General features: G+C 28.0%; 25 protein-coding genes across 51 annotated transcripts; 10 read left to right on the top strand and 15 right to left on the bottom strand.

Annotated features, from left to right (window-relative positions):
- Positions 1-392: 392 nt before the first annotated feature.
- Positions 393-23,011, bottom strand: LOC129608522 (DNA ligase 1). The gene is made up of 8 exons (XM_055520075.1): positions 22,525-23,011; positions 2,711-2,861; positions 1,771-1,905; positions 1,512-1,702; positions 1,216-1,362; positions 1,046-1,151; positions 751-987; positions 393-664 (listed from the first exon to the last, which is right to left on the bottom strand). Exons 1-8 carry the CDS (start codon positions 22,956-22,958, stop codon positions 464-466), a joined length of 1,602 nt encoding a protein of 533 aa, XP_055376050.1. The 5' UTR covers positions 22,959-23,011; the 3' UTR covers positions 393-463.
- An 18,249-nt stretch (positions 23,012-41,260) lies between these two features.
- On the bottom strand, positions 41,261-42,754 carry LOC129608348 (mucin-5AC-like). Its single transcript, XM_055519823.1, has 2 exons — positions 42,577-42,754; positions 41,261-42,464 (listed from the first exon to the last, which is right to left on the bottom strand). Exons 1-2 carry the CDS (start codon positions 42,580-42,582, stop codon positions 41,538-41,540), a joined length of 933 nt encoding a protein of 310 aa, XP_055375798.1. The 5' UTR covers positions 42,583-42,754; the 3' UTR covers positions 41,261-41,537.
- Positions 42,755-57,226: 14,472 nt separating this feature from the next.
- LOC129608249 (adult cuticle protein 1-like) lies at positions 57,227-58,451 on the top strand. The gene is made up of 2 exons (XM_055519628.1): positions 57,227-57,383; positions 57,684-58,451. The coding sequence occupies exons 1-2, from the start codon at positions 57,378-57,380 to the stop codon at positions 58,014-58,016; spliced, it is 339 nt and encodes a 112-aa protein (XP_055375603.1). The 5' UTR covers positions 57,227-57,377; the 3' UTR covers positions 58,017-58,451.
- On the bottom strand, positions 57,988-65,943 carry LOC129608248 (sodium- and chloride-dependent GABA transporter 1-like). Its single transcript, XM_055519627.1, has 9 exons — positions 65,523-65,943; positions 62,358-62,489; positions 62,124-62,278; positions 61,984-62,060; positions 61,181-61,295; positions 60,484-61,107; positions 60,287-60,415; positions 59,907-60,113; positions 57,988-59,848 (listed from the first exon to the last, which is right to left on the bottom strand). The coding sequence occupies exons 1-9, from the start codon at positions 65,758-65,760 to the stop codon at positions 59,468-59,470; spliced, it is 2,058 nt and encodes a 685-aa protein (XP_055375602.1). The 5' UTR covers positions 65,761-65,943; the 3' UTR covers positions 57,988-59,467.
- A 4,303-nt stretch (positions 65,944-70,246) lies between these two features.
- LOC129608483 (adult cuticle protein 1-like) lies at positions 70,247-71,354 on the bottom strand. The gene is made up of 2 exons (XM_055519991.1): positions 71,193-71,354; positions 70,247-71,126 (listed from the first exon to the last, which is right to left on the bottom strand). The coding sequence occupies exons 1-2, from the start codon at positions 71,196-71,198 to the stop codon at positions 70,677-70,679; spliced, it is 456 nt and encodes a 151-aa protein (XP_055375966.1). The 5' UTR covers positions 71,199-71,354; the 3' UTR covers positions 70,247-70,676.
- A 22,852-nt stretch (positions 71,355-94,206) lies between these two features.
- LOC129608490 (adult cuticle protein 1-like) lies at positions 94,207-94,981 on the top strand. The gene is made up of 2 exons (XM_055520000.1): positions 94,207-94,361; positions 94,540-94,981. Exons 1-2 carry the CDS (start codon positions 94,356-94,358, stop codon positions 94,894-94,896), a joined length of 363 nt encoding a protein of 120 aa, XP_055375975.1. The 5' UTR covers positions 94,207-94,355; the 3' UTR covers positions 94,897-94,981.
- Positions 94,982-95,707: 726 nt separating this feature from the next.
- On the top strand, positions 95,708-97,803 carry LOC129608484 (histidine-rich glycoprotein-like). 2 transcript variants are annotated; one of them, XM_055519993.1, is made up of 2 exons: positions 95,708-95,759; positions 97,313-97,803. In XM_055519993.1, the coding sequence occupies exon 2, from the start codon at positions 97,315-97,317 to the stop codon at positions 97,723-97,725; it is 411 nt and encodes a 136-aa protein (XP_055375968.1). In that variant the 5' UTR covers positions 95,708-95,759; positions 97,313-97,314; the 3' UTR covers positions 97,726-97,803. The 2 variants fall into 2 exon arrangements, with proteins under 2 accessions (XP_055375968.1, XP_055375967.1); XM_055519992.1 differs by lacking the exon at positions 95,708-95,759 and adding an exon at positions 97,089-97,221 and having other exon boundaries at positions 97,297-97,803.
- Positions 97,804-99,543: 1,740 nt separating this feature from the next.
- Positions 99,544-100,219, bottom strand: LOC129608487 (midnolin homolog). The gene is made up of 2 exons (XM_055519997.1): positions 100,151-100,219; positions 99,544-100,078 (listed from the first exon to the last, which is right to left on the bottom strand). The coding sequence occupies exons 1-2, from the start codon at positions 100,154-100,156 to the stop codon at positions 99,686-99,688; spliced, it is 399 nt and encodes a 132-aa protein (XP_055375972.1). The 5' UTR covers positions 100,157-100,219; the 3' UTR covers positions 99,544-99,685.
- A 744-nt stretch (positions 100,220-100,963) lies between these two features.
- On the top strand, positions 100,964-101,650 carry LOC129608486 (uncharacterized histidine-rich protein DDB_G0274557-like). Its single transcript, XM_055519996.1, has 2 exons — positions 100,964-101,026; positions 101,085-101,650. Exons 1-2 carry the CDS (start codon positions 101,021-101,023, stop codon positions 101,502-101,504), a joined length of 426 nt encoding a protein of 141 aa, XP_055375971.1. The 5' UTR covers positions 100,964-101,020; the 3' UTR covers positions 101,505-101,650.
- Positions 101,651-104,734: 3,084 nt separating this feature from the next.
- On the top strand, positions 104,735-105,421 carry LOC129608485 (uncharacterized histidine-rich protein DDB_G0274557-like). The gene is made up of 2 exons (XM_055519995.1): positions 104,735-104,816; positions 104,875-105,421. The coding sequence occupies exons 1-2, from the start codon at positions 104,811-104,813 to the stop codon at positions 105,292-105,294; spliced, it is 426 nt and encodes a 141-aa protein (XP_055375970.1). The 5' UTR covers positions 104,735-104,810; the 3' UTR covers positions 105,295-105,421.
- A 7,230-nt stretch (positions 105,422-112,651) lies between these two features.
- LOC129608488 (adult cuticle protein 1-like) lies at positions 112,652-113,542 on the top strand. Its single transcript, XM_055519998.1, has 2 exons — positions 112,652-112,774; positions 112,864-113,542. The coding sequence occupies exons 1-2, from the start codon at positions 112,769-112,771 to the stop codon at positions 113,236-113,238; spliced, it is 381 nt and encodes a 126-aa protein (XP_055375973.1). The 5' UTR covers positions 112,652-112,768; the 3' UTR covers positions 113,239-113,542.
- A 6,446-nt stretch (positions 113,543-119,988) lies between these two features.
- Positions 119,989-120,951, top strand: LOC129608489 (adult cuticle protein 1-like). The gene is made up of 2 exons (XM_055519999.1): positions 119,989-120,122; positions 120,215-120,951. The coding sequence occupies exons 1-2, from the start codon at positions 120,117-120,119 to the stop codon at positions 120,587-120,589; spliced, it is 381 nt and encodes a 126-aa protein (XP_055375974.1). The 5' UTR covers positions 119,989-120,116; the 3' UTR covers positions 120,590-120,951.
- Positions 120,952-124,537: 3,586 nt separating this feature from the next.
- On the bottom strand, positions 124,538-130,988 carry LOC129608481 (sodium-dependent neutral amino acid transporter SLC6A17-like). Its single transcript, XM_055519989.1, has 9 exons — positions 130,557-130,988; positions 128,902-129,033; positions 128,635-128,789; positions 126,222-126,310; positions 125,949-126,057; positions 125,386-125,874; positions 125,200-125,328; positions 124,922-125,128; positions 124,538-124,860 (listed from the first exon to the last, which is right to left on the bottom strand). The coding sequence occupies exons 1-9, from the start codon at positions 130,747-130,749 to the stop codon at positions 124,570-124,572; spliced, it is 1,794 nt and encodes a 597-aa protein (XP_055375964.1). The 5' UTR covers positions 130,750-130,988; the 3' UTR covers positions 124,538-124,569.
- Positions 130,989-132,944: 1,956 nt separating this feature from the next.
- LOC129608439 (sodium-dependent proline transporter-like) lies at positions 132,945-143,703 on the bottom strand. The gene is made up of 9 exons (XM_055519932.1): positions 143,236-143,703; positions 141,270-141,401; positions 141,051-141,202; positions 140,895-140,953; positions 140,691-140,811; positions 133,880-134,365; positions 133,688-133,816; positions 133,296-133,502; positions 132,945-133,226 (listed from the first exon to the last, which is right to left on the bottom strand). The coding sequence occupies exons 1-9, from the start codon at positions 143,423-143,425 to the stop codon at positions 132,945-132,947; spliced, it is 1,758 nt and encodes a 585-aa protein (XP_055375907.1). The 5' UTR covers positions 143,426-143,703.
- LOC129608482 (sodium-dependent acetylcholine transporter-like) lies at positions 134,578-136,011 on the bottom strand. The gene is made up of 4 exons (XM_055519990.1): positions 135,614-136,011; positions 135,355-135,486; positions 135,136-135,290; positions 134,578-134,978 (listed from the first exon to the last, which is right to left on the bottom strand). Exons 1-4 carry the CDS (start codon positions 135,780-135,782, stop codon positions 134,871-134,873), a joined length of 564 nt encoding a protein of 187 aa, XP_055375965.1. The 5' UTR covers positions 135,783-136,011; the 3' UTR covers positions 134,578-134,870.
- Positions 137,477-138,084, bottom strand: LOC129608491 (uncharacterized). Its single transcript, XM_055520001.1, has 2 exons — positions 137,884-138,084; positions 137,477-137,806 (listed from the first exon to the last, which is right to left on the bottom strand). Exons 1-2 carry the CDS (start codon positions 137,959-137,961, stop codon positions 137,522-137,524), a joined length of 363 nt encoding a protein of 120 aa, XP_055375976.1. The 5' UTR covers positions 137,962-138,084; the 3' UTR covers positions 137,477-137,521.
- Positions 143,704-144,808: 1,105 nt separating the features above from the next.
- On the bottom strand, positions 144,809-148,744 carry LOC129608480 (sodium-dependent nutrient amino acid transporter 1-like). 2 transcript variants are annotated; one of them, XM_055519987.1, is made up of 9 exons: positions 148,461-148,744; positions 147,751-147,882; positions 147,259-147,413; positions 147,068-147,162; positions 146,896-147,013; positions 146,336-146,824; positions 146,143-146,271; positions 145,206-145,412; positions 144,809-145,150 (listed from the first exon to the last, which is right to left on the bottom strand). In XM_055519987.1, exons 1-9 carry the CDS (start codon positions 148,648-148,650, stop codon positions 144,857-144,859), a joined length of 1,809 nt encoding a protein of 602 aa, XP_055375962.1. In that variant the 5' UTR covers positions 148,651-148,744; the 3' UTR covers positions 144,809-144,856. The 2 variants fall into 2 exon arrangements, with proteins under 2 accessions (XP_055375962.1, XP_055375963.1); XM_055519988.1 differs by lacking the exons at positions 146,143-146,271; positions 146,336-146,824 and having other exon boundaries at positions 148,461-148,743.
- A 1,097-nt stretch (positions 148,745-149,841) lies between these two features.
- On the bottom strand, positions 149,842-152,351 carry LOC129608479 (sodium-dependent proline transporter-like). The gene is made up of 9 exons (XM_055519985.1): positions 152,148-152,351; positions 151,945-152,076; positions 151,721-151,875; positions 151,570-151,661; positions 151,342-151,465; positions 150,772-151,260; positions 150,576-150,704; positions 150,296-150,502; positions 149,842-150,242 (listed from the first exon to the last, which is right to left on the bottom strand). The coding sequence occupies exons 1-9, from the start codon at positions 152,332-152,334 to the stop codon at positions 149,943-149,945; spliced, it is 1,815 nt and encodes a 604-aa protein (XP_055375960.1). The 5' UTR covers positions 152,335-152,351; the 3' UTR covers positions 149,842-149,942.
- Positions 152,352-158,221: 5,870 nt separating this feature from the next.
- On the top strand, positions 158,222-163,598 carry LOC129608477 (sodium- and chloride-dependent glycine transporter 2-like). Of its 4 annotated transcripts, none has more exons than XM_055519979.1 (9): positions 158,222-158,341; positions 158,764-158,996; positions 160,557-160,843; positions 160,968-161,035; positions 161,335-161,461; positions 161,528-162,013; positions 162,082-162,210; positions 162,340-162,549; positions 162,613-163,598. In XM_055519979.1, exons 2-9 carry the CDS (start codon positions 158,828-158,830, stop codon positions 162,922-162,924), a joined length of 1,788 nt encoding a protein of 595 aa, XP_055375954.1. In that variant the 5' UTR covers positions 158,222-158,341; positions 158,764-158,827; the 3' UTR covers positions 162,925-163,598. The 4 variants fall into 4 exon arrangements, with proteins under 4 accessions (XP_055375954.1, XP_055375957.1, XP_055375956.1 ...); XM_055519982.1 differs by having other exon boundaries at positions 158,224-158,294; XM_055519981.1 differs by having other exon boundaries at positions 158,279-158,337.
- A 482-nt stretch (positions 163,599-164,080) lies between these two features.
- On the top strand, positions 164,081-166,925 carry LOC129608243 (sodium-dependent proline transporter-like). 2 transcript variants are annotated; one of them, XM_055519621.1, is made up of 8 exons: positions 164,081-164,606; positions 164,822-164,953; positions 165,012-165,160; positions 165,248-165,342; positions 165,427-165,544; positions 165,617-166,222; positions 166,291-166,497; positions 166,560-166,925. In XM_055519621.1, the coding sequence occupies exons 1-8, from the start codon at positions 164,423-164,425 to the stop codon at positions 166,899-166,901; spliced, it is 1,833 nt and encodes a 610-aa protein (XP_055375596.1). In that variant the 5' UTR covers positions 164,081-164,422; the 3' UTR covers positions 166,902-166,925. The 2 variants fall into 2 exon arrangements, with proteins under 2 accessions (XP_055375596.1, XP_055375597.1); XM_055519622.1 differs by having other exon boundaries at positions 164,113-164,210.
- A 151-nt stretch (positions 166,926-167,076) lies between these two features.
- LOC129608245 (sodium- and chloride-dependent glycine transporter 1-like) lies at positions 167,077-171,839 on the bottom strand. The gene is made up of 10 exons (XM_055519623.1): positions 171,601-171,839; positions 169,292-169,423; positions 169,069-169,232; positions 168,918-168,988; positions 168,606-168,729; positions 168,207-168,540; positions 167,961-168,112; positions 167,755-167,883; positions 167,483-167,683; positions 167,077-167,404 (listed from the first exon to the last, which is right to left on the bottom strand). The coding sequence occupies exons 1-10, from the start codon at positions 171,818-171,820 to the stop codon at positions 167,129-167,131; spliced, it is 1,803 nt and encodes a 600-aa protein (XP_055375598.1). The 5' UTR covers positions 171,821-171,839; the 3' UTR covers positions 167,077-167,128.
- Positions 171,840-173,893: 2,054 nt separating this feature from the next.
- On the bottom strand, positions 173,894-179,673 carry LOC129608269 (sodium- and chloride-dependent glycine transporter 1-like). Its single transcript, XM_055519662.1, has 11 exons — positions 179,309-179,673; positions 177,526-178,010; positions 176,804-176,935; positions 176,560-176,723; positions 176,417-176,484; positions 176,219-176,342; positions 175,792-176,125; positions 175,430-175,710; positions 174,920-175,120; positions 174,570-174,856; positions 173,894-174,502 (listed from the first exon to the last, which is right to left on the bottom strand). The coding sequence occupies exons 2-11, from the start codon at positions 177,770-177,772 to the stop codon at positions 174,448-174,450; spliced, it is 1,893 nt and encodes a 630-aa protein (XP_055375637.1). The 5' UTR covers positions 177,773-178,010; positions 179,309-179,673; the 3' UTR covers positions 173,894-174,447.
- Positions 179,674-180,311: 638 nt separating this feature from the next.
- LOC129608405 (uncharacterized) lies at positions 180,312-184,455 on the bottom strand. Of its 2 annotated transcripts, XM_055519892.1 has the most exons (10): positions 184,231-184,455; positions 183,449-184,174; positions 183,133-183,394; positions 182,611-183,074; positions 182,382-182,549; positions 182,123-182,325; positions 181,821-182,067; positions 181,469-181,762; positions 180,462-180,474; positions 180,312-180,404 (listed from the first exon to the last, which is right to left on the bottom strand). In XM_055519892.1, exons 1-8 carry the CDS (start codon positions 184,354-184,356, stop codon positions 181,469-181,471), a joined length of 2,490 nt encoding a protein of 829 aa, XP_055375867.1. In that variant the 5' UTR covers positions 184,357-184,455; the 3' UTR covers positions 180,312-180,404; positions 180,462-180,474. The 2 variants fall into 2 exon arrangements, with proteins under 2 accessions (XP_055375867.1, XP_055375866.1); XM_055519891.1 differs by lacking the exons at positions 180,312-180,404; positions 180,462-180,474 and having other exon boundaries at positions 181,219-181,762.
- A 1,395-nt stretch (positions 184,456-185,850) lies between these two features.
- LOC129608517 (probable RNA 3'-terminal phosphate cyclase-like protein) lies at positions 185,851-187,581 on the top strand. The gene is made up of 5 exons (XM_055520068.1): positions 185,851-186,056; positions 186,114-186,611; positions 186,683-186,855; positions 187,127-187,283; positions 187,340-187,581. The coding sequence occupies exons 1-5, from the start codon at positions 185,921-185,923 to the stop codon at positions 187,546-187,548; spliced, it is 1,173 nt and encodes a 390-aa protein (XP_055376043.1). The 5' UTR covers positions 185,851-185,920; the 3' UTR covers positions 187,549-187,581.
- Positions 187,582-187,583: 2 nt separating this feature from the next.
- LOC129608514 (CD109 antigen) lies at positions 187,584-245,130 on the bottom strand. 20 transcript variants are annotated; one of them, XM_055520048.1, is made up of 13 exons: positions 244,977-245,130; positions 219,663-219,843; positions 219,364-219,597; positions 218,319-219,274; positions 217,869-218,254; positions 217,581-217,724; positions 214,974-215,307; positions 190,290-190,468; positions 189,947-190,078; positions 189,397-189,815; positions 188,404-189,333; positions 187,878-188,334; positions 187,584-187,818 (listed from the first exon to the last, which is right to left on the bottom strand). In XM_055520048.1, exons 1-13 carry the CDS (start codon positions 245,018-245,020, stop codon positions 187,718-187,720), a joined length of 4,497 nt encoding a protein of 1,498 aa, XP_055376023.1. In that variant the 5' UTR covers positions 245,021-245,130; the 3' UTR covers positions 187,584-187,717. The 20 variants fall into 20 exon arrangements, with proteins under 20 accessions (XP_055376023.1, XP_055376042.1, XP_055376024.1 ...); XM_055520067.1 differs by lacking the exons at positions 214,974-215,307; positions 244,977-245,130 and adding exons at positions 217,115-217,259; positions 239,139-239,511; XM_055520049.1 differs by lacking the exons at positions 214,974-215,307; positions 244,977-245,130 and adding exons at positions 216,448-216,673; positions 239,139-239,511.
- Between the last annotated feature and the right edge of the window lie 1,013 nt (positions 245,131-246,143).

Genomic DNA, 246,143 nt, shown 5'->3' with positions numbered 1-246,143 from the left:
ATTTATATAAATGTATAAATATAGACTGACATTATTGTGAAATTTCGAAGATAAAATTTGAATATTGAGTTTGAGAGCCTAAAATTACATAAATATATTTTGGTTTTCATTAAGTTTTTGAAGTTTCAATTTAATTGTATAACAGGATGAAATCAGTATATGCATGAATGTCATACAGCTGTATCAGAACGGGTTATTGGAGGGTTATTCGAGTTATTGGAGAAAAATTAAATGTTTATTTTGAAAATTCTCAAAAATATATTTTTTTTACTTTTAAATTTAATTTTTACACAATTCATTTTATTAATTTACATAATTTCATTGAAATTTTATATTAAGTTTGATATTATGAAATTTAAAGTCTAAAAATATTTACAATGTGTTTCTTTTTTTTTAAATAGAATTATTGTACGGGTCATCATCGTCGTGTATCACTTAATTTTTTTCTAATCAGTTTTAGAAATTATTCTTCTTCATCTTCTTCGTTTTCACCTTGAACAGGTTGTTGTTCATTAAAATCATTTTCGTCATTATCTTCTTTTTCAAGATCACTTATTTCATCATCTTCAACGTTAATTTGTTCTTCTTCTTCCTCACCTTCTGATATCGGTTCAGTTTCACCAGTTATAATTTCTTTAGCTAATTTATATAGCTTTTTAATAGTCTAAAAATAGAAAATATTTTTAATTATAGGGTAAAAATAATAAATTTTATATTTGATCATTTTAATTCATATAGAAATCTATGTACATCAGTTGCTCTAAGTTTAGCTATTTTCGGATCTTCAAAATATAATGATTTATATTGATCGGATGCCATTATAAGTTCTTTTCTAATATCTTCCTCAATATTATTTTGTAATTCATTGATTTTATCTTGACGATTTTGATCAGTATCAAATTCAATTTTCTCCATAAGGCTTATATCAGAATCGGATAGATCAGTTTCAAATTTATTCTTATTTTCTTTAACTTCCTTGAGTTTTGTCTAAAAGTAAGGAAGTTGTTACTTCTTTAAAGAAAAAGTTTTTTTTTTTAATTCTTACACCAGCTTCAAATAATGCTTTTCTAGCTGCTTTACTATCACCAGCGCTAGCAGTTTTTGTTGCCAAATCTTCACGAACTTTTTTTTCAAGATCACGAAACATTTTCCTTTAATAATAAAGATCAAAAATAAAATTTTTGTTTTTAATTAAAAATTTTAAATGAAAATTACCTTGCTTTCACAACATTTTGTATGTCATCTGGGTCACTTAAAAATGGCGTTGGTATTTTTATTGATTTTGATTTCATTCTAATATTTTCTTTTTCCAAAAATTCCCTAAGTGTTTCCTCACCGTTTCGCCAGTTTTGGTCAGTAATTCTATTTAATGTAATTAAAAAATTTTAAGAAAAGCGCTTAGACACATCTGATATTAAAATTATGGTTGTTTTGAGTGTGAACGTAATGTGAATTTTGGCTGGTGCTTGTGGTAACAATATGTGTCCAAGTAATATTTTTTTATACTTTACCTTAATAGATCTAATCCTTTTTTTTTATCTTCTTTGGCATAATTTGTCACTAAAGCTTTTTCATTTTGTTCTTCTAGTGTACGTTTTTCTTGATTTTCAATTTCTAATTGTTCATAACGCATTTTTTCTTTTTCCCATTTTGCAAATTGTATTGCTAAACGTTCAGCATTTCTTTCTCTATTTGTTTTAAGCTAAATGAAATGAAAGAAAAATTCAGACAAATCTTAGAAATTCTTATATGTAAGATGCAAAACTCTACCTTAGCACGTCTTCCTGTTATGACTTCATTGGCAGCTTTATTGACAATAAATATTGGATGATCTGATTGATCGTCAGGTACAACATCGGATTTACCAGCTAATATCAAATTTCGTTCACGTTCACTCTCTTTCACCTGCATTATAGGAATAAAAAGATTTGTTAGACATACATACAACCAAATACATAATAGGTGTATATTTAAAAATAAATTTCAATTTAGACACACGCTCATGTGACACATTTAAGGCACGTGTTTTCAAACTGAAATTTTTCAAATAAAAACTTTTTAAATTTAATTTTTTAAGTGAGTTTCTTTTGCGAGAAATCAAGGGTTGAAAATATTTTATCAAATTTATTTTAGTAGAAAAGTTAAAGTTTGGGAAATCTAATTGTAATTTATTCATTTAAAAAATTTAATAAATGTATTTTAAAAAAGTTTTAAGACTTTAGAGACGGTGGTGCGTGTTTTAAGGTGGAAATTTTGAAGTTTTCAAATATTTTATCAACTCAGACTAATGCAATAACTTTAATAATAAAAATTCTCAACTTTTTATAATAAAAATCAATAGAAAATTGGAAATTTTTACATGAAACGTCGGTGTTTAGCTTTTATTTTAAAATTTTTTTGTGATTAATTAATTTTTTAAAAATATTTTTTCAATAATTTTATTCTTAAGTTTAATAAATTATAAAAAAATTTATTAAAACAGTTAGAATAAAATAATTTTATTCTAACTGTTTTAAAAAATTATAATCCTAGGTAAGACTTTAATGCTTCACTTTTGAAATTTTCAATAAATTAGAATTTTGAAATGTAAGAAGATTTGCCGAAGTTTATTTAATAGCGGTATTAATAATTCCGATATTGTCAAAAATATTTTGAAAATCTTTTCATATTATGATTTCACAAAATCTTCGAAATATTTTTGAATACCTACCTCTCTTTGTGTAATCCTTTTTTTTAATTGTATTTCATAATCCTTTTGCATACGGGCTCTTACTTCATTCATAAATTTTCTATCTGTTAAACGTATTACATTTGATCCCATCAACTTTTCAATTCTAGCTGTAATCCTTGGCAAGGCAAAGCTATAATTAAAAAAAAAACAAAGAAACAAAAATTTTTAAACTATTTTTAATTAATTTTATTTTTCATAATACTTTTATAATTTTTATATGTGTATGAGTTTGGAATTATAATAAGTGTTTTTTTTTTGAACTTTTAAAAAATTTTTCACCTGTTGTTGATCTTGTGTTTTTTTGAAATATGCTTTATTTGTGATTATAATTGGTGTTAAACATATTTGCTAATATTTAGTGACTGTTGTTTTCTAGAATTCTTTAGAAAGTTCTTTATTAAAGAATTTGTTATTATTGTTCGTCTCAACTTGATTTTGTATATACAAACAGGTTGCATGAGTTCTTAAAATTTTTTCTATATTGTTTTGTAAACATGGTTGCTGTTATATATGAAAAACAACACGTGTGCCTATAAAATGGCAGCTATTGTAATAAACTAATAGTTTCCGCACGTATAACGCACATACACACAATTCACATTGAAATATTTATTAATTTCTTACCTATCCTTTTCAATATTTTTTTTTCCAATAAAATTAATAAATTTTACCGAATATACACGGTAATTCGAATATAAGTATAAAAAGAAAAAGAAAAGAATTAAAATCAATCGGCAATGATTTCTTAACTGTTAAGATTTTTGTGTATGCACATAAATTCGCATTAAAACACACTGGTTATGAGCTGGTGGTTTTTTTTCAACTGATAAACGCGAATAACATAACATTAGTTTTTTTTTTTATTTTTTGTTTATGTCCTTTATTTTCTCATTTTTTCGTTTGTATACTCAATATAAAATTTTGTGTGACAAATAATATTCCGAATAAATTACAAAAACAACAAAAAATATAAAATGAAATTTTCGTGCACTTCTCTTCATTTTGGTGTTTTCACTTATAGAATTCAAATTTTCCAATTTGTATATGTGTGGGTTTTACATTTTAAGTATGAAATATTAAGTCTAGTACATATAAAGAAATTTATATGTTTATTATTTTTAAAATATGAAATGAAAAAAAAAATTAAAATTTAAGTCATAGTACAGAGTGTACAGAAAATTTGACAAATTTTTAAGAATGCACGAATGTGTTTTATTGTATACAAAGTAACTATATCTCATTCAATACCGAATTGTAGTCGCGTGTATGAGATTAAGAACCAGATTTTTTTTTTGTTACAGAGCTTGACTTGTGATCTACAACCATGATAACAACATTTCTTTACTTAAACTTAAAAAATAAAATATTTGTTATTCAAAAGATGAATTCGATTGAAAATGTCATAAGAATGTAAGAAATCAGGCTACAAAAAGTCAGGAATGGCTGCGGTGGCTCCAAGGGTTCTCCTATCCCACTCGATTCCCTTAAAATGTACAATCTACAAGTAAGAACTCATTTTTTATTAATGTATTTTTGAATAGAGTGTATCAGTATTAAAATTTCACGCATATTCTACATATTTAGTTTTACATATAACAATTGTAGGTTTCGCATGGCAGCTACTGAACTAAGTTTTAAAATAAACTAAAAAAATAGCACACGTTTAAATTAAAATCTTTACCACACGTTTTCCTTTCAATAATATTATATTAAATTGACCACCACAATTTAAAATAATCCTTAAATTTAAACACACTCTGTCAACTATAGAATGAGAAACACTCTGTCTGAAGAAAAACCTCAAAAAAAAAAGTCATTAAGAAAAAAAAAAACATGAAAGGATTGAAACAAAAGACTTTTTTGTAATCACTTTTTTTTTTTTTTTTGACTTTTTTTTCTGAATGGGCTGCTTATTTTTATTCGAAAAATATGTTGCCAAACCATTCTCTTTGGAACTTAATGAGTGCATAGCTATATCTTCTGATTTTGTTGTAAATCTAACCAATTTGATGGCATACAACAACGTGTTATTAAATAACCAAATAGTAAAGCCTACATGTAAATCTATACGCAGCTAACGGGTTGTACCAAGCAAACAGATGTCAAGCAAATACAAATTTTCAAGAACAACGTATTTTGTAATATGGTGGGTACTCCATTATATGTGAGCAATAGTAATATTCATAAGGATTTGCGTGTTCCCAAAGTAAGTGATGAAATAAGAAGCTGTGCCATGAAACATAGCATATAAATATTGAGGTCTCTAGACATATAGAGGAGAAGTTGAGGACAGAAAGACTGAAAAGAACGTAATAGAATTGAGTTGGATCCTTTGAAATATTTTTGTTTTGGCTAAACAATTCTATATTTTGATACGAAAATGAATATTCGACGAAACGACCCGCTACTATTTTAGGTATGTATGAACAGTAAAAGTCATTCATATGTGATTCAAATAAATAAAAATATTGTCTTTGTGTCCTTATTTTGTTTTTTTTTTGTTTCTTTTTTACTTTTATTTAATTTTGAAACAAATAACATTTGTGATTTATAGAACTTGTTAGCTTTGAATCCTTTTTCATGTTATGCCTTATTAAAAGTATAGATGGAACCCTCCGTATGTAACAGAATTTGTTGCTTTTTGGTTTCCATTTTTTGTTTTTGTTTTTTTAATGGAATGAGTTGAGAAATTTTTGAGGTTTTTTTGTTTTTTTATTATTATTTTAAAGGTAATCCGAGGTGATCACGATAAAAATCTATAAAAAAAAGGGAAAAATTGAATAAAATTTAAAGGAAAAAAGAAAAAAACTTTTCATATTTTCAGTTCCAATTTATTATTTTATTTCGCTTCTGTCTGTTTCCTTTTGTCATGTTGTGTGGTTTCCGAAAATTTCTTTTTTTCCTTTAATATTTTTTGAATTTCCTTTATGGTTAAATTCAATTTCTCTTTAAATTTTTTTTATTCTTTATTTTTATATGATTGGTGTCACATTGGTGTTACACAAAGGTTTTAACTTCAACATCAAAAGTTATTTAACAAGAAATTCAAAAATTTTCTGTTTTTTCTTGTTTTTATTATGAAAGGGTTGCCTATCCTCTGATAAATATGTAGAAAATAATATTGTCTATTATTTTGTTTTTATTACGAAGTTTAAATTTGGAGAAAAATTTGAAATTAAAATGAATATGTACTTTAAGGTATAGGATGCCTTTAAATAAAATAAAGACAAAATAATTATTGACCTGAAAACCATAACCTGACAGAAATGGCAGACATTTTCTCGACTATGACGTTTAAACTTCTCTTTTTTCTCAATTAAATCAATTGCTGGGCAATTACAAAAATTATAATGAATTTGGATGATTTTTTGACATAAAAATTATTGTGTAAAAGTTGGCAACTTCTTGTACGATTCTTTTAAATTTTAAAATATTAATTTAAATATTATTTTGTCATATGTACATTTTTTTTAGAAAATATAAATATGTAAAACATATTATTCTTCTTGACATGTTAATTTATCTGTTTCTAGTATTTTATTTTAAATATTTTTTTTTCTTTTATTTAAAAATAAAACGTGATACGAAAACGCAAAATTACTTAAATCCTTAAACGGTATAAACAAGTTGCGTGTTTAAATTACATTTACAGTAAAAAACAAGTCAAATATTTCGATGACTCTTTTAATTTCTCAACAACAATCTAACTCTTTCTCATTTATGCTACTATGTGAACATATACGAGTACGCAACAAAATTTCTGTTTCAATACCAAAATATCATTTAAAAGTCACACATATCATCACTTTCTACCTCAATATTTTTTATTTTATACGACAAGTTAATTGTTATGTCAAATAAAATCGGGTGGTAGAGAACAAGGATAGCAATAAGAATCCTTTTTATATAAATTTTTAACAATTAAAATTATTGTCTAATTTTTGTTGTTATTAGTGAAAGTAAAGTGAAAATAATAAAAAATTAAAACAAAAATATTGTAGGGAAAATCAATGAATTTTTTTTAATTTCGTGACATTATTTTACGCTAATTTATTTTACTATAAAGGCCTTACATATTCTTATATGAGAAAGATAATAAAACTGTGTTACATTAATATTGTATATATATGTATATATTTATCTTTTGTTGTGCATATATGAGAAATAATAAGAAAACTATAAACTTTCATTTTCCATAGAAATTATTTTCAATTAAGTTATGGCGTTTTTTCAAAATTATTTTCATTCATTAAAGCAATGAGATTAACTTTTCTTCATTAAAATACGAAAGGACAAAGAGAAAAGGCAAATTAAATATATAATAAAAAGAGAAAAATATATATATGTATAGTAAGAGAGAAAGATATTACATAATTAAGTCATGTGAAAACTGATTTTGTCCCCCTCCTCCTCCTCAAAGGATTTGAAACGCTTAAGGATTTAAATTGTAGTCGAAAAGTTTTCATTTTGCGTATAACAGATTTTCCAAAACAAATTAACAATTTTCAATATTTTTTTTAGTTTGTTCTTTTTTTTCAAACTTAGTGAAAGTTAGGGAACGATACGATACTAAAGTTATTTGTATAATTGCATTTTGTTTTTGTCTCTTAAGATTATTAATTTTGAGTTGAATGTATGCGAGTGTAAATAAATCTCATATACGTACTAAAAAATTGTAATTGCATGCCCTTAGGTTCTTTGAACTTTATGTAACTTGCATTTTTTTCTATTAGAATGTTTTTTTTCCATAATTCTTTGTCACATTTATGTGAGGATTCCTTGTATATATCGTATATGAAAGAAGACCACGCAAGAAAATACGTTCACAAATTTAAAAATAATTTCAAATAAAGCGCATAAAATGAAAAAAAAATGGGAAAAATAGAAATTTGTTTTTCCACTTAAATGACACTCAAATGAGATTTTCAATTAAATTTACAGTAATTTAGATTGAAAAGACGAACCTACCGAGGCAAAGTTAACATTTATCTTTATTACAATTATAATTTTTTATTAAATTGTGTTCGAAAATATTTGTGTGTGTTGAGCGCACGAGGAAAAAGTTAAATTCAAGGGTAAGAATTGGAAATTTTTGAAATAATACAATTGGCCAGAAGAATTGATAGGATTTTCAAATGGATCTGTCAAATACATACATAATAGCTATACTTAAGTCTTTAATAAATTCAACATGGAGCAAACAAGGAACATTGTGAGACAACTATGAATTTGAAGAGGGAGCAATAAATTTTTTTGAGCTGAGGAAATTCCACATGAACTGCTTTAACAGTAGCTTTGCCTTTTTTGGCACCTAAAACTAGGCTTCGTTGTCTGACAAATAGAGTCGCCGCTAAAAATGCTTTTTAAAGATATAACTACATATGAGATATAAGTACATAGTTTCAGAATTTTTAAAGTCGAATAATCTTCTTTTAATTCATATTTCAAACTAGTTTAATAAATAAGTCGGATTGTGTCTCTTTTTTCAGATTGATTATCTGCCTCATCTACTGATTAACTCGGCTTAATGTTGCAGGTAAAGCAACGTTATGTATTTTCTTGAGTATTACGACCGGAATACATCTTTTATAACATCTTGTATAGTTACCACGCTTTCATGAAAATGTAGATTGGCTCATATTACTACCTGAATTTTTTTTATTCCATAATAAATCAACTGATTTTAATATCTGTCAAAATCTCTAGGATAAATTTATTATGATAAATGTTTATGAATTAAAATGGAAACGAGATTGTGTTGTGAAATTTTTTTTCAACATTTTGTAAATTGATTTGAGATCAAATTTTCAAATATCGTATATTAGTTTATTTATTATACTAATCTTAAATAAAGTTACTACGATTTCAATTTATCACACATAAAATTTGCAAGAACCACCACATTATAAGTATACGAAATCATAAAGCGAGAACAATCAAACGTTCAATGTAGAGAAAATCCTTTTTATATTGGGTGTGTCACTTTTAATATTCAGAAGAATGTAGGAGGTAAATTTCTTTTGTCGGCACATTTTTTTCATAAATTTACTAACAGCAAGCTGAGATTGATTGCAAATTGCACGCACGGTAAAATTATTAAAAAGAATAATTGCAAATTTAAAGTTACAAAGGTGGTGAAACTCATGGGATCAAGGTATTGTGAGTAACAACTATGATGAGAATGGAATTTGAACTGGGTGGGAGTATGAGAATTCAATGATAATTAATTTCAAAAGAAACAATAGTACAACTTCAAAAATTCATAATTTTATTAAATTTTTTTGTAAAATAAGAAATTGTACTTTTTACATTCGAATACGGAAATAATATTAGAAGATGAGATGAAAATTTACAACACACAAATTTAACTTTCATTCAAATTGGAATAGTATGAGTGAAGTAATGTAGGAATTTTGGATTCGTACGATTTTAGTTTTTCGCACTGGTTTCTGTAAATATTTCAGAGGTCATTTCAATGTTATTTGGCATGATGAAAATCAAATGATCCTTTTGAATCTATGGACTGACTTTATATAACCTCAGTTTTACTTGCGTATCACCTTTAAGATATTCACACGTATATGAAAAAATTCAGAACGAATATCACCACTTGGAAAACAGAAAGAGCAGCACACATAATAATCTACCAACATACCAATAGTTTTTGGCATCTCTCGTGTGTGAATTGCCGCCCCTCCACTTTGTTTAAATAGCTTCTTTTAACCAATAATTTTTCCGGTATAAAATTTTTATTCAAAGACCTGTTAAATTGTGTGTGTAAAGTAGAAATTGTTTAAGATTAAAAAAAAAATATCGTATTGCATATTAGTATTAAACATTGTAGGGAGGTGAAACAATATTAAATTCAAATTTTACAGGCAAATTTCTTTATGTTTTTAAACTTACAATTAAATTAAACTTTATTATTTTATGTTAAATTTCAGACTTTCAGGAGAGTAATTTAGAAAAAGAAATTTAATGGAGGTTTCCTTTCATATATAAAGCGGCTGACTATATGTAAACCCATTGACTATTATCATTCATTTTTATTAGAGCTTAGATTTTATTATTTAGAACATCTTTTCAAATTATACACATATGTAAATAATCCTTTATATTGCATTATGCCGTAGATAATGATCACAAAATATATAATAGAGAAAGTGGGTGAGTTTAAAATGTTGCCGCAGTATTTACCTTTCATAATCAAATCTATCTAGGTAACATTTAGTTATCGTTTATTTAAATAAAAAAGTAAGAAGAAAATTTTCTTAATGACACTACAACCTGCAATATAAAAATTAAATGAAGACGAAGTGGCAACGGATTTATGTGCATGTTGTGAAATGTGCACGAAAGAGAAAAGCAGTGAAAAGTTCATATACATAGGAATGAAAAATTGTTTTGAATGCTTGCAATTTAATAATACATTGGGTCCATTACGATAACTCTTGGTCTTCGTACAGCAATTATGCCTTATGATGCTATGACTGAAAAATGTCCAAAACAAGAGTTCAAGCTGATAAGAAAGCCTTAATTTTGACGTTCGTAATTTTTCAATCTCCGAGCCAAAAAATATTTAAAAATTGAAAACAATTTGAATAAAAATTGAAAATATTTTTGAATATAGAACAATTTTTCTCTTAAATTCGTATTCATCAGTCATCATTTATAATCAATTGTGCGGTTAAATAAATTTTCTTTAAAAACTTATGAATTTTCTGACGCAAATTTAATGTGCAAAATATAACAAGACCTCATAGCGATTTTCATATGATGCTTCACATATTATGATTTTTTATAGGTTGGCTTGTTTGTGCGCATTTCAAAAATTGCTATAATGAAATATAATATTTTTTAAATTAAATTTTTTAATCATGTCGTAAAAAACCCATTCTAAATGTTTTTGTATAATTTTTTATTCAAAATCCTTTACGAAAAGTTCAATGAATTTTGATAATGGCGTCCATATACAGAAATTTAATATTTTCCAAATTTTTTTTTTAAATAAACAAAACACATTTTAATTTTTATATTATAAAAAGAAACCTTATTTGATCTTTGTGTTTTTAAATAATTTTCTGAATTTTATAACAAAAATTATTTAAGTGTAAAATTAAACTAAATTTTTTAAATTGAATATTAAAGAATTATGTAAGAAGAATATTAAAGCGGGACAAGGTCGAAGAAGTAATTTAAGTATTACTACTGGTTTGGATTGATTGACATTACAAAACAAGAATTAAGGGTTTTGAGTCTCTTACACACGAAAAAGCTAGCCATACTTCTTTTTTTTTGTGACTTAACTTGACCATGAATTAAATCAGATCAAATCAATGATTTCAAAGTATGGGACGCATTTTCATTTAACAAAGTAATATAGATTTAAATTTAAAGAAAAGTAGGAATTTTTTGCCTCCCTTTCTATAAATCAAAGGGGAAATTTTTCTTTCCAAGAAACAAAACTTACAAAAACCGTAATACTGAACCAAAATTTCTATCGTAATGGTTGCAGCCTTTACTAAAGACACATACATAATTGGCTTGAACAGCTATGACTTATATGCCACATACGCCCAATTCAACTTTAAAGGATTCTAAATAAATTAGGAAAACTCTTTCAAATTTCATTTATTTTCATAACAAATCCGTATACGTAATTATTATTTATAATTAATAAATGAATTACAAAAAAAAAATAATATAAAACCAAATTAAAAATCCTTTTTGTCTCCTTTTTGTCCATATCCCTTGTAATTAATTTTCTACCCACTATGTATTGTACTTAACACAATTAATAGATCTGTCCGCTAAATTTTAATTTAGAATGAACAGAAAAAAAAATCATTTTCTTTAAATTAAATTCTCTGATTTTCTTAACGAATATTTTACGAATTCCTTTAAAACTATCAAAGAACATTTTTTACACCCACTATATTTATGCAAGAAATATGGAATAATCTTCGAAGTTAAGTATTTTATAAGTGAGATTATTTTATATACACATACGTTGCATTTATGTGTGTACACTATGTGGAAGGTTCGCCAAAACATATTATTATTGCTATCTCAAATATAGAAAAAAAATTTGATGTGGTCAGCACATAACCCACCGCAATGTATAATGTCTAGTTAAGTGAAAGTGTTACAGGATATTATAACAATGTCTGTTAAACACTTCTTTACAATTTTTAGGACATTAGTAAGCTTGTAGTTAACATACCTAGAAAAATGTAAATTTGTCTCTTAGTAGAGTTTCGCTTTGTGCCATCCGAATTCCTTGAAAAGCTCGCCAGTTAGTTCCGGTAACAGCCTCAGCTCAAATATAAAATTTCGAGAAATACCATCAATCCGTTCCAAAGATATTCGGTCTCCGAGCCTTGATCGTTCCAAAAAATTTAACTATATGTTCATTGTTTTAACAAATGTAAATACTAAATTTCAAGGAAATTGGCTGATTATTTCTCTTTATATGGGCAAAAATCTAAAATTGGCCCGGAAAAAAATTGAGTTCCCAAAGTCTGATATATCCCAAAAGTTGATCAATCCGTGACATAGTCAAAACCAACTCACATATAAAATTTCATGAAAATCGGTTCAGCCGAACTTGAGATACACGCTCGTACACACAGACGAATAGACCGTCAGACCGACAGGTTGATAAAAATAGTTTTTTTATCAGAAGTGCGTTCTCGCCGTTCGAGATCCAAAATTTGTTGCCATTACATGACCTCCCTTATTGTATGCCATGAGGTCAGTAAGAAACAATCTCACATTCGTAAGTATTACGTTCCTTTTTGTGAACTTCTTCTATAATATGAGACTATTAAGTTTGTATATTTTATTACGTGGTGTACATGAGTGTTCTTAGAATGTAGAAGTGAAAATTGGCTAAGAAATTAATAATTTTACCTTATGCCCTCCTTCATCGGTTATATTTATTTTATAAATATACAACTTATACGTTATACACGTTTGAAGTGTCTTGTTTTTATTTGTTTATTTTTTTTTTGTATTCAGTATGTAAGGTAATGTTCTTTCTAGGGCTTTCGCTTTTAATTTTCATAGGAAAATACAAGAAAGAAAAACATACAAAACTAAATTTATAATAAAAATTTCTAAAAATAAATTTTATGCTTCAGTCTAAACAAGTGTCTTCAGTCATACAAAAAATATACGGTAACGGTGGATATCGGGAAGGAATATTATAAAAGAGGATCATAAAAATTTTTTCTCTTACTTATCGTTGTTTTTTTTGAAAAGCCTAACAAATTACTAAAACAGAAAGTAAAATTCCTTTCAAAATTAAGAAAAGAAAGAAAGGGAAAACTCAAAAACAAATAAAAGCAAAAACAAAAGCAAAAAGAAAAGAATGAAAACAAAAACGATACTTTTTACGATTGTCTCGTGTTAGCTTTACTTTGAACACGTATAAACAAACAAATTCAAAGGGAAAGCGAATATTTAATAAAAAAAAAATGTAGGAAAAATTCTGGCCCAATTTCTTGTCAATTTTTGTTTGTCTTTTTTATACACTTCAGATATCTGCAATAGAATCCGGAAAAGATTCCTTTCTTTTTTTGTTTTTCTCTCTCATTCTCTTAATGAACATGTAGTGTGACGCATTCATTAGGTACTTTTGTTTACATGACGTAGAATAGATATTAAGTGGTTTACTAGTTTGCGTATTCAAAACAAAAAGAAGAAGGTCAAAAAGAAGTTGTAAAGTGTTGAAGAAGTAGAAAAAAAATGTGATGTGGTCAGCACATACAACATCGATTGCAATGTACATACATATATTGTCTAGTTTGGTGAAAGTGTTACAGAAGATCATGAAAATGCGTTTAAATAGTTCTTTACTATTTTAAGGACGAAAGTAAGCTTTATGTAAATTTAGCTCTTGTAACATATTCACATTATGGTTATTTCAGGGTTTTCTCAGTGTTTGAGAGCAGAAGAAGGAGGTCATGGTAAATATACTTATGTATATATTCGTAGATTCGTAGATTCTAAGGGAACCGAGTGGGACAGGAGTAACCCCCCAAGCCACCGCAGCCATTTTTGACTTATTGTAGCCCCCCCCACTCTCCCGTCTATAATATCCCCGTCCCAATCACAAAGCCGGAGATATCCCTAAGGGAGTTGGACAACAGTTCCCGAACACTTAGGGACCCAGGTCCAAGACAATTGCGGCGCCGAACAGCCAGTGCCAGACAGTCGCAGAGAATGTGCACGGCGGTCTCATCGCCACCTCCACAAAATCTGCACAGGGGGGAGCCCGACTTCCCCAGCCTATGCAGGTGGTACTTCACTGGGCAGTGCCCCGTGAAGAAATTCGCAATAGTGCGAACCCGGCTCCTGCTCATCCCCAGCAACTCTGCGGTGAATCCGCTGGAGCACGCCGAAAGAAACACTCTCGCATGAGGGCACCCTTTCGTGTCCCGCCAGTGACGGCCGCATTCCGCCGCGAGCAGGTAGGCAAGCCTGGCCCCCACGGCGGAAGAAGGCAGACCGCAGAAAGGCAGCGGCTGCACAAAGTCAGCCCCAGATCCCCTCCGCGTTAGCTCATCGGCAATTTCGTTGCCCGCATGGCCGCTATTGCCCGGCACACAAATGAGCGTGGCTCTGTTCTCCGATGCCAATTCCATAAGTGCATCAAGGCAGCCCCAGACCAGCTTGGATGTAACATGAGCTGAACGAAGCGCCAGCAGTGCAGCCCTGCTGTCCGAGAACACATAGATGGTGCGGTTTCTATACACCCTTTCTAGATGGTTCTCAGACAGAAGTCTATTGCATGTATTTCGGCCTGGAACACTGTGCAATACGGGTCAAGGGTTGCATATACACGCGTGTCCGGGCGGACACCGTATACGCCCGAACCCACACCCGACTCCGTTTTGGACCACCCCGACCACCCGGACCACCCCCATCCCACGTCCATCGATCGGGAAGCAGAACCCTGTACCTGTGGTCGAAGTTGTACCGCGGCAGACAGGTATCCAAGACATAGTTATTCTTAGAATCGGATCGCTCTGTATGAAGTCTCTGTGAGTACTGTGGGCCAACTTTAGCCCTGCCCCGTCCTCGCCAGAGAGAAATCGGTAAGTCACTAGCCGAGCTTCCTTTAATATATGGAGGTGCAGTGGCGGCAATCCGATCATCACCTCCAATGCAGTGCAATGCAGTGGTGGGAGCCGTCCGCATTTCCCCGGTCACTCCCAGGCAGGCCAGCCTCTGTAGCTTTTCCAGCTTGACCCGCACACCCGCCTGCTGAGCCTTACGGCACCATACAATCGACGCATAGGTGACGGTGGGACTTACTCAAACAAAATAAATCAACAAAAAATTATGTATATATACTCTTATATATTCTGAATTCAGGCAAAATTTACACTATTATATTAACGTTTGTATTAATTATAATTTTTGTATTACTCCTTAATGTATGCAATAAGACAAAATGTTATTATACTTTACGTTATTTTAAGAAAATAACGTAAATAAATATCGTTTTCATTTGCTAGACGGAAATCCACTTCTTGTAAAGTTCTATTTTTATACCTGTACAAACATATGTTCGAAGGGTATACTAAATTTGCCTCACAGTTTGTAACGCTAGGAAATAATGGCCTGTGATATAGACTCAAGTATATGTTTTAACCAGAGTCGATTAAATCATGTCTGTTCGTCTGTCCGCTTCTCCGTCCATCCCAGCTCAAAAACTATTGAGATAAGCTCACCAAATTTTCACCAATGCTTTGTATTAGTCAATGTCGGAACCCTATTAAACTTGGGTATGATCGAGGTAATCCATACAACTTCAAAATTTATTTGGATATAACCAAATATAACATATAAGTTAAAAACTGTTAAAACTATTGAAATTTTGCGAAAACAAATATGATAAAAGGAAGATGTATTCTAAAAAAATTGTTGAGACATCATGAGCACTTGTAATAGCTTCCATAAGCAAAAACCAAAAGTTATTAATACAACTCCAAAAGTTATTTGGGCCATATCTCAGAAATTACTCAGCGCATAGTTCTCAAAATTGACAAACAAATGTACTATTAGAGCAGTAATGTTTGATAAAAGTCGTTGAAATTTCTCGACTGGTTTTGGTAGTTGTCACACAACTTCATAAGCTGTTTGCTCATAGCTCAGAAACTATCAAGGGTACAAAGCTGAAATATTGAACAAAGAAATTTGGTTATGTGGCAATAGTTTTCCGTAAAACTCTTCTAGATTGTATGGGTTTATATGGTAACTATCATATATGTATAAAATGGCACTGGGCATATAAAATTCAAGTTATTGAAATGAAACTGTATGTTAATTATCTCTGACATTTAAAATCATTTATTTGTACGGGTATCACAGAGTTGATACGGTCAACTAAAACTATTCTCATTGTATTTAATGATTTGATGTCATTTCTTTCACCTTACAACTTAAAGCACTGCGTATACCGCCATTAAAAAGAAATTTATAATTGCTACCTATCAGGTACATATAAATAAAACATTATATAGATAAATAAATATATATATATGTATATGTACATGCATATAAATTAAAAATTCTATTTAAGAATGTATATAAGGATAATATTTATGAGAAGTAATACACGTGACTCCTTAAATAATTCTGATATATTATTCATATATCTGTTTAGAATAATAAATAATGACTGAAGTCAATAATCTACTTATAAATTAAATACATATACTCGTATACTATAAGTACATTATATATGAAATATATATACATACTCATATTACATATGTTTATATTATGAAAAATATAAGTGAATGTGCACGTAACACAAATAAAATCTCTGTACGAAGAAAATAAGGTATTGAAGATGACTTTGAGGATACAAAAAAAATTTCTAGGGATTCTTTAAATGATGAGTAAAAAAACATTTTTGAGGTATCTGTTTTTTTTTGCTTTTCTTGAATTTTCATCATCGCACCATTTTATTTTAATTGTAATTATGGTTGTGGTACTGATTTTTTTCAATATAATCCACCACTAAGAAGAAACCAATTAGATGAAATATTTCTTTGGAATTTCTATAAAAGTAATTTTAAAAGAAATTATTTTTTCTGGAAGGTCTTTAATATGCTGGGTTTTCATTCAATAAATTAGCTATAAAATAGAAAATTAAGATTTTTATTTGCTACATATATAAAAATTGATTATATCGGGAAAATATTAAGGTAATTGGGTAATTGGGATTGGAAAATTTTTAGATAAACCAAAAAGGATATAAGGATATAAATTTTAGTTTTATTAAAAATTTTCCAATTTTTTTTTTAGAATTAAGAATATTTTTCTCTTTTTTTTTTTGGGAAGGCGTAAAAAGTTAAACGCCTTCATATTTTATCAGAAATAAATTTAACCTAGAAAATTAAAAAAAAAAAAACCAAATTTTATGAAAATTTGATTTTCTCCGCAATTTGACAATTTCTTGGTACTTTATATTAATTAGTTACACACATACGCGCATTGTAACAATTTACAAATTAATAAATGTCACTTGGTGAATTAAAATTTTTAAATCTGATTTGCATAAATGAACAATTTTATGAATAAAGATGGAATTTCGTCTAGAAAATTTTCTAATGTTTTGACGTTCGAATTAGTATGTCAAGTATGTGACACGTGCAAATTTAAAAGTTAATTTTAAAAAACGAGTTACAATAAAAAATCGTACTTATCGCTTTTAATTTTATAATATTGTAATCAGAGTAATCTCCGAGTGACTCGCTTCCTGATTATATTAGAAATCAATTCGAATGTGTGGCTCGTACTTAATAGCCCAGTTTCTCGTTAGAAGTACTACTCTATTTTTTTATTAAATTCTCTGTGTAAATTTCGGGATATTGTAAGGTTCATATGCCTGCAGTTCCGTTGCTATTGTGCCGTAAATACTCCGCCATCTACATTTTCTTAGAACACATATTTAATGTAACTGTTCATATATTAAACATACATCGATTTTCCGATGTTGTTTCACCGAAACCCTTACAATATTTTTTTATTCCCACGAAAATGAACGCTTTAATTAGTTAATTAACAATTAAACCATAGAATTCCAGTAGCGTAGAGTTGTTACACTTACAAGTTTTCCGACGTTTTTGTTCGGTTTCAGATAAAGCCCGCAAATCCCGGCCTCTGTGCACGACAGAGACATTTCTTGTACATTCGAGTATAAACTCTTTAATTTTAAATTTTTTATGGTGAACTTATTTTAGTCTCGGTTAACTTTATATTTTTACACAATTGTTAAGTTATAAAAACTATAATAACAAGAAATATAAGTCAAAGTAACTGAAAATTATTCAAATATTGTAAAATATTGAAATAATTGAATGTTTCTTTTTGAATAATTACCATGACGTGATTGGGAATCGAATATCGAATGTACAATCAACGAAATCATCAAAAGAACTGAAACGCAATATACCAATTTCAGCTGGTGTTGGCATTACAAAATCATTTGCTAATTTTTTTGATTTCTTCTTACGTTTCGATTTTTCCACCATATTATTTTTTTAGAATTTTATTTTAATAACAAATAAATGAATTTCAAATGTCACTTTAATATTTTCTCAGCAAATAAAATCGAGTTAAAATCACTTTTAACATTGAAAATGCTATGAAATTAATTAGTGAATTAAAAAAATTTATGTGATATTCGTATTTCCACAATATTGTTCTATATATATATAAAATCACAAAGGATAATTATTAAAATATCCTTTTCTCTTTTTTCATTATTACTCACTCACTTTTTTTTTACAAAGCAGCTCTATATTTGAATGGCGTGCTCACAAATAAAAAAAACATTGGTCTGAATTGGTGAGAAATCAAATTAAATTTTAATTTGACTTTGTTAATGACTTGCTGCTTTTTGAATTTGTTAACGATTTTAGTGAAATTATCGTAATAAAAAAACAAAAAAGTTTTGTCATAATTACTACACCATGACATTTTTAATTCGCGAATGATTTGTTAAGTATTTTCGAACGTGGGTGATAATTACAACAGAATACAAAAGGATTAAACTTTTAATTTCATTGGAATTTAAAGAAATCACAAAAAAAAAAATTTACGAAAAATTTTAGAAAATTTTCAAATTCACTTTTAGCTTTTAGATTTGTTTTAGTTGACTTCGGTGGAAATCATTCTGGTGACTAAATTGGGAAAAAATAAAATTAATATTTTTCTCTGACAATATCAAATTTCTATTTTGTAAGTTTTAATAAGAAATAAATTGGAAAATTTTTAATCAAAAATTTATTTTTACCTTCAACCCTCAATTCCTCCTCTATTTATTTCTTTGTAACCACTAATAATATTCTTGGGTGACTTATGTGCATTCAAACTATCACATGAGTAACGTGACATGCCGTGAAAATATATGGGGTTGCACTTAATATTTTGTTATTTTTATTAGTTTTCCATTTAAAGATTTTTATTTTAAATCAAATAAATTGCTGAAATTTCAAATGCTTTTGTATATTAAAAACATGAATACATAAAATATTAAGGTCGCTGGCTCAATAAACTAACTCCCTTATAACCTCATATGTGTGTTTTATTTGACAATATATCTAGTTAAAAAATAATTTCATTTTTATTTTATTGAAATTTTCATATTCTTTATAGAATTCATGAATTTTTATAACACGCGTGTATACGTTACATCTTAACAGTTAAATGTTAAAGTAAATGATTTTGTTTAAAACTTAAAAATATACATGATGTGGCGAGCACATGGTCGACCGCATATAGTATGTATTTTCCAAATGATACTAACATGTGTTTATCCAAATAAATCAACTTATCTACATATTATTATCTTATTTATTTAAAATTGAAATAGGATATTAGGCAATTTTAAGACTTTTGGGCATTAAGGACATGAAGTTGCTCCTTTACACTTTTGTGTTAAGGTGAAGAAGATAGTGTGACCTTACTTTGCAAATCTGCCTGAAAGCCCTTCCCCTTGCGTTCAGGGTAGGTAGAAGGCCTTTCGCGTCCTGGGTAAAAAGTGGTTGGTTGTCTTGTCCGAAGGGGAATGGTAACTTCTTCGATTGGGCTGGAGCTCAATGAATACTTGAGAGGGACGGACCAAGGTCGATTATTGGAACAATTGCTCGAGCTTATTTCACTGCAAAAAAAATTATGTCACCCTTAGGACCGAGAAGGGGATAAGAACTACAAAAGATCCTATAGACCGAGAAGAACCTATGCTAATATGCGATCGAAATACTATTCTTATTATTTGTGTAGTTGGTAGTAATAAATAAAATTATTCGCTTAAAGTAACTTTTAAAATGAAATTAAAGAAGTTCTATTAATTTATATTCGTGTCCAAAATGTATGTTTTGTAATATTTAAGGTAATAAAAATAGTAAGAACTAATAAAATTCTACTTAAAAACCACACAGAATAAAAAAAATCCGAAATTTATTTAACGATATCAATAAACGAATGAACTTTTGTGAGGATAACACATAAAAAGTATAATGCGGTGGGGTTTCTTAGTTGAAATTAGAAAATAAATAGGAAACATTTCCGTTTCGAGGGTGGTACTTTTTAAATAGAACAAAATTTGCATTTCGAAGTTTTGTCGAACATTAAGTTTTCTATGATGGAGGAAAGAAATAATTTTGAAAATATTTCGGCTCAGTTAAGTAATTCTGAACCGATTTGCAAGATTACACGTTATGTTCTTATGCAGTTCCGCTGTTAAATTAATATGAATAAGTTTGTTGGAACTTCCATAAATAACAATTAGAAATTTCAAAAAGCAGCCGGCTGTGTACTGAACGTGTTACATTTTTCTGTATAGTTAAGCAAATGTAAACCTTTAGGTTTTTATGTTCTTATCTAGGTATACTCTAACTTGCACCAAGGTGTTTCTTTTTATTTACATATGTTATTCTTATTCACTGTTTAATAAATATGAAATATCAAATATTCACTGTATACATATAAGGTTCTTTAAATCTTATCCACCGTAAATTTTCTCTTCTGCTTTTTTACTTCTTAATATAATTTAAAATAACCGTGTAGTATTTTTTATATCCTTTTTGACTTTATGTGTACATACATATGTATAGTATAGCATTACGCCCGAAGGGATACTATGTATATTTCATAATATTTTCATTCATAATAATAAGTTAAATATTATACAATCGACGGACACACAAATCTAAATGATCTTATGTACATAGTACGAGTAGCAGTATACGAGTGTATATGCAAAACGTGTGTATTTTATGAGAACGTATACTATTGTGAATAGAAAATAAAAATGTTACTTTAAAATGCAAAAATTGATTTCTATAGGGAGGACGATGAGGTTGTATTTCATTGATGACATTGATATTATTGATGTATTAAAGTAAATACTTGGTAAAGTACAATTACATAATATATTCTGCACATATAAATATACATATGTAGGTATACATGTTTGCCAATAAAATATTCTTTAAAGTTTGACACAAAAATTTAAAAGACAACGCTTATGGGGATCCTATGCTAAAGTATGTAACAACGGAAATTTTATAAAGCAGTGAAAATAAAATTTTCTTTAAGAAAACAGATGACTGGACAGTTTTAAAGAAGATCTAGCAAAAATTAGCAACTACTTTAAACAGAATAAACTAAGTTTAAACGTAAATAAAACAAAGACAATTAATAGAGTGTTGTAAAATCATCTAAAATTAATAATTAATATATTGAAATTGCGAAGGAGATCAAAAATTTGGATGTCATAATCGACGACAAACTAAATTTCATGGACCACATATACATATTTTATGTTAAGAAAGATTTCTAAGAAATTGAATTTTTTGTAGAGAGAAAAATCAATCATCGATTGTTTCTGTTAATATATTCTATACCATGGTAAAACCTCATTTCGAATACTGTTCTACTGTAATAGATTTTTCCTCCAATGAAATGCATAGCCGCTTAATAAGTAAAAAAATTCATATATGTATGTACGTACAACACATAATGCAATATGTAATACATAATTTTTCATACGAGTATTAAATTTCTGTGAAATAACGTTACGGTAAAATTAATAACTGTTATTCATGTACGTATATTTGTTATTTTAAGTATAACACCGTCGGTATAAAAATTTTCAATTTTTTAGCAAAGACCAGAACCTTTTAAATTTTCCAAAAGAAAATTTTACTGTGGTGAATAAATATAAAAGAACTTTAAATATTCAAAAATAAAAGGTGAAAATATAAAATTTTTCTTTTGTTTTTTAACATGCAAGTTCAATACTTTAATAATATTTATTATTCCTTATGTGGTTGATATTTTTTCAAATGATTTTTATAAAAAAATCGGAAATTTGAGTGCGTTAGACGTGGAATTTTAAAAAATTTTGTGTGTTCTATTTGTAATAAAAACAAGAACAGTTTAACTGTATAGTCTTAAGATTGTCGCAGGTGATTTTTAAAATTTTTTTAAGAAATTGAAGTAGTTTTAAAGGTTGGTATAAAGAAATGACTACAAAACAATAAAAAAGATGTATAATTATTACCGAGTGCATATTAATCGATTATGATTTTAACCTGAGTAAAATTTACGGAAAAATAATTATCTCTTCTACTGTCTAAGTTGATATTCTGACTTGTGCTTCTTCCAGCTAAATCAGCTATGTGTTTATTTCGGAAATTGTGTATAATTGTGACATAAAAGTATGCAAGTTAAAGGAAAACCTTAATTTAAAACTAAATATAACTAACTTGCATCCAATAATATCAACATATTCCTTTGGTATATCAATTTGAATATCATGAAATTTTCTTCTTTTTTTTGGCTTTTTGCAACCAATGGAAAAGCCAAGTTTTTTAGCATTTGAAATTTCACTTTTAGATTTTGAACTCTTAATTGGTGAACCAGATCTTTTTGAATCAGTTAATTTATTTTTAAATCCCAAATCATCCTTAGAATCTTTTTTATCATCAGCAACAAAACTATCACGCCTGGTGATTGGAACCGGTTTAAACATTTTAAGAATATCATTTTTATCTGCATATCCTTCATACGGTGTATATTTTTTACGTATATCATTTCCAGCTAATGTTTCAATAGTTGTCCAAACATTCATAAAGTTAACGGTGGCTTTTGTGAATTTTGAGCCATTGCTGAAATTTCCATCTTCTTCACCGGAACTCATTTTTTTATTAATTTAACAATTTTGTATTTTAGTTTAACTTTTAACAAATTAAAATTTTTTTTTGTAATTACTTCTTTTATTCACTGAGAAAAATTTTTCTAAGCCAATATTAATAATTTTTCACTTTTAACAATCCGTCAGATTGATATCCGTAAATATTTAATACTTCGATAACTATACAACTGAACTGTTTTAAGTCTTTTTTTGATGTAAAATTCGAAAAATATTTTTACTTTCAAAGAAATTGTATAGTGAAACTATTTTTGTCCTAGAAGTATGCACATATTTGTGTAAATACATGTGTTCATATCAATGATACGTGCTCTTCTTGGTCCCCCTCAACAACCCGTCAAGGTATTTTTCTATTCTAAAATTACATATTATCGCCCTATAAAAATCCATTACAATAAATGAGCTAAAAGATCGCGTTTCACTTGTTATTTCTAACCGGTATTTTTTTTAAATAAAAAGGTGTTCTAAAAAATCATAAAAATAAAATAAAGAAATGAATTTCATGTATGTATGCAGGTACTATGTAGGGGTAAATTCTAAAAACAGAAAGTAATATTTTATTGGATTTTTCCAAAGTTCGAAAACAATATTTTATTATTTTTGCTAAATTTAATTTATTATCATTATATAACCCTATTTAAGATTTAGTGTAAAAAAATGGACTTTCTCAAAAGTAAAAAAATTTGGGTATTTGAAATTTTTCAAATATTAAGAACTGGTCGATATTCAAACTGGGTGAGTGTTAATATTTTCCTTCTTTAATCTGAGTCGCATTCCCAGGGATTACCTCATGAATAGACTCAGAATCATAATAGAACAATTCAATGAGTAAAATAGTCCCCTTTCCTGCACCTTCGTCGATTTCGAGAGGGCACTCGGCAAAATAAAACATGAAGCTATTTAGAATGCGGTGCCCTATACAAGGGTATTGTAATAAACATACTGCAAAAAGAAGCTGCGTGAGTCGATCTCAGGTTTAACAACAACGAAACTAAATGACTGTTGTTCAGAAGTAAAGCTCTATGTTCTTCCGGAAATGAACAAAAGAGAAAAAAAAGGAAGAAAAATGATGTCAACTTCACACTTTGTGTCGATAAATGTAGGTAATAGTCTTTTCGTTTTCCTAGAATCATTTGAACCCCACTGTGTTTTTGCAGATGTACAAAATACAGAGCAAAAACGTGTGCGCGACTCTCCTGTTTTGAAGTGGCGGAAGCATAGCGGCTTTCTCATTTGATAGAATTTGGTCCTCCTTTTTGCAAGAGTACCCCGCTCTATGAGTTAAAATATTGCTATATTCCAAATAAACTGTTCAAATATATTATTTGTACGATTTGCGAGATAAAGGGTTAATATATTCTTAAAGTATATCAAACTATTTATGTATATTTATGTATATTTATTGTAAATGCGTATATTGAACAATCATAAATTGCATTATTATTTCTTGTTCTGTTTTTCACTTCTTTTACAATATAAAGAAAATCACTCAGAAATCTATTAACAACACTTTTTTTTTTGTAGTCACGAAAGGTGTTCATTTCACTTTTCAAAAAGAATTCTAAAAGTTTTGAAATTATTTTTGTTGTAATACACTTGAAAACTTTTTATATTTTTCTTTATAAAAGAAAGCCGGTCGTATTTCGTTTGAAAAATATATATTTCAAAAATACCACACATACACATACATATCTAATATAAAATGAGATTTTAATGTTCAACAATCAAGGTGCGAATTACAAAAACAATAAAGACAGGTAAATATAACTAATAAAATAAAAATGGAAAATCGAAGATTTGAAGAGCAAAAATATTTATTTGTCACGAAATGTGATATATTAAGGTCGTTTTCTAATCGTTTTTTAGTCCTAAAATAACACACTACGAATGAAACTTTTATTTTATTATAGAAATGAGGATAAAATAATATTTTCTTTAGTATTAATTTATAAAAGTGAGTATTGTTACAAAATATCGAAATATAAAATGTGGGCTTTGGTGGACACGCAATCTTTCGAAAATTTCTCCAAACTTCAAAGGATATTACAAGTAGATTTTTTAACACATCTTCTTTTCACCGCAATATTTTCTAGCATTTATTTGTAAAAACCAACAGGAAAATCAGGAGAATTGTTTGAGTTGTTTTAAGTCGCCATATTTGAGCATAACGTACATATATGACGTATGTCATTGTAGAAATACAGAAATTTGTAGATTGTAAATAAAAAAATTCTTGAAGTTGTAGAAACGGTAAGTCTACATAAACAGTATTTCATGCTGAGTTTATTAAACTAATATGATTTTAAATTTTACCGTTTGTCAAAATACAATTTTGCATTATGTGTAATTTCTTTTGGAAAATTGAATTCATACCCATATCGCTTATGTAGCAATCAAATTTCATCGAATAATGGTAACGATCTCAAGGATACACCTGATACTTCCATACATATGTATGTATGTATACAAAATATTAAAAGTTACAAATTGAAATATTGCATAAATTATACGAAGAATGATTGGATATTGATTGCATTTTCATTTTTATGACTGTATGTACGTTTATGTTTGTTCGGGAAATTAGTGTGTTGAGTTATAATTAAATTCTTTTTAAATTGTTATATTAGTGTGTTTATACTTTAATTTTAGAAAAATTTTGCTTTGATTTAGAAATTTAATACTATATATGACTTGTGTGTAAGCATATAAGTATACATATTTGTATACATTCAAATTCCATTCTTTCAAAACTAAAGTAGATACATATACCATATTAAATTATGTATGTATGTACTTACGCGATAAAAACGGGCGCATCTTCCCACCAGTTTTCAGCAGGTCGTTCCAAAAGTAGATTTATTTTTTTATAACTATTGTAATTAAGACGATTCTAAAAATGGAAAATATTTTGTTTGGAAGTACATATGTTCACATGTAAGTTTTATGTAAGTCGGAGTTCTTCATATACTCGTATGCACGTCTAAATGTTATTTTAACAATTTACCTTTCTATATTTAGCAGCCTTCATTTTTGTATTTACAATCATTTTTAGTTTGAAGATTTGTCAAAATTCTTGTTAAAAATTCTGATTATTAATAAAATAAATAAGAACATGTATTGGGGATTCATAAATATTTCTTTTACAACAAAAGTTTATAAATTTATTGAATAATATTTCAAAAATAATGTCAACTTCAAAATAAAAATAAAGAAAAAGCAAACTGTGTACGTTAATAAAATACTATGGGATTGGAAAATAAATGTATTTACAGTTCATAAACGACAGTTCTGCACTGCAGGATGTGGAACAGTATAGCAAGCACTTAATTTGGTTAAATTGCTCGTGAGGCTACGGAAGTAAACATAATAATTTCTCCACAAATAATTCTAAATATGTACTTAAAAATAAATTTTCAAAGGAAGAAACATTTGGTAAAAGACGTCCACCTGTAATGTACCAGTGCTCATCAATAAAGCAAGCTTGAAATATTATAATTGGAGCTGAATATCTTGCAAACACGCTTACCTCGACACAGGAAACGGAGATACTTGGATTTTATTAAAATACTCGTTCATGAGAAAAGTGCTTATTAGAAAGTGAATCACAGCTTTTATTAGAACTGGTTGAAAAAAAGCAGGTGAAATTCAAAGCGATGCTTAAAATGTTAACACCTTTTTTTTTTTAATTTACTTAAATTAATTAAAAGTTTTAAAATTAAAATAATAGATGAATGTGAAATCTTAAGGTGAAACAAGCCATTCAACAATAATTTCAGTATAACGGAATAAAAATATTTCAAAGAATTTTGCATTCAATTGTAACAACTTAATCTCATCTACAGTACGCAGGACTAGTTATCATCTTAACACATTCAAACCAGTCTCATTAATATTAATTATAATTAATCAGCAAGACTTATAGAGAAAGAAAACTAAAGACACCAAATACATTACAAAAATTTCATATTTTTTCATAGTTCAATCATTTTAATTTAAATTTATTTTAAATATGGCTGTACAATATTAAATTTTTTTTATTAAATAACCAATATTTCATAAGTAATTTTTATACTTAATAAACGAATTGCGTTTAACTATTACAATGCGGTTTAACTTTGAGAAAGAATGCAGGCACAGCATAATAAAATACAATTACAGTCAACAATATTTCGTATGTGCAAAATTCCGATTGATTACCACAGTATTTCGAAAGAACTTCATTATTACCCTTTAACAACACCCCCTTTCTCTTTAAAAAAAATAATTTTTTTAAATAATTATTTTTTTATTAGCAATTTCTAAGGGCAATACTTTTTCTTTTTAATTTGAAAAATTAAGTAAAATATTTTTTAACAATTTTTATAACATGAATTTATTGTAAAACAAAATTTGTATATGGGCTGGAGCGCACCCACTTTATTTATTATTTTTCAAAAACCTGAAACCATGAATGTACTAATATCAAAACCAAGAAAAAAATTATAAAGGAGTGTATAATAAATTTAAGAATTACATAAATTTAAATTATTTCTCGGAAGTAACAAAATATCAAAAAATGCTTTAAGAATCAAATATGCATAATTTCATCAAGTTTACATATCTAAGTTTTTTTTTTGCATTCCTGAAAATGAAAAATAAATAATTTTTTAAAAAATTTCTTGCTCTGTAAGTGCTAATATATAGGTTCTGTATAACATGAGTTATTAAAATAAACAAGATAAATTGCACTTAAAATCAATATAAATAGGGAAATTAACTTGGAAATAATAAATTTTATTGGAATTGGAATATCCCAATCAGTTAATGATAACCTCAGCATGGTGCAATTTAATTTTTATTTTGTTTTTTTTTTTGTTATTTTTTGGTTTACCATTTTATCAGGTTATTAAACATGCACTTTTGCATGATTAAATTACTTGTTATTATTACCTTTTCTTATAAACTATTATAGGAGTAATTGGTATATACTAGGTGTATAACAATATTTATAATACTTAGGTGGTGGTTTATACCTTTAAGCATGTTAAATATCGCTTCTTGTATACAGAATTAATAATCGCAATTATTGCATATATGCATTTTAAATGAATTTTTTAAAAAAAAATATTTTTTACTTTATTATTGTAATAATATTAGGTCTCAATTTAAAAATAAATTTAAAAAATCATAAAAGGAAAATTAAAAGTGTATGTTTAAGTATATGTGCAAAAGCTTTGATTAATTTAAAAATTTCAAGAATTTTTCTTTTGTTTAATTTTGAAAACCTGTTATTATTTTTTATTTACGTTTGTAAGTACGGTTTATTAAAAACAATGGGCGAGGGGAAATAATAATAAGCAAAAAAGTAAGTTATTAGTAGTCTTCTTCCTATAAGTTCTCGCAAAAAGTTGTGATAATGTGTCTCCATTACTGTCAACTAAAAGATTCTCATAATTTAGTTTATCCCGTTTTCATAAAGTTTCTTTTAAAATTCCTTTAGTATAAATTGAAAATATCCTATGATAGTTTGATTATAATATAATTTCCATTTGGTTTTTCATTATCAAACTCAATTGTATTAAAAGTATAACTTGTCTGCAAACAAAAGAGAACGAAAAAATAGTATATACAATGCAAAAAACTTGTTTTCTATATGAAAAATCATTTACTACCTTACAGTCAGTGGTGAGCTGCTCACTTAATGAGAAACTAGTACGAAATATTTATTATTTTAAACAAAAATCAATGCTTTAAAAAATGCTAGGTGAATTCCACTTTAGCAAATTCCAAAACATAATTTAACACACGATTTTAATCTTATCAAATTTATTATATCTTACAATAGCCATTCGATGAGCTGTGTTGCACCTTTACATTGTGCAGGAAGCTTGACTAACAATGTTAGCGACTTTTTACTGGAGATGATGTCGCAAAGGAAAGGTTCTCGAGATAGCCATCTCTGACGTCTGTCGTCCATTCTATAATTTTAATGGTGGATACGAAGTTGTGTTTACTGATCGACACGTGTGGGCACAGGGTGGTCAAGTTTTTGAGACTAGTTCTGGTATAATGACAGGTCCGAAATGAACTTGGGGCTGTGATCGGACGTGTATGAAGTTCAACTAGGCGTTTTGCTTAAGGGGGAATCTAATCTTAGCTGGGAGGTTATTGAGGAGTGCTGGAAATGTCTCGTATTATCATTGGGTATTGTCCGGTGAAATATCACTTCACAATAAATAGCACGAAATAACCAAAGGAAAAACGGAATATCTGTTTAGTAATCTACAATCTACAATAGCCATCTTCCAACCTCTCCACATATAACTTTGTAATGTCGCGAAAGCTATAATATTTAAATCTATGCGTAAACATTATAGTTTTCACGACATTACAAAAGTTGATACAGTCTCGTCCTTTTTCCATTGAAAACTATTAATCAATAAATACTGTTCATAAGCGACTTACAATAGCACCTGCTATTCTATATACAATTGTCGTCACTGTTATTCTTTTTATGTTATAAATGCCACCCGCTTTAATGTTATTTGTGCATACAAAAGTTAAACTATAACTATGTACATTTTTCTAATAGACGGCATTTATTTTTAGTACGTACCATGCAATAGGAACAACTGTGTTGTACTGCACAAATTTTATCACTTCATGTTTTCACGAATTTAATCTTTTTATATTTCGTACTTTTTGTTTATATAATTTTTGTGTTGATGCATTTTTACTGTTTTTTAAAGTCGGTACTATTAGAATGAGTTTCAATGTTGGTTTCATTTTTTCAATGTTGTTAAACATTAATTTAATAAAATAACAAAAAAAAAAACACACAGAAAATGAAAATAAACAGGCGGCAATCTGGTGCATGCTTTAATTTATAAGCATGTTATGTGTGTTACAAGTTGCAAAATAAAAAAAGAAAAAGACCAGGTATGCATAAAAGAAAAAAACATATTGGGTTCCTTGCACAAGATCAATGCCAACCAGAAATGTGGACCACGATTTTAATGCATAATGCGAGTTTTGCTAAGATTTTATAAGCAGGTTGGGTGCCTATAATATTTATGTAGGTAGGTTTTTGTTTCTCTGTATCAGTAGAGCTTTTTTTATGTAACATTTTATAGTAATGTAGGTATGTGGTAACAAAGTAGCAAAAAATAAAAAAAATATGTTTTACTGGTTTTTGGTTGTGGTTATTGTAGATCAGTTCTTTTCCTTTACGAAACTAGAAAGAGAGTTCCTTATTTGGTTGGCTTTTTGAATTGAAAATCGTGAAAATATTTGAACTGAATTAAAATAAATGGTTTGGCATGCGTTGAAATTTTAATTTTTTTATTTTATTATGATTTTTGTTTTTATAAATAAAAATGAAAATTCATAACCCATGGCATTTAGAATTAATTTTTTTTTAAGTTTTTAAGTGAACCTTTTATAGTAATATCTAATTAGCGTGGATTGAAAATTAATTTATAAAAATGTATTTCGAAACCTACATATCTATGTACATTCCCTAAAAGTAAAATACATACATTCATACGTATATTTAATTATAGTTTTTAATACCACCCGAACATCAAAAATTTTAGAATATTGAAATTTTTCAAATACACACATACATAGTTTTCATCTGATTTTTGATTATTTCTGTAATCTTCATACAGAACTTTTCCTGTTAGTCTTTCAGAAGATTTTCGGCTCTTCGACATATCGTAGATTGCGATTCGCGAGTGCACTCTTTCCTTTTTTTCTCAGTTAACTGTGTGTCTGATTCAGTTCGGTATGTTTGAGGAATTTTTTTTTTCGTCTTAAGACTGATGCACTCTCAATCAACCGAAATAAAACTTTGCATATTTACAGACGCTCTGAACCAGAAACATTTGTAAAATAATTGAATTATGGTATTTTAATCCATCTTAATTTCAAAATTGTGTAAAATTTATGAAAACTGCATTCAATACATATATAGAAGTCAAATGTGTATAAGTAATGCAAAAATGTATTTGCCATTACATAATATGCCAAAATAAGTTTTGTTATGCAAATATTTTAATATTTTTTAATAAAATATTATTCATATAAATAGGTACAATAATCAATCTATGAATAATTTGAATAAACACTTGAAATAAAATATTAAAATTGGATTAAAACACCATCCATGTACTACGATGTTACAATATTTTGTTATAATTGCATCATACACGGTTTTTGTTGGCAAATTTAATTAAAAATTTGTCTATGTAACTCAGCCCTGGGTCTGCCACATAGGCAAAGTAAGCATTTGTAATTGGCGCCAGAATAAAGGACATCAATTATCTAAATATTTTTTTTCTTCTTATTTAGAGAGAAACTAACTAGATAATATGTACCTAGGTAAGGTTAGGGTTAGGTTGATGCGGCTATCCGAGGATACACTTAGACCACTTAGGCCCGTTGCGATGCCACTGGATCTCCGTGTCTCCATCCCTACGTGAAGCAGCCAGGGTCCTTTATAAATCGGTGTAAGTCCCTGGCGACCCAAGGAACCTGAGCCTTTTCCATGACAAAGCTGGGCATGAGTATAGAAAATGTTCCACTGTCTCCTCATCCTCCTCGTCACAGAGGCCGTTACCGGGGCGTCCCTTTCTTCGCTATGGCGCGGAACCAAAATTAGGTTGATTCCGAACGATTGCGCCATTTCGTTAAGAAAAAATCTGCAATCCCGGAACGCTCCTGTCGCAGCCTGACTGTCCGTAAAAATGCTTATATATCCGCATGCTATCACATTGCGCGCCAGCCATTCTATAACCCAAGTTCTCTGGGGTAGACCTCTCCCCCAACTCTTTCGTTCAGTTTAGATCCATCCGAAGAAGATGAAAAACCACTTCAAGGGCCTGTGTAGGAGTTAAGCGCAACAACCCTCTAATACACACCAATGCTATCCTCTGGACCTTACTTGGCAGTCTCATATTGTTGAACCTGCCCAGCATAGGCCACCACACCAGAACACCGTACATCAGCACAGGTCTTACCACTGCGGTGTAGAGTCAGTGAACCATACATGGCTCGATGCACCCTCTTACATGAGTAAAGCGTAGTATATTCGCTCCTTGAAGTTGGGCCGCCACTTTAATTTAGAGTTCAAGATCAGTCCTATGGGTGGATAGCAGTAGCTCTAGAGATTCGTCAGCCGAGTTGGTTTATTGGTTCCCACGAGCCAGCAGGTAACTTGCCACGACTGCGTCACTTGCCAGGACCCTTCTTAATTTTTACCTTTGTATATACAAATATTGGGGCCTATAAAACCGCACTGTGACCTCCGAGTGGTGGGCCCCGGTAATGGCGGAGGATAAAGGGGTGATTGAAACGATCAAAGTTACGTTCGTGTCGTGGTCATGTCTCGCGGCGAGCTCTTACTTTGTGAGTTTCAGCCCTATATATTTACGTCAGCTGACGACAGGCGTCCCAAGTCAAGGTGAAACAGCATATGCCGATGACTGCGTGGCCAAGGGGGAGCTTAGTCGTTAGTATGCGGCCTCTGGATATCAGGCGCCCTCCAGTTTAAACGAGCCTTCCCATGGTATGTCGGGCTCTGCCATGGGTGACTTTACTTTCCCGCGCTATTCGTGGGACCAAAAAATGGAGAACATAAACAATAACAACAAAAACAACAACAACAAGAACAACAACTGTGACAAACACAACAAATGCAACAACGACAACAACAACAACAATAACAAGAGTGACAATTACAACAACAACAACAATACTAAGGACAACATTAATACAAACCCAGTTAGTGCTCAAGGGTTTTCGGAACCAGAGCTTCTCTCGACTGACGCAGAGGAGAAACTCCTTCTCACGCCAGTAGAGGAAAAGGCGGCGCCTCCGATGGAGACGGATAATCAGGATCCTCTTGGACCTATTATCCAACAAACTGAGGAGAACCTGAAAAGGTTGGACATCAGGGGAAAAAAACAATATTTCTCTGGTGCATCCAAGCGGCGTATAGCGGCTTATATCAGGGATGGCATGTCCCCAGAGGAAGTTCGCAGATATGAGAAGGAAAGGCTAGAAAAGCTGAAGGCCTGCGGATCGGGTGTTGTGGCCGATCATCCCCAGAAGAGGGAAAGGTCGGAAAGCAACACCCCTGATGCAGGGCTCTCAAAAAAGAGGTCGATGAAGGGCAATGTTGAGGAAAAGGTCCTTGTGAACATTCCTGAGCTAAACCCGAAAATGGCTTCTTATCGGGATGCAGTAGCACAGGTCGAGGTGGCCATCACTCATAGACTGCAACAATCAACACACCAGGGAGTGCATAACCAGTGTCTGCAGGAAGATAAAGCCTTGGGGCGGTTGCAACGTCGTGGTACTGGATGGCGACGACATGCTCAAACAACATGTCTGCCTCACCTGCGTACCAAAGGACGAGACAACCGTCAGTCTCTCCAGGGACAAATTTCTAAGTAGGGCAAAATCCCAGCCTCAAGATAAGTTCCTAGAGGGTGCTGTGGATGGATAAGGAAAAGGACGGGGGCTGCTCCATCACCTTTTCCGTGGATGATTCCGGATTGGAAGATCTACGGAAAGCGGAGTTCCGACTTTTCCTGAATTTCTTTCGTGTTACCGCGACAACGACGAGCACTTCAGGCCAATCAAAAGAGCCAAAACTCATTGGAAAGTCTGAAGTCACTCCGAAAACGGCGGAAACGGAAGGACCATCGACTAGGGCGCCGGATACAAGCGTCCCGGGTGAACCAAAAGGGCCCAAGTCTATTGGGAAGCCCGGTACTGCTTCGGTATTTGCTGTTGGAGGTGCTAGCGTGGCACTTGGGACGGCAAAAGAGACTGTGGCAGCGCAGGAGCCCACTAAGATGAGTAAAAAGCGGCAATGGAAAACAAGGCTCATGTAAAGCCTTTGTCTAAAGGGCCAAAGCCCATTGACAAGAGCCGGAGGAAATGATATGGCTGTGAAGTGCATCCAAATAAATCTACAGCATGCTAGGGCATCTACTGATGTTCTAGCTCATAGATTTATGAAGGATCACCTCGATATTGCCCTCATCCAAGAGCCTTACATAGTGAAGGATCAGGTTAAGGGCCTAACAGGTGAGCTATTGTATAATAATACAATTGGGGGCAGGCTTGCATTTTGTTTAGTAAAAGGCTAACGTTCTTTCCCATTCCAGATTACTGTTCTAAGGATCTGGTAGCTGCGTTGGTGAAGGTGAAGTCCTTCGGGGGCTGGACTGAGTTCATTATGTGCTCATCCTACCTCCCGGGGGACTGTGCCCACCCGGACGAACAACTGAGGGATCTAGTGGACTTTTATGGAAGGAGGAACTTCCAACTTATAATAGGAAGTGATGCCAATGCCCACCACACCGTCGGGGGAAGCAGTAATATAAACAAAAGAGGTGAGTGCCTACTTGAATTTATATATAGCAATAAATTAATGGTTATGAATGAGGGCAATAGACCGACATTCATAAATGCAATTAGGGAAGAGGTCCTTTACATAACCCTTTGCACTGAATTTATCGGCAGTAGGGTTGGTGGATGGCATGTCTCAAATGAGACATCCATGTCCGATCATAGGCATATTAGGTTTGATATCATGGTCTCCGGGGACCTGGCAGAAGAAATATATCGGGTACCCCAATCCACAGATTAGAGTCAATTCGAAACGCTCCTTATGGATGGGATTGGATCCGTTCCTGCTTCTGTCAGAACGGCGACTATTACTAATGCCCAACATGGGAGCTGCCGCGCTAACCCGAGGCGGAGCAATAGGAAGTGTCCGTGGTGGAATGAAGAGCTTTCAAGGCTTAGACTAAAGACCAGAAAACTATTCAATAAGGCCAAGGCGTCGGTTTCGTGGGAAGAGTTTAAAGACTCACTCACAAAGTACAATAAAGAAATTAGGAAAGCGAAGAGAATCTCGTGGAGGGCGTTCTGCAAGGGCATTGATGAACTCTCCAGCAGTGCGCGTCTTCACAGGGTGCTTTCCAAAAAGTATGCTAGCGGGTTGGGCCTAATGGAACGGCCTGATGGCTCCATGAATGAGAACGGAAAGCAGACGTTGGAGCTTATGGCGTCAACGCACTTTCCTGACTCGGAGATTCTTCGGAATCACTCAAATGCGGTCATTTGAGTGATTCCGAATTTGGGTGGTCAACCACGCAAGGTCTTTCCGTCCAATCAGCCTTACTTCTTTCCTATTGAGAACAATGGAAAAAGTGATTGATAGTGAAATGAAAAAAGTGATTTATGAATCTCAGTACGCCTATCAGTCGGGAAGGTCTACCGTACTCGCTCTGCAGTGTCTGGTGGGGGTCCTTGAAAACTCACTGGAGGTGCGGGAGGTGGCAGTTGGTTGTTTCCTTGATATAGAGGAAGATATCTACGATATGATAGATATCGCTGCTCTCAGGGGCTTCGGGGCGCGTGTCTGGGGATACGCCGACGATGTCGTGTGGGGAAAATTTGAGAGCACTATTTCTGATCTTCTACAGAAAAATTTACGTGTTGTGGAAAGGAAAAAGGGCGTTGGGTTAAATATAAATCCAAGCAAGAGCACTTTGGTCGCCTTCACCATACGTAGAAGCAGGGACAGATTAACGAGCCCAAATCTGTTTGGTATTAAACGTATTAGTTACTCTAGGGAGGTGAAGTATCTGTGAGTAACCCTGGATGATCGTCTCTCTTGGAATACCCAAATAGATAGAGTTATCGGGAGAGCTACGGCGGCCTTGTGGACTTGTAGGAGCTTCATTGGGGGGACCTGGGGAATTAGCCCTAGAATAGCACTGTGGCTATATACGGCCCTTGCTAGGCCCATCGTCACCTATGCGTCGATTGTATGGTGCCGTAAGGCTCAGCAGGCGGGTGTGTGGGCCAAGCTTGAAAAGCTACAGAGGCTTTCCTACCTGGGAGTGACCGGGGCAATGCGGACGGCTCCCACCGCTGCATTGGAGTTGATGATCGGATTGCCGCCACTGCACCTCCATATCTTGAAGGAAGCTCGGCTAGTGACTTATCGACTTCTCTCTGGCGAGGACGGGGCAGGGCTAAAGTTGGCCCACAGGACTCACAAAGACTTCATTGAGACCGATCCGATCCTAAGAATAACCATGTCGGATACCTGTCTGCCGCGGTACAACTTCGACCACAGGTACAGGGTTCTGTTTCCCGATCGATGGACGTGGGATCGGGGTGGCTAGGTACTTAGGCCGGGTTCGAGCGTGTGGTATGCGGACGGGTCCAAAACGGAGTCGGGTGTGAGTTCAGGCGTATACTGTGTCCGCCCGGACACGCGTGTATATGCAACCCTTGACCCGTATTGCACAGTGTTCCAGGCCGAAATACATGCAATAGAGATCTGTCTGAGAATCAATTTGGAAAGGGGGTATAGAAACCGCACCATCTATGTGTTCTCAGACAGCAGGGCTGCACTGCTGGCGCATCGTTCAGCTCAGGTTACATCCAAGCTGGTCTGGAGCTGCCTTGCTGCACTTATGGAATTGGCATCAGAGAACAGAGTGACGCTCATTTGGGTGCCGGGCCATAGTGGCCATGCGGGCAACGATGTTGCCGATGGGCTGGCGCGGAGGGGATCTGGGGCTGACTTTGTGCAGCCGCTGCCTTTCTGCGGTCTGCCTTCTTCCGCCGTGGAGGCCAGGCTTGCCTACTTGCTCGCGGCGGAATGCGGCCGTCACTGGCGGGACACGAAAGGGTGCCCTCATGCGAGAGTGTTTCTTTCGGCGTGCTCCAGCGGATTCACCGCAGAGTTGCTGGGGATGAGCAGGAGCCGGGTTCGCACTATTGCGAATTTCTTCACGGGGCACTGCACATTTTTCATTGCTTTGAAAGAAGGTGGGGTGCACTTTTTGACGCCGAACAAGTCAGAACCGGGTCTGATGTAACTAGAGCTAATTTAAATAAGCTTGTTAAGCATATTAAATTTTATTGAAAAATAATTGTATGTAGTGCTTTTTTTTGCATATGACACTTATTCTAATCCTATTTTTGACCAAACAATAACATTATTCGAATGCAATGTGGTGTAGCTAACATTATTATTAATTTAATTTTCAAAACTTTGCTAGAAAGAGATTTTATATATCCTACCGTAACATTCCATTAACGTACAACATTGCATATTGTAAGAGTTTTTTCTTTTAAGAGTTTAACTTTAATAGCAATGTTATTTATATAAAATGGTACCTATTTTAATTCAATTTAATTCCATTAATTATACATAAATTTATTTATATTTTCTGGTTGAAACAAAGAACAAAGTTGTTTAATCGTCGTATTTATAAGAGTTATGTACTATCTGGAAATTTAAATTATGTTTCAAAATGGGTTATATAACAGTAGTATTGTAGTTTAACTCTTTATTTTTTTTTCCATTTTGCTATTTTTTTTTTGTTGCTATTTTGTAAACCTTAAACCAAAAAGTTTTTGTATCTCCTATACTAATAAACTCTTTTTAACTGTACAACATTTCCCTTTCTTTTGTTAGGCAATCTGGCAGCCGGATTTGGCTCTTTCGTGCAATATTTGTTTGTATAATAATTGGTGCTTGGCAAATGCATTATAAGCAATTCGTCTAATAATTAATTAATAAAATAATTATTCTTTGCATTAAAAAGAAAAAAAAACAATTGTTAAAATTAATTAATTACACTTATCAATAACATTTTAAGTAGCAATAATTTAAGTAAAAAAAAAACTTTAAAACACTTTGTTAACTCATGTGTGTAATCTAGGCATATTTCTTACAAAATTGTTCAAATTTTAAATTATGTTATTCACTTGTAAATTGTGGTAATGCAAATTTTTCAATTAAAATTGCAAAACTAAAAAAAATAATACTCAATTTTATTAATACCAAATTCATTAACAAACCATTAATATTATTCCAAGTAAATTTACGGTCTGAATGATTTAATTAGAATTGTATAAAGGAAATGATATGAAAGAATTTAACCCATTCACATAAATTAAAATCTTCAATTTATGATTTTGGAATTTATTCATTAAGTTTTACCCACAATTAAATTTTAAATTTAAAAGTTCTTAACATGTAATGAATGGGTAAATTTAAAACGGAAAATAGATAAATAAAATTGAATATTTGGTAATTTTTACGGTTTTTGAATTAATTTTTAGTAAAAAAATAAAAATTACCTGTTAAAATTTCTAACTCGAATAGCAACTTCAAAGCAACTTAACAAAATTATTCTGTTTCCCAATTTTGAAAGTGATCATTAAGGCATTCGATGGTTACGTCTTTTTTAACCATTTTATCTGTAAAACTTTTCCCTGCCTATAAAAATTAAATATTTCGAACGTTTTTTTTTTTCAAAAACTTTTTAATTCTTTTTTAAAACTGTAACGTATTTGCCAAAAATGCGCTAGGCATATAATCTTTAAAATATTCAATATGCCAAATTTGGCAATTGAAATGCTAATATTCTAACACTGATATTCTAAAATTTCAATCTCATACTTGATGCGCATGTGTTAGTGAACTTGTGGAAAACTATAGAAGATGTATGAAGTTCTATACGTATACGAGTACATATTGGATTCAGAATTTCAAAAATTTTTTTTGAAAATTTTTCTGAAACTGCTATCACAATTTCAAAATTATTTTAATACTTTGTCAAAAATTCTTGAGTTACAGCGCTTGTGTTTGACACAAATTATATTAATAACAAATGAGAAAAAATAGAGTTGACCGTATTAAGTCTGTGATACCCGTACGAATTTGTTATCCTATGTACGAGTAAATATGCCATAGCTGACTATGGGACAGACAACCACTTTAAAATGCCGTATTACCATATTAATTTATGCGAAATTTCAGTACTGTTATTTCAATTTTTCCTAAGATATGGCCAAACTATGGCTTAACTACTAAGATGCTCTTAACAAGCGAAAGATTGTGGAACGGTGTAAAGAAAATCGACAAGTTTTACATTGATTCTTTCGTACAGATATTACAGAATTCTATCTTTTTTCATTTAAAGTGATTGTGGTGCGGTTGCCGTATTGACAAGTTAGAAAATTTATTTTGGAAGTTTCCGATATGAATTATGCAAGAAATCTAATTTATAACACTAACTTACTTTGTACCTTTGTTTAATATTAACACATGTAATTTTTTTTTGTTTCAAGTAATTAACATATAAAATGTTCTGTCCAGAGTTAATTACGTTTTGTAATTATTATTATTTTCATTTGATGAAATAAAAATAATAACGAAATTAATTATTTAATAACAACATAAATTATTCAATACCAAATACAATCAAACAACACACTATGGAGCATGTCAAAAACATTTAAATAATTATTGGTATCAAACTACCGATTTTCATCATAAAAATTATCTGAGTAGTATTAATTATATAACATTATTGTAACTGTATACTTTAAATAATTAAGAGAATTTTATGTGTTACACGTAAATTATTAATATTTTTTAAAGTAAATGTGAATGTGAGTTTGAAAAATACTTTTTTGGTTTTCGGGGCTTTTATAATTTTCATTTTGAATTTATAAATAATTATTTAAACTTAATTTATTATGATTATTACCTATTATAATTATATAATGTTTTGTTTTTGACTTGATTTATGAACGTGAATTATAAAATGCACACAGTTATTATGAGAATTTTTCATTATGGCATATTATACTTATTTTCTTGTAGTTTTTTTAATTTTTATTGAAATTTAATAATTTTGATTATTAAAATCTTTAAAATTATAAATAGAGTAATCCTAGTATTACATGTGTACATAGAAACATTTTAGTCGTATGGAAAATGAAAAAAATTTTCAAAAAGAATTTAGAATTTCCAACTTTTTACATTTCATAACAAACTGGATTATTAAATTGTGTAGTTCTGAAGCTTTTTCTATGTGTTATGTATGGAATGTTGTAATCATGTTTGAATAGACGGTTCTATAATACTCGATTTTTTAATTATAAAGTGTTAATCGCCTTAAAAATATGAATAAATTTTTACATATAAGCAGATTACCTTGAATTCTATAATACTTTAGAATTGTTATAAGATATTCAATTTCTTATAATATTATTTTAATAGTAGAAACCAATAAAAATTAACATCTTGCATAATAAGGAATATTCTAGAAAATTTAGGTTTAAAACGCTTAACTCAAATTCTGTGATACACAACAAAATATTTTTGTACATAAGACCGTTTAGGGTAAACATGCCACTAACTAATTGTCTCTGCAAGTAATGTGCCATGCTCAACATTTGAAAATTAAATGCTTATCGGTCGAAACTCAGTTTGTATTATTATTAATAAGCGTTACAAATTACTCTTTAGTGTGCTCGATGTACTCAAAAATACCAGTTATTAAGAAAAATGTTATTATGCTATCAAACATTTTGAATCTCCGTCGAACATGTTGCATCACTTTTCGTTTTATCGATTTATTCGATATTTCATGAAAGCTTTGATTGTTAACAAATTTGCTTTTCCACAAACCTATTAGGAAAAGTATGTATGTGCAATACGTTCCGTTTGGTAAAAATAATGCTTGTTTTAATATAATATGAACAAGTTAAATTATTTGGACTTCACTATTTTTATTTACCAAGCATGCTAGTATTAAGAACATTTTATGCATACTTCAGAATTTTTTAATTTTGTAGGTGAGTTAGAATTATGTTGGAATTCGTGAGTTCGATATAAACTAATTACTAATTGTCACATAAATCAAGCAGGAATATTTAAAAAATTTCCTTAAAAAATAACTACATTATCTCAGAAAAAAACCTGGAAAAACTAGATTGAAATTCACGAATTGTTCAATTAAATAATTTTAAAATCACAAATTACTTTTAATGCATTTTTAATTTTACAAAGTCTTTTGGACGAGTATATTAGTCATAGTAATTAAAAAAATTAACGCATAAATTAATATTGATTTTATAACTTTTGCGAACATTTTGTATGTTTTAATATTGAATTAAATGTTGATTACATACATAATAATTAATTTAATGAAATAGTGAGAAATTTTATAGTTATGACCAGATTTTTCAACTTTAAAAACAATATTGACTCGGTCAATGTTTTCTGCTCTTGAAATCTTGAATTCAATTGGTTTACTTAATGCTTTATGGTTTTGACTCAAAATATTTCAAAAATATTGCAAATTTTTTAAAGACGGTAAGTCTAGTCAGAGGAGAGTATAAGTAAGTTTCCGTTTTTCGATTCGTTTTGTAATTCGGTAAATTTTTGTGAATTTTTTTTAATTACAAAAACGAAATTTATTTCAATAATTAATAATAAAGTTTATTTGTTTATAATAAAATTAGATAACAAAATGATAATAAAAAATTAAATAAAACTGAAAATTTTGTAGAAAGAAAATTGTTGTTTTTCATCTTAAAATGTATACGTTTAGGAAGTAAAGGCTCACAGACAGTTTAGAAAATATAAAAAATATTTCTGAGTATCTAAGAATCGTCGATCAAAAATATTTGGTTTTCGTTTTTACATATTTAATTTAATTTTTTTGTTTTTTGTTGAACACATAATCGTTTTTAAATAGTTCCTGGTGCCGGCTCTAAATTAATTGAAGATGCTGAATTAATATGGCCTGGTAGAGGAGCAAGATGTTCAGAACCTCTTGTTTTAGCTAAGTACGTACCTTCAGCAGGTACTAAAACTGTTGCAGGTTCAGCGATAATAGCTGGTGATGGTGCTGCCGCTAAAACTGCCCCACTGCTTACTACTGGACTTGTAACTACTGCTCCGGCTACCACTGGGCTAGTTACAACTGATCCTGATGCAGTTACAATAGAACTTGTTGTATGAACCGCAGCACCTGCTATAGTTGGTGGTCCTGCAATAACCGTTGGAGTTGAAACAAGTGTCGATGCTGCGGGAGCAGAAACAATAGTTGAAACAGGTGCAGTTACCACAGCTGGTGAGCCACTCAATGAAATTGCATGTGTTGATGTTGAATCATCATCATTGCCATCATGACCATCAGTATGATCATCATTATGATCTTCACCATTATCATATGGATCTGGTGTTTCGGCTTCCGTTTCAGGATCTTCTGTTACTGATACTATATCTGATACAATAACTGATGTATTTGGTTTTGATGGTGGAATTTCAGCAATTGCAACTGCTGCTGGTATATTAGAAGATGATGTTAATCCTTCAACATTAACAACAACGTGAGTATCAGATTTTGGAATTGTTGCTGGACTTTCAACAACGGCAACTGCAGCCGGTATTTTGGATGGTGGAATTTCTGCTGTTGCTACTACAGCTGTATGGGCAACTGTATGAGCTGGAGCTAACGCAATTGAATTTGGTACAACTGGTGCTTGAATTGCAATTGATTGACCTGGAGGTGGTGCATTTATAATTGTTATACCAGCTGGATTTGTGCTAATTGGTATAACAGAACTTTGCACACAGCTCAGCAGTGATACAATTAAATGTAGTAGAATGACCTATTGAACACAATAATTGAATAAGAAATATTAGAAGATAATTAAAAATTTAATAAATTTTATAGTAATTATTATTATAATTTTAATTGACACTGAACACAAATTGTTTTACCTTCATAATTGACTATTTATTGTTGTTATTATATATATGTGTATATTTTAACTAGACAATTTATTTGTAAAGGAAATTTAAGTTTATTTTCTTATTAAAAAAAAACAAAAGCAAAAAAAGTCAAAATGAGTAGCACAGTAACTAGTTTCAAGATCAATTTATTTCTGTTCTAATTTTCAATGATTCCTGGACTTTTTATACTTGACTGAAAAATCAACTCGAAATCTCAAACAGCATATTTCTTCTATCTTTATCTTTTAAAATAATATAATAATTATTACGCAGGCGTTTTTAATAATGATGAAAATCAATCTTGAATATTTTTTAATTAATTAGAGATTAAAAAAATGTTAAAGTTAACAATTGATTAAGAAAAAAAAATTAAATGTACAATGTTATACAATTATTTTCGCAAATATACAGAAAGTATTTAACATACATATTATATAACAAAAAATAATTAATCTAGAATGAGTTATTACTATTCTAGTATGGAATCATAATTATTATAGAACATACTAGACGACGCGCCATCACCATATCAGCATTTTAATTAATTAGCATATTAAAAACAGTTTAAGAATGCCTCCATAGACATAGTCATGAACTAGCTGTTATTAATTTTTATAATTTCTTTATCTTACACCCTATATTTTCATCTCTCTTTAACATTAACAACTTAATATCGAACTGGCTTTTAAAGCTCAACGAAAACAATTTACCTAACAATTATATTTTTGTAATGAATAATGCAAACCCATAAATATTGTAAATATTGTTTAGGTAAAGAAATTGTGGCATAATAACAGGTTTTCTTTCTATGCTCTATATAATCTGCATATATACATACATACATGCATACAATTTAAGTAAATTTACATTAATCAAATCTATTGCATAAAATTTTAATATTAAAGAATATTTAAAAAGTTAATTTTTATTTTTTTAATTTTTCAATCAATATTCAGGTATAATATTTTATAATTAAGAGTTTAAATGTACCAATCATTTCAAAATATATATTTATATATGAATAGTAATGTATTAATATATCCTGGTCTCCCTGAGGTCAAATATTTTATCTGTACTATTGAAACTTAATTAGCAAACGTTCATGTATTGTACAGCTGTATTGGAAGTAAGGGGTCGCCGATATTTTTTGATTGAATCGCGATTAAAGAGAAAAATCATTATTACAACAATTAAAATAAATACAGAATACGTGTGTATGTATGGAGAATGCATAATAATGTGCAAAAAGTTACAATGAAACTAAAATTTTAAAGTTACAATTTTGTAAATTTATTGAGATTACAAAATTTTATTTTATAAATTAAATTATTTTAATCACGTTTTATTATAAGCGTTGTTTTCCAGTGCATATTTCAAATTTTATTTATAAATTTATTATTTATGATTAAGATATGCTTTAACAATTTGATATTTTTAATATTTCATCAAATATTTATTGTGTAAGTCTAGTATGTATGTTATATCTAACAAAAATGTAATGGATTTATATATGTACGTTAGGTCACATTACATTAATATTTTAATTACTATTGTTAAAAAAATATTGTACTCGTATGTATTAGTAAAATTCTATGTGTATCAAATCTAAATTCTATGTGTATCTCTTGTACTTAGAAATGGGTTAGCGTTTTTTCCAAAGTGGATAATTAACTTTAAACGTTTTTATGGAACCCGTCAATTCCTTTCTCCCCACTCCTTTAAAGATATATCTCTTAAATATTTAAAAATATTATTTAGTTCAAATTTTATTTTGACTAATTGTGTCAAAACCGCAAATGAACAATTTCAAATTTGGCAAATACTAAAAAATAACAAGTTTCTTCTTCTTATGTATATGCGTAGTGTGTTTTTCTGTAGTGTGTATTTCTGCTTGAAAAATACTTTGGAAACTCCGTGGAGAGGGTATCTCGATCTTTTGGCCCAATAACAGCTTCCTTGTCTCCAGATCTTCCACCTAACCGTAGGTTGGTTCCTCTTGCCGCACTCTCGACGACCAAATGTAGCGGCGACATGTCAAGAATGACCTCCATTGCTTCTGTTGGGCAGCTTGTCATAGCACCCGTAATGCACACGCATGCCATGCTTTGCATTTTCATCATGTTCCTCTTTGTACTATCGAGCGTGGTCATTTTTCCCCATGCCACCGCCTCGTATGTTAGAAGCGGCACTACCATTATGAAACCAAAAGAAAATCAAACCCTTTCCCTGCACCTATCCCTCTACTGCATCCTATCGCTCCTGATTCCCCCTATGCCAGATTAAGGTGTTACGCGACCCGTGCCGATAATCAGCTTGGCTAACGGAGCGTCCGGATACCTGGCGCCCTCCGGATTATTTAGCCTTGTCTAGGTACGGCGGATCTCTGCCTAGGTCGACATCCTTCCTCCGTAACTCGTGGGATCAGAATGGAGAGCGCAAATCAAAAAAACGTGGATGAGTTCGGCACTCATTAAAAGCCGGAAGGAAATTTGGCCAAGTCAGTTTCTGCGAACCGTGCTGAAACATCGCTGAGGGCAAGTTCAGTACAAAAACCGCCGGCGAGCACCAAGAATGCTAAAAGCACTGGTGCACAACCTAAACTGCATAGGGAGTCCCAACCGGGACCGAGCTACCGCACACAAAGCTATGACTCAGTCAGGTCTAGTGTCGGTAGTAGCTCGATGGCTACAGTAGCACAAACTGGAAAGAGAAAATGAGGCCCTCGAAAAGGGCCTATAGGGAACGGCGTTCTGCATTTAGGAAGCTGGAAAGGATCGGTCGGTATGTGGATCGGTCCACATACAACTGGGCCAAGAGTATTGTGGACAAGCGATTAAGCGAGAGGGTTGTGGCAACAAAACGACAGCGCTCCACAGAGGAACCACCTCGGGAAGCTAAGAAGCCAAGGCCACCGAACAGACCCTTGAGCGCATCCATTACGCGGCCTTTTAGTGATATCCTGAAGGACCATCTTGTTGTCGCTATGGTTGACCAGGCGCAAGAAGATAGCAAGATCTCTGCTAAGAATTGGAGGAAAGTTGAAAGCCGACTAATGGGGGGCTTTCCTCAAATCATGAAGGATAATCCAGGCCCATATCCCTCGTGTAGAGACCAAAGTTGGCACCAGGGATTTGTCAAACTTGTGGCTTGTGCTAACGGCAGGGGTCTCGACCTGTATAAAAAGGCGATAGCAGGAGTAGGGGAAGTTTGGCCCGGGGCTAGGCTTGCGGTCGTTGCGAACTTACCGACAGCCAACTGTGGGGTGGAAAAGTTGAAAGAGAGAAAGGGCGACTATCGGCAGGCCCTCATAATAATAAATAGGGAATCTTTGGCACCTCTGGAGAGTCAGAGATTTGTCCTTAACTGTGGGTTCTCCTCCATAACCCTTAAAGGGTATAAAACAGACACGAACAGACACAGCTGCGCTTCTTCACCGCTTACAAAGGGGTGGAGAAGATATAGTCCTGGTCCAGGAGCCCTGGATAGCAGGGAGAAAGATCTGCGGACTGAGGACGCTAGGATACAAGATATTTTTCAGTCTTTTCAAGTATGTCATACATACTTACTAAAAGTAACTCAAATGCTTTAACCTCTTTACAGTAATGAAGACTTGACTGTAGTCAGTCTGGAAGCTGGTGGCAGTATCTCTTGGTGGGCATCAGTATACCTGCCCTTCGATTTCCAGGGGGAGCTACCGCCCGAGAATTTGAAGGACATGATGGAGAAGGCTCAGTCTCTCCGAAATAGGGTGGCGTGTCCACTAACTCGGTTAAGAGGCAAAAGAAAGCCGCAATGGTGGTCCGAGAAGTTGAATGCTCTTCGGAAAAAATGCAGAACTCAATTCAACAGAGCAAAGTTCAGCAGGGCATCATCTGATTGGAACGCATATAAGGATGACCTCAGAAAACACAAGCGCCAGTTGAGTAGGGCGCAGCGATTCTCCTGGAGGGAGTTTTGCGGAAGGATTGGCGGGGTTGCGGAGGCATCTAGATTAAGGGGGGGTCCTGCCAGGTGACCCAGTCGTGCCGAGTTATCTGCTGGCAGCTGACGGCTCCTGGACCAGCTCCGCTTCGGAGTCCGTGGAGCTGCTTCTGGATGCGCACTTTCCGGAATCCTTGGGGGAGTCTGCTTTGAATGTCTACGAAAGCGAAACTTGTTCCTCGGAAGTGGTCACCCAGGGAGGAATCCTTTGGGCTATCCGCAGCTTTCAGCCTTCCAAGTCGGCGGGCCCAGACGATATAGTGCCTGCGGAATTACAAAATGCGGCGTAGATCATCCTGCCCTGGCTGAAAATTATCTACGAATGCTTTATAGACCTAGCTCACATTCCAAAATCGTGGAATGTTGCCAGGGTCGTCTTCATTCCCTAAAACTGGAAGGAGCTCTCACAGCTGCCCAAAGGATTTTAGACCAATTAGTCTAACATCGTTTCTACTAAAAATATTAGAAAAATTGATAGACGCATACATAAGGAGCAACCTTAACCCGAGGTTGGTGTCTCCGGCACAACATGCGTATCGGAAGGGTAGGCTCTTCTCTGGAACCTGATAATCAATCGGTTACTAGTACTGCTGGAGCGGGAGGGCTATAAGGTGGTCACCTACGCAGATGACGTGACAGTGGCCGTGTCTGGGAAACACCTCCACGCACTAAATGGGCTGATACAGAGGGCTCTTGGCCTAGTTTCGAACTGGGCGACCAACTGTGGGCTATCTGTTAACCCTCAAAAGACGGAGCTCGTCATTTTCAGTAGGAGATATAAGATTCCGGGCGTGACTCCTCCGAAACTTGATGGAATCGGCCTATCCTTCAGCAGTAAGGCTAGATTCCTGGGGCTTGTTCAAGATTCAAAGCTGAACTGGAGACTTAACATTATGGAGAGAGTAAAGAAAGCAACTATTGTGCTTTACTCGTGCAAAAGGACCATCGGGAAGGGGTAGGGCCTGAAACCAAACATGGTTTATTTGCTGTATACCGCGGTGGTACTGATGTACGGAGTTCTGGTGTGGTTGCCGGCGCTCCGTACTTCCTTAAACCTGAGGTTAATCAGCAGGGTTCAAAGGATGGCAATAGTGTGTGTTGGTGGAGCTCTGCGCTCCAACCCTACACAGGCTCTTGCGATTCTCTTGCATCTGCTACCATTAGATATACTGGGCAGGCAAATGGCTGCGGAGTCTGCAGTGCGCCTTGGGGCCGCATCACAGTGGTCGTGTTGCCCCACGGGTCACTTCGATTCTTGCGAACTGGGGCACGGGGTGGGGTCAATTTATTTGATTCCTCCCGTGCTCTCATTCGTGAGGAATTTTGGGCCATCGGTCCTGCCGAGGCAAAGCTGGCAGGTAAAATTTAAACTATTCCAAAATTTAATGTATTTTATTTTTTCACAAGTCTAATGATTTATTATAATTAACCAGTCACCCACATCGTTTTTATTCATTTCATTTGTTGTCAGTTTTGTTCATAAAGGATTTTACGCCAGTGTGCAAGTTTGTAATTTGCGAGCTTATAGTTTTTATGTTATCCATATACAAACATATGTACATATAAACATGTATAGTATTTCACCTTTTGAGATTGCTCCATTTATAAAGTAGTTCAATTTTTATATTTATAATCATAAGCTTTGATTGTTCCATAAGTTGTTATTCTAAATCATTATGAATGATTTAGAATAAAGTTGTATAAATTAGGTTATTCTATACGTGCATATTTGTAATGTACAAATGTGTGATATGTAGATAAAATATACATTTGATAGTCTAGTATGTGGAGTCTATTGTATCGAATGACATTGAAGACTTCCTTGTTTGTAAATGATATAAAAATTGTCATCTTATATTGATTTATTAATTAGAATTTGAACTTAATTGTACTTACGTTTTATAGTGTGGGGTTTAGAAATGACCGCTTCATATTCCATATATGTGCATTAATATGTAAGAATGAATAAAATACTGGTATATTTAAATAAGTATGTATTTTAAATTAAAAGACATGGAGAAAATTTAAATTAAATGTTGCAATTCAAATTAATTTTTTCATCACAATTAAATAAGTTCATTCTAATATGTAATTTTTTTTTTGTTCTGGAAAAATGGGTATATAAAGTCGAGGGTCAGCTGAAAAGAAATCATTAAGCAATCTTTTGAGGTAGCTAACAAAACATTTTATAAAAATCAATTTTAATCCTTTTTAATAAAAAAAAAAACAGTCAATATGAAAGTAAGAATCAATAATTAATTATAAAAAAACGATTATTAATTTACAAAAATTAACAATTAATTTCTTTGCAGTTCGCATTAGCTATTGCTTCAGTTTTCTTATTAGCAGTTTCTGTTCAAGCTTCAGTTATTCCAGCTGTACTTGGTCCACATTTAGTTGTTTCTCATCCAGCTGTTGTTGCAGTTGCACCACCAGCTAAAACTGTTGCTATTCATGCTCCAGCTGTACCATTGATTGCACATCATCCAGCTATTATTGCCGGTCATCCTATTGTTGTCGGTTAAAATTTAAATTTAATTAAAAAAAATAAGAAAAAAAAGTGAACAACGTTTTTTATAAATAAGAAATCAAAGTAGAAATGTTTTTTAAGTCAATTCTGTATAATTTTACTAAATAAGGACATGTAAAAATGTGAAAAAATAAGCAAAAAAAAATTCTTTAATTAAATCAGCAATCAAAAAATCAAAATTTACTTTGTTATTACTTATCCTACCATCAATATGTTATTTTTTCATTTTAACCCTTGCCGTGCTGAATAAAAAGAAAGTTGGAATTTAAGGTTGGTTAGTTTGAAAGAAAAGTTTTTGTTAGATTTCCAATATATGCACATATATATGTAGCTAAGCTTTCTAAAACCAAAAACAAAATGTTATATCCGAGTAAATTCATAGTACTGTTCTGTGAACAAAAATTCCATAAAAAAATCAAGAATTTACTTGTTTAATTTTCGCCTTTCCACGGAAATTTGTCTTGAGAACATATTAAGGGTTTAAATTCTGAATTTAAAATAGCCATTCCTAACAAAAAGTTAGGTGCTTTAAACCCAAAACGTTTTCAAAAAAAGAAGAAAAAACGGAATTTACGGGCAATCCGAAAACATTTTTCTAAAATCTTATTTCTAATATCTGAAATTCCTGGAATTGGGTGACTATTTACTTTTAGTTCTTGAAATGTCAATTCTTCAGTTCCAAAATTTCGAACATTACCTAAACAAAATGGAAATATTTTTCTGTATCTAAGGGATGCGTGCTTCTGTTTTTATATAACTTCAAGATATACTAGAAAGTCCTTTCAGTTATTGTTACTTTATTTAAAAAAATTGAATTTTTGAGTACATATTTCCATAGTTCTTACTCAAAATATTTGTGCCTCTAAATCTTTTAGTATAATATAGTATTTTAATATAATCTTAATGTTAACCGAGACTGTAATACATCGGCCAAGTGATTCAAATGTGGGTTTATTGTATAAAGGAAAAGTCTTAGTTGTTGTCAATTGCTGGAAACTTTTGTTTGCCATTTTATTAAAGGAATATGTTAAAAAATGTGAAACTCGAAATTTTTGGATTATATACATAATTCATTTTTTTTGTAAGAGAAAGCCATTTTACGTAGCTATTTGAAAAGTTACGGACGATTTACAGTAAGTTGGATTAATATACATAAATCGTTAAAAAATAAAGAGCTATTTTGACTTCCAGGCCGTCATTGAGCAGGTGGCCTATCTAAAACAGGTAGCCTATCTAAATCACCAGGTTCTTTTGAGGAATCTCTCTAATACTCCTATGACAATCTTCGATATTTCATTCGCTCCTTCATGCCTGCTCTGTCCCACATGACTAATCAGGGTCAGACACGCAAAATAGTGAGTATCTCTTTTATCCATCTTTCAGCAGCTGTGACACGTCTTATTGAAAGGCAAATCTAGTCTAGCTGTATGCTCCCCAACGGTCAATGTGCCGTGTAGATTATCGTCAGGCTAGCAATATCATTTACACTCAATTTCTTAAGCTTTTAACATTTTTCGTGCCGCTTCGTATGTAGACAGAGTCTTGCACCTGTGGTTGGCGCGCAATAGATAATTTGTAAATATATCCATTTCGGTACTGTTTGTGGAAACAGAAACCCACCCCGCCCTGGAAGTGTCCAAAGATCTAAAGGAGTGTGATACGGTTTAGACATCCCAAGTGTCAAGGAGAAATTCTACTTTGTCATCGACGGTGAATAATTACGCACTCAGATCCTTGAATACCAGAAAACCAGAAAATTTGAAACTATCTTAAATCTTTAGAACTTTGTTATTTCCACATTTTGATGGTATATAGTGATACTGTCAACATAACATAATTTTTAAATATACATAAATAAATATTTCGTTATGTATTTTACATCATATGCAAGCTAAAAAAATAAACGATAAAAGTATCAAAATTTAAAAATTTTTTAAGAGCAAAGTTATGTTCACGATATGTTTTTAAAATATATGGGAGTGGCGTTTTAAATTTTGTTTGTATGATATCGTCGTGTATAACTACATATTTAAATTTCAAGTGCACATTAAATTGCATAGAATTATAAAAAAAAACCTGCTAAATTGCATAATAAAATTTAACAAAATATTAAGGAATATAAATGTATGTATGTATGTTAAAATGTATGTAAACAGATAATCAACTTATAATTAATGGTATAAGATAACGCAAAATTATAATAGCATTGATTTATTAAATCAACTTTATGATTTGTTATATTGAAAGAAAATTTTTTTTTAAAGTAAGTACAGAGCACCCCCAACAGTATACTTCTTCAATTTAAAAAAAATATGAAACTAATATTTTATTAAACTTCGTAAATATAAGGAAATTTTATAAATTGAGCACATGTTACATATGTGTAATATGACGATATTTGCATCAATGGCTGGTATATGTTTAATTCCCCTTGCCAAGCAAAGTTTTCTGACAAGAGGAATAAAATTTTTCTTAAAATTTGGCTTATTTTACTAAAATAATAAATGTTTTCAAAAATAACTGAGTTCCCAAATTATTTTAAAATTTTTTACGAAAAATGGGTAGATAAGCAATCCCACTATAGAGAAAAAAGGGTAGATAAACTTTTTTGCAGGTTTATTGTCGTTTTCCAGTATATGCCAAATATATTTGCAATTAAAAAATTTGTACTGTAACTATTCTATTTTCTATACGTTTAACTGGTTAAATAAGGTTGTCATTTTTTGATTTAAATTTAAGTGCTTAAACGCATTTAATAAATTTTTGACGACTCCAAAGACTACTTTGTATAGCAAAATTTTGTTTGATTCAAATATACGAAATTCTGAACAATTGATTACTTGTTTCAGTAATAAAATTTAACTTTCAACAATATAGAATATTGTTGGCCTTCAAAAATAAACTTTATATTTTAAGTGACTCCTACTACATAAACATATTCTGGAACAATCTGTAATATTGCTACATTATTTTATTTATTTGAAGTCAGTTCTATACAAGGTAAATATCCACAATAATTCAAATATTAGAATTCAAAACTGGATTATGCGATTATTTTGCATAATTTTTTTTTTTAATTAAACATGTAAAATTAATTAATTCTATTTATTATATTAAAATAATAGTTTTAATTTTAATAACAAATATTTAAAAATTATAATACAAGTTTCTTTATTTTATTGAAATGCTAAAATTTTTATTCCTTTTATGATTAGCCATATGATTAAAGCATTCCTTTAGATATTTTTTATAAATTTTATAATTATTCAAATAATTTATTACATTTTTAAATATAAAATTAAAAAAAAATTATTTGTAGCGGTTGCTTTGTATTAAATTCAATATTTTTAAAACGGATATCCATGCAATAGGTTCCAGTTATGTCATCATTCATTTATGTATAGAAGAATATGCAAATTTAGTATTTAATTATAACCTTAAAAATTTACAAAACACTCTTAAAGTATTGTTATAATTCATGTGTATAACACTTTTGAATAATTAATCCTCAATTAGACCGAGATTATAAGTAAAAATAATTAATAATTTTACAAAACAAAACAAATTTTTTATTTTTAATTTCTCGAATATTTTCTTTTATTGTAGAAATTATAAAAGTATATCTAGACTTGTAAAATGCAGGGATGCGACTGCCATCTAATGCAGATGAGTTAAAATATTTATATACAAATTATTTTTTGTTATAATTTCATTTGAGAAATTTTTAACTGATTGAGAGAATAATGAAAATGTGAGTATATTGAAAAAATTATAAGGTTACGTAAAAAAAATAAAACCTGTTTTTTGAAGATCATACAGTTCCAAATAGTTATCTGAAGTGTTATAAATATATGAGTAATGTATTTATGTTTGCATGTGTAATATACATTGTATGTATAAATAGTCCCACATAATATTCTGAATAAATATGTAAATGTCAACTTCTATTATAAGTTTGGATTATTATATAAATAGGCCTTGGCAATTAATAATTTCAATATGAAAAGTAAAATGAATAATTACACAAACGATAGCTAATAATAATTTGTTTGTGTACGCGTTCTTACACAAATAAAAATAATCAAGGATGCTTTGCTTTGTTATACAAATATATTTTTTTTTGTATGAAAACTGGAATTAAATACTGTCTAGGAAATCTATCATATAGTTTTCTAATCTAGATTATGTACATTTTCTGGATAGAACATGTAAAAAAAAATAATGAACGGTTTTACAGCATTTTTCATGTACGAAATTCACTAACAGGAGTGGTAAAATTATTATGACTTCAAAATATTTGAGAGCTGGTAATTAAAATGTCTTCTTAATGTTATAAATAAGAGAATAAATAAGAGAAATTAATTAGAATAGATTTAGTAGTAATAGCAGGTTGCAAAATGGAGCTATGATGCAGATTGCTTAGATGTTTTCTAAGTCTGCAGTGGACTGTCAAGAACCCCGCGAAGAATTCTTACATGATTTCGCGATAGCCTTATGATTGCCTTATAGCGCTTCCGGTTTCCCAAAAGCATCTTCGCTTGCCAAAACCTCTGATGCGCGTTCCGTAGCCTTAGTCATCTTTCCTCTACTTTGATCGTTTACCACTTGGTCTAGTCGGGGGGGTGTCGCGGGGGCTTTTTAATCGTCATTCGAGCCAAGCCAACCGATAGGTTTTCTTTGTACTTTTCCAAGTTCGTTTCTCGAGGAGTTCTTGAGAAGGAAGTCTTCTCAGCAATCACCAAGATTAAACCGAATAATTCTATAGTTCGACATGGAAATCTCTCCAGTCTCGCACGAGATTTCTGACACTCGGGCCACCGAATGTGATATCTAGCGCCTCTTCTCTAACCTTACTTATAAAAGTCGGAGAATTCTGAACACTCCAAGATGTACAAGCTTCCTCAAGAGCTATGACGCGCATTTGCATCATATCTAATGATGAAAGGTAATCTCTCCCAGTTGAAGTAATTTATCAGTCTCTTTACTTCCAATGGTGGCGTCTGGTTCACATTTCTTGCGAAGTAAGCTGACACTGGAAGTATCCCCAAAATTCTGCAAACCGCGTTAGCGCGGGTCCTGACGGGTGGCAAGTGCCTCGTCATGAATTCTGAAAAAACAATATAATTAATACTTTTTCTTATTATAATGCACGTTCTAGGTCCTCTTGCGGATCCTGCGCACAGTTACATGCTACCGGTGTTTCTCTAATGGAGAAAAACCTGATTTGTCCTCTGTGTAATCAGGGTTCTTGGATGAGTGCCACCCTAGTTGTTGCTTGGTGAACATTTTATGGGCCCTTCCGAGTCTGTGCATGGTGGTCTTCCCGAAGCGGTACCTCAATTTGTACCCCTCTCCTTCTATGACACCTGCTGAGGTTATCTCAATGACAATTTTCAACAGCTGCTCCCACCTTCTTGTTTCTGCCTCAGCAACTTCCAAGCTCAGGAGTGTATTTTTCTGTTTTGAGCTTGGAAAATTGTCAATGTTTTTTCCCACTTCAGACCGGTGCTCCCAGGCAAATACAGCGTAATTATCTTTGGCTTAGAGATATCGTCTCTCCTCTTTACTGTCAACGTCGGCCCTTTCACACCTTTTGTAAAGATGCGTGGGGGATGAGCCACTCAGCCGTCTACACATCGGAACAGTCAATAAGAAGCATACCCGGCTTAAAACCTTCAAACTGAATGACGACATCCCATTCACTGGTCATCTCGTCGAAAATCGCGTCTGAAAGGTGGGTGAGATCCACCTGGCTCAGCATTACTTTAGGGTAGTCCCTGGGTAAAATAATAGCCTGTACCGTTTAAATCACACCGGCGTAGCTGCTTTCCTATTCAGCTGAGATGGGGAAGGTAGCTCCCGCCTCCCCCTACATAGCTGTTCTTCTTCTTTTCGTCTCCCTTTCTTCCGCAGTCAGGGACTCTCCTCCTCTATTCTTCGCCTGGTCTGGTGGTCAAGATTCCATGTTATTGCAAACTGGTATGATAAAATTGATCCACATCAAAAATATTAGGAGATATTTTAATTTTTACGATAAATTTCTAAGACTCTTCAAGTGCAAGATTTTAGCAACGTATCACCGAAATTTTTTATTATGAAATTACTTAAAATTTCTTGTAAATTTTCTTTTAATTTTGTTTATGAGGCGAAAACCGGATTTCAAATCATTAAAACGCTAATTTGATCTAATTGACCACTTTGTTTTGGGGATACAGACCATTGAGCCATGGACATTTTGTACATGTATTGCGAAAACAATTAAATACATATCTGTGTACTCTATTTTCTTTGTGGTATTTGAAAGCATTCTACACAGTTATTCGAACAATAAATATTTCAAGGGCAAAACTAAATGCGTCACATGTTAAAGGAAGTAACTATAAAAGATACTTGATTTATCGATCCAATTGAGTGCACTCTATATAAAGTAATTTTTTTTCCTTTTATCTCTTTATCGTAACTGATTAAGTAGAAATACAGTTTAATTTTAGAAGAAAAGACTAACTTAACCGTTCACTTCTTTTCCTTTCTTTAGTTGAATTTATTGAGTATAAAGAAAAAGAAAAAAAGTTACAGAAGAATCAAAAGTTCATTGAATGTCTTCCCATAACTGATACTATTTCAAGGTAATTGACATAAACATAGATGTAGATGGAGATGAAAAGTACGAAGAACTAAAAGGTGATAAAATCAAAGTGTAGTGTGTTATGAATTTTATATTTAGTATTGAATTCATTTGGTTTAACACAAATCATATGCCCAAAATGTTCATTTTATAATTTCTTATAATTAATAAAATTTCTTGAGATATTTAGACGCTTTATTTTATTCATTTTTATACAATTTTCGAATTAATTTGACCATGTCTGTGCTCTGTTAAAAATTTTAATTTCACTTTTAATGATATAATGAATTCAAATAAGATTTATTTTTATCTCAAATTAAAAATCACGCAGCAAATTGTTAATCTCTATATAAATTTATCTAAGGGTGTATGTAAGTATAAGTGATTGTATGTGAATTTTGCAATCTGAATAGAATATGTTAGTAAACTTTTTTTCTATTATTATAAGAGATAAAAATGAAATCCATGTAAAATTTTATACTAGAGAACAAGTATTTTTTCGAAAGCGACTAGTATTTTTTTTTCTCCATTTTTATTTTAGAATAAATTTCCATTGCTAATCATCAACAATAATTTCGCTTTCATGCGAGTACAGGGTGTGTCAAAAATAACTTTTCTCTCGCTCAAAAATATCTCATAAAATTTTGATGTTAACGTTTTTTACTTTCGGAATAGCTCATCGAAGTTTTATTTGGCTTCGTCATATACAATGATATAGGTGAAATTTTTGCAAATGTTTTCGAATTTCCAACAGTTTTTGTTCAGTGATTTTCCTGAAATATGGCTCTATTAGGTAAGTCTCAAACACCTTACAAAAAGTTCTTAATGGGGCTTTTCAAAAAGCTCATACAATAAAATTATGTAGGCTAACAACTTTTGCTGAAAAAAGCTTTGCATTTCGCTATATGCTCTCAGATCTATGAAATTGAAACAAAATTTCAGGAAAATTTTTCAATAAAAAATTTTAATTTTGTTTTATACAAAATCACCTTGTACACACATAACTGCTCACCATGTTTTGATATTAAGTCCTTTTATGTTTTTTATTTTAATTAATTTCGCTTTAACTGGATTGGGTTGGGATCGATTACAAAGATATTTATATTAAGTAGGTTGAGATGAAATAAGAATATAGCTAATTATATACATGTTGACCTGTTTCATGTTTGAGGTTTATTTTTCCACATGTCTATATATGCATAATATGTGTTTGTAAATGTACAGATGTATGTATATGTATGCCACAATAAATAATTATCTGAAGTTTTGAATCGCAATTTATTTAATTTATTTGGATTGATTTTTATTTTTCTAGAAGATTTTTTCTACATAAAAAAAGCTGTTCTGTATTGAAGTAGAAAAAAGAAAAAAGTAAAAATATGTAAGAGAGTTAAGGTGTAATTGAAAGTAAAGATAAACCAAATATGATCGTCAAGAATTGCCGGCAAATAGTGTGAGAACACCACTTTTCTGTTTTCTTCTTATTGTTATTGTACTTTTCAGCTTCTATAATTGCAATTTACTCAATCTGGAATTGGCCTATATAAACTGATTGAAATATTGAGAAAATTATCAGATACATTTTGTACATCGTTACAAAGTCATTAAAGCAATTTTTGTTTAGTAAAATATTTTAAAATAAAATTTATAAACATGAAGGTTAGTTTAAGGAAGTTTTCCTAATTAAACATAAAATATTTGTGTGAAAATTACAAAATTTTTAAAAATGATTCTTAATAATTAAACAATTATAAATCGGGAGAAAAATGAATCAAAAGTGAAAAAATTATAAAGTTAAATGTGACATCTAAAAAAAAGCAATAACATGTCACATAACAATTTCATAATTAAAATGACATGAGTCATAATTATTGTTGGGATTACATCACAATTTTTTCTTTGATTTATGTTTTAAAAATTTTTTTCGAAAATTTATTTAATTTTTATTTTGTTTTTTAGTTCGTAATTGCCGTAGTCATGTTAGCCCTCGTTTATGGTGCTCAATCATCAGTTGTACCATTATCATATACAGCTGTACATGGTCCAACGCTGTTAGCTGCTGCACCAGCTGCTCCAGTTATTGTTGCTAGTCATCCAGTAGCTACAGTATTAGCTGCTGCACCAGCACCAGCTGCCGTTGCTGTACATCCAGTAGCTGTTGCTGCACCAGTTATTGCAGCTGAAGGAACATATGTAGCACAAACACGTGGTGCTGTTCATGTAGCACCATTAGCTGGTCATGCAAATTCAGCTTCATCAGTTAATTTGGAACCAGCACCAGGAACAATATAAATTCATTAAAAAACTCATCATTTTGAAATTTAAATACGAAATTAATGAAGATAATATAGAACTGCTTTTTAGACCAAATATGAAAAAACAAAACACAAAATTTACTATGTTGCACTAAAATCTGATCAGCATTAAAAATTCAATTTTTGGAAAGAAAATTAAAAAAAAAGAAATTGAAATATTTTTTTGCTTATAACAACAAAAAAAATGAAGACGCTTTCATTATCACATACTTACCATACTTGTAAATTTTTATATTTTCTTTATATCAAGCACATATACGTAACAGCATACAAAAAAAACCAATAAGAAAAGATTCATTTTTTATGTCCTTTTTTTAGTTTTTCCCCTGTTTTTATTGCAAAAAAGAAAAATGAAAAAAAAAAAATATGTATAAAAAAAACAAAAATAAAATTTAGCTAAGGAAATTAAAAACCAATAATTTTTTAATGTTTTTTCCACTAAGCTCCTTGAATTATGCAATATTGTTGGATTCAAACTATCCAAACTTTAAGGATAGAACTGTACACTAAAAACCACCCTATACCTAATATAAAGTAAGAAAATCTGAAATTTAACGTAAAAGCTATGAAACTTTCTTCAACATTATTTAGCTTCATTGAAAATTGCATACTTTTAGGTATTTTGGATAGCAAATACTAGAACATACATAAACATTTAATAATTTTCATTTAAGTTACTTAATTAATTTCTTGTCTTATATAACTACTTATACTATAGTCAAATACACATACATATATAGTGTTTACTGCTTAGAATAGCAAGGCTTTCAACTATTTGCTCAGCCTATATTTATGTAAAAATACGATGAAAGTTTTAATTATTATATGTTGACATAAATGTTTGCTGGTTAACTAAAAAATTTATTTATGTAATTTACGTTGCTTTATACTTTATGCTTGATATAATTAATATTTCTTGCGTGTTTTTCGCAATTTTCGTGAAAAAACAATAAAATACGCTATGAGTGTTTTAAATTTCGTTCTATGATTCATTCAAATTTAATCAAATAGCTAAAATATTTTTCAAATATTAATTTTAACAAAAAATATTTTGAATAGAGCTTTTGTGCCTTCAATTTTGATTAACTTTTATTTTTATTTAACTTTTCAAACATTCGAAAACACTTTTGATATTTTGCTTTTTAAATCAAAAAAAAATTAATATATTTTTGATTTATTATTTTAAATTTATTCCGAAAAACTTTTGAGATTTCTGATAAATTACTTTTTAAATTCATTTATTTCCATTGCTCGCTTCATAAAATCACATGAAATAATTCCTGTACTTTCCATCCATGCGTTAATTTGCTTAAAATTGATATTTTTTTTGTTGCTTGTCATTTAAAGTTTTATGCCTTTTAATCTTAATTTACTTATTTCATATACTTTTTATTTAAATTTTAAATTCAATTTAATTTCTTTCCCAACTTAAATATCAAATTCAATACAAATATCCACATCAGCTGATATTCTTCTTAATTGACTTAGATCACCGTTGCCGATTTGTGTCATTTTAATTTGCGGTTCTAAGTCAACAATATCGCTTGGTTCAGGTGTTTCTGGTGCACCATATTCTTCAATATATTTTTGACATATTTCAGGTTCAGCTGGAAACCAATCAGTTGGATATAATAATTCTTTTATTTTTTCTTTTGCTGTTCTATCGTCATTAAATGGAAATAACTTTATCACAATATAGCCAGGAATAAATATGAAAAATGGTATAAGTTTAAATGTTATTAATGATGCTGGATTCAAAACTTGTTTATTATCGAATACATCAATACAGGCAACAATAATATAATAGCTCTAAAATCAATTATTAAATTTATTAAATATATTATATAAAATAAAAATTTTGCATTACCAATACTAAAATAATTCCAAGTGGTGTTATAAATCTTATTGAAAAAAATTTCCAAGTTTTAAAATTTAATCCAAGCATAAAGAATACATCCCGCTGAAATCTCATTCGACCATATATCCAAACGATAGCCATTAATTCAAGTAAACAAATTGACATTTGTATAATACCTTCAATACTGTAGCGTAATGCAAACATCAAGAATCCACGCTGAAAGAAATTAATTTTAAAAATTGCATATGTCAAGGCGTTATTAATAATGTTACGTAATTTAATTTTAATCCAAACAATATGCAATTGACTTAGCCATATAAAGGAAATAAAATTGCATACTTTTTGGAGTTGACAATTTTTTTTTGATTATTCATAAAGATTATACTTACATTTGTGGCAAATACTAAAGCAGAAAAATATAAAGCTAATAACAATGTGATAACAATTTCTTTTCTTTTTACCCTAATACTTTCATGTTCGTCAAATAATGCAGTTATTACAGCAAAAATTTGAATGATCTAAAATACGAATAAATTAAAGAATTACTTAAAAAAAAATGGCTTATTAAATTTAATTTTAATCTTACACATGATGAAAATTCTGCCAAAAACAACATGGCATAAAATAATAATGACCACAATTGTGATACTTCAAGTTTACCAAAAAAATATGGAAATGCTGTATAAACATAATCGAGTTGATTAACACCACCCAATTTATAAAAAAAATCGTAATATTCGGCTAAATAACGTCGAACTAAAAATGTAGACATCCCTGTAATAATTATAATGAGCATATGGCCAAAACAAACTTTATACGTTAATTTTTTTAATTTTTCATTAAAATTATTAAAACTAGCCATTGTAACAATACTACCCCAACCGGGACCCAATGCAAATGTTGCTGGTGCTGCAGCATATACCCATGTTATAAATAAATTAACAATTGTTATTGGTGTATTTGATTGTGTTGTTGAACTTGATAATGATGATGATGTCATTGACTTTGATGATGCTGATGATGATGATGATGTTATTATTGTATTTGTTGAATATGGCAGTAACGACGAGGACATTTTTGATAATGATTCTTTTGGTAATATAATTCTTTCGAATGTTCTAATAGTACCAGGAAGACAAAGTATTCTTAAAAATATTATTAACATTATGATGAATGTTATTATTGTTGCATATCTAAGATACTTGGAAATCTAAAGATATATTAAAAAATTAATGCAATTTTATAAAATCAAATTAAGTTATGTTTTACATAATGAAACCTACAATATTAACACCCTTCATAACTAAGATTCCAATTAGAATCCAAACAAACGTTGTGCTTAAAAATATCCTCCAAGATATTTGCCATCCTTCTGTGTCCTCTTGTGCGATTGCTTTGCTAAAATTTTATAAGTTTCATATTAATCAAAATAATTTTTGAGCTTCACGTAAAAGTACTATGATTGAAGAACATTTTTCTATGAACATATCAAGGATAACTTAGTTGAGGGCAGGTCGCCTATGAATTCATTTGAAACGGATATTTATAAATATATCAACCATCGCGGCGGATATATTTAAAATCACTTCGTCTGTAGAACAAAGTAACTAAAACACTACCAGAAGGAATCAAGTGTCCTTCTGACCATGTTTCGCAGGAGCATGGCTAAGTGTAAAAACAAAACCAAAGCGGAGATGAAAATAGACAACGATTGCATGTTCACACAGAACAATTGCGAAACAGAAAAGACAGTTATTTAGTACAATGGAGCAGATGATGTCGAATAAAATCGTCAGCGATGCAATAAAATACCGCGATAAGTTATTTTATCACCGTCGTTAAATTTGCAGCGTAATTTTCGCAGTCATATTTATACAAGTGAATTCTAAATGAATTTTAACATTTTTCACCGCGGAACATTTACCTTGTCTGCTTTAGCTTCAATACACAAAGCGAACACGTTTTCTTGAGAATGTAATATTAAAACAATATGTTGTTAATAATTAGAAAGACATGACATGAAAATCGTTTAAAGACGAATTATTGATTAGCAAATCAAACAACTACTGAAAAAAATGCAACTTACTAAAAAAATTCAGTTGACGCTAGTGTTTTTCCTGTGAAATAATAGTTAAGTGCAACTGGATGCAATTTCGGTGGATCCTAAAAATATAATTTTTGTTTTTAAATTAAATTTTAATTTCAATTTAAAAAAAAATGTATTACATCTTTGCAGTCAATAGTATTCCAGCCATTATTACATGTTGTCCATGGGAGAACAGTATTGAAAGAGCTAAGAAAAAATATTAATGGCACAGCTGCATTTACACTATAATAGCTGGAAGTTATCACATTTAATATTAAAATTACATAACCGAGACCTTTAAATTAAGAAAACAAAAATAAATATTTTAAAATAATTAATATTGTTTATATACCAATTATTAAAAAAATTTATACCTTTAGCAATTGGTGCTGCTCGGTAAGCAGAAATAAAACCACTACTTGAAAATTGCCCCAAAAATCCTTGGATAAAAAATATCGGTAGAGTAAAAATGAATAAATCTACGAAATATGAAACCAAGAATACAACTGAAATATAAAAGGGAAAAAAATAATATTACCATTCACATATACATATACATACATATACGAGTATAGAACATATTTATAAATAAATATAATTTTAAATTAAAATATTTTTAGAATTTTCCTGCTTTGAATTTACAAGATCATTTAAATTAGCACTTAAGACACATTAAGAGAAGGCTTTAATGTTACAAGTAGTAATTTTCCATAATGCTCCTTGTGTCATCCTTATATAAATCATTATCCTTGTTACAATTTTCAAAAAGATGCATTATTAGGATATTTTTTATTTTATTTTATTTTTAAAATATTTATTAAAATTTCTAAAAATAGTAAAATGACCGTGTTAATTCACTTATAAAAAACAATTTCAATTTTACGTCATTATAAGAGAAAACTTTTCTAAAGTGCACCTAAAACTCAATTGTTAGACGAATCCTACTTATCAATTTTCTCTTGCTGATTCTTGTTTAATCATGTTATGAGAAATTTCTCTGACAAGTGTTAACTCTTTAGTTTGAATTAAAAATTGAGTGAATAGCTGTTATTTATCCAGCCTTTGAACATTGCACAGACATTTCAACTCGCATTTACACTACACACAATTATTGCTCGTCATTAAAATTCGCATAAATTAATAAATGAGAGAAAAAAAAATTAATTTTTTTTGCAATATTTCAGACGATTTTAATTCAATAATAACAATAATAATAGAAAAAAAGAAGAACAAGAAGAAAAATAAATCATCAATAATAAAAGTAATTATGTAATATTTATTATGCTTTTATGTGCATATGTATAGATATATATGTATGTAGTGTATTCTCAGTAGCCTAGCAAATAACTGTTCATGTGAATGTACTCGGTCATCGCACTTCATAAAATACTCGTTCACCTGCCTGCCGAGAATATTGCTACTCTCATTTTTTATTATTATTGTTTTTGTTATTGCTTCTCTATTTCTTTTTTGTTGTTTTCCCACCTGTCTGAACGTCTGTTTATGTTCATTTTTCTTCTTCATTTTCTTCTTTCTTCCTCTTATTTCTATTTTATTTTTTTTATTATTGTTATTATTATTGTTTGATGTTGGTATTGAGTAGTAGTAATGGTGTATTATTTACAATTTTTGAATAAAAACAATAAAGAGTCATGCTTTTGACTTGCGGCGTCGTCGTGCTAAATTTTGCAAAAAAAAAAGAAAAACAAAAATTAAAAACAGAAAAGCAAATCACAGACAAAAAAGTTTTTGAAGATAGGTGAGCACTTTTTTTTTATTTTATTGCATGTACATAATGTACATAAGTGTGTTACAGAATCGTGCAAAACATAACAGAAAGAGGCACGAAAAAAAAATCTGTAAATTAAGAAGCTTTTGTTTTTGTCATGCAAAAAAAAGCTTCTGTTTTGTTCGCACTTAGTCTGGCTGCTTGCTCTGTCTATAATAATTGTGTACAGATTTTTTTTCGTGTTTAATTGTTTGTGATTATGTTCTACCTAGGGTACATATATGCTTGTGCATATGTTTGTATGTTAATAACAAGCGATTACTTATATTATTTATAAATATGTAAATATTTTGTAGTTTCGAATAGTTTTACACGATCAGTTTAAAATATTGTTCAAATTTTTCTAATTCTTAATTTAATTGTACAATGAAGATTTTATGTAATGTTTTCATGCGATGTACAATAATTAATTGCTGTATAATTTAATTTTATGTTAAGTAAAATAATTATTGTGGGTTGTGGTTAATTGATCAATAAGGTGAAGAAAAAAAATTTGAATATTTGTATTAGATTAATAGACACAATGAAAAATATTTGTAAAGAATTTTAAATTTAACTAAGTAACAAAAATAATTTAATTTAATTATTTGAATATTTTTTTTTTTGATCGATTGTTGAGCAAGATCGATTTATCAATCGATTTTTAAGCTTTTTTTCTGAGTGCTCACATTTCTTCCGAGTGGGGTTGTATACTAAACCATGTCAGTTTTCTATCAGTTTTTAAGATTACCAATAGTGTATTGCAGGAAACGTTGTCATTGTTAGTCAATCATCATGACAATATTATTGAGCAAAAAGAAAGAAATTTATTATATTTTTTGAATTTGTAAGATTTTGAAAATTTTAAATTCTAAAATTTTAATCAATTTTAAGACCAATATTAACTGTATTTAAATTAAGCCGACATTTCAAGTTCAATCTATATAATTTTAATTTCAATTTATTTATTATGAAACAATTAGGTATATATGTGTTAAAAACAAATTCTGTAAAAAAAATTTCCTGTAATTTTCAATACGAATAAATTTACGGTTTTGTTAATTTAATAATGCCATTAATAATATTGTTTAACAACTTTGCTGTAGTGATTTGTTTAACAATTTTTTCCAACACAATTTGCATTTTACAAAATTGAATTGATAATTAAGTGTTTAATACACTAAATATATTTATTTTTGATCAAATTTAATTTTTTTGTTCTAAAACAAATTAAAAAGAATTTCATAGAATATTTAAACTAAAGCATTTGAAATAAAAACCATTTCTCATTTCACAAGTTTTTAAATTCAAAAATTTTATTCTCATAATTCTAATTTTAAGTTTAATGATTTTAGAAATTTCTCTGAATAAAGTTTTCTCAAATCAGATAAATACTGCCATTCGCAGAACAAGTGATTGTGTAAACTACCGCCATCAAAAATTATAAAAACTTTTACTTCATTATTATAACACAGTAATTATAACAACAATAATAACAAGAATAACAAGAATCACAAAAAATGCAAAAAACAAAAACATAAAATAAAAAAAGAAAATGAGGAAATTTTCTTTTTTCTTGAAAAAAAAAAATTTCTCATTTTCAATACCTACTTTTCGTTTTCGTGTCAAGGTCAATTGCAATATTTTCACAGTTATTTGATTTTTTTTTAATATTTTAATAATTAAAATTTTCTCCCTAATTTGTTTTCTTATAATTAAAATTAAATATTTTCACAATTATAATTAAAAAATTCTTAAAAACTAAAATTACCTAGAAATGCCCAATGATGGAACATAAATTTTGGAAATACTAAAAAATGTTTCATAGTAAATGCATGACAAAAACAAGTTGCATAAAAATCCCAATTGGAGGTCCATGGTTTTCCACGATTTTCATCGCGTTTTGTTATTTTATTTGCACTATCACAGGTCGCTGTAACATGATTATTAATGACGGTTGTTAAATGTGAAAATGTTTTTGAAACATTTTCTCTAATATTTGTTAACATTTTTTTTTTGGTTTTTTAAATTTACTTTGTTGATTAGATCTATTTTATTAAAGATTTGAAATATCTTATTAATTTTATAATAAAACTTTATAATGTTTATATTATAATTTAAGAAAGAAAGGAAGAAAAATAAGAACAAAAAAAAACAATTTTGTGCTATCGTTTTTTTCCTTTTAAAAGGATTTTTTTGTTTTTCTGTATATTATTGGAATAGTTTTCTTTTAGATGTTAACATTTTTATAAATTTTTAACTACTGACTGGATACATAAAATAAAATTTTAGAATATGTGGAAAAAAAGGAAAAAATTGTGTACTATATCCGACTTTTATGTCCTTTGAATCAATGCAAAAATAAAAGCTTTAATCTAAAAATATTTAATGTCTCTTTGATTTTGTTGTGACCATATGCACTCAATCCCACGGAATAAGTTTTAGTATTTGTTTTACCAAATCAATTTTTAATTAATACAATTATTTTTAATTAATCAATTAATACAATTAATTTTGTCGAAAATTTTATATAACGTTTTTTTTATAAAATGGTATACCCTTTTATTTATTGATTTAAATCCAGCAATTTTCATAGCTTCTTTTAGCTGCATATTCATCGGGGCTGTCAACTTTAATTCATTGGCTATTATGACATCTATATAGATACTTATAATTGTTAACAATTTACATGCCTGTAATCTGCTGGTTTCTTTTTGAAAATTATATAATTGGTTTTCGTAGTATATTAATAGTCAACATGTGCAACTCCATCCATAATAATTTACTCTTCGCAAATTCTTAATTATGTCTTTGTCCGCAGCTTTAGATTTAAGAGGTTGCTGATATAGCAAGAGACAAGGGTTGGTCCCGAAAAACTTCCTTGCATTACGCCAAAATTAATATTATTCCTCTCACTTTTAACACGATTACATTCAGTCCGCATACTGCGCTCTATTTGGACAAACATTATTGTACGGTCTATAGTGTTAAATGGCTTGTTAACATCGAAAAGCACTGCTATCACTGTTAGAAATAATATATAATTTACCACAATAACTGAAAAAAAATTTAAATTAAAAATGAGAAAAATTGAAAATTTGAGTTAAATTTGTTCACTTCATTTGCATTACAAAAATACCCAGCAAAATAAAAAAAAAATTAAAAGCTTAACAAATAATTTTTTTAATCTGCAAAAGAATAAAAACAGTCTAATGGTCACTCTATTTTCATCCCCTTTTCGATAATTCATTGTATTTGAAAATGAAAGTCTAAAAGAAAGCTTTTCATATATATATGTATATATTACGTACACATATAAGCATTCTAATGTAATAACAAAAAAATAAGGTATGAAAAGAGATTTTTTCTTTTCATGTGTTTGATTGCGTATCGCAAACATAAACATGACACAAATATAAAAGAATACAACAAAATGAAAAAAAAACAAAAAAGTCATTCTTTTAAGAATTCATTCTTATGAATGAATTTCTATTTTCGTTTCGTTTTTCTTCTTCTTCCTCCTATTTCATATTCTTTTTTATATTCAAATTACATATTTTTAATATATGCTTGCATCTCTGTACATCTAAATATTTGTGTATGTATTATGTATGAATTTAAAAAAATACCAAGGTATAACAGTTAATATATGTATACATGTGTGTGCAAGTATATTATATAATTTAAGTATAATTGAAATTGTCAATGAAAATTGAATTGGATATAGGGGAAACAAAATTTTACATTTGAATAAGAGGAAAGTATATTGTGTACGTTGATTATACAATCATATTAAAATGTAAATAAGGATATTTTATGAATATAAAACTTATATGTATAACAGAATATACAGCATTTATCCTTGTATAAATGTGTGTATATGTACTTAAAAATGAATTTCTTTTAATAAATATTAAATTTTTAATCATAAGGTAAGTATGAATGGTTGTTGTGAATTTTATTATACGTTTGTATAATACATTTATATAGAACAGTGAATTATGTGTGTTTATAAATGTTATAATATTTTTATAAGCATAAATATAACGGTATATGTAAATATAAATAATGTTATGTATATTAGTACAAATATATATGTATGTAGGTAAATATATATAATAGTGAAACTTAAAAGATGAAAAGACTCTTTTTATTTTGCAATAGAAAATTGAAATTAAAATTTAAAAAATTCATTAAAAATGTTATAAAATAATTAGGTTTGGAGAGCAACTATATACTATTTTTGTTCCTTAAGAAAATATTTAAAAAAAAATATGTAAAAATATTTTTAATTTGAAAAAAAATAAGGTCATTTCTTTATATAATGGAGCATGGGTAACATACATATTGGGAATATTTATAAAAAATATATTTGAGACATCGTAGACTCAACATATAATTAATATAAATTAAGAAGGTTCTAATATTATTATCTTATACTGGTAAATTTAATGCAAGAAACATTATTCTTAAATAATTCTTACAAATGATTTTAATTTTATAATAGTCATAATGTCATAAGTAATAGTCAATGTATGATTTGCCATTTTATGTCAAAACTTCACATCAAGTTCAAATGTATTTACATGCGTATGTTAAACTATAAATTGTTTTCCTGCTCAAATCAATGTATAATGTCAATGTTTTCGTTATATACATAAATTTTCAAATAATATATCATATTGCACATTCACAGCTCACAATATTTCGCTTTAAAAATTAAATTTGACAGAAAATTTGATGAAAACCAAAACGTATTTATTTCTTTTTTACATCAAATAGTGTTTAAGATGTCAAACAGTATTCGCATATCACTAATTTTCTCATATTTGTAAACATAGCCTTATTTACTTAAATTATCGTTTATTTGCTCTAGCATAAAGTGCAAGTACAAATCAAATTAAAATGTTAAAAAATTTATCCTGAAAGTATGTTATTTTTTATTCAATAAAAAAATTTAATTATGTAATTTTCTAAATAGCTTTAAAATGATTTCAAATAAGAATCTATATTCTAAATTGGTCAGAAATTAATACAACCATCAATTATTAGTTAACCTAATTTTATTAACCAATATATCTTTATACGTTCTTATAGTTGCCAATGATTGCGAAAATTTTTCTTAAAATACAAATTTCTTTTTTTATATTTTATTTTTTTATTTCATACAGCTGTACTACATTGTGCATCTTGGGATTACCCGCCCTAATTTTCCCAAAACAAAAAATTCTTTTTTTTATGACTATTGAAAAAACTATACCACAAACAAGTTAGTATGGGTATAGTATGTATAATATAGGTACTCACATTTTTTCGAAAGAACAGAAATGCCGAAAACACGGACGAAAAATGAGAAGAATTATAAATTTTTTTTTCTTGGAAATTTAAATGAAGAGTACGAGCAAATAAATATAATTTTGGAGATAAAATAAATTTAATTTTTGGTTTCACTTAATTTATAATAATTTAGTTTATTAAATTTCATCTAATCCTTATGAACCAAAATGAAAATTACTCTCAGTGCTTTAAAAATTTATTAAGAAGAGAGAAGGAACGAAAAAAAGACAAGGAAAGCTAATCAACCTTAAAGTTTTTTGAATTCTTGTTTTTTTTTTTTGTTTTTTTCAATTATGAAAATTTGCGGTCTTTCTTATACATTTAGAATATATTGAGATTAAAATATGATAATTAGATAGAAAGGAAACCGCTTCCTAAAAATAAATCAATAAATTTTTCTTATGGGTTGATAATATTTTTTTTTAAATTTGACCTTGAAATTTAAAGGGAATTAAAAAAGTATTAAAATATTTTTAAAATTTTGAAAAAATTTAAAATAGAGATAGGTTTTGTAATTGGAGAACTGTTGTTGTTGTTTCTATTGTTATACAAGAGTTTGAGGGAAATTCAGTAGTCATTTAAGAATATTGAATATTTTATTTTTAGCTATTGGGGAAAAGTTAATTCCAAAGTTTTTTTCTAGAATTATTATAAAAGATGTTTAAGTTTGAAAGGATTTAGAAACTTAACCGTAGTCAATAAATTTTGCATAACAAAATGCATGTATATAAAAGTACAATATTGCTTTAATTATTTTTCAAATATAAGAGGTAATGTAGGTACTTTCATACGTAAATTGAAACCTAATGTTCTATTAATTCCTTTTTAATCCCATAAACAGTAGAATTTTAAGAACAATGTGTGTTAATTTAAAATATACAATAATTTTTATTGTTTGGTATTTTCCTTTATAATTTCTAATCAAATTTTCCCAAATATTTAAAATTCAAATTACTTGTTCTTTATTAACCCAGTTTCAAATTTCTTGCGTCAGAACTGTTTTTTAAGTAACTCGTGCCACATTCATTCTATAATGTTTATTTATTGGCTAATACATCCATAGCTTTGAAATCGTTTAGTGTATTTTAGGATTTCTCACTTTTATCGCAGTTGTACAAAAAGTTTTGAATTTAAAAATAAAAATAAAATTAAAAAAAATTTTCTAATAAATAAAAAGCTTTTTTATTTATTTTTTATGAACACAATTTGATTTTCTTAAAAAGATTTAAAAAAGTATACAGAATAAATAAAGAAGAAAAAGTGCTGCAGAGAAATTGGAAAAGTGCTATATAGAGTTAAGGAAGGGGAGGGTTCGAGGAACCGAAGTTCATTTTAATTGTTTTCTAATTTTTTTTTTTACATTTTTTTTCATTAATCTATAAATATAATAAAATATAAATTTTTTTATACATATATACACATTTATAAAAATATTCAAAAAAAAAAAAATATCGACTTAGATCACACGCATTCATTAATCAGAGTAGCATTATTGAATTTGTCCAAATAAAATATTGATGAAAATTTAGTTTTGTTTTTGTTCTAGGAATAGAAAATTTGAAATTAAAATTTAAATTTCAATATTTTCTTAATGAGTTCCTGGAGCTGGAGCAACATTTACTGATGAAACTGAAGCGATATGACCAGATAATGGAGCACTATGTACTGCACCACGTGTTTTAGCAACATATTGACCATCATGTCCATGATGAGCTGCAATAGCAACAGCATGTGCTGGTGCTGCTGCATGTAAAGCAATAGCTGGTGCAGCTGCATGATGTACAGCGACAGCTGCTGGTGCATGGTGTACAGCAACAGCAGCTGGTGCATGATGTGCTACAGCAATACCATGATGACCTAAGATTGGTCCTTGTGCCAAAGCAATACCAGCTGGATGTACAGCAACAGCACTATGTGCTAATACGGGTCCATGATGGGCTAAAACTGGTCCATGTGCCCATGAGTGTGCTGCTAATGGCCATGGTACAATTGATGATTGAACTCCGGCAATAGCTAACATGACTACGACAATTGCGAACTGAAATAAAAAATAATAAAAAAAATATGTAATTTATAAAACGAAAATTTAAGAAAAATTTCTTACCTTCATGTTGAATAAATTTATTGGATTTTGTTCTTGATTGGGGAAAAAAGAAATTAAGAAATAAATAGATCACCTAGTTTTAGTGTGATTATTTAGAATGCAAAAACTTTTATGCTCCAATTAAAGAATTCTTTCGATTATTTATACTCGAAAGTTAACAGGCCACAAAACCATGTTAATGTCACGTAAATATAGAACAGTTATAATTACCGTATCCATTTTATATTAATAACCAATACATTTGCAATTATTATTAAAATCAACTTTAATATAAACTAACCCAAATGCATACTGCATATATATATTGCAACCATTTAGAAATTGCATAATTTTTATTAAATTAATAGTATTGTCGTGTGCTTTAAATTTTTAATTTGTGATTAGTTCTATTCAGAGAGATATAAATTAAGAAAAAGTAATATTTTTTTTGAATATAGCAAATAAAATACATATACAAACATACAAGTTGTAGTAAGAAAACAAAAAAAAAATCTGCATCCGGAAAATGCATTCTATATAGAGCAAACAGTAAATATAGTGCAATTGTGAATATTTAGGTGGGAAATTAAACAGAAATAAAAATTATGGCAAGGCTTTCGTAATCAAATAACGAAGTAAATAATAAATTTTATATCTATATGTGCACATTTAATGCACAATTTACATTCATACATACCTAACGCCGTATATTAAATGAAACATGGTTATATAGGTTGAATTTTTGCTTTAAACGTCAAACCAACGTAATGCAGTTTTCCTTACAAACAAAAACAAAATTGAATTTAAAATTATGTTTATTTTTATATATGTATGTACACTCGTATATACATATATAAGAATATATTGCATATATTATTATATATGCATATACAATAGCATATATACATACATAAAACCTGGTTATATTATTCGTTTGAAGGCGGGTTTGACAACAAGAAGCATAGGCAAAAAAATGTGAAATGGAAACAAGCTCAAGACAGCTTTATGATCTTTCATTTTACTTTTAAACATAAAAGCATTAATTATGGCATTATACGAGCATATGTGTATATGTATTTATTACTAATTACAGTTTATTCAATAACAATAGAGTTAAATGTTATTATTTAAATGAAATAGGATATTACACATTAAATTCTATTTTTAGATATTTTTATTGTATCCTAAACAAAATAGCATGATGTGAAACGAAATATGGTAAAAATGGAAATTTCGGGGACTTACAGAACTGCTATAGGTTCTGAAAAATTTTTAATAAATATAGTAGCGTATTGTACATGGCAGATTTTAGAATAACTTTATTTGACCAGGGATAGGTTCTTTTAAAGTATTCTTCGTTAGGAAAATGAGCATTGAGCATACAGCCTATGATATACATATATATATATAATATAGTAATATAAGCTGTAGCGATACAAATTGTGATTCGAGAGTCAGCTTTTTTGTATGATCTCTTTTTAATATGTTATGTTCGATGTAATAATAAAGTAGCGATATGAGAAATAATAATCTGACATGTAGGTAAGCTGAAGAAGTAACGGTAAAGATATTACTAATATTTTGACATTTAGTTCAAATTTTTTTTTCAATACAGGTGTTAAAAAAAATTGAAAGAAAAGTATGGGTGTACTCGAACTGGCTCGAGACTTATCAAGAGGAGGTGTTTGACGCAACTTAAAACGCACCTGAGTGGTCATAACTTTGTAACACTAGTCCAACTGGGGTCAGTTGGATAATATTGCGGCACTTTAGGTTAAATCCAGAGGTCTCGTTCATTTTGAAGTTTTTCTTTGCTAACACTCTCGTCTGTAAGGCGAGGGTCCCAAAAGGTTTACATCCAAACACACCCATATTTCATGGCACTGTTTCTTACATGGCGCAGTAGTTTCATCACTTAGGAAAACACCCTAAGAATGTCACTATTGCGCACATACCAAAGAGCACCTACCATATTACGAATAACCTTGCTCTGAAAAGTCTGTATTTGCTTGATATATGTTTGCTTGGTAAAAACCGAATAGCTGTATACCACATGTCCATATAGGCTTTATCAATTTTTTTTAATTATATATCAATGTTGCCAATCTAGACCTACAACTTTGGAGCCAATTGTTTTCTCTATATTTGCTTTCTAATCCTATTTTTTTCTTCTTGATATGTTCTTTCCATCTGAGCTTGGAATCTAAAGTCATTCCTCTGTATTTTGCTGACTTTTGGATTGATATACTACTTAACAAATTTTTGCTTGTGAAATTGAAATGCCGAGATTTATTTTCATTTGGCTTTATTATCCATTTATTCGATTCTTCAACATTACACCCTATTGCCAATATCATTATTTAATTGTTTCATATTTTAATTGTAATCATATTTAATCATAACTATTAAAATAGAACAACATTGCTGCGCCAATTACTCACTCATAGAAGAATTTTTTTAAACGAAAGCAAACTGATTGGCAGATAGAATTTGAATAAAATGAGTAATAAACGATTTCCAATAATAAAAATTATTGTTTAATAAAATATATTACAATTTTATTTTTTTTTTGTTAATCTTGTAGACTTCAATAATCTTGTTAGACTTCAATATAATTTTGTAAGATCTAGTACATATGCACATTTCTTATTTATGTATTAAAAGTCAATTTAATAAAGCCCTTCAACCACAACTGTAATACATATATTGTTTATTTGTTATAGAAAATATAAAATTAATTTGTTTTTGGGCAATGTAAAAAAAAACAGAGAAAATATTTAACTTTCAAGCTCTTTGATCTTATAAGGTTCATTTTACTTTATTTAATTACAAGATAATCGATAATTTATTAATCAATCAAAAATTTATTCAATTCGATTAATATTTTCAAAATCGTATACATAAAATACATGTGTATTGCCAGATAATGTTATTTTAAAAACAAAAAATAAGGTCAATATCAAGATTACTGTTATAAATAATAATATTTATGTTTATATATATATATATGTATGTATATTAGAATACAATAATGAAATTCCTAACAATTATTACATCAGTTGTCTTATACCTAACCTTTAAAATATCATGTGCATACAAATAATATTATACATAGATATACAGACATTATAAAATCAAATGAAATAAATTCTTTCTAAAAATAAATTATAAATATTTTTTATTGTATGTGCATAATAAAAGTGAAACCCAAAGTGGTTTAATAATTTTTTTTTAAAAAAAAATTTACATGATATTTCAAAATTTACAATGTAAAACCTATCAAAAATTTTGACATTATTTCTCACTTTATATACATTTAATTTTGCTTAACATTTAATTAAATAAAATATTTTTGAAAATGAAAAAAATATTTTTGCTTTTTATTTAAGTATTATGCTAAATGAATGAATTGTTTGTAAAACGTATAACAAAGCTAAGAATAGTGACTTTCGAGGTGATTACAAGAATAATTGGAACAAATGTTAAATAGATATGCTGTCACTTTAAATTTGTGTTGATTATTTTGATATATTTTTTTTGGTACAGTTTTTAGGAGGTAACTAAAACGCCTAATTCAAAATCAGTCTTTATATTTAAATTTATTTTTTTTTATTTATTCTAGGTCGGTAATGTTAAAATTGAGTACTGTTCTATGCAAAATATTCACTTCCACATGGTGTGCTTCCAACGTATTGAGTGCTTAGAGAAGTTTTTTGATAATACATACATACATACATAAATCGTTTTCGCAAATCTAATGATTAAATTTTGTTTCCTTCAATTTTGTCGCTGCATAAATTAAATAATCAATTTAAATAGCATGGTTTAACACAAACAAGTTGTAAACAAGAAAATTTTTCCTGGTTTTTACATCTTGAAATAAAATAAGGTACTTTTCTTAACTTACAGTCCTTTTGACAATACTGACATTTGAATATAAAATTTTTATGACATATTGTTCTCAAAAACATTATTTTGTCATAACATAAAAAAGTAAAACTAAATTTCATTGAAATAAATTTACACAAAAACTACGTAAGTAATACGTTTGTGTGTGTATACAAAAAACTTAAAAAAAAATAAAAAATTACAAGGCATAAGTCAAGAGACCAAAATGTAACAAAATTATATTGTATACCTACCTGTTTCTTTTTTCCCTTCATTCTCTTTTTAATTTTTTTTACCACTTTGCAAATTTAACATTGTGGACCTTATTTGTTTGCATAATATACAAACATAGACATTATTTCCTATTAAATATTATTGTCAAATTTAAAGATCGATATATTTCGTACCAAAAATATAAATTTATTGTAATATTATAAATATTTGTATGTTTGTGTGTATATAGTACATTGTAGTGTTATTGTAAGTTCTTTTTATTTTCGAAATTATTTTCTCTTTTACTTTTTCTAATCTCACTTGTAAATTTTCAAATGGATTTTGTTGTAATATAAAAAAGGCTTAAAGTAATCAATTTATAAATTTTTATCTTCCTTCATGGATTTTATTTTAAAACAAAAAACAAAGTTCTTAAAAAAGAGATTTGTGGTAGAGGGCGTGTGCCATTATACTCTGCATTGTTTTAATAGTTGGTAGTAAATCTTTTATTTTTTTTTCTTTACTTACTTTTCGGTTTTTATTTTGCATGTTTTTATTTAACACTTTGGCTGTGCTTGGCAAGAAACACGCTCTGATTTTTCATTACATTTTTAACAAATCAAAAAAAAAATTTTAAGTTTTTTTTGTTTTGTCTCATTTTTTTTTTTGTTTGGCGCGGATTTATTTGTTACAAAATACCACTCAATGTTGTAAATTAGTTGAAATTAAATATAAAATAAAAATAATCAAAATAATAAAATTATCGAATTTTTTCGTATATTTTGTAACTTTGGTAACAAATTAACAAGTTATTTGAAGTTGAACACGAAATTTCTAAAAATAAAATCGATTTTAAGAAAAAAAAATTTGATCTTTTCGATACCTAAAATTTCGATACAAATTTTAAGAAGTGTCATTCCAATGTAATAGATTACAAAATTTATGTTGTCTTTAATTTGATATAGAATATAAAAAAAACTAATTTAGCTTATTTAGCTGAAACGCTTTACAAATATTTCAAAAATGATAAAAAATTTAGTTTAGAAATTATATTTAAGCTAAGCAAGGTTATTTCTCCATTATATATTCTATGATTTTGAAAATTCGGTGATATGGTAAGTTTGATTTATGCAATAAAGAATTTTAATTTCCATTGAACAACTCTTGTTTATAATTTTGGTCTTCTTCAGGATTAAAACTTCCTATCTCAAATTATTCAGTTAATAACTGAATATTCCAAGTAATGAGCTACTAAATTACTAAAATGTGATATATGTATGTAAGGATATTTATACAAATTATTGCTTTAAAAAATACATTTTTATACGTATTTGGAAATAAGGTAAGGTTTGAGTTTATGGAAAATAAAATATACATACATCAGTTTGACAACTGCTTTTTAGGAATGATGAAATGTTAAGGGAAGAGATATTCTTTAATATTTAAACGGATATAATTACTCCTCAGATTAGCAAAATCACTACTTGTATTATGCAAACCGAAAATCTAAAAAGCTAGTCTCAATATTTTATTTACAAAGTTGGAATTATTTTATTGGCTTTCATTGTTTCCGATGAGAATTCATGATTTCATGATTTAAAAAACTTGAAATTTTAATAAACAATTTTTTTTTTTCTGTAAGAGTACATTATAAAGATATTTTAAAACTTTTAATTGAAAGTATTGTAAATTTTAAATTTTAAATTTTGAGATTTCGTACTTCCCTTCAAAAAGCCAGATATATTATAATAACATTGCACTTACATTGTCTCGTTTACTAAATAATAATGTACATACATATATTTGTCCACAAATGTAATAGAATTAAAATAATATAGAGAAAATTTTTAAGGTAGCACTTTGAATTTCTAAGTCTATTTAGTCTTTGCCCACTAGAAAATTATGTAATATAATTATACCAATGTACTTATATAGCAGATATAGTGCATATAACAGATACAAAAATTCAACCAAAATCATGTGGGTACATATTGTGGTAATGTGGTATATCTTGTTTCTTTAGAAATTCGGAAAAGCTCTTAAAAAAATACCAAAATAATGATAGTCAAGATATAAAAAAAATCATTATTCTATTTTATTAAATTTGAAATATTTATATTAGATTTTGCTGTTGAAAAAAAAATTAAATGTCTCTAAAAATAGCCACATAATGTTGTATGTATGCTTTTAATATGAGCTCTAACCACTTATTTTAGTATGTTATTATTATTCGTGAATATCGCGATCCAATTGTTAACACCGTCAAATGTAGAATATTTAGTTATTCTTTGTGCTTTTATATTATAAGGCTAGGAGTTTTTTTTCTTTTTGTTTCTTTTTATAAAAATCAGTACTAAAATGCGCACATTGTGTATATAACATGCATGTATGTACACATATATGTTACTATAGTATTTATTCACCTGGCGGGCAGGTTTTTTTTCGTACATATATGGTGGTACTATTTAGTTGCAAATAATAGTAATAATAATAATAATAATTTTAAAATGTTAAATTTTTCTATTTTTTAATTTTTGTTGTTGTTGCGATTAATATTTTGATAATATACTTTGTTATTGTTCTGTTGGTGGTTCAATTTTAATAAAATTATTTATGTATGTAAATCTATATGGTTTGTACAACTTGGAATGCAACAAAAAAAAAAATAAAACGTCCTCCAGCGAATTGAGAATTTAATTTTAGGTTATGTTAAAAATATGCACCTATATTCTATATATATTGTTTTTATATGTGTATTTATGAAATATTCATATATACATAAATATGTTTTTAAGTATCTAATAATCGCATAATGTTAATAATATTAAATGTATAGTAGATATTTTGTATAAATGCTTGAAATATGTAATTAAAAATTAATTTATTATCATATTATTCATGCTAAATAGAAAAGATAGATAATTTAAATGTTTTATATTCATGAATAATTATTATTACACTCTGTATAGTTACATTTTCCTAAAATAGGGATAAAGAAATTATCGTTAAACCATTGAGGATTATTAAAATTTAAAATAATTAAAATCAGATAAGAGTCATGGCATACGCAAATAATGTTAAAAATTTCTATAAATATACAAAATAGCCTACATGTTATACACAAAATTGACAACACTCTAGGTAACATGCATATTATTGAAAAGAGGTTAATACTTAAGTATTTTTGTGAATGGTTGGATAGAATTTAGTTATATTCGGCTTAATATGATTAAATTGCATCATTTAAAACAGTGATTAACTTTAATATTTCTTCTCATTTATGTAAGTTCACCAAAAAAGAAAAATATTGTTTTTACACCGTATTTTATATGATACATTAGGTTTGTAGGCTCAATACGTATTTTAATATTGTATACTACGAGTATATTGGAGGCTGTCATATATACTAAGTATTGAGAGTGGTGTGAAAATGATAGATTGAATCAATTAGGAAATATTTAAAAATTTCAGTTGATATCTAGAATAGCGCGTAATTAATTAAAAAACACGCAAATTATTATATACGTAAAATGTAAATGACATACATAAATAAATTATAAAATAATAGTTAACGATAAAAGTCAAACTTTTGAATTATTTTATAAAACATTTTAATTCAGATTAAAATTTTAATTGGTTGTTTAAAGAAAATGCCTAAAATAATAATCATAAACTTCCATTTATAATCAATAATATTATTAGAGAGGAGCAGTATAGTTTTAAAATCTTAAGGGTCTTTCGATAAATTCTCTCAAAATTTTTTTTTGCGTACATATGTATATGGTAAATAGGTTTTCATTTTTATATTTCAGTTTTGTTATGTGTGAAATATAGGAAAACTATTATTTTAAAATAGTTGTAATGTACGTAAATTTTAATTTAATCATAGTATAATTTAATTATATGGTATAACAATTTTATGTCAACTTCACTAATGATTTATTGTCAAGTGATAATTTTTTCAATAAAAATTTTGCCATAATAACAAAAATGTCAGTTTACATACAATCGCACGTTTAATAATTGACGTATTATGTAGTTTACCAATGCCTAATGAATGAATGGAGAAAAAATTAAAATTTCGGTTACATTAAATAAAAAATTAAGAAAACAAATTTTGTTTTGAATTATTTGCTTTTTCGTAGTAAGTTATAAATATAGTTCGTTATAATCTAAACAGATCTCAAAAAAGTGGAAAAAGGATGCATTGTCCTCTAAATTTCCTTTTCGAATGCCTATTACGAGTATCTGTTATAAAAAGACAATATGTAGGTTTCACTCTTTGTATAAATAATAAAATTATTTTTATTGCATACCGACAAATATCAAAAATTATCAAATAAACATGATGTTAATAATTCAATATTAAATCAAATATTAAAATAAATCAAATCAATCTATAAGGTATTAAACGACGCGCTTTTCAATTATGATATAAATCTCGTTTAACATGAAATAAATGTATGTAAATCTAATGTCAATAATTAAAACGCATATATCCTAATTATGTCACTGTCAGAATTACATGATCATTTTAATTTTGCTTACAGATATGCGCTATTTGATAAAATGCAAATAATTATAATCAGTGAAAAGTATATTTATTACATTTTATTAATTTTTCTTTTTTCATGAGAATTTCATTAAATTTCGTACAACACATATGTATTTAAGTTAAAAGTTTGCTATATTGAAAATATAAACTTTTTTAATTTGAATATAATGTCATTATTACTTTTAAAATCAAATTAAGGAAAAAAACGCAAATCAATTTTTTTTTCTAACAAATTTTTCTTCTGGCCATTGATTTTGTATTGTTGCTATAAATTTTTGTTCTCATAAATTTTTACTAGCATGATTTATTTTAGTTTTTTTATATAGAAAAAAAAGTTGATTTGGTACAACTAAGGCACTTAGAAAACAAAAGTAGCACGTAATGTTATTTTTTTCTAACATTTTCAACATTTTTTTCTTATTGCTTTTCGTTTTGATTGAAAAACAAAAATCAAAGGCATGTTACACATTATATTTTATGTATGGACACCCCTAGAGAATAATATAACAGGAAATTAAAATATAATTTGCGTATTTTTGCATCTTAAAAACAATTTAGATTTTTCTTTTTGGGTTTGGCTAACAATTTTAATTGCAAGGCATTTAAATTAAAGAGAAAAAACAAGAAAAAAACCTACGTTAATTGTTATGAGGTTTAATCTGTTCTCGTACTATTGTTTTAAATGTAGTTCCTGTTGATCTAAACCAAATAACTTACACAGTATAATTAAGAGTTCAAATTAAATGACATGCAAAATTATTAAAATAATTAATTAATTTTTTTTTCTGTTTCTGAATTAATAGCTATTAGTTTGGTATATCTTTCAATCTTTTTTTGTGTTATGCTAATATCTTAAAGTAAAATGTATAAGCTTTTTCAATTAATCATAACCATATGTATCTGCACATGTAAATACCATATTACATAATATAAAATAAAATCATGGCATACAGAATTTGCTATTCCATTCAGACGTTTACACTTAACTGATTTGAAAAAAAAAAGGAAATCACTTCAATTGGATTGAGGTGGTCTAATGTAATTATTACAAGCCCTTTGTACAAAGTGGGATTTTCTTCCGGCATAACCACAGTTTGCGCTCCATTGCAAACGTTGTGACAACTGCGGACGACTTTTTTCTCTTAAAGATTAAATATATACATATATTCCATTTGATTATAAGGCACCTCCATTCGCTTTTCGACAGGAAATTTGTGTATTTTTGTTTTAGATATTTAACGGTCATAAGTGTTTCTTAAGCCAACCCCCATCAAAGATGGCGTCAGTATTCTTATTTGGTCGTTACTCATTATAGTAATTTTCTTTCTAGTTTAATTAGAGCCACTCACAAATTATTGGCGGTTTCTTTCCTGAGATCTTGCGTGACACATTATTGTGAAAAACTTCGATTGTAGGTGCAACTAAATGTGTTAGTAGTTCTATATTCCGATAGCATGCTGGTACCTTATTGGCTAAAAATAAATCACTCAATTTTTAAATAGAACGACTTAAACTTTATTTATTTTGTTTTCCTTTTCGTTTATCTTAAATTGAAAAATTGTGAGAATATGCAAACATATGTATGCACATATAATGATATTGCCGTAAGGCTTAATTTAATTCATAACAGTTCAAATTGTACGCACTTTAACGACAAAAAGAAGAAAACAAAACAAAATATCAAAGTTTACGATCAAGGTTATGAGTACACACCTTTCCACATGTGTGTGCTTATTGCGATTACAATATTTTGTAAGTATACCATTCATGTTGTTAATATCTGCTAACACACAATTTACTCACTTTGAGAGATCATGAAAAAAAGCTCGAGTTTATAACGTAGATAATTGTCATCGGATTGTGTAGCTGAAAAAGGAGGCGGAATGTTGTTTTTATCTCTCTTGTGCTTTGGTTTTGAACTTGTGTTTCTGATTTTTTGCTATTTGGACTTGTAAATTTACAATAATTACAAATATGCGTATGCATTTTTTTGGCTTTAAATGAATTTCGTACGCGGACGTAATAAAAAAATTTAAAAAAAAATTGGAAAAAAAGTTTTGTGTTGTTTTTCTTATTTTCAATTCAATTTTTTGTCGTTGAACTTTATTTTTTTCTTTTTTTTTTTTTTTTTGGATATTTTTGAACAAATTTTTAAATTGTTGCGGTTGGGCGTCTATTAGGTAGTAAATGAACTGTTTTGATTAATTTTGTTTTTTCGTTTATTTTTTTTAAGCGTTAATGGTTTTATTTAATTTTCAATAAGAAGTTTGGTAACATTTTTATTCAATTGATTGAAATGATCAAAGTGACTTTTCGAATATAAGTTCAAAGTCATGCATGTTTGAATGACGGTTATGATTGCGGTTAAAAACTACAACTTAAGAATGTAGATTAAAATAATGAAAAATATTATTTTCATGTTGGAAAGGAGTCAGGAGAAAAAAAACTTGTTATTTACATTTAAATTATTGAAAGGAAGTGTGAAACTTTTCAGACACGTGCAAAAGCGCGAATTTTATTTATACAGTAGAGTTTATGAGAGATTAGGGAAGTCATGCAAAGAGATTATAAGAAAATGAATTTAAGGAATTTTAATTTTTAAAATGTTGTTCTAAAAACAGATCAAAACAAAACAAGTTGCATTATTACACTATGATTTTATACGTATACAAAAACTGTTGCTGCAGCTTGGTAAAGAATTCATCTAGCAATGATAAATTTTATGTGTGGGAACGAAAAGTAAAAGTTTGTCCAATCAATCGGAAAGGGAGTTCAATTTTAAATTAGTTAAATTTCTGACGTATATTGCATGTCACTCACGTTTCGCTTCATGATAATCTTCTGAGAATGAGGTCTTCGAACCTTTCTTTTTCCTTGCGGTTTGGATTCCAACATTTATTGTAATAGATTGCATTGGTACTAGGCTTATTTATATATTTATATTTTCTTTTTTTCATTTCTTATTTTCTGGGGAACCCCTCCTTATTGTAATGAGGGTACTGAGTCGGATCGATAAAGTCGATCTTGCGGGTTCAACCAAGTCGATTAGATCGAGAGGAAGATCTAAAACTAAGAGGATTCCATGGTAGGGTCGCTTTTGGGAAATGAGAGGACGGATTCCGAGCCTTCTAGATATGGTGATTCTTGCCCTCTTTGTCCCAAGTGCTACTTGCATCTCAGCGGTGGCGATTGAGTTGCAGCCCAAGAGCAACGAGTAACTAGTACGACCTAATGTTGTGGTGATGTGAGAGTCAGTGCCAATGCCTAAAAGGTTTGGAGTTAAGCCAACCAATAACGAGCTCCTTTCGGCACACAGGCAAAGTTGTTTGTACAAGTGCTTTGCCCTGGAAAGTCGGCCCTGCCAGGACAGATCGTCATTTCGGGCATATCATAATAATAGCAACGACAGCGAAAAGAATAACAACAACAACAAAAGAAGAATCAGTCGGAACTTCGTCTGTGACTTCCAGTTAGGAAACAGTTAAATTTTTGTCTGCTAGCCAATCCAGCCAAGGGAAGTCGTCACAGTAGCAACCAAAACCGAATATCCAGCCATGGTTCCAAGAGCAAAAAAATCCAAAAGACAAATCTGATGTCAAAAATATTCTGAGCAAGATCGATCGGAATGAGGCCAAGGGGATGCTGAGGATAAAATCAAATACCAGAAAGTACGAACGACCGCACACCAGGCTCAGAAAAGGAGTGGTACCAGTTTGGGGTCAGGGTATACCAAAATAAGAATCTTGCACAACGGGAACCTTAAAGGAGATGCCGTCAAAAAAAGAAACTAGCTGCTTGAACAAATAGGAGTAGTTGACAAAACCGATGTCAAAAATGAGCATAATGCAGGTTAATCTAAAGCATTGAAGATGCGCCTCGGATAACCTGATGGTCTTCCTAGATGAGGAAGACGTCAATATCACTTTGACTCAAGATCCCTTAGTGTACAATAATAGGTTCAAGGGATGCAGAAATATAGCATCTTACAAGCTAGTAGAACGAGAGGAAGGTAAGCCTAAGCTTTTATTTTTGTTAAAAGACACATGCTTATATGATTTTAACTAAAACAGTAGGTTATAAATAGCAAATAGGGGCAAAACTCCCACTTTTACTTTCCCTAGCACAAACAACTTTGTTAAGTTGCGAAGAAGTTCAAGATATGACATAAAGGTTGCACGGTTCCCCGAAGGGTACACCTAAGCCACCAAGGACCGTTGTGATGCCGCTCGATCCTACACCTCACCCTCATTAGAACCAACCCGAGTTTCTCAGAAACCGACCAAAATACCTAGCATTTACATTCGTTAGGGGGGTCCGAAACCGCACTGTCACCTCCTAGTGGTGGGCCCCGGTAATGGCGGAGGATAGAGGGGTGATTGAACTATCAAAGTTACGTTCGTGTTGTGGTTACGAGTATGTCTCGCGGCGAACCTCTTGCTTTGTAAGTTTCAGCACTATATCTATACGTCAGCTGACGACAGGCGTCCCAAGTCAAGGTAGTCGTTAGTATGCGGATTCTGGATACCAAAACCCCTTCAGTTTAAACGAGCCTTCCTATGGTATGCCGGGCTCTGCCATGGGTGACTATACTTTCCCGCGCTACTCGTGGGAGCAAAATGGAGAATGTAAACAATAACAACAACAGCAACAACAACAGCAACAACAAGAACAACAACTGTGACAAATACAACAACTGCAACAACAACAATAACAACAGTGACAATTACAACAACAACAACAACAACAACAACAACAACAACAACAACAATACTAAGGACAACATTATTACAAACACAGTTAGTGCTCAAGGGTCTGCGGAACCAGAGCTTCTCTCGATTGACGTAGAGGAGGAACTCCTTCTCAAGCCAGTAGAGGAAAAGGCGGCGGCTCCGATGGAAACGGATAATCAGGATCCTCTTGGACCTATTATCCAACAAACTGAGGAGGACCTGAAAAGGACATCAGAGTCCCAGAGGGGATATGTCGATGAAGGGCAATGTTGAGGGAAAGGTCCCTGGGAACATTCCTCAACAATACCCGAAAATGGCTTCTTATCAGGATGCAGTAGCACTGGTCAAGGTGGCCATCACTCACAAACTGCATCCAGAGGAAAGGCTATCCAAAGTTCAGATGTGGAAAATCAAAGTAGCCATCATGGATGAAATGGTTAAAGTTGTGGATTATCATCCACAATTCACTACAGCGTTTCAAAGTGATGGATGGATATCCGTAACGTGCAATAATCAAAACAACAGGGAGTCTATAACCAGTGGCTGCAGGAAGATAAAGCCTTGGGACGGTTGCAACGTCGTGGTACCTACGTGTCAAACGACGAAACAACCGTCAGTCTCTCCAAGGACAAATTCTTAAATAGGATAAGGAAGCAAAATCCCAGCCTCAAGATGAGTTCCTGGAGGGTGCTGAGGATGGATAAGGAAAAGGATGGGGGCTACTCCATCACCTTTTCCGTGGATGATTCCGGATTGGAAGATCTACGGAAAGCGGAGTTCCGACTTTTCCTGAACTTCTTCTGTGTTACCGTTCGGGTTAAAGGAAGAAAATCCTGAGCTGAGCTGAGGTCGCTCCGAAAACGGCGGAAACGGAAGGACCATCGACCAGCGCCTCGGATAAAAGCGTCCCGGGTGAACCAAAAGGGCCGTCTAGGGAAGCAGTAATGTAAACAAAAGAGGTGAGTGACTACTTGAATTTATATATAGCAATAAATTAACGATTATGAATGAGGGCAATAGGACGACATTCATAAATGCAATTAGGTAAGAGGTCCCTGACATCACCCTTTCCACTGAGTTTATCGGCAGTAGCTTTAGTGGATGGCATGTCTCAAATGAGACATCCATGTCCAAACATAGGCAGATTAGGTTTGATATTATAGTGTCCGGGGGCCTGGCAGAAGAAATATGTCGGGTATCCCAATCCATAGATTGGAGTCAATTCGAAACACTCTTCATGGATGGGATTGGATCAATTCCTGCTTCTGTCAGAACGGTGATGGATATTGAACTGGCCATGGAGGATCTGACGGCGGCTATTACTAGTGCTTACGATGGGAGCTGCCGCGCTAAGGCGAGACGGAGCAATAGGAAGTGCCCGTGGTGGAATGAAGAGCTTTCAAGGCTTAGACAAAAGACCAGAAAGCTATTCAATAAGGCCAAGGCGTCGGTTTCGTGGGATGAGTATAAAAACTCACTCACGAAATACAATAAAGAAATTAGGAAAGTGAAGAGAATTTCGTGCAGGGCGTTCGGGCATTGATGAACTCTTCAGCAGTGCGCGTTTTCAAAGGGTGCTTTCCAAAACGTATGTAGATGGTGCGGTTTCTATACCCCCTTTCTAAATTTATTCTCAGACAGATCTCTATTGCATGTATTTCGGCCTGGAACACTGTGCAATACGGGTCAAGGGTTACATATACACGCGTGTCCGGGCGGACACCGTATACACCCGAACCCACACCCGACTCCGTTTTAGACCCGTCCGCATACCACACGCTCGAACCCGATTCAAATACCGGGCCACCCCGATCCCACGTCCGTCAATCGGGAAACAGGACCCTGCACTTGCGGTCGAAGTTGTACCGCGGCAGACAGGCATCCGACATGGTTATATCAAGGAAGCAACCAACTGCCACCTCCCGCACTTCCAGTGAGTTTTCAAGGACCCCACCCCAGACTCCGCAAAGCGGTTACAGTAGACTTTCCCGACTGATAGGCGTACTGAGATTCATACAAGGGATTGGTTCCCAGTGCATCGTCCCGTATAAATCTATCAATCATTTTTTCCATTGCTGTCAATAAAAAAGAGGTAAGGCTAATTGGACGGAAAGACCTTGGGTGGTTGCTTGGTCGTTTACCCGCCTTCGGAATATACGTCACTTTAGTCAATTGGCACGAAAAATTTCCAACAGTGCTCTGGCGATATGTTGGAAACCCCTCTGCAAAAATGCTGGATATACCCCGTCATCACCTGGATATTTGAAGGGCCTGAAAGAGAAAACAGCCAATCTAATCCTGCCGATCGTGAAGACCAGACGAGATCGTTGCCAGTAATCTCTCCTGGGCCAGGATGCCTTCGGTTCAATGACCGCATTTGAGTGATTCTGAAGAATCTCCGAGTCAGGAAAGTGCGTTGACGCCATAAGCTCCAACGTCTGCTTTCCGTTCTTAGTCATGGAGCCATCAGGCCGTTCCATTAAGCCCAACCCGCTAGCGTACGTTTTGGAAAGCACTCTTTGAAGACGCGCACTGCTGGAGAGTTCATCAATGCCCTTGTAGAATGCCCTCCACGAAATTCTCTTCGCTTTCCTAATTTCTATATTGTATTTCGTGAGTGAGTTTTTATACTCATCCCACGAACCCGACGCCTTGGCCTTATTGAATAGCTTTCTGGTCTTTTGTCTAAGCCTTGAAAGCTCTTCATTCCACCACGGGCACTTCCTATTGCTCCGTCTCGCCTTAGCGCGGCAGCTCCCATCGTAAGCACTAGTAATACTCGCCGTCAGATCCTCCCTGGCCAGTTCAATATCCATCACCGTTCTGACAGAAGCAGGAATGGATCCAATCCCATCCATGAGGAGTGTTTCGAATTGACTCCAATCTATGGATTTGGGTACCCGATACATTTCTTCTGCCAGGCCCCCGGACACCATGATATCAAACCTAATCTGCCTATGATCGGACATGGATGTTTCATTTGAGACATGCCATCCACTAAAGCTACTGCCGATAAACTCAGTGGAAAGGGTGATGTCAAATACCTCTTCCCTAATTGCATTTATGAATGTCGTCCTATTGCCCTCACTCATAACCATTAATTTATTGCTATATATAAATTCAAGTAGTCACTCACCTCTTTTGTTTATAATACTGCTTTTCTAGACGGCCCTTTTGGTTCACCCAGGACACTTGTATCCGAGGTGCTGGTCGATGGTCCTTCCGTTTCCGCCGTTTTCGGAGCGACCTCAGCTCAGCTCAGGATTTTCTTCCTTTAACCCGAACGGTAACACAGAAGAAGTTCAGGAAAAGTCGGAACTCCGCTTTCCGTAGATCTTCCAATCCGGAATCATTCACGGAAAAGGTGATGGAACAGCCCCCGTCCTTTTCCTTATCCATCCTCAGCACCCTCCAGGAACTCATCTTGAGGCTGGGATTTTGCTTCCCTATCCTACTTAAGAATTTGTCCTTGGAGAGACTGACGGTTGTCTCGTCCTTTGACACGTAGGTGACGCAGACATGCTGTCTGGGCATGTCGTCGCCATGCAGTACCACGACCCCAGACAACTCTGCCTCGAGTTTGCCAACGCCGGACACGAACACAGCAGTTAAGTCACCGTTTTATCCTCCTCCTCGTCAGGGCAGCTCCTGGCATGATCGCCAATCAGACAGGGTCGTAGGCCGTTCTGGACGTGAAGCTCTCCAACTCCAGCGCCCTTATCTTGCATCTGCTGCCATTGGATATACTAGTATATCCAATGGCAGCAGATGCAAGAGTATCTCAAGAGGCTGAGTAAAGGTGGAGCGCAGAGCCCCACCAGCACATATTATTGCCTCCCTTTAAACCCTGCTGATTAATCTCGGGTTGAAGTAAGTACGGAGCGGCGGCCACCACACAAGAACACCATACATCTGGAACGGTCTCACCACCGCGGTTTATAGCCAGTGAACCATGCGTGGTTTCAGGCCCTATTTCCACGATATTAGACTTCCAGCTAATCACGTATAAACGATATAGACTTCAATTAGTCTAACATCGTTTATACTATATTTTTAGTATAAACGATGTTAGACTAATTGATCTAAAATCCCTGGGCAGCTAAGAGAGCCCCTCCCAGTTTTAGAAATGAAGACGAGCCTGGGAACATTCCACGATTTTGGAATTGAGCTAGGTCTATACAGCATTCGCAGATAATTTTCAGCCAGAGCAGAATTACTTCCGCCGCATTTTGTAGTTCCGCAGGCACTATATCGTCTGGGCTCGCCGGCTTAAAAGGCTGAAAGCTGTGGATAGCCCAAAGAATTCCTCTTTCGGTAACCACTTCCCCGGAACAAGATTCGCCGAGGTGGATATTAGGAATAGACTTCCCCAAAGATTCCGGGAAGTGCGCAGCCACAAGTAGCCACAAGGACTTCGAAGTGGAACTGGTCTAGGAGCCGCCAATTGCCAGCCGATAACTTGGCACGACTGGGTCACTTGCCAAGATATGACATTTAAAACAAACATTTCCGATGTGATATTAGTGTCCGATAAGAGCTATTTTTCGAATATTGCTTGGATATTTTTCGTGGTGTGCTTTGTAAATAAAACTACTTTATCATACAGGAACTCAAGAATAACAATTTGGGTAAATTTAGGGCTTTCGTGCGGGACAAGCTCACGGCTATGCCTTATATGCAAACATTATTAATGATTTCGAGGGATTGAAGGTGCAAGTCAGCGGGTTCGAGAGTCACGGATGTGGCCTTCAGGGCCTTTTGCGCCCTAAAATACTCTTTTAGAATTAAAAAATACAAGACTAAGGTAAAAATTATAAAATATAATAATTAAATGTAAAATGTTAAACATATGCATAAAAAAAGGTTAAATAAGATATGATTGCTATTATTATAAGACTTGAATAATAATAAAAAAAATAAAAATTTATGTAAAAACAAATAATGCAATTCACTATTTATTAAAAAAACAAAAAAAAAATAAATAAAAGAGCAAGCATATGTATGGCACATTCCAAAAATTCCGGCACACCCGAGTGTCATTATTATATTGCCATTTATGTAAATTTTTATGGTATATTTAAAAAAAAAACTTGTAATTTTCAATATGGGGGCTGTTTATTTATTGTTTCCTTTTTTTTGTATAATTATATTTTTGCAATTTTTATGTGCATTTTTCTAGGTAACTTTGCATATATAGGATCTAAGATGTTATTTATGAATTTTAAAGGTCAGTGTCTAGGTTTATCGAAGAATTCTTTCTAAAAAATAACAATATGAATTATATTACTGATAAATTGTTCCTACTTGCCTTTTTTGATCGGAAAAATGTTTTTTTTTTTTTAAATTCCATAAGATATTCAATTAAAATTTTGTATTTCATTTTTCTAACTTCCTGTGTTTTTCATTGTTGTTCAAATTTCGATATAGGTAAGCTTAAATTTTGTAATGTAAACTATTGTTTTGTAAAGTAAGCTTAAGTTAAAAATATGCAGAAAAATTCTTAATGAATTGCTGTTCTGTACTACGCTGGCTTTACTTATTTTGTAATAAATCGCTAGGTTTCAGCACTGTCACCTACATACTGGGAACATTTCTTAACATGGGAGTTATGAAAAAAATATTGTTATACCCTGCACTTCGTGAAGGGTATATTAACTTTGGTATGGGGTTTGTAACTACTTGAAGGAGTCATCATATGTCCATACCGCAGATGACTCTTCTTGCTCAGCGTAAAATTCTACGTTGATTTAGACATGTCCGTCCGTCCGTCCGATCGCACTATAGCTCAAAAACGAATAATGCAATCGACACCAAACTGTGTTGTTTCATAAGTTGTTTCTTTTGTGCCAAGGACAAACCCTATTGTAATTGAACTAATTCGGACAACGTGTTTGGGTAGCTGCCATACAACTCAAAGAGTTTATTTTAAATATTTCAAAAACTAATAAAGGTATCAATATAAAATTTTGTATACATGTGTCCAATTATGTTCTACATATGCTCTGAAAATTTTAATGGGATAGCTGCACCGGTTCGGGTGGCTGCCATACAACTCCAAAGCAATTTTTTTATATTCGGGAAAATAATAAAGTCAGATTCATGAAACTGGGCAGTTGTGTGTCCAATCATAGATCAGACATATCCGTGAAGCTTTTGTAGAATGGTTTCACAGGTTTGAGTAATTGCTATGCAACAACGAAAGGTGCAGGGTATAATTATACAACGTTCTTACTTGTTTTTATTTTATTTATGTTAGGTACCTTAACACAAAAATTGTTTATTTGGGCAAAAAAGTTAATGGTCTATAGTCTTTATTAATATAATACCTTTTAGTACGTGATCTAAGACTTGACACAAAATAACCTTTCATCTCTCTATTTAATTAATTAAAAACATTTTAAATTTTCTTTTATATTGTGATATCGTATATGACATGAATGTGAAATTTAAAATTATAAGTTATAGTTTTGAAATATTTTATAATAAATTGTGTTTGTTAATATTTGACTTAATATAATTATTTTATATATTTTAATAATAGTAATTAAACACAAGTTATTAACACTAATTTATTTATACTGGTGGAAAAAAAACTAATTATTTATTCTAAAATATAGTGTTTATTGCGTGAATACATTTACATTTTAAATGTGTATATGCCACCTATATATATATTACAATATGTCGGCATACATAACATTCAATATTATAATCTATACATATTAATCGTCATGTTGCAATTTAATTTACTTAATGTTTTTGAAAATTTCTACAAGATTTAATTTGGGTTTTGGTTTTGAAAAGAACATATGTTGCGTATCAATCAAGAATTTCCTGATTGTTTGAAATACACACATATCCTTTAGTTTAATTGTATATAAAGCAATATTAATTAGTGTTAATTATATATAATTAGTATTTAAAAATGACGAAAAGATTCTAAATAATTTTAAATTTCTATAAATAGTAATATGAAAGAGAATATCCTGTTTTAAATTCAAAAATAATGTTATTAATAACTATTGTGATTATAATTAATTCTTTAGCTATAATTAACCAGATTTATATAAGAACATAATTTAGTCCTATTCTGAAACTTGAACCTTTTTTTTATATTTCTTTAAATACATGAAATTCACATATGAGGAAATGCGAATTACAACTGACATATTCTGGTCTTAAGAATTACATTGCTATACTATATCTTAGGGGTATTTTTATCACACACAATATATAAAATGAAATCGGTAATTAACAATAATAATTAAAAGGCAAAAGTTTAATTGTACTTAAATGCAAATTAACAATTATCAACAATTTCCATTTTTAATTAAAGAAGGTAAGAACTCAGCTTAATGTTTTAGCTAAATAGTTATACTATGGTATGGTAACACTCTTTTCATATTTTTCTATGATTTGGATTTGTGCAAATACTTGCATATTAAAAATTATAATTCTACCGTTGATCCAACAATTGAATAATTTAATTTAGAATTTATCATCGACTGAAAGTTCAGCAGAATTTGTATAGTCAAAGCTGATACTGTTAAATTAGTCGGACAATACGAAACAATTGAGTTTATTTTTTTTTTTCTGTTCCTTTTAAAGGAGGAACTAAAATGTATATGATTATTAATTTTTTTCACGCTATGTAATGACATTTTGATAAAATATACACACTAATAATATTTTCATTAATTTATTTCAAAGGCGGAATGTTGTACTTTGAATCTAATAATTAATTTATTCATTTGGTATGTATAAGTGCAGGTCTGTATAATTACTTCTGTTACTTTTTAGCAAGAAATGCAAACAAAATGAAAAAAAAAACAATAATTATGAAAAATTAGAATTGTAATATTCGATTGAAAACCATTAATGTAACACAATTTTTATTTGTTTGATTCAGTTACACCCCTACAAAATATTTTCTATATTATTTTTATGCTTTTTTAACCATAAAATATGAAAACAATATGTCCCTCAACAAAGAAATAATTTTAATTTGTCACTCACCATGTTTTCATTTTATATACACCTTTACGGACACAAACATACAGTGTGAAATAGAGCAAAAATAGCATTAAATTCAGTATTTTTCCAATATGGGTTTTATAGGAGAACAAGGATATTTCAACAAAGTGTATAAAGTTTTATAAGAAAAGTTTTATAAGAAAAGGACTTCACCCTGAGATGGGAAATGTTATAATATTGTATTAATGCAGAATTCAGCTTATAAATTTCAATTGCTGAATTTTGTAACGATACAGTATTGATACAATTCCGATATCAGGGTCAATAATGAATTCCGTTTGTTCTGTAATTGAATTGAAACCGTCTCGTAAACCTCTGAATTTCGCCTTTTCACATATTATACAGTATTAGGGATTGCGACAGATGTGTGTAGTTGCACTCTCTTTAGCATTCATTTAGCATTTTTTCTTTAGGTTCCTTTATGATTAAAGTGTAAAAAACATTGCTTATATTTTCTTAAAATTAAATTAATTGAATTATTTCTCCACTGTATATTACAAAAATTATTATTATTTTTTCATTTTCATTTTATATTTTTCAATTTTTATTTTTAAAATTAATTACATCTTGTTTCTTATTAAATTGTAATTCAAACTAGATAACCTTGCATTTCCGTTAAAATTTATTAAAAAAAAAAAAAGCGATAAAACCATAACAAGAAAAAAATGTGCAAAAGTGCAATTTAATTCGTTCATTAAATTGCATTATTACACACACAATATCCCATATATAATGCATTAAATGTATAATATCTGCTCTATATATATATGTATGTACATAATACGTTCTTATTATAAGGTAAATTGAAATTATTTTAACACCTGGCCATTTTCTTAATAGCACTCTGTTATTATTAAAATTGAAATTTTCTAGAATCTGCAGAAAAAAATTCTCCTTAATTTTGTTTTTCTTCTTTTTTACTCATTTTTCTTTTTTGCTATAAGAAAGCAAGTTAAATTTAACTGAATTAAAATTCTTTAAGTTATAACAGTTACACGTAAATGCAAGTATAACAGAGTGCAGTGGTGTAGTAAGAAGAAAATTTAAAAGCTTTCATAAGTAAGTCTTTATTTTTTTAGCGATATACTTTTGTGTATATATATGTACATATAACGGTTAAAGAAAGAGTAAAATTAAATTTAAAGTAAAAGAAAACAAAAAAAAATATATATATATATATGTTTGTAATAGAACAGTTAATTAAAATTGCAAAGTAGGGTTAATTAATGGAATAGCTGTGTGCTAAGAAGTGTGCTAAACATAGGGTAGATGGTTGCGAAAGCTCATAATATAGAAAAAAGTGTATTGTGAATGCAATTTTAAGCTTGTGAAATTTTCATATTTGCAGCTTATACAAATTATTAATATATTCTATACTTTATATATATAGTTATGTAGTACAATAGAAAAATATAATTGCATAGTAAATAGTAAATTTTCATAATTGATCACATATATTTTTTTCTTGCTCTCTATATACTTACTAGCTAATTGTTAATTCAAATAACTTTCACACTAATTATAATATTTGTTATATATTAATATTATTTGATTAACTGTTATTTAATTTATATACCTACAATAATAATAATAATAATAATAATATGTTAATAATTATTATACGCCAAAATAAATTGCATTCTAGTATAAATAACACTGCAATTCTTTAACTTGACATCACAGTTTACTTAGACTTCTGAAGTAAAGTCAGATCTGAAGAAAACTTCTAATTTTTCAAATAATCTAAAAATAAAAAAACAAAAAATGAAAGTGAGTAAGAAGAAACATTATAAAAATAAACAAAAAAGGATAACTTTTAACTATAATAAGGATAACAATTTAATTAAATTTGCGTTATAAAAATTGAAAAATATTCAAAATTTAAAATCTATAACAAAAAAGTATTTAAAAACATAAAATTTCATTTGAATTTTTTTTGTGTTCATAGTTCTTCTGTGCAATTGTTGTATTAGCTTTGGCTGTTGGTACTCAAGCATCAGTTATTCCATGGGGTGCATGGGATGATGGTCAATGGCATGGTGATATTTGGGGAGATCATGGACATTGGGATGGTGCATGGGCTCATCCAGCTGTACTTACACCAGGAATTGCTTTAGCACAAGGTGGTCATGGTGCTGCTGTAGTACATGCACCAGCTATTGCTGTACATGCACCAGCAGTTGCTGTACATGGTGCTAGTAGTTATGTAGCTAAAACTCGTGGTGCTGTACATACTGCTCCTTTAGCCGGTCATATTGCATCAGTATCATCTGTTAATGTTGCTCCAGCTCCAGGAACTCATTAAATTTACAATTGAGTTTAATATTTTCAGTTTGATATAGCTAATACATTTAATACCACACAAAGTAAAAATTAACAAAAAAAAAAAATACTTTTAAAATTAAAAACCTTTTTTTTTTTGGAGTACATACACGAACCAATCATTATTACATACATATGTACATATATTTCGACATAAATCTTTGTAAATATGAATTGTAAATAATTATTTTTTTTGTTTAAAAAAATTGTATAATAAAATTTAAATAAATTGCATATTTATTAAGTTTACAAAAAAAAAAAGTTATTTAGTATTTTATTTTTACATTAAGTTTTAAAATTTTATGAGAATTCAAGAGAGCAGTCTTTAGTTTTCAGTTTTACTGAAAGAATGAAATTTACATAATATGCTTATATACCTTAACTAAAGTAAAAACCAGCAGGACGATATTGAAAATCCTGAAATAATATTCTTACATCCCTAAAAATTTAAACAAATTTAAAACAATGGTATCTCGAGCAATCATAGGTAAACATAATTCAGTTTACAATTTTTGGAATTTACTGATATAACAAATTCCTGCATTGTTCGTATAGCAGAAGTAAAAAAAAAATATTTAATTAAAATCTAATTTTCTAATTAAAAAATTCAAATTAAAATGTAAAAATTACAAAATTTTGAAAAAAAAAAAAAAATAATTATTGTAACGAAACTAAATTTTAAAAATAAAAAAAAATTGTAATTCACAACTTCAAGTCAAGGTGATCACGCTCCATATTTACCTTTTATACCAAAAATTAATTCAGTTGGAAATTTTATACAATGTTATAGCAAGTGTTTGGCTATACCAAAACAATTTAATAATATTTTCGCTATATAATTAAATTGTGGGTAATTTGTTTATTTATCTCTTGTTATTAAATATTAAAAGTAATTTTAGACTATTATGAAAAGCTTGTTAACGATTAATTGCAGTTCTATTGAAAATTATTTTGTGTATGTAAGTACAGAATTGCTTTATTCCTAAAAAAAATAAGATTTATATTTAAAACTCTTTAACATATGTAAGAATTTTTGAAGTTACCTATAATTATTAGTAATATTATTCCTAGATCAACCCACACCTAGCTACTAAAAAACCGTTATGGGATCGATGCCTATTTCTGCAAGTAGTACTACACTCCTTGATTAATAATAGGTATTTATGCATGCTCTCGTCAATTTCCCTTATGTTTGTTATGTCTTTTATAACACTTGAAGTTCCTTCCGTTGTGTGTAATCTCTGTTATGTATATATAATTTGAAATTCCTTTCATATATTTCTTTACCCAAATATTTCTTGAACTTTTGTTTCACAGAATTTCACATCCTGCACAATCCAATTTCACATCACAAACTTTCTTAGCACATCCTGCATTCAAAATAATAAATATGAACATTTTGGTACGAAAATGTTTGTGTCACACAAGAAAGTAGTTGTAAACTGTAAGAAATAAAAAATCCTGAATAAATTTTGGATAAAAAAATTGTATACGATAATTTTGACTTTTTTTTGACAATCAAAAAAAACTTTGGGCAGGGTGCATTTTATCTTAAATGGTGTTAAATGGCGTTTATCTTATGGGGTACTTATATTTTTCTTGATTATTTAAACAAATTCATTTTATCTTTTATATTTTTAAATTAACATTTTTTGAACTATTGTAGGACACGATATGAAAAACAACAACACGTTTGTTCCAATTGTTTGAAAAATGACTTTTGGAATTTTTTTTTTTTATTTTTTTCGGTTGACTTTAATAACCTTGGTGCTACTGAAAAAAATTAAAAAAAAAAAAATTTTATTTTTGGTACAAATAAACCAATATGGTAAATTTTTTTTCAATTTTTGTTGTTGCTCTTCTTATAATTATTGTTGTTATTATGGCTAGATAAGCTTTCAGGTGAGTTTAAAAATAGCATTGTTATCGTGTTTGTGTATGTAACTTATGCTTGTTACCAAAATGTGTGATTGGAATTTTTTTTTTTAAGAATTTCCTAAGGTAAAATAGGCATTTTTGCAATAAAATTGAGCTGAAAACTTTAATAGCTTTTAACGATGTGATTAAAAAATCAAGTGAATGACATTTAAAAAAAAAACCAACAAAATAATGCTACAGTTACACCACCCTTTCATAATTAAATAAAGATCACAAAATTAACTTAATTTTTGGCTAGTTTAATTCTTGAATTTGAGTTTTATTGATTTTGGTATAAATAAGCGTAAAATATTTGATATTAGTATAGTCACTCAAAGGTCTTCGAATTAATAACACTAAAAAAACAAAAATTTTAAAATTCAACATGAAGGTATTTCAGTTTACATTTACAAAACAGTCAATTTTATTGCCGAATATTAATTTTATATTTACATTTTTTGAATAGTTCACACTTATTGTAGTCATGTTAGCTATGGCTTTTGCTGTTGATGCTTCAGCTATTGGTTGGTCGGCTCATCATCATCCAGAATTGAGTGTATGGGGTAATGGATTGTGGGGTGGACATCATAATGATTGGCATGGTGATGATTGGCATTCTGGTCATGCACATCATGGTGATTGGCATCATGGTGGTTGGGATGATGGACATTGGTCACATGGACATGCTCATACACACGGTATTAGTTTAGCACAAGGTGGTGGTTGGGATCATCATCATCATGGACCAGTTCATGCACATCATGATCATCATCATCATGGACATGATGGACATTATGTTGCCAAAACTCGTGGAGCTGTACACACAGCCCCATTACCAGGACATATTGCATCAGTAAAATCAATCAATGTTGCTGCACCACCTGCTGGTCATTAATTATAATTGAAAAAATATTTTTATGAATCGATCCAAAAAAAAATTTTTCTTTTAATAAAAATTAATTTATTGACAAAAATTTACTTCTGTTTGTTTGTATTAATATGTTTAGTTATCTTCCATATTTTAAAAGTTTAAAAGCTAATGTTATTCCTGCTCCCACTTCGAAATTTCTCAAGAGAAAATAAAGAAATTTTTACAATTTACCTGTGACTTTTGATTTGAGTTCGAAGGTTTGACGATCCTATCTTTGACGTTGTAGAGAATCCGCCTGTTCCGGAAGCTTTACAAGGATTGCAGTGTATATAAAAGACAACGCATACCAATTCATGAGGCGTAGAAAGAAGAAATGTGCTTATTATTCCATAATTGCGCGACCTAAAAGCTTAAATTTGATTCCAAATATAATTTTGCTCTTAAAAAAAAGGAAGCAATATGCTTCTTATTCATTCATATGAAAATTTCATCGTATAATCATTTTTCTTTACGGAGAATTGAGAAAATTCGTCTTAAAATGAATATTTTTTTAGTGGTTTGTTGTTGATGAAAATTTTTGAAAGAGTTAATGAACTGCACGTATTCACAAATTAAACTTGAAATTAAAATTATTAAATAAGAAAAACCTGAAAGAAAACTAATTAAAAGTAAAAAAAATCCAAAAAGATAAAATTTTTTAAATTTTATCTTGATTACATAAGTGAATCTACTCAAGTGTATCAGAAGTCATTGTTTTGTTTTGAAAAAATCAATATTAAGGTCACTTTGACAGGAAAATGGGTAATTAACCTTGAAAAATTTACATGCAGTCTTTATCAAAGGGTTTTTATAAGTAAAATGAAAATTTATGGTTTAGTAAAAACAGTTAAGTGTCCACAAAATGAATCAACTCAAAAATTCGCTTCAGTGCACTTGAATTGCGTTTAATTCAGAATATTTTTAATGTATTAAATTATTTTTAAACTCGTATGAACGAAGGTTCGTATTTTTCACATGTATTCATTCTTAATAAGCTTCGAGTTCTAAATCAATATAAATTTGTATGTTTGGCAGTCCATTCGCCTGCCCGATGTTCATCGTAATGAACTGCTTCGGTATACTTGCGATGCAATTAAAAAAAAATTGTGTATAACTATTGAGTTGTAATATGAAGCTCAATGTTGTATCAAAAAGTTTTTGTAGTTGAGCAAATCTTACAATAATTGTACAAACATTTTTTTATTATTTTCCGATACACTCAATCAAAATCAATATTTTTTTCAAAATTAAAAATCAAATTTATCTAACAAATATAAAAATTCTGGATTTAAAAATAAATTCTATTTATTTATAATAGCAATAAAATTTTTAGGATACTTGAATTAAAGAGGCGCCATCCCATAAATTTCATAATTTTCTTTAATCCTTGTATAGAATTTCAAATTCTTGACCTTCTTAATATTACAGTTACAACAATTATAGCAATTAATGTTATAAGTTATAAATATTTTCATTACCATTGTTTGCTTGTTTAACCAACTTTGCCGCAATATTCTACAAGTTAAATCTTAGCGGAAAATTTTTATATTGGCATTTAAATTATAATTGTCTTATCTGAATCTTAAATTAAAAATATTTTCTATATTTCTTGGTTTTTTTTTTATTTTTGCTGCTTGGTCATAAAAATGAAATATTTATTAACTTCAATTTGATTAAGTTATAAAAAAATGTTAAGTAAAATTTGCGATCGTATTTCATATTTAATTTAATCAATATCGATTAAGAATTGAGAGAAAGAAAAAAAACAATAAATTTCTTTAATAAATTATGAATTTTATTTTATTTTCTATATTTGCACAGATAGCATTTGTGGAATTTCTATAATTTTCAAGCTAATTGCATATAATTTTATCAAAAGTTGTAGAATTTGCTCTATATACATATAAATAAATAATTATTTAACAATAATTATTAAATGACGTTCTTAATGACCTGCCGGAGGTGCAGCAACATTAATTGATTTTACTGATGCAATGTGTCCTGGCAATGGGGCAGTATGTACAGCTCCAAGTGTTTTGGCAACATAATGTCCATGATGATGATGATGATGATGGTCATGATGTGCATGAACTGGTCCATGATGATGATGATCCCAACCACCACCTTGTGCTAAACTAATACCGTGTGTATGAGCATGTCCATGTGACCAATGTCCATCATCCCAACCACCGTGTTGCCAAGCATCACCATGCCAATCATTATGATGACCCCATCCATTACCCCATACGCTCACTTCTGGATGATGATGAACTGACCAATCAATAGGTGATGCTTGAATTGCAAAAGCAAAACCTAACAAAGCTAAAGCGATTGTGAACTACAATAAAATTTTTGTAATAGCAACAAATTAGTACTCTTAATTTTCATTTTTTTTTTTAATTGTTCATACCTTCATGTTTTAATTTTAAAAATTAAAAAAAATTTTTGGTTTTGAATGATTGAACGATTTAAATGAAACTCTGATAAATTTGATGAATTCTTTTGCTATTTATACAAAGAACTGACATTTTGCTTGGAGTACAAAAACTTTACACTACCATTAGTTTACAAAAATTTACAAAAACAAAAATTTACCAATTCTTGTTCAATATGAAAATTATTAAATTTTTGTGCTGTCTGTCTTTTTTACTCTTTATTTTCAACTACCCACAAAAGATAAAAAAAAAAAACAAAAAACTCAAAAATAAAGCATAGCAAAAGAAATAGAAGTAGGAATTAATTTTTTGCCGAAATTTTTCAATTAAAAGTTGAACTAATTAAAAATTTTTTGAATTTATTAACTAGGTGATTAAAATTTTTAATAATAGTATTAAAAATCTACAAAAAATCGATAAGAATTCATTTGAAAAGTAAATATGATTGGTGTTTCATAAGTTTTGAAATTCCATGAGCACTCATTTGAATAATGAGTAAAATTTAGTGATTGCTATACTGGCTCTTGTGTACTAGGTATTATTTAGAAGGTTAAATTTCTTGTATTTTTCTTCCATTCGAAATATGCACAAAAAAGTCACACATAGTAACTCAAAATCCTAAATTTATTTTCTTGTTAGAGAAAAGCACACTAGCCTTTTCACTTTTTCTAGTTTTCTTTTGAATCAGTTATTAAAACTGTTAAAAAATTTTTAATCACATCGTTCGAAAAAATTTTTCAATGAATTTTTTGATATAAATAAGTTGAAAATTTTTGATTTAATTATAGTTCGTTCACTTCCTTCAAACAACTCAAATCAAAGTTTAACAAATTAAAATTAAAAACATGAAGGTAGGACGTTTTAAGGGCTAGAATATTTAGAAAATTATTTAAGTTATATTTTTTACAGTTCACAATTGTTGTAGTCATGTTAGCTATAGCTTTTGCTGTTGATGCTTCAGCTATTGGATGGTCAGTTCATCATCATCCACAATTGAGCGTATGGGGTGGACATCATAACGATTGGCATGGTGATGATTGGCATTCTGGTCATGCACATCATGGTGATTGGCATCATGGTGGTTGGGATGATGGACATTGGTCACATGGACATGCTCATACACACGGTATTAGTTTAGCACAAGGTGGTGGTTGGGATCATCATCATGGACCAGTTCATGCACATCATGATAATCATCATCACGATCATCATCATCATCATGGACATTATGTTGCCAAAACACTTGGTGCTGTACATACTGCCCCATTACCAGGACATGTTGATTCCGTAAAATCAATTAATGTTGCTTCAGCCCCAGGAACTCATTAAATTTCCTTAACATAATTCATAATTTCCTTAATATAATTTCATAATTATTTTTATAAATTGTGCAAATTGTGTTGTATATATGTACACGATTTTATATCATAAGTTTGAAGAAAGGAGAACAAATAAAAAAAATATTTATTTATTTAAAGAAATTTGCTACTTTAGTTATTATTCCTCTTTGAAGAGTTTTGAAAAATAAAACATCGAGCTGGAAATTTTCGAATTTAAAAATACTTGTAATTTTTAAGTTCTGCTCAAGAATTGTAATAAAAATAAAGTATAAAGGGCATTATATATTTGTGATCTGGTTTGATAATAAATAAGTCATAACATATTAGATCACACTCGCTTTAGTAAATAGGATGCACATGCACATAAATCTGATCAATGCAATTCACAAATTAGATATTGAAGTTCAAAAACTTCTGTCAATAACTACAAGGCATCACAACATCCTTGCAAAATCTTTTCCGTTTCTGCACTACAAGAAGTGCAATGTTACAAAAAGCAATGAACAATGAATAAATATTTCACCATACTCCCATATGAAAGAAACGAAACAGTCTAATTTTTCAGCTAAAATAAAAAATTTGTGAAGTTTAAAATTGTATAGTTAAGATTTTACTATCCTCACTCAGCGTTCTCCCATTCAGTGATCCGCTCCAGTTGATCCACCGACCAGATGACTCTTTATGTCGAGATTTGCTGCTCAAATCCTGATTATCCCTAATTTTTCTAACATGGTTATTCCAACCCTGCTTAGAATACTGAATACCCACCTTAAGCACCGTCTCAAAGGTTTTGTACACATTTAGAAGAGCATCCTTTTGTTTCGACTGCATATCGTAATATTTAAACAACTAATACTAGCAATCTCATCATGAATACTCAATCAATTAACATCAGGAATGGATTTCTCTTTTTTTTATTGGTTCCGCATCATTCCCTTCATGGTGTTCAGTTGATCTTATAAATCTTGTATAACTTTTAAGGGAGACGCGTTGAAATTTAAGTATAAGGAATCCACTCTCCTTGCAAAAATTGTGTTGTTACCATGTAGGGCAGTTATTGACGGTTTCAAGACCTTTGGCCACTGCGTGTTAATTTTTTTGACTTTCTCTTCAACAGCAATTGTAAGCACGTCCTTCAGATTGTTCAATTTGTCTTTTATCTGGCGAAGAATTTGCAAGACATGATAACAGCCTATTGACGTTATCAAAAGACTTTGCTATTTTAACGAAGCTACTTTAATTTTGAAATAACTACAAACAATTTATCGTGTAGTATTCAAAGTTGCAGTTCCACATACTGGTAATTCACGCATCTGAAATCCGTGCATGTGTTGCTTCAAGAAAAGACAGTACCAGTCCTTTTCAGCCTCGGCGCCCATGAACATCTCCAGGTCTACACCCCATGAATTTGTCTATAGGGAGTCTACACATCTCACCATTCAAGATTTATTATTATAAATGGTACAAGATTTCATACTGCATTTATAACTCATAGTAGAATGCACAACGTAATTGAGTTCCAATAAATTAAAAAGTAGGTAAAAATGTATACTATAACTTAAGCAGAAAAATTTTTTTAAGGTCTATTTTATATTCAATTTTTTTTATTACGCAATATGCTAGTGTTTCAGTTTAATTTAAATTATTCGATTAAAGGTGTGACCGTAAACAAATTTTGCTGACCAAACAATTTGTAGCAAAAAATAGGTATTCGCCTAATTGTAAAATAAACCCTAAGAAACGAAAAAATAAATAAATAAACCAAGTGTTCCAAAAATTTTGAGTTCCACAGGATAATCGAGCCGCTAACGGTTAAAGAAAATTATTTGCAGTAACTGCCCAAGGACTGGGTTGCAGGAAAAATCCGCGTACTGCTATTTATTAAGTTAAGGTCGAAGAAATTTACTTTGTCACTTTTATTTATAATAAAAATGCCCAAATCGGAAAAAAACATAAACTTTCGTTTTCCAATTTAAGGGGTTGGAGGGTTAAAATTCCAAGTTTAATATTTTTTTTTTGTTATTTGTGTATTAAAATAAGCTAACGTGCCAAATTTCAGCTTTCTGGTATAGCAAATGAAAAAGTCTAAAACATAACAAATATGAAACTTTAAATGTTTAGGAGTTCCCATTAGCATCATACTCGGGGAGTTGTGGTTGCGTAAGGTAATACAAACACGAGTAAAAATAAATAAACAAAAAATATATTTTTTAGTGACTTCAACGACAGTTTCGCTAACCATTCGTGATTAAATTTCAATTATATTCCATATCATATATGTCTGGCATTCACAAGGCCACTTTAAAAGCAGTTTGCCAACAAATTCACTTTCAAAATTTCCTTTTCGAAAGCCAAAACATCTCACAAGAGCACTTAAAAATCTTTTCAGCTATTCTCTTTAGACTTTGCAGTTTTTTTGAACCGATTTCCAAAACTACTGCTGCGCAAAAATAAAGGTCTAATGAATGCTTCTTCAATGGTATTCTGCAACTTATTTCGGGAGCTTTTTTTCTCGGCTCCGACAAAAATAGCAAATGAAAAATGTAAACAACAATGTCCCACACAGCAATATTTGCTAAATTTTGAACAGAAGGAAACTAAGAACTAAAGAACTATTTCTGAAAAATATTTCATTGTTTCAGTATTAAAGGGTTCACCTTTTTTTGATAATTTGTATTTCAATTACTCAAATCCACTCAATGCGAAACATTATTTACTAAATATTAATTTAAAAGAAATTTCATGTTGACCATGAATTTATATTTTCAAATAATGATCGATATAAAAGCAATTGAAACCTGCTTCTGGTTATGATTTTTAGAGTGTTATATCCGCAAGCTTAAATCCACCTTTTATCAATATTTAACCCAAATACCATACGATTAAACTCTTAAATTATTATTTAAATGACAGTTACATATAATTATATCACATAGTGACCAATACACCTACAATACCTAAAAAGAAGTAGAAAAAAATACAAATGAAAATAAATGAATTTATTCAAAAAACAAAAAAAAAACAATAACAATCAATTTTTGGATACGCAAAGTTAAAGCAAAAAAAAACCTGTATGGTAGGCAACTCGTACGAAAATGAAACAATTTTAAAACTATTACTACAATTTTCATGACCAGTAATTATTTGATTAAAGAATTTTTAATCATAATTAGATCGAAAAAATTTTTCAATGAATTTTTCGATATAAATAAGTTGAAAATTTTTGATTTTATTATAGTTCGTTCACTTCCTTCAAACAACTCAAATCAAAGTTTAACAAATTAAAATTAAAAACATGAAGGTAGGACGTTTTAAGGGCTAGAATATTTAGAAAATTATTTAAGTTATATTTTTTACAGTTCACAATTGTTGTAGTCATGTTAGCTATAGCTTTTGCTGTTGATGCTTCAGCTATTGGATGGTCAGTTCATCATCATCCACAATTGAGCGTATGGGGTGGACATCATAACGATTGGCATGGTGATGATTGGCATTCTGGTCATGTACATCACGGTGATTGGCATCATGGTGGTTGGGATGATGGACATTGGTCACATGGACATGCTCATACACACGGTATTAGTTTAGCACAAGGTGGTGGTTGGGATCATCATCATGGACCAGTTCATGCACATCATGATAATCATCATCACGATCATCATCATCATCATGGACATTATGTTGCCAAAACACTTGGTGCTGTACATACTGCCCCATTACCAGGACATGTTGATTCCGTAAAATCAATTAATGTTGCTTCAGCCCCAGGAACTCATTAAATTTCCTTAACATAATTCATAATTTCCTTAATATAATTTCATAATTATTTTTATAAATTGTGCAAATTGTGTTTTATACATGTACACGATTTTATATCATAAGTTTGAAGAAAAGAGAACAAATAAAAAAAAAATATTTATTTATTTAAAGAAATTTGCTACTTTGGTTATTATTCCTCTTTGAAGAGTTTTGAAAAATAAAACATTGAGTTAGAAATTTGCAAATAATGCTTAACCAATAATAAGAAGTACACAAGTGTCCTGGTAACATAAAAGAACTAATTACAATCTAAATGTAACCTGTTGTTTTTTTTCTTAAATGTCCTCGAGTAAAATGTGAAATACAAACTTTGCTAACATTTCCACTTTACAAACCGCAAAGAAATTTTATTTTAGGAATAACAAAAGTGAATTCCGATTTAAACAAATTATTTTTTTCATAAAATATTTGAATAATTTATGAATAGAAAAAAATAATCACATTCTTAATTCAAAATTACACTCACATATAGATCATACTAATCTCAATTAATATTGGCAGTCAATAAGAATCGGCTTCATATCTAACTGATTAATATAGAAAGTTGAAAATTATGACAATTTTAAATAAAAATATTTTCACAGTGTGTCAATTTGATTTATTGAAATATAATATTCATAAAAATAATAATTTACAACCAGTTGGATTAAAGTCAGAGAAATAAATTTAATTTGCAATAAAACAAGAAAAAATTAACCTTGAAACTAGATAAATCATTCTATTTTATTAATCCAAATTATGCAGAATCTGAAGAAACAGGGAGCTTACAACTCACACACACCTTCTGTGGTTTCCAATACATTTAAAGTTGAAAAATGAAATAACATCATTAGACTGCTACTACTTTTCAATCAAAAATTTAAATTTCTTTTAAAAATTGTACAAAGAATTTATACAATAAAAACATCGTACCTTCCGGTGTGCTCTATTAAACTGAAAACGTTCTGAAGGATATTGGAGTTGTTAAAAGAAGTTATATAGCTAATATAGAAATGTCAAGCTATTCTAGAATATTTTATTTTAAACATTAATATAATATGATATTCAAACTTTTTTTTTGCTAAAATACCTTTGTTACAGCTCCTATTAATCAAATTGATAGAATTTCTAATTGAATTCATTGCGAAATTTTTTTTGCTGGAAACTTCCTTTGAGAGCATAGGTCTTCTACAAAGTCTCTCTATCGAACACTGTTATACGCCAATATTTTTATTTCTGCCCAAGTTTTTCCGGTTGCGAGTGGAAATTCTTTTATTATTGAACTCTTTCATGTTAAGAATGGCCTTCCCACACCAATGTTATTCTTCGGCTTCCATGCATGCCCGATTCTTTGAATTTTGTTCTTTTTATGGTAACTTCTACTGGTTCCTGGCTTCTAATCTCCAACATTTCTGTGTTTGCTACTTGTCTGGGCCAATGCGCGTTGCTAATAATTCAAGCAATTATTTAACATTGCTTGCAGTAGCTCCGTGTCGTTTTTTTCTACGAATCAGGTCTCACTACAGTATAGCAGAACAGACTTAACGCATTTATGAGATATGCAAAGCTTTGTTGATAGCCAAGTTGTGCTGATTTCCAGATCCTTGAAAGTCGATATCAAATGCTATTCTTGCCGTCTTAATTCTATTTTTGATGTTTTCATCTGTCTTCCCCCGCCCCCCACTTGTGGTTATGATACTACCAAGGTTATTGAATTGGCTGACATCCTCCATTGGGCTTAAGTTGACTACAAAACTGTCCACGTTATTTGCATTGATTGGCGTTGACTTCGTTTTTCCCTCGCATTAAGAAACTTAACATATACATTCGTGCATTTTGGAATGTTCTCTCAATAACAAAATTTTAGAAATCAAAAATATTACACCATTAACTATAGTATAATATAATTAAATATTATAGTTGGTACCTAACCACCCAAAAATCTAACACTTTTTCAATTTAAAATTTCATATATGTTGTAATGTCAGCCACAGAGAGGAATCTCTGCACCTTTTCTTATATTATTATTTACTGATGAATTATATATCGAACATTTATACTCCAATGACGTCACGTATAACGTGAGTAATTTATTTGCACTTCACCATAGTGGGTCTATGTAATAAATATCAAAATGTGTATGCAAAAACACAAAAAGGAAATTAATTTTTTTTATGACGTCATATAAATAATTTATAATTAAATCTTTCATATTTTAATTTTCCTTCTAATATTTTAAATATATTTTAATTTATATCCGCCAATTTACTTAGTAGTAATACGAGTATGGAAATAAATATAACACTTTACATAAATTTTTGCTGTTTTACAATTTATTGAAACTACAAAGGCTACCGATCGCAATAATGTCAATAACACAGAGCAAGGGTAATATTGATCTATCTACTAATGAATACGTATACATATAATTAAAATCCATTTTATTCTCTGTTATTTGCTTATAGGTAAGCTTGTCTTACATACATAACAGATGGAAATTCATAAATAATTAAAATATTCTAATTGAAATATAAAATTCATGCTTTTTTTTTTTTTCTCTATACATTTAAGGTTATTTAAATTAAATTCATTTATATAAATGCACTTACCAGTATGTATGTACACATATACTTAATAAATATTTGCTTTATATTTTATGTTATAGATTAAAATTCCGAAATTCTAATTAATATAGAGTATTTGCATATATTATATTAATTTATTGACAAATGGCTACAATTAATTTGATTTAACAGTATATTTACATATTTTATACAAATTAGGAAACATTGTTGCCCAATACAAATACAACAACAAAAGAAAGTTCTCAATTAATTTTTATAAATAAGATGTTGTGAGTTTTTAAATAGTATTCTTTTTTTTTTCTTTTTTTCTCCTTACTCCTCTTGGGAGCATAGGGCTTCCACTTGACATCTCCATCTTGTTCTATTTTGGGCTATTTGCTTGACTTGACTCCATGTTAGACCTGCGTTTTCTAGTTCTGATTTTACAGATCTACGCCAGGTGTTTCTGGGGTGTCCAGGTCTTCTTGAACCCTGCGGGTTCCACTCTAAGCTCATTTTAGCGATATTATTGTTGGGTTTTCTTAGAGTGTGCCCAATCCATTTCCACTTTCTTCTTCTTATTTGGCTTCCGATAGGTTCTTCGCCTGTTATTATCCCGAGGTCTTTGTTGCTTATCTGTCTTGGCCAGAATATGCGACATATTATTCTGAGGCATCTATTGATGAATACTTGCAACTTTTGACTGGTAGATTTTGATGTTAGCCAAGTTTCGCTACCATATGTCAGAACCGATTTCACACAAGACCGGAATATTCTGACCTTAGTCGTTCTGGAAATCTGCCTACTTTTCCATATTGGCTGCAGTCTACCGAACGCCGCTCTTGCTTTCTTCAGCCTGTTGTCTATATCTTCTTGGGCTCCGCCCTCAGCTGTTATGAAGCTGCTAACGAACTCTATTTGTTGGTTATTGAGTTCCAGACTGGCTGTGCTAGTAGAGTTTATTTTCATCGCCTTGGTTTTGTCTATGTTTATTTCTAACCCCACAAGTTTGGCAAATTTTTCAAGGTGTTTTAATTTCCTCTGCATGTCGCTGATTTTGTGGGACAGAAGGCAGATGTCATTTGCATAATCTAGATCCTCCAGATGTTGAGTGAAACTCCAGATTATGTCCCTTCTCTGTGAGCAGACAAGTTGCAAGATGTTATCTAGCACGATTGTGAAGAACAGCGGTGAAAGTGGGCAACCTTGTTTGACTCCTGACTGGGTGGTGAAGGATTCGGTTATTTTCCCTCGGTGTAATACTGCGAGCTTGACTTCTTCGTACAGTGCTTGGATGAGGCGGATTATTTTGTCTGGGGTTCCCCTACCTTTTAACGCTTTCCATATTGCATCGCGCTTAATTGTGTCGAAAGCCTTCTTGAAGTCTATGAAGAGCATGTATAATGGTGTTCTGTACTCTATTGATTGTTCGACTATGATTCGAAGTCTATTTGATTGATCGACACAACTCCGATGCGGCCGGAACCCAGCGTGTTCTTCACATATTGTTTCCTCTAGTTTTTCCCTTAAGCGATTCTGGATAATTGTTGCCAAGACTTTGTATGCTATGTTAAGTAGTGTGATGCCTCTCCAATTATCACAGTGAGTCAAGTTGACCTTTTTTGGTAATTTGATGATGAGGCCCTTTCTCCATGACTGCGCAACCCTTTCTTTCCTCCAAGCTTTCGAAATATGTGGTTCTAACAGCTATGCCATAGTTAGTGCGTCTGCCTGAAGTAATTCCGCTGTTATGCCATCACTGCCTGCAGCCCTGTTATGTTTGAGTTGTATGACTGTTTTTATTTCGCTAATATTTGGGGGATCTTCAGAAATTTTTAAGTTTGTTTGTCTTCTGACTGGGTTACTATAATGCACTTCTTCGCTGGCCGTATGTGTTACGTTGCTAATTGTTTCGAAGTGCTGTTTCCATATTTCTATCTGGGCCTCTTCATTTGTCACTAGGTTACCGCTACGGTCTCTGACAAGGCGGGTTGTGTTTTCTTTTTTCCCGGTGAGATTATTAATTATTCGGTGCAAGCCACGCATGTTGTTCTGGTTGGCGTGTTGCTCCGCTTGGAGCGCCATCCTTTCGAGATATCTTCGTTTGTCTCTTCTAGCAGCCTTCTTTACTTGTTTTCCTAAGCTCTGATACTGTGGAGACTTGTTGTTGTTTTCATTGGTCGCTAGTTCCTTAGCATTTCTCCTTTTATTGATGAGGTCCCAAGTCTCGTCAGAGATCCATGTTTTGCGTTGTATTTATTTTCTACCTAGTGTTTCTTCGGCAGTCTCTTGAATCTTAGTCACAATTTCTTCCCACGGGTGTTCTTAGTCAAGTGGTAACTTTTCAAGCAGTCTACTGGTATATCTGCAAGCATTTTGGGTGTTCTGGAGTTTCTGTATATTGAAGCGGTTGTTTCTGTTGTTATAGTGCTTTTTTCTTTCCATTTTCAGCCTGATATCGCCTGTCAGCAGCTCGTGATCACTATCTATGTCTGCTCCTCTTCTATTTCTCACATCTAACATGTATTTTCTCCATCTTTGGCTGATACACATGTGATCGAATTGGTTTCTTGTCTTCCCGTTTGGCGAGGACCACGTTATAAATTGGATTCCAGCTCTCCAAAGTCGATTTAAGTTTTCGGTTGATGATTATACCCACACCACTTTCACCACCCGTGTCTTTTCCACTATGTATTACGGTATTGCCACTTGCTGTAACCGACTCGCCATGACCTTTCCACCTCATTTCACTTATTCACAGGATGTCAATTTTGTAGAGATTCATTTGTTGTTCTAGTTATGCAAGCCTTGATGCTTCACGGAGGGTACGGACGTTCCATTGTGCTACTCTTGTCCTTATTCGTGTTCTAATGTTCGTTACCGTGAGATCATCCCTATTTCCGAGGCTATGTCTAGTTTCGCGTTTAATCTATTTATACTGTCTAATAAATAGTATTCTTATATTAAATAATATATTTTAATATTAATTAAACGCACATACTTACATAATATGTAATTTATTTTTAGGAAGTTTCACCAAAATATTCTGGATTTAAATATTTTAAATGCAAATTCGAAAAATGAGAAGGAAACTATGTATGTACTCGTATGTATGTAAGTATATATTTCGGAAATTCGATTTGAAGTAAATACTAACTGTTAAAGTTTGTACAATTATATTAAAATTATTTACAATTATTCTAAATGTTTACAATAATCTAAAAATCTAAATAATATGATTGAAATTAATTTTTATTCAGCAGTATTCAAGATAAAGAATATTTTTAATTTGTATTTGTACCTCCCCTCAAATATGCTGTTCTGGTAGTCGAGTTTGTAGATGTGATAAAAAATATTTTCAGGTTGGTTGTATAAATAGATGACGTAATGTCACAAAAAAATTTAAAATTGAAGCAAGTGAAATTTTTTTTTGTTATCTGCAAAAAATTTATTTTGTTAAAGAAAAACAAAGAAAGTTTCAAAGTAATATTTAACGATTTTCTGAATCTGTTACAACTTCCCACAATGTTTTTTAAATTTCCAAAATATTTCTAAATTTCGAAAAAAAAGTTTTAAACTTTTACTTAAGAGACTTGGAACAAACTGGCTAATGCTTGCTTCAGTATCCCGAAAACCACCTGTGGTAAAAAATAACTATTACGTCGCATGAAAAATTACACAGAAAATGCAAACGGGATGATTTTGACATCTGTGGTTACGATAAGATTAGTACCTATTTTTATTATCACGTCTACTACTTCAAAATGAGAATAGTATAACTTCATGCGATATTTGTATGCGATACCACTACCGGAATATTGATGTATGAACAGGGCGAAATCTTATGCAGCTTAGAACTCCATACGGATTTGAATTTTACTTTAATTCACATGTTTAACTTATACTTGAGAGTCTACTTTTCATGGAGAGTCAAGCATCGGTTTGCGGAACATGGAGGATCAATAAATATTAAATTTATTCTCACTTCATAGGTATACATTTCGACCATTAAAATTCACGCATTTAAATTAAAAAAAAATTAAATTTATTTACGTACATTTAAAATTTATATATGTGTGTATGTATAAGTGCATTTAAAATATTTTGATAATCAAACTACTAACTCTGACATACTACTATTATTAAAAAAAGTTTACATATTTAAAATTTTAAACTTTTAAACTCTCTAGGCGACAATTAAATTTAAAAAACAAGAAAAAAACCTTAAAATTTTCATTTCCTCACCTAAGAATTTTTATTGCGCATAATGTAAACGAATGAAATAGAAAATTTTGTTATTATATAATGAATGTATGTAAGTAAATATTTGACAATGATTACATTAAAGCATTACATAAGTATGGGTTTTCAAATAAAATTCATGTATGTATGTTTGGATGTACGTAACAAATTGTATCAACCCAATCAGCAAAAAAAAAAATATATACGAGTATTTTAAGATTTAAGCGCGAGTAAAAGAAAAACAAAAAAAATTACAACGAATACACGTACTTTTTTTTCTATACCATTTTATTTTAGTTACAATTGTTATAAATAAAAAAAAAAAGAAAATGGTGGGATCATAATGCTGTGCGGTTTTAACATACATATATGTATGTATGTACATTCATGTGTTATACATACATATTTACATAAACCTAAACAGTATTGTGCATTTATTTGCAATCAAATTTTTTTTTTGATTGCAATTTATAGAACAAAAATTATTTTTAATTTAATTTATTTTTATTGTTTTTTTCTTAACTTTTTTTAGTATAAATATCTGAAACAATTCTACGAATTAATCAGAGTTTTACAAGCTAACTTTGAATTAACTAGTCTACTTCTTTTTCTTTTAAAGAAAATTTTTTAATAAATTCAATTTCTAAACATGAAGGTGATTTTTTGTTTTGTTTCTAATTCTATATAACAAAATTATTGCTTTAATTTTATAATTGAAACTTACTAAAAAAATGAAAATTTCAGTTCACAATTGCTGTAGTCATGTTAGCCTTAGCGCTTGGTGCACAAGGATCAGCTATTCCATGGGCAGCACATGGTTGGGGTGCTTGGGATGATGGTTGGCATGGTGGACCATATGATGGACATTGGGGTGGTCCATGGGGACATCATGCAGCTGTAATTACACCTGGTATTGCATTATCACAAGGACCACATGGACATTGGGCTGGACATCATGGTCATGCTTCAGTTGCAGTACATGCACCAGTACATGGTCATGGTCATGATGGACACTATGTTGCTAAAACACTTGGTGCTGTTCATACAGCTCCATTAGCCGGTCATGTTGCATCAGTATCATCAGTTAATGTTGCACCAGCACCAGGAACTCATCATTAAATTCACAATATATATAGATATAAAAGGAATAAACATGAATAATATATAAAAATGAAATGGATTAACTGATCACCGAGTACCTTCAAATATAAAGAATTGTTTTTCATTAAGATTTTCTCATCTGTACATATACTTATATATTGTATAAATTATGGATATATTTTTATTTTTTCTTTTAATTAAAGAAATTTTTAAAATATTCCATAATAAGTACCATTTTTACCTCTTAAGTAGTTATTTTTATTTAATTATGAAATGAAATTGAATCAAAAGAATATATATATTCTATTTAAAAAAGCAAAAATTTTATGCCAGTGTTTTCATTTTACTTTATGAGATTATAATTATTATTTTGATGAAAATAGGTCAATGAACTCCTAAAGGTTGCACATAAATGAGGAGAAATTGCAATTACAATATAAATAAATTGAGTGAATGCTTAATATATCAAAAAATTCTTGAAGGTGTTCTACAAATACAAAAATATTAATAATTAGAAAATTAAAATTTTTCCCGAATTTTGAAATTTTCTTAGAAATTGTTATTCTTGATATTGGCAATGGTGAGTAAAATTTCAGCTTATAAAATTAATTTTAGTTTCGCTATTAACAGGTAGCCATTTAAACAATTGAGAACTGATTATAAATCTGAAATAATGTAAGCAAAAACAAAATAATGGCAATTATTTGTAATTTGGAAGCATTTTTGTAAAGGTATGCGCAAATTATATACTATAATTTCTGTTAAAATTATAAAAAAAAGTAACAAATAACATATACTTGCTTTGACTATTGAATAACATTCACATTACTCGTATAATGAGCAAATTTAAGAATAAAAATTAAATCTCGTGAAAACCAAAACCAATTACAAGTACATAGTTCATAAATTAAATGAATTGCAGCACAATTAAAATCAGGTTAAGTGTTTATATAAAATTGATTGTTTGTAAAACGTTGCGATTAATTTTATTTTGCATAAAATAATTGAATGGTGGTCATAATTTCTTATTACTCGTAGCTTCAATTTAATACCTAAATTGAAGTATTGCTTGTAATGCAAGTATGAAATATGCTTTGAACATTGTTTAAAAATGAAATAATAATTTGCTATTTATATAGAAGAACTCAATTTATAAGGACATGTATATTCTTATACAACATACTATTTGCAAGCACTTTTGCAATTTGCATCACCATATTAGATGCACCGCTGCTCTTGCATATATTAGAAGAGCATTTCCAAGATTTCAAATAAAAATTCATATACATATGTCCCATTACTTCATTTGTGTCATACACCCGTATTCATGTACGTGACTCTTATGCAATTGTGAATAACAAACATGCTTATAAACTTTATCTGAACTTTAATAAATCATATACTTCAATTTCATATTCTTACAAGAGGTGTGCTACTATGTGTTTTTCACTACAGTTACTAAAGGCGCAAGGTTCAATGTGATTTTAATGAATTGGGTATGAAATTTTATCTGAAAAGAATTTGTTAATTGAAGATGTATGATAGTTTTCTTACTTAGTCTCAATAAATTTTGTATTTTTCAATTAATTCGAAATTAATAATTTTATTATGATTAATGCTAGGAACTGCTAATTTTGAACTTCAAATAGCTCCACAAAAAGTGATTTGAAAGCATTCCGTTTGGTTTTGTAATGCGGCTATAATAAACAAACTGTAAATTTCTTGAACAGAAGTTCATGGAAAACGAATGTTGTATTAAAATTCAGTAATAAAATTATTAATAAATTATTGTTATTGTAGCAAATAAAGTATAAAATATAACAAAAATTTGTTAATTACAAAATTATTAAAAAGGTCATGTTAAAAATATTTTTGCAATAAAACATTTGACATTTATGGGTATTGATTTTGAAAAGTTGATAAATTTTTCATGTTTGTTGTGTTCATTCCTTTTGTTTTTGCGATGCAATGAGTTTTTCGCGTTTATATGTATGTATGTATGTAGTTTAACTGTACTAGCAAATTACGTACTGTCAAAAGTTTTAAATTCAGGAATTTGACCATGTGTACTACTTTATTTAAATCATATATTTTAATTAACGTATACACATAAAACTGTTGAATACTTTTAATATATACATAAATAATTTACAATCTCATATACAAAATAGGAAATAAATTTATTTTGAACTATAAAATATTGCACTTGTCTATGACTTTGTTTTTTTCATACAGAAATACCATTGAAAAAATTTTTGCAAAAAAAAAATTTTTTATTAAAATCCCATAATTAAACTCCATTAAATTCCATTAATAAAAAAGGTCTGTCATTCATTTTATATTTTCTGTATATATACTTTAAAAATACACTTTATAAAATATGAAAAAAATTTTCGCTGAATTTAAGGAAAATAATAAGAAAAAGCACTTTAAATTTATTATTCTTCAATAAAAAATATTTTGTAGGTTGGAACTTAATTATAACCCTTATTAAATTGAAAGTATACCAATATTATTTGACATAATATGTAATTTATCTACTCATAAATTAAGCTAATATTTATTGCCTATTATTTAAAATTGATATAATTTTGCAAAAAAAAAAAATTGCAAAAAGAAAATATGAGCTTGTTTGTTTAAAACACTCAAACAATTGTTAATTTGTTACAACGCTTCTCGTTCATAGTTTAAAAATTTCAAATATTCTTACCCTATGTATAAACGTGGTGGTAAAGCTTAAAATTTTTTTTTCCGATCACTTCTTCTGTTTCTCTCATAATTAATTGGTTGAAGCAAATTCACGACTAACTTTGGAAACTTTTAAAATATTTCAATTTTATGTTGCTCAAGAACATTTTCTTTCTCTTGCTCTTCCAATACCGCACGCCATGTAAAAATGAGGACAATACAATGGACAGTTGTTTGTGATGTCATAAGACTATAAAAATTATATGAAAGTAGTGCTGCTACATATTGAAAGAAAAATTACAAGAAGAATCGTAATTTTATGTTATAGTTTTAGATATGGTCTGGGATATAGACCCAACACATGTTATTAAACAGTATCGAAATCTGAGTCGATTTAACCATATCTGTCCATTCGTCCGTCACGACGATAATTAGAAAACCAATTGAGCTAAATTCACCAAATTTCCATAAATGATTTATCATAGTAAATGCCAGAACCCTATTTAAATTGGATATGATCGAGGTATACATAATTTTGCTTCAACTAAGTATAGAGTTATAGCTGATGTACTCCTCTTGAAACCACTTCAAGTTTTTCCCATCTTGTTCCGGTTCACTTTAATTTTCCCTTCCTCAAATATTTTTTTATAGATTTACAGTTCATACTGCTTTTTTTTTTAATTGGTCAGTTAACGTTTTCCTTTTTGATTGAGTGTTTCTCAACTTTTTTTTGAGAAGTCACATTTATAGCATTATTATTTATCACTTGCACAGCATAAGGTTGATATTGTCAATAAAAATTGTAACTTATATAAACAAGATTCTAAATGTTTTACATATACCTTTCATGATATTTTAATCACAATCTCCTCACAATTCACAATCGGTTAATGAAATGTAATGAACGATTTCTCACAATCGATTAATGAAATGTAATCCAAAAAATTCTAATCTGCTCTAATCAACTCACAATTTAAAATATTAAAAAAAATTTTCCAAAGTCTCCAAAAATTTCTTTTAATTTTAATTATTTATAAAAAAAATATTTAATATCAAAAATGAATTTTATTTAGCACTCTAATAAATTTTTTTGGAAAATAATATTTTTTTTAAATTCTTATTAAACCTAGCATTAAAATCAAAAATAAAATTAAAGACATTAATGAACACACTGATGAATTATTTTCGATTACCAAATTACCTTAATTAATCGTTTATTAAACCAATCCCATTTATAATTTTATAAAAAAAGAATTAAAAATTTAATACGATTATTTATTTTGAATTTTATTTTCGGCATTCTTTCTTTTTTCATTTTCCTTTTTTAATATTTTTATACAAATCCCTATTACTAAAATATTTTTTTATTTAAAACCATATAGCTACAAAATTTTTAAATGAAAAAATTTTTATTTTAAATAATTTTTATTACTTAATTTTAATTTCGATACAAATAAAATATATAGAAAATAATCGCTACATGAATAAAAAAACATTAAAGAAAAATGTAAAGACAATAAAGCGATTAAGTAATTCTTTTGTGTATTAAAACTAATTTCCAGAGATTAAGAAAAAAAAATAATAAAAGGAAAAACTAAATTTTTTGAATTCAAGCTCTAAACGGGGTTTTCAACTGTTTTGTGTATAGTGAGAGAATATTAAAATATTTGATTCAATTAGATTTTAAAATTAAAAAAGAAAAACTTGTAAAAATATAAATCCTTGCCAATACCAGCTATTGAAAAATACTATAATAAGAATTCCTGGAATTAATTTGCATTGGTTTGTGTGTTTTGAATAAAATGAAGAAAAAAACCTGCTAAAATAAAGTTTTTGCCGGTTTTTTTGTTTCTATTTAACTACTCAGACAACTTTGTCTTTTACTCTCGAATTCTATATTAAAAATAAATTTAATTTTTTTTTTGTAACTCCAATAGACCATATCACAAGGTGCTTTACAATATTGTAAGTTCTTTTATTATAAAATTATACTAAAATATTTAAAAGATGCAGAAAATTTGAAATTAATTACAACCATTTCTAGGGTAGTTGTTTGAATTTATTAAATAGTGCTTCTAAAATGAAAATTTATTGTATGTGAGTTGATGATGTGAACAAATTTTGTTGATGAAGTTATCGTTCGATTTCTTTTCGATTATTTCTACTAATTTTCTAGTTTATCATAAATTAGCGAATGAAGTCCAAAATTGTTTGATTTTGTTCTGTTAAAAACATCTTCCCCCTAAAATTTAAAAAAAAAAATTAATATAATTAGTAAAAAAGTTGAAATTTAGCGTTTATTTACTTACAAGAGTATGTTCCCCTTGTTTTACTTCCCTCTGTACAAATTTTATACATTTATACATCTTAGCATAAATTTGTATACATTGTTTTTGAAATTATTCACATTTATTTTTATCTTTAGTTTAACAAGAACGCAGCTACGGGATAATCCGTAAGAGTTTGTTAATGTATTTCAAAATTGTCATTTGTCAGATTGTGATACTATGACTGTCATTGAATTCGAATGACATTTAGTGAGAAGAATTTTTTTTCGTATATTGCGTATCTCGATTTTTCTAAAACGATTAAATACGTTTCAGTCACCATCAATATTAGTTCTTCAATTTAGAAAAAATTTGAAAATACAATTGACAAAAAAGGAAAATACTGAATTGAAACTGCCTCAAAAAGGGAACTTAAAAAAGAGAAGCACACGCAATTCAGGCTATCAAATGTTTAAATCACTTGCAAATCTCTATATTACCCGACGTAAGAATTGATATTACAAACATATGATCTAAAAAATAATCTACTTCTACAAAATTGTATATCTACACGAAAACTTTTCAAATATGACCATTATAATATTATTGAAATGAGAAAAAATTAGCAAAAGATTTTAATCGAAAGATTGATATGGGTTTCAGTTCCAGGAATTTTTCGATATAAATTTGCTGTAATTTACCTAATACACATATACATATATATAAATGTAGTAGATTTTTTTGTGTGTTTTAATTTTATTTTAATATTTCAGAAACAATAAAAATAACAAAAAAAAGTATCCACTATATTAGAAGGCGTTTATTATTATGTAGTTTATTTAGTACCATAATAGGTGCAGCCAAATATCATAATAGTTATTTTTCATTTTCAAATTAACTTTTTTTTCTATGTTTTTCTATTCTTGTTACTTTAGTATTTTATCAAAATGTTGTTATAATTTTTCTTAACTTTAAAATAATCGCGAATATGTATGCTTTACTTTTGTTTATAGAAAACCCCATTTTGGATAACAATACTGAATGTGTGCTGAATGCTACTATAAAAAAAATAAGAAAAAAATAAAAAATCGAAGAGAAAAAAACGCACCAATTTTTGTATTGCACTTTGCATCACATACTTCGATAACAAAAACAGAATAAGAAAAACGAAAACAGAAAGAGAAAAGCTTTATGAATTTTAGCTTAAAGAAAAGCTTTATATAAAAGAAAAAAACAGAAAAACAGGAGAATAAACCTCTCTTTTCGTCACTTTTGCCCCCTTTCGAGCAGACACGGAATGATGGAAAATGAGCGATTTGTTGTGTTTATTTGTTTATAGTATTTTTTCTGCTCTTAAATAGAAGTTACTCAAGTTCAAGAAATTTGTTTTGTATATTTTTTTTTCACTTGTTGTTTTTCTTTTTACAATAATATTTATGACGTATTGGTATCTAGATTACTTCCAATATTTTTATGCATATTTTGTATGCAGGTATGTACTTAAGTAAAATACAAAAATAGACATCTCATTTACATGTGTATGTACGTATGTATGTGCATATATAAAATAGACTATGTTAATTTTTCACGAAAAATAACACAAAATCTTAAGAAAAACAAAAGAAAAAATTAAAAAAAAATGAGAAAAATTCATATAGCAAATTTGATTTTATGATTACATACTTACAATTGTATATGTAATTAATATATACGAAAGTACATTGGTGTATTTACGATATTGGTTTTATATTATGAAATTGAATTTTTACTCAATATACGTACATGTGAATATACACAAATAATTGGGAAATGAAAAAAACAATAATAATTTTTAGTATAAATATGTCGGTTAAACTCTATTAAAAATCAGAGTTTATTAAACGTTCTCAAGAACTACTAGTCAACGTTTTAATAAAAATTTTTTATTTTTTAAATTCAAACATGAAGGTATTAGATTATTTCTGTAAAATTATTTTATATACAAATATCAAATATAAATATGAATTTTTATATTAACATACATAAATACCAACTTTCAGTTCGCAATTGTCGTAGTCATGTTAGCTTTAGCACTTGGTGCACAAGGATCAGCTATTCCGTGGGCAGCACATGGTTGGGGTGCTTGGGATGATGGTTGGCATGGTGGACCATATGATGGACATTGGGGTGGTCCATGGGGACATCATGCAGCTGTAATTACACCTGGAATTGCATTATCACAAGGACCACATGGACATTGGGCCGGACATCATGGACATGCTTCAGTTGCAGTACATGCACCAGTACATGGTCATGGTCATGATGGACACTATGTTGCTAAAACACTTGGTGCTGTTCATACAGCTCCATTAGCCGGTCATGTTGCATCAGTATCATCAGTTAATGTTGCACCAGCACCAGGAACTCATCATTAAATCAAACTTTTTTCTTTATTTCGTATATTTACGGCTAGTATATATTGTCACAACTTCATGTTATCTTTTTCTTGCAAAAACTTAACTATATATAAATAACAATATAACAGCAGCAACCTCAATACACGAAAATAAAAAAAAAAAACAAACAAACACATTAATAATAAAATGTCCTCTATCGCTTTTTTTTATTGAAATGTTAATTATTATGTTATCACATATTTTATTTTCATAATTATTATAATATTGTCATATTATTATTTATAAATAAAAAATAAGTTCAGAAATGTTACTCATAAAATTTAGGATCATGAATGTATTTTAAAAAATATATAAAAAAATTCTAATGGAAGAAATACGAATACATTTTTGTTTTTTGTTTAAAATTTTATTACATGTTTTCAAAATCAAAAGGATAATGGTATTTTGCAAGAGATGTGTGCAAGTGATATAGATCTTTTGAATTCAGTGAGGTTCAAACCAAATTCTTGTCCATATTTTAATGAAAAATAGTATTAAAATGTACAAATAAAAATCTTATATTAAAATTCCAGAATGAAATAAGTGACTGCTCTTATTTTGGCAGACTAACAATATAGAATAATACAGACCGTAAAAGATTTTAAATAATGCAGAATTTCTTGTTACTTCAAAAAAAACTCTATGAAAATCTCTTAAATAACAAAATGTTTTTTTTTGAAAAATCACCTAAACTAATTATTTTTCACCAATTTTTTTTCAATTTCAAATGTAAATTTAATTTTCAATTGTAAATTTTCTACATAATTTGAAAATAATATTTTTTTTCATTTTACTTTATAACCATCGTATAATCGCATAAATAATATTATTAACGAAGCAAATCAAAAATATCAAAAAAAAAACATTAGAAATCGATTGAAATAATCGATAATTGTAAAAAAGTATGGGGGAACAAAAATCTAAAAAAATTTCTAATTGTGGTAATTTTCTATGGCAATTTGTATTTAAAATACATAAGTATTTATGTATTTACATTGGTAAAAATTATGTTAAACACACAAAATTACAATTTAATTACAATCTTCATACAAATTCGTTCATTGTTTTTTTTTAGATATTTATTGTGAATGCATTCGATTTTAAAATCGAAATTCGTTTCTTACTTTTAGAGCAAAAAATAAATATTTAGTAAATGATCCATTATTATCGTTATAATGTTAAAATATTACTGTTATTACAAAAAAGAAATAATAAATTAAAGCATACAACGTAAAATAATTGATATTAAATGCTAATTTGAATAAATTTAAAGTTATCTTTAATAATAATAAATTTAATTTAAAGTCAATAGTGAAAAATTATAAAATTTTCATAATTTTTCTTAATTGTAATTTAATTTTGGTACAGCATTAATTTAGTTTTCATTATCTCAAGTTCGACGTTTCTAGAGTGCTTAAACTCGCAATATGTACAATCAAATCGCACTATGTCAATTAATATCTTTCCATTAAAAGTGTATCAAATCTTCTAGCGAGAACATTTTGCGAATAATTTCTACAAATAATAAAAAGTAATTGTCATGGCACTTTATTTTGAATCTATTCGACTGGGCTTAAAATCATCTTCCAACCACATAGAATTTTCAATCATCTTCCATCCACATAGAATTTTTTGAATATTATAACGTATTCTGATTGCATTCTTGGCACAAATTTTAAACTTTATTTTGAAATCATTGATTTTATTAAACCTTAACTGCACATTAAAATACAAAAGGAAGTTCCATATAATATGCTTTAAACAAAATCCTACAATTTAAAAACAAAAGTATTAATTTAATATATGAATATTTATGCATTTATCATTATGTATGTATGTATATAATACGAGCATATGTTTGAATAAGAAATCCAGATCAATGTCATCAACGTCAAAAAGGAAAAAAAAATATTTATGTGAAAAAAAAATCAACTATTTTTGCTTCATTTTCTATGCAGAGGCAGTAATTATCACTCACTGCATGTCAAAAAGCTTTTAAATGTCATAAAAAAAATTTTATTTTTCGTTTTTGATTTGTGAACAAATTATTTAAGTTATTTACACAATTAATACGCCTATGGTCAGCTTAATATTAGATACAGTCTGTTTCATAGATAATCACTGTTTCTTATCAAAGATTTGTTAGAAATAAAATGCTCATATAAATTAATATTAAATTTATAACTGCGGATATGTTAATAAAGCTCTACAAATTACTTTTTATTTGTAACTCTACAAATTAGTTTTTCAGTACTTATATTTATAAATTTACCATTCCGTTTGTAATGCTAAATAGTAACGATCTAACATATTATCATGTAACTGAGCTTTTTTGTATTTGCGAATATATGTATGTATTGTTGCTCAGCAAGAAATTCTAGATCAATGTTACCACGTCCTTTCGTCGGTCCGTACCAGTAATAACTCAAAAACTAATTGACTTGAGTCAATCAAAATTCACATATGATTCATTATTGTAAATGATAGAAGCGTAAATGATAGAAGGTTTGGATAGCTGCAATGCAAATTGAAAAGTTACCACAATATCGAAAAATGAAATCACATTCCTTAAATATTTCCAAACACTGCTTGGTACCAACTGATAAACATGTTTTAAAAATATCGCGTTTTAAAAATTTATTGATATTGTTGACAATTTCTATAGCGTTAATCCAGCTAAAATCAACTTTTACTTTATTCTACTTTTATTATAGCAAATTCTATTATTATGTACATATCATAATTAGACATTTATAATCTTATAAACTATGTAATTTGTTATTATTACTGATAAGTTTTCAAGAATTTATCTTATTTGCAATCAGATGATTTAATTAAGAAGTTGAAATTGAATGTAAAATTATAAGTTTTTCTTGTTGTATTATGAATGTGGTATTTTATAACCTTCTACTCTAAGTTTTAAAATAATATACTTAACTTACTGTAATAGCTATTTTAATAAAGACTTTCTTTTTTCTTTAACTGTTTGAATATTTTCGATTTGAAAGCGTTTAAGATTAATATATTCCTGCATAACCACTCATATAGTTTCCTCTTATTATCATTAAGAAAAGTTTCACTTTCGAATGACATATTAATAATTTTTACTAATAATTGTAGCAATAATTCTTTACAATCCAAGAGCATTTTAATATTAAAGCCATTAAAATCATTTTTACTGTTCATTTCTATTATATTTTTTTTTTAATTTTTTCTGATTTGCAGAAATTTTTTTATTATTTTTCTCCTTCTTTAATTATAAATCTTTATATTTTTTAATTCAACTTTATATGTTCCATCCTTGTTAAGTACATATTTTTTCATTTTAGCAATTGATGGAGAATTGTTTGAGGATGAAAGTTTTAGAGTTGCAGTTTTGTAAAGCAAATATGTGATAATTTAAGTCTGTAATTAATTGATAATATTCAGACCGAGATCTGCGAAAAAATATAAGGAGTTGGAACGTTTCGAATAGATTTTCTAAACCGTAGTCGTGTCTAACACTTAAATTTCGTTATGTTATGAACATACCTATATGATTTTTATAACATACATACCTATGTAGCTGTATAACACGTAACGGTTTAACCAAGTATAACTATAAACTATTCGATTCCATCAAAAATGAAACTAAAACGTATAACAGTTGTGCATTTAAAGAGAAAAAGATTAGTACTCGTAACAGCATGAAATAAAATGCCACAAAGTTATCATATACAAAAACCAACAAATTTAAAAAAACAAGTGACATCTGGCGAATATTAGCAAAAACCTTTAAATATTTTGCAGCCGTTTTTTGGAATCAGAAAAAGCTTTCAACAAATCGAATTTTTATAAATTTTAGTATATATAACAAAATTTATTATATTCTATTATCTTATATTATTAATGTTTACTATTATCTGATAAATGCGAGTCATTTCCATAAATATTTTGATCTGATTTTAAAATACAATTTACTAAATATGATTTGTATCACTTGTTTCGAAATTATCATGTACTAATTCATTGCATATATCTGAATTTCCTAAATAATGTTCATAATTTTGATGTTCTATTGGATCAGCTGGAAACCAATCGGTTGGACGGCAAAGTTTTCTAATTCTATCTAAAATACCACCAGTTGCAGCGTACACTTTATAAATCATATATCCAGGTATGCATATTAAGGGTAATAATTTTAGGAAAATAAATATGAAAAATATCGATATATAATTTGAAAAAAAAAATCCTTGAAACACATGGTATAACTAAAAATAATATAAACTATTTGAATATGAAAAACTGTGGCTATGTTTTTCGTCTTTTTACCAATGATACTATGGTTAGGAATGGTGTCACAAATCTCATCATCCAAATTTTCCAGCTTTTCAGTGTTATTTCCGTCATGAATTTTACATCCCGTTGAAAACGTAGTCGGCCGTATATCCATAAAACAACAAATAATTCCATTAACACTATCAGTAATTTGTTTGCTCCAGATATTGAATACAATGAAAATACTGAAGCGAATACATCCTAAAATTGTTGAAAAAAAAATTATTAAAAAATTCTTAAAAAGTTAGAAAATGAACTCTTTTTTCACTTACACTTGAACAAAATGCTAATGAAATTAATGCTAAAAACCCGATAAGACCTCCTAAAAAAATCCTTTTATAAATTCTAGTATATTCATATTCGTCAAATATCGCGGTTAAAATTGTAAGAATTTGAATTGCCTAAAAAGAGTAATATATATATTCTTTCGAAATTTTCTTAATAAAATATTTTTTTACCCCTTCAGAAAACTGAGTCAAAAATATAACTAAAAAGAATAGAATTGTCCAAAAATTTGGCCAACTAAAATGCGAGAAATATCCAGCATAACACACGAACGTAAATAACATAGGATCACCCCGACCAAAATACATGTAAGTAAAAAGATAATATTGACGTAGAAATTTATCCACTGATTTATAAATGATAGCTGATATTATAAAAACAATCATTTGAATAAAACAAGCCACTAGTGATAATTTTCCAATATCCTCCTTGAAATTATTATAACTGGCAATAGTAAGCACATTACCCCAACCAGCACCAAATGCAGCCAAAAAAAATGTTGGTGATGCTATTAATGTTTCAATATTGTTAAATGAAGCAAATTTAAAGTGGAATAGATGGTTTAAAGCTTCCCAAGTTTCTTTCACACAAAGTACACGAATTGTAATCAAAATGAAGCATAAAAATGATGTTAACGTTATAAAACGGAAAATTTTACCAAGCTAAAATTAAAAATAAATACGATATTAGTGATCGCACCCAGTGTATGTGAAATGAGAAATATAGGAAAACTCACCATTTCAACTCCTTTAATATGCACAAGTCCAATCAATATCCAAACAAAGACTGCACACAACATTATAGGCCATAAATATATATTTTGAGTGTCATATCCAAATAAATAACTTAAAAATATAAATGAAAAAAATTAATTAGTTGCTTCAAATTATAATGTCTAAAATTGGTAGTTTAATTATTATAGTTCTAAAAAAATGATGAATTCAAAAATGTGCTTAACAACGTCAAATCTTACATAAATAGTATAAAATCATTATTAACATATACCTACTCAATGTAATCATGGATTGGTAGGGAATGATTTGTGTTGTAATGAAGGAAAATGGAGCTTTCATTAGCCCTTTTTGGCACATCATCAATCTATAACAAACCAAAAACAAAAATATAAATTTCAATATTTATATAAATTTCAAATTCCAAATTTTGTAAGATATGGTGCTATAATGAAATCAAGAAATAAACAAATAGAGAATGAATCAATGAATATTCGCTTTGTCAACTCTATTCTTGATAGCATAAAAAAATTCGTCTGTGCTGTTATACTTTTATATTGTTAAACTTCTTGAATTTGAGATAGTTATAATAGTAATAAGATCAACTCTGTAATTCTCTTAGACAATTGGAAAGAAATATATGAGCCTTTGCTGAGCAAAGGTCCTGAGCCATTGCTAAAATAAGTCTGTAAAACATGTCGTGGTTTATTATATAAGTCGTAGTTTATTATATATTTAACAAAGTTGGTCAAATCTATGTTTTGCAAACAATCTAGCGATGCATTACATTATTCATGTACGAATGTATTTCAAAAATTGCATACATTTAAGATGAACAATTTATGCAGTAAATACATAAAATAAAATTAAATTAAAAAAAGGTGTTAACAAAATGCTCAATTTTAAGGGATAATTGCGTGAGTTAAGAAAATATATTATATGGTATGAAATTTACCTTAGCTTTCTGTGTTTATATAATTTTGAAGAAGCTTGCGGTTTCGGAAATATAGGGTGCCAAAAATTCAAATTTTACAAATTTCGAGAGGCGAATTTCGAATTTTACAAGCTTGGGGCAGGGTAGAGGTGGGAAAAAGCTTTCTTCTAAAGAAATGAACTTATTATTCGTGTCTAAAGGCTGTTAAAATTTCACGCTTTTATAACCTGTGGTTTAGAAGAAAAACGACATCAAAAATTTGTAAAAAACGTATTTTAGATAACTAATAAGCACTTTTTTCAAAAATTTTTTGAAAAGTACTTAGAAATGATAATTATATGTATATTAAAATTGTAATATATTTAAAAATGAAAATGTCCCTTAATAAAACTTATAGAGCTCTTTAATGCCACTGATATTTGTAACAAAGAGCATTGGGTTGCAATATTTCGCCCAAGAAAAATTTAATAAACAAATCGCCCTTTTTTCCCCAATATTTTCGTTTGTTATTTTTGCTTATTTGATTCGTAGTTATTGTAACTTATAAACTGAAATGGTTGCCAAAATGTTGATAAATTTTTCATGGAATTTATCACGGAATTAAAGAACACAAATAACTACATAATTTCTTTCTTTAGTTCTGAATTTTATCACATTATTTAGTGCGCTTACGTGAGAGATTTCAACATTAAAAAAAAATCTGATGTGATCAGCACATAACCGACCGCAATGTGTAAAAATGTTTTAGAAAATAATAAGAATATCTGTTAAATACTTGTTTCCAATTTTTAGGACATTAGTAAGCTTATAGTTAACATACCTGGAAAAATGTAAGTTTGTCTCTTAGTAGAGTTTCGCTTTGTGCTACCCGAATTCCCTGAAATGCTCGCCAGTTATTTTCGGTAGCAACCAGAACTCAAATATCAAATTTCAAGAAATTCCATCAATTCGTTCCGTAGATATGGTGTAAAAATGTAAAATCGGCCCGCAAATCAGTTTTCGAACCCTGATCTTTCCAAAAAATTTATATATTCATTGTTTTAATACGATGAATTCCAATATTAAATTTCAATGAAATCGGTTCATTATTTTTCTTTATATACGCAAAAATGTATATTTGGCCCGTAGTAAACGTCTAGTTGCTGTCGCCTGATTTCTTCCAAAAGTTAGAAGGTCTCGCGGACGGTCGAGCTGAGCTTATATATGAAATTTTAAGTAAATCGGTTGAATATTTTCTTCAAAATGTTCAAAAATGTAAAACAGGCCCGCTAAAAAGTACAGTTCCCGAGGCCTGATATATCCCAAAAGTTGATCAATCCGTGCCATGGTGGAAATAAACTTACATATAAAATTTCATCAAAATCGGTTCAGCCGAACTTGAGATACACGCTTGCACACACAGACCGACAGACCGACAGGTTGCTAAAAATAGTTTATTTACACTTCGCTACTATGGAGAAGTGCACTCCCACCGAAAACTCGATGTGCAAAATTTGTTGCCATCACATAACCTACCTATTGTATACACAATACGGTCGGTAATATATGCTTTCTTACTTCTTACGATGTTATTTTCTTTACGATAAAATGGGTATATCACCCACATACGTGTATATGTGTATATATAATAAGAATAAAATAATGTTGAATTTGATATTTTGTTACGGAATAATTAAATTTTCGATATTCTCAAGCGATAAAGTTTAAAATTAAATAAATAAGCATTGTGTAAGAACTTTTAATTATTAAATACTTACCGTTTTACAATTTATTGAATTAAATTCATTATTACAATGTGACCAAGGCAAAACAGATTGCATAGATTCAATTATAATGTACAATGGAAATGCTGCAGTAGTCACAAAATAACAAGAAGTCATTATATTTAAATATAACGATATATAACCTATAACTGTGATATATTTTAAAAAAAATGAAAATTATAATTTGATTATTTTTTTCAAATATTCATTAAATTTCTAAATAAAGTTTTTATTAAAATTTCTTTATTTTAAATTTTTTACCTTTAAATAACGGTGATATGCGAAATGCTGATATTATTCCACTGCTAGAAAATTGACCCAGAAACATTTGTGTATAATATAAAGGCAATAAAAAGGTTATCATTCCTAACATATAGGCAAAGGTAAATATTACTGAAAAATAGTAAAAAAAAAAATTAGTTAGAAAATGAAAGAATATGAATTTCCCAAATTGAAAGACTAATATTTTTTCCTGCCGTACGTAAAATTTATTTTTTGACTAGTAGAGGGGGACTTCGCCTGGCCACCCATGCGAACCCATACATCATACCAACAAGGAGGCCTATCGACAAACCTCGAATATTTCACTCGACAACAATCTATATAATACAATCAACCTTCTTAACGAATCTCAAGACTCGCGCTAAATACTCCGCCGACAAATCCTCTTGGCCATCATAAAGAAAAGCCCGCAGGATGTGCTTCCTCTTTCACATTAGCGACACGTAAGCACGAAGAACCTTACGCCCCTGACAAACATCCGTTGTAGTGACTTAGTGAAATATGAATAAATGAATCAACGATTTTAGAAAACTCTTATTCAAAAATTATACAGCTTCTTATTTTCACCGACGAAAACCGTATACAACATACAAACATATATACCCTACATATACAGAAAAATATAAAAATTGCATTTTTTAGTACACTTTAATTTCGATACCAAAAAATTCAGATCAAAAATTATGTAATAATTTAATCTATACTTTTTATTAAGTAAATATGTACATATATTGATAAATTGGTTATTCTACATCTTTCATTTTCCTTTTACCCGAATCTTTTTCAAGTGAAAAATGGACTCGCTCACAAGAAAACCCGACTGCAAGCAACCGTTCAGTTTTATGTGTGCCTAATGGACGAATATATTTTAGTTATTATTCTAGAAAAAAAGACTCATGTTTGAAACTACTAGATTTCAAAGCAATTTGATTTTGCCCTTCATTCTTCTAGAAAAATTATTGATGAAAATATAATTACGATTTTTCCATGCAGAAACCCAAATATGCAACTAATATTAAAATTATATTGTTAACTTCACGGTCAGTTTTTACAATGAATTTAAAAAACGAGGGTGGTAATTAGATAAAAAAATTTTTTCCTTCTTTTGTTTCTTAAAATTTGTTCTCATTAAAATTATTTAAAATAAACTCTTATATAACTAAAATAAATTTATAGTTTTTCGTTATCATTTTTTACTTGATAGCATTTTCAGTAAATACAGTCGGAACCGTATTTAAAAAACAACATGTAAAATTAAAATTTCTGTTAGCAAAACAAAGTTCAAGAAAAACTCTTTCATAAACACAAATGAATTTGTCGCATTTATTGCAAACGAATTTGTTTTTTTATAAGCGAAAAACATTTGTAACGCAAGATTTTTTTTTAATTTCATCTAAAACTCAATTCTGACATTAGAATGGCCACATTTATTAACACTTGTACATCTCTTTGAAATTTTTGACACATACATGACCAGAAAACTTGCTCACAAGCAAAATTTGTGCTTAACGTATAACAGAACTCGCTTTTATTGAACAAAAGCCGTGCAATTTTCAATGTTCTTATAAGCAAGCCCAACTGATTTTTAATTCTTGCTATAATTTACATATATCTTACCATAATATTTAACTTACTTAGATTTGATCTTAAGGTAATGTATAATAAAGTAAAATGCCGAAAACCAAAGCAATTACTCAATGCAACAGCATAAAAATCCCAACTTTTCTCCCATTTGCCACGTCCAACATCATGTTTAAATGGTTTATTGCCAGTATCATATGAGGTGACATTAGCAGGAATTGAATTTTTATTATTATTGTTTGTCATTCTTTTTAATTTAAATTCATAAATTTTTTTAATTGCTGGTATAACTTTTATTTTAAGAAGAATTTTATAATCAAATTCAGTTTCAATTTCGTTTATTCTTTTTAATTTCACTTATAATTATTGAGAATTTTTGTTGTGGTTTTTCTTATTATTATTTTTATTTATAAGGTTTGTTATTTATTTTCTTAATTTTAATATTGTCATTATAATCTAATAAAATTATACATAAATAACTAAACCTGTCTACTTTCTCACTTATTCTATTAATAACTGATTTGAAATATTAAAAAATCATTGCTAAAAACTCAAAAAAAAAAAATAAAAAAAAAAAAAAACAAATTAAAAAATTATTTTGATTAAAGTGCTTCCTCTCTCGCTTATCACTTTCAATTTTATTTCTCTTTTCAAAAGAAATTAAATATTGTTGTGTGTGAATATTCTTGCTAGCAAAAATTCTGAATATTTCGTTATATAATGTGAATTATTATTTCTGTCACATTTTTCACAAAGCAAATAATGAAGAGAGAAATGAATGAAAAACCAAAACTAATTTTCACGAAAGAAAATTGAGTAAATGATAAACTGTATCATTCATTTTTTTTCAATGATGAAACAGCTTTTTTTGTGTAAACAAAATTACAATGACAACAATATTTGACAGTTCATTTTTTAATGATAACACCAAATAAGAATTATAGGCTCACTAAAGTGTTTAATAAAAATAATGATGATAGGTCTCAATCTCTTTGAATTTAACTACCAAAATTTATTCAACTTTTGTTTTTATATATACACATATATGTACATATATATACATATACACATATATGTACATATATGTGTATATAAAAAATAGACTGTTCAACTTTTGAAGTTAGCAATTGTTGGATTTAAATTTCCTATTAACTTAAAGCTTTTGCATTGAGAATTTACAAATTCAATTTAGTACTATCTTTGCTAGAAGGGAGTTTTAATAATATCTAGGGTTTTCTATCAGAACATAGGATCTACATTTTTGGCAAAAAAAGTTATGATTGCAGATTTATTGCAGTATACTAATGCTTGAAAAACATTATAACTAACCAATTGTTTCAAAATTTTTTTTGACAAAATTAGATTCCAACAATTATTCACTTCTCGAAATCATAATATTTTGATGAGTTGAAAATAAAGCGTCTGCACATATCCATTTATACATTTTATGTTTAAAGGATTATGTTGATTATTTTTATATGAGTGAAACGCTCATTTAAAACTAGATAAGTGAACTTCATTCAGAGCTAAATAGTGTTTCACTCGAAACTGCGAAAATGTAAATATAATGTTCTGACAGAAAACCCTTGATATTTAATATTAGCACGAAAGCTATTGTTGTAATTTAAAATGTCAATTTTTTTCCTTTTGTTTTCATGCAATTAATTATATTTCAAATAATTTAAATATGTAGTTTTTTTTTGCTAATAACAAGCTTTTAATACTCAGATTTTTTTTCTGATTCGCTCAAAACTATACTTGAATTGTTTTTAATTATGACAGTTAGCGAAAAAATTAGCGAGTGTTCAATTTGAATACACACATACATATATATAAAAAAATTTATTCCATCAAAAATAATTTAGAAGTTATTTTAGTAATTATTCAGCCTAAAATAAAAAAAAGAAACTTAAACATAATGGAAAAGTAAGAAAAAATTGATTGTTTGCTAATATTGTAATAGTAAATATTATTATTTAGACGTCATTGTTTATGTCACGACATTTCCCGCTGGGCAATATGTTCTCATCTTCTTCAACTTTATAAAAGAAATTTACCTTCAAAGCCGTTTTTACTATATTTCTTTTTTCTTTTTGTTTAAATACTGGAATCTCTACATAACGAACACTCTATATACCAAATAACTCTGTTAAGCGAACTTCAATTTGTTTAAACGTGTAGTAATTGTTTTTGTTTTAAAATCCCTATATACATATGTATTAGGAAATCCACTTTTTTACTAACCAAATTTATGGGATTTTAAGTCCTAACTTTATTTTTACATCCGTCCAACCAAATAATATATTAAATTACTACAGTATTTGCTTAATGTTTCTTACGTTAGTTTTCAGAAAAATAATTATAAATTATTTAAGCGTAAATAAGGATTTATTGTATATACATATAATTTAATACATTTTTAGTAAAATATTCAAAGGTATTCACTTATCAGCCTCTTCTACTATTAACGAACCATTAACATCAGAATCGCTAAAATAAATATTATAAATTCGATGCTCAGGTAAATCAACAGGATACCAGTCATTTGGTTGACAAAGTTTTTTAATTCTATTTAAAATATTGCCAGTAGATGAATAAATTTTGTATATAAAATAACAGAATATAAAAAGTGTAAATGCTACTACTTTAATTATTATAAAAGTTGAATAATCGGTTATAATAAAATATCTCGAAAAATATGTTAAATGATACAAATATCTTCCCTGTAAATCAAATTGAAAATTTTAAAATTGTATTTGATTTTTTTATAGAAAAGAAAATGAGAAACTTACTAATGCGAAAATAATTAATATTGGTGTTAAAAATCGCATCATCCATATTTTCCAATTCTCAAATATTTTTCCTGTCATAAATTTAACATCTCTTTGAAATCTTAATCTTCCGTATATCCACAAAACAATTATCAATTCGAATAAAATTATTATTAATCTTTCTGAACAACCCGTTATGTATAATGCAGTCAATGAAGAAAAACCTTTCTAAAATTATATAAAAAAATATTTTGTTAAAAAAAACCGTGATGTTTTCCAATAAAGAACAAAGTATATCAAATAAGTATATTTTAAATCTCTAAATTATGAATTAGCAATAATAAATTTTAGTTTTACTAATCATACTGCAGCTTTGGGCATTAAAATTAAGTTAAAACTATTTTTTTATTTACATTTGAGCAGAAAAGCATTGAAATTATTCCAAAAATTCCAATAAAAGTGCCTTGAATTGTTCTTTTATAAATTCTCGTGCTTTCATATTCATCAAAAATTGCTGTTAAAATCGTAAATACCTGAATTACCTAAAAAAGAAAGAAAAACAATTTATAACCAATAATCGATCATTGTGGATGAAAAACACATACTCCATCTGACAATTGAGCTAAAAATATTGACATGAAAAATAAAAATGTCCATAAATGTGGCCAATTAAAATGTGAAAAATATAAAGCAAAAGTAATGACTACAAAAGCAATTGGATCATGAAAATTAAAGAATAAGTAGAAGTAGCGATAACGCTTGTATAAGTATCTGTCGGCTGCTTCATATTGAAAAATCGTTAATAAAAATATAATCATTTGCAATGAGCATGCTACAATAGAAAGTTTCCCGATATTCTCTTTAAAATTATTATAACTGGCAATTGTAAGAATGTTGCCCCAACCAGCACCAAATGCTGAAATAATTAAAATCGGTGAATTTAAAATATTTTCCATGTAATACTGCTGAGGAAGATGCATTATAAAGTTTTTTAATACTGTCCAACTTTCTTCAACGCATAGCATACGAATTAACGTTAACAAAAAACATGAAAGCATTATTGTTGTTGTAAAACGAAAAATTTTTCCAAACTAGAAATCAAAAAAAAAGAATTATTATTTAATTTCTTTTTATTAATGAAAATTATTTACGGTTTCAACTCCGTTGAAAAGTGTAAACCAAACCAAAATCCAAACTAAACAAGTACAAAGCATAATACGCCATGCGAAATAAGATGATTCTTCTGTAGATGGCTGTGAATGCCAAATATCACTGAAATTAAAGGTCTCGTTCATACAATTTTATAATCACAAATTTTTGAGGAATATGGGTAATTTTTGTAAAAGTTTAATTTTTAAACAAAGAAAAGACACAACTGCAACTGATTTCGTCACTCATCTGTTGGTTCTTCCAATCCAAATAAAGATAATCTAAACGTAAATTCACTAAATATTAATAATTTAAAAGCGCTTAAACAAATGAAATGACAAATTAAACTGAGTCGGTTTAACGCTGACAATTGAAGCCAACCACGCCTGCCAACCAGTATTAAAAATAAGAACACTAAAAACCAAATAGTAAAAGAATCACCCATTATTAATATACAAATGAAGTTTCATGCCTAAAATATTCATCCAATGAAAGAGTTGAATTCCAGTGTTTGGGATAATTTGAACCATTTTCAAATACATATGCAGATTGAGTCTAAAAATTAGATCAATAAATGAAAGAAATGCATTAGTTTTATTAAAATTAAAATATTCAAAATGAATCTTCATTTATTTCATTATGTGAATATAGGAATTTCAAACGTGAATTCAATGAACAAGGAATTTGTAATAAAAACTAAAACCGTACTAACCTTAATGCAGTTTTCTGTATTATATGAATTGTTACAATGGGTCCAAGGTAACTCCGATCTTAAAGAATCAAAAATAACAAATAGCGGCAATGCTGCTGTTATCATGCAATAGCTGCATGTCAATATATTTAGAGTAAATGAAGCATAACCAATCACTAAATAATAAAACTCAAGAAAAGTTAATTAAAAATTTACTCAAAAATATAATTATTCAGTTACCTTTAAATAGGGGAACTATCCGGAAAGCTGAAATAAGTCCACTATTGGAGAATTGTCCCAAAAACATTTGTGTGAAATATGTTGGCAAAACAAATGTTATCATTCCCAAACTGTATAGAGCGAAGAATATAACTATAGGGATTAATTAAAAATATTGTGATAATTACATAATTGTTTTACTAAACTCTATTGTTCGTTTTAAATGAATTTAATCTACTATATTATAATAACAAAAAAAATAAAAAATTATTGAACCTACTTGGATTGCTATTCATTACAAAGTAGTTGAGAATAAAATGTCGAAATCCTAATGAATTACTTAAAATTATTGCATAAAAGTCCCAGGTGGTTGACCATTTTCCACGTCCTCTGTCATGTTTAAATGGTTTATTACCTGTTTCATAGCTGCGCGTATTGATGTTCGACATATTCACATTTAATAATACAAAAAGTTCGTGTTTAGATGTATTTGAAAAATCCAACGTGACTTTATTTTGCTTCAAGAAATTAGTGTGTACGCTTTCAGGATTTAAATATACTTTATTTCAGAGTAAAAATTATTCAAGTTTTCTTCTAAAATCCCGAGAACGATTTGAATTTTTTTTTAATTTCAAAATTTAAACGATATGACACCAATTAATAATTTAACTACCCAGTTAGTAAATTCCTTCAACTTTTGAAGTTAAAAATAACGGAAAGACATTCAAATAACAAAGTATAAATCAGTGTATACATGCACCCACAAATAATTGCAACATAAAATTGCACAGAACAATATCATTTCTAAAATGTTTTAATTGAAAACATTTTATAAATTTACTTGTCGTTTCAACGATACTTTCATATAAATAAATTATTCTATAACAGTAACAATTCTGTTCTGTATACTTAGGCCTTATTTGAGAAAATCGTGTTTCAAATTAAAATTCTTTAAAATATTTTATGCCCAAGCTAAAAACCACGTTGTACTAGTTTTTTAATATGATGACTTCAGTAAAACCAAACTACTTGCTATCAACTATTAAATTTTTGTTTACTGGGATTTATGCTGAAAATAATGTAGAAAAATATGACGTATATTACATAAGTATTGTAGATGTACATACATATGTATGTGTGTAAATATAAGTTCAGATACGACAGAAGTATTGATATAGAATTACTCAAAAAGGAATTCTGATAAGAATGGAGATTGAAATGTTGTTTCTTTCTAGTTTGGGATACTCTTCTGATTAATGTATAACTCTGGCGCTGGATCCGCTATGTCCTCCCATGTAAAAGTAGATAAAACCTTCACATATGTTGCCTTCATCTTCACAGGTTTGTCTTGATAGGAGCGATAACCAATGAAAGTATAGGAGAGATATAGTGAATTATTTGTGCTATATGTCTGCTAATTGCCCGTACGTCCGCCAGGCTACTGAATCACTGCGATCAATTGGAAAAAGGTGAAGAAGCTATAGTATACCGTTACAGTAAAATCTAAGCTTTGCAATTCAGAAGTTTGTGAACACCACTTGAAGAACCTGATAAAGTCGACCTAATAATTTGGAGATTTGAAGTAGTTCTAGCGGTTATTAATGAAAGTTACTTGGGATTGCCAGAGAACAATATGCGATTTTTATGTAAATTGTGTGCTAAACGATTGAGCCATTGAACAATGGATTCTATTTATTTTCAAACACAAAAAACAAAAAAAAAACATCTTGTGTGTATAAAATCTGGGGCGTATGTGCATATATACATATAATATGTGAACAGATTTTTTTTAAGGTTATCAAATATCGCACACTATGCGTTGCATTATGAGGTACCTTTGTACTATATAAGTTTTATATTTTAATATAACATATTTACAATAAACAATAAAAACTATATAATTTTCATCAGCTTTTAACTGGAAACGATTGGAAAGAACAGCTACCTAGTTAAGAAAAAATGTGTTTCTCAGTGTTCTATTGAATTTATTTCTATTTTTCTTGACTAAAACGGTCAAAAAAAAAAAATAGAAATAAGAGGTAGTAAAGATTTTGTCAAGAGCTTTTAAGATATAAGAGCGTTTAGGCAGTCATGGAATCTCTCTTAGTAAAATCAATTTTTTCGCAATAATTAAAAAAATGTAAAAATCTTTACTTAACTATAATATTCCATGTAAAATATTTACAAATTAAAAATAAGTATTTCCATCATCATGAACTAGTTCATTTGACATATCGGAATTTCCTAAATAAGTTTCATAATTTTGATGCTCAACTGGATCAGCTGGATACCAATCATTTGGACGGCAAAGAAATCTGATTCTATTTAAAATACTTCCACTAGATTTATATATTTTACATATTACGTAAACTGGTATACAAAGTATTGGTATTATTTTTATCATAAGAAATGTTACTGTGACTCCAACACCGTTAAGAATTGAAAAGAAGAATGATTGAACTAAATACATCATCTAAAAAATCCATAAAATATTATTGAAATTAAATATATTAAAATTCATTAAAATAAATCATTATATTTTACACTTACAAATGATGCTATTGCGAAAATTGGTGTTAAAATTCTCATTGTCCATATAATCCAAGTTTGAAATTCTTTTCCAGTCATAAATTTTACATCACGTTGAAAACGTAATCTACCATAAACCCATAGTATGATAAATAATTCTATCAGTATAATAATAGCCTTATATGCACCGGCTAATAAATAAAGACCAATAACTGAAGAAATTCCTTCCTATTAAAGAAAAAAAATATCACATTATTGACGATGTAGTAACAAAATCTGACTTTAAGATTTAATTAAGTTTTTACATTTTACACATAATTTTTAAATCGTTTATAGTTTCCAAGTTAATTGTATGTAGATAGCTTTAATACCAGAAACACACAATGTATTGTAAACAACTTTATGTTTACTGTAAGATAAACAGCTGGTTTTTGTTTATTTTTCTTTTCCTACATTTTTATTAAAAGTTTTTACTTATTCTTTTAACTACTCTTATTCTCATTAATTTTACGTAAATTTTCTTTCTCTATTAGAAAACTACTTTACTGAGAAAATTAAATACGCTGATATTACAAAAAATAGAGACCTGGACATTCATACCTTGGTTTAACATTTTTGCTGAATTCATTCATACCTTGCTTTCACATTTGATATTTTTGATATCTAAAATTCAAGTTTGAAATAATTTTATTTTTAAGATTTAAAAAGTTGTTAAAAACTTTCGAAAAGTGACCGCTATATGAAAGCAACTTTGGTTCTCTAACTCCCTTGTTTATATTTATTGTCCAAGCATGTATTTTTGTTACGACAACTTTAAATGAGCTCAAGATCAAGAATCATAAATCAAGGTTATGTATTATGAGAGTAAATTCGATGTAGAGAGGAATTATATTATATAAATATTATTGGTTTCGAAAAATTCTTTTCTTTCTTTGACAGTTTGAAAAATATTCTTTCTTTAAATTTAATTAATTTATGCAAAATAATAAATAAAAGAAATAAAACCAGTTAATTAATTATACTTCATTTGAGTATTAAAATTTTTACAGTGAATAATCAATAATGATTGATTATGATGTTTTTTCTGAATGTCACAGTTTTCAGAATCGTTTCAAAAAAAATTTTTATTACAGTTTATATACCGCACTCATACACATTTTTGGATACATACAAATTTATTTTTAAACTTGAAATTTGATTGAGATTTCATACTACTTGCATTTGAATTGAAATGCATACTACTTGTATAATTTTTTGAAGGATTAAGTACAGAATATACTCAAATTTTTAGATGCGCGGTTTGTTTTGGCGTTTACTAAAAATTTTGGATCAGTTGACATTGTAAAAACTTTTCAGTTTACAATTTGGATCATAAAATTTTGTAAATTTTGTGTTTTACTTGCAATTTGAATGCCACAGTAATGCAATAGCAATAAACACTGGGTTGTTATTGAATTCGAATATTGTGTATACAGTAGATTCGCAATTATATTAAATGCATGCATATTGTGAATAATGAATTATGTAAACACAAAATCACTTGCATTGATTTATATATGTAATATGCACTATGTATTATAGTGCATATTATAGTGCATACATATAGTCAATATTATTTGAAAATCCATCAAATTAGCACTTCAATTACTCTTTAGTCTACTTAATAGCTGTTTAACTTATGTTAACAATTCGGTTATCTGAACGCCTTTTGACATTAATTACTTCATATTAGTGCAGATGTACTGTATTTAGACAATAAGCATTTTACGTAATCTACACGAGAGTAACCATATTATAAAACATAGTAAAATATGTATATGTATATATATATATGTATGTACATATTTTGCCATAAATTTTTAATTTTGTAAATTATGACGATTAACATACACTTGAGTATAAAATAAATACATATGTACATTTATACTTATATTTCAAAGAATTAGATTTTGCCTGGTGTTTCCAAATATTCTCTTGACGTTTGTAGGTTTATAACTAAACAGAATTTAATATAATTAAATAAGTACTTTTAAAACTGCGATCCTCTAAATTCAAATTTAATAATTAAAAATTAGGAAAAATGTTAATACTTACAAAAGTACAAAAAATTATTGAACTTAGAGCAAAAAATGCAATTAAAATGCATAAAATAGCTGATTTATAAACTCTAGTATATTCGAATTCATCAAAGATGGCTGTTAAAATTGAAAGAGTTTGAATAGCCTGAAATAAAATTCTTGACAATTTTTTAAACATAAACTTCAAATTTTATAAAAATCTTACCCCTTCTGAAAATTGTGTTAAAAATATTGAAAAGAAAAATGTGATAGTCCAAAAATTTGACCAATTTAAGTGAGAATAATAAAATCCATATGTAATAAATGTATTTGACAACACATCTAATTGGTACGTATTTAATCTTGTATAACTGTGTTTTTCAGAAAAAATTTCCACACTTTCATCATTGATAAGTGCTAAGAGAAATATAATCATTTGTACAACACAAACAATCATTGATGTTTTTCCAATATCTGTTTTGAAATTATTATAACTAGCGATTGTAAGAATATTGCCCCATCCAACACCAAATATTGTCATAGTTAATAATGGTGATAAAAGCATATATATCATGTGCTCAAAGCTATAACCGTTAAAAGAAAATGAATATAATATAGATTCCCAGCTTTCTATAGTAAATAAACTTCGTATTGTTGTTAGCAGAATGCATACTAATGATATGATCGTTACGAAACGAAAAATTTTTCCAAACTAAAATTAGAATAAATTAAGGGTTGCTATAATATTTATATTTTAGATTGTCAACATACCATCTCTGCTCCTTTGGACAGAATTCCTCCAATCAAAAGCCACACGAGAAGTGTGCATAATATTATACGCCATAAGAATGGTCCGTCATAACCATTACTAATTGTTCTGCCTGTAATGTGGCTGCATTGCAAGTAAGCAAATATTATGTTTGTAAATGTTAATAAACGTTTTAATTAAATTTATTGGCAACGAGTTATTCTTACTCAAAATATTCATCAATTGGAAACGTAGTCTCTATATCATTAGTGTCATTAACTTGCAGCTTTGCGATTTCATTAAAAATGAATAAAAATATTTTTAGCAGATTTTTTTATTAGCAGATTTTATAAATTGAAAAATTATAAATTAATTTGACCTACCGAGCACTTATGTGTATTGTAAGAGTTATTGCAATGTGTCCATGGCAATTCCGATTGTATTGAATCAAAAACAATGCTAAGTGGAAACGCAGCACTAACCATTAAATAAGTACATGTCATAATATTTAAAAATAATGAAACATATCCAATTACTATATAAAATATTATTAATGAATAGTAAGAGTTTTTCCAAAACTAAAAAAAAAACTTAAAATTTACCTTTAAAAAGTGGTGCTATCCGAAATGCTGATATTAGGCCACTACTAGAAAATTGACCCAAAAACATTTGCATATAATATAATGGCAAAACTAATATAAATAAGCCTAATAGATAGGACAAGAATATTCCAACTAAATAAATATGAACAAATAAAAGAACACAATTTAATATTTTGAAACAACATCAATAGAGAGTTAAATTGAGAATTAGTTAAATACTTTAAACTTCTTTTAAAATTCAGAATTTTTTAATTCGAAAATTTCTTTAATACCCATATGTAGGTACTGGTAAACGTAAAATTGATAAACTTAGATTGCAATCAATACCTTAATAGAATCAATAAATAAATTCTTTGAAAAGCACGATATGTCTGTGTACCTATACATAATTTTTGAAAAATTGTAAACGCAACTTGTTTTTATAATTACAAAAATGTTATTTATAATAACCGATTCACAATTTTAGAATAAAGCGAGCATATTATATTTTCTATTGGTCTCATATTTCATTTTCACTGAAACAAGCATGAAGTAAAGGTTTGCATTTTCATTTGTCACGTCATTTTGTTCCATTGTCACGTTTGTCATTTGTTCCAAAAAGAAAGTTTTAATTTATTACAATAGAGTTTACAACTAATACCAAGTAGCAACTCAATAACTAGTAGCAAGTCCGTTCGTCCAAGAAAAAATTTGTTTCGAATTGAAATTGAATCGAAAATATTGTATTAGTTCTATGAAGAGATAAAAACTAAAAATAACCCTGTTTAATTTTAATAAATAATAACTACGAGAATAAGTTTAAATTTTAGTTTTAACATTTTTGCAAATAATATTTAAAAACAAATTGCTTTATTGTTGAAATACTCCAAATTTTTGGAAAAACGAGAATAGATATTAACCGTATCAATTGTGTAATACCCGTACGAATAAATCACTTTAAATGTCAAAGATAATTGACTTTGTGTTTTATACAACCTCTTGCTTTTAATATGCCTAGTGCTATTTTATACATACATATATGATATTTATCATATAAACTCATACAATCTAAAAGAATTTTACTGAAAATGATGACCACATCACCAAATATAGATCAAAATCAATTGTTCAAAATTTCAGCTTCATAGTTTCAATAGTTTCTGAGCACTATTATGGCAGTTACCACAAGCACCCAAGAAATTTCAACGACTTTTACCGAACAAAATAGCCCTAATAACATATTCGCTTGTGTGAAGTTTCAATAACATTGTTTCAATAATTTCTGGGATATAACCAAATACATTTTGAAGTTAAGTGGCATCCACCCAAACCAGTACCAGGGTCATATCTATTTTAATTTGGGTTTTGGTATTTACTATGATAAATCACTTGTGGAAATTAGGTGAACTAAGCTCAATTAGTTTTTGTTTTGTCGTTGTGACGGACGGACATGCTTTTTCCAAATGAGAAAATGAATTCAAAATCAGTTTTCCTTTTCCTTATTCTCTCAATTTTAAAATTTCGTCGTTTATTACAATTTTTACAAAAAAAAGTAAACAAACGGATTTTCTTCTTATTTGTTGCCGAAAACACTTATCTTTGTTGTACTTCTTAATTTTTTCCTATATTAATCTAATATCTGGTGCATCGGTACAATTTCTTATTATCATTTTAATCATTTAATCATTTAATCATTTTATCATAAACAATCATATAAACAAATATGTTAGACGTGTGTATGTACATAAAATTAAAAACATGTATGTGTAAATAAATATTGAATATTTAATTGTTAAACAGTATACATACATACATACACACAGAAAATTTATGTATGCTATAGGTATGTACTTTTTTATATTGAAATATTTAAACATAATAAAGATATTATATAAATTACACAAATGTTATTATGTAAAAGTTATTTAATTCAACATTCATTCTTAATAATATTTAAGGAATTGCATATTTTAAAAATTAAACTTACCTACATTACTTTTAGATATTAAAAAAAATAATGTTAAATGACGGAAGCCTAAACAATGACTTAAGGCAACAGCATAAAAATCCCATATTGTATCCCATTTACCACGTCCTACATCATGTTTAAACGGTTGATTTCCTAAATCATATGATCTTACATTTCCAGCAACTGAATTTAAATTAGAATTAATCATAGTTTCTTAAGAAACACCAATATTTTGGCTATTCATTAAAATTATTTAAAATTTATTTTTATAGATATTCTGCGCTTTTTTCTACACATGAAATAAATATTATAAACACTTCTTAATTTATATTAAATTAATTAATTTTTTACACACACTTTAATATAATTTTTTTAATATATACATATGTACATATTATATGTATTTTTCGGTTTTTTATAAAATTATTTTAGTTGTATGAAAATAAATTAAACGAATCATTTTCGCGCTTACTTATAACCGAATATATGCCAAACGAATTTCATGCAAAACTAAACTGAGAATTTTTTTTTTTGATCTTTAAAAATAAATTAAGAAAAAGTTTTCGTATAAGAAAGCACTCTCGCTAAAATTGCTTATTTTTATATTTATTTTTTCATCACAAAACAAAAAAAAAATATTTTATAAACATAAACACTGCGATAATAAAGTTTTTACTCGTAAAACCTTCCCTTGCCTCTTCTTTTGTTTTGAAGAATAAAAACAAATTTAAAATATATTATGAATCATGAATTGACTACATCTTTCAAAGCTCATATTATGTTCTTTATAGTTAAAATGAATCAAAAGAAATTCTTAAAAATTTTTATCTTCATTTCATTTTCGTTCATGATGACCTATTTGAAAAAAATATTGTGGAATAAACTTCATTGTAAAACTTCTAATGAGTGCTTTTTAATGACTTAAAATCTTGCTTTAAAGAAAAACAATTTTTAATTATGATTTCATGTAAATATTGTCCGTGACTGCTTTTGAAATGATTAATTTTGCCATGTCAAAAATTAAACGTTGCATATCGTTCCCAAAAGCTGAGTTCCATGCTGGACATCAGCTACTTACAGGATGTAAATTAGCACTATATGAAGCACTACTACTATACTTATATATGTATAAAGGAATTTCCATTCAAAATCTCTAACTTTACAACTAAACTTTAATCTCCTACTAGCAACTAACTTTACAACTAAAATTGTTAACAAATTACAATTTATACAAAATTCATTTTGAAAAAAATTTAACAAAACCATAGATATTTTAATTTTATTTAAAACTTATACAAAAGAACAAAAACAAACAAAAATAAGAAGTTCAGTTAAAAAATTAAAAAACAATATGGAGCTAATGTTATAGCCCCTTCCCAATCGGTTATTTATAAATCCGCAATTAGCTAGAAAACGATTTTATGAGATCTCCGTTTTCATAAATGATTTTTGCTTTTGCCTGTTTGTGCAATTTTGTGGTCGAATAATACCAAGATTGAACTTTATTGTGACGTACTTAAAGTTTTCGCTTATGGCACCTAATGTTAAAAAAATTTAAAAAAAATTAACAGAAAATAAATTTTTTTGCAGTTATTTAAAATTTTTTTATTAGTTATTAAAATACAAAACATGTAATTAATTAAAACGATACTGTTTCTGTTATTAAATTTGCGTGTACCAATTCATTTGCAATATCAGAATTATCTAAATAATTTTCATAATTTTGATGTTCAATCGGATCAGCCGGATACCAGTCGTTGGGACGACAAAGTTTTTTTATTCTATCAATAACATTACCAGTCGCGGTACAAATTTTATAAATCATATAACCCGGGACATACATCGTTGGTGTTAACTTCAAGATGGCAAATATTAAAATGGCTAAAATATGTCCAAATCTTCGATAATATTGCGACTCAAAAATGTAAACTAACTGAAATTTTAAAATAAATCAATTTCAATAACAAATTTTCAAAAAAAATTCTTACTAATGCAATTGCGATAGCAATAGGTGTTATAAATCTCATTGTCCATACTTTCCAACTTTTAATTGATTTCCCCGTCATAAATTTTACATCACGTTTAAATCGAAGCCTACCATATATCCAAACAATGACAAACAATTCTAATAATATTATAATTAATTTATTGGCATCTGCCATTGAATGTAGCACACTAACTGTGGCAAATCCAGCCTGAAAAAAAATAATTCAGTATGACTAAGTTCAAATTTATGGGAGTACTTTTTAAAAAATGTTATAAATTTTTTAAACACCGAGCACATTGTACGAGAGAAAAAAGTTGATAAAAGAATCGACAAGCCCGTGAAATCGAACTTTGCCCGAACTTCAAGTTATAGAAGTAGATTCAGCGAAAGAAGTAATTCTACTTCGCTTAAATATAGAAAGTTGGTTTGATAATCATTCTTAGAAGCGGACACTCCTTAAATTTATGGAGGCTTATTCGAGTTTTGAAGTGCGAAAAAAAATTTAAAAAACGAAACTGCACACTTTGCTTGGTCGTGAAGTTACCAGGAATAAAAGGGGGTACATTCAAATCTGCACTTCATGAAATGTTTATGGAATGTATGCTGCCTGCTGGATTGCTTATTTTAGTTACAGAAGAATTAGAGTACAGAAACCTCACATATTGTGTGATTTTGAAACAACACCTTACTTGAGGCGCTATCGAATACTTTGTAGCCTAATCATAAATTTCACTACTCTGTGAAGCTATTCAATACTGGAATACGAGAAAAATTAAAATATGTAGCACGCACATTAGGTAAGATGAAAGTTTTAAAAATTATCGAAAGACTAGATTACTAGAACAAAAATTACAATCCTATTCTTCCTCACACCAATATAAGAGGACAAATAAGTGAAAAACTAATTAAAATATTAAAAATAAAACAAATTTTCTTACAGTTGTACAAAAAAACATTGAAATTGAACCGAGAAATGCTATCAAACATCCTAAAATAGCTTTCTTATAGATCCTGGTATATTCATATTCATCAAATATTGCTGTTAATATGGTTAGAATTTGTACAGCCTAAAATTACGAAAAATATTTAAAAAAATTATTTGAAATTAATTTTTAATTAAGTTGTACGAACCCCTTCAGCAAATTGTGATAAAAAAAGGAGTAAGAAAAATAATATTGTCCAAAAATGTGACCAACTGAAATGAGCAAAAAACATAGCATATGATACAAATATATAGGTGAACGCTTGATAATATCCAATAGATATATAAATGAATCCGTAATATTTAGCTATATAATCTTCTACAGACATATAAGTAATCATTGTTATCATAAATACAACCATTTGTGTACAACATACAACTAGTGATAATTTTCCAATATCTTCTTTAAAATTATTATAACTGGCTATTGTTAGAATATTACCCCAACCAGCTCCGAATGCAGTCACAGTTAATATTGGCGATAATAAAAAATAACTAACGTTCGTAAACGAAGACAATTTTAATTCAAAATATTTTTGTATTGCTTCCCAACATTCAACAACAAAAATTATACGTAACGTTGTTAAAAATAAGCATACGAAAGTAATGGCAGTAATATATCGAAAAATTTTTCCAAACTAAAATTTTAAAAAAACCAACATTGGATTTTCATCAAAATTTAAATTACAGAAAAATAAAACATACTAACCATTTCGACTCCATTATACAATACTAAACCAATTAATACCCAAATCAGAAGTGTACATAACATTATGCGCCAAGAAAAATACCAGTTATTATCTACATCATGTCCATTAAACACATATCTGTAAATAATGCATTCTGTACATTAACTGCACATAATTTAAATATGAACTCACTTTAAATATTCATTTATTGGAAAAGTTCTATTATTGCTATATTCATAATAAAAGTCAGAAAAATTCATGCTAGCATTTAAGGATCCTGGTTCAATCTAAAAATTAGTATCATTTTCAGAAACTTTCCTTCAAAACTGTTGATAATTTCAATTTGTTTTTTTTTAATTGTTAATTTTGTTTTACAGCCTTACCGCCTCACATTCTTCTGAATTAAAATGATTACCACAATGTGCCCAAGGCAAATGTGTTTGCATAGACTCAAACACAATGTATAGGGGAAATGCAGTTGCCACCATAAAATAACTGCATGTCATAACATTTAAAAATAATGAAATGTAACCGATACCTAAAACATTTTGAATTATAAGTAAAAAATATTGTAAATTATTTAACTTAATTTTTAAGTTTAAATTTAAACGAGAAAAAAATAGTTCACCGTGCCAATTCTGCAATACCCGTACGAATATTTGTCAAGAGCTATTTCATTAACAAAAAAAATCAATAGATACTAACATTTTTCAGAACGGTTCTATTTGGTTTTACAACCGTATATATTGTTATTTTGTTTCAAAAATAACGCCACAACCAGACCGATATACACTTATTTGAATCATACTGTAACCACAATTTCAAGCCTTCTTTTACCTACATTTGAATAGTGGGGCAATAAACTTTATACCTACTTTTAAATAGTGGAGCAATCCGAAATACTGATATAAGTCCAGTGCTAGAAAATTGGCCCATAAACATTTGCGTAAAATATACCGGTAATGTAAAAACCAACATTCCCATCATATATGCTATGGACATTATTACTAAAAGAAAATATTTGAGAAATTAAAATTTTTAGCTTGGTTTGTTTTTTCCAGAAATAAATTTAATTCTATTCTACGAGAAATTATGCAAGCGAAGGTATTAAATGAAGTCAAGTATACAGTATACATGTATACATATTTACTAATATAAGTTCTAGAAAATATTTATGAGCATATATACATATACATATATGGAACGTTTACATGCAATGGGAACTACGAAAATCATCCAATAAACGACAGAAACAACATCAAAGCTATCAAATGAGATAAGCAATATATTTTTTGTTATGGTACAAACATATTAATAATTTTAATTCTAATTAAATTTTAGTAATGATTTTAAAATTGAATTTTGTTATATGGGTTAATAATGTTATCTACAATAATATTATAAGGAAAAAATTAAATAATATTTATTATAATCATTTAAAATGTTAATGAAATTAAAATGTACAGAAAATACTTGAATACATTATATTATTATTAAGTAAGTAAGTTAAATAATTTGAAATAACTTAATTAAATATTTTATATGTATGTATGTATTTGAATTGAAGAACGAAAATTAAATTTACCTGCTGATGCTGGTTCCAATGCAAAAAATATCAAATAGTGACGGAAACCGCAACAATGGCTTAAAGCAATTGCATAAAAATCCCATGTTTTCTCCCATTTTCCACGTCCAGGATCATGTTTATATGGTTTATTCCCTATATCATATGAAGTGACATTTTCAGGAATTCTATTACCATTATTATTTGTCATATTTTTGTCTTATAATCAAAAATATTTTCAAAATCTTTATAACAATTTTTTTTTATAAATACTCATTAAATTTCCATTTATGTAATTCTAAATATTAACAAAAATCAAAAATAATTATAAAATATTTGGCTTATTTTTGCTACCGTTAATTAAAATAGTTTTCTTCTTATCACAATTTAGTATAATAATTATAAAAAAAAAATTTTATTAAACTTGCACATACATAGTCAAACATCAAAACTAAAATTCAAAGTTAAATCTAGAATCACACTTTTTTCTGTTTCATGTTCTGAAAAAAAGCTTCAATTTGATCCCCCCTCTTTTGAAATATACAGTTAAATGTAAACAAATGCCCAGATAGTAATTTACAAAAAAAATTATTATTGTTATTAAAATCGAAAATCTTTCGCATAATTGTCAATAATTATTGTGAAAAAATATTTCAAAGTAAAAAGACTCAAAAAATGAAGAGGTTATCGAAAATACGAGATGCTCTATCGAATGACCTTTTTTTAAGACCCGGAACCTAACTCAATCAATATTCATTGAAGTTCTCAAATCGAAGTAGCAGAAAAAGTCCCAAACCTTTTCAAAAATGTGCTGCATGGCACATTTTATTATCGGTTAAATTCTTTACCGAGACCTGAGAAATATCTACTTATGTTTGACCTTAATATCAAAACCAATTTCCTTCCGTTCTCAAAAAAGTGCTTCAAAAACAAACTAACCGATAGTGGTTTAATGTACAAGAAATTTTAATTGAAGATAGCTAAATATTAAATTGGAAAATTTTTATGGGTATTTAAAAATTCTAACAGAAAAGGTGAATTCAACCTGAAAACATAAAATATCAGATAAAAATCAACGCAAACGTCAGGTGAATTGATAACATGTTGAAAACAAATGAAACTTTGTAAAGAGCATCCAAATTGCATATCAATTTCAAGAAAAAAAAGGGAGTTCGACTCATTCATTTGAAAGATGATATTTAACATTCAACAGTACCTACCCAACAAAATTTGCTCAGATTTGCCATTTACTCAAAATTTTTGTAAAATGTTTTTGAAAGCTTTAATTAATGTTAACTATTAGAAGGATTACACGTAGATAAAAGAAAATGAACATTATGAAAAAAAGTTTATTAATATAAATTTTTTTTGATTCTCATTTTTAATTGTCTAATTTTTTGTAAAACTCAATACAAATAGATTTGTATACATATGTACGTACAAACAATAACAAAAACACAAAATTAAATTAATTACGTGCACAATCACTACAAAATTTCAATATTAAAAATGAACAGATTCGGTGAGTACATTTGCATGTACTAAATCATTTATATCAGTACTCCCTGTATAATCGGCGTAAGTGCGACGTTCAATTGGATCAACAGGATACCAATCATTAGGAACGCAAAGTTTTCTTATTCTTTCTAAAATTGTTCCTGTTGCTGATGAAACTTTGTATATCATATAACCCGGTACATATAATAATGGTGTTAATTTTAAAAATAGGAAAACAAAAATTACAATTAAACTTAGGCTACTTATAAATCTCACTTGCATAAACGATTCTACAGTTGCATAAAGCTAAAAATAACAAAAATTCAATAAAATAATTTTAGGAAAAATAAATCTCTTACTAATGCAATTAAAATTCCAATTGGCGTTAAAAATCTCATTATCCATATTTTCCAGCTTTTCATCGGCTTTCCAGTCATAAACCTAACATCACGCTGAAAACGCAACCTTCCGTATATCCACAATACAACAAGTAACTCAATTAGTATTATAACTAATTTATTGGCGCCAGCTATCGGATACAAAATTTTTAAAGCACCAAATCCATCCTTAAATAAGTAAAATTTTTAATTTTAATTGCCTTGTGTTTTAATAGTTAATTTTAAAAATTGTTTCACATACTGCTGAACAAAAGAAAATTGATATAAAGCCAAAAAATCCAACTAATCCTCCTAAAACGATATTTTTGTAAATTCTTGTGAATTCGTATTCGTCATAAATTGCAGTCAAAATAGTAAGCATTTGTAGTGCCTAAAATATAAAATTTTAATCAAGATTAATTTTTAAATAAATAATCGAATATCGGGTTCCTACGTACCCCTTCAGCGAATTGTGTTAAAAATATTACTGCAAAAAATAAAATAGTCCAAAATTGTGGCCACCCTAAATGTGAAAAATACAGAGCATATATTACGAACTGGAGCGATATAACATCAAAATGACTATAGTTGAAATACATGTATCCAAAATGTTTTTCTAAATAAGTTTCAATTGATGTAAAACAAATGCATGTTATTAAAAATGTGAATATCTGTATAAAACATGTTATAAATGATAATTTTCCAATATCTTCTTTGAAATTATTATAGCTGGCAATTGTAAGTACATTTCCCCAACCTGCTCCAAATACAGATAAAGCTAAGATTGGTGATGCCACAATATAATGTAAATATCTTGAATAACTTGACGATAAGGTGAAAAACTTTCCAATTGCTTCCCAACTTTCGGGAACACATAAAATTCGTAAAAATGTCAAGAGCATACAAATAAAACTTGCAGCAGTTATAAAACGAAATATTTTGCCAAACTGAAATTTTAATAAGAATTTACGTTAACGTAACGATAAAAAAAAATATTATGTTGTTAAAACGATAAAAAAAATTTATACCGTTTCAATGCCTTTAAAAAGAACCGCACTAATTAAAATCCAAATCAATAGAGTGCACAAAAGAATACGCCAAGAGAGACGAGAACTTTCTTCCATTTCTTCATTGTTTCCGTTTAATATAAAGCTAAAATTAATGTTGCCGGCGGGAAAAAACTATATTAAATATCTGATGAATATAATTCAAAACCGTTGTTTTACCCTTTAATATTTTGTATATTGTTTTCTTACCTTAGAAATTCATGTGTTGGAAGGGTCTTATTATAATATTCATTATAAAAGTCAGTAGAACTCCATGAAGTGTTGACCGATTCTGGTTTTATCTAAAATTCATATTGATAATAAAATTTTTAAAGAAGAGTTATTAAAAAGAAATACTAACCACAACGCATAATTCTGAATTGAAATGATTACTGCAATGTGACCATGGTAAATTTGATTGCATTGATGCAAAAACAATATATAAAGGAAATGCGGCAATTACCATAAAATAACTGCACGACAATAAATTTAAAAATAATGAGATATAACCAACACCTACGAAAAAAATTGTTTAAAACCGTATTCTAAAGCATGCTGTGTGTACATAATATGTAGATAAATTACCTTTGAAAAGAGGAGCAATTCGGAATACAGATATGATTCCGGTACTAGAAAATTGACCCATGAACATTTGCGTAAAATACAATGGTAACATAAAAAAAACCATTCCTAATATATGAGATATAATAATGGGAACTAAAAAGAAAGAAACGAAATTAATTTTTTAGTTATAAAATTTTAATAAAATTGAATAAGTTATTACTCACCGACACCTGCACGATAAAACACCATATGCATTAGGAAATGGCGAAAGCCAAAGCAATGACTTAAAGCTACAGCATAAAAATCCCATCTTGTAGCCCATTTACCACGTGCAAAATCATGTTTATACGGTTTATTACCCGTATCATAAGATGTGACATTATGAGAAATTCTAATGACATTGTTTGTCATGTTTTTTTTTAAACTTATTGTTGAATATAACGTTAATTATGACAGAGTCCTGCTACTTTATTTAAAGTAGTTTTCAATTTTTAATTTTAATTATAAAATTTTATTCTATAATAAAAAAATTATTTTAGCCATATAATTTTTGTCAAATTCACTTATAAAAAAATATTTAAATTTTCGGTAATTTGTTCTTTGTAGATTATTTACAAACGATGTTTAAAATTTAACTAAATGGTTATTACTCAAAATACAATATAATTGCGATATTTATTTACATAAATTAAATATGTACGTGAGTATGTATGTTGATTTATCAGTAAATACAAAGAGAAAGAACTATAATTTTTTCAAAGTCAAAGCTTTATTATTATTTTTAATAGTTAAAAAGATTAGCTCCCAATAAGCATAAATCAAAGCATAAAAACTTTAATTTGCGAGTTTTTTTATAATGTACCTATAAGAGTATTTTCAAAGCCTAAACCTGTTTACAACTATTATCCTCATGACGTTACAATTAGGTGAAGATGACACATTAAAAAACCATACATAAGTATGTAATGCAGTGAAATCTTTATATAACGAACACTTCCATTTAGTTTGCAAAAGAAAAATTACAAAAACTCATTATTTTACAAAATCTTTTAAAAACAAAAATTCCTTTATACCTCTTGTAAACCAATATATGAATATATGCATATGTTTGTACATATTAAGATTGGAAACGAAAATATATTAAAAATTTTTAAGAAAATTTTTATTTTAGACAATTTCAAAATTTATATTTCAAGCTATTTGGTACATTTTAATAATTATTGTTTTTTTCTAATTAATTAAATTTTCAATGAGAAAAGTTTTCGCCACATTAAAAAAATTATTGTTCTGTACTATACATATGTATGTATTGTAAGCTTATCATTATATTGTGTTTTTGGTTCAATCTCTATTAAAATAAAAGTATAGAGATAACCAGTATTCTCACTTCTCATGAAAATAAATTCAATTTGAGATTTAAATTTTAAAATGCTTTTATTTTCTCTTCTTTCTAAGCTGAAAATTAAAAATAAAATTTTGCAAACTTTTGGATTTTTTTCGTGTTTAACGATCGCGCTTTCTTACAAATTAAAGATTAACGGCTTCAATGGTTTTTTTGCACATTTTCCGATTATTTGACGGCATTGATTTGATGTGACGGCAATAAAATTTAAATTCAAAATAAATTTTAATGATTTATATCCTTAGGGTATTCCTTTTGGTTTAAATGTCTTTTGGAGCTAAGGCTGCAGGACAGTATAGAGTCTTCTCAGTGGCCCAGTCATGGATATCTCCTGAGCGGAACGGGTTTTTGATCTTATCAATACAATGAAAATGAATATATGTAGATATAGTTTATTCATCATAGCCGAGGTTCATCATAAGCCGACCATGTCCAAATGCAGGACGGCAAGCAAAATGTAACCAAAATACACCCTTAGGAAATCAGTTGGACTACTGGCAATATCTCGGGGTGACATTGCCTGCACTGACCGTGGGGAGAGCATTCGTCTTAGTCATGTGGGACAGAGCAAGCATAACGGGGCTGAGAGAGATATGAAGATTAGCTCCGGAGATTCAGATAAACTTCTCTTGGCTTAGATAGGCCGCCTGTAGTCGTACGTTCAAAGATGGTGATCACGGGATAATAATAGCAAAATGGCACATTTGTGTTATCTGGGGCTCGGTGAACTTGCTGCACCAGCCACGTCAACCAGCCAAGAAACTTCTTGATTCATGAATTACATTCTATTTAGATTTTATTTATTTTCCTTATTGAATAATCCAAATATTGAACACTAATTTCACTATATTCTTTAAAATTATTCTTTCTAATTTCACTATATTCTTTAAAATTATTCTTTCTAATTTCACTGTCAGGATTTACTTGTTTAACATAGGTAATAACGGATAAGAGATGGAGGGCCAGTTTTGATATTGTCGAGTGGGAGAAGAGAGGATCATGCATAGATGCGGGTGCTTTATCCGATTTTGTTAACTAACTTGGGTAAAACACCGGTATCTTTGCATCTTCTTATAATTGCTTTACTTACATCAAGTATTTCGTTTGAAATGGGCTACGTACTAAGCGATGTCCATATGCCATATTATTCCACGGTTGATCGTATCAACACTGACTAGAATATTTTACGTTATTAAATCCCATTTTAACGGCTATTCTATAGGATGGTTCGTAATGAGGGCTGTCATTTGGCTCCGAACGGATTCGATTTGAAAATTTATGTCCCTGACTCCTTTTGCATTTTAGCTCCAATGTCGCTTTTACTTTAGTCAAAACCCAAAAAAATGTTGATAATTTTCACAAAATTTTTAAATTCCCTTGAAAAATATAATTCCTTAATAAACAAGAAAAGTTTTTGTGCAATACAAATTCGCTGTCAAAACCGTGGGTAACGAAATTTTGTACATTTAACTTTTTTTTGCTAATTTAAAAGACGCCACCTATATTTTAGTAGCCAAATTAATCAATTAGTCAGTTATAGTATCAAATGACCAAACTTGTGGACACACAAAAAATATAAGCAGCAAATCTGCTTGCACAGAATTTTTTTGAGTCAATCAAATATATTATATCGTTCAATATATGTACAAATGAATATAATTTCATTTTAGTCTTTTTCAGAAATTAAAAATGTATAATTGAAATTTTTATGACGTTTTTTGTCTGATCACTATTACTAGAGTTTCAACTTTAAAAAATGTCTGCATACAGTATATACATATGTACATACATATATGAAGTTTCATATAAAAAATTTTATTTTAAGTTTAAGTTTTTTTGTGATATTTTTTCAATGTGAATTTATTAACTTTTTGTTTGTAATTGTGGTTCAAAGTTTTGCATTTGTTTTTATGAATTTTTTTTGTATTCTTATGTTAATAAATTGTTTTTGTATGAAATATAAAAATTGACTCCACTTTCTTAAAAACACCTCTTTTTTTTTGAATATTTTCGCTTCTCATTCAATAAATCAAACGACAGCCCTATTCATAATATGTAAGATCAAGCGTGCCTTCCTTTAAAGGCTGCCAGTATTTCTCTAAGATCCATTTACAGTTTAAAGTATTTAAACGGACGTGCTTTAAATTATTATGCTTTACTATGATCTTTTGTTTTTCTCTTTACACACCTAAGTGACGAAAAGGACTGTTGTATGACACTATAGCACATAGTTCAGTTTCGTTAGTCATTCCGTGAAATTAAGTGGTCTTAAAATCTTAAATTCTGTTCATTAATGGATGCATTATGTTTGCTGTTTTAATTTTATTAATTCCTCTTAAATACCATCAGTATCCCTTGCTTTATTGTTTTTGTGAGTGTTATTATATACAACCTTTCCTTCTTTTTAATCAAAAATGTGCAAGGAAAAATGTTATTGTGCCGTATAGTTAAAGTGGAAAATGACTAAATTATGTTCATACATACATAAGTATGTAAATAAAAAATACACGCGCGTACATACCGCTAAGGATTTAATAGTCTCTTGTGGTTAAATTATCAAATTGATAATGGGAGCAAAAATTGCAAATTGAAAAACAATTATAAATAAATTTCAAATAAAATATTTTCGTATAAGTAACTTGCAATCAAATTTCCTTTCCGTTTTTGGGTAAACGATAAATACGCAATATAATATCATCACATTTTAAAATTTCTTAAAGTTTCTGATAGAGAAAATGTTAATATTTGATATACATAAGTATGTATTTGCAAAATTCTTGAACAAAAATAAAGAATATGAAAAAATTGGTAATGCTCTTGAAGTTTACGTCACATAACCAAACGAACAAGGTCTCTCGATAAAACTTTATTGTTTTTATTATGTTTTTTTTGCGAACAAAATAATATGTGTGTATGACCAAAATTCAGTGTCAGTGAAATTTAAGACAAAATTTCAAGTACACATGAATACAAACATGAATGCAAATTATATGTACATTTTTATCAATTTTTGACATACAATTTCTGCCCACAATTCGTTTTGGATTTTATATATGAAAATAGGCACACATATTCTATATGGACTTATGTAGACATATTATAAACATACATATACATATTATACTCGCTTATCAACTATTATAAAACTTTTGCGTATGCTTTCATTTTAATTGAGGTTTTTTTAATTGAAGAATTCTTTTTTTCTCGTTAGATGATAATAAATTATTTTAATAACGAATAATTATTGTTTAAGTTGCTTATACCTCAAATGATATTGTAGTCTAAGTCAAAAATATTGCCATCAAAATGGTAATGAAAATTCAGTGTCTACTTTTTGTGTGTATATGAGATTTTCTATTAAACTAATAACTGCTAAAGTATGTCTGTATGAATGTACATTCTAAAATTGCAACGAGATGAGCATGGTAGACGATTGCCACTGCAGATTTTGTGAAGCAGTAGAGGAGACTTCAGTACACCTTCTGGAGGATTATAGAGCTTTGTTCCGCAAGAGAAGAGAAACGTTGAGTTATTATACACTCACTGGAACGGAGATTGGGTCTCGAGGGAATTTTTCAGGGTACCGGGTCGCTGGAACTATGGGGTCGCGGTGATTTCGCTACACCCGCGCTACGCAGCCTACAAAGACAAATTCAAGAAAAGTGAGAGATTCGAAGTAAGTAAAATTAAAAACAAAATGCGAAGAGTATAAGTGATAATCAAAGAGTATATTCGAATGATGTAAAATAGACAATGAAACTAAGAACTAAGAGTTTGTAATCTATATTGGAGGAAAATTCATATGAAACGGATGACACAACGACAGTGGATAATTTCAATTTTATTATAAAAGAAAGAAGAAATTAAGGGAAGCATGCAGATATACAAATCCACAAAGGCAACTTTTTACACACCGCAGATGACACAACGCATATTTTCTAATTATTTAAATTAATATCTTGACGGGTTTTATAACTGTATGATAATTATTATCATTTTGGGTTTGACAGCACTAAAAAATAAAATAAATAAATTCATAATTAGGTTAATATAAAAGATTATAGACTCAATTACCTGATGACATTCGTGTCACATAACAATATATCAACCAAAACACATAGGTTCCGGAAATATTTTGATCCTTATTGTAGATCTACATATAAATAACCACATTTAATTCTAGTTATATATACACTCCACTATAGCTCATACAATTAAAGCTTTATGTACACAGGCTGAAATAAGCATTGTATTTAGAAGCCGTGACATATTTACATTTTGTATGTATGTATGTATGTATGTATAATATTATATAATATTGCAAATTTTATTTTTTTTTTTGGGTGTTATAAAACTAAAAATATTGTTTTGAATAAAAGTTTATTCAAAAATGTAAAATGTACTAAAATTTACTTGTATAGTATATAAAGGAAAAAATCTCTTTTAAAAGTGACTAAATTAAATTCCAACTAAAATTATATTTTCTATTTTCTATCACTTTTGTGAGCCTCTTAATTTAAATCTGTGAATATAATCTGTGATAGATGTAAGTATATACATACTTTATACACTAATGTACATAAATTTTTAAATATAATATGTATAGTATTATGCACATGATATTTATGTACGTACGAGTATATGTACATAATGTAAGTAATGTGTATGCATTTATACTAAAATATAAGTATATTAGACGAAAGTGAACATATATGAACGCCTCTTAAAACTGATTAAAATTTCAAAACACACTATGTAAATGTATGTATGTATGTATATATTAAATGTATATTTAAATAGTATTTATATTAAATTTGATAGCTTATTTTAGAAAAGATTTTTTTTTAAGCTTTCAATTTATTATGATGATGATAGTTAAACGTAGTCTGTGAACCTAATCACAATGTTTCTTATAAAATTAAAATTGTCTTAATATTTATATTATATATATACTGCCAATTATATTTTAGTAACTAAATTTTGAATATTTATGTAGATTATTTTATGATTTAGTAGGTATAAAAAATTGAATAATTTTATATAAAAAGAAAAAATATTGAAAAATTTAAAAAAAATGAAAAAAAATGTAATAAAGAAATAAACGATTTAATTAAAAAATATATACAAATGAATTCAGAAAATATATTATTAATCTTGAATTTGAAAAAAAGTGTTTAAAATAGAAAAGCCATCTATATGTAAAATTGCATAGTTATAAATATGTCATAGTGCGTTTTATATTCTCATTTAATATAACAAAAATAATTTATAATACTTTGACAGTGCAATACAAAACATTTTATTTATTATAATCAAATATAGTATAGATTATAGTTATTAAACAAATTGTTTTGTAAATTAAATCAATATATACATACATATATATAAATAGTATTATACAGATTATTTTAAATTTTATATACTATTTAATCATATAGGGCGAAGAAAAATAAATCCTGGAAAACAACAAAATATAAAAAACAATTATATGTATTAGATAAAATGGCAACAATATTGACATCTTATGATACTGGAAGTAAACCATTTAAACCAGATATTTCACGTGGAAAATGGTCTTCTTTAACTGATTTTTATACAGCAACCTTAACCCATTCATTTGGCATTAAAACATTTTCAATAATACCTTTATATGCGGTATCAACAAGTGGTAGTAAGTAAACATAGTTTATCCGTAATTGTATAATACAAATCGAGCAATATAACTTTAACAATAAGAAAAAGTTAACTTTTAGAACAGTTTAATAATTTCTTTACATAAATATTTAAAAACGAGAAAAAATAGAGATGACCTGGTCAACTCTGTGATACCCGTACGAATTTGTTATCCTATGTGCGAATAAATAAGCCATAACTGATTATGGGACAGACAATGTCTTTAAGTTGCCATATTACCATATTAATTTAGGCAAAATTTCAGTAGTGTTTTTCAAAATAGTGTGTGTGCCAAACTACTATTGAAGTTGTACTGCAGCTACCAGAAAGAGCCAAGAAATTTTAACGAATTTTATCAAGCACATCGGCCCTACTAATATATTCTCTTGTATGAAATATCAATATTACAGCTTTTATAGTTTCTGAGATACAGCCAAATAACTTTTGAAATTGTACAACACCTACCAGAAAGAGCCAAGAAATTTCAACGACTTTTAACAAACACATTGGCCCTACTAATATATTCACTTGCGTGAAATTTCAATACCATAGCTTTTATAGTTTCTGAAATGTAGTCAAATAAATTTTGAAGTTGTATGGCAGCTACCCGAACCGGTACCCCGATCATGTCCAATTTAAATAGAGTTCTGGCACTTACTATAATAAATCACTTGGTGAACTTAGCTCAATTAGTTTTTGAGTTATAGTTGGGACGGACGGACGGACAGACAAAGCTAAATCAACTCAAAACTCGACGCTGATCAAAAACATACACTTGAGTCTGTATCTAAGACCGTTATTTCTTAGGGTTCAAACGGTAAGGCAAATTTAGTATACCCTTCGAATGTACGTTCGTACGGGTATAAATATATAATTACATTATAACCTTAATTTGAACTTCATACATTCACGGTAATAACAGTAATAAGTTCTAAATGTAACATTTAAAGTTTCATTTCAAGTTAATTTAAGTATGTGTTTTTCTCTTTTTCAGCTTTAATAAAGAAGAGAACTGTAAGAAAATACTATTCATAATATTTTGGAGAGATTCTTTAAAACTCTTACAATTAATAGTTTTTACAGTTAGATAAATCAAAAATTTAATAACGACTAAAATAAAATATGGTGATAATGAAAAATTTGCCTCCACTAATAAAAAAAATTGTATTTTTTTAAAAAAGAAGAATTTGAATAAAAAAATAAGATTTTATACTTGTCATAAAATAACAAGTGACAAAATTTTATACGTGAGCTTTGTAAAACGGTTTCTATAATGCAGTATTAAAAAAGTTGAAAAAAAAACAGTTATTTTGATTACCTTTATTTTAAAGTTAGCGTTAGAATTAGGCAGGTTTACAAAGTTTTATACACAGTAATTAAAGATTCCTCTAGAGGGCATAAAAAGCATTCCTCTTTGTGCCATTTTTTTTAACAACGACAAAAATGTTATGACCTCGTCAAAATAATTCAGCAAGCGGGTTACTTACCTAAAAATAATTTTAATAATTGTGCATTTTAATTCTATAACATTGTCGTAATTATTATTATATCGTTTCAGTTCTATTTATTATACCATTCATGGTCGGATTACTTATTTTGAGTATACCACTCTATTTTATGCAATCATTTATGGGACAATTTTCTTCAAGCGGCTATATATCTGTTTACCGTATTGCTCCATTATTCAAAGGAATTGGTTTTTCTATTTTGATTATGAATTTGGCAACAATTTGTTACAGTATCTGTTTAACATCTTATACCTTAACATATTTTTTGGCTTCTTTCAATCCGGAATTACCGTGGATGACATGTAATAACGGATGGAATACACATAATTGTACTGTGGTATAGTTAAAATAGAATTTTTAAAAAATATTTTTATATTTTTAAAGAAATTTTTTTTGGAAATATTCTATCAAATTAAATCAGTTTTTCTTTTTTGGTTTTCTTTAAATATTTTGTGTTTTAGGTTCAAAAATTTGATGAAAATCATACTTTAGCTTATAGTGAAAGATGGTCAACAATAGAGTATTTTGTGTGAGTTATAAAAAATAAAAATTAAATTATTGTTTACATTAAATTGAAGAATATAAAACCTCGCGGGATTATTCCGAGAAATACAATTGTACATATTTACTCCTGTAGATGGTTTTATATTATTGCATGTAAAACAATCGTCCAATCCCTATAGCATTTAAACTTATGAATTAGTTTATATTTCTGTCATGTATCGTTGAAAGGTACAAGCATAAATATTTTATCAATATATTATTAATCGCAATACTTATCCAAATTCAAAGTTAATGCTTCTAAAGAAAAAATTTGTTATTTTTCAGTCATGCTGTAAGACAAGTGCCACCTGAAGATGAAGATGAAGTCGTTATTGTTTCATGGAGATTACTTCTTTGCACCATTATTATATGGGTTATGACAACAGCAATCACTATTCAAGGAGTTGAATTTGTAATCATTGTTTTATTCTTATGCTAAAATTATATTAATTAAATTTTCACTTTTAATTTCTTACAGATTGGGAAACTCTTACGATATTTTTGTTACATAATTCTTGTATGCCTTGTTATATTTTTCTTAAGAATAATATTTCTAGAGCGTGGTCTTCATTTCATTTATCATTTTTTTATACCAAAATTAGAACATTTTAATTATTTTGAATATTTTATGTTTGGTATAATTCTACCAATTAGTTTGTATGGTACTGGAGGTGGTACAGTTCTAACTCTATCAAGTTATAATAATTTTCATGCGGATATCAAATTATATTCTTGGATTAATGCAATTGTATTATTGAATATTGCAATTATTGTTGGAATATGTTCATCTATAGTAGAAGATTATTTAGAAGAACATTATAATTTTCGTTTTTTTTATTATGAGATAACCGATTTTCAATTACCATTTGTGGGAATGCCATTTTTTATTGGTAAATTAGAAATTCCTAATTTTTGGGCACTTGTTTTTTATTTAATGCTGCTGTTAGGAGAATTTTCTACTTGTGTAAGTTTTATATAAAATTAAATGAAAATTTGAAATTTATTTGTTCTATATTTTAAATTAAATTTGAGGTGGTACAAATGCTCTCAATCACCACAGCAATATTTGATGAATTTGAACTTTTACGAACGTATAAGAAGGGGATTACGATAGCGATATCCTGCTGTTTATTTATATTTTCTGTATGCTTTACAACAAATGTACGTAGTTAACTTCAAATTGTTTCTATAAAGATATTGTGCTTACTGCATTAACAAATTGTAGTAAAAAGTTTTGTCATGTCTAATTTTTTAAGCAAAATGTAAAAATTTAGCAATTGATATTTTTAGGAAGGCACAAAAATAGTTCAAAATTTATTTAATGCATCTTCAATAACATTATGTGTTGTCTGTTTCCTGGACATCATGATAGTTGTATGGTTTTATGGCCGTGAAAAGTTTCAAAGGGATGTTCTATTTCTAATGCAAGGCAAAATGTATCAGACATGGGAATTTATGATATTGCGATTCGTAACACCTGTACTAATTCTGTTTGTTACTGTAAGTTTTAATTTTATTTTCAAGAAATAATTAATTTAAGTAAATAATTTTATATATTTTTAGTTAATAAATATTGCGATATATCTATCAGAATTATATTATGTTCAAAATAAGTATTGGGATATTATTTTGATAACAATATTAGTTAAAGCGTTACCAACAATTTTAATATTTAGTTGGATTTTATATAAAATGAAAATTTCAACTGGAAATATTTTAGTAAGATTGAAACGAATATGTGTACCAACAGATTGGTATCCAATTGATCCGGGAGATAAAAGAAGATATGATGATGTTATTGGAGCATGTTCAGAAAATATTAGAGATCTTGTTACAAATATTGATATTGTAGATGATGATGATGGATATGATTAACAATGATTAAAGTAAAAACAAAAATGAAACAAAGTGATTTTTCACAATAATTTAAATTTAATTAAAATTTGTTAAAAAAACTTATTTTACTATTATTGTTTAAAAACATGCACATTCTCAGTTGTCTACAATATATATCTGTAATACAACTAAATAATATTAGTAATTACAGATTTCTGAGAGGAAAATATAAAAATTCGGCTGGGCTTTGAGGCAATACATTGTCTATAGATATGCAGATAAACCAACTGCAAGTAATTGTTTATATGACTAGAAACGTATATTATACATATGACATTGAGGCATGTGAATATATGGAACAGTATAACAATTTTTATTGTTTGCTGCAAAGAAAACTGTGTATATTTAATATGGATTATGGAATCCGTGCAAAAAATTTTTATTATGTATTCATGATTTCCATTAAAAACAAAATACTAATGCCAAAAAATTACCTTTATCACATTCGAAATGCACCCATATATGCTCATATAAAATTGTGATATGATAATAGAAGAATCTGTTCAATGATAAGAAGAAAAAAATCAAAAAAAAACCCTTATATAATGAAGAATAAAAGTGTTATACAAAATTATTGCTGAACAGCTAGCACGCTTTAAATATTTTCCCTCTATGATTTTTTGTTATTCATTTACTTACTCTTATTTTTTGCTTAATTCTCCTGCAATAATTTTCTTCTCTTATCAATTTTCAAAGTATGTATATATTTTGATACATAAGCCAATGCAACAGCTACAATTAAAATTTTAAAACAATTTTGTAATTGCCAATAAATATTTTATAAATTAATATTAGTAGAGTGTTTCTGTTTGATTGTGGTTTTTGTGGATCGTTTTTGGTTATTCCCAAATTTTTCTATCATCGTTAAAATCATTTGTATTTATTATTTTACCTAACTTTCAGGTAAAATAATAAATACAAATTGTATTTTGTGTAGTATAACATATTGAAAATTGGTAAGTAAATAATTTGTGCACCCTTTAAAAATAATCTGTATAGTACTACGGCAGATAATAGGACAGAATTTAAAATTTAAGATTAATCATAGTAAAAACAAGCGCTAAAAATTTTTAAAGTTAACTTATAATCTCACTGATTTTTCAATTTAGTATGAATCTTCTTATCAACTCGGATGGATTGTTGTTATTGAATTAAAGTTTTATATATTAAAAAGACCGGGATTTTGCTTTAAATTAATTCTTTTTCTCTTTTTTTAATTCAATTAATAAATGTAATATAAAATATATATAGCTTTTTATAAACATGTACGTATACTAACGTGTATATTGTAGCTAATATTATGTAATGTATAGCAGCTGTGCTATAAAATATACAAAAAAAATATTAATCTATTTTTATACAAAAATAGTATTTCATAATTAAATTAATAATTGAAAATAACAATAAATATATACATATGTGTGTACATATATGTACATATGAGTGTAGATAATTTAACAAAAGTGCAATTCAAATAATGTCAAACAACTATGTAAGAGGAAATGTTAGCTCTTATGAAATTGGGAAAAAACCTTACAGTCCAGATGTGGAAAGGGGAAAATGGTTATCAAAATGGGATTTTTTATTTGCTAGCTTGGGACATGCTTTCGAAACAAGAAATTTTCAAATATATCCTTTTTTCATGATAACACATGGTGGATGTAAGTATGTTGAGTATTAGAAATTGTTTGAGAAAATCTATACCTTAATGATTGCACACACGTTATAAAACGTATTCTCATATGTTGCTCTATACTAGAATTAATGCCAAACATATATTCATATTGTATGTTCATATTATTATGGCAATAATCGAATAAATCAAACAGTACATTAAAAACTTAAATTTGAGTTTTATTTTATGTTTTATTTTCAGTTCTTGGTTTCTTTCCGTATATGCTGTCACTTTTATTATTCTCAATTCCAATATTTTTTGTACAGTCGTTTCTGGGGCAGTTTTCAAGCACTGGTTCTTTAAGTGTTTTTCGAGTTTCACCACTTTTTAAAGGTAGAATCATTTAATATTAAGTCAAAGTTTATTAGTAACCTATTTATATTTTAATAAGGGCTGGGATATAGTATATTATTAGTGAATTTAATAACATCAAGTTATTATACAATGATAACATCGATTCCACTTATATATATAATAAGTTCCTTTCATCCAACAATACCATGGATGTCATGCGAAAATACAGTTCATAATTGTACCACTGTAAGTTACTCACCCTTTTATAATCTTTAATCTTTTCAAAATAAATTTAAATCCTTGATTTCTTAATAAAGTATCCATATTTTTTAGAACTATCATTTTGAAGACGATAATGAAGTATGGAATCCTTTTAAATTTTTATGGCAACCTACCGAAAACAAATTGTTACCAGCTAAATCTTATTTGTAAATTTATATTTAAAACTTTTTTATTTTTTAAATGAATTTTTTTCTTCTTATTTAAAGCAAATATTTTAAATTTTATTTCAGTTCGTGGGTAACTCATGCGAGTAAAGATTTCACATTTTCAATATCATGGCAAATTGCTTTAGCTAATGTATTTGTGTGGATTCTTATTGGTGTCATTGTTGTCAAAGGAATAGAATTTGTAAATTTTTTCGATTAATTTTTAATTTAAATCAATTCTTTTTTTTCATATTTTCAATTTCCTTAATTTTAGATTGGAAAAGTTATACGTTATGCAGTAGTAACACTCTTAATATTTTTAACAATAATTTTCATGCGTTTATTATTTACCGATGGCGTTTGGACTGGTATTTTATTATTTTTTACACCAAAATTTCCAGATTTAATTATGTGGATGATTGGACCAATGGTAGCACTAACAACATTTGGCTCCGGCTGGGGTATAACATTAACTTTGGCCAGTTATAATCATTTTCATGAAGATATCGAAAAATATTCAATAATTATTAATTTTGGCCATATGATATTGTTAATGATTGGTGGAATAATTTCATCTATTATAAATTCTTCTATAACCGCCGAAAAAAGTTTATTATTACATTTATTTAGAAATAATCCAATTGGTTATGTGTATATAGTTAACGCATATTTTTTTGGTACCTTAGAACTGCCAAATTTTTGGTGTTTTCTTTTTTTTGCAATGGTGTTTTGTTGTGAATTTGTAACTTGTATTTTACAAGTTCTTACAATTACTACAGCTATTTTTGATGAATTCGAACCAATAAGAATATATAAAAAAGAGTTTACATTTGCATTAGTAGGATTATTGGCACTAGGATCTGCAATTTTTTGTTTGAGCGTAAGTTTCTATTATAAAAATTAAAATTTTTTAAATTAATTTATTATCTGAAAATTTATGTGTTATAGGTGGGATTGCATTTAGCTGCTTCACTAATGAGTTCAGCTGGTATTTTTACATATTTCATTTGTTTTACGGAATTAATGATTGTATCATGGATTTATGGAAAAGATAAATTTTTCAAAGACATTGAATTTTTATTGATGAAACCATATGCAAAATGGAAATTTATTGTTTTACGATATGTAACACCTACAATTCTTTTATACACACTTGTAAATTAAATTAGAAATTTAATTTAAAAAAAATTGCAATACTTATAGAATTTTCATTTTAGGCTTTAATAATTATGTTCATTTGGTTTACTGTTAAATTTAAAGAAGATGAGCCGTTATTATATCTACCAAACTTAATTATAAGTGTTATAACAATTATAATGTTTCTAATATATTTGGGATATAAAATAAAAGATGGTAGTGGTAATAATATATTAGAGAAATTTCAGTTTTTAAGTCGATCAATCGATTGGTATCCAGTTGATCCTGATGTTCGTAGTCAATATGAATTGAATGTTAATAAAAATGTTGAAATTGGTCATAGACTTTTATCCGATAGTCAACACAATTTACAAGAAAATGATTTTGAAGATAATAATGTTGCAGCTAATATTAATAATTAATAAATTTAATTTTTTTTTAATTAACTATGATCTTTAAAAAAAATTTTAATTTTAACTTATTAAAATATGTATTTATATACATATATATACATTATTATATGTACCTAACTAAATCAAGCTATTTACACATCAAATCAAAAAAACAGAACTAAACAACAAAATAATAGTTAGTATTAAATAAAGTTAACAAAATAATTTTAAAAAAAATTTCAAAATAATTCTATATATCACAATACACTGTTAGAATATTTCCCAGCACAAAATTGTTGATATGAAAATTTCATTTCATCTTTGGCTGGCGTCCAATCAAAAGGTTTCAAGTTTCGGTATAGTTTATCTTTAAATGATCCATCTTCTGACCATAGCAAGTAAATAATATAAATTGGAATGCATATGACTGATGATGCAAATGTACACCATCCAATTATTATAGCCCATTCCGGATATGGAATATTATTATAAGAAACATTTCGATTAAAAATAATTGTCGTTCCAAGTAAAAACTAAAAGTAAATTTATTAAAACTTTTTTTAATTCAAATTATCAAAATTTTTGAAAAATAAAATAAATTGTAAATTTACGATTAGTAGTAATGGTGTTGTATATTTCCAACTGCAAAGCCAAATTTTTGATGGATATTTGTGTAACATAAAGCTTATATCGTTTGCAAATTTTTCTATTCCATAAAAATATGAAACCATTATTACTTCAATAATGCATATTAAAATTACTGAAATCGAAGCCGAATACCAATCAATTAATTGTAATATAAAGATTCCACCCTAGAAATACAATATAGAATTATAATTTTTTATTTTATTTAATAAAAATAGTAAATGAATAATAAACTTACGTTTGTAATCATTAACAATGACAATAAGAAGAACACAATACATGATATAAGAGTAACTTTCTTTTTATGATCTCTTAGAAAATGAATTTCATCGATTAATGTTGCAATAACAGCTTCAAGTTGTAAAAGCTATATAAAAATTAGTTTCAAAATAATAATCATGGATATTATCATTGCTAAAAATAAAACTAATTTGATTTTAGAACCTGACTTCCGATTCCAATTAAAAATATCATTAAAAAAAATAATGCAGCCCATAAATGTGGTAATGGTAACATTGAAACAGCTTGAGGGTATGTTATAAAAGCTAAACCAGCACCAGATGTTGCAACTTTTTCCACTGGGATACCAGTCTTATCTAAATACATAAATACATAGATGTACGTTATTTGAAATTTTTAATATCATATTAATGAACTTTAAACTATTTTATAGAAACTTAAATAGTTCACCTGATAAAAAACCTAAAACAGAAAACACAACAAATCCAGCAAATATACTTGTTGAACTATTTATAATTGGAATTATAATACCATCTATTTGTGCATTATTACGAAATTTATTATAACTTGCTGTATTAACAATTCCACCCCATCCGGGTCCCAAAGAATAGAAAATTTGTAATGCAGCATCAGCCCACACTTTTAAATCTAGAAGCTTATTCCAATCTGGTTCTATATAAAATTTTATTCCTTTCCAAGCTCCCGGTAATGTAACCCCACGTATCAGTAAAATAGTTAAAATAACATATGGGAATAATGCTGTAAAATACACAACTTTTCCAATCTAAAATAAATGTAAATAGTCATTATTAGTTTAATATTAATTATTTTTTTAAGAAAAAAACTAACACTTTTAACACTACACGATATACAAATGTAGGTTAAAATCCAAACAAAAAGCAAACTGAAAAATAAAGGCCAAACAATGCCTCCAATATCATCGATTCCATTTGATGCTTGTAATATTTGGATACTGTATAAGCAATAAAGAAGGATAAAAAAATTTATTTGATTAAAAGATATAAACCAATTAAAGGCAAATTAGAAAAACAGTTTTCCAATTTTGGAAACGCAAATTGCTAATGTTGCTATTTACATACATACATACATATGTTTGAAATTGAATCTGAAGAGAACAATTAAATGTCATTTAAAACTTACTGAAAAAATTCATCAGATGGCGTTTTAAAACTGTTTACTAAATTGTTGACATCGCTGGCATTTTGGAAATGCTAAAAAAAAGTTATAATTGTAAAGATGAATACAAATTTTAAATTTAATTATTTCAAAGTTCAAGTTTTCCTATATGTACATTTGTCAAAGATAGACAATTTTTCGTATTCCAGTCATTTGAACAATCATTCCATGGTATTATTGGATTAAGAATTTTTGTCATATATAAAACTGGATAGCTAATAATGACCGAAAAATAGCATATTATATACAAATTTACAACAATTATTGCATAACCAGCTCCTTAAATTCAAACAATTATTAAATAGAAAAATTATAGCATATCAAGTATCGAAACCTACCTTTAAATATCGGACACAGTCGAAACATTCCTAAAACACCCGTACTCGAAAATTGACCAATAATTATTTCCATATAAAATAATGGTAATCCACAAACGAACAACATTATTAAGTAAGGAATAAGAAAAGCTCCTACAAAAAAAAATTCAATTTAATTAATAAAATAGATTTATATCTAAAGTAAATTAAAAGCAGATAAGTAAACTGTGGTGTAGGTATTTAATATTGGTTTTGCAATTTTGCAACTAATTAAAATCATGAGGTCAATTATACATTTTTACGAAACCAATAAAAGTATTATTATCGTATTATCATAGTACAACCATTGTGTATATAGTTTATAGTGCTATACAGAAGACAATTTTTGTGATTACAGAACAAGCTACTTTTTTGAGGGACACTACTAAGTATTTAGTTTTTTCAAAAAGTAATTCTATAGTATAATTACGAAAATTGCCGTCTGTACAGTACTACAAAACTTCATATGCAAATACACAATGCTATAACTTACTTTTCTCAAGCCTTAAATGAGCAAGAGTCTCTATAACATATTATGCATGTATGTACGTACAGGTGAATAAAAAATTAAGGTACTTTATATATACGCTAAAATGGCCATTGAACTATAAAAGAGCACGATTATGTTCAATAAAATATTTTAGTGCTTTTGACTCAAATATTCAAACATGTTATTTTAATATTTAAACATCTTAATCTTAAGATTATTCGATAATATTTAATAAAAATTTTACTTATTAATTTTGAAAAATAAATTTAACTTAGAAATTTCTATATTATTATATTAATATTTCCAGATCGTATATAAATTAATTTCTATACATATTATAGAAATCGTTAGTACATTTGTATATGTACATAAGTATATATTTTATTACTAAAATTTTATGTTTATGACGTATTTACAAAAAACTAAAAACAAATGCGATAAATAAATTTAAAAATTCAAATTTATGGCTATATGTTCTGTAGCCGGAATTTTCGACACTCAAACATACATGTACATTGAATATATATAAAATATATAAAATTTTGATAATTTAACAAAAATGGATTTTTGAAAATTTAAAAAAAATTACAGGAAATTTGAATTTTTACAGTAAAATTGATTGATTCTGTAGCTGAAAATAAATTGCAAAATTAAATGAAGCCTGTACAACAATTACACAATAATAATTTTATTGAGATTATTTTTCTGAATTATTTTTTCTAATGAAATTCATGCGTATAATTACGATCTAACGAAATTTTCAATAAGCTAAGAAAAGAATATGTGTATAACATTTTGATAAATGTACATGTCGCTCATTTGCAGGAACAATGACAAAAAAGTATGATTTCTAAGTTATTTATACAAGAACAAGTACCTAAAACATTCCTTTTTTGTAAAGAAACACTAATTCTCTAACTTAAAAATTACAATAAACTATAAAACTAATGCTGGAACCAAAAAAACATATTAACTCAAAAACTTTAAAAATTACATTTTCTCAAATGTGAAAATTTTGAATTATGTCAGTGTTGTAGGAAACGAGTGATTTGTACTAAATGTAAACATTAAATAAAATTTTTATAAACAATCTCTTCAAAAAATTTATTTGTAATTTAGTTATACAGAAAATTTATATGTACGTACTTATGCATATGTAAATTTAAATGCGCTTTATAATTCTGGTTGTTGTTATTTATTATGTATAACAATAAAAAATACTTTAATTACTTTTAAAAGAAATGTTTGGGATACTATTTAAGTACAATTTATATTAATGTGTAGGTCCTCTACCACATTCGAAAGAATATGTATGACTTTCCAACAGATCTTCTTACTTTATAAAAGTTACCATACCGAAAAATTACCATACATGACTTAAAAATTGAAATAGAAACCATATACACATAGACATACAAATTTCCATAATATGTATATTTAATTGTTATACGAGTATGACATTATAACAATATGAACATAAAATACAATAATGCTCCATTTTACTAATTGTAAATATTAATTATTATTAAATTGTATAAAAACAATATTAATTGTTATACTCTGTTTATTTAAATTTTAAAATAAAAAAAAATTTTACTAGTCAAATTTTTTATAAATAAGTATATACCTACGCATTTTAATATATGTATAACAGTTTAATTATATTTTCATTTCATTACAGTTATATTTTTATACTCAGTGTTTTTTTCTTTTTTTTTTTTTGCAAATAAAAAGTATATTTTTACATTTTATTTACAAAAAAAAAAATAAAATTAACAATGATTTTTATATAGGTACTTACCTCCTCCACTAGCGTAACATAAATACGGAAAACGCCAAATGTTTCCAAGTCCAATAGCATAACTTATACATGACAATATAAATTCAGTTTTATTGGCCCATTGACCTCGATTTCCATCATGAATGAATGTATCAGTTGATCGAAATTTGGCAATTGAATCAATTCTCTTATTATTCAATGTATTAGATGATGTTCTTGTTTTAAAAGTGGAAATTTCCATTGTATAATTTTTTATTCCTTATATTATATAGTATTTATATAAGTTGTATGTAATTTATATCACTTAACCATACGTATTTAATTTATAATTTATCAATTATTTTAGTTATTTCCTAAAATTCTGTTATACAATGATTTGGGGATTATTAATTATTTATTATTTACTTCTATAAATTTTTTATAGTTTATAAGGTAAAAATTGGCACTATATTACGCGAACTTACTTGTATATTTCAAGTTAAATTACTTTTTCCAAAATTTGTTTTATAAATTCAAATAATTTATTAAATTTTTTATTGTTTTTTCTTTTTAATTTATTCAAAACACAAATTGTTTGTACATAAAAAACGCATAAAATATTTTCTACAGTTTTTTTTTTTTTTGAAACCACACCGTTTATAAGACGATCATTGAATGAAATCAATTAAAATTTAAATATCAAATAAAAAAAAAACTTAAATATATAGAGAAAGCTTATACATACATTAATTTTTTATTTAAGTAAAATTCTAATAATAAAAAACAGCTGTTTAATAGGAAGTTTAGTGCTTGCAAATAAACAACCTGTGAGAAAAAATAAACTCAAAGAAAATTAGAGACAATATTAAAATTTAAAAATAGATTCTCGCACATAAAAAACGCACATAAATTTCGTATTTAAAAAAAAAAAGTTATAATTAAAAAATTACAATGCCGTTATTACAGGGCATTGATTGTCTTGTTATAAGAAGTTAAGAAAGCCATTTTTGATTATGTATAACAAATAGCTACCTTGATTAATTTAATTAGCTTTTAAAATTTTGTATATTTACATAAGTATATATACAAATATATCATAATGTGTGCTTAATTATTAATTTTTTATATTTATATAAAATTTAATTTTAACTGTAGTGCCCAATATAATTTCCAGTGTAAACATTAAAATGAAAGTAAATTCTGTACTACTGCCTATATTTAAACTTTCAATTATTATTGTCATATAAGTTAGAAATAGTTATTTTTCATTATATTGCGGTACTTCTTCAACGTTTTTATGCAATTATATATCTAAAATTAAATATTAATAATTCAATACCGAATCATTGTAATAAAATTCAATAGCACTAGATTTATGGTCGGGGCACAAAATCTTTAAAAATCAAATATATGTACATATAAACAAGCTATGCATGTAAGTATTTTAGTATATGCTTATGTTAATCTTGCTTTTTTGTATTGTTCCACGTATATTCTATTGCTTAGTATATAAGTATATTACTGTATAACTAAATTGAAAAAAGGGCCTTATTGATCAATACTACTGCACACAAATTGAATTTAAATTGAATTTAAAAAAATTTCTAATGAAAGAAAAAAATTCACAAAAACTATTTAAAAACCGAAATTTACCGGTGAATTGTAATTAAACCACTAAATTAAACTTAAATCATACTAAATAAATTTACTTATACTGTTGAGAAATCACAAAATTTCACTTCGACTGAATAAAATCTTCTGGTATTTTAAATAATTGTAATATTCTTAACAAAGCTTAAGTAATATTAGATTTACAAAAAATTTTGTACACATTTTTATTGAGAGCTTCTAACTTGATCAATAAATTTTCAATATTATTTTGAAAACAAATTCAAAGTTTGTTAGTTAATTTGTATTTTTTTTTATTTCAATTCGAATATATTAGAATTTAGTATGACAAATAAATTTATAAATATTTTTTATTATACCCGCGAATAGAACATAGTAATAAGACTAACTTTTTTTATTGAATGCAAATAACTGTTAAACTTTTATGCACTTTAAACTATTTTAGAACATTATTATAATTTAATTATATTTACGTACAATTATACAAACATATTTGGAAAATATTCACGTTCTTACTACTCAGAATTCAGAAGAATGTTTGTTAATTTTTTTTTTTTCAATTTAACACGTTCTAAAAATTTTAACTTTTGATATTAAGACGAGACAAGGTTTCAACATACATGCTTATATTTTTTTAAAACATTTATTATGAACTTAATAGAGATAAAAAAATTAATTAAAAATAAAAAAAAAACCCAGATTTGGAAAACTTTTTTTATTTTTATTTGAAATTCTTAAACCGGATTTGCTATACAAATTTTTTCACCTATATAACTAACAAGTATATGCAATGCTTTATACACTAGCTATTTATACAATGTGCATATGTATGTAGGTGTATATTAATAAGATATTATTTTAATATAACAATTAATCTTATAGCTATATTGAGAATTTGTTTCTTTATTGAATAGATTCTTTTGAAATTGACAAGCAATTAGAACTTTTTTGTTTTTTTTGAAATTTCAATTATTTTCTTTCTAATTCAAATATTGAGAAGAAGTAGCTACTTATTAAATTTTAATTTTAAAATAATTTACGGCTAAAAGTATATTCATTGTTTTAACATTTTAATTACATTTATAAATAATATTTTAGAATGCATTTTAATAATTTTAAAAATTTAAAACTATAAATTAAAAATAATAAATTATTCTAAATATATGGCAACATCAGAAAATTTATAATATCATATTACGATAGAACGACGAATTGAGAGAAGAAAAAAAATATAATTGTGCTCCAACATCCTCATTTTTCTTAAGGGTAAAGCCGATTTTTATTCTCTTTTTTTCGTCTTTCATCCAATTGAATTCTGTAAAATAATTTGATTAAAATAATAATTTCAAATGTCATCAAATTTCTGTTTAAAAAATTTTTACTGTGTAGCTTTTCGTTCTTGATCCTCTGCATCTTTTTCCTTTCGAAAATTCTCATACAGTCTTCTATTTTCTGGAGATGCGGGTGTCCAATCAAATGCTTTTGTATATTTTTTTAATATATCTTTTGTTTTACCCTTCGATTTACATAATAAATAAATTATATAAATTGGTATACATGCAATAGATGATGCACATGTACACCAACCAATTGCAATCGCCCATGATGGATATGGATTATTATTGTATGAGACATTACGATTAAATAAAATTGTTGTAGCAAATATAAACTATAAAATTTCAAAAAAAAAATAATCAGTCTATAACAAATAATAATTTTTATTTGAGTATACCATTAAAACGATTGGAGTTGTATATTGCCAACTAATTGTCCAAAATTTTTCGGGATATTTTCCTAGCATAAAATACACATCATTAGCAAAACGTTTAGCACCATATGAATAAGCAACTATTCCTACTTCAATAATACAAACTAATATAACTGAAATTGAAGCTGAATACCAATCTAGTAGTTGAAGAATATATATACCACCCTAGAGTATCATAAGATTTACTTACATAATGTAACCAAATAATATGTTTAATATAGCTACATATACTGTAAAAAATAAGCTTCAAGTTGTTATACAAACTAAAATAACTCAAAAATTATTGGAAATTTAAAATGTTTTAATCTTAAAAATCAACAAAGAATTATGATTGATCTAAAGCAATTGCATAGAAGTTTTTACATAAAAACTTCTTCTATTTAGTATTGCAAATTTATTCAGTTACTGTAATTGCAATGAAACTTCGTAAACATTTTTTACAGTGCGGCCGACATAATGTTAAATAACACTTACATTTGTAACCATAGAAATTGATAAGAAGAAAAGAATAACACATGAGATGAATGTGACTTTTTTCTTATGATTTCTTAATGAGTGACATTCATCCAAACAAGTTGATATTATCGCCTCAATTTGTATGAATTGACTTCCTAATCCTAAAAGAAATAACATAAAGAAAAATAATGCAGCCCATAATTGAGGGAATGGTAACATTGAAATTGCTTGTGGATAAGTAACAAATGCTAATCCAGCACCAGAAGTTGCAACTTCAGAAACAGAAATACCAGTTATTTCTAAAATAAAAAAAGGAAAAGCAATTTCAACTTATATTTTAAGAAATATAAAAATTATGATATTTTTTTTAATTAATTTACCTGAAAGATATCCTAAAACTGAAAAAACAACAAATCCAGCAAATATACTTGTTGAACTATTGATAATTGGTATAATAACTCCATCTAATTTTGCATTATTTTTAAAATCATTGTAACTGGCTGTATTAACGATTCCACCCCAACCAGGTCCCAATGAATAAAAAATTTGAATAGCAGCATCAGCCCATACTTTTAAATCCAAAAGTTTATTCCATTCTGGTTGTAAATAAAATTTAATTCCTTTTGATGCACCTGGCAATGTGATACCCCGTACAAATAAAATACTTAATATGACATATGGAAAAATAGCTGTAAAATACACAACTTTTCCCACCTAAATTTTTATTCAATTGTAAAACAAAAAATGTAAAAAAAAATTTTGATTATTATATTATAAAAAAATTATGGAAAAAAAAAAATTAAGAACCGTTTTAACTCCGGAATGTATGCAGATATACGTGATACACCAAACAATAAATAAGCAAATTAATAAAGGCCATACAATTGTTCCAACTTCTTGTATTCCACTAGAAATTTTTAATATTTCAATGCTAAAATTAAAAAACAAAATTAAAAATGTAAACATTTTTGTTCTTTTTCTTAGAAAATTTTTTTTTAATCTTACTGAAAAAATTCATCCGATGGTGTTTTGAAACCTTTTAAAGTTACATTTGATTGCAAAATTGGTGAGTCCTTCATAAAATAATCATATACAGAAATTTATTCAAAAGTGATTCATTTCAGTTTAAATGATAAAAATCAAATTACCTTATGAAATGCTATACAATTTGGAGTATTCCATGGATTATTACAATCTGTCCATGGTAATTTTTTAGTAAATATCCTAGTTAAATATATTACAGGATAAGTTATTATCACAGAATAATAACAAATGCAATAAAAATTTAATAAAATGATTGTGTAACCAGCACCTATTATAAAAAAATTGTATATTAGTGTACATATATCAGATTCATAATTATGTCCGGTTATAGAAAAAATAAGAATAAACCTTTAAATAATGGGCACATCCGAAACATTCCCAAAACTCCTGTACTTGAAAATTGTCCTATAATAATTTCCATTAAAAATAACGGTACACCACATATAAACAACATTAATAGGTATGGTATTAAAAATGCACCTGTGAACGTTATTGAATAAATAAATAAATTGGGCGTGAAAAAGAATTTAAATAACAATGAAGTGTAAATTAAAAAATATTTGTGTGGTTTGTTATCACTTAAAATAAAAATCTCATACAAGCTTTATATTCTGAAATTGACAGTGCAATGAAAAACTATAAAAAAAATTTACATTATTACACTTCAGCAATTACAAAACATAAGCTGACCAATGTATTACTTTTTACTGCAATTTCAAATAAAATAAAATAATCAAAAATATATTTTGCAATTCTGAAATAAATCATGAATTAAAAGAGCCTTGAACTTAAAAATTTATAAATCCAATTCAGCTTAATAGTGAATTACTGAAAAGTTAAAGCAAGTACATGAGTAAATCGGAAAATACTTCGAAACATAACTCCGAAAGAATTCAAAGCTAAAGTCAATTTATTGTCCGATTAAACAGTTAAAACTTAAAATTTTAATGCTGCTGAATAAATCAAATTGATATTAAATGATAATAGTAATCAGTTTTTTTTATAAAGTAATATAAATTCAGTTAGTGAACGAAATTTAATCTTAATACTAAATATAAAATAGTACGTACCACCACCACTTCTATAACATAAATATGGAAATCTCCAAACATTACCAATACCAATTGCATAACTTATACAAGATAATAAAAATTCTGTTTTATTTGCCCATTTTCCACGATTAACATCATGAACAAATAATTGATGACCCTCTGATTTCCGTTTTTGTTCTAAACGTGAAGAATTCACATTAACAACATCATTATTTGATATTGAATTTCTTGTTGTTTTCTGAACCTTATCATCATCACATTCCATTTTGGTCGAATTATATTAATTAATTTTATTTAAATAGAATAATTTTATTATTCTTTCCTTACTTGTACAATTTTAATTAATTTTAGATTAGAATTATTTTTTTATTATTAATTATATTTATTATTTAACAATTTCAATTATTAATTGTAACATTTTTTTTCGATATTATTTTATTAATTAAACTAAAAAAATATTTTATTATTTGAATATTATAAGAAAATACACAGTTGCCAACGTACTGCAAATTAATAAAACAAATTTATCGTATAATAAAATGTGTAAATACAAAGAAATTCAAATGAAGACTAAAATATTAAAAAATCTAGCAAATCTAATAAAGGTGATTTTAATAAATTGTGACTGACTATAAAATGAAAGAAAAAATAATAAGTGTAAAAAAAATCACTTAAAGAAAAGCTTTAAATCTAAACTGCAGTATAGAAAATTATTTTTTTTTATTTTAAATAAGTAAATTGGTTTTTGTAAAAATTATTATTAATTTTGCTTATTCGAATTCGTTTTTATACATAAAGCAAGTATAAACTATGGAGTAAGTAGAAATACTACAGCAGTATATACAAACTATGTATGTATATATATTTTCTTATGAGCATATAACAAGCATGAACATATGTTCATTTAAATCTAATAAAACAACTACCCTGATAATTTAAAAAAATTCATATAAGTAGGTACTGCGAGTGTTAAGCTCATCATCACACAACCATCATCACATCCATATAAATTATTAGAAAAGTCAAGAATGTTGTATATTCAGGGGAAATAAAATAATTTTTCTATTAAAAAAAAAATTCAGTTTTTATAAATAATATTTATCATACATATATTTTTCCTTCTTGTCACCTATTTAGCATATTAATACTAAAATTCGCATATAAATGATGATTAAGTGTGAGCAATGTATAATAGTCTATGTATAATTGCACAGCGCAGCAATACTCCAATACTAAAACGTTGGCAATTTGGAAAATTTTGAAAATAATGTATAAATATTATTAAGAGTTTTTGGAAAGAGGAAAAATTATTCTTCGTCTGAGAATTAAATATCACAAAACTATCCACATTCTTTTTATTGTAATTTAATTATTTTTAAATTTTAGTCTATTAAAATTCAATTTTTTATTTCTTTTACAAAATTTTTATTACATTTTTCTTTTAATTCTCAGTGTAATTTTTTTTAATTTAAATAATTATTCATCAATAAAATTTTTCACTTATTTACTTAAAATTGAACTAAATTCATTATTTTATAAAAAATCGTAAATATTAGAAATTGTCACCTGCTATCACTTTCGATATACACATGTATATGAAGTACATAAAAATTTTTAAATACACACAAACATGTGTGCATATGTATATAATTTTAATTTAATATCAGTTAATTTTGCAAAACATCATTCTATTTTCTAATTAGAATTTCTAATTTTTAATAAATAATTTAATATCGAACAGTTTTTAGAAATTGCAGTTGATTCGAAAACTTCTCATTATCATAATTTACTAATTACTGACCTTGTATTAATTTTGAATGTAACACTCCTGGAAATCTCACGGAAAACTCACGGAAATGGAATAAAATTCAATATATACAATAAAATCATGATTAAGGGTTAATATTTATTATTTAAATTAAATAGAAAAATGAATAAATTATTTTTAACCCTCGTAATGGATAATTAATACTTTATTAATTATAAATTAAATGAATTAATAAGTAGTTTTTAAAATTTAAATTTGTATAATGTACACAAAAAGTTGCTAATTATTAGTATTGTAATTTTGTGCTTGTTAAAAATCTTTTTTGATTTTTTAAACTTTCAATAATTTTTGTTTCATTACGGGTTTAGTTGCCTTAAATTTTAAACCGCAGTTCTCGTGTTGATTTTCAAAACAAAACTAAAATAGTTTTTCCTACATTTCGCATTCATTGGTTTGCTAAAAATTGTTAAATTTCTTTAATAGAATAATAAATTGGTATAAGTGGAAAATCACCTTCCGTTTATTTTTTAAATATAATATATACATATTTATAGCTTCTTTTGCATCTCTCAATTTCATTAAAAATTATTGTATGGGATAACTTTTTTTCCAAGATTTTAATATATATACATAATAATAAACATATAATGCAGCAGATATATATGCACATAAATATGCAGCATTAAATTAATAATAAAATCATAAATATGCATGTCTATTGAAAAAGTAAGAAGATTTTAAGATCCAAAATTTTTTTTGGTGGACATATGCTTGTATACAGTATGTATTATGACTTGTTGAATTTAGAAAATTTTTAAATCTAAATAATTTTATCGAATTTGATCTAATCGATCTAATTGATAGGGATAGTGTTTGTTATGAGGCGGTAAACTTCAAAACTAGCCTTTCTGTAATGTCTATCAAATAAGAAATTTTGTAGTCGATTTTATAACCTAACATGACACAGCTACATATGTCTATCATAATATTTAAAAGCTTTTTAAACATATACTATATTTATTTTAAATATACGTACCATATCATATTTATGTGTATACATTATATTGAATCTTATCAAATCCAAAGATAAATATGTTAAACTCTGTACATATTGGAATTTGCAAAAGTTCTGAAATTTATCATTCAATAATTTCTCTTTACTATCAGGAATCAAGATGAAACTAACCTTTAGTATGTACCTAGAAATAAAAAATAAATATAATTATGTTTATAGAATTGTACCATAAAATAGAAACAAAACATGTTTGCCACAAAAACCAGAACATCTAAACATAAAATATGATGACTTTTATATGTGTATTTAATCAAATTATATTATGCTTAATTCATTTTAAATGAAGAATTTATTTAAAAAATTAGATGAAAAGCTTTAAAAATAATATAATCTTGCTTAAATGCACTAATACGAAATGATGTATAAAGTTTAATCAATCAAATCAAATTATTGTGATAACAAAGAAAAAATATTTTAATTAAAAAACAATGAGTAAATTAAACAATTAAATTTTTGATTTAACGAATATTCTTATAAAATTTTATTAGAAACATACTTACTAAAAGAACTGTGACGTACTAAAAATATCAATGAAGAGATACGTAAATATGTACTCTTGAAAATTTTACGAAACTTTATTAAAAAGTAACAGCTAAATTTTATTAAACCATGTTTTTATTTTTATAAATTCCAAATATTTGAGCGATTATTATGTATTACGGAACCTTTAATCTAAATCTAAATTATTTAAAAATAGCGGAATAAAATAAATGTGCTAATTTTAAAAGTTAAAGTTTATTATACCATCTTATTACATACTTAATGTACTTAATATTTATTTAATTCACTTAATAATGATTAATTTTTTATTTGATTAGGATTCATAATAAATTATATTTCCCCGAGATAAATTTATTTTGCTATGATCTACTACGAATATAATGAATTATATTAGTTAATTTTTTTAGACAGTCTCTTTGCAATTTGAAATTTATTAATATTATGAAGGAAAGTTGCAATATAAATGCAAAATTAAATTAAAAGTAAAAAAAGCCTTTTATTTACTATAAAAGAATAAGTTTTCATTAAAATAAATATTAGATCGAATTTAAAATTAATTATAAACGTGTATATTAAAATTTCATAATTTATAATTATTTTAGTTTTTAAGTAATAACCTAAGCTTTTCTTTTGGGTTTTTTACTTTCCATTAAACTCATAACAGTTTTCCTCATATCTTCTACTTCATTAATTTCAGCTTCAAGTTGTTTAATATTTTCATTCTTTTCTTTGATTTGACTTTCTAAGCTTTTTATAATATTTTCTTGCATGATTTGTGATTTTTTCAAATCATCAATAGTTTTATTCAATTTTGTTATGTTTTTATCTTTTTCCATAATATTTGTTTCATTCTGCTCACATTTCGCCTCTAATAAACTAATACTTTTTTTTAAAGAATCAATTTTGCTAACCTAAAATGTAAGATTAAAAGTTTTAAAAAATTTACTTCACTTTTTCAGTTTTTCTTACGTATGTTTCTGATTCAGTTGTTAAAGTTTTAATTTTTTGCGCAAAACTGTCACGCTCATTTTCTAAATTGTTAAGCTCCTTTTGCATTTTATTTATTTCATTTACTTTCTCAGCATATCTCACATCATGTGCTTTCATGTGCCTTTTTAAAGATTCACTTTTTTCCTTAAATTTTTTTCCAAGATCATCAGCTGTGTCTTTAAATATGTCTCTTTGTTTTTTTAAATCTTTATTTTCACTAACCAATCTGCAATACATATTTAAGAAAATTTGCTAAGGAAAAGACATAATCATAATTATACCTTTCCTGTTTTAAATTCATTTGATAATTAATATTTGTATATTTCGAGAGTTGAGCTGTTTGTAAACTGATTTCATGATTTAAGTCGGTAATTATTTGATTAGCATCTCCTAAATTTTTTTCAAGATTAAAAACTTTACTTTCAATCATGTTATTTTTATAAGTGTACAATTCAATCAATTCCGAAGTTGCTGTGTTTTCGTACTAAAATTAATAAGTTTAGAAAGTAATTTATACGTATTTCATATGATTAATCATACTTCTAGTCTCCTATTAGAAAATTTTTCTAACGTTATATTTAATTTATGTTCACAGTCTTTGCTAAGTATTAATCTATTCCTTTCAAAAAATGCATCAAAGTTTGTCGAATTAAAAGAAGCTTTTAATATATTTTTATTGCTCGAGGACTTATTTAATTCAGATACCAGCTAAAAAATTAATTAAATAAATTAAGTAACAAATATATCAAATTTAGAAATATATTTATACCTTTGCTACTTCATCCACAGGAAAGCTGTCGGTTTTAGAAATTTCGAACAACAGTTTTGTTACATCGGGATTTTCACTTAAAATTCCTTTAGCCAAAATATATTTCATCTGATGAAGTTGAAAAAAGTCATTTACTTTCCTTTTCCAAGTAGATTCTGCGATTTTTGAAAATTCTATTAATATCAGAAAACAATATAAATACTTGGATAAGTCTGCAGCAGAGCACATTGAAAAGTTTTCGTTCCTTTTCCCAGATAAAATTGGAGAAAGTATTTTATTAAAATATGAGTCTGTTATCAGTGAAAAAAGAATACTTTCGACGTTTTTTCTTTTTAGTAAACTTATTAGCAATTTCTGCAGAGCTGTAGCATATTCACTTGAATTTTCATTGTTTTCAGTACTAGCAATAATTTTGGGCAAATTTTCAAACTTTTCCAACATAGTAGAAAGCACTTCATCATTTACTAAAATGAATTATTTCCAAATGTGAAAAAATACTATTTGGATGCATGAAATATCTACCTAGTTCTACCAAGCTTTTCATTAATAGCAATGCTTTAGTTCCTGGCATTGGAGTGTCACACCATTTTTGGCATAATTCAAAAATTTTGTGCAAAGTATCACTTGAAATAACAAATTGCTTTGCATGCATTAAATGAAGCGAGATTTCTAAAACTAATGTAAGAAATTCTAAAGTTAATGATAAAAATAGTTCTTCCTGATATTGAATCCCATTTTCATTGCAAACATCATTACTTGTTTTGAAACAGGTGTTTTCTATCACCTATTAAAAACCAAATAAAATATTTAATTACTTTAAATAACAGCAAAACAGAACCTGAATAATATTTTCGAAATCCTTTTCAAAACCAGGAAATTCAACTATAATGGCCCGATACTCTTCTAATTCATTTATTTCTTGAACAAAGTGAATAATGTGTTGTAACAAAGACACATCAGATTTTTTTATAGCCGTTTCGAAATCAATAAAACATTTCTTAATTAGACATTCCACATCGTCTTTTTGCACAGCTAAATCGTTAATTTGTAATATCAATATCAATTTGCTAGCTAAAACCCCATATTTCTTAGTTTTTTGACAGAGCTCAGATATGTTTACAACCCTCATTAATGTGCACACAACAGGAAAGTTTCTGTGGCATATGTTCACTAAAACCGATAGAGAATGTTGAGCTAAATCATCATCTTCTGAATAAATAAATGCTAATAGGGTTTTAACTAGTTCAGACAAATACGGTTCCTCCCACGTTATTATTATACCATAAGATAGAGTTTGCATAATCTTTAACAATTTTTCTGCCTTTTCTTTTCCATTTAATTTCGGCAGTATCTTCGATAATAGCGGAAAAAATCGAAATTTTGAAATAATGGCATTTTTACTTTCAACATTTTTTGATGCATGTTGCAATATAGAACAACATGTCCATATTGTGTCTTCGTCAAGGCCTGAAGTGCTTAAAAGTTTATGAAGATTGATATAAAATTGAACAATTGGAACTGTTACAGGATTGTAACAATCTGCATTTGGAACTGAAATCATGAGCTAAAAGAAATAATCCATGTTTGATTAAGTTTATAATAGCGAAATTCCATATTTACAGTCAAACTACGATGTAGTGAAATATCGATAGGTCCCTTATTTCGCCGGCTTCTTTCAAATTGCTCATTGAATTCTGTTATATATGAATTAGCAAGAGCAGATGACGATACTTCTGAGTTCTCCATTATTATGTTTTTATATTATTAAATTTTTGTCTAGATTTTATAATATTACTAAAAATTTAAATTTATTTTTAAAGAAAATCTTTGTCAACAAATATGATGTTTTCCAATCCAACCGCCAAATCGATTTGCACTTACTACAGCGCTATCTATAAGAAAATGGTGGAACTTTCAGAATATAGGGCAAAATATTTACAGTAAACTACTACATTTAGTTTCACATTTAGTTAAATTGTCAAATAAGGTAACATCTTCCCATGGTCATGTTACGTGATGAGAAGCTTTATGTTGCAAAGCAAACAACCTTCCCATAATAATAAGAATAAATTGGAAGAAGAGGAAAAGCGCATCTTTAGTGGTAATTTTATAAACATTTCAACAATATGGGCTTTTTCGATAATTCAGTTCTGTACTGAAAGATCTAACTTAGGTTTGTAAAAGCTTTTTACGCATACTTACAAACTCTTACAATCTGAATGACATATCTTTGCATGCCTGAAATGTCTATAATATTTTTTAACAAGCTTTTTTTTTGTTGTTTGCAAATTGTCAATTTTATAAAAATAAAAAAAGAAAGATGTCTGAAGAACAAAAAAAATTTTTAAGCAAATATGTTACTGATCAGATAATTGATCTACTTAATGAAAAAATTGAAAAAAGTAATATACGTTTTTATCTGGAAAATAAAAGAAGACGAAAGCATTTGTTACTAACATACATTAAAAAAAACGAAAAGAACCTTGTACCTAAGGTACCCAATTACTTAGAAACAATCAATTTGATGCCGGATACCATATTTTTTGAACATTTCAGGATGGAGCGCGATTGTTTTGTAGTAAGTTTGTTTCATCATCAAGTCTGGCTTGTATCAACATTTTTATTTTACATTTATCCCAAAATTTTTCCTTTTCTAGCTCTCTATGAAAGAAAAACATAAATTATTAAATGTACAAAACAAAAATTGCATAAATTTACCCCATTAATTCTTCAATACCCGACATTTTTCTATTTTACTAATTTTCACTTTTATTGCAATATTAAAAAAAAATCTTTAAAATTGCCTAAGAACTTAAAGCTCAATCGTATTTTCGAACGAGCTTTTTTTGCACGAGAACATTATCGAACATGCTACTTTTACAGATTTTGCAGATTCGATTTATCGAACGTGCTTTACATTCAGAACTAAGTTAGAACTGAATTATCGAAAAAGCCCTATATTCAACTTACTTGCATTTGATATAAAGTTAAATCAAATATAGATATGCTGTTAGAAAATTTTTAACAGTGAATGTTGAATTAAATTAAAATCAATCTTATATTTCCAACTTAACCGAGTTGACCAAAATGTTTGCTTGAATATGGATTGCAATTAATTATAAAATTTGCCACCAGAGGATATCTGTTCCCTAGAATACTTGAAATTTATGAAGATATTTTTGTTATTAAAAACTAATGTCAAAATTAGGTTTGTTTTGGTTTTAAAAACGTGCAGCAGTATTAAGTAGTGTCGCGAAATACGAATATATCTGATAAAAATTTTTATTTTTTCAAAATTTACAAAAGAAAAATGCCACCGATAACTACAGAAAATAATTTGTTGGTTTATCAAGGCTGCAATTTCTTAAAACAAAGATTAATATTATCGGTTCTTAGTGGAAAACCTATTAAAATAATAGACATAAGAGATAATTCTATAGACCCAGGTAATAAGAGATAAATAACTTTGTAAAATACTAAAATTTAATATATAATATTTCTAGGATTAAAAGAATATGAAATTAGCCTTATTCGAATGATAGATAAAATCACAAATGGTACAAAAATTGAACTGGACTCGACAGGTACATCTCTTTATTTCAGTCCTGGCCTTTTGCACGGTGGATTATTGACACATGACTGTTGTGTTGAAAGAAATATAGGATATTATCTAGAAGCTTTAATAGCCTTAGGTCCATTTTGTAAAGAACCAATCAACGCTAAACTAAGAGGCGTTACGAATAGTAGTGAAAGCCCTTCAGTTGACTACGTTAAGCAATCAGCAATTCCTCTTCTAAAAAAATTTTTAATTGTTGATGATGGTTTGGAAATGCACATAATTAAAAGGGGATTGAAACCAAGTGGTGGCGGTGAAATATCATTTAAATGTCCTGTACGAAAAAACATTCGAGCTATTCAATTTGTAAAGTCAGGAATGGTGAAAAGAATAAGGGGAATCGTATTTGGTTGCAAAGTTTCTCCAGCTTTAGGAAATAGGGCCGGTAAATTTTTAATATTTAAATTGGAACAAAAATACATGTACAAATTTATTATACTTACATAAAATTTATAGTTGAATCTGCAAAAGGTGTCATGCTTAACTTTTTGCCGGACGTATATATAAATACAGATCAAAACCGCGGAAAAACGAGTGGTAACAGTCCTGGTTATGGTATATCTTTAGTCGCAGAAACAACTGATGGGGTTTTTTATGGGGCTGAAGGCGTATATGATGTTACTGAGAAGGTATTAAATTTTTGATGTAGCTTTACAATTTTATTTATATTATACATAAAAAATATTATTCACAAAAAATTGTTCAAAGAAAACTAAAAAAGCCAAAAATTTATACATTTTTAAAAAGCATAATTTTTAATAGACATTTTATTTTAATTTTTGATTAAATATAAAAGAATAATCGGTGTATATATTAAACTTTCCATAATATCTCTAATTTAATATATATAAGCAATTTCTTTTTAAAAAACTCTAAATATAATTTTTTACGATTATCAAGGGGGAAAATCTGATTACACCGGAAGATTTAGGAAAAGATGTAGCATTTAAGTTAATAGATGAAATATATCGTGGTGGATGTGTCGATTCCAGTTTTCAATGGTTGGCTTCACTTTATATTGCACTTGGAGAGAAAAATATATCAAAATTTCTAACGGGTAAAAAGAATTCAAAGTATAAGTTTAAAATTTTGATTTACATTTTTGTTTTACAGGGCCGCTATCCCAATACACCATAAATTTCCTACAACACCTACGAGATTTTTTTGCAATAACATTCAAATTATCTAATATCGAAGAAGAGGAAGAAGAAGAGGAAGCAGAAGGTGGTAATAACAGCAAAGATCGTGATCGCGAGTGCCTTCAAGTCTTAATGACGTGTGTTGGAGTAGGTTACAAAAATATAAGTAAACGTATAATCTAATTCTCATTTTATAAATAAATATCCCCGGATTAAAACAAATTTGTTTTATTTTGGTATGTTTTATTTGAAAAAGTAAAACAATATATTGAACCTAAGTCAAATATTAATAAAAACTGTTTACATATTATAAAAAATTTTAATATGAAACTTAAAAGTTTATAAAAATTTCTCAAGGATTTTCTGGTTTCTTGCATCCATCTCCACAGTCATCGCCAAAACAGATATCACAAAGAGAAGATTTAATTTCATAATACGCAATTCCACGATTTCCTAAAATTAAAAAAATATAATGGATTTTTTTATAAAATATGACAAATTCTTTTTAATACCGCTGTTGTAATAATCATAAGCTTCAATAGCTGCTGGTTTCTGTTTGGCAACTTGACTTGTCTTGGTTGCTTCAACAGGAATGCAAATTTCTTCAGACCCTATGCTATCAAAGTAAACAACAATAACTGTGTTTTTATTCTTGGTTTCTACTCTTTGAACCGTTTTTGTTGACTTAATATTATCAAGAGAACCATCATTTTCTGGTGCTTCATAACCACTTGGTAAATTAATTTCTACTACAGCCATATTAGACTGAACATCATGTTCAATAGGAATATATTTAACACAAACATCCAACATTAAAATATCTTTAACAGCAGCATCTTTAACTTTTGGTGTTATAGCAAATCGTGGCTCAGAATTCTTGGCAACAACATTATATTTATAAGAAACTTGAGCCAATGATGATCCTTCCCCTTTAGCTGACATTGATACTTCACGAGCTTTATTTGAAAGCTGAAACGCAAATTATATTATTAAATCAAAGTATTCTCTATTTCATTTTATTTTTCGAATTTAACTTACAACATGTGTTTGCAAAAGTAATGCATTTTCTGGATTTACACTAATCTTTCCACTAGCACCAGTATCATCATTGAAATCTATATCTAGTTTTCCGCTTTTTCCACTGGAGAATTTCTCTGAGAATCCAATTAAAGCTGTTAAACCAACTACAGTGTCTTGTGTTGAAGCAAAACCTCCATTACTATTTCTTTTTGAGATTAACCATTTCAAAATAGGCAAGGTGTCTTCAGCTGGACCATTATCCGCAAGAATTGATAACAAAGCATAGGCTGTTTGTTCTACATCAGCACTTTTTGGTCTATACCACCAATTGTCTTCGTTATTTTTTTCTTTTTTCTCTTCAGGTTTAGCCCACCATTTTCTATCTCCTTCAACTTTAGCCATTGCTTTTAATTTTTCACTTACTTTTTCTGCAGTTGGAGCTTTAGCTAATTTTAAAGCATAAGCTGTAATTGCTGTAGCATAAATATCGGTATCCAATTTATCCAAATTATTAGTCAAATAAGTAATTGCTTTTTGAATATTTTCTTCATATTTTACTCTGCTTTCAGTATTTTCTAAGAACGCCAACAGAACGAATGATGTTAATGATATTCCAGTATCAGATTCACCAGAATGAGCTTTATCAAGTAATTTTCCATATTCAGGGAAACGACCATCTGGTGTTTGAACACTAGCCAAATAAGATAATCCTTTATCAATAACATTTTGATCAATATCAATATAGGGAATTGCTTGATGGAAAGATCTAACAACATAAGCAGTTAACCAAGTGCTACCATTATTTTTCTTGTTATCACCCCAACCAGAATTTTCACCAAAAGCACTGTAAGAACCATCGGAATGTTTATATGTTAATTCTTTTTGGTAACCAACTTCCATGTATTTCTTTGCTTTGCTTTCAATTGTTGGCGTTAACTGATTTATATTCTATAAATGTTAAAGGAAAAATTAAGATATAGTTCTTACTTTATAAAAAATAATATTACTTACAGTTAAATACTTCATAACTAAAATATTAGGTACAAAATTAACCATATTTTGTTCACCGCAACCATATGGCATACGAACTAATTTATCTAAATTTTTTATTGTTGGGCCAAGTAAATCACCGACAACTGAAACTTCAGCATATTGTGAATCTGGTACAGCATCATCTGGTATTTCAATTTTAACTTTTTCACTTTGTTCTTTTCCATCCTTGAGATTAATGAAAATAGCTTTATTAACATATTGTGTAACACCTTCTGGTTCTACTGGTAACATTTGTTGTATTGCATCACCAGCAATAGGTGTTGTTGCTTGAATTTTTATTGCCATATTTCCAACATTCTTAGGACGAATCATAAATGATGTTGATTTTCCTGAATTTGCTGGTACTGTTAAACGTTTACTACGTTTGATATCTTCAACTAAAATTCAAAACAAAATTCAAAAATAAATATTCCTTAAATAAATTTAAATTTTTAAATAAAAAAAAAGAAACATACAAGAATATAATAGAATTACGGAAATTTATATGAAGAAAGAAATTTTTACATACTCGATTTTTCTTCAATCTCATTTGTAGCTTCAGCAAATTCATATTCTTGATCTGTATTATCCATTGTAATTTCAGCATCTAAATCTTTTTCCAAATAATTAAATATAATTACTGGAACGCTCAATACTTCACCTATAATTTACATAAAATAATAAATATTAAGTTATTTCAAAAATAAAAGTAATTACAAATTCAAATCTAATTAAAAAATGCAGACATTAGAAATATTTAATCTAAATACAAGTGTATTTACTTTCGTACTTCTAATATCTCTGCTTTAATTTTAGTAATTTAATTTTAGATTCAAATTTTTTGAAAAATTTAATTATTTTAGGAGCCTTACCCCGTTTTACTGAATATGGTAAATTTGTTGATACAAAGAATGGTTGAAATACACGTAATTTTGTTGCATCTTTTGTAATACCCAATCCTGTTTTAGAATTAACTGAGAATGCTGTTAATACCCAGGATGTAATTGTATCAGGAACTTTTTCTTTTAACACAATTTCACCATTATTATCGCTGTTTATTTTAATATTTTGATGAAGTTTTTTATATAAAAAAAATAATTATTAATTAAAAATTGAAAAATATTTTAAAAAAATTGTAACTTCTTTTTAATGTATTGTTAATGGAAATTTATAAATTATTTTAATGAAGAATTAGTCGCAAATAATTAAAAATTCATGCACATATTATAACAACTAAATAAAACACCAATTATTGAAATTAGCACAAAAATACATACATGTTGTTGAAAACAAAGCAATTAAAACAAAAATATGCAAATACAAAAGAAAACATTGTTAATAAGAAATTAAAACTAAATGCTATAGTTATTACGCATGTAAATATGTATATACTTATGTACATAAAATAGAAATAAATGCAATAAAAAATACTTATATATTATTATATTATTGAAATGCTATACTAATAAATATACAAAATATTATATAAATATATACATATACGTATATTGTATGTAAATGTATAACATGAAGGTATGTATATAAAATAGTAAATAAATTTAAATACAAAATGAATTTTTGAGAGCAAACAATATTAGAAATTTTATATATATACATAAATATATATTTAAATAAATAATATATGCAACATACATATGTACACAATTAATTATAAATAATGAAATGACGTATATATAACATATTGTCTTTTTAATTTTGTGTAACAATATAAACGATTTTTACTTCACAATATATAGTAAGCCACTTAGCTTTCTATAGAGGGCATCTTTGTATCAAATTGAAACAAATCAAATTTGTGAACAAAGTCATAAGTGTAAAGTGTATAATTAAACAACTTTCCTAATATTACAACATAACTATTTAATTGTAAAAGTTTTTGTAAAAATTAATAAATATTTGCCCTACATATGTAGTTTTTAATGATAATTTTAATTTTTACATGATCAAATCCAATCTCATATCATTTAATTAACCTTCTTTGAGGCAAAATTAGTACAGATACTTTAACATTTTATTTAAAAAATTATTTATAATGGAAAATCAAATAATTGTCACGATATCAGAATTGTCATAATATTCTATTTAAATGCACTTCCGCTTATAAATACTATTAAATTACTGAAACAGTAGTATGACAATATTACCGCAATTCTGATGCCAAAATACCAGATATTACCAATCATGAAGGCTTTTATGACATAGTCTACATATATATGTACGTTACAATCAAAATTTTTATTAACGATACAAAAAAACTTATTAGTTACTTAAAGAACTTAAAAGGCTTTAAGTAGCTAATTTTTATTTTAACAAAAACAAAAATTTAGTAACTATGATTATTAAGAAAACATAAAAGTACTCGTGACTTTAAAATTGAAGTTAAACTGTATTACTACACAATTCAGCAATATTAGCTCATAAGCTGAATCGGTTACTAATACCATATTGTTGCAATTTGAAGGTAGGTGTACTTTTATAGGCTAACAACAAAAAAAACAACAAAACGCTTACACTTGATGTAGCAATTTTCGCTCTTATTAATTTTATTAATATTACCGTGATTTCAAAATTGAAATAATAATGTATTGCTAAACAATTCCGTAACTGTATGGCGATTAATAAGCTGAATTTTATATTAAAACTATTATTGGAATATTTAGCAGATTTTGCAAAATTCGTTAGATTTCATAAGGCAATTCTATTAAATTTCGAGGCTTTTATAACGAAAATTATTGAAAAAAAAACCCTTTTTTATAAATTCACCAATTTTATAGTTTTATAATCACTCATAATTAATTCTTGATATTAATAATTTTAATAGCATATATAAAATAAACCAAAACAAAAACATCCCCTTTATCAATCATTCTCAATATTAATCGTCTTATGCACACACACATACATATACATATATTACATTTTTATAAATGTATGAGAAAATTCTTGAATTTTGTTTCACAATAATTAAGTATTTATTACATTTTATCTTTAAAATCAATCCATTTCCATGTTTCTAAAAATTCTTTTCTAATACGAATAATTTTCGTATCTTCATCAAAACTTTTTTCAACGGCTCCACCATATGCCATTATTCCATTCTCTTGTGGTGAAGCGAGCGCTGCATATTCAAAACGTTCCAAATAATATGGCACTAAAAATTCAAATTATTGTGATGTGAGAATGAAAAAATTTAAAAAAAATTTTCTTAGACTTTATCAAATAAATTTCGAAAGTACGAGTAAATGAACACTAAATATCGAAGAATCAATAATACAGAACTAAAAATTGTGTAGCAATATAGTATTACGACAATTTTAAAGTTATGGCGAATTTACAAATACAAATTAAGTTATTCGTTGTTACTTCTAGTCTAATTTGAATTCTGAATCAAAGGGCTGCAGTGCAAAAATCGATGAACTTTTTAAAAGCGCGCGAAACATATAAAATTTGTAAAAAAAAGCAATTTGTAAAGATTCTTATATCAATCAAATTGTTAAAATTAAATTAAATATAATTAATATTTAAAAGTCATCAAATTTTTGAAGAAAAAAAGCAAGTTATTTGAAAAAGAACACATTTTTTAAATCACACAAACACACACACACATTAATATTGAAAATTATTTAGAAGAAAAAATAAATAAATTATTTTCGATAATTATTCTACGTTTAGTAGCTTTTCATTATTGATAAGCAACTTTTAAAAAACACAACCTAATGCAATTACTTTTGAGAGTTTATGTTGGACCAAATCCATAATTCGGGAAAATCTTTTCTAACAACATTAGAAATCTCTTCACCGACTTCACATTCGGAAAGTTCAACTACCTCACAGTCTGCAGCACGCCGACAACATTTCTTTTTTATTTTCCTTTTAGGCATACATGCATCTTATATAATAATAAATAAAAAGGATAAGGAAAATAAAGAACATAAACATATTTTATTAAATTTATTAATAAAGAAATTTTTTGTTTCATTTTAATATTATAAAAATATAAATTTAATTATTTTTATAGAAATTTTTTGTATTTACATAATTTTAATACATAATTATGGCATAACTATAGGGTATTTAAATATCGCGTCTACCGAAATACAGATCAAATGTCAACTCAGCTTATTCAGTAATACGTACTTTCTATTGCTGAATAAGTTAAATCCCTGCCAGATCTGCATTTCTGCAGAAAAATTAGGATAGGGGTTAAAATACACTTCATTTCATTACTAAGATTCTAACATTACTGAGATTATGCAAGATAAATGTGAAAAATTGCTAAATTGTGCAATATTGCAGCATAAGTAAATGCAATCTCAAAATTTTTCTTCATTCTCTTTAAAAAATTTTACAATACTTTACGTTTTTGAATCAAATTCAAACCAAATCCATGTTTCAGGAAAATTTTTTCGAATTTCTTCAAAATTCCAATTAGATGTTATGAATCTAGATTTACTTCTAGCTCTTCCTCTTCCTTTTCCACTTCGTGTTTTAGTACCACCTTGACATATTGAAGAGAAATTTAAGTAAAACTTATGAAATGTCAATTTAAACTACACATATTGTTGTTCGTGAGTCAAGTACGAAAATGTTATTTTCTTTAATGAATTTAGTTTCGTTTATGTTTAAAATTTTCCCAAGAGCATGGAAGATTCTATGATGACGTGGTTATGTAAAAAAAAATTAGTTTAAACTTTAAAGACAAGAATGAAATATTAAAAACGCATTTAGCATGAAAATCACTTGCTATGTAAATTTACTTAATTAAGCATTATAACGATCGGCGAATCGAACAGAATGAACTTGGCGAATTCAGCAATAATTCGAATAATGATAAGCGAACGATAACCTCAAAACGATTTTTTCAATCAAAATATTTTATTTTCATTCGCCAAGCTTGTCATACAGAGTTTTCACTCGATTTCATGTGCTTCGTCGATCATAATAAGGCCGTAAATTTCTAATATTTTATTAAAATACTCGTAACAATTTGAACTAATTGAAATTTTGAAAGTATGATCCAACACCATGATTTCCTATAAAATTCAATGAACTTTTTACTTAATCATCGTATTGGACCAAATCCAAGCTTCTAAAAAATTTCTTCTCAACTTTAATGTAACTGTTTCGGTTTCTGATGATGAACCCTCTAATAACGCAAGAACTGCAGGATTTAGTTTACGTATCTTCTCAAATCTTACAGCATCTTAGAAAAAATTTTTTTATTTAAATAAAAAGGAAAATGTTATTATTATGTGACAACAAATTAATTAATCAATTAATTAGAACTAAAAAATAAATGACTATTTTTTTACTCCAAGGGAAGTAAAAGAATTCAATTCCACATTAAGTATTGAGGTTTTCGTAAAATTTATATTTTTCATAATTGACCTCTTAACTTAATTCGCCTCCTTAAAAAATATTTAATATATTGTTACGGCACATGCTTGCTTTCAGGTTATTGCCCAGGGATTTAAAACACGAAGGAATCACATGAAGATAATTTTCATTATACATGCATTTTAAAGTAATTTTATATACACAATAGTAGCGGGTTAATCAATGATTGTATGCAAAGGAATATCACATTTAAGTATCATTTGTGTTCAAATTTGCCAATAGTGCGTAACGAGAAGATTTCGTATCCAAACAAAATATCCCCCAGTTTGAAATTTTAAATATGAAATTCATACTGGCATTTTTAAAAAAACTTTTAAATAATTAATAACAACCAAATGAAACTGAGTAAATTAAAATAGCAATTACTTGGTCTATTTGTTTACGGAAAATCTACAAAAAATTAAGTAGGGGACCGTCTACCAAATTTTTTTTCTTAAATTTCAAATTTCTTCCTTTTTCAAATTAAAAAGGATAAATCCATAAAAATTTTAAAAATCAAACTATTTTTCTATAAATTTTTATGGATTCTTGATTTCCAACACTACAAGTAGAGCAGCTTTTATTGTTTTCTAATATTTCAACGTTTCGGTTTAAGTTTACAAATGAACTAGAAAAAATTAGCAAGAAATTTGACATTTTAACACGAACAATTCATTTTCGAAAATTTGTGTAAATTTCCCTTTATAAAATAGACCTATTAAAAGCAAAGACTTATAAACGTGTTATGAAATTACACAAAATTTTTTGCCCAAATCCATGTCTCGGGAAATTCTTTTCTAACATTAGCTTCAACTGGTTTTGTATTAAAAGATATTTTTGTATTGAAACGCCGAGGAATAGAGTTTTGCATCATTATTCCAGATCCGCCAAGTCTTATAAACATAAATGGTTTTCTTCCTGTAAATTTATTACATTATTTATGCTTGTACTTAAATATACATACAAATATAAAATTTATTCAATACATATAAGTATATGTATGTATGTATGTATGTACCTACATGTAGTTTAATTTAAAATAAAGAAGAAACTAGCATTTCCTGGTTTTTTCTACCTCAATATGTAATTATCTGCACATTGAAAATGTGATTGAAATTATTAAAAGAAAATTAACTAGAAAATTGAAAATTAGTTGAAGGCATTGCATCATTAATGAATTTTTTTATGTTGCCGCAATAACCATAACACCACCATCAGCTATGAAAAATTATTTAAGAAATCTTAAAAATTTTCAAAATCTTCTTCTTTATATGTATCTGTATGGATGGAGTTTGGTGAGATTTTAAACAAAAACTTATTATTTAAAATTACTTGCAATTATTGTGCTATTAAACTTAAAACCACACTTTGTATTGCGTTCAATAAAAGAAGTTTTGGTGTGCAGGGTATATGAAAAAAAAGGAAATTACATTTTTGAAATTAAATTTTGATACCAAATCCACGTTTCGGGAAATTCTTTTCTTATACTGACTGCTTGAGTTTGTGATTTAACTGAATTTTGATTAGTTTTAAATACACGACCATCAGAATACAACTCACTGCCACATTTAATCGGCATTCTATCTGAAATGTTTAATTTGGTTTTGTGGCTTGATATCGTTTTAAAATATTGCCATAATATTTTTAGTAAAATAAATTTTAAGTAATTAAAATCGCTTTAATTGTAAAAAAGTTCTTTCTGCTCTCAGATTTTTCTTATTTTTATTTTTGACGTTCTACCCGTCAAATTGATTTGATTCATTACAATATTGTTAACGTCAAAAATCATCTCAGTGTTTATTTGACAATGACTGTATTTAAGAGGTACGTTATGTGAGCAATTAATTTCTTGTACTACTAAATCAACTTCAGTCAGTTTTAACATTCAGCATAAAAACAAAATATAAAGTTTAATTCACAGGTAACAAAACAACAATTAACAAAAAAATAAACAAAATAATTACATATTTTAATTCAATTTTCTGAACTCGAGATGGCGACTAATCACAAGAGATGAGTAAATTTTAAATAATGAAAAATATTTTCTTGAATATTCAAAAAAACATAAAACTTTTGCTTCATTTTCTTCTATAAAATGAAGAAAAATAAATTTAACCTAGGAATTTTTTTAAAATTTTTGAATTAGAACCCAATTTTTGAGATTTTTTTTTCATTTTCCCCCAACATGTATTTAAGAAAAATATGTCAATGAAATTAAATCGAATAATTTTAAATAATGCACAAAAATGATAAATGAATTTAGTCACAAAATTTGGGAAACCTCTTCTGGTTATAATTCTTGAGGTTATTTTTTTTTGTATTTTGTTTTTTTTTTTAGGTTTTTTGTAAATTGAATTACATTTCTTTAATATTTTCATTCCAAATCCAAGTTTCTGGAAATTCTTTTCTTATAACAGGATCCATACGCTCTTGTTCAACAGAAAATTCTCTTGATTCAGATGAAGGAAAAGCAGCTTCGGGCATCGCAAAACCTCCACCCCCAGGCATTGGTGATCTCAGTACTCCCGAACGAAATAAATGCCAATATGGTGGGCCTGAAATAAGGTATTACTATTTTTATATAAATGTACGCGTATTTTTTTCCATAGATTTTCTCATAAAGCAGTTGGATTTTTTTTTACAAAAAAAATATATGTATAGCATATACATATATATTGGGGCTAGATAACTATAGGCAGAATACATAACTACAGAAAAGAAAAATTATAACGAAGAAAGTAAACCACCATTAAACAAAAATTTTTTAAGTAAATAAATGCAAAATCATATCGAATGGCGAAGCATTCCTAGACAGCAAATCGTATTATTTGCAAAGCAAAAACTATAATACTCGTAACAAGAACATCAAATTACAACATTTAAAATAGAAATTAATTACTTCAAGTACAACATTTTAACTTTTCCCTGTAATTGAATACATTAGATTTTTACGTGAAAATCAAACCAAATCCATGTTTGTAGAAATCTTCTTCTGGCATGAAAAATTTTATGATATGGCCTTCACAGCTCATTCTGCTATAATTGATTCCCCTAAATATTCATTACAGGAGTAAATTTAATCCTCTCTTGAAGCTTTTTCGAACTCAAAATAACAAGTTTTCACTGCTTTATGTCAATCTAGAAAACAATTTTTTCTCTTAATTCGTGAAATAGTCTTCAAATTCTAAAATTGCATAAATTTCTTATTCAACGACGTAATAACATATTCAAATTTACCTCAACATATACATGTATACGTACCTTTCGTTTCAGTTGTGTTAAATTAAAAAATATAGTAAAAACGGTAATTATAAAAATATTAATTGTTTAACTAATCAAATATAAAAAAATTCCGATTGATATTTGGACTTTTTCAATTTATCCGGACTTCTATAAAATAAGTATTTTGTAATATAATTAATAAATAAACATATATGTAAATATAAATAATATTGAATTACTATATATGCATACATATACATATGAAATATGTATTAGGTATAAGAGTACTCTTTCCCAACCATAATTAGATGAGAGACTTCTCGAATTAGGGTCTCATTGAGAATAACAGGTCCTAAAATTTAATTTTGCTTATTAAAAATTTTGTTTTTATTTAAACAAAAAAAAACTCGAAATTAAGTTTTCCAAAATTAAAAATTAAATTTTAAAAATTTGTTTTTTAATTTTAAAAATAAAGAAAATGAATGAAAAATATTTCGCACTTTTTATGATGAGAGTGTATAGTGAAAATGATCACCGTGTATAAGAAAAATTAAGTGTCATAAAAAATCATTTTTCTTGCGATTTGCAGTAATTTTTGAAAAGAAAAAGAAAAAATGGCCACAGCACCAACAATATGAAAATATTTTCGAATTAAAAATTATTTTTTAAAAAGAATAAAGTATGAAAGAAAAACGACCACTTTTTACTTTAACATATTGAGCCAAATCCAAGAATCTGGAAAATCTTTTCTCAATTGAATTTCAACGTTTTCTTCTTTTGTTATAACAATGTTGCTTGCTGATTCTGGTATTTGTGCATCTTTCAATAATATCGCAATTTTTGGATTTGCACGCGTTAAATGTGCATATTTAAATTTAAATTCTTAAATATAATATATAAAATTTATATAAATTTTATTGTTTTATTATTATTAGAATTCATAAATTTTTTAAAAATTGTTAAATATACAAACAAAGATACCGCGACATCAAAATTGAAATAAAGCCGTATTAATACAAAATTCAGCAATTAAAATTTATAATCTGAATTGCGTATTAACCAATCCAGCAATTAAAATTTATAAGCTGAATTATGTATTAATACTGTTTTATTGGAATTTTAAAGTCATTTAACATCACTTAGTCACTGGATAAACACGAAGTCCAGATGCCATGACATGAGGTTTTTTCATTTAAGAAAGTAATTAAAAATAAAATTAAACTTCAATTTAACTAATGTATTGCAATATAATCTTAGCTGCTGAATAAGTTGTTCTTTTGGTTTTGAAATTTTAATAATTAATTTTAAATGGACTATATTAGTTATATAGTCTTAATTAAGTTAAATACATGCTTCACAAAACAAAAACCCAAATCGACTAGTTGTTAAACAACATCTCCAATATTATTTAAAAAAATATAAAACCCCATTATATACTGAAACATTTCACAAACATTAATAAAATAGTATTCGATGTAGATTTTATGAACACTAGGTAAACACTTAAATGCGCATCTAAATTAGAAATCTTGACTTTAAATTTTTATTTAAACTAAAGATGCAAAACTTAACTGTTGGATCCGCATTTAAATATTTATTAATTTCTGATTTTAAAATTGGAATAACAAGCTATTAACAAACAATTCAGCAATCACAATTCAAAGGCTGTTCATATCTGTTTAAGTTCATATCCTAATTTTACCCTATATGAAATAACATTGAAGATTACATGAGTTTAATTGTGCTCTCCATCCAAAGCCATGTTTCCGGAAATTCTTTTCTGACAGTGACCTCTGTTGGTTTTCTTCTAACAGTTGTACTATCAAGTGCAGTATGAACTGATGGCGATGCACTCCCAAAACTTCCAATTGCCATTGGAGCATACATTGCAAAGCTATTCTCAAGATACCATGAAGGTTCTAAAATATATTTTTTTCCTTTTTTTTTAAGTAATTTTCACTTCTTTTCAATTATTTAATCAAAATAAAATATTTTCTATTTTTTTGAAAAATTTTAAGTTTCCAATTACAAAGTCTTCTTTACAATAATCATTGTAAATTTATCCTTCAAAATTGATATAATATTGTACTAATGCGCAATTTAGCATTCAGCAAATATATATAAGCTGAAATTGACATTGCTACAACTCGGATACCAAATCACAATCATGAAATTATTGATATATTAAATTGCAATTTTGTAAAAAGTAAGAAATTTAAGTGCAATACCCGACTTCAAAATTTTGGTAGCACTACACTAATACACAATTCAGCTTGTGAGTTCTAATTGCTGAATTGTTAAATGACGCTGTGACAAAGTAATTTTGATAAAATATCAAATGCTATGCAATCGCACTTTAAAGATTTTTATATAAATATACGTGTGATAGAAAAAATATTAGAACACAATAATTTATTTCATATATGATTTATTTTATGATGTATACCAAAAATGAGTGAATTAAATGAAATATTTTGAAAATTTCAAAACATTTATTCCCGGAGAATTATCGAACATGAGAACAAAAAAATACTCTTTTGCATTTTGTAAAATCTCTTAAATACTTTCTTAATTTCAAAAACTTTTCGCACAATACACATGCATTACTTCCATTTAGACATAAAGTAATATATTCCGTATTATTTTAAAGGAAAAGCAAATTAATTTACATTGATTTAACATTTTCTGTAAACACCCAAGTTTCTGGAAACTCTTTTCTAACAACAACTGGCTTCGGAGTTGGACCTGACATAAAAGTTCTTACAGAAAAACTCGATGCTCCTACAGCATAATCTACTGCACTAGAGGCACTATAAGCAACACCAACTGGGCCATATGGCCCAGGAATACCTGGTCTTCCACCTCTTAACATTAAGAATTTGGGCCCTGAAAAAAATTTTCAAAAGCAAAACATAGAAATATGTGTATATGCACCTTTAACATTAGCAAAAATCTATTCATGCAGATAAAAATTTTCTTTGTAATCGTTTTAAAAAATATATTGTTGAACAAATTTTCTAACCATAAATTTTGTCATCATTATGTAAATTTATAATGTATTAAAGCAGTACCATCGGAAATTTGCACCAGCACTACATCTCACTTATATACTGAATTAGATATAGTAACATACTATTGCTGAAATTCCGATCTAAGAGCAAGTAAATAAGAAATTTCAGATTTTTCCATTTAATTACTTAAGCCTGTTCCTTAACAATTATGACTGTGTAACATTCATAGGCTTAGTTATTAAATACGTATAACAATCATGAAAACTGTATTAAAGCTGAACGCATAAAAAAATTATGATTCTAATTACATTTTATGAAGTACTTATACAAAAAATAACCACGTTGAATAAAATATTTTGAAGATTTCAAAACATTTATTCCCCAAATATTTTCAAATTCCTTTAATTTTTTTGTATTTCGTAAAACCTGAAGCTCATTAATTTCAAAAAAGTTTTCCCATGCTATTAAAATGAATATGAGTTATTAGTTCCTCTTAAGACATGAAATAAAACATTTCGTAGTGTTTAAAAAAAAAACAATTTACATTATTTTAACATTTTCAGTAAACAGCCAAGTTTCTGGAAACTCTTTTCTAATAACAACTGGCTTTGGAATTGGGTTCGATATTAAAGTTCTTTCTGAAAAACCCGGTGATGATGCAGCATAACCTGCTACGCCAGATGCTCTATAAGGAACACCACCTGAACTATTTGGCCTAGGAATACCCGGTCTCGAACCTCTAAACAATAGGTATTTGGGCCCTGAAAAAATTTTCAAAAGTTTTTTAAATAACTAAGTTATTGAAATTATTGTTAAACATAAAAAAAATTTTATAATTCTTTACCCCAAGATTTTTTACATATTTTTAATTTTGAATCATAAATTTTCTTATTCCCAATGTAAATTTATGTATGAAGTATTAAAGCAGTATACAAAAGAATTTGCACCAATACCATATAATCTCTACGCAATTCAGATACTTGCAAGCATATTCTGAATTTGATAGGTAATATTATATTGCTATCATTGCAGTTTTAATCATTGCGGGCAGATTAATATGAAATTTTAAATTGTTCCATTTAATTATTCAAAACATTTCCGTAACAATATAACTCACGTAGAATTTTCGCAGGCTTAGTCATTAAATGAGTGAACTTCGACAATTATATATATGTATATATAACGATTTACATACATATGTATAGGTGTTTTATGAAATATGCCAAAATGAATTGAAAAATTCGGAACCCTTATTCCTCAAATATTTTCGAATTCGTTCATAGTTTTTTTGCATATTATATGTATACCTGAAGCTCTTGAATACTTTCTTATTTAAAAAAGTTTTTTAAATAAGAAAGTATTCAAGTATTTAAATTGCCATTTAAAAATAAACATTCCGTAGCGTTTTTAAAGAAGAAAAAAATATTTTACATTAATTTAACATTTTCGGTAAACAGCCAAGTTTCTGGAAATTTGTTTCTAACAACAACCGGCTGTGGAATTCGATTTGATACAAAATTTGTCCCAGAAAATTTCGACGCGCTTTAACCATAATCTACCACAGTAAGACCGTTTTGTAACACAATAATTGGGCGAAATATTCCAAGACTATTTGGGTTTCCTTTATAATGCAAAACATTACGCTCTGAAAAAAAAATTTTTAAAGTATGAATAATTTGTTGCTTTAAAATTTTAAAATGAACAACCATATTTTTAATTGCGTATATTTCCATACATTAATGTTCGATAAAAGTTTTAAGATATAAGAGTTTTGGCTGACATTTCAAATATATTAATAATAATAAAAATTCTTTTTGGACAATGTAATTAATAAATTCATAATTATTGTCCTAACACTTCTTTTAAATGACATAAAATGAGATGGAATGACAGCTTAAGGATAAGATGCGATACATAAAATAATAATATTAAGACACACATGTACATATGTAGCTATACCTATGATGTAATTAAACAAATAAATAAAAAATGCATAGAAACATTTTCTGATGACCTTCAGAAAAGACATAAAAAACGAAAACCTCACACAATTACTTTTTAAACATGTCTCATTCAATCTAACGCAAAATTACACTAAAAATTTAATTGCATATTCAGAATTTTCAATAAACAATACGAAAACAAATTCATGGCATTTAAATGTCAAAGAATAACCTAAATATTTAGGTGTAGTAAAAAGGCATTTCATATAAGACGCAATATTTCAATATTACAAGAGTTTCACATTAAAACTTCCAAAAACCACTTGAAACAACTTCCTTACCAATTTAACGAATTTCAAATTTGGAACAAAAATTTTTTTTGAAAAATGCTTTACAACAGAACACAATTTTTTTTCAGTCTTTTAAAAAAAAAAAACTAAAATTTGACATTCACTAAAAATTAGGAAAAATTTTTTACTCTGCAAGAACTAAAAAATCCCAAATCCATGTTTCAGGAAATTCTTTCCTTAATTCTATTTTAACATCACCATCGCACTCATCTTCCATATCAGCAGATCTGGATCTAGATCTGGATCTCACATCATCAGTTTCGTCACTTGAATAGATTATTCCGCGATTTCCTGACCTTAGTTGATACCCAATTTTGCATTTTTTGGGCTCTAAAATTATTTTTATTAAACAGCAATATTCTAAGATTGTTTTTAAAAAATTAATTTTTAAAAATCAATATTAATACGAAATAATTAGGCTTTATTTGGTATTTGGTTAATAAATGTAAGTAATCATCGAAAACTTTCTTGTGAAAGTAAAAACGAAATGCCAGCTCCCATAGTGAAATATTTTTCTTAAGAAATTTTAAGAAAAATAATCTAAACTTCTTTACCTGATGATGATCTTATCTAAGAGATGATCTACACACCTTTACCAAAATCAAAGCAGATGACATGATAATATCATTGACTTCAAGAATATAGTAATACAGCAATTGCTACAAGCAGGTCGGCAATTACAATTCATTAGCTGAATTGTGTATATTAATACCGTTATACTACAATTTTGAAATCAGATTATTTTATATAATATTAAAAGATAATTAAATGCAATTGAAAAGAAAAGAAAATGAATTATGAAAATCATAGCATATCATATAAATATATACATATATGTATATGATCCGATTTAGAAAATAAAAATCTAACTTGTTTGAAATTGAGTTCCAAATCCATGATTCTGGAAATTCTTTTCTCACACCAATTTCATTTAATGCACCACCAGATGATGCAAAACCGCTATCTTCTCTTATAATAGGTTCTTCAAAAATCGGTGAAGCCAAAGCTACAGAATTCAAAGGTCGGTGCAATGGTACAACTAACATGTATTTACATACGATTATAATATCATTTTAATAAAATAAAATTTATATTTATATAATTAATTATAATATAGAAATATACTTTTTTTGTTTTTCGATTTTGCGAAAATTTTATTTTTGACATTTCAGATTTTCTTTGACATATGCTTCGTTACAGTATAGTTTCTCATTTAAATAAAATGAGTTTGACGCCCAAACATCCCTTTATAAATGATATTTAACAAAGTATTAATTAAAAACCCACTCGGTGAGCAATTAATTTTTTATTTTGGATTATTTAATTAAAACATTGTTGAATAGATTCAGCGATTTAATAAAAATAAAATGCAATATCTAGACATTTAGTTTAATATATTATAATAAGCTGTCAAAAATATTATTTTTCAGTAATTTTACGCAATAAATTGTCAATTTTTGAATTTTTTCTTTGTAATTTACTATTATTTGTTAGTAACGTACAATAAAAGTTGCTTTACATATAAACATTCGATTTTAAACATACATAAACTCTACAAAACTAGAATCAAAGTAATTACCAGCATAATTATTATTAATATAGATTATTTTCAAAATGCATAAAATTCGATTAAATTTCAAATATTTTTTAAAAACTTAATGTTCGTCTTTAATTCTTATAAAGTTACAAAAAAAAAGCACAGGTGTCGTTAGGAATATAAGTTACTCTTTATGTTTTGTTATGTACAGGAAAACATTTTAGGCAACAAGAGAAAGATAAAAGTAAAATATTTTTAAATTATATCAAATGTACATAAATAAGCTATATCGGTGCTTTTATTAATAAAAACTTGTACATTTTTGGTAGGTTTTAACGTAATTATGTACATCTATAATAATGAACAGAAAATTTCTAAATTTTAATAATTTTAATTAATTTATAAAATATGTATGTAAATTTTAGTAATTAAAATATCGGTTTGCTTTTTACATGTAAGTACAAGTAAATGTTTGAGTGCGTATAAAAGAAAAAAACGTACCATAAGAGAAGCTTGTGAAAATATATATGTAGATAATTTGAATTCTTTGTTTAATTACTTTAATTTGGAATACCAGATCCAGGACTCAAGAAAATTTTTTCTAATATTGAAATTAAAATTAAAATTATCATCATTAAGTTTTTGAACTGAAAATATTGTCGTGGACTCTGACTCAAATGCAACTGAATCCAACAGCTCTCCATATGTTGTTAAATATTCATAGTCAACTTTTGTTTTTTTTTGTTCACATATTTAATAGAAAAATAAAGTAAAAAATTATTTGAGAATGTTCGATATACCAAAAAGATAGATTACACTTTTCATACAATAATATCAACAAAATACATGTGTATACATTTTCTTTTAATAATATTCAGAATGTCTTATTGATACAATTATACTTGCAATTAACAAAACATAATGATAAAACAAAAGTAATAACCCCTTTAACAGTTCCTCATTTTAGGGACAGGCGCCATTAGCTACGCATTATGCGTTAATAACTCAAACTTTTGATAATTCAAACAAATATTTCCTGCTACAACAGATTTAGTTTTTGTGTTGTATCTAAGACCTATTACTACCACAAGCAGGTAAAAGTTCATGAATTATTTACAAAAACTTTCAAAATTGATAATAAAATTCATTAAAAAACGGGATATGAAAAAAAAAAATCGTTACACACACCCAAAAAAAAAAAAAAAAAGTGTGGAAAAATATAAAATCTTAAGCATCTTAAATGTTTACGAAAAAAATTGTAGTAAAAGAGCGTGTTAAACAAAAAAAAAAACTCTAACTTGTCCGAAGCCGAATTCCAAATCCATGTTTCAATGAAATTTTTTCTTATAACAATTAAAGGCTGTTGTGAAGTTTCCGTTCTTGACGGTGGTGGTGGCGCTGGTGGTAATGGTCCTCTTATGCCAAAATTAGCTTGTGGTGCTGCCCCGAATAAATTTGACTGCTGATGATAAATTGGTCGCCACATTCCTAATGTAAGTTTTGTTAATTTAAGAATTTAATAAAAAAAAAAAAAAACAAAAATTACGAAAAAAAAATTGAGAAAAAAATTATAAACCTTAGAAAATTGTTTTACAGTTATCGAAATTTGATATTTTTCTTTATTTAAATTTAGAATTTCCAAAATATAGTTTTCGTATTTCATTTTCTATATACACACCCAAAGCTGTAATTTAACAGTTTTTGTCAACGGATGCCATTTGGCTCTTCTTTACACAAAGCAAAGCCATGTTGGTAGCTGTAGTACTAAAGACAAATATCGTAAGGCATTTGCCTCTTTTTTATATAAAAACGTATCTCATATTGTTATATAAGCGAGACGAAAATCCATTTGTAAATAGTAAAGTTAAAATCATCTGTGTAAACTTGGTTAAAAACAAAATTGTTGGAAAGTATTCTAAACATTCAATTTATCAATGTATGTGCTCCGAGATCTTTTAATTTTGAGCACCATCTAGCGTTGATGAAACGCTAAGGTTTGGTGAGTAAATGAAATTTCTAAATGACATTCTTAAAAAAAATTTATGCTGTGCATAATATTTTAAATTTACATGACATATAATTAAAAAATAATTGTATAAACAATAAAATTTGTGATAAAAAAGCAATTTTTTAAAAGTCTAAAAGTAAAATAATTTTTTTTGGGGGCCAAAGGTAAATTTTGAGAACTACTAATTTAACGTATAGCACTTGCATTCATTTCAATTTATAAAACTAGAGTTTCAATTTTTTCCATATGCGTATTAGTTAGATATGCCCAACACTTTGAGAACTTAGCTAGTAAATTGATAACTTATTGATTACTAGCAACTGCTATTGAAAAAAATAATTAACAAGTATGCGTTTATATGTTTACAAAGTAAATACTTTTTGGTTAATTCAATGTTTTGAATGAAAAATTCTGATTTTTTAATTTATAAATAGTACGAAAGAGTACCCAACTACTTTATAAAAGCACATCAAATTAAATAAAAATATATTTAAAATCTAAAATTTATATATTATGAATATGTTGAAGGTGCAAGATATTTATTACACTAAAAAACCTTTCTACCAATTAACTCGGAATGAAAACAAAAAGAAAAAAAAGAACCAAAAATTACAGATGGCATAAATAAAAGTCTAACTTTTTTTCAATTGAATCCCAAATCCATGTTTCGGGAAATTCTTTCCGTACTGGAATAGCTTCTTGCATTATTGGTCTTGGTTGTTCTCTAATGAGTTCCTCTTGAAGTACCTCTGCCGGGGCTGCTTGCGGTCGAATTCCACCGGATAATGGGATTGCAAAATAGTGTGGCTCTAAGTATATTTTTTGATGATTTTTTTTATATTACGTTAATTGAAAACTTAATTAATTAAATTAAAGGATGAAAATTGAATTAGTTCTTTATTAATTAATACATTAATACATTCTACATCCGTTCAATAATATTTCAATTGTGTGGTTTTAATTTTTGTATTCATTAAATGAATCACAAGGCATTTTTGAATGTTAGTGGTTATTTTATTATTAAGTAACAACTAACTCATTATTATTGTGGTAAAGCAATGAATTTTATTTTAAATAAGTCATTGAAAATAAACAATAAACAATCAATCAAATTGAATTATTAAATGATTCCATGATACAATAACAAAATAAAGCGCGCACCGCTAGAAAAATATAGTTACTTTTTCTAGCGGCACTCTAATTCATTTATCGTTAACAAAAACTTAAAAAGTGATAAAAATTGCAACCATTATTGTTTTTCAATTAATTTACTTTTTCAAATCATTTGAATTCCAAATCCAAATTTCAGAAAAATCTTTTCTTATATATTCTGGTGCCTTTGACTTAGTTTTTATTTTTTTTTTAAGTTTTGGTATGACCCTATCCTCTATTTCCAAATTGTCGTCATCAAAATCAAATACTTCTCCTAAAAATATCTCTTGAAATTATAAATTGTTATTTGTGATTTACGCTTTATTTAATAGTATTTTTTATAATTAGTTATACTTTTTTTTGCAATAAAATTTACCGTTGTCAATTATTATATTGTTAATGACAAGTATTTCGATACCCTCTGGGCAGACTATAGATAGCAAAGAAATAATTTTCTCGTAAAATTTAATATTTTAGCATGTAGGACTTCATACTTTTCAAAACTAAAGTATGTTTCAGTACCCAAATATAATGTGAAATTACGTTTAAAATTATTGTAAAAATTCAAGAAAATGTATTTATAATCTCATGTCACACAATTATGCTACATATGTATATATTTCATTGAATTAATAACTATATAGGTACACCCACAATATTGTTATATACGCACTTGAAAATATTAATTGAAAAAAATATATTAAATGAAGTTCATCTATATGAATGATTTAACGAATGAAAAGGAATTAATATGTAGCATATATGTACATAGTTTATTTTGCAAAAAAAAAGTAAATTCTCTAACTTATTTGTTAAATCAGTTGATCACACTGTTCACTGTGACATTTTTCTTCACCATAAGAGTACAGTTCTTTTCAGTTTTTCCATTTTTGAAGGAAAACAAAATTAAGAAAACCTTAAAACTTTTCTTAATTTAGCAAAAATCGCAATTATGTTAAACTTTTTAATAAGTACTTATGAAAGTCGAATAAATTCAATGTAAAAAAAATTACTACGTTTTTAAGAATGTTGGTAGCACCTATATATCTATAGTATGTACTCAGTTTTATCCTTAAAATAGGTCTTTAATATACATGATATATGTACATATATAATCAAATATATATTTATTTATATAATATTGTTTGCTATAATTATAATTAAATGCGTTAATTTTATATGTTACACTTTTCTCTGTATATTTAACGATGAATCGAATTTGAAGTTTTTAAAAAAATATTTTCTAACTTGTTTATTTTTTCTGTTGAATACCAGATCCATGACTCAGGAAATTCTTTTCGAACAGATATATCAGGCGGGGCACCGGACGATAAATCCGGTTTTCTATCCGCAATTAAAGAAAATTCTTTTTGTTTAATTCCAAATGACGAATAAACTTCACCACCTCCAACACTTAATGCAATAAATGGTGGTTCTACATACGTTACATATACATATAATTTTATAGTACGAGTATAAGCAGATTTTATAAATACTTAAACAAAATTAAAATAACTTACAAAATGATTAGGTTAAATAATTTTTGTTTTACATACATACATATATACATATATACAAATGTACATAAAATGTAATTAAGTTATAAAAAATTTGAGATCAGAAAATTTAATAAAAAATTTTAAAAAGAAATTTGCCGCGATGTTGTAGCAAACTATACAATAGTTGATGAATTATTTGGCTTGAGTTTCTAACATTTTCAATGAGAAATTTAATCAGTCACTTAACGGAATGCAAAAACTGGCAAGGTATAACAATATTGAACGCATTTATAAAGGTACTTGCTTTAAGAAGGAAAGGATGGAATTCAGGAAGAGCCGCGACTGCTTTGATCAGTTTAACATACTTCGAGTTATGGCAGAACAGTCAATCGAACATAATTCACTGTTGTATAATACTTTCAGGGATTTCGATACAATCAACCGAGAGACAACATGGCAATTTTTGGTAAATAAAGACGTTCCAAACAAAATATTCGACATAATAAAGTCACTATATGAAGATGCCAATTTAAAAGTGTTTCATCAAAGTCAATCAGGCAACTCATTAAGAGTGAGGATCGGAGTCGAGCAAGAGTGTCCTTTTTCTTAACTGCTGTTCAACGTAGTCGTAGCCTCTAAAGGCTAATGTATGCAGACGACCCTCACCCACAAAGCCTGAAGTCAGTTTCTGAATAAACACGAGTAAGGCAAAAAATATGAGAATTAACTCCCGAAATAATGCCCCACAAAAATAAACAACACGGAAATAAAAGATGTCATTGAACCTTGGTAGTACAATAACTACAGGTGAAGGTGTTGAAACAGATCTGGAGAACTGATAAAACTCGCCAGAATAGTATTTGGTAGACTCTGGTCTGACGCGAGGTGCACAAAAATGCAAATATTCAACGATTGTGTAAAATCATATTATATTGAAGTGCGACCTGTCTAATAAAGGAAAACAGTACAAATAAAATGCAAGTCTTCATAAACAAATGCGTAAAACTTATATGCACGATATTCTGGCTAATAATCAAGAACTCATAGTTCTGGGATTTAACATGGCAAAAATCTATACAAATCCAAATAAAAAGGAAATGAAAATGGAGAGAATAAAATTCAACTGAATCCTAACAGTAAGCAGAAATTGGGCAGACCAAATGAAACATGGCGCAGATAAATTTAGACTTACAATCATTATATCCACGTCTATAAGTATACTTAAATGTAGATGTAAATGAATATACAAAGAAAGCTCTTTAAGGAGTGCAAGCATACTAACACATTAAAAGACTACGCATTTTGTTACACACATAATATGAATTATGTGTTAAAAGTATTAATAAAAGAAAATCAACAAAATTTTAGAATAATTACATTCGATTTGAATACCAAATCCACGACTCAGGAAAATCTTTCCTTATGTTAATATGATTGTTATTTTCTATATTATTTGTGTTTCCCATATCATACGCTTCAACAGTAGGTGCTTCTTCCATATCTTCATTCTCAAGAAAACAATGTTCACACTCGTAGTCTATATATAATTCACAATAATATGAAATATAGAAACGTAAATTACAAGTAAATGAAGAATATTAAATTAATATCAAATAAATATTTAAGAAAATATTCAATTCGATTAAATTGAGTAGCAGCCAATATTTGTAAAGAATATTTATTGAATTTCGAAGTGGAAGCACAAGTGTCTATGATTAATTTTGAAATAGATGTCAAGTATCTAATGTTGGGTTTATGATCCATACTTGGTTAACTCCACGTTTTATATATGTTAAAAGTTTTCCATTCAATTTGAACCCATAAAAGTGCTACATAAATTCTTAATTGAAAATTATACGAAATTTAATTTGTGTCAAATGGAAAGACAATATTTTTAATAACACAATCGATCAGATTCCTTCTCTGTTACTAACAACAGTATTTGAAAAAATAATAGTTGATAGAAAATAACTATGTTAGTAAAATTTATGAAAAAATGTAATTGCAAAAATTATTTTAAATTTTATGAATAACAGCATTTTACAAATAAATATCCCGTTACTAATTCAAAGAGGGACATAAAGAGGTTATACTAACATGTATGTAATTATATAATTTTAAAGTAATTTTAAAAGATGGTTGCTCATGCTAATGTTATATAAATTTCAAAAGTGTTCGATTTTATAACAAATTCCCCCTACCATAAAAGTAAAAATGTAGAAGGTATGCAATGCGATATAAAATTATTTCTAGTTCGAATAAATTAAAAAAATAGGAGCGATCAAAGAACAGCTTCTTTTTAATATTAACTTTAATTTTGATAAAAATAAAAAAGCGTAAATGTTGACTTTATTGACAATTTTTGAAGACGGCATTGAAATTTAAAAGTTAATATTAAAAAAAAATAAAAGTTTAACAGCGAGTTTTTTGATTTGTCACATCTTTTTAATTCTTTTAAAAAATTACTTTTGAATTTCCATTGAATGCCAAACCCATGTTTCAAAAAATTCTTTTCTGACACGTGGTGGCGATGATTCATTTTGTATTATCTTTTTGTTTTCATGCTGTACTGTGTCTACAGTTGGTCTTGTTGAAACAATTAATGATATAGGCGTTGTTGGGAAATATGTTGTTGTGTATATTGACGGACGTGTTGTTGTGTAATAAAAATAAAAAGGCACTGTATGCACGTTATTTATATAAATATGTATATTATATATGTATATAATATATATAATAATATACATGTGAAAAAATTAGAGTAAAATTCTAACTATGATAAAATTAAATTTTAATATTTAAAAATGTATATTGCATAAAATACCTTTATAAACTTAAAATTTTTAACGCAAGAATATTTTTTTGAATACACTCATCCCTCGCTTTACGGAAATAGTACACATGTTCCGGAAATGTTATCCGTAAGGCGAAAATACGGATAACATTCTTTGCATTATTTTGCTAATTTTTTAGACTACCTTTTTTTGCATTTTAAAAATTTTCCGCAAATCGAATTTTTTTCCGCAAAAAGGGACTTTGGTCTAATTTTTGAACTCCGTAAAACCGAAATTCCATACGAGCTTCCGTTAAGTGAGGGATGAGTGTATATATATATACAGTACTGGTCTATATACCACTATTTCTATAATTTAAGACTAGGTATTAATATTTAATAAAATATAGGTAGGATTTTCTTTATAAACCACACACTCAAAAAAATTAAAAACCCTATGTATGTATTTTAAACATACATAAATAATGTCTTTGGTTATAAGAAAATCTAAAATTGGTAATTACTTTGAAATGTATAATTTCATATAAAAATGTATATAAGCATTAAAATTCTAGTTGATTAGTGGAACATTTTTCAAAATAATTTTTATTATGTACATAAAAAACAAAAACTTTTTATTGTTCTTAAAATCACCAATTTGTTTTCATAAATTTTAATTGTCAGCTGGGAAAAGGGCGGCGTGAGCGAGTGGTAAGGAACCAAAACTTAATATAATCAAACGAAAAGCAAAATTTAATTTTTCTTTTCAAAGCTTTAAATAACATAAAAAGAAAAAAAATATCTAAATAAATAAGATATTAACTTTATGTCATTCCAGATCCAATCTTCAGGAAAAATATTTCTTATTGATACATCCATAATAGCATTATCATTATGGTTTGCCCCAATTAATTCTTCAGGTGCTAGTGATTGATAAATAGATTCTGGATAATCGGCTTGAATATGCTCCCATATAAGATAATCTACGTATATTTATATATATATATATATGTATATATATATATATATATATATATATATATATATATATGTATATGTGTATATATATAATATATATGTAATATTTAAATAAAAAAATATAAAATTATTAAGATTCTATAGAGAAAAGCTTAATTCAGATTCCAATAATAATTATTTTTATTTACAATCAACTACAAACAGAAAAATAAAATATAAGAAAATTTACAAAATTAATGGAGAAAAATTTATTTTTGTTCTCTTAAGATTTCCTTACAAAACTTTTACTTGTAGAAAATTTTATTACTAGATCCACAACCCATTGATACGTATAATAATTCTATAAACACAGAACTATCTACGGAATGTCTCAGACCCGATGGTAGTCCCTACTCTAGGAAAATCATCGAGCCTAGGACATATATATATATATAAAAATAAAGAAAATGATAACAAAAAGAGAGTCTTTTAACCGAATTCCAAATAATTTTTAAAGATTTTTGGTACATAAATTTACTATATAAATTGTATAGTAAGAGAGAAATAAAAAAAATAAAAAAAAAGAAACGTTATTAACTTGTTATTTGTCATCCAAAGCCATGTTTCAGGAAATTCTTTACGTAAATTTATTTTTTCCTTTTGACTTGCATTAGAACCTGCTGCTCCTAAAGATGCTTGGGCTGGTGAGAATACAACTTCTGGCATATCTTCTTGAAAACGATTGTCCAATATTGGAAAAATGTAATCTGAAGATTTTATGATAGGATTTTTTCTTTTTTTTATTAAATTATTATGTTATGTTTCTCATTAGGCATAGGGACTTAATTATTAAGAATTAGAAATTTTATTACATGAAAGAAACTTTTCATATGGAGCAAAATTGTTATCATGACTTATTTATATAGTACAATGGCGGAACTGTTTACTAGAAAAGCAAGCTTGGATTGCAGGGGTGACATAAAATTGTAGTACTGTTTGCCGTAAAAGATAACAGGAAGTGTATTGTATCTAACGCTACATTCCATCGCTGCCAAGGCTGAATTTTTAAAACCACCTAATTAAATTAAATGACCATCAAATGATGGATCAAATATCAAAATAACCACCACTGATAGTACAATAAGTATACTTATAAGCTCTTTTGAAAAACTTCTTAGATAATTGTAAATTGAATGCTTTGCAATTTATTAAAATTTTGATTGAAAATATTTTTTTTTTGGAAAATGAATTCATGCAAATTTAATGCAGTTCTTTTTTTTTTTTTCTTTTTTTTTTGAAAATTATATTAAATTTATGGGAATGTAAGTGTACTTCAAAATAAGAATAAAAATATGTATCTATGAATTTTCAATTTCGTTAGAATTCTTCGATAAAATTCAGATTTAAATGAAATTTAAAATAAATTGACAATTAAAAAAAATGCACATCCAAAGTACATTGCATTTTATATACAGAATCCGAATTTAAAAATCTCAGTGAGTGTAATAATTAAATAAAAATATTATTAAATTACAAGAAATTGTGTGCTTCAAAATTTTCAGGAAAATGATTAACTGCAGTGCTATAAAATAATCTTAAGTATACATTGCATGTTATGAAAAAGATTTTATTAGCATTCACAATCATCATTTTTTATCATTCACAATCATCATTTTAAATAAAGTATTAGTTAATTTTTATATTTACTTGTCATGATCATATTTCCATAACCATGTAATTGAATTCATCAATAAATTTGTGCTACTGCATGGACAAGATTTATATTTCGTTAAGTTTTTCATAATTTTTGGTGGATCGATTTCATTCGAAGAATATTCATTAAACATATTTGATATTTCGTTATCAAATTTTTCGTTATTTAAAAATGTATTGGCACAACAATTTTTATATTTATAACCATTATTAATTTTTTTCTTCTTCAAAATACCACTATTAATATTATTATTATTGTTATTATTACTGTTGCAATCTATTATTTCATCAGAACCATACCAGTGCTCATAATATAAAATAATTGCATCTTAATGTTATGCAATTGTCAATTTTATATTGTGTGTATATTTTAAGGTTTTACAAAAACAAAATCAATTATATTTATTATAAAAAAAAGAACGAAATAGTTAAAGTAAAACAATATTAAAAAATAATTTTAGATATTTAAAAAAAAATTAAATAAATAAAAACAAATAATGAGAAAAATAAAAACATGCCACAAAATCTATTACAGGGGAAAATTATTAAAAGAGAAAACTATACAAAACTCTATGCTCCATTATAAGAAAACAAAATTTTTGATAACACTTTAATGTGCAATTTCCAAAACGATTATTTAATTCATCGGGAACTCGAATATCAAAAAAATTTTTTATATTAAAATACATAAATACAGCACGTAAAGAACTACAGGTGCGAAGTTAAAATGTGCGTTATATTTTTATAATGAACCAAACAATATCAAAATTGTTTTCAAAAAAATATCATAAAGACTTTCACCGTTTCGGAAAACCATAAAAATTCGAATTTGAAATTTTTTATATTATCTTAAAGTTTTCTAGTTAGACATGCTACTATTTCATTATAATGAGTTTAACGATATGTAAATTCGAGACCTTTCACAAGACCCTATTAAATTTTAGCTAACTTATTTCTATAAAAAATAATAAGCTTTTGGCTTTCTCAATTCAACAAATGAATTTTGCAAAATTTTTACAAAAAAACATTCCCCTACTTTGTTGATGAAAGTGAAAGAGGATTAGTTAAAAACAATTTTTTTTTCTAATTCGCACAAACTTCCAGTTTGTTGTCTCTTTCACATAAATTCACATAAATAAACAGTAAACAAATAGAAGCAGAAATTTATTTTCCATTAAAAGTTAAATTAAAAATTTTGTTGTCTTATAATAATAGGAATTAGTTAAGAGTTTATTCGAATAAAAATAAATAACGAAACTATATCTAATCTATTGTAAGAGAAATATTTTTTAAAAAATTTATTAATGATCCCAAAAAGGGCAATTTTTGTGCTAATTCTAAATTAAAATAAATAAAAATTAAAAATTAAAAAAAAAATATATAGGTGATCTTTCTACTATAAGAACTTGTTCGTTTCATATTGTTAATTAATTTTCATTAAAACAAGAAATTTTTATGATTTACTAACAGTTGTAATTCTCGCCATGTCCATATTTCATAAAATTTTATACGAATTTTATTGATTTTTTTGTCTTGTATTGAATTTTCAAATTCAATATTTAAAGCTGAATCTGAGATCGAATCAATAAGTCCAGTTGGTGTTAATGGTGGTGATGAATCTGGTGTATCGTAATCTCCTGAATATAATAGAATCCCGCTTGGGTAGCCCTTCTTTGAGATTGAGTGACGTAAATCTATAGTTATTTATATATACTTTTACATATAGTATACATATACATATGTGCGCAAAATATGTATATTGTTTGAATAATTTTTCATGTATATAATATTTCTACCTTCATAATATTACATTAAAAAAAATTAATAAAAGTTTAAATTTATTTGTGAAGACTTTAAAAAGAGTACTAGCCATTCATTTAAATTACATTAATAATTTTAAATAAAATTAAATTTGAAAATACTGACCAAAAATTAATAAAATTTAAAAAACAATAAATTATTTAAATTTATCCTTCCATCCCTTAACATCCGAAATAAGATAATCTACTCAAGAGTTGATAAAGTTTTATAAAAAATCTAAATATAATATTGAGTAAAAAGCTTCTACAAAACGTTGTTTCATCAATATAATTTTTAAAGAGCACGATAGTTTTTTTTTCAAAATTTTAACGAACCCTATTAAAAAATTATTCCATTGCCATGTCTCAGGATAAAATTTTCGAATAAAAATCGAATCCGTTTGCTTGTCTTGCATAGATAAATGAAGATATTGTGGTCCTCCATTTTGTACACCGGCAAACCCAAAAAAATTGCTGATAGCTATAAAAGTGTCATGTATTTGATTGGATAAAAAATATAAAAATCTTTTATTTAATATATTGAAATTGTGACATGTTCTTTTGTTTCGTAGTTTTCCTTTCAATTTCAGCAAATTGAATCTAAGTTGGAAAATTTCAATATAAAAGCCTATATAACAATTTTTTTCACCTTATCTTAATATTGTTCCGTAAAATTAATGTGTTTCTCTTAAGCTTTGTTTCTCTTAAGCTACGGATTTACAATTTTTGTAATTTTTTTTTCAACCATTTTGATGTCAATAATTTTTTTATATTGAATAATTTAATATAATTGAGCACTTACTTTCATCAAATGGATAAGCAGAGTTTGTCAGAGTTACTAATCCTGATTGTTGTCCTGGATAACGTCCCCATCCACGTATCCACGGGGTTGTAGTTCCATAACGTGTTAATTCACTGAAGACATCTGATTTTGCAATATCATTACCTAAAAAATAAATAAGGAATTGAATATATTATTAAAAAACAATTTATAAATTTTATTTGAACTATAATCATTTGTTAATTAGAGAATAAACGTCATGCTATTATATCTTAGTTAAAACTACTTATATGCTAAGTAATTACTTACCACTTTTTAATAATAATACACTTTGATCAACGCCCAACAATCCAACATAAGAATCGGGACTTGTATTTACTTTAATACTGACATCTTCACCAGGTTTGGCTTGTTCTGGTACAGTAATATCAACTTGATTTTCCAATTCATTTTCGAAATTAATATTAGTTTCTTCAAAGTTTAAATTGCCTTCTGAAACAAAATAAACCATCACGTTCGCATTTGGTATCATTTCAAATGTTGGTGTAAATTTTATAGTATGTTCTTTGGTATTTTCTGGTAATTGAACATGTTCAGATTTTAAAATGTTACCACGTCCAACAATATGATAATTAAAATATGGAATCGGTTTGTTTGATGATACTTTAAGTTCAACATCTTTGCCCAAAGCAGGTCTAAAATTAAACAATAGTACTTTTGATTAAAAATTTTAATTAGGTTGTAGCAATTTTAACTTACTTATCTGTTAAATTTTCGATTACAAAATAATCGCCTTCTCTGGGTGTTTTCTTCGAAACAGAACCCAAATATGCAGTTTGTTCTTTGAAAGTGGCTTTCAATGAATAAAATGAATCCTTACTATCACTTGGAATTGTAACTTCAAATGTTACAATTCCTTGTTTATCTATGTTTCCAGGAATTTTTTGATTTTCAACTTCTTCTTCTTCTGCTGGTTTTGCTGTAGAATCACCAGTAGTACTGGTAACACCGACTGTAAGTGGTATAGGTCTATAATGATGTCTTGGTTTCTCAACTTCTAATACAACTTGATCGGAACTGTCAATGACAGGAGTATTATCGAAATTTTTAACAGCAAGACGTATTTTAAATGGTATTCCAGGCTCATAAAATTGTGGATTTTCTGGTAAACCTTCAATCTTATAACGATCTCTATGTAATGTAATTGTGGTACTTGTATTTTGTTTAAGGCCTGTTAATTCTTCTTCAACAATAGCTGTCATTTTAACTGGTGGATAATAATGATAACGGCTTGATTCATCATCATTTGTGAAGTTTAATTCTTTTAAATCAAATTCAACTTTGCCTTTTCCATCAACTGGAACAGTTTTTTCGGCATATGGTTGCTTTTCAACATTCCAAATACGATATGAAGGTTCAACAGAAACTTTAGCCGATCCTTTAACTGGTTTACCATAAGTATATTTTGAGCGGACAATAGCACGGATTTTTCCGTCTGCAACACTAACATCTCTCGGTGTATCAATTTGAACTTCAAATTTAGGTAAAACATATTTTGCAACTTCAAATCCTTTTTGCGATTGTTCACCATCTACAGATACTTCAATATTCCAATTACCTAAAACAGGAAAACTGGAGAGTTGAAGTTCTCCTGAGTAAACACCTTTTGTTAGATCAACGTTAAGGAATTGTTTGATGCGATTTTGTGCAGAATCCTATAAATTTTTAAATTTAATTTTTTAGAAACAAAAAATATTCAGTTATATAAAACTAAAATTTCAAAATATATACTTAAAGTTCTTACAGTAATAATAATATTGATTCCATTGAATTTCTTATCAAATGGCCTGGTATTTGAATCAAGAACTAAGACACGGAATCTTACTAAGTCTTCTGGTTTATATGTAGCTTTGTCAGTTTGAATGAAAACTGAATAGTACTTTTTGGCAAAATTTAATTCTGTTGAATTACTAAACTTTTTATCTCCAATTTCTCCTTCAACAGTTAATTTATAGGTTCCATCCTCTATATCTGGAATCTAAAAAAATTAAATTAACTTTAATTTTAAATTCTTTCCCAAGTTTTATTTAAATCAATTCTTACCTTAAATTTAACTATTTCAGTTGACATTGGATCTACCATAACTGTTTTATGATCTTTGTATTTTTCTCCTTCGACGCCAACTTTAACTTCAGCTGGCTGCTTTGCCTGATGTATTGAAACCGATACATGATAATCAGAATTAGCACGAATAGTTCCTGGCGCTACAACAGTATAAATATCACTGAAAATAAAAGGAAAGAACTATTTTAAAAACAAGTTGAAAAAGAGCAATGATTTCGAAATAAATTTTACGAAAAAGTTTTTATAGTCATCGGAAGAAAAGAACTCACTTTTTCTTCTTCAATGTCTCGCAAATTTATTTTACAAATATGAAATTTCTTATTAATTTCGAATAAGTAAAAACTTATGCGTAGTGTATATTAATGATTTTTTTCACATTAAGCAACATTGTAGTTTAATGTTTTAAAAAAAATTTTCAATGTTTTGTGGAATGTCAAGCAATTATTAAAATTAGTATATAAAAATAATAATAAAATCATTTATTCACGATGTTCACTGATATGAAGCTCATTAATGATATTGTAAATACATATGTAGATAAAATTTACAAGAAACTTTTATGTTGTGCGACAATCAAAATTTATTTTATCAAAGTAATCACAAATTTAGAACATTATTATTACGTAAGAATTTTATTATACAAATTAACAGATTTAAAAGTAAAAGTTTTCCCCTTCCAAATTACAATTCACTACTTGAATTCATGAAAACGCAAGTTTTTAACATCCTGCGTCAAATACTTTGGGTTATGTGTCAAAAATAAAAGCGATATTTCAAATTTTTTAAACACAGGAAAGTCAAAAAAAACTTCTTATATCATTGCAAAGAAAAATATGAGGTTTTGAATTGGCCCGTTTTCCTGTAATTTTCAAGGCGATTCTTCACCTGCACCACACTTCAGAAATCAAATTTTAAATGGGTATTGTAATATTGATAAATGTTTTACCAATAACAAAATTTCTTTGTGCCGTTTTTACTTCAAAAGTTATTCCCGGAAAATGTGCAAAAAGTTAACTTACGATCTTATAAGTCAAATATTAAATTAAATATTAATTTATTGTAGAAGTATTAATTAAGTGAAAAATATGTTCGTATGTACATATATCCGAAAATGCGTACTGTATTCCCTCGTTTATTCCATTGTTTTCATTACACTCAATTTTCCATAGTACACAACATTTTTTTCAACTAACTCTTTGAAACTATCTCATTAATTTATTTAGATGACCAGCTTAATTAAAATTAAATGTACATACATTTGTATGTATATACTTGTACATCAACAGCTCATTTGAAAACTTAAATGAAAACAAAAGTCGTTTATGTATAAAAAAAATTAACAAAAAGTTAAAACTGCTAAGGAAAAATGATTCATTACTTATTTCAAAATGAAGAAAGCATTTTTACAAAGCTAGAGACTTTATATTTTTAAAGAATATTATGACAAAATGTATCATGGTAAAAAATAACAAATTAATTTCTTCAATTAAAATAATTATTATTTGCTAAAATTGACATTCAAAAATATTTTCGTTCATCAAGTGAATTTGATGTCTTAATTATTACGAAAAAAAAGAAAAAAAAACGCAATGAAAAAAATGCAAGGAAATTGTAATAAAATAGAAATTGTATATAAAATATTTAAGAACCAGGGACGACAACACCATGATGACAACAAATTGACTTATATCTTATATATAAATAGTGTGTGGACACTAGCTGGCATCCGAAATACAGAGAAAATATTTAAATGTATGTATGTATGTATAATAATGCTCACTCGACAATTAAAACAAAAATAAGAAAATTTCTTCAGCTTCAATTTAATACGATCAAAATGAAGGCCGAAGTTACATTTTTCAAAAACCTTAATGAGAGAGAAAGAATTTGTTAAAAAAGGGAATGTTATTGACATAAAATGTAAAGGAACATACAATTTGAAATAAACTTTGTATTGTAAGTGCTAAAACTGTAGGTAAATTTATATCAAAAATTAAAATATGTATGTAAGACATGTCCGTTTGTCCGCCGGATCGCATAACTCCAAAACGAATGAAACAAACACCACCAAACTTTCATAAATTGTTTCTTTTCTGGCAAGGTCGACTACTATTTTGCATAAATTCAAAAAAAGAATTCGGGTAACTGTCACACAGTTATTACTGAAAAACTAAAATGGCTGCACTGGTTCGAGTAGCTGCCATAAAACCCTGATATCTGATATTAAACAGTTAAAAAAACCAAACCGGTTTAAGAATACAAGTATCGAAACTATTGCTTGCCTGCTACAACTTTTTCGTGGCGTCGTCAATATTTGAGCCTACTGCCATAATTGCAGTATCGTCAGCATATGTGTAGCCACCATTATGTTTTCTATCTGAGGCGCATCTCTTGTAAGGAGTAGATATAGTATTGGACCCAAAGTTCTGCTCACACCTGCTTTTATTTCTCTAAGTGTGGAATAGTCCTCTAAATGTTTAACCCTAAATAATCTGTCGTTTAAATAAGAAGAGAGAATATCAACATATTGTTTGGTAATATTTTCTCTAATTTGTATATTGATCCTTCGAGCCAAACCTTGTCAAAAGCCTTTGCCACGTCTACAAAAATTGTTGTACAAATTTGCTTTTTCTCTAGGGCTTCAGTATTAAATATTTGTATTATTGAACTCTATGAATTTGATCAGTAGTTGAATGTTCTGCTCTAAACTCAAATAGGTGGTTCGGAATTAATGACCTCTCCTCAGTTATACGTCCTTTTCAGTAATAACTTTCCAAAAAGTTTCGACAAAATTGGTAGCAGAGAAATTGGTCTATAAGACTTGGTCTCATTTAAAGGTTTACCAGGTTTTGGTATCATTATAACTTCTGCCAACTTCCAAGCATAAGGCAGATATTTCACTCTTAATGTAGAATTCATTAAAAAAGTCAACATTGTTATACTTTTTTTTGGTAATTGTTTCATATTTCAGAAGTAATTAAATTTTAACTGGGTGCTTTCCTTAACTTCAAATTTTTTATTTCTCTACGGAAAAATAATAAAGTGAAATTCATTCATGAGACTTGGCGGTTATGTCTCTAATTATAGGTCACACATATCCTTGCTTAAGTGGTTTTATACAGTTTAAAAGCCTTTTTTTTTACAATATGAAAGTCACCTACATTAAGTTTAAAAAATTGTTTTATGATCAAATAAAATTACATTTACTTAGCACTGAATAAATTCATTATAAAATTTTCATTATTTATTCGAGGATTATATCAAATTTGCTTTGATTTTAAGTGAAATTTAATGCTCATAACTGATTAAATATCGATTTTAAATAGTTGGATTTATTCATTAATAAAACTGATATGCTTAAATAATATTTTTAATACATATATGTTCTACACGTTGTGGTTTTTTCCAGAATAATTATTTTACTCATATAACTGACTATTACATGTAATAATGATTATGGAAAATTATTGTAAACTTCGTCACTGACAATTACAAACTTACACGCTCGTATAGTTTGCTACTCAATACTATAATGTCAATAAGTTTATCAAGTTTTCTTTGTGACAATTTTGAGAAATTTTAATTCTTAAATTCCTATTATATTTCATAATACATTCATACTCGTAATTCTTATATCTAAATTTTCGTATAAATCTTTTCTTTCATCAATATAGTTCTTTCTATCAGTATAGATAGTACAGTGTTTTTATATACATATACATATGTATCATATGTATGTACATATATATTTCTATATACATTGTTTTTGATGTTTAAGTAAATCATGTACAAATTAATTAACATTGAAAAAATAAAATGAACAAAAATATAAATACAAGCATTATAGTTAAAAACCTCGAAAAAAAACTCATAATAAAAATTTAATATTATCAGGTCTATTTTATATTCACGTGCCGAATCATATGATGTGACGCTTTAAGATTTCCATAAAAGTAAAAATAAAAAAAAAAACAAAACGACGCCAAGGAAAAATAAAAAAAAAGTTGAATTCTTTGATGGCTAAAAATACAAGTTACTATTTTATGTAATTTTTTATGTGACGTCACTCAGCATAAATTAAGTATTATAGTAAATGCTAAAAAAAAACTTCGTTTAATGAGTTTAATGAAAGCTCGGTGCTTTACAAATAAGTAGAAGTAGCAATAAATTCGTGATCTCAGTAATAAAACACATTACGAGTATAACCGTTGATCTCTAACAAACTAAAACGTTCTATTAAAAAAACATTAAGGAGGTTCAATTGCTAACAATGCACAATTAATTATGTAACAGTTTCTAAGCAATCTATTAGGAACAATATAGGTACAAAGGCAAAAGATATAATAATAATTTGGCCAATATTCCAAATACAAACGACGTGTCAGAAAGTCAAAATTGTTTCAACAAAAACTTTAACTCTGTTGAAAGCATTTGAACATATTCGCATTTCATAAGTCGGACATAATGAAAAGAACGTACTCGTATTCTCTTTAGAAGAAAAATACTTTTGATTTCTTTTCTTTTTCTTAGAGATCTGGACTTTGGGGGAGTGTGTCGAGCACTGTCACAAAGTTTGGTTCATTACCTCCTCGGGGGATTCCACCTTGTCGTGGTGGGGAGGCTTATGTAGGACTAAAGAACCCAAGAGCGATGTCGGCGGATACTGTATATTTTTACAGTGTCTAGCAGGCGCAACCATGCCGATAAGGTCGAAGAGGAGGTCTAAAAAAACCAAGAGAATCCCACAACCCAACTATTATGAAGGATGTCGGAAAGGAGTGTTGAAGAGCGTGCTGGGATATCAGCACAAGTGTCGTCCGGACCTTCAAAGGGCGGCGAGGGCTTGGCCACAAGTGGGGCTTAGTCGCCAGTGGGACCGTACTTCAAGGTGGAAAAGCTACGCAGTGCTAGGAGGAGGCTGCAACGGCTATCGCTCAAAACCCCGGAGGAGCTTAGCCCTTGGGAGATAAAGCAGATTTGTATTTTCGCCAGAAAGGAACTAAAACTTTTTCTTTTAGATAACTTTTGTGACGGCGATACAACTGTGGTGAGTTGGGAGAGGAAGAAGAAGGATTTGCCTCTTCTTCTGATCTCATGTTATATGCCCTATGACAGCGAGGCAGAGCCGCCGCCAGGGAAATTCAGAGAGGATGTGGAGACACGATGTACTGGCTGGGATGCGCGAGGTGAGTGCTTAGTAGATTTTCTTAGTGGTACTAACCTTTGTGTATGTAATAGGAGTTGCGACCCTACTTTCGTCGTTGGGGGAGCTGATGGAGGTTCACTTTCCGGGATCAATTCCCGGGGGAAAAGGAAGAGCAAAAGCCAAGGGGGCTCCGAGGAGAGGAACGGAGACTGTACGAGCTTTGGGTAAAGAAATTTTTACGGGGGAGAGGATACAGTGGGCTATTAAGTCTTTTGACCCCTACAAGTCTCCGGGAACGGATGGGGTGTGGCCTATTATGCTGCGGAGGGCACCGAGAGTGATCATTGATTGGTTGGTGGTAATTTTTCGTAGCTGCCTGTATGTCCCTAGAGAATGGAGAGAGGTAAGGACGGTTTTGTGCCGAAGCCTGGTAGGAATAGTCATGTCAGCACGAGGAATTTCCGGCCAATCAGCTTGTCGTCTTTTGTGCTGAGGACCATGGAGAGCTTAGTTGAAAAATATATAAGGAATGAGGAAAGGGAGTCGGGTCTGTCAAATGACCTGCATGCCTACAGAAGAGGGAGATCTGTGGAGACGGCGCTGCACGCGGTGTTCACGCAGGTGGAGGTGTCTCTGCAGTACAAGGAGTATACATTGGCTGCTTTCTTGGATGTTGAGGGTGCTTTCAATAATGTAAAGGTTGAGGCTATCGTGGGGGCTCTAGAAAATGTAGGAGCAGAAGAGGGCATAATCAGATGGATAGAGCAAATGCTTACTACTAGGGTGGTTGTGGCCGAGTGGGGCTCGAGGAGTGAGGATGCTGTCGGTGAGAGGCACTCCTCAGGTGGGGGTCCTATCGCCATATCTGTGGGTCCTGGTTATGGAGGGTTATCTTAGGCTCATGAGCGATAGTGGATGTAGAGTTACTGCCTATGCGGATGCTGTTGCAATCCAGGTCTCGGGTAAATACTCCGAAGTACTGAGTGCAATAATGCAGGGGGGTCTTGATAGACTGGATGGTTGGGCGTGGGGATGTGGTCTTTCTGTGAACCCCGTAAAAACGGAGCTGGTGTTGTTCACGAGGAAAAGGAAGGTGCCCGGGTTTGCTCTGCCTAGGATGGCGGGAGTCGAACTGGGTTTGGCGGGTTGTGCGCGATACCTGGGCGCGATTATGGATAGTAAACTGCTGTGGAGGGAAAACATAGAGAATAGGGTAAGGAGGACCACGACTGCGTTGTTGACTGCAAGGGGGCGGCTGGTAGACGGTGGCGAGTGAGTCCTCGACTGGTCTACTGGTTGTATGAGTGTGTGGTTAGGCCTATTCCGACGTATGGGGCATTGGTCTTGTGGCCAGCGGTGCTTCGGGATAGGGAAAGGAGGAAGTTGGAGAGCGCGCAGCGTATGGCGTGTATTAGGGTAACGGGTGCATTGCGTACAACACCTACTTTGGGTTTGGAGGTTATTCTCGACCTGGATCCGTTGGATGAGCTGGTAAAAGCGGCAGCTGCGAGGAATGCCTTGAGGTTACAGGCGATGGGCATACTTAAAAACAGGGAATACACACACAGTAGAATTCTGAGAGAATATGGAATACGGCCTACGGACATCAGGCCTGATTTTGTGGTGCCATACACCGACTGGAGGGTTGATTATGGGGTTGTGGTTCCACAAAGGGAGAATTGGAGTGTGGAGGGGTTATGCACGCATGAGGGGTTATCCATCTACACGAATGGTTCTAAGACAATGGATGGTACGGGGGCGGGGGTCTTCTCCGAAGAGTTGGGGATAGAGCTATCGATTAGCTTGGCTGATGAATGTGGGGTCTTCCAGGCCGTGCTCAGGGCGGCGGAATTGGCTGCAACAAAACCGGTGGGGGGATGCGAGCTGGCAATTTTTGTGGATAGTAGGGCGGGAATGCTGACGTGGTAGGAGCGTCGGTTCGTCTGCCGCTGAGGGCTTATCTTGCAGTCATATATGGTGAGTGTAGGAGAAGGAGCGGGGTCTTGTGGGCGAAGGCTCACACGTGTAGGGTGACCACGGCAATGTGGCCTATCAGGGACGAAAGGGGGACAAGGATGCTGTTGAGATATAATAGGGCTGGTCTCAGCACACTGGTTGGGGTTCTGACGGGGCATTGCCTTCTGGGGAAAGTGGCAGGAGGCTTGGGGTTGCTATGACGGATGAATGTCGTGGGTGTCGATGTGGCGGAGGTAGAGAATGTAGAGCATGTCCTCTGTGCCTGTCTGTTTCTGATGTGGAAGAAAAGGCGTGTCTTGCGGGCTTATTTTTACGATGACCTGGGGAACCTTTCCGAGATGTCTCTTGCACGGCTTTTGGGCTTCGCCAGGGAGTTTGGCTGGTTTGGATAGGGGGTCTTGTGTGTCGAACTGCATGGGGGTTGTTGGGTGTTTTTCTGGGGATTGCCCATGGGCCTTTTTCTGTTGACGTCTGCTTCATTCTGTACGGGTGGAGCCCCACTCTCTTGCTACTACTACTACTACTTGGTTCATAGCATATAAAATGTGTGGAAAAAGCGATATCTACCTTGTTATGTGCGGAGCTAAAAAAGTTATTGACGTAAAATTTTTGTGGTTTGCAATAACTTTTTTCTGTCGAAGCATTAAATGTCATTTTCAATTTAAATTTCATTTGCATTTTGATTTTGAACTGAAGGGTAAGTAAATATACATATGTATGTATATTTTTATTTCTATAACGATTATAACGTTCATTTTTTCTGGTCCTTTGAGTATACGCTATAATCGATTTCTACTGTATGTATGTATGTATGTACATATATTGATAATATTTCGAATCATACCTGAATGATATTGTATACTTAGAATTATATTGAAGCCAATGACCCTTACTATGAAAAAATTATATTGTACGACACATGATTTTCTTGATAGTTATTGTAGTGCTAGTATTATGAAATTTATTTATCGCCATTGTAACGGACGATTTATCGTATTTCAAAAGAGCTTTTTTTTGTTATACATTTGCATGTAATCTAGCGTTTAACGTAGATGTAAGTATTTCACTATTATTTACATAATTGAGAATTATAAGTTAAGATAAATTTGATTTTGTATTTTTAGGAACAAAATTGTCAGTAAGGAATCTCAATTAAATAGGATAACTGAAATAATGGAGGAGAATTTAGATATTGCAAGAAATGTTATGAAATTAATTAGTATAGGACCTCCTGCAAAAGATCTCTGTGATCAAACTTTTTCTTTACTTTTAAAGTTTTCATATTTCTGCATGAGTTCATATGAATTTGAAATATTTGAATCTGTTACATATCTTTTTATACCCTGCACTTCGTGAAGGGTATATTAACTTTGGTATGGAGTTTGTAACTACTTGAAGGAGTCATCTGCGGTATGGACATATATATATATTCTTGCTCAGCGTAAAATTCTGCGTCGATTTAGACATGTCCGTCCGTCCGTCCGTCCGTCCGTCCGTCCGTCCGATCGCACGATAACTCAAAAACGAATAATGCAATCGACACCAAACTTTCACAAGTTGTTTCTTTTGTGCCAAGGACGAACCCTATTGTTTTTGGACCAATTCGGACAACGGGTTCGGGTAGCTGCCATACAACTCAAAGAGTTTATTTTAAATATTTCAAAAACTAATGAAGGTACAAATATGAAATTTTGTATACATGTGTCCAATTATATTCTACATATTTTCTAAAAATTTTAATGAGGCAGCTGCACCGGTTCGGGTGGCTGCCATGCAACTCCAAAAGCAAATTTTTTATATTCAGCAAAATAATAAAGTCAGATTCATGAAACTTGACAGTCATGTGTCCAATTATAGGTCAGATATATTTTTGAAGTTTTAGTGGAATTGCTTGACAGGTTCGGGTACCTGCCATACAACTCCAGAAGCTAATTTTAAATATTTGGAAGAATAATCAAGTCAGATTCATGAAACTTGGCAGTCGTGTGTCCAATTATAGGTCAAAGATATTTCTGAAGTTTTGGTGGAATTGCTTGACAGGTTCGAGTAGCTCCTATACAAGTCCAAAAGCTTATTTTAAATATTTGGAAAAATAAAAATGTTAGATTCATGAAACTTGGTAGTTGTATGTCCAATTATAGATCAGATATAGTTGCGAAGTTTTAGTGGAATTGCTTGACAGGTTCGGGTAGCTGCCATACAACTCAACGAGTTTATTTTAAATATTTCAAAAATTAATAAAGGTACAAATATAAAATTTTGTATACATGTGTCCAATTATATTTTACATATGCTCTAAAAATTTTAATGGGATAGCTGCACCGGTTCGGGTGGCATCCATACAACTCTAAAAGCAAATTTTTTATATTCGGCAAAATAATTAAGTCAGATTCATGAAACTTGGCAGTTGTGTGTCCAGGTATAGGTCAGACATATCCGTGAAGTTTCTATGGAATGGTTTCACAGGTTTGAGTAATTGCTATACAACAACGAAAGGTGCAGGGTATAATTCAATCGGTTTATACCGACTGAAACGTTTTTACTTGTTTTATTTTATCGTTTTGTTTTAATTTATCGGATACTACGATATAACGATATAACGATACGATATAACGATATGACATTTCTATCGCATATCCCATATCGGATTTTTTCATAATAAGGGCCAATATTAAACTTATTGTACACCAATAATATTCCGAAAATAGAGTATGTGCTGGCGGCAATACACATATAAATAAAAAGTAAAATGAGAAAGAATAAATTATTTTCATTCAATATGATATACACAGTAAAAAGTCAAAACTTAAAATACAAATTAAATTTAGCTACATTACTACATATGTGTGTATGTATTTCTTTATTTCAAATCAAAAATTCAAAGCATATTTAAATTAAGAACTAAATTTATCGAGCTTTTAGTTAAAATAAATTTGTACATGTTGGCTGGCTGTCTATATACTGAATGAATACAAAAACAGAATTTTGAGAAATCTAAAACTATTTAAAATTCCAATAAAATTTCGTATATTTCAAAATCTTAGAAAAAAAAAATTTGAATTGTAAAATAAGTTTAGAAATTGTTATTTACTTTTAACGCAAACTTTAACCTTTTTTTTTATTTAATATTATTTTTTTCATTCTAAATAAAGAATCAGCATAAAAAAATTGAATTTACTAAAATTTACTAAAAAGAAGTTTTCTCGCTAGGTACACGTACATGTGTAGAAGAAGATCAGTTAAAGAAAATCAAAAAAATATTATCAATTTTAAGTTCTTAGAAGTCAACCGATGACATGAGAAAAACAAAACTATTAAAAACATTAATTTAATAGTTTGAAAATCAAAATGAAAAGAAAAAAAAAACTAAAATAAAACAAGAATTAATAAAAGATTAAACAGAAACCGGAGTTTGACAGTGATTTTTTGCTTTGAATATTTGATTACGTAAATGGGGTTTAGTTCTTTTTTCTTGAAAATTTTTGTGCAATTTTAATTTTATTCTAATAGAATTTAAAAGATTAATCGAAAAACGTGTTTATACCAAGTTTATGTATGCATGAATAACACAAAATCTAGCGCAAGATTAATAAGATTTTAAATATATTTAAGTCTGAGTAAATAAATTCCTTTATGAACATACATACTTACTTACGATTATTTTAGGAACAAATATTATGAGTTTGTTTAACAAAATCATTTAAATATTAAAGTAATAAAATATAATTTTTAATATATGTATACATTGAAGAAATTTTTAAGTTATTTATAAAGTTAGTCATCTGGGATTTTGGAATTGAAATGAAAATATTATGTAATTCTTTTAAAAATTATCCAAACTGAACGATCGTACAATATTATCTTGTATTAACTAAATTATTAAAAATGTGTTAAAACGCACATTTAAATTTAGGTTGAAGTAAGTATGCAAATATGGCGTAAGAGAAATTTCTGCCTGATTTTTTCTGCAAGGTATGCAAATGCGTTAATGAAACAAAAATAATAATATAAATTGGAAAAAAAAGAAACCAAAATTTAAATAAAATTTTTAAAAAATGCAATCAACAGATATGGGAATTTTAATTCATAAGGTACACAATAAATTCATAATGAAATTTATCACCTTTTAATCAACAACTATAAACATAAATGACAAACAATAAAAAAAATTCATTACAACCCCGCTTTTAATATATGAAAAGGGAATTCCGAAAGCTCGCTAAAATATGATGGAGTAAAAACCATTCAGCCAATATTAACTGACTGCATTATACCCTACACCTTCACAATGTGACTTTCAAAACGTGTTTTTGCAATATTTAATATTAGCTTGAAGAGTTTAATGGCAGATCTTACGCAGCTAGTTTTATTATTTTCTCAACTATTTTATATCAAAACCATAGTGATACGTTCACTAGGAGAAGGCTCGATCACTTTCGTGTACACGGAGTGGAGGTGGAAATGAAATAAGTAAACTACTTTGGAGTTAGTTTTGAATAGTAAGGTTAAGAGGAAGAAGTTTGAGGAAGCAATAATTGTAAAGACCATCCGAAGGCTCATTGTATACCTTTTCATCTTAGAAAAAACATTGGGCTCATCTAACGTCCTCATAATGCGCTCATAATGAGGTGGAGATATACTGTGATGGTGATTCCTGTCATGACTTACGGCTGCCGAGAATTACATGCATATGCATTACTGGAGCTGCTCCCTACGCTAAATATAGAATCCCTACTGGTACTTAAGCCATTGCATCTAGCGGTTTCTTCTGCCGCTAAAGCAACAATTCTGAAGCTTGGCGAAATTGACCGCGAGGATGGAGAGCTCCAGATTTGAAAGATCATGGGAACCCAACAAGGAACGTTCCGCTTCAACGTTTTCCTTTAATCATGATGACATGATTAAAAGTTTCCGCTTTAAGAAAAATTTTACTTTAACGCTAGGCAATAGGTTGACTGGAGGAGCCAGTTCTTAACATATCCGGTGGAATCGCAAATCACAAAGTGGTACAAGAATGAATCAAGAACATCGTTGAGAATTGATGTCAGAGTATATGAGCCAAGGATCATGTGCTTCGAGACAATGGGAAAGGGTGTGCGGCTGTCTTGATAGATTTAATGAGACACATTAGTATATAGAATAAATTACGATTTGACTAAGTAAATGGTTTCAACAAAAACAAATCCAAATGTCAGTGCTTCTAGAAAACATTTTTTCAATAATTCGGTAATTTAATTCAGTGCTAAATGAAAATAAATTAAAATATTTTGCATCAACTTTATATTTTCTGCATAATGCTATTATAATTTTATTGTGGTAAATATTAAGCACTAATATAAAAGAACATAAACTAATTTAAATTATTTACATGTAAGAAATAATAATGTTTAACAATGAAATAAACACAAGGATATCAGAATTAAAATGTACCATAAATTTAAAGTATTAAAGCGCTAATTTACTTTTACATTATTTTTCCATTTATTTACAGACTTGGGTTTTATTTTAAGTTATTTCATGTTCGTTAATCTTTTAAATAAATACTAGTTTATAGTATTTAAAGATGTCTGAATCACCACTTAAAACAAATACATAAGCAATTCAATGAAATATATTCGATCAAACTCATGGTTTGCGAAATTGCACTTTTATTTTTTTCTAGCTTCATTAAAAAGTAGAAATTTTCAAAAAAATTTCGTTGAAAATGCTGATATTTTTCTGAAAAGTACGTTTGTAGCGTACGAAATATATTAGCAAAAATAAAAGTATTTTATATTTTGAATAGGAAAAGATTACTTTTACATTCGGGCTTTTATAAAAATTCGCAAACGACTTATAAAACTTATAAACTTATTAAAAATGAATAATAATTTTGAAAGGTAATGAGGAAGGTCCAGAAAAATTTTACTCTCAAGAAATAAAATATTTGTTGAGACCGATTTGTTGTTAGTATCTTTTAATATTTTGAAACAAATTTTAATAATTATCAAAAATCTTTTAATAATTATCAAAATTATTTCTTTAAAAATTTGAAATAATGTAATAAAATTACTCAAATTAAAAAAATAATCATAAAATTTTTAAATAAATGGAAATTTCATTAAAGCGCTATTCTGAAAAATTATTTTATTTTTGATTGTTTTTAAATTATCATTAATTAACATTAATTAAAATTCAGCACGAATAACATGACAATATTTAAAATTTTTATACCTATGTATGTTTCGTTTCGATGTTGTAAATTAGTTCGGGATTTTTGCTCATAATTTCAGAAAGGTATAGGTACGATATTTATGGGTTTATTTAAGTAACTACTTTACTTATATCAATTAAGTTCGGAACTATGCACCGCGTATGTATACATGATGTAAATTATAATATTATTCTCTCATTTTGTAAATAAAATATTCTTGTCAGGCGGTCTCTGATTCATTTTAAAATTCATTGCAGGTAAACAATTATTTATTTTACAATTAATAGGTTTTTTTTTACTTAAGTGGTGTGCTTTTTTACACATGAATATAAATATACATATATGAATATGATAATTGTTAAAATAATGAGAGAGAAAAAAAAGAACAACAATAACGTTAATGGGAATTTCCAGACTTTATCAATTATTATTATTATATATTATTTTTTTCTACTTTTTATGTATACATCTATGTATATAAAATTATTTCCTACAATAATCAACATGCTATAGAGTTAAAAATAACTATTAACATTTTTCTTGTTCTATTTATTGTGCACTTGAACCTTCTCTACTGTCATTCTGTTTTTAATAAAATATTCTTTTTAACTTTTAATTTATTTAAACTAAGATTAATAGACGGTTTCCATAGAAAAATTGATCATCAATTAATTATGCAATGTTTTTTTTAACAAAAAAAAAAAATCAAAAGATAGAAAACATGAAATCCAATTATAAGAAACTGAGAGTAAAAAAAAGGCTTAATTGACATGTTCAGAATTAAATGTGTCATAAATCGCACATTAATTTTTTTTTACCAAACGTTAATTTTTAACAAAAAATTTTTTTAATCGTAAGTATAAGAGTCGGTACTGTATACTGATCATACTGTACTGATCATGGCGAATGTTATACGATCACTCTTACGAGTATTGTGTTTTTGAAGTGATTAGGACGGTAAATAAAGGCTTTTCAAATTGATAATAAAAATTTCATAAATAATTTCTCATTAATAGTTCTCATAATTAATGCACATTAGTGTTCAACTAGAAAACGTATATAATTTGATATTCCGCAAACTTCTTTTCGAACGCCAGATCCAAAACTAAAAAAAAAATATTTTATTAAGCACCGGGATTGGCTAGAGTTTTTTAATTCTAAAGAAAAATGTTTTTTTATTTCATTTTTCCTAATAATAATAAGTGAAATCGTAAAAAATAAATTTTAAATTATTGTTAAAGATCATTAGAATATTTTTTGTTTTTGTAATAGGGTGTCGAAACAACAAAAATTATTAATTATATAATATGTATATTCAATGTTAATTAAATTTTACTATTTATAATTTTAACAAATTTCAAAATCATTAATTTGATTACATAATAAGTACTCATAAAATGATTATTTATAGTGTTATATTATATGAAGATGAAGGTAACTAGCAAAAAATGGAATAAATAATATTAATTTTTTTGCTATCACCATGATTTGAGAATTTTTTTTCTCTTAAATTTATTTTCAATATTCTATTAAAAAATTGTATTTAAAAAATTATTTTGTAAAACTAGTTATTAGTTATTAATTATTAATTAAATGTTGTTGTTCAAATGTTAATTAGCGCTTTGCATCTTATATACAGAAAATCAAATTATGACGGAAATTTTAAAGTGAACAAGACATTTTGACTAAATATAAAATGGTTTGTTATATAACAATTTCGTGGACGTAATTATACATCACAGGTTCTATTGGGTCTTGGATATTTTTCAGTTGTGCTTTGCTACGAGCAGAAGACATGATTTTTTACATGATTCGCGTTTTCGCCCTTATGATTTGTCTCAAAATTTAGTGTAATTTCAATCATTTTGAATTTTTAATATGTCAAAAATTTTTACTCACATACATATGTGCATACGTTTCTATTTTGTTAAATACGTACTAACTTAACCACAAATTGCTTTTCTGTTATTAAATAATAAGCGTTTTATATTTCAAAATACTATGTAACAAACTTGCGTTCTTCCATAAAAAACCAATTCTTAATTACTCTCAAAAGGTTTTGATTCGTTTATGTTTAAAGTATTCAATTTCTAAATAAAAAACCATTTGCAAAATACACTATTTACTATTACAACATCATATTCAAAATTATGAACGTACAAAAACGACAAATAATTCAATTTGGTACGAGAAATAATTCAATAATCATTATTTAAATTTAAATTTTTTCATTTAACATATCATCCCTTACATCACAAGTAACTTTATGAGTTTAAAATTTGCCTATAATACATTTTTTGTGAATTATCAAATTTTATTGCAGAAAAGCGATAAATTATCTATTTTACTTCAAGCCAGAATTTTTTTATGAAAGAACATTTGACAGTTTTCGTATTTATATAGAATTTTAACAACGATAGAAACTGTTTCTGGTTGCGGTATTTTAACTAATAATTTCCCTTCGAAATTTATTCATTTGTTAAATAGACTTGGCTAAAGCAAACAAAAATATGTACAAATTTCGTGAAATATACGAAAAGTAAAAAAAAAGTACTTTCTCCAAGGGTTTTCCCTTTTTCCTATATAAATAGGAAAAACCCCTGAAAAAGTACAAAAATTTTAGGAAATTTTTTTGAGCACAAATAAAAGCATTAAAAAATAATTGTGCATTTTTTAAATTGTGTCAGCAAATTTTTGAAAAGTGATTTTATTGCATAATCGTCAGAGTTTGAAAGATAATTTTAAAAATATTAATAAGAATTTATTACTCACAGCTCATACTTCCAAATAACAAAATTAAAAATAGTTGGAATAGAAATTGATTTAAAAAAAAAAAATTTGCTTTTTAAACCTAACTTATTCGGAATCGAATTCACATTCCAAATTAACATTCTATTTTTAAAGAACATTCTAAAATCTAAAAGCATCTAGCTTCATTTTATATTATTTTTAAAAATAATTTACACGGGTCTCACTATCCGATTTTAGTTCTCACCTGCACCAATCGATTTTAGGTTTAAATAAATAAAATGCGTATTAACACATCTGATTTTAAATCCTAAAATGAAATTTCAAAATGCATGCCTTTACATTAAGTTATTAAATGGCAGGTGTACGAGTATTTTGATTACGTACTTATATGAGCCGGCTTCACTAAAAACCGGTTGAACAGTTTGATAATAAATTGCTTACAAAAAAAAGAAAAATAGAAACAGAGGTAAAATTAAAGTTACAAGATATCAAAAGACTCTTGCATCAGGTTTTAAAAAAATTTTGATTTTTTTTTCTCTTTTACCAGAGTAAGTTTTTTTTAACTTTTTTTTGTTTTTTAACGCATTTCGGATTGTGTAAAAGAATTTAATCTTTGTTTTATCTTTTTTTATATTAAACTCCTTTGTTCTCTCCTATTTTGGTCTATCGGTTATATTAAACTATTAAACCTTGTTGAATTATTCCAGTCTACTTTATATAATAAAAATACTTTACTATAATTAAAATCAGGTTCGAAACCGCAATAACTTCGTATAGATTTTAATAAATACATGAAGTCAATTCCTCGCCCAATAAAGAGCTCATCAACCTTAAAAATGTATAAAGATGCTCTTTTGAAGGAAAATAATATAATGAAAACGCATTTTTAATTTATATCTGAAATCGTAATGAGAAAAGTGAAAAAGGAAATATTATCATTCAGGTAACAGAAAAGCCACTCAAAACAAAATTTCTCTTATGTGTTCATTATCATTCCGTTTCATTCCCAAAATTATTTCTTGTCGATTTCATTTGATTTTATTTTTTACCCATTTGATTAAAAAAATATTTATGTCAAAAATGTCAAGAGTATATATGTATATGTACATCTCTTTGAATGTGTATATACATATATACATATTCAAGCTAATTTCGGTTTTCTGAAAAATTTTTAGACATAATCTTAAAATTCAACTATGAATTTTTTACTTAAATAATGAAAATGCGAAATCTCATATATTATTTTGGAAGTACTTTAAGATTAATAATGTTTCAAAATCTTACAGTGTTTAATTGCGGTCCACAGAAATCATAATCTGTTAAAAAACTTTAAAATTTTTAGATTATATACTTCTCATATTTTCTATTTTATTCTTATCCCTTTTCACATTAAAACCAAAAAAAACACCGGCATTATTATATAATTTTTTATTGCTACATTCTGTTATAGAGATAACAGTATTTATGTATATAATGTAAGTATGTACTAAAAATAACATGTCTAAACGAGGAAAAAATATTTTTGTTAGTTTTATTATTTCGGAAAGGTTTTGATTTGAAAAAAATTATAAAATGAAAGTTTGCGATAAACTTGGTCAGTTTTAGACCTCTAGGTCAACAAAATTATCAAATACGTGTACAATATAATTTCAAATTTGAAATTATTTACTTTAAATTTTAATTTTTTTATTTTTAAATTTTAAATATTCAATTGAAAATTAAAAACAGTATCGCCTTCACTCACCTTCGGTCAGATAATATTCACTTAAAAATTTTAAACATTCTAGTATTTATATTAATCCAGAGTGTATTAATTAAAAATTAACTTGAAAAACAAAAATCCTTTTTAGTTTACCCAATATTTTTGTACTAATTTATTAATAAATTATAATTATAAAAACGGTCTTTTTTCTTCAAAGTCACGTAAATACCAGACAATACAAACGGAACTTGGTTTATAATGTATTCAAACCTATTTTATATTTAGTATTTGATAAATAATTTTTTGAATTTCATAAATTTTATGAAATTTTATTGTTGAATTTAATTTAATCACACATACATATATTATTTAAATTTGGTAAAAAATTTTCAAAAATTTTTTTTATAACAAAATTAAAATATGAATCATAAATTTCTTAGTATAAATTTATTTTTTAATTTCTTGAAATACCTATAATTTCAACTAACCCTTGATTTTAAAATCAACGTAATCCAATTCAATCAGTGAAATTAACAACACTTGACGATAAAATAATACATGAAACCAAAATTAATTAGACAACATTAGTTAATTGCGGAACAGAATCTTAAGAACTTAATACTACAAATTTATAATAAAAATTATTTTGCAGACTTACTTAATGTAACAACAAAGTGCTGAATCTCCTATGAACAAATAAAGGCCTATAACAAATCCTAATTAAAATATAAAAATTATGAGAATCAAGATCAAAAATATAAGGTGGTTCCAATCCAAATCTCTATTAGACTTCTAGTGAGACTCCGAGTTAATAAAGAACTTTAAGACCGGTCTAGATTCCATACTAAATCCTAGATATAACCTGCATGTAATTTATAACACAACTGAAAAATTAAGAAATATTGATCCAAATTAAAAAAAAAATAAAACACTGAAACATCGGTTATATTGATTTTTATAGTTTTAGAAACCGGTATGAAATGAATAGTGATATACACTTAATCTAATCCATCAATATAAAAAATTTTCTTGATATAAAAGAAAAATTGTATAGGGTTAAAAAAAATTTGTTTCACTTTTTCATTAGTATCGTTTTCTCTATTTTTTTTCGCACATACTACCGCCTGTTCCTCAAATGCCAATTTAATTACTTTTGTCATTCTCTTTTATTTTTTTTTTGTTTTTGTAAAAAACTAAAAAAAAATTTCTTTTCACACTAATTTATAATATGTTTTTATGATAATTTAATTAATCTTATTAAAAAAAACAAGTTCCTTAATCAATTCAGTCTTTTGCATTAACTTGTTTTTTCTTATTTTTCGAAAATCAAAAATTTTTGTATCTGAAAAGTTGTACAAAACACCTACAAAGCAAGCGGCAAAAATTTTTCTAAATAAATTCAGGATTTTGCAATAAAATAACTTTGCAATTTAAAAATTTGTATAAGTTCTTAATGCAATATTAAAACTAAATTTCAAAATATTTTTAATTCAATTACAACTTTTTATTAAAAACCTGTTCTGTCTGTTTTAATTTTTTCTTTTCGTTTGATTTAAAAATATTTTTTTATTTCGGAGAGCAAAAATATTTTCATGCCGAAATAATAATTAAAATTCCCTTTTATTACTTACGTACTTATATACATACATACATACATAATTAGTTTTATGTAAGACTTCTACTAACCTGCTGTTATCATCCCCATATGTTATTGTAGCCACTTGTAATAAGCAAGCTACAATTAATCCAATATTTTTCAACATTTCAGAAAATTTTCTAATTTAAATTACACCAACATAAATTAAAATTTTTTTTTATTAAAACCGCACTAACTAATGCTTGAATCGGTAAAATGTTACTAAAAAAAACTTTATTTTAAAAACTGAATCAATTTTTTTTCCTTAAAATCAATTAAAAATATTTCTAATTATAAAATATACTATGATGTTACAAATTAATAACTTAAAAAAAAACAAAACAAAAAAAAATTTTATATTTTTCAATTCAATAAAACGAGGGCTCCGCTACTAATTCGAATTCAACTGAACACGACAACGGTCACTCATCGAATGCTATAAACGCAATTCTCAACTAAAAATGTTAACTCTCATTTCATCTCAGTTTATATGAAAATGTTATGTACTTTACCATATACCATATAATTTAAAAAGAAAAAAAAACATGCTTTATACTGTGCTGAATAATAATAACAATGTATGCATGTACATATGTATGTATGCTTAATTGTTCAGTCAGATTTAAGCAAATAGACTTCAAGAATGTAGAATCTCTGTTATATATGTACATACACGTATTAATTATGTATTTATAAATACATAATTAATACGTGTATGTTCAAATTTATCACCTTCATGATGTTTCCTTTTTTTGATTATCATTAATAGTAGTAAAATAACTAAACATAGTATCATTAATAAAAGGGTATAATATATTTCAGTTACAGTTGGTGAAGCTGAATCCTACCGAAATATTCAATAGTGTCGTACATTTTAAACTTGGGCACAAAAGAATCAATAACGGTAAACGCAGACGAAAATGCATTTGCACATCATAAGAACGCACATTTTATGGTTATGATATTAATATTAGGTTCGAGCGTTGATATGATCATGATAAAAACGAGAATAGATGGAATGTGACAGCGGAATGTGTAGTGTCTTCCATCAGTACAATCTGAAAAATAGGTAGCAGCCGTTTTGGTTGGAACATAATAAATTTTTTCGTATTCTTATTTTTCAGTCTGCCAATAATAAATGAAATGTTTCGTGTAAATTTTGGAATAAAATAAAATCAATTTAATACTAGACAGTGAGTAACATTTGTTAAAAAAAAAGAAACTAACCATAAAATTAGCCTAATCATATGTTAGATAAATGTCATAAAAAGTTTACATTTAAATTTCCATATTAAAAACTGTTCCACAAAGAAATTTCATCGTCATTTTTTATGTTTGCTGTAATATTTTCGGTTCATATCTTCAAAAGCTGAAGTAGTATGCGCATAAAATGTCTTCCAAACTTACATAAATCATATCCATAATTAAGCTACATAATCCTATAATTTGCCGTGATCTCACTCATTAAAATATTGTTAACAATGTTAACAAAACTGTTATAAAAAGATATAAGTAATATAACATAACAGTTTAGTAAAGAACAATAAATGTTTTAGAAATCTGTTATTATACCTAGGTAGAGAATCAGCATAATTTGATTATTCAAATTCAAGATTGGTTGTCGTTTAGCACATCTTAATCATGAATCGATTCATACTGATTCTAGAGTTAAAAAAATCGAAAAATTAAAAAAACCAGAAAAAATAAAACAAACATTATTGATAATAAAAAAAATTTTCAGATATGAATATAGATAATTATTAAAATTTTATAATTAACAATCATGTTTAAAAAACGACCTTATTTTTTAGAGAATCGAACAATTCCAAAGAAAAATACTTATTAAAATATAGAAAAAATACTTTTTCAAGAGAAAATATTTTTAATTTGACGTTTCCGAATGTTTTTATTTTCTGATGACGCAAAAATTTTGGAATTTAAATTTTCCTAATTTTATTTTTATGTCCGCGTTAAATAATAAATATAATTAACTGTTTATTATATGGAAATATACAATAATTTTCATCATAATAAAAATTTGTCAATTTGTTTTATAATTTAAAAATTGTTAACAAATGAAATAGATTCTAAGAATTATGATTTTTATTTCATGTTTGAGACAAAGTAATATTTAATTTTGACTTTAAGATTGTTATCTATCCGAAATTTCTCTAAAACATCCTTTGTCAAATTATTAATTACTTTATTAAGAGAAAATTATATACGAGTATATACATATATATTAACAAAACTACTAATAATAAACCAATTGAGCAATAAATTATAATTAACATTCTAATATTAATATTTTCTTTAACGGCTTATGTTAAGATCCAACAAGACATTTTTATGCAGTATTTTGAAGTAAACGTAATTCAGGAGGCAGTTTAATTACAGTGTTCATTTATTAATTATATCTCTCCTCAAAATTATGGTTTTTCTTCTGTGCAGTAATTGCACTTTTTTTTTCAAAAAATACCGTTATTACAGAAAACATTTTTTGTCTTTTAAAAGCTTTATAATACTGAGCTTTAATTTCATTAGGCATACTAAAAATTGATCTCGTGTTTTTTGAAAATATATACATACATGGAAGTTTACATTAGGCATTAGGAATTACAATAGGCGTTATTAGATAAGATTACAACAGGCGTTATATGCATATTTATAACCGTGTATATTGTGTTTTCTTAATTTTTTAGTAGTTGGATATTTAAATGACATTTAACTTTATTTAACAGCAATTTGAAAACCTTATTCTTCTGGAACACCTTATTGAATCAAATTCTTATTATTTACAATGGAAATTCAATATACACTCTTAATATTTGAGCGCTTTTGATTAATTTTGAGGGCTTTTGCAATGTACTTAACTACTGCTTTCAGTCCAACTGTTAATTTCAATTAGTTTGTTATGTAAAAATTTTATTTTAATAAAGTTTGCTTCTTTATTTTACAAGTTGAATCGGAAATTCTTAACATTATCATATAGGTATATATTTTTTAATCTTTAAACTTATTTGTAAATATAAAAAAACCAAAAATTAATAACAATTATTTCTACACCACGTTTAAAATCAAGGGGATGTTAAACACTTTACAATAATTTAATATTTGAAATTAATTTTCAACTTATTGATTACTGTTGCGAACGTGAGTTTCGAAATGATAATTTAAGAATTTAAAATTATAGTTACACTTTGACTAATTAATTTTATTATTCAATTGAAATTTAACATATATATTTTGTATTATTTTTTTACAAAATACATACATACATGTGTATATCATATATAACATTACAACTCGATTATATATGTAATATAATATATGAACATTGAAATGCAATCGACATCATTGATTGCTAATCGGAAAAAAATTAAGAAAATTTGTTATTGCAAATGAAAAATTTCTTGCATACATTTAGGAGAAGAACGTATGTATATATTATTTCATTGGGATTCGTCTATTGTTATCATTTTGTTTTTATTATAAATATTGATCATTTATAAAAAAAAAAACAAAAAATTAATATTGCCATCTTTCTTTAAGCTTTGCTTTAACATAAGTAAATAAGTGATTAAATAAATAATTCAAATAAACACTGGCGCTTTATCGATTTTTTTTAATATCTCAGAAAGTTATTTTGTTTTTATTATTGTAATAAATTATTGTACACCTACACAATATATCATGCAGTTGAATATCTAATAATTAATGTATAGTAAATTTAGTAAATATAATAACAAAGTATATATGTATGTACATATGTTAATAAATTTACTTTTATTTTTTTTTATCGGCAAATTGAGAATTGTAAAAAAACGATTTTATTTTGAATACCTCATCATTAAATCCAACGAAATGGAAGTACTTTTAATACAAAGGAATAATTTTATCTAAGAACTTTCAATATAGCGAAAAATTTTTTCACATATACATATATATGTTATTTCATATATTCTGAATTTTGACTATTAAAAAAATTCTTTTGTTGTGCTTTAAAAAAAAATTGTAAACGTTAGCCTAACTAGATTTCGATACAATGAAGATGCAATATTTTTCTAATAAATTCTATAATTATTTTAAGAAGAATTATTGTTAAGAAAAGGAATTATATAGTTTTGGAAAATTTAAATGACTTGCAACACGTAACTTGTGGCATAGGTGTGCTTACTTACTTTCCTTACATATACACCAATAAACGCAATATTATTTACTTTAAGTGAATTTAAGATTTTGTAGATTGCAAATTAAATTGACACTCAACTAAAATTTAATTTTTTTAAAATCCCCAGAAATTATTTGATAGCCACTAATGCACATCATACTCAAATAGAAGTGCATACACATATTCTCCAAAATATTAATTAACTAAGCAATTTAAGCAAATCAATTTGATTTTCAAAAACAAAAAACATATCTTTTATTTACCTTTTGGTTTTTGCCTTAATCATTTTTAAAAATTTTTCATTTTTAAATATCTTTCTCATTTTATTAATTTTTAGTTATGAAATATTTCTCAAAAATCAATTATTACTAAAATAAAAATTTGCTCAAAAATATTGACGTATTACAACATTTGTTACCGCTTACAAACTAAATTAAACTGGTGGAAAAAAATTATTTTAAACGAAATACATAAACTATATCTAGCCGGCATATCTAATCTCTAAACGTTAAAGTTTTTTATTTGCGTTATTATAGAACAATTCTGTATTAATTTATAATATTATATTATTAATTATTAAATTACTCATTAAAAATGTATGTAACTTCTATACTTTATTAAAATATATTGATATACATACTCGTATGTACCCGACCCCTATATACAGAGATAAGAATAAGTATTGCACACCACTGACTCGAATATCAAATTGATAAACATATAATTAAAAAAATAAAAAGTTTGTTTATAAATTCTCTTGTAAACATTTCGCAAAATATTTTCGCAATATAAATTTTATTCAAATATTTCACAATATATTTTAAATGGGCAATAACATGTTGAATTTGCTTGACTTTTAAATTGTTAATTGTGTGGAAGTGCAATAATTACGTAGAAAAACAAATTATCAAATTTTAATTGTGCTAAAATAGAGTCTCAAAGTTAAAGAAGGAACTGCTTAAAATAAAAATTTAAAATTGATTCAATAATAAATATCTGTTTCAGGATTCGCTTGAATAAACTCCTAAATATACAAAAAAAAGTAAAATTAAAGCTATTGAAAAAATTTTTTTTAATTGCCATAAAAACCATGTACCTATTCGATTTTTTTTTCATCAATTTTTAATGACATTGTACATGACACTTAGTTACTCAATTCGAATTAAATAAAATAACACAATTTTTATTATTGTTGGTTGGCGTGTTCTTAAAAAGAATTATAAATATTTTTAATAATACATGCATATTGTACATGCATACTTGTGTACACATATGTATAAATAGAATACCCGTATTTAAGTGTGTTATGTATATATGTATGTATATATGTTGTCTTTTTATATAATAATGATAAAGTAGAAATTATGAAATTCGCTTTATTAATTTTAATGACATAATTTTAAAATAACTGGTATTTTATAACTGGACACAGAAAATAACACAGCCGTCTAGATAGATGCCTTAATTAGGAATCCTGAAATATGTACCGCTTTAAGTGAAATGCGTTTTACTTTTTGGAAAACTATAATAAAACACTTGGATTGTACGTTATATGCACTGCTTTATAAAATTATATCAAATATAAAAAATTAATATTAACAGTATTTTAGGAATTATACAAACATACGCATACAAACAAATATCACCTACGCTTTTGAAATTCAAAAAAAATATAATGTAGCTAATTCTTATGGAATTTAAGAAAAAAAGAACTTACTCTTTAACAATTTCAGTTTTTTCAATCGGTTTTTCCTCCTCCATTGTATTTAATAGCAAATTTTAAACAATAATTTTTAGAAAATAAATTAAATAAATAAAAAGAATTTCAAAACACAATCGCAATAAGAAAAAAAAATTTTAGAAAAAAAAATTCCCAACTTTCACTTTTTCTAAAAAATAAAAAAATGTTCTTCTAAGTTCCTGCTCAGTTAAAAAATAAACAAAGTATGATTCAATTTTACGCTTCTGTTCTCTTTCGGAAAAAGCTTTCATATTTGAAAAATTTTTAAACATGACATCAGAAGATGAGCTTTTTTCTTTAGAAAAAATACTACTATTTTGTTTGTTCTTGACATTTATAAAAAGCTTTCTTTTCTTTGTATATTTTTTTTTGAGTTTTTGTTATTGTTTTGCATTTCGTTTTTCGATTTGTAAATAAATTGAACATAAAAACATTTCCGAATTTTGCTATGAAAATTTTTTCAGCACTTTTCTAATTAAAATTTAATTTTCCCCTATCGGACGTCTACAATAAATTTTTTTTTTCGGTTTTAAAAAAATTTATATTAAATTTAAAATAAAATAATAATGTTTTTTTGAGAAATAAATTTTATTCATACAAATTAAGTGTGGACTACGTACTTATTAAATTTCCAATTACATTTTGCTAATTACTTGTACATATGTATGTACATGTTAATTTATTTATATGTATGTATACAAATAAATTTCTGGGAATTTTCTTCTCATGATGTTTTTGTACTCGTATAGTGTTAAAATAAGATATTAAATTTGTTTATTATAATATTTTCGAGAATCAGCAATTCGAAAATATATCAAACTCATACTGTTTTTACCGGTTAAACAATAAAGCTATAGAATGTATTAAATAAATTTCCAAAAGTGGACTATCTTTTTAGAGACTTAAGAGACAGGTGTATGTATTTAAAATAAACAGTATCTACATGGTATTTTTAAAAGAAATAGGCAATAGCTACAACTTTATCAAATTTTTTTTAAACTTAACTATAGATTTTGGAAATTGTAGTATGAACAAAATTAAATTGATTTTAATAAAAATCTGAAAATTGACTTGGTTCATACAATTCTTGATCAAAGAATTTAAATTGGAAAATATTCTATAAGTACTAAATATTTGAAAGAA

This window comes from Condylostylus longicornis, unplaced genomic scaffold (assembly GCF_029603195.1).
Source record: "Condylostylus longicornis isolate FDR11 unplaced genomic scaffold, ASM2960319v2 ptg000031l, whole genome shotgun sequence".
Taxonomy (NCBI): Eukaryota; Metazoa; Arthropoda; class Insecta; order Diptera; family Dolichopodidae; genus Condylostylus; species Condylostylus longicornis.
Note: the sequence above shows the minus strand (reverse complement) of the source record. Positions and strands in the feature narration are given on the sequence as shown.

Bases quoted from the DNA above. Each gene is read 5' to 3' on its own strand.
- LOC129608522 (XM_055520075.1), bottom strand. From the start codon at position 22,958: ATGAGTTCCGGTGAAGAAGATGGAAATTTCAGCAATGGCTCAAAATTC. The intron at 1,152-1,215 runs GTAATTTTCATT...TTATTATTAAAG, and splicing joins CAAAATGTTGTGAAAGCAAG to GAAAATGTTTCGTGATCTTG. The intron at 665-750 runs GTACATAGATTT...TTCTATTTTTAG, and splicing joins CTAAACTTAGAGCAACTGAT to ACTATTAAAAAGCTATATAA.
- LOC129608248 (XM_055519627.1), bottom strand. From the start codon at position 65,760: ATGTTAACAAATATTAGAGAAAATGTTTCAAAAACATTTTCACATTTA. The intron at 62,490-65,522 runs GTAATTTTAGTT...TTTATATTTCAG, and splicing joins CCATCATTGGGCATTTCTAG to TTGTATTCTTGGTTTCATAT. The intron at 62,061-62,123 runs GTAATACATTTT...TTATATTTTTAG, and splicing joins ATACTATTGACTGCAAAGAT to GATCCACCGAAATTGCATCC.
- LOC129608481 (XM_055519989.1), bottom strand. From the start codon at position 130,749: ATGACAAACAATAATAATAAAAATTCAATTCCTGCTAATGTCACCTCA. The intron at 126,311-128,634 runs GTAAGTATTTAA...GGTTTGTTATAG, and splicing joins ATTCAATAAATTGTAAAACG to ATTGATGATGTGCCAAAAAG. The intron at 125,129-125,199 runs GTAAGTGAAAAA...CAACAATTTTAG, and splicing joins CATTAGCATTTTGTTCAAGT to GATGTATTCGCTTCAGTATT.
- LOC129608482 (XM_055519990.1), bottom strand. From the start codon at position 135,782: ATGTCGAACATCAATACGCGCAGCTATGAAACAGGTAATAAACCATTT. The intron at 135,487-135,613 runs GTAGGTTCAATA...TAATCCCTATAG, and splicing joins TGTAATGAATAGCAATCCAA to TTATATTCTTCGCTCTATAC. The intron at 135,291-135,354 runs GTAACTGAATAA...TTTATTATTTAG, and splicing joins GATAGTTCCCCTATTTAAAG to TGATTGGTTATGCTTCATTT.
- LOC129608491 (XM_055520001.1), bottom strand. From the start codon at position 137,961: ATGACTGGAAAAGAATTTCAAACTTGGATTATATGGACAATGAGAATT. The intron at 137,807-137,883 runs GTAAGTGTAAAA...TGGATTTTTTAG, and splicing joins TTTTCGCAATAGCATCATTT to ATGATGTATTTAGTTCAATC.
- LOC129608439 (XM_055519932.1), bottom strand. From the start codon at position 143,425: ATGATTAATTCTAATTTAAATTCAGTTGCTGGAAATGTAAGATCATAT. The intron at 141,203-141,269 runs GTAAATTTTAAG...TATTTTATATAG, and splicing joins GATAGCACCACTTTTTAAAG to TAATTGGATATGTTTCATTA. The intron at 140,812-140,894 runs GTAAGAATAACT...CTTGCAATGCAG, and splicing joins CCAATTGATGAATATTTTGA to CCACATTACAGGCAGAACAA.
- LOC129608480 (XM_055519987.1), bottom strand. From the start codon at position 148,650: ATGACAAATAATAATGGTAATAGAATTCCTGAAAATGTCACTTCATAT. The intron at 147,414-147,750 runs GTAGGTATAAAG...AAAATGTTTTAG, and splicing joins GATTGCTCCACTATTTAAAA to GTATCGGTTACATTTCATTA. The intron at 146,272-146,335 runs GTTCGTACAACT...TCGTAATTTTAG, and splicing joins TATCACAATTTGCTGAAGGG to GCTGTACAAATTCTAACCAT.
- LOC129608479 (XM_055519985.1), bottom strand. From the start codon at position 152,334: ATGACAAACAATGTCATTAGAATTTCTCATAATGTCACATCTTATGAT. The intron at 151,261-151,341 runs GTATAAATTTTT...TTAAAATTTCAG, and splicing joins TTTTTAAAGGCATTGAAACG to TTTGGCAAAATATTTCGTTT. The intron at 150,705-150,771 runs GTACGTAGGAAC...TTTATATTTTAG, and splicing joins TAACACAATTCGCTGAAGGG to GCACTACAAATGCTTACTAT.
- LOC129608477 (XM_055519979.1), top strand. From the start codon at position 158,828: ATGGCAACAATATTGACATCTTATGATACTGGAAGTAAACCATTTAAA. The intron at 161,036-161,334 runs GTGAGTTATAAA...GTTATTTTTCAG, and splicing joins TCAACAATAGAGTATTTTGT to TCATGCTGTAAGACAAGTGC. The intron at 162,211-162,339 runs GTACGTAGTTAA...TGATATTTTTAG, and splicing joins CTGTATGCTTTACAACAAAT to GAAGGCACAAAAATAGTTCA.
- LOC129608243 (XM_055519621.1), top strand. From the start codon at position 164,423: ATGTCAAACAACTATGTAAGAGGAAATGTTAGCTCTTATGAAATTGGG. The intron at 165,343-165,426 runs GTAAATTTATAT...ATTTTATTTCAG, and splicing joins TTACCAGCTAAATCTTATTT to TTCGTGGGTAACTCATGCGA. The intron at 166,223-166,290 runs GTAAGTTTCTAT...TATGTGTTATAG, and splicing joins CTGCAATTTTTTGTTTGAGC to GTGGGATTGCATTTAGCTGC.
- LOC129608245 (XM_055519623.1), bottom strand. From the start codon at position 171,820: ATGGAAATTTCCACTTTTAAAACAAGAACATCATCTAATACATTGAAT. The intron at 168,541-168,605 runs GTTAGTTTTTTT...CATTTATTTTAG, and splicing joins TATCGTGTAGTGTTAAAAGT to ATTGGAAAAGTTGTGTATTT. The intron at 167,405-167,482 runs GTAAATTTACAA...ATTTACTTTTAG, and splicing joins CAACACCATTACTACTAATC to TTTTTACTTGGAACGACAAT.
- LOC129608269 (XM_055519662.1), bottom strand. From the start codon at position 177,772: ATGGAATGTGATGATGATAAGGTTCAGAAAACAACAAGAAATTCAATA. The intron at 176,724-176,803 runs GTTTATTCTTAT...TTTTTATAATAG, and splicing joins GATGTGCCCATTATTTAAAG to GTGCTGGTTACACAATCATT. The intron at 174,857-174,919 runs GTATACTCAAAT...GAAATTTTATAG, and splicing joins CAACTCCAATCGTTTTAATG to TTTATATTTGCTACAACAAT.
- LOC129608405 (XM_055519892.1), bottom strand. From the start codon at position 184,356: ATGGAGAACTCAGAAGTATCGTCATCTGCTCTTGCTAATTCATATATA. The intron at 183,075-183,132 runs GTAGATATTTCA...AATTCATTTTAG, and splicing joins GAAAAGCTTGGTAGAACTAG to TAAATGATGAAGTGCTTTCT. The intron at 182,326-182,381 runs GTATGATTAATC...TATTAATTTTAG, and splicing joins TTTCTAATAGGAGACTAGAA to TACGAAAACACAGCAACTTC.
- LOC129608517 (XM_055520068.1), top strand. From the start codon at position 185,921: ATGCCACCGATAACTACAGAAAATAATTTGTTGGTTTATCAAGGCTGC. The intron at 186,856-187,126 runs GTATTAAATTTT...ACGATTATCAAG, and splicing joins TATATGATGTTACTGAGAAG to GGGGAAAATCTGATTACACC. The intron at 187,284-187,339 runs GTAAAAAGAATT...TTTGTTTTACAG, and splicing joins TATATCAAAATTTCTAACGG to GGCCGCTATCCCAATACACC.
- LOC129608514 (XM_055520047.1), bottom strand. From the start codon at position 239,215: ATGTTGAAAAATATTGGATTAATTGTAGCTTGCTTATTACAAGTGGCT. The intron at 190,469-214,973 runs GTAAATATAAAA...TAAAATAAACAG, and splicing joins TGGAAATATGATCATGACAA to CGATAATAATGGTGAAATTG. The intron at 190,079-190,289 runs GTAAGGCTCCTA...TGTAAATTATAG, and splicing joins ACCATATTCAGTAAAACGGG to GTGAAGTATTGAGCGTTCCA.